We start from the raw sequence: 288,358 nt of genomic DNA, 5'->3' as shown, positions 1-288,358 counted from the left end.
TAATTCAGGTCAAAATCCAGTTAGGGGTAAAAGTTATCCAGTTGGGCAGTCTACATAAAACACTTAAAAGAATTGCTCTGTTTTCTATTTCAGTGGAGTTGCTTATTTACTTCACTTCTTCCTGGGGTGGAGGGAAGAGGCTTAGGAGTGAGAAACCTGTTACTGAGATTTTAATAAAACTAAATCTTAGAAAAGTTTATTTTCTGGTTGTCCGGTAAAATAGAATATTGGATTCGGATACTTGAGAGATTTTTGAATAATAATAATACCTTTGATCTTGTGAAAGACCAGAAGATTGCTTTAATTGCCCCTCTCTCCCTCAGTTAAAAGAAGATAGTATTGTAATATACTGTTGTTTATGAGCCAAATGACATGAGTTGAGCGGTGGGCTTCTCATAGTTATAATGATGGTATTTGTTAAATGCTTACTATGTGCCAAGCTCTGTTCTAAGCACTGCGGTAGATATGAGATAACCAGGTTGTCCCACCTGAGCTCACAGTCTTCATCCACATTTTACAGATGAGGTAACTAAGGCCCAGAGAAGTGAAGTAACTTGCCCGGAATCACATGGCTGACAAGTGGTGGAGCTGGGATTAGAACCCATGACCTCTGACTCCCAGTTCTTGCTCTTTCTACTAAACCACACTGCTTCTCATTAAGCCATGCTGCTTCTCCACAAAGCCACGAGAGTCAAGATTTAGAACTGTGGACCTCAGGGGCTAAAACAACTAAGTAATTATTCTCCGTTTTCACACGGGGCATTTTTGAACCATCCAGTGTCCTGCAAGAAGGGTCAGTTCCAAAGCTGTAGGTCTTCGGATTTTATCATGGTAAATTGAAGGTGGCATTGCAGCAAGCAGAGCAATGGAGAGCACTTTTTCCCTGTTCAGAAAATGTCCTGAAACAAATGACTTTTTAAAAAGCCATTGGCTGTTTTATTTGAACCCAAGTAGAGAGTGTTTGAGTTTGGGAGAGGGGTGACTCTATGGAGGGGGATTGAGGAGAGAGCAAATTGTTACCTTACTACATTTATTAAAACCAAAAGAAATCCAAGTGGAGTAGGGCAAATTGGAGGATTTGGGTATAAGGAGCCTTTGGGACTGGCTGCTGGGAAGATGGATAGTTGGGGTTTGGGACAGGGATGATAGCGGTGTTGGGAGGTGGGATAGGGACTTACATCAGGAACCTCAAATCGCATCTCTTCCTCCTACCATCAAAGGGCTGGAGTGGTGATGTATAACCTAGTGCTCAAAGGGAGGAAGTGATCAACTTTAAGTGATACTTCCACAGCTCACCAAACCAAGACCCCCAAGCCCACCAGGGTCCTGATTGAGAAGCAATGAGGACAACTGTTCCATCCCCCATCCCCCTTTTCCCCACACTCCAGTCTCCCTTGCAGGGACCTGAATTCCCATCCTAGGGGACGTGACACTGGTGCCCCACTAGGCCTGGGGCAAAGATGGAGAAAACGGCAGGCAAAAGAAAGGACCTGATAAATGGGGCTGTGCACCTTTCAGTATCTGGAGTTGGGGAAGAAGCCAGATAGGATTGGATGGCCAGCCCGGCAGCCAAACTAACTTCATCTGTGACACTATTGGAAGTCGGAAGAAGGACTTGAGAAGCCCAAGGGGCAGGGGTTAAGATGGAAAGGCTGAGTTGCCTTGAGCCATTGCCTGGGGTGTTGGTTTTGTTTTGTGAAGAGACATATCTTCAAGAAAAACTAGAGTGCTTGTTTATAAAATTGGATGCACCTCCTTCCCCTAATTAGTCATAAAATTAGCAAAAAAAAAGTCCTCTGCCCCTCCCCAAACATATTCATCTTGCAGCATGGCCTGATGGTAGAACATGGGGCTTGGAGTCAGGAGATCTGGGTTCTAATCCCAGTTTTGCCTCTTGCCTGCTGTGTGACCTTAGACAAGTCACTTAGCTACTCTGTGTCTCAATCTCATCTGTAAAATGGGAATTAAATACCTATTTTCCCTAAATTATGAGTCCTGTGTTGGTCAGGGATATCTCTGACCTGTTTAGCTTGTATCTTCCCCAGGGCTTGTTAAGTGCTTAACATAATGCAATTATGATTATAGATTTCAGAGAGCAGTATCTTTAGGGAGACTTGACAACAAGATGTCCTTCATCCCTGGTCCTTTTCCCACCACCTCACCCCAGACCCCTCTACAAGCATCCCTCCTCCAAACATTTCTTCCATTTGGGCGGTGACTTTCCACCAAACATTAGCCAAACTCTTTTTGTTTGGACCAAGGGGAGGGGAGCAGTGGCCGGAGGAGAAAGAGATGTGAAGGTATGTGCATGAAAACGTGTTTTTGTGAAATTCCATCCCACCCAAAATCTGTTAAAAACTTCCCTTAAATCCCCCAGCTGCTTCACCCAGCTTCTTATCCTGCCTCCCCTTAAAATGGAAGGGGGTTGGGGAGAGGGATAATCACGGCCTTTCTCCCTCCTAAATCTCAGCTCCAAGAGAGAAATGGAGCTACCATCGGAGGAACCTTCCTTTATTGCTGAGTTAGAATAGAGGGCAGCGGGAGAGGAAAACAGGTGCATTGGCACATGGAATCTGACATTTTCTCTGGTTGCACACCGTTGGGATCGGGGGCTACTACTGGGGAGCAAGGCAAACAAGGGAATTGGGCCAGTGCTAGTCCGCAGGCTTGTCTGCGAACCCCTGGCAGGGGGCTAAGGGGCCCTGGCTCGGGAGATGACGGGATGAAGTTGCTGAGCTTCCTTGGAAAACTGTTTACTTAGCAGCTGGCTTTTCTTGCTGAAATAAAGCCACTGACAGCGGCCTAATGGCCGGACGGTTCCAAGTGATGATCGCCGAGCTTCGAGGAAAGTTTCCAGTCGTTTTGCCAACCTTGGCACTCCTTACACTGCACTTGGGGCGCTCAGATGGAGAAATAATAACAATAATTAAATTTGTTGAGAGCTTATTATGGGCCAAGTACTCTTCTAAGCACAGGGTTAGATTATTGAGAAGCAGTGTGCCATAGTGGATAGAGCTCTGCCCTAAGAGTCAGAAAGATGAATTCTAATCCCTGCTCTGCCAATTGTCTTCTGTGTGGCCTTGGGCAAGTCACTTCGCTTCTCTGTCTGTTACCTTATCCGTAAAGTGGGGATTGAGATTGTGATTCCCACATGGGATGGGGACTATGTCCAACAGGATTTGCTTGTATCCACTCCAGCTCTTAGAACAGTACCTGGCACATAGTAAGCGCTTAACAAATACCACAGTTATTATTAAGGTAATCAGGTTGTCCCAGGTGGGGCTCACAGTCTTAATCCCCATTTTACAAGATGAGGTAACTGAGGCTCAGAGAAGTTAAGTGGCTTGTCCAAGGTCACGCAGCAGCGAAGTAGCAGAGCCCAGGATTAGAACCCACTTCTTCTAACTCCCAAGCCCGTGCTCTTTATACTAAGCTAAGGACACCGAGGAGTGTTTACCAAAAAGTCCTCAAGAGGCCTTAATATTTATGGTCACCTTCTCCTGCCTGCTCTCCAGACGTCCCAATTCCAATGGATTGATACGGCCATCGTTGTGGACAGGATATGTGTTTGATGTTATAGTGTGCTCTCCAAAGCGCTTAGTACAGTGTTTTGCACACAGTAAGCAGCCCAATAAATACGATTAATAATAGTAATAAATATTGTGCTCATCAGTCGTGTAGTGAAATCACAAAAAAGATTTCAGAAATGTTTACCCAGGCGCGTCTACTTGTTCGTCGGCTTCCCCTGGGGGCGGGTGGGCCTCGTTCTTCCTATCCTATCACGCTGGAGCAATAAGTGAATTCGACTCAGGGTATTACCTAGGAAGCGTGCAGGAAAACCTCAATGTGCACGGGAACATCGGGGTTGGTTAGATCCCAGTAGGGTCTTAATCCGTGGACCTACTTTGAAAACGGGGAGACGAACTTTGGGGGGGAAAAAAACAAGACCAGCACCCTCCGCCCCTTTCCCTTTTTCTCCGTTCGCGTTTAGTGGGAAACTGAGTTTTCTTTCCGTTGCCGGAACTAAAATGCGAATGGAGTGCGTTTGTGAAATGAACAAAAGTCACTGGCGAGTGGGATGAGGGGGATCGGGCGCGCCGACGGCAGGCAGGGGACTGGGAGAAAAGCCCCGGCCCCACAGGATAATGGGGAGCTCAGCCCCCTCCCCTCCTGCTGTCCACGGCCCTCTTCATTTTCCAGGTAAGATGGATGTCCTGCTATCCATCATCCCCCGAAGCCCCCGGAGTGGGGGGCGGGAATTTGCTGGGCGACTGCAACTTATTAGCCTCAGACTGGGCGGCTTTGTGGACCAGACAGAAGCTCTCTATTGTGAGCTTTGTCCTCGGGATTTATGCATTTCCATAATGGATTAGCATGTTACGGAGTTCCGAGGAGGAGTGGCGGTGCGGGGGGAGTAAGGGGCTCCTCGCCTTCGTTGTGCTCGACGACCTGCCGGATAATTGGGGTCTCCCCTAACCCCCCCACCCCTCCTCCTTCCTTCAGCTACCTGCACCGCCCCCGAGGTCAGTAGTTGCTGATGGAGCAGTCGTATTTATTGAGCCCTTACTCAGTGCAGAGCACTGTAATAATAATAATGATGACATTTGTTAAGCGCTTACTATGGGCAAAGCACTGTTCTAAGCGCTGGGGGTATACACAGGTTGTCCCAGGTGGGGCTCACAATCTTAATGCCCATTTTACAGATGAGCCACAGAGAAGTTAAGTGACTTGACCAAAGTCACACAGCTGACAAACGGCAGAGCTGGGATTTGAACCCGTGACCTCTCACTCCCCAGCCCGGGCTCTTTCCACCGAGCCACGCTACTTCTCTGTGAGCGTTTGGGAGAATGCAATATAACGGAGTTGGGAGGCACGTCGATAGGTCGATCGGTTTAAATGCAAGTGTGCTCTTGTAAAGAAATCAAGTGCCCGATCATCACTTGTTCCCGCCGCTCACTGCCCATTCTTTGCCTCCCATAAACATTTATTGCCCGCTAATAATCCTTTGAAGCGCACCATTTTAATAAGGAAAGGGGAAAGGTTCTGTAAATTTCGCTGGAAACAAATGTCGTGGGTGTTTTCCAGAAAGTGTGAAAATTAGCAAGGGGCCGGACCGTTAAGTCTGTTAAACGGCCCTATAGCGTAAGGGACCACTCCAAATAGGGCAGTCGGGGTGGGGAGAGTGAGAACGCCTTAGTGGCTTTCCTTTCCTTTCGAAGGAAACATCCCGCGAAATCTCAATCCTCCTTAGACCTAAGACTAAATTTTTATGCCCGGTATGTGACTATTTATAATGTGCCTTCTGCATTCACCATGTTGGGGCAGGAAGGAAGAGAGTAGGAAATAATGTGAGGCATTATTGGGCTCCAGCGTTGGCTTGAAGGGTAAAAGAGTTTCTCGGCCAAAATGTGGACAGAGAATCAGTCAACGAATGGTATTTATTGAGCATTTTCTACTTGCAGAGCACTGTACTAAATGCTTTGGAGAGCACTGTGCAACTGAGTGGACCCTCTTCTGCAGCGAGAAACCCTCGTGGGGGGGAGAGTCCACTGAGGAAATGTCTTCTTGCTTCAGGGTTCAAGGGAACCCGACTCTTTCTGCTAGTTTAGATTCTTACTTTGGCCCTCTGAATCCCACTTTGGGAACGGGAAACATTTAAGCATGGAAAGTCCCGTCTGGATCTTGGTATGGTGACCCACTCCCTTTGCCCTTTCCCCCTCTCCCCGCCTCACTGCACTTCGATATATATCTGTAATTTTACTTATTTATATTAACGCCTATTTACTTGTATTGATGTCTCTCTCCCTCTCTCTAGACCGTGAGCTCGTTGTGGACATGGATTGTCTCTATTGCTGTTTTGTACTTTGTCAAGCGCTTAGTGCAGTGCTGGGCACATAATAAGAGCTCAATAAATACGATTGAATGAATGATTGACAAAATGAGAAGATGGGCGGGGAAGCGTTAGTACGGCACTCCGCACACAGTAAGCGCTCAATACAGTGCTCTGCACACAGTAAGCGCTTAATAAATACGAATGAATGAATGAACGAAGTGCTCTGCTTCCAGCAGGCGCTGACTAAATACGACTGAATGAATGAATGAAGTGCTCTGCACCCAACAAGCGCTTACTAAATATGAATGAATGAATGAATGAATGAATGAATGAATGAATGAATGAAGTGCTCTTGCACTCAGCAAGCGCTTACTAAGTACGATCGAATGAATTAACTGCTCTGCACCCAGTAAGCGCTTACTAAATACGAATGAATGAATGAATGCATGCATGAATGAATGAATGAAGTGCTCTTGCACTCAGCAAGCGCTTACTAAGTACGATCGAATGAATTAACTGCTCTGCACCCAGTAAGCGCTTACTAAATACGAATGAATGAATGAATGCATGCATGTATGAATGAATGAGTGCATGCATGTATGAATGAATGAATGGGTGAATGGATGAATGAAGTGCTCTTGCACCCAGCAAACGCTTACTAAATACGATCGAATGAATGAGGTGCTCTTGCACCCAGCAAGCGCTTACTAAATATGATCGACTGAATGAGGTGCTCTGCACCCAGTAAGCCCTTACTAAATGATTGGATGAATGAAGTGCTCTGCCCCCAATAAGCGCTTACTAAACACGATCGAATGCATAAATGAGGTGCCCTGCCCCCAGTAAGCGCTTCCTAAAAACGATCGAATAAATGAATAAGGTGCTCTGCCCCCGATAAGCGCTTACTAAATACGATCGAATAGATGAATGAGGTGCCCTGCCCCCAGTAAGCGCTTCCTAAAAACGATCGAATAAATGAATAAGGTGCTCTGCCCCCGATAAGCGCTTACTAAATACGATCGAATAGATGAATGAGGTGCTCTGCCCCCAGTAAGCGCTTCCTAAAAACGATCGAATAAATGAATAAGGTGCTCTGCCCCCGATAAGCGCTTAGTAAATACGATCGAATAAATGAATGAGGTGCTCTGCCCCCAGTAAGCGCTTCCTAAATACGATCGAATAAATGAATGAGGTGCTCTGCCCCCCAGGATTGAAGTGTTCCGTTCCCAATAAGCGCTTCCTAAATTCGATGGATTGAGTGAATAGCTGCCGTTCACTGAAGAGGGGTGACCATCCCCCCCCGCCCCACGAAGCCTCTCCGGCTCCGGGAAAGTTTGCGATGGGGCTCCCAGCTTCCAGTCCTCCAAGTTGAGGACGGGCTCCGCCCAGCGGGTCCGGGCCCAATGAGGCGGCGGCCGTCGGTGGGTCCTGGCCGGCGGCCCCGCCCCTGCCGCCGGGATAAAAGGGCCGCCGACGGCCCCCCCGCCCCGTTAATGAGCGGAGCAGAACGCCCGCCGAGGGCTCGCTCGGCCTCCAGGTGAGCTGCGCCCCGCCCCCTCCACCCACCCCCTCCATCCTCCCCCTCCATCCAGCCCAGCCGCCTCCACCTGCGGGCCCAGAGGTGGGCCAAGTCGGCGTCCGCCCGGGGCGTCTCCCCCATCCCCGGCCTCCGGGATGAAGAACCCCATGCTGGAGGCGGGGGCCCTGCTCCTGGAGAAGCTGATCCTCCTGTCCAGCCTCCGGCCGTTCGGCTGGGCCGGCGGGCAGCCCGACAGCGGGACGGGCCGGGGCCAGTCCTGCCGCCACGACCCCGCCCGCTTCCTGCGGGGCGACGTCCTGGAGGTGCCCCGCACCCACCTGACCCACTACGGCATCTACCTGGGAGACGACCAGGTGGCCCACCTCATGCCGGACATCCTGCTGGCCCTCACGGAGGACCGGCGGCGGACGCAGAAGGTGGTGTCCAACAAGCGGCTGATCCTGGGCGTCATCGGCAAGGTGGCCAGCGTCCGGGTGGACACGGTGGAGGACTTCGCCTACGGCGCCGGCGTGCTGGTCAACCACCTGGACCGGGCGCTGAAGAAGAAGGCGCTGGGCAACGAGGAGGTGGCGCGGAGGGCGGAGCAGCTGCTGGGCATGACCTCCTACAGCCTGCTCTGGAACAACTGCGAGCACTTCGTCACCTACTGCAGATACGGGGCGCCCAGCAGCCCCCAGGCCGACAAGGTACGGGGACCCCCGCCCGCCTGTCACCGTCGCGCTTGAAGCCCCTCCTCCTCCTCCAGGTGGCCTTCCCAGACTGACCCTTCCCCTCCCCATCGCCCCCCCCCCCCCCACTCGCCCCCTGTGCCCCGGAGGAGCGGCCCGGCCCGGTGGCGAGGGCCCGGGCCTGGGAGTCACACTGGGTCCCGGGTCCCCATCCCGGCCCCGCCACTTGCCTGCCTTGTGACCTTGGGTAACTCCCTTCGCTTTTCTGGGCCTCAGTTACCTCCACTGGAAAAGGGGAAGTGAGTCGGTGAGCCCCACGTGAGACTGTCTCATTTACCTTGGGTTTACCCCAGCGCTTAGAACAGTGCTTGGCACAGAGGAAGCGCTTAAATGCCATCATTAATAATAATAATGTTGTTAATATTTGTTAAGCACCTACTATGTGAAGAGCACTGTTCTAAGCGCTGGGTAATCAGGTTGTCCCACCTGAGGCTCACAGTCTTAATCCCCATTTTCCAGATGAGGTAACTGAGGCCCAGAGAAGTGAAGTGACTTGCCCACGGTCACACAGCTGACAAGTGGCAGAGCTCGGGATTCGAACCCATGACCTCGGACTCCCAAGCCCGGGCTCCTGCCACAGAGCCACGCTGCTTCTCTACTGTTATGACCCACCCACCCGCCCCACAGCACTTGTGTGTGTATAAGTTGTGTGTATTTATATTGTTCTGAGACTGTGAGCCCGTTGAGGGCAGGGATTGTCTCTACTTGTTGCAGCATTGTACTCCCCGAGCGCTTAGTACAGTGCTCTGCACACAGTAAGCTCTCAATAAATACGATTGAATGAGTGAATATATTTCTTATCTGTTTATTTCTGTTGATGACTGTTTACTTCTTTTGATGTCTGTCTCTCCCCTTCTAGACTGTGAGCGCGTTGTGGGCAGGGATTGTCTCTCTTTGTTGCTGAAGTGAACATTCAAAGCGCTTAGTACAGTGCTCTGCACCCAGTAAGCGCTCAAGAAATACGATTGGATGAATACGAATGAATGAATACATCTCTAATTCTATTTATTTCTACTGATGCCTGTTTACTTGTTTTGATGTCTGTCTCTCCCCTTCTAGACTGAGCGTGTTGTGGGCAGGGATTGTCTCTTTGTTGCTGAAGTGACCTTTCAAAGCGCTTAGTACAGTGCTCTACACTCAATAAGCGCTCAAGAAATACAATTGAATGAATATTTCTCTAATTCTATTTATTTCTATTGATGCCTGTTGACTTTTTTTGTTGTCTATGTTTCCTCTTCTAAACTGTGAGAGCGTTGTGGGTAGGGATTGTCTCTGTTGCTGAAGTGAACTTTCGAAGCGCTTAGTACAGTGCTCTGCACCCAATAAGCGCTCAAGAAATACGATTGAATATATCTCTAATTCTATTTTATTTCTAATGATGCCTGTTTACTTGTTTTGATGTCTGTTTCCTCCAACCCCTGCACCCCCCAGACTTGTGAGCGCGTTGTGGGCAGGGATTGTCTCTGTTGCTGAAGTGAACTTTCCAAGTGCTTAGTACAGAGCTCTGCACACAATAAGCGCTCAATAAATATGAATGAATGAGTCTCACCCTCCTGGACCGCGCTTTATTCGTTTAGAGCCATGGGCGTCGCTGACCCACGCCGCGCTAGTCCGCTTCCCCACGCGTGTGTGTCTCTGTGTGTTTGTGTTTCAGTGCGCATGGGGGTGCGGGGAGGGAGAGGCTCCTTGAAGAAAGGACAGCTTTAGCCCTAAAAAAGCATGGTGTGGTGGGTAGAGCACGGGCCTGGGAATCAGGAGGTCGTGGGTTCTAATCCCCTTATCTGCTGTGAGGCCTTGGGAGAGTCACTTCACTTCTCTGGGCCTCAGTTCATCATCTGGAAAACGGGGATTAGGACTGTGAGCCCCAAGTGGGACAGGTACTGTGTCCAACCATATTTACTTGTAGCCACACCAGTGCTTAGTATAGTGCCAGGTTTAAATACCACAATTATTGTTTTAAAAAGCAATACAAAAAAACCCCATGACTTAAAGGAGGAGGACACGAACAGCTTTCCTTTAACGAGCTGCTGCACTAAATCTGTTAACTCGGGCTCCCAGCCCCACCTTGATGCTTTGCTCCTCTTTTTTCCAGCCTACCTTGAAGGGATAGCATTTTACCTGGGATTTAGGGTTCCGCCCACAGGGTTTTTAATCCTTTTCCCGTCTCAGGTAAAGCATCCTTTTACCCATTATACTGAAAACTAGGGAAGCAATTCTCACTCTCTTAAATCAAGTGTTGACAGGGATTTCAAACTTCCAACTTGGAGACTGGAAAGACTCAAGGCCCAGAATTTGTAAACCTCACAGACTTGTCCGAGCCATGGCTTTAGAATGACTTTTTAAAATATTTCTTGGACCTCCTTAGAATTTAGGACTAGAAGACAAATAATAACTAAGGCGAGGAAACAAAATTTGCCATAAAGCTACTCCTGTTTATTCACACTTCATGGTATAATTAATCACTGAAACTGGAAAATTCCTCTGAGTAAATAGGCATCTGGAATAACCATAGGCGTAAAATGAGTGACCCTTTATGGTTTGGATTTTGGATTTGATTATTTAAAGCATCTTGACCGTTGTGGCTAGCATCCGTTTAGATGAGTATCTGTTTTCAAAAGCTTGATTCTGGAGTCGTTTGGATTAATTTGACACTTTTTGAAGAACCAGTCCAGGTTTATTTCTGGAATGGGAATTGTGTGTGTGCCATTCTAGTCCAATAAAATTCAGAGGTCAAGCCGGATTTTCAGAATGCAATGCTTTGCCTAATATGTAAACGTCAAGTAGCTGTTTCTTTATTGTAGCAAGTACAGCTCTTTAAAAGTCAATCAATCTCTTTTGGCTACTTTGAAAAACACTAGACCCAATGGTAACTTTTCATTTACAGTAAAAATTAATGAATACATTGGGTGCCTTATTTAGCTTATAATAGGTAGAATCTGTGAAGGATATAGCATCTTTTCCAAATAAAGGAGTGGTACAGTTGCAACATTGTGCAAAGAATCAGGTCTCACAGCAGCACACTCTAGGGCAGTTCACCAAGCTTAGAGTGCTGGCCCCAAAAGTGTACAAAAGGAAATACGTCAGATTTATTTAGGAACCAAGTAAATCATTTCTCAAAGGAAAAACAGTATTTCCCTCTGGTAATTAGGAGTTACCCTTTCATGGAACACAGCAATGTGTATTAAGCTCTGTATGGGAACAGAGAAAGTGCTATTTCTCTGCCTGTCTCCCTCCTTTTTAAAGAGAAGTAAAATATTTAATCTGCATGAATTACCCATGGAGTACCTTTTCATCACTGAAATCTCTGCCAGGTTTTACAGAGGCAGAGAAGTTGTATAATTGCTGTTATTGCCTAGCACCTCCAATCTAATTGAGGTTTTTTTTTTCCTGTGTGCACACAGTCTGAATAGACTAACAAATAATTTGGCTGGCAGCTAGGCCATGTTGAAAAGAAAAATCTTAACGTACCTTAAATTTTACAGTTCCATATATAGGAACTGTGCTCTCTGAGAAGTAGGTCACTGGTACTGAAGGAGGCCTGGTTTCCAGGCTTGGAGCTACTGTATGTTTGCACTGCAGTTAACAGAATACTAACACTCATTATTGTCTGCTTGTCCTGGAGTATTCTGGCTTTTATTCCACCCACCCCCCCCACAGAATGACAAAAGTCACTTCGATTGCAAATGCCTTGTATCATCAGGGCATATTTGTCTGCTCCTGATTAGAAAGAGGATTAGAATGATAAAGTTCTGGGTTTGTTTTTTTCTTTGATTCTACTAAAGAGATTTTAGACTTAAACATAGTACTAATCCTAAATATTATTAGAATTTGGGCGTCTCACCAAATATATCTTTAAGTGCTGAGTTTTTGGAACTGACATCTATAAAAATTCTGTAGTATTTCTTGTGCTATTTCTATTCTGGTACTTGAAAAACCTCCGAAGTTATCTTCCTGGATTAACTGCAATATTTTTTCTTGAACTAGAATATTTTACCGTATGATTGGATGAAGATTTCTTACATGAGTAAATTTTTTTTACTAAGGAAAAGATTTCAGACATTTCTGTCCTGAAGCCTAATTCTACTACTACCACCAATCAAATTATCCCTCTGCTCACTTTTTTTAGCAGTTTTACCAGGCAGGGAAGGAAAAATATGCTACAGGTAGAAATGTTTGTATCAAAATATTATTCCTTTCAAAACTGGAAACATCTCATTGTCCAGTCTTGTCTCTTAAATGGGCAAATAACACTTTTGGAGCTTCCTAATGATTTGCTGAACTAAATTACCTTGAAAAAAATGTGACTTGGATAATCTGCACTGCATTCCTAACTTCCTACTTAATTTTTAGGACTTAAGATGTTCAGGTGACAGACAGTAGCTTTTCTCCAATCTCCCTTTCTGGCCAACTGTAAGAGGTGTTTTCTGGATGTCTTAAATTCTTCTTACCAGGCAGAACACAGAAATCTTCCTCTAGAAATCTTGCTTATTGTGGACAGGGAATATGTCTGTTATATTTGTTCATTCGTTGTCATTATTGAGTGCTTACTTTGTGCAAAGCACTGTACTAAGCACTTGGGATAGTACAATACAGCAGACACATTCTCTGCCCCCAGTGAGCTCAGTCCTTGTAGTCTCCCAAGCATTTAGTACAGTGCTCTGCACAGAGTAAGCACTCAATAAATATGATTGATTAACCATTTTAATTCTCTATCTTAATTTATCTTCACCCGAGGAGAGGGTCATATGATTGAATTCAACAGTAAATTTGCTCACACCCCACTACTCCAGCTGATAATCTGGAGTGGCAACCTGACCTGTGCTTTTTGTGTCACAAAGAAATAGACTTCTTAATCAGTGGTGTTTGAGTCTTACTGTGTGCAGAGCACTGTACTAAGCGCTTGAGAGAGTATGATACAGTAGAGTTGGTAGACAGGTTCCCAGCCCACAAGGAGTTTACAGTCTAGAGGGAGCTTACATGGAATCACCGATGAATGTCCTTTCAGCGCTGCTAACAATCACTTCTAATGCCAGTAACTCCGGTGGAGGTATGCTTGTTAATTGTGCACACAGATGTATATGTAGGTGAACTCACACACTCTGTAGTTGCTAAAATAGGGTTGCAGTAATTTTTTTTTTATTTCTGAGGTTCAAATTGATCGTATAATAGTTGCTGTTTGTTTCTCTCATGAGGCCTTTCATTTCATTTCCAAGTATGACTGCCACCCTCTTCTCTAGCAGCTACAGCCGTGGTTTCATTAATGAGGAAGTAAATCTAATGGCTGTGAGACTGAGAGGCAGGGAGTGTGGCATTCCTCTAAGCCCACCTGCCGTCATAAACTTCGGGTAGATTTACTTATGTTCCATTTACTTCTGTTATGCCAGTGCCATCAGTAATACTTAAGCTGTTTTAGAATTCTTTGTCTAACTGTGATGTACTTGCAAAGCCATACTGCATTCTTTAATTCAGTAGAGATACTTGTTATGAAAGTTATTCATAATACCTCTATCACTGTCCAAAGGGTGAATTGCATTTAGTTCCCTACTCTCCCCCCCCCCTTTTTTTTTTGTTTATGGTATTTAAGGACTATGTGTTAAACACTGTTCTAAGAGCTGTGGTAGGTACAAGTTAATTAGGTTGGACCCAGTCCCTGTCTTGCATGGAGCTCACAGCCTAAGCAGGAGGGAGAAGAGGTATCCCCCTTTTACAGGTGAGGAAACTGAAATACAGAGAAATGAAGTGTCTTGTCTAAGGTCACACAGCAAGCAATTGGCAAAGCCTGGAGTAGAACGCAGGTCCTTCTGACTCCCCAGCCCTTGCTTTCTCCATTAGGCCACGTTGCTTCTCCTTCACGATAGAGATCAAACCATAGGAAAATTGTATGGTTATACTAGCTTTCTAAATTTTCAATATGCAAAATCATTCTAATTACCAACATGATTTTCTGCTTTATTTTGCAGTTTTGCGAGAATGTGAAGACAGTTATTCGTGATCAGAGAAGTGTTCTCGCTTCAGCAATCCTGGGATTGGCATCAATAGTCTATCTGGGCATGGCCCCCTATACAACCCTTCCTGCAATCTTTATTCCATTTTGCTTATGGATGGCTGGCTAACTATGCAATCCAGTGTCTGTGTATATCTTCTAAACAAATGTTATATTTCTAGAGCACAAATCCGAATAAGCATTATATAAAAAAACAAATGTGACCTGTAGCATTGTGTTCTGGATAAAGATGTGATTAAAAATCACACAGAGTGCTTACTATGTAAGCCCAAGAGCCAGACTTTCTGAATGTTTTCAGGCAGTTAAGGTTTTAAAGCACCTTCCAGATCCTGGGAACATGAAACATAGTAAAATGCTGATGGCCAGTACTGCAAAACCATTTCTTAATATGATGGTCACTTGTGACATTTTGTGAGGTTTTTGTCCATGTTCTATTTTGTGGGCATGTGAGAATTAGGAGGTTAAAATGTTCAAATTGGGGGAAAAAATGTTGTTGGAGCTTTAAAAAGACATAAAAATTGTAACTCTAATAATGCGGATTATTGGAATGGGACTGGGTAGTGAACATGAAAGCATTTCCATTCAAATGGAAATGTGCATATGTTTTTATTTAGTGATTAGCAAAACTAATTACTAAACATCCTGTTTTGAATCTCAGCTCCTATTTGCTGGGGCAGAAACTCTTCTTTTTTGTTCCAGGAATTTAACTTTGTCAGTAACAGCTTCAGATACAAATCAAGTGAACTGAAGTTTGTTCAAAAAAATTTCTAAACCATTTCATTGCAAAAACACCTACTAACATCATGAATAACTTGATGATTTAGGTTAGTTGAAGAGAAATCTGCAGCTCATTACCAATTCTTTTCTGTGTTATTAAGTGTCACTGCAGTCAATTTAAATCACTGTGGGGGAGGTTGGAAGATGTAGGACTCAAATAATTGGTTGGTAAGAAGGTTTAAAAAAGTCTTAAAGAGAAGATTGGGGGAAAAAAAGGCCAATTTAGGTCATCTCTTCTTCATAATTGAACCAACATGACGTTATAAAGTGTGATGAGAAGTGCAAAAACGTTTTGGAATAACAGCTTCTTTCAACACTAATCTGTATTTAAAGTTTTGTCTTTTGGAGAGCTATTTTATGTGTATACCATGGAAAGGCATATTATCAAATAATTTTTTTGTGCTGTGTAATTAAAAAAGCAAACTTTCTTGAATATACTAACCTTTCTTCTCAGGTGTTTCTCTTCTTATGTCTAAACATTTGTATGGTTCACATACTTCTAAGAAGCCCATGCAACAACAGGTAAATTTCAAATTAGTCTAGAATATACATATATATATATATGTATATATATATATATATATATATATATACATATATATATAATGATTAGGGTTTTAAAATGTTTCACATATACAACTAATGCCCATAGAATGTTCACACATTACCAATAGTGTTAGAAAATCCAAGATAAAGATATTTTTGTCCACTTTACTCTGGATGAAAATTGGTTGGAGGTATTAAAACAAGAACTCACTCAATATATCTTGGCCAAACAATTAAGCACTAAAGTAAGATTAGAATAATGGATCCTCTTGCATTTCAAGGATAATTGCTTTTTTGGAGAATTAGAAATATTTAGTTTTCCATCAGTCATGCTACTAAGTTGATAGGTGGATCTCAAGTTTGTCAATGAGCATAATTTTGAAGGCTGACAAGTGTAATTGTTATTTAGTTTCCAAGTACACATTCACTTGCCTACAACAGCTATAGAAGTTCTGCAAGCTTTAAGTGTCCACGTCACAGACCAGTTGCTCTGTGGATATGCTACCATTTAAAATGATTTTTAATCTGAAATGCTTATTTTGAACAAACACCCACTTACAAGGAAGCCAGTAGGTGGGTTTTTTTTTTTTACTATTATGTATAGTATATCATAACTGTAGCAGCTAATATGTATAATAAATTCATTAAAACATTTGGTGTCCTCATTTATAAGCAATCCCTTTTGCACAGATACAGTTGAACTCATGACAAGTTTAAAGAAAGTGAATCCAATTTTTCTTGAGCCTAATTTACTCCCTGGATGCAAGGTACTTTAAGAGGAAAGCTAACTTTCAGGTTTGTAAGCAAAACAACAATAAGTCACTGGTACATGGCTGCTGGTAGGAGGTTTTTGGGGTTTTTTTTGTTCTTCTAGATTTAAAAGTTTACCTTTTTTGGCAATGTATAAATTAAGAAGAGAATGCCTGGTTGTGTTCAAGGAGAGGTGCACAGTGGGTCTTTAAATCCAAAGAAGATAAGTAGTCAATAGTATTTATTGAGTTCCTACTCTGCATAAAGCATTTAGAAGCAAAACATGGGGTTCTTGCCCTCAAGGATTTTATAACTTGATGGGATGCTGTCACCTATGTCCACTGAGGTGCCAGTAGGAGGGAAGTGAACTTAAAGCTCTTTCTAGCTCTGTCTTCTCATCTGATCTGCATTCCCACATCTCACATCACTCTACATCATGGGGAAGCAGTGTGGCTTAGCGAAAAGAGCATGGGCTAGGGAGTCAGAGATTGTGGCTTCTAATTCCGGCTCCACCTCTTACCAGCTGTGTGACCTTGGACAAACTTCTTAACTTCTGTGTGCCTCAGTTACCTCATCTAAAATGGGATTAAGACTGGGACGTGGGACAACCTGATTACGTTGTACCTACCCCAGCACTTAGAACAGTGGCTGGCCTATATAGTAAGTGCTTAACAAATACCATAATTATAGTTATTATCTCCTTGTACCACTTGGGTGTCCTGCTAGGACCCTGAACTTGAGATGACAAAAGGGGAATTTCTTATTTTTTCCCCCCAAAGTCACTTCCCATCCTGAGTTTCCCCCTTTAGTCAGTAGCACCACCATCCTCCCCATCCCAGAAGCCCACAACCTCAGAATCTTTTATGTATGTATGTCTTTGGTGCACACTAGCAACTCAAAAAAGTTATTGATGATAGGGTCTTCAAATTGCAATCAATTGCATTTATTGAGCACTTACTGTGTGCTGAATACTGTACTAAGCACTTGGAAGAGTATAATATAACAGAGTAGGTAGGCCCATTACTTGCACACAAGGAAAGTAAATCTTCCCCACAAAACTCATAACCAGACCAAAAATTCAAATTCCTTTAATCTTTCCTCTTAGAATCTGTTTCTTAGCCATTAGTTATATGTGGTGTTCTCTGAATTTTCTACCTTTAGAATGGAATGACTAAAATTGAATCCCAGTTCTCTAATAGGAATCTAATTTATTTCAAATATATAGGCAGGGTTGCTTCCTTGATCTAGCATGCTATACTCCTGTTGATCCACCCTAATGTCACGTTGGCTTTTAATAGCATCATCGTGGTGAGTCATGCAGCATCTAGTCAACTCTGACCCTCAAGATATTTTCTTTTGTACCTGTATTTAGTCAGATTTTCCTCAAACTATTTGTAGTGTTTTTCCATCCCTCAGTCTCCTACCTTGTCTATATCCCTATTGTATTTCATCTTGCTCTTACTGAATTATCTCAATTTGTCTATCACTTTGATTTGTCTTCCCATTTTCCAAAGTGTGACCCACGTTGTTCAGTTTAGGATCAATTGCAACTTAATTTGTTCAGTGGTATTTATTGATTACTTGATGAGTGAAGGGCATTGTACTAAGCACTTGGGAGATAAAACAGAGTTGGTAGACCCATTCCTTGCCCTCAAGAAGTCTCCTGTGGACAGGGAACATATGTACTGACCCCTTTGTATTATACTCTCCCTAACAATTAGTACAATGATCTGCACATAGTAATCACCCACTAAATAACATTGATTGAAATATGATTAATTAAATCAATTTACAGTCTAGAGGGGGAATCAGACATTCAATAAATTATGGATAAATATGTAAATTCTGTGGGATTGAGGGTGGAGTGAATATCAAGTGTTTAAAGGGTACAGGTCTGAGTACATAGGTGACCCAGAAGGGAGAGGGAGTTGGGGGAAAGAAGGCTTAATTGGGGAAGGCAAATATATTGTACTAGGCACAGCGTGGTTTAGTGGAAAGAGCATGGACTTGGGAATCAGACATCTTGGGTTCTAATTCTGACTCTGCCACCTGGAGGCTGTGTGACTTTGAGCAAGTCATTTAACTTTTCTGTGTCTCAATTATCTGTAAAATGGGGATTACAACTGTGAGCCCCACCTGGGACAACCTGATAACCTTGTATCTCCCCCAGCGCTTGGCACATAGAAAGCGCTTAAATACCATCCTTACTAGTGCTAAGTACAGTGCTCTGCACACAGTAAGTGCTTAATAAATATGATTGAATGAATGACCAACTCTTGAGATACCATTCTGTACTTGTCTGTGCACAGGAAATGTGTGTATTATACTGCTGTGTTGTACTCATTCAATCGTATTTTTTGAGTGCTAACTGTGTGCAGAGCAGTGTTGTATTCTCCCAAATGCTTAGCACAGTGGTCTGCATACAGTAAGCATTCGATCGACTCCCCAGCTATCTATAATTCACTACTCTCCCACCATCGGCATCTTGCTCATGCTTTTCCCTCTACCTGGAATTCCCCCCTCTTCTCAAATCCAACATACCTCATCCCTCCCTACCTTCAAATCCCTTCCAAAATCATCTCTTACGAGGCCTTCCTTGATTAATTTCTTATCCTATTGCTTTAGATCCTCCCAACTGCCACTTCAGCACTTTTGCATCACCTTGTGTACTCACAACCTCTTGATATACTTGTTTGCACACCCTATTACTAATCTCCGTTTCTCTGCTTCTCTCATCTGTAAATTATTTTATTGTCTGTCTCCTGGGTAGGTTGTAAAATAGATTAATTTTTTGAGGGCAAGGATCATGTCTGATCACTCTTTTGTACTTTCCTAAGTGCTTAGTATGACGCTCTATGCACGGTAGGTGCTCAATAACTACAGTCGATTGATAGTCGTCATCTGGATGCACCCATCAAGCAAGCATGGAAACTATTTGAATGAAAGAGAGCAAATTGGAATTCTTTTCAGTGGGTAATCATTCTGTTGTTAGAAAAACCTACTGTAATCTGCTAATGGAGATTCAAACTAGTCACAATCATTGAATTTACAGGTCACAAGGGGTAACTGCAGCTCCTGGAAGTCCTCAGCAAAATAACCCTAATGGTCATTTTTGAGGCCATCTGAATTGCTTTCAGAGATTCTCTCAGGCCATCAAGAGAACATAGCACTAAACAATGGATCAGAAAATGTAAATCTATTTTAGTATGTTTTCCAAATTAGATACCTGGGCTACACCTGAGTTTTCAGAAAGCCTGGTACAACTTGGGACTGGACATCCTAGGGTCGATGTAGTACCTGGTTGTAGTTGACTGTTTCTTATTTTCCTGCTTTGTATTTATTAGGTGCTTACTTTGTATGGAGTGCTGGGGTAGATATAAGATCATCAGTTCAGACACAGTTTCTGGCCCTCATGAGTCTCACAATCTAAGTGGAAGAGGGAAGCAGGTATCATCACCATTTTACAGATGAGGACCTTGAGGCAGAGAGAGGTTAAGTAAATTTCCTAAGGTCACACAGCACACCAGTGAGAGACTAGGACCAGAACCCAGTTCTCTTTCCTGGGCCCACCTCATTCTGAGTCCATGCCCCTTGGTGGGATTTCATGTGGGATAGTTAATGAGTCCCAGAACTGATCATACTTCTGGGAGAGCAGGGTGTAAGTGTCCTTGAAAGCTCAGCGCATGCCAGATGGATGCATATTTGAACTAGGTAGTGTCTCCTTGCCCAACAAATGCCACGGGGTAATGGAAGAAATGGGTCTTGACTGGCTTGCTGAGCATGTAGGCTTTCAGGGTCATTCCCTGAGGGATGCTAACTTCTGGCCTAGGCTTTGGGCATCTGGAAGTCAGAAGAACCTGGATTCTAATTCCAGCTCCGTCACGTGTCTGCTGCGTGATGTTGGGCGTGTCACTTAACTTTTCTGTGCCTCAGTTATCTCATCCGGAAAATGGGGATTAAGACTAAGCTCTGTCTGAGGTAGGGACTGTATCCAGCCCGATTATCTTATATCTACCCCAGCACTTAGTACAGTGCCTGGCACATAGTAAGCGCTTAACAAATACCACAATTATTATTATTACTATTGTTGTTTGGATTGAAGTTTGGCCTAGTCAGTCCTTCAGGGCCAGACTGCCTGCCTGAAAACTGGACAGGTGACAGTTTTAGTCTGTTGGCTGCAGGGTCATCTATTTCAACTTCCTGCTCCATGCCCTTCACCTTTGTTGTGAGGGAATCATTGGACCAGATTTGGTCACGGAGGTTCTTTGGCCCCTGCCAGGGAGCTGAAGTGCAAGTTTGGAGAAACAGCATGGCCTAGTGCAAAGAGCACGGGCCTGGCAGTCAGAAGAACCTGGATTTTAACCCCAGCTCTGACACTTGTCTGCTGGGTGACCTTGGGTGAGTCACTTAATTCTCTGTGCCTCAGTCACCTTTGTGGGACAGGACTGGTCCAACCCAATTAATTTGAATCTACTGCAGTGCTTAATACAGTGCCTGACACATAGGAAGCGCTTAACCAATACCAAAAAAAAAATCTCATGCACCTCATGTTAAACAAGTTTATCCTTGGATCCCACAATAGGGTGGAAAAAAATCTCAGCACAAAGGATGGAAGGAAGGAGTTAAGAATATAAGGAGGGGATGGGGGAAACCAGTACAGTAAATTAAATTAATTTGGCCAACATTAGGGAACATCTGGAACTGATCTCCTGGGAAGATATCTGGATAAGGAGGAATCCCCACTTTAGTATCATTTACAAACTTTGGTTGTGATCTGGCCCTTTTGAAAATTTTAGAACCAAGGTGCATTAGAATGTACTGTTCAAGTAAAACATTTCCTTTTGGACTGTCGGGCATAGTGGGTGCTTTAAGGAGGTCTATGGGGTTTGGTGAGCGGGAGCTGGTTTTGTGGCGATTTAAATCATTCAGATAGTACTTTAACTTAAAAAAAAAAATTAAAGGTCCTCAAACTTTAAAAATGGAACCATTTCCAGTACCCAGTGTAAAATATTCCTGATTTCCTTTAAGCCTTTCATACTTATTTCAAAGATTTCTGGAGAGGGAAAGAGCCAAGTCCCTTCAGCGACCCACAGAGAGTTGCCCAGAGTTGTCTCTTGACAGACTTCGGCTCCGCGGTGGTGGTGGTAGTGACATTTCTGTTCCAGGAAAGGTTGTTCTCATGTTGCACCAGCAGGAGGGGCATTTGCCCACTTTTTCTGGAAAATGTGTAATTTGCAATCACTTCAAGGGACTGAGCACTCAGGCTGTGCGAAAAGGTTAAGGTGTGAAAGTTGCAGAATTTCCTTTATAAATGATGTATTCTGGCTCAGTGATTTTGTCAGTTAATTGCAGAATTGCTTCATTAAATGCTGCATACTGGTTCTTTTGCCCGGAAGGTAAGTTGCTGGTATGCTGAGCACCGTCGGTCACGGTAAAAGAATGAGCTCCTCGGTTCCAGATCCAAAAAGCAGGATTCACAGTTGCAAATGGAATTCTGCCATCTACTCATTCTGCCTGATCTTCTCTTTCTTGCTGTGGACACTTTACTCCTGCCTTCAACTCCTTACCCCTTTTTTCCCCACTGACCCCCAATTCACCCCATCTTCCAATCTTACTAAAATCCTATCTCCTCCAAGATACCTACTGACTCATCTCTTGTGTTCCACACTATTTTTCCCTCTCGACTGGTCACCTGTGCACTTGAGTCCATGGTTCCTAAACCCCTAAGCCCTCCACAGCACTTACATACATATCCTAGTAGTCGGTTGCTTCCCCTACCTTTCATGTGTTTTATTGTCTGTCTCCCCAGTTCGATTGTAAGTTCCTTCAGGACAGAGATTTTGCTTAACCTACTTTATTGATGCACTCTCCCAAAGGTTTACCACAGTGTTGTGTACACAATAAGCATTCAGTAAATCACAGTGATCAATTGTCTGATGAGCAAATGACGTTAGCCACCGGTTGATGGGTAGATGTTTTTGCTCAACCTGGCTATGGGATAGGAAATGGAACACTGTGGGACCAATTTTGTTAGCTGCATATTACGGAAGATCATAATGGAATAGGAGAATGAGAATTGAGATACTTTCTGGATAATTGAAAAGAGTTAGGAAAGACAAAGGCCAAGAAGGAAATATGTCTGGTCTAAAAATCCCAAAGAGTGCGTGGCTCTCTACTCATCGCAACTCTCTCGCCCCCCTTTCCCTCCGGCGCTCTCGTTCCACTAACCCACAGCCCTGGATCACCTCCTCTGTCCGCCTCCTACGCTCCTATGCTCGAGCTGCTGAGCGCTGCTGGAGAAAGTCCAAGCACCAAGCCGACCTCACACACTTCAAATTTATCCTTTCCTGCTTTAACTCTGCCCTCTCCTCTGCCAGGCAAAACTTCTTCTCCCTCATCGACACCCATGCCCGTCACCCCCACCGATTGTTCCGGACCTTTAACTCTCTCCTTAGGCCCCCTGTTCCTCCCTCTCCCCCATCTCTCACCCCCAATGATCTGGCCACCTATTTCCTCACGAAAATCAACACAATCAGGTCTGAGATCCCCAAAGTCACCCCTCCGCCTCTCCCCTCACCCCCACCAACCCTCTCCCCTACTTTCCCATCCTTCCCTGCAGTAGCCTCAGATGAGATCTCCTCCCTCCTCACAAGTGCCACCCCCTCCACCTGCGCCTCGGACCCCATTCCCTCTCACCTTATTAAAACCATCGCCCCTGCCCTCCTCCCTTCCTTAACTTCTATTTTTAGCCACTCAATCTCCAATGGCTCCTTCCCCGCTGCCTTCAAACATGCCCACGTCTCCCCCATCCTAAAAAAACTCGCTCTTGACCCCACTTCCCCCTCCAGTTATCGTCCTATCTCCCTACTACCCTTCCTTTCCAAAATCCTAAAACGAGTCGTCTACAATCGATGCTTAGAATTCCTTAACTCCCATTCTCTCCTAGACCCCCTCCAATCTGGCTTCCGTCCCCTCCACTCTACCGAGACTGCTCTCTCTAAGGTCACCCATGACCTCCTTCTTGCCAAATCCAGTGGCTCCTACTCCATTCTAATCCTCCTTGACCTCTCTGCTGCCTTTGACACTGTCGACCATCCCCTCCTCCTCCATACCTTATCTCACCTTGGCTTCACGAACTCTGTCCTCTCCTGGTTCTCCTCTTACCTCTCTGGCCGGTCATTCTCGGTCTCCTTCGCTGGCGCCTCCTCCCCCTCCCATCCTTTAACTGTTGGAGTTCCTCAAGGGTCAGTTCTTGGCCCTCTTCTGTTCTCCATTTACACTCACTCCCTCGGTGAACTCATTCGCTCTCACGGCTTTGACTGCCATCTCTATGCAGATGACACGCAGATCTACATCTCCGCCCCGTCCTCTCCCCCTCCCTTCAGGCTTGCATCTCCTCCTGCCTCCAGAACGTCTCCACCTGGATGTCGGCCCGCCACCTAAAACTCAACATGAGCAAGACTGAGCTCCTCATCTTCCCTCCCAAACCCGGTCCTCTCCCAGACTTCTCTATCACCGTGGATGGCACGACCATCCTTCCCGTCTCTCAGGCCCGCGATCTCGGTGTCATCCTTGACTCGTCTCTCTCTTTCACCCCACACGTCCTATCCGTTACCAAGACCTGCCGGTTTCACCTCTACAATATCGCCAAGATCCGCCCTTTCCTCTCCACCCAGAGGGCTACCTTACTGCTACGGGCTCTCGTTATATCCCGGCTAGACTACTGTATCAGCCTTCTCTCTGACCTCCCTTCCTCCTCTCTCGCCCCGCTCCAGTCTATTCTTCAGTCTGCTGCCTGGCTCATCTTCCTGCAGAAACGATCTGGGCATGTCACTCCCCTTCTTAAACAACTCCAGTGGTTGCCTATCAACCTCCGCTCCAAACAAAAACTCCTCACTCTAGGCTTCAAGGCTCTCCATCACCTTGCCCTTTCCTACCTCTCCTCCCTTCTCTCTTTCTACCGCCCACCCCGCACGCTCCGCTCCTCTGCCGCCCACCTCCTCACTGTCCCTCGGTCTCGCCTATCCCGCCGTCGACCCCTGGGCCACGTCCTCCCGCAGTCCTGGAACACCCTCCCTCCTCACCTCCGCCAAACTGATTCTCTTCCCCTCTCCAAAACCCTACTTAAAACTCACCTCCTCCAAGAGGCCTTCCCAGACTGAGCTCCTCTTCTCCCTCTACTCCCTCTACCACCCCCCCTTTACCTCTCCACAGCTAAACCCTCTTTTCCCCCTTTCCCTCTGCTCCTCCACCTCTCCCTTCCCATCCCCACAGCACTGTACTCGTCCGCTCAACTGTATATATTTCCATTACCCTATTTATTTTGTTAATGAATTGTACATTGCCTTGATTATATTTAGTTGCCATTGTTTTTACGAAATGTTCTTCCCCTTGACTCTATTTATTGCCATTGTTCTTGTCTGTCCGTCTCCCCCGATTAGACTGTAAGCCTGTCAAACGGCAGGGACTGTCTCTATCTGTTGCCGACTTGTTCATTCCAAGCGCTTAGTACAGTGCTCTGCACATAGTAAGCGCTCAATAAATACTATTGAATGAAAGGTGAATATACAATTGGTTTTTTACCAATCTCACAACCCTGGGACAGTCGGAAACCAAGTGAAGCTTTGGGGTGGCAGATTCCCAAAAAACTAAGGAGGAGGATTCAGGAGGAGTTTGGCTGTTACATGGATGAGAAGTCTATAGTGGATTATTACAGGGGAAATTAGGATAGTAGATGGGAAGAATAAGGGGTATTAATAGTCCACCTTGAGGCATTAATTTGGATGACAAAGAGGTAAAACAGTCACTGCTCTCAGCAGAAGAATCAGGGCTGGAGGGGTCCTTGGGCTGAACAATAATGGCATTTCGTTTTTCTTTATGTTCTACCTTGCACCTGCATATTGAATATATCAGAGAAGCAGCGTTGCTTAGTGGAAAGAGCATGGGTTTGGGAGGTAGAGGTCATGGGTTCTGATCCTGGCTCCGCCACTTGTCTGCTGTGTGACCTTGAGCAAATCACTTAACTTCTCTTTGCCTCTGTTGTCTCCTCTGTAAAATGGGGATTCAGATTATGTGCCCCATGTGGGACAGGGACTGTGTCCAACCTGATTACCTTGCATCATCTACCCCAGTGCTTCGAACAGTGCTTGCCACATAGTAAGTGCTTAACAAATAGCATTATTATCATTATTATTATTATCGTTACATCATTTGTCATTTATGACGGAGGCCCTGGAGTTGTTCCCCATTCCCCTCCATTTCAACCACTGCTTGAGGTGGCCACTTTGGTTTCTCTGCAAGGTCATGAGAGGTCTTGATTTGGTCACTTTTAGGTGTGTCCAGAGCAGGTCAGGGTACAAGCTACAGTCACTGCTGTTAAGCCAGGCGGGGCATATTCCTAGCGTGGCCCTGTTGAGTGCTGTCTTCAGTCCCTTCAATCAGATTCTGTTGTTTGAAGTTTACTGCTACGATCAAATCTTAGTAATGCAGCTAACTTTTGTTAGCACTAAATAGGAGATGATTCCTATGGCTCACATGCCCATTGACCTAGTGGGAACGTGACTGGCAAGGATGAGAAGCAGCATGGCTTAGTGGAAAGAGTATGGGCTTGGGAGCCTGAGGTCAAGGGTTCTAATCCTGCCCCAGCCACTTGTCAGCTGTGTGACTTTGGGCAAGTCACTTAACTTCTCTGTGCCTCAGTTACCTCATATGTAAAATGGGGATTAAGACCGTGAGCCCCGCCTGGGACAACCTGATAACCTTGTATCTATCCCAGTGCTTTAAAAAGTGCTTGGCACATGGTAAGCACTTAAGAAATACCGATATTATTATTCTTATGAAAGAGGGCGAGTGGCACTGCCAAGCCAGTAGCACTAGAATCAATTCCTTCACACAGGTTCTCATTCCCTACTGAGGAGCAGCATGGAGAGAGTACAGGCCTGGGAGTTAGAGAAACCTAGATTCTAATCCCAGCTACACCGTGTGCTTGCTGTTTGACCATGGGCAAGTCACTTAACTTCTCTGTAGCTCGGTTTCCTCTCTTTTCTACTTCTTACTTTGATTATGAGCCCTATGTGGGACAGGGACTGTGTCAGACCTAATTATCTTGTATCTTCCCCAGTGCTTAGAACAGTACTTGTCACAGAGTAAGTGTTTAACAAGTACTAGTATTATTTCATGACTAGATCGAGCTCATCCGTCGGAGCCCCACATGGGACAACCTGATCACCTTGTGTCCTTCCCAGTGCTTAGAACAGTGCTTTGTACATAGAAAGTGCCTAACAAATGCTCTATCATCATTGTCATCACATTATTATTGTACTAAGCACTGGGGTGATTTCACAAAAATCAACTAAAACACAGACCTTGGCCCATGGAGTTCACAATCTAATCAGGCTAGGATGGATAAAAGGTAATCTGTAAACCAATCTATAACAAAAACAAATTAAAATTGAGCAATTCAAAAAAAGCCAAAATCTCAACACTTGTACTTTAAAGTTCCTGGAGAGGGCAGACTTCGACTAAAATCCAGGTTATTTTAAGATAGACCACAGCTCTCCCCACATTCAAATCTCTCCTAAATTCTCTCCTTCTCCAACAAGCTTTCCCCAATTTATTCCCCAGCACCCGAAGCCGTATCATTCCTTCAGCCAACTCTAGCACTCATGAACCTATTTATACTTCCCCTTAGCAATCATTGGTATAGGTCCTCTATCTATATCGATGACTCTTGTTTAATATTTTTTTCATTTGCCTCTCCCATTAGAGTGTAAAATCCTTGTCAGGGAAACTGTGTCACTTGGTTATTCTGAACTTCCCCAGCACTTAATAAAACGCGTGCCACCACTATATCGACTATCTTGAACTGGATATAGAAACTCGGGTTAATATTTCACTAGAGGAGGATTGTAAAATAATGAAAATGAAATTGAAAATTAGATTTAATGAACTTAAAAATAACTGGCTTCTAAGATCCAAAAATACCCAAGAAAGAGAAATAGCTTGCCAATATTGGGAACTGAGAAAACAGAATGTTCAAACTACTGTTCACTGCATTGCCCAGAGTAGAGCCCCTAGTGATGGATCTAGATGCACGGAGAGAGTGTAATGTGATAAGATCAGTATTCATCCCTCAGAACATGCTGATCTGGAATACCAGCACTGATTAAAGAACATTAAGATTTATACTCTAGTCCTTGAGATTAGGATTGTTGCCACGTGTTCACATGTTTTGGATAAACAAGCCCTTCCCTAACAGTTACGCAGAAAAGTGACTTTTGCTCTCTGTGATAAATTGGAGGGCGTTAAGTTCAGATTTTATAGATGAAGCAATAACTACAGTGTAGAAACTCAGGTGTGTGAAACACCATTCAGCAGAAAAATAAAATTTATGAAACAAACTTCATTTAGGTTGGAAGAATTCAAGGGGACTGAGAATAACAGAAAGAATTACTCCTGAGTGGTCCTGGATGATTTAATCAATAAATAAGGTTTTGTGAGGAAGACATGACTGGCTCTTCAAGGATAAAGAAAATGAGATAATGATGAGGAGGTGATAGGTTATAAATCTGTCAGTAGATATTTAAAACTAATTGTCATTTAATCATTTCATATGATTAAATTTGTAAGATTTTTTGGTAAATTATGGATTGATCATTAGATCAGTCCTTTTTCCCTTCTAGCATAAAAATAGGTCCAAGACATACAAGTTCTTTCATTGATCCCAGAATTTGTGTAGACCAAGTCTTCAATTTCACAATATGTAGCTGTCCTTTACTTTTTTTTCAAAGATGATGCTGCTGATGGAGAGATCCTATTTGTGGTAGAAAACACTGATGGACAACTGATCCTCCACTCCACATGATGAGCAAAGAAAGATGGTCCCGTGTTGTATTGTTATAAATTTGCTGTTTGCTTGGCCTGCCACTATTTTCATGAAGATTTCTTAGTATTCTGATCAATCAATCAGTCCCTCCTTTCCTCTTCTCTCACTCCCTTCTTTGTCGCCTTGATTTGCTCCCAGCCCCACTGCACTAATGTACGTATCAGTAATCTATTTATTTATAATAATATCTGTCTCCCCCTCTAAACTTTAAGCTCACTGTGGGCAGAGAATGTGTTTGTTTAATGTTATATTGTACTCTCCCAAGTTCTTAGAAGAGTGCTCTGCACATAGTAAGCGCGCAATAAAAATGTTGAATGAAAGAACTATATCACATTGTTTCAGGCTCTGTTTCACTGTGTCTTCAAAAATTTTGTTCTTTCCTCCCTACTTGTTCTTCTCCATTATTTTTTCTTTCGCTGATTCACAAAGCTATATTGTGTTGAACATCGTGCCTGAGTGCTGGTAAGATGACTTCTTTCCAGCTGTTGTTGATGATTAAGCCCTGCCATTTGTGTTGACTGTGGCTTGTAAGTATTGATTGAACAAATACCATCAATTGATTGATATAAATTAAGCTGTTAATAAGCACTATGCTTATTAGCACTGGGGTGGATAAAGGTAATCAGTCCCTGCCCAATATGGAGCTCGCAATCTTGGAGAGATGGAGAACAGGTATTTTATCCTCATTTTACAGATGACAGAACAGAGGCAAATGATCAATCAATCAATCTTATTTATTGAGCACTTATTGTGTGCAGGGCACTGTACTAAGCACCTGGGAGAGTACAATATGACAGAGCTGGTAGAGCAAAGAATAATTAAGTGACTTGACCAAGGTCATACAGCAGGCAAATGGTGGACCCACAACCAAGCCAGTCTCCTGACTCCCAATCCTGTACTTTTATGGACATTCTCCAATCTATGTTTCCATATATACTACTCTTAGTGCCTGGAATGCCCTCAGTGGTAATGGAGTATTGAGCATCTATGGAATGCAATGCTTTGTACTAAGAATTTGACCTAGGAACTCGAGGAGATACGACAGAAACACAACGGCATTCTATCCCAAATACGTAGTGAAAACTGACTGTATTTCCAAAGTGCTTTAAAATCATTTTCCTGTGCTAAGAGCTCAGTAATAACTGGACCCACATAGTGTACATTAATCTGATCACATCCCCGGCGTGTTCATGGAAACAGTTCCATGTGCTCTGAGGGTAGATGACTTACACCACCTGGGTCTCCAGGTACCAGATGTCTAGTTCTAACACATACGATTACGTTTCTGCCCATTAGATTGAAATTTATCTTTTTAATAGCTACTCTTGCCCTCAGAGCTGCCTACAGCGATGGCTTCCATCCTAGTTAAAGCATTTGATAGTGATTATGGGCTTTTCTTAATTATCCTTTGACCCCTAGCTAAAAGAAGGAATAAAATATTCTTCCTGGCATTGGTGCTTTACTGACTGACAAAGCACTTGCATATCCATTGCAAGTCTAGTGGAGGGTTTAAAAAGTTCACTGAATTTGTCTTATTTATAATAGCACTGATAGTATCTGGTTAGTTAGCTAGCTAATGTAATGAGGGGAGGAATGAATACTCTTTCAGCATCAGAGCTGAAAAATGAAGGTTTAGCGTTCATGCAAAAGGAGTTGTTTGGGTGTGGAATTGCTTCTCTGTTTGTGCTTCCTAACTGGTCCAGGAGACTGCCCATTTGACTGACAGCTGCCGACTGTGATCTGTCCTCCATCATCCCTTCGACAATCCATATGTCAACTTACCCTGGACTCGGGACCGTTTGAGGACATCCAGAGCAACGTGAGGAGCAGTGTTGGGAGCTAAAAAAGCCCCAAACATTTTCTTATCGATCAGGTATTGGACTGCAGATTTCCTGGAGAGGGCGGAGAAGTGGAGTGGGAGAGGAGGAGCTTGCTAGCTTTGAAATTTTGGCCTTTGCCTAGAGAAATCCACCCTAATGTGAGATGTGTGCTAGCAGTAGGCTTTCCCCATGTAGATTCAGAGTCCAAATGGGTTTTCTTATCTCTAAAATTATTCTTTAAAGCATACTTACTCCATGAAAATACATCGAGTCTCTCAGTTCCTGACTGCTGACCTCTTTTATCGTGTCTCTGACCAATTATCGTAACTCCTCATTGGCAAGTCTCCCAGAATGTACTCTGGGTACACTTCTGTTGAAGTGAAGTAATCATGTATCTCTAACCTCAACCTCGGCATCGATTTCCCATAATGTTTCTGAATTGGTTTTAACACCATGCCATTAACTCACAGCGCTAGGTTCCCTGTAGCACTTGATGGGTCAGTTGAATGGGATGACTATGCCTTTTCATTTCTCTCAGAAAGTTGTGTTCAGTGGATGATGGTTGATTGATTAAATGTAAATCAGGGATACTAGAGAGGGCTAGTGCTAGAAATTCTGTGAATTGGGACCTCTTGGCTATGAAACTGAGTTGGCAATAATAATGCTACTTCTAACTTATCTACAATTAATGTATGTATCTATTCTATCATGTCTTTTGGCTGCTCAGAGTCCTTAAGGTCTTGGTGATAAATCATCCCAAGACTAGTTATAATGTAAGTTCTTCGACATGTGCTGGCTTATGCTGGTTGTTACAGGGGTGTGGGGGAAGATCTGATCTTCTTTCCCCTGGGCCAACCACATACGTATTTCCTAGTTCCTTCCCCACACACCTACCTCACAAAATCGGTGAGATTCCCCAGAGCTAAGGGTTATTGCTGCATGACAAAGTCCCCAATTTCAACAAGAATTTTTTTAGCATTTCCTTTATTGAAAATGGAAGGTTTGATCTTTTTCTTAACTTACCCCACACATACACACACTGCTATCAACTCCAACCTTTCAATTCTCATAATTCATTGAGGAAATAAGATGTGATAAGCAATAGCATATTACATCTTCATAGCATTTTCCAATATCAGCAAATTCATCTTCATTAACACTCATCAGTATTTTGACTATCAGTTAACATCTGATAAGAGAAAGAAATGAAGAGGATAAGTGATATTGCTCAAGGTCATTCAGCAAATCAGTGGCAGACCTGGGATTTCTAACACAAAATTATTCCCCTTGAGATTTCAGATTGAATAGGTAAGTATCAGAATTTCTGGTTTTTCAATATCCCAAACAGAAGTAAAATGAATGTCATTCCATTTAAATTCCAAAAGCTTGATGGAGAGGCAAAATCTCTAGAGCATTACTAATTAATTAGAAATTTTTCATTGTGAAAAAAATGATTTACTGTCCATCCTTCTTTTTTGTTGAAAGGTAATTGAATAAGGGAGTCTAGAGAGTGCACATTATTTAGTCTTTTTATTTCACTATGTTGTTCAAGAAGAAATAACATTTTTTTAGTAAGTAGGTGGCCTGCAGTAGCACAAGTTAAAGCAAGAATTTAAGAACTGAAACAATAACCTGTTGTTCTCTGAGAACCATAAATTAAAATGCTGTAGTGTCAACACAGATTGTGAGTAAATCCTAAAGGGAAAATTTTGCAATACAAATCATCTAGAAAGTTATGTGTCATGAAAGTCCAGATATTCCCTCCTCCAAATTTACAGAATACCTAAGACTAGAACAATGGAAAAGCTCAGACAAAGGAACCTGCAATTGGACCATAACAAACACGGCCTATGTCTGCATCTGCTTTCCCTGTAGAAACACCTTTCAAAATGTACAAATGTTTGTCTTTGCCAAAATGTGGAAAATGGAATACATTCAACCCAAACTTTGGGAAACTGTAGAAACCACACCTAAAGTGAAGTGAGTTATTTTCTTTGAATATTCACTTTTGTCATGTTTGTTGGAGGATGGAAAGAGACTCCCTTATCCTCAGGCTAATTTAAAAATAATTCATAGCTGCTCTTCAAGTGCTCTTTGTTCCTCCTGATGGCTGTTAAATGCTTTTCACTCATCCCTGTTGTTTCAGTTAAAGCAGCTCCCCATCCTATGACAAAGGGCTCTCCAACATGTCACTACTGCAACTTTCAAAGGTTTAGCAATCATGCTCTGATGTAATGCTACAGGAAAACGAGACTCCCCATATTACCCTGGGGACTGGTCTGGGTCAGTGAAGATTTTCTTCCCAGTAACTTACTTTTGAAAGTCCAATTTTCATTTGGAGGAGAATCTGATCTTTCTCTGAGTTCCAATTCTGTTGCTTCTCTGTGCCATGAAGTCACAATTTTGTTTGCAATAACAAGATACCATTGTTATGGGATAGTTCGACATTATGATTTCACTTCAGGATGGAATTAGGAGAAGAGACAGGCATTGTGAAAAAACAATTTTCATATTAATAATAAGGGAAATTGTAAAACATAAATGAGAAATATGGTATGTGAAAAATAAGGCTCATTACCAAAAATAACAATCAATACTGTCCCTAGTATAATGTCTTTGAGAACTTCTATGAGCATACATTTTGTTCACTCTCAAAACCACCTTCCCATTCACACTCCCACTCTTTCTCCATCATGGCTTGGGTGAGTCAAAGGTTTTCATTTCCTTTTGATCCTCTCTAGATTTTCAAACCTTCTAGAAATATTGTTGATAACACACAGCTTTATGGCCTCCCTGACAAGGACCTCTGAATTAAACAATGAGGCTCAATATTAAGATAATCACTAGTAAATGTATTGAACTGCATGATAACAGTGACAATAATGAGTGGCATTTGTTAAGCAGTTACTATGTGCCAAGCATTGTACTAAGTGTTGAGATAGATATTAATCAGGTCTCACACAGTCCATGTGCAATACAAGGCTCACAGTCTAAGTAGGAGGGAGAAAAATGTGCTCAGTGGATAGAGCAGTGGTCTGGGAGCCCGAAGAAAATGGATTCTAATCCCACCTCTGCCATTTGTCTACTGTGTGACCTTGGGCAAGTCACCTACATTTTCTGTGTTTGTTTCTTCATCTGTAAAATGGGGATTAAGACTGTGAGCTCTACGTGGCACATGGACTGTGTCCAACCTGATTGTATCTATCTTAAATCTGTATATCTATCCATCTAGCACTTAGTACACTGGTAAGTAGTATGTGCTTACCAAATACTGTATAAAAAAACAAAAAAAACAGATGGAGGACTCCCCAAATGGCTTGGTCCTAAAAGAAACTGGCATTCTCAACCCTTCTGGACCCAACAACCCAGATTGGACCCTCCCTGCTCCGCACATGACTTAAAACTGTCCTGGAGTCACATATTTTTGGAACTTGATACTTTGACTCCCTTCGTAATATCAGTACACATCGATTTCTTCAATTTTTCCGAAATGACCTTTGTTTTGTGAAACACAAATTGACCTGCAACAGGAATCCATTTGGTCATTGTCCTTTCAGCCAATCAATCAATTGCATGGGGGGGTGAGCATTATACTAAGTGCTATAGAATTAGTAGACATGATCCTGGATCTCAAGGAACTTAAAATTTCACCTGAGTTTAAGAAAAAGAGTTTGCGTTATTGCTTTGGATGGAGAATGGAGTTTTACTTATGGAAATTCATCTCTAGGTCATGAGAGGCAATGAAACCCAAACTGCTAAGCCATAAGCCTTGTCCTCACAATTTATTCCCCAGCTGGTGGAAAGACCAATCGATGAGTGTTTCTCAGTCAGACCCATTTTTCCCCTGCCCACATAAATACAGTGAAAGGCTAGTGTCAAGACAAGAAACTCCGCCACTTTGGCTACTTTCCCAAGTCACTGCATTCCTGACTGGGGTGGGGAAAGGGACTCAGGGAACTCTGGAGCTGTCTATGGCCTAATAGCATATTCCTTACAAAAGCTACTAACTGTGAATACATCGCTTCTCTAATTACTTGGTTCAGCAAGTATTTTTTTTTAATTCCCAAATACATTTTTATTAGGAAAGAGGACTCCAGTGAATAGGACAATTATTTTTAAATGTGGAGGCATTTTTTCCCCTACTGTCATTCAGTACCTAATTCTTCTTAGTCACTGGGCTTTGGACTTTCTTACTATAGATTTATATTGTTAGAAGAAACACATACTTCAAGGGAATTGCCTTTTGATGATATGGAGAGAACGAGAAAAAAATAGACTATATCTTGTAAGGTCCTTGAGGGCAGGGTATATTTCTTTTATTTTTACTGAACTTTCCCAAGTGCTTAGTCCAGTGTTCAGGACACAGTAAGCACAGTAAGATAGATTAAATATAAAAGGATAATTACCTGGCAGTGGGCAAAAAAACTGAAAAGAAAGTTGACCTAGTCCTCTTGTTTTTTCATTAATAGCACAAATAGCAGCAGCTTCATTTTGAAGCTAATGAAGGAGAGGTTTTGGAGCAAGTATTTTTTACTGCCACTTTCTCTGATTTGCTCACATACATTAGGCTGAGCTTGGGGAAATAGGGAAGATGATGTGGTTCAGTGGAAAGATCCCGGGCTTGGGAGCCAGAGTTCATGGGTTCGAATCCTGGCTCTGCCACTTGTCAGCTGTGTGACTGTGGGCAAGTCACTTCACTTCTCTGGGGCCTTAGTTCCTTCATCTGTGAAATGGGGATTAAAACTGTGAGCCTCATGTGGGACAACCTGATTACCCTTTATCTACCCCAGCGCTTAGAACAGTGCTCTGCACATAGTAAGTGCTTAACAAATACCAACATTATTATTATTATGATCTCTTCATTGTCATGCTTGACTCTTGATGGGTCCTGGATGGTGCGCCCAATAGGTATCTGCTTCCCAATTCTCTCTGGCCTTCAAATAGCCTTAACTAAGAGGACTGATAATAATAGTAATAATAATTATGGTATTTATTAAGCACTTATTATGTGCCAGCCACTCTTTCCCCAAGCTCAGCCTAATGTATGTGAGCAAATCAGGGAAAGTGGCAATAAAAAATACTTGCTCCAAAACCTCTCCTTCATTAGCTTCAAAATGAAGCTGCTGCTATTTGTGCTATTAATGAAAAAACAAGAGGACTAGGTCAACTAAGGAGGATACATGCAAATTAGGTTGGACACAGTCCCTGTCCCATTTGGGGCTCACAATCTCAATCCCCATTTTACAGATGAGCTAAATGAGACACAGAGGCACATCACTCCCTCCTCAAAATTCTCCAGTGGTTGCTTATCAACCTTTACATGAAGAAAAAACTCCTCACTATTGGTTTCAAAGCACTCCATCACCTTGCCGCTCCAACCTCACCTCCCTTCTTTCCTTCTACAGCCCAGCCCACACACTCCACTCCTCTGCTGCTGCTAACCTCCTCACCGTGCCTCATTCTCTCCTGTCCTGCCTTCGACCCCTGGCCCACGTCCTACCTCTGGCCTGGAATGCCCTTCCTCCTCACATCCACCGAACTAACTCTCTTCCCCCTTCAAAGCCCTACTCAGAGCTCACCTCCTCCAGTAGGCCTTCCCAGACTGAGCCCCCCTTTCCCTCTGCTCCTCCTCCCCTCCCCATTGCCCCTACTCCTTCTGCTCTACTTCCCTGCCCTACAGCACTTGTGTATATTTGTACATATTTATTACTCTATTTTATTAGTGATGTATATATATCTATAATCCTGTTTATTTTGATGCTACTGATTCATTCAATCATATTTATTGAGTGCTTACTGTGAGCAGAGCACTGTACTAAGCACTTGGAAAGTACAATTTGGCAACAGAGTCAATCCCTATGCCTGTCTACTTTGGGTTTTTTTTGTTGTCTGTCTCCCCTTTCTAAACTGTGAGCCCTTTTTTGGGTAAGGATTGTCCATCTGTTGCCGAATTGTACTTTCCAAGCATTTAGTACAGTGCTGTGCACACAGTAAGCGCTCAATAAATATGATTGAATGAATGAATGAATAATTGACTTGCCTAAGATCACACAGCAGACAAGTGGCGAAGCTGGGATTAGAACCCGTGACCTTCTGACTCTCATGCATGTCCATGCTCTATCTACTACATCATGCTGCTTCTGAGAAACACTAGGCCAATAGCCAGGTAGAATGATAAGGTTGGAAAGTAGGAGAGATTGAAATCTTTTTCAGTAATGGGATGGATGTGTCGACATCAGCATTCTGGGCGGGTTTGGAGGTGAAACTGGTGCTGCCTGCATCCACCTCTAGTGCTTGTTTTATTTGCTAGGCTCTGGAACCGATATCATTAAGTTGGTAGTGAGAAGGGTAGGAACTACCAAAATCTATGTGTAAATGGAGAACTTTAATTTGATTATAGCAAGTTGAAAAACAAATGATAAATAAAATTCGAAGAGGTATAATAGCTGGGAATGAGTATCCTTAGGAAATCAAGAATCACTAAGCCTGTGAGATGACTGGCCAGTCCATCAATAAATCAATCACATTTATTGAGCAATTATTGTATGCAAAACACTATACTAAGTGCTTGGGAATATAATTCATTGGAGTTGGTGGATATGATCCTTGCCCTCAAGGGGCTTACCTAACTCTATAGATGGTCCTTTCTCACCAATCTATCCTGCTCTTTCCCAGTCCCACTTATTGCCCCGTTAAATATCCCTCTTCCTGTAAGGGAAGCATGGGTGTCCCAGACATCTGGAGAAGAAGGCAGGGGATTGGGAAGGAGGTGCGTATGCATCTCTGCTATCTAAATTGAGAAGCAGCAGTGCAGAAGATCTTTGCTTGCCCGTCCTATCCTGCTCCTGCTTTCTGGAAATCTTCCCAGATCTGATATCTTTTCCTTTCTTCATTCTATTTATTTTTTTTCTCAGTATAATCATTGCATGAGTCAGGAGAGGTGGTGGGTTCATGTGTACATTAGCACCACTCTTGCCTCCTATTTCCTAAGAAGCAGTTCCAACCCATCCAGCTATTGCCTTCACCATCTGCTGGCTTCAAATTCCTGACTTTACCTCCTCCTGTGCCATTCGCTCCTCTGCAGAGGTGAGAAACAAAGAACGTGGGAAAAGAAGGTAAACGGAGGTGGTTGTGACTGTGAGAGGTTGAAAGGTAAGGGGAAGCCATGGGGAAATCGCACCCTTGAAAACTGTCATCTGGGTTGGGTGGGTCATGGTTCGAACCAGAGAACATCTGACAATTTTACATTAACATAAATTGGTTAGTTTTAATTCTCTGGATTAGTTTTCTATGAATAGTTCCCTTTCCTCTAGCCACCTGTGTACATTCTCTCTCTACAAGTCAATCATAGTTTCTCACAGACTCCTGAGTTTCCCTCATTTACCCATTCACCCTTCACCACTTTCCTCTGCTTCCCACTCATCCCTGTCTCATTATTATTATTATTATTTGTTAATCACTTATTATGCATTAAGTACTGAGCAGATGATCAGATGAGGCACAGTTTTTGTCCCACATAAGGCTCATAGTCTCGACTAGAAGGTAGAACAGGTATTTAATCCCCATTTTATAGATGGGATAAGTGAGACACAGAGAAGAGAAGTGAACTGCCCAAGGTCACATGCAAGCAAGTGGTGGAGCTGGAATTAGAATCCAGGTCTTTTGACTCCCAGGTCTAAGCTCTTTCCACTAAGTCACGCTGTTTGTCTTTCACTTAGTATTCCACACCCTTTTTCCCAAATCACCCACATTTGCAAGAAACGCAACGACTGTATTACCTTTACAAGATGGTGAAGGAAAATTCCAGCTCTGAACAAAATGGTATGTGTTTTAGCAGCGTGGCTCAGTGGAAAGAGCACGGGCTTTGGAGTCAGGGCTCATAAGTTCGAATTCCGGCTCTGCCACTTGTCGGCTGTGTGACTGTGGGCAAGTCACTTAACTTCTCTGTGCCTCAGTTCCCTCATCTGTAAAATGGGGATTAAGACTGTGAGCCCCGCGTGGGACAACCTGATTCCCCTATGTCTACCCCAGCGCTTAGAACAGTGCTCGGCACATAGTAAGCGCTTAACAAATACCAACATTATTATTATTATTATTATTAGTCAAGGCCAACATCAGAAGCATTAGAAGTAGAATGGCTCCAATCATAAGAAAAAATTGGAATACTAGATCAATGATATTTATTGAGTGCTTACTGTGTGTAGAGCACTGTACTAAGCACTTGGGAGAGTACAATATAACAGATTTGGTAGATGTGTTCCCTGCCCACAGTGAGTTTGCAAACTTGGGCATAAGATGCAAAGTCTAGCTATGGGCAGAAGAACCCCTTCTCCAAAGCCCTCTGGCATCTGGCAAAGCTGCCATCTGCCACTGCATTCCTAGCTGTACGATGGACAGATAAGGGCTATGATTTACACCCTTGAAATCTGTGAAATTATTCCTTCCCCAGGGAATCCAATGGAGCCAGCAAGCAAATTGCTGCAGAGGCACGTTCTTTGATTTCTCTTCCCTGCCCTGCCCTAGCCTGCCCATCCCAGAGTAGTGTCTTCTTTCAGAATGGTGTACTTGGGGTTATGTCTCAGACCTATTTTGAGACAGAGAGCAACACAGGTACAGTTCTTCCTAGGCCCAGGGTGTGGGAGCCATTTTTTGGCCTTCTTCCTCCTGTCATCCTAAAGAAACAGTACTTGCAATGGAAAACAGGGCCTGCCCCTCTTCAAAGCAGAGAGAAGGAGAGGAACCATAAAGTTCACAGAAACATCAAAGTCAATATAGAGAGGAGGAAAATGAGGGCTTAGTTGGGGAAGGCCTTTTGGAGATTCTACTGTAAACAATGACCTTCTCCTGGAATATTATCTTACCTTGGCTTCACTGACACTGTCCTCTCCTGATTCTTCTCTTGTCTATCTGGTCGCTCATTCTGAGTTTCTCTCTCAGGCTCCTCCTCTGCCTCCCACCCTCTCACTTTGGGAGTCCCTCAAAGCTCAGTTCTGGGTCCCTTTCTATTTTCCACCTACACCCACTCCCTCGGAGAACTCATTTGCTCTCATGACTTCAGTTACGATATAAAAGCATTATATCGTGTCTTCACTGCTGCATCAGCCTTCTTGCTGGCCTCTCTGCCTCCTGTGTCTCCCCTCTCTAAGCCTTAATTCACTCTAATGCCTGGATCATTTTTCTCCAAAAATAGTTTAGTTTATGTTTCCCCACTTCTCAAAACCTCTAGTCATTGCCCATCTACCTCCACATCAAACAGAAACTCCTTCCCACTGCTTTAAAGCACTCAATTAACTTGCCCCTTGTACCTTAACCCATTGATTTCTTATTACAACCCAGTGTGCAGTTACCAACCAAGTCACTGTACCTCCAAGTCATCTATCCTGCTGTAGACCCCTTGCCCACCCTTCCTCAGTTCTGCAACTCCTTCCCCCTTAATTTATGACAGATCACTACTCTCCCCACCTTTAAGGCCTTATTAAAATCATATCTCCTCCAGGAGACCTTCTTCTACTAAGCCTTCAATTCCCCTATTCCCCCTCCCATCTGCCTCAACCTTGCACATGGATTTGTACCCATTAAGCACTTCCTATTAATTCCACTCTCAGTCCCACAGCACTTATGTTACCTATCTATAATTTATATGTGTATTTTAATGTCTGCCTTCTCCTCTAGACTGCAAGCTCCTTGTGGACAGGTAATGTGTCTATCAACTCTGTTGTACAGTACTCTCCCAAGAACTTAAAGAATACAGTAAGCACTTGATAAATATCATTCACTGATTGGGAGTTGGGCTGGCCAGGCCAGGCCAGGTTTCAGGTTCTCCTTCAGGTTCTCCTTCAGACTCTCCACGGCCAATACAATCCAGGTATTCATCTGGTTTCAGTTTCCTCACCTGCAAAATGGGCCCCCTAGACTCTCCTGTGCATATACCTTGTGTTGGAGACTTGAGGGGTGATTATTTTCAAGTCTCTTCATAGCTAAACCTTTGATTTCTGGCAGGCCGCATGACAAAAGCCTTGAAGGAGCCTCTAATATTAATAGAAATAGTCCCATTTCACTTCAAAGTGACATGCCAGCACATAATAATGATAATAATAATCATGGTATTTGTTAAGTACATAGTAAGATCATTATCATTATCATTATTTTTATCACTAAGCACCAGGGGAGATACAAGATAATTGGACTGTACACAGTCCCTGTCCCATGTGATGCTTATAGTCTGAGGAGGAGGGAGAACAGTATTTCACCCTCATTTTACAGTTGAGGAAACTGAGGCAGGAATGTCAAGTGACTTGCCCAAGGTCACACAGCAGGCAAGTGGCAGAGCTAAGATTAGAATTCAGGTCCTAACTTTGACTCTTAGGCCCATGCCATGGGCCATGCTGTTTTTCTAAAGTTGGATTCTGAAGGTCATGGACTACTTTCCCCAGTGGTCTGCTCACTGATGCAATGGACCTCCTGTTGAATGGCAACAAGTCAAATAATGGAGATGGACAAAGCATTCTCCAAAGATGTCCACTCATTTATATAATAACCACCAGACTAAATTTTAAATGGCTATGATTTTCTCTTGGAAAAACTACCGTGGGTACATCTGAAACTATTGACAAGCTACTTAAAAGAAATTAGTATCTTACATCTTTTACTGAGCTGGAATATGCCCCTTATATGTGGGAAATTGCATTGAAAATTTAAGGGATTTTGCTCCTGCAGCAAATTAGTATTTCAAATTCAGTTGACTCATTCAGACCTCCAAGTCAATCTACTAGGATCCCTGCTACCTTTCCATCGCAATATCCAGGACCTCTGCTCCTCCCTTGCCTTGTGGAAGATGGGTCACAGGGGATTGAAACTGCAGCCGAGAGCAGCCTCACAGATTTTTCACTGGACTTGTTGGACTCTGCAATTTTATGTAGTCATCTTCACTGCTTTATATTTATATTATTTCATCTCCCTTACCTTGTCTGTTGTCAAACCCTTCCCCTCCGTATTTTAGATTGTAAGCCCCTAGAAGGTCAGAAATTGTGTCTGTCACCCTTGTTATTGTTTCTGATTGTTTTCCCAGTGGTTAGTTCAGTTCTCGCACACAGTAAGAACTTAATAAATACCACTGTTGGGAAGCAGCGTGACCTTGTGGAAAGAGCATGAGGCTGGAAGTCATAGAATCTGGATTCCAATCTCAGTTCTACCTCTTGCCTGCTATGTGACCTTGGGTAAATCACTTAACTTCTCTGTGCCTCAGTTTCCTCATCTGTAAAATGGGGATTAAATCCTTCTCCCTTCTTCTTGGACTGTGAGGCCCATGTGGACAGGTTCTCTGTCCAATAGGATTATCTTGTATATTTACCACAGGACATCGTACAATGCTTAGCACATAGTAAGTGCTTAATAAGTACCGTAATGATCATCATTAGCATTATTGTTGTTATTATCCTTATTGTCCCCAAGATTTCAATTCCCTAATTAAAAAAAGTTTTAAAAATTTATAGTTTAACAATTTGTCAGTCAAAATGGGCCAAGGAGGATTTTATCATGTAATTTTTTAATCAGGTTCAAGTTGGTATAGTAAGTAAGCAGTTTTTAATGGCTACTGGGTGATAGACTTCATAGATTACATTACGAGGTCATGTGATCTTCCAAGCAGGGGACGGCACCAGAGAGGAGGGAGGCGGGACTTGGCGAGGAACTTGGGAGGAAGGGACCAAGGCCAATTGAGGACCTGCGGATTGTTGCTTGGGTTGTGCATGTGCAGGTTCCTTTGCTATCCAGGCTCATTTTCCCGGGCTCCTTAATAGTGATCAGATGGAGAAAGCAGGAAAGCTCATTTGCCCCAACGTCCTGGCTCATTTTCCCGGGCTCCTTAATAGTGATCAGATGGAGAAAGCAGGAAAGCTCATTTGCCCCAACGTCCTGGCTCATTTTCCCGAACATCAGAGTGGTGTCTGGAGTGGGGAAAGCAGGAAAGTCACAGTTGCCTCACTCCTTGTGTTTATGTCGTATTTATTAAAAAGAAAAGAAAAAAAAGATAAATAAATCTGTTTAGATTTTCTTTACCAACATGGGCCAACCTGGGGGTGGCCTGTTCCTTTGTCCCAGCTGACCCTGCTGAGGACTGGCCTAAAACTCGTCACCCAGTCAGGTGTCCTCTTGGGAACTGTGGAGTGGAAGACAACAGGCCTGCAGCAGATTGCATCATTTGACTAGCAGGGGGAGGAGCACCATGTTGGATTGCAGTTCAACACCTTGGCTTTGGGATTGGTGGAACTGTTGGGACACCCAGGCAAATTTTGAAACCAACACCTCTTATGCAAATTGCATCCCTGTCACCAACCCTTCCTGCTCACCAGATACATTGGTATTAGATCCATTTGCGAGCTATTCAGACACTTTGTCTAAGACATACGTACATGCTCTCCTTCCCCTTTAGATTGGGAGGCCCCCATTTGGGACCAGGACTTTGTCGGACCTAATCATCTTATATCTACCCCAATGCTTAGCACACCACTTGGTACATAGTAAGTGAATAGCAAATACTATTATTATTATTACAATTATTATTATATATGTGTAAATCATAGTGCAAAGTCTTGGTTTTCTAAAATAAGTCCTTGGAATCTGTCCATGGAAACTGATAGCCCAATGGATGCGTTCAACTTACAAGGCCTTATATGGCAACAGGTTTGGCTTGGCACATAGCTTAGAAAAATTGACTGCAAGGATTGTTAAGATCTTTCACATTATTTACCCCTCCTTAAGGAACTTGCTGATTACATGAGATGCTAAGGAAAGTCAGAATGCCAATTAAAGTTGCTGCCTCACACCTTATGATCTCATTCTGAAATGGATTTTTCCCTTTGTACCTGACAGGGTACTAGCAACGCATGCCCTTCTGGTTGCAGAGAGAGAAAAACTTCTCTCCACCCTCCGAGATTTCCTCAGTTCCTGGCAGCCATGGTGGCCCTAGGCAAAAGTGCCTTTTGATCTACCTCTTTAGAAGCAGGCATTCAACATTCCTGAGGGAGAGGGCAATGGAAGCCATCTTGAACATGCCAGGATTGCTGTTCATATGTGGAGATTTATTCCATCCCACCTTTGGGGTTTAGTGGGTGGACCCAGTGCCATTCCCTTCACTCCCTTCCCCAGCCAAAGTCCACTCTCCTCTCCACCTCACAAGGGAGGGTATTGACTCTATAGGCTGGGGCAGAAGAAACTCATTTTCCCAGGCATTTGATATTCCACATAAAAAAAAAAACCAGGCCATCGGAAAGGTTATCTTGACAGTAGGAGTGATAAAAATAATAGCTTCTAAAGGGAATTTGAAATCTACATCCCTGGAAGTCTCTTGATAAAGAATAAAAAACATCTGCTTGGGGGGATCCAGATAGATATTCACCTGCCTGAAGGCTGGGGGCTGGATCACGTGGCCTTTAGAAGTCCCTTCCAACTCCATTCTTCTATGATTTTATTATTTTACGGCAGGGAAGGCCTAGTGCTAGAGTTCCTCACCCTTGCAATCTCCTTAAACCCTTGCTTTCCATTTTCTCTAGGGAGCTCCATTTTTGTGAATGTGTGTTCTAGGAAGCATGCAGATGGAATCAGGAACTGTCCACACCTGTCCTGGAGCTGAAAGATGCTCCTTCTCCCACCACTGGCCTTCCAACACGAAAGCCTACAAGTCAGACCCTCTTTCCCTCTTCTTTAGGGATTGATCAACCCTAAAGTGAACATGCTTAGAAGAAAATAGTTCTGTTTTTCACTTTATAGACAATGTGACAGTACGGAAGCAGGATTTCAAAAATCGTTTTAAAAGTACACTTATAAAATATTTTTGCACACAGAAATTAGGAAAAGGAGGTCCTGGAGGGAGAGAAGAAGCTGTTTAAGATTGCTTAACCCTTCCCTCACCTCCCCCGCAAATAATCAGGGGTAAACTCTGTGAAATCATTGGCAGCCACTGCCAAGACAATAAAAAGGGCACATCATGGGGAATTAACTTTCACTGAAAGTCTTCCGGTTAAGTACTCAGATTGATGTCTATGGGACTGGATAATTTTCTGACTGGCAGGAACGTTCAGAGCCCTATATGCGCAGGCAGGATAATAAAATCTCATGCTTCCTTGGTTTAACCGATAGCCACCCTGAGGTTCAGGAAGGAACCCTGCTCCTGTCCTTTTCCTTCTTCAACACCCCATCCACCGTCTCAATTGTCCCTAAACCTAGCAATCAGTCAATCGTATTTATTGAACACTTACTATGTGCAGAGTACTCTACTGAGTTCTCGGGAGAGTACAATACAGCACTACAATACAACCTATACAAGGAACAAACCAAATGAGCTGATTTTCCTAGGAAGTCTTGGCTTCCTCTGGAGCCCAGGGCCAGCAGTCCCTCTGATGCCATTGGTTCCATTTTGGGGAGGATACCGTTAGCCTGAGCTGAATGAGAATGGGGAGAGGCCCCTGTATTCCTTACTGAAATCTGGAATGTGGGGAAAGTTGTGCCGGTTGTTTCTGTTGTGATTGTTGGACGCTGGACTGGACCTGGGCCTGTCTCAGCAATGAAAAGCATGAAAATAGTGCCTTTAGCTACACTTGCATTACCTCTTGTCATTCATACGGCGACTGCCATTTTCATATATTATTCTGATGTTTCCACCCTTTTTGTCATGATGGTTGCCTTTCCCCCTTCCCCGCTATTTGCAGATTGTGATCCCTTGTATGGGCCAGGGTTGAAGTCTAACTACCCTAGGGTTTAGCACACAGGAGGTGCTCAATAATAATAAATGTAGTATTTGGTAAGCGCTTACTCTGTGGCAAGTACTGTCCAAGCACTGGGATAGATACAATGCAATCAGATCAGACACAGTTCCTGTCTCTCGTGAGACTCATTGTCTCAAAGAGAGGGAGAACAGGTATTTAATCCCCATTTTACAGATGTGAAAACCGAAGTGCAGAGAAATGACTTGCCTAAGGTCACATAGGGGGCAAGTGGCAGAGTTGGGATTAGAGTCCAAGTTTGTTGGCTCCTAAGGCCATGCTCCTTCACAACATTCCTCTCTAACCAAACCACTACCTTATTGGTACAATCTCTCATCATATCCCTACTGGATTATTGCATCAGCCTTCTTTCTGATCTCCCAACCTCCTGCCTCTCCACGCTTCAGTCTATTCTTCACTCTGCTGCCCGGATTATCTTTCTACAGAAACGCTCTGGGCTTATCACCCCCTTCCTCAGAAATCTCCAGTGGTTGCCTATCAACTTTCATACGAAGCAAAAATTCCTCACTATTGGCTTCAAAGCTCTCCATCACATTGCCCCCTCCTACCTCATCTTCCTTCTTTCCTTCTACAGCCCAGCCCACACACTCTGCTCCTCTGCCACTAACCTCCTCACTGTGCCTCATTCTCTCTGTCCCACCATCAACCCCTGGCCCACCTCTTACCTCTGGCCTGGAATGCCCTCCTTCCTCACATCTGCCACACTAGCTCTCTTCCACCGCCTTCAAAGCCCTTCTGAGAGCTCACCTCCTCCAGCAGGCCTTTCACGGCTGAGCCCCCCTTTTCCTCTGCTCCTCCTCCCCTCCTCCCCTCCCCATCGCCCCTACTCCCTCCCTCTGCTCTACCCCCTTCTTGCCCCATGGCTCTGCTCCCTCTTCCCTCTTGAGGTGATTCATCTCTCCCGCCCCGGGCGACGACGTCCTTGTTCTCACCATGTTACCTTTCCTTAGCCGCCGCCCACGGCCGCCACCCACCCCGGACAACCTCAGGGCCCCCCGCCGCCACAGGGTTATTTGGTCATGAGCTCTGGGACTCTCTCGGCCGCTGGCCGCTTGACTTTGAGTCTGATCGGGTAGGGTCGGCTCGTCCCCCGACCCTGGTCATCGCCTGCTTATTAACACTATTGTAGTGTGCCTTACTGTAGCATGTTGCTATATTAGCGATCTCGCTTGTCATTGTTTATTGTCGTCAGACTTTGAATTTGATCAGGTCGCCCCTTAATCGAGTCTACCCCCGACCCTGATCATCACCCCTTTTATTAACACGACTATATTGTATCATACTGTATCATGTTGCTATATTAGCACTACTGTATTGTATCATACTGAATCATGTTGCTATATTACCGATTTCGTTTATTACTGTTTATTGTTGTCAGTGCTGCCACCCACCTCTCTGGCCTCGCCATGTCCCTCCTCCCCCCCTCCCCCCTCCCGCCCCTTCCTATCCTCCCCTTCCCCTTCCCCTCTCTCGCTCAGCTCTTTCCCGCTCTCTCCTCTGTCTCCTTCCCCCCTCCCCTCTCCCGCCCTAGAACCCCACTTTACCAGCGCTACCCCTCTTAACCCTCCCCCTACTCTTCCCCCCACCAAACCCCCTCTTCACCCCCTCCCCCCTTCTCTCTTCCCCACCCATGCCCCATCCCAGTCCTCTTGTCCCACCGCCACCCCTCATCCCCCTCTCCCCGTCCAGGGCCCCGCCACCTCCTTCCCATCCAAACCCTCCCCTCCCCCCGCCCTTCCCCCCCTCCTCCCCTTGCACCCACAGCTACTTTCAAGTGTGGCCTCTGGAACCCCCGCTCTATTACAGGCAAGCTACCTTTCATCCATGACCTTTTCCTCTCCCGCTCTCTCCTCCTCCTCGCCCTTTCGGAAACGTGGCTCTCTCCCGAAGACACGGTCTCCGCCGCCGCTCTCTCCGGTGGAGGCCTCTCCTTCTCCCACTCCCCCAGACTCACCGGTAAGGGAGGAGGCGTCGGCTTCCTCCTCTCGCCCCGTTGCCGCTTCCGCACTATCCCTCCTCCCCCCTCCCTCTCCTTCCCCTCCTTCGAAGCCCATATCATTCACCTCTACCACCCACTCCAGTTACTTGTCGCCGTCATCTACCGCCCTCCCGGTCCCACCTCCGACTTCTTCAACCACCTTGACCCCTTTCTCACCTTCCTTCTCTCCTTCTCTCTGCCCACTCTGATCCTCGGAGACTTCAACATCCATACGGATGTACCCGACGACTCCTCTGCCGCCCGCCTGCTATCCCTCCTCGACTCTGCCGACCTCCTCCTCCACCATACCGCGCCCACTCACCGACTCGGTCACACCCTCGATCTCATCATCTCCTACCGCTGCACTATCTCCTCCCTCACCAACTCTGAAATCCCTCTCTCTGACCATAACCTTCTCACCTGCCTCATCTCTCACACTCCCTCCCCCTGCAAATCTTCGCTACGGCCCCACAGAGACCTCCGCTCTCTCGATCCCATCCGTCTTTCCAATAGCATCTCTCCTCACCTTGCCGCCCTGTCCTCTCTTCCCACTCTCGACGATCAGGTCTCCGCTCTCAACTCCACCCTCTCTACTCATCTCGACTCTCTCACCCCCCTTTCCCTCTGCCGCTCTAGCTCCACTAACCCACAGCCCCAGATCACCTCCTCTGTCCGCCTCCTACGCTCCTATGCTCGAGCTGCTGAGCGCTGCTGGCGAAAGTCCAAGCACCAAGCCGACCTCACACACTTCAAATTTATCCTTTCCTGCCTTAACTCTGCCCTCTCCTCCGCCAGGCAAAGCTTCTTCTCCTCCCTCATCGACACCCATGCCCGTCACCCCCGCCGATTGTTCCGGACCTTTAACTCTCTCCTTAGGCCCCCTGTTCCTCCCCCTCCCCCATCTCTCACCCCCAATGATCTGGCCACCTATTTCCTCACGAAAATCAACACGATCAGGTCTGAGCTCCCCAAAGTCACCCCTCCACCTCTCCCCTCCCCCCCACCAACCCCCTCCCCTACTTTCCCATCCTTTCCTGCAGTATCCTCAGAGGAGATCTCCTCCCTCCTCGCAAGTGCCACCCCCTCCACCTGCGCCTCGGACCCCATTCCCTCTCACCTTATTAAAACCATCGCCCCTGCCCTCCTCCCTTCCTTAACTTCTATTTTTAACCACTCAATCTCCAAGGGCTCCTTCCCCTCTGCCTTCAAACATGCCCACGTCTCCCCCATCCTAAAAAACCCGCTCTTGACCCCACTTCCCCCTCCAGTTATCGTCCTATCTCCCTACTACCCTTCCTTTCCAAAATCCTAGAACGAGTCGTCTACAATCGATGCCTAGAATTCCTTAACTCCCATTCTCTCCTAGACCCCCTCCAATCTGGCTTCCGTCCCCTCCACTCTACCGAGACTGCTCTCTCTAAGGTCACCCATGACCTCCTTCTTGCCAAATCCAGTGGCTCCTACTCCATTCTGATCCTCCTTGACCTCTCTGCTGCCTTTGACACTGTCGACCATCCCCTCCTCCTCCATACCTTATCTCACTTTGGCTTCACGGACTCTGTCCTCTCCCGGTTCACCTCTTACCTCTCTGGCCGATCATTCTCGGTCTCCTTCGCTGGAGCCTCCTCCCCCTCCCATCCTTTAACTGTTGGAGTTCCTCAAGGGTCAGTTCTTGGCCCTCTTCTGTTCTCCATTTACACTCACTCCCTCGGTGAACTCATTCGCTCTCACGGCTTTGACTACCATCTCTACGCAGATGACACGCAGATCTACATCTCCGCCCCTGTCCTCTCCCCCTCCCTTCAGGCTCGCATCTCCTCCTGCCTCCGGGACGTCTCCACCTGGATGTCGGCCCGCCACCTAAAACTCAATATGAGCAAGACTGAGCTCCTCATCTTCCCTCCCAAACCCGGTCCTCTCCCAGACTTCTCTATCACCGTGGATGGCACGACCATCCTTCCCGTCTCTCGGGCCCATGATCTCGGTGTCATCCTTGACTCGTCTCTCTCGTTCACCCCACACATCCTATCCGTTACCAAGACCTGCCGGTTTCACCTCTACAATATCACCAAGATCCGCCCTTTCCTCTCCACCCAAACGGCTACCTTACTATTACGGGCTCTCGTTATATCCCGGCTAGACTACTGTGTCAGCCTTCTCTCTGACCTCCCTTCCTCCTCTCTCGCCCCGCTCCGGTCTATTCTTCACTCCGCTGCCCGGCTCATCTTCCTGCAGAAACGATCTGGGCATGTCACTCCCCTTCTTAAACAACTCCAGTGGTTGCCTATCGACCTCCGCTCCAAACAAAAACTCCTCACTCTAGGCTTCAAGGCTCTCCATCACCTTGCCCCTTCCTACCTCTCCTCCCTTCTCTCTTTCTACCGCCCACCCCGCACGCTCCGCTCCTCTGCCGCCCACCTCCTCACCGTCCCTCGGTCTCGCCTATCCCGCCGTCGACCCCTGGGTCACGTCCTCCCGCGGTCCTGGAACGCCCTCCCTCCTCACCTCCGCCAAACTGATTCTCTTTCCCTCTTCAAAACCCTACTTAAAAATCACCTCCTCCAAGAGGCGTTCCCAGACTGAGCTCCTCTTCCCCCTCTACTCCCTCTGCCATCCCCCCTTTACCTCTCCGCAGCTAAAGCCTCATTTTCCCCTTTTCCCTCTGCTCCTCCACCTCTCCCTTCCCATCCCCACAGCACTGTACTCGTCTGCTCAACTGTATATATTTTCGTTACCCTATTTATTTTGTTAATGAATTGTACATCGCCTCGATTCTATTTAGTTGCCATCGGTTTTTACGAGATGTTCTTCCCCTTGACGCTGTTTAGTGCCATTGTTCTTGTCTGTCCGTCTCCCCCGATTAGACTGTAAGCCCGTCAAACAGCAGGGACTGTCTCTATCTGTTGCCGACTTGTTCATCCCAAGCGCTTAGTACAGTGCTCTGCACATAGTAAGCGCTCAATAAATACTATTGAATGAATGAATGAATGAATTTGTACATATTTATTACTCTATTAGTGATGTGTATATATCTATAATTCTATTTATCTATTTTGATGCTATTAATGCCTCTCTACTTGTTTTGTTTTGTTGTCTGTCACCCCCTTCTAGACTGTGAGCCCGTTGTTGGGTAAGGATTGTCTCTGCTGTCGAATTGTACTATCCAAGTGCTGAGTACAGTGCTGTGCACACAGTAAGTGCTCAGTAAATATGATTGAATGAATGAATGAACGCTCTTTTCACTAGGACACACTTCTATCAAACCCTATTGAATGAAACAACAAAAATGTATATTTGCAAACTACTGTTCCAATTGAAAATGAGGGGTCATGGTCAAATCAAGGCTGCTTCTTAGGGTATAGAACCCAGGACAAATTGACTGGTGGAGAGCTGTCTCTTCTGGGCTTAACCACTACATGGTTTTAAAGAGCTTAATTACTTAACAATATGCCATGTCCTCGCAACTGAGCTCCTGACCGACTGGTTCTGGTGCTGGCTTGGTCTCAGCCAATCTCAGACTGAGTGACCCTGCTGCTGGGAATGGGGAGGGCAGGAACCTAGTTTTCCCCAGTGCTCACCTCCCCACCAGATTCCATTTGTTGAAAGGGTTAATGCATCTCCCCCCCCCCCCCCCTTTTTTTTTGACACTAAAGTGCTGTTTTTAGTGATGCTATAAGCCAAAAGACTATATAGCAAGAGTCATCTTCTGGAAAACACACCCACACACATTTATCCATGTGTTCACATTTCACCCACAATCCCCTTTCGCAGCTAAAGTCAATGTGCACAGCATCAATACCATAATTATTGGTGATTTTTAAATTTACTTTTTATTTTGATTTCTTTTCCTCAAACATACATGTGTAGAAGCCTCCTCAAGATTCATGATTTTTCATATAATATGCCAATATTAACTATATCAATGTTTTCTCTTCTGTAAAGTACCATTCATTCATTCAGTGGTATTTATTGAGCACTGTACAAGCACTTGGGAAAGTACAATACAGCAATAAGGAGAGACAATCCCTGCCCACAATAAGTTCACAGTCTAAAGGGACCTCACAGTCCAGAGATTCCCATAACCCCTCAGATTTCTGACTTAATTTTATGTGCTCAAACCATTAATCTTAAGGGAAAACCTGTATTTCCACAGGGGAGAACTACATGGCTTTAGCTCCTTCATTTCTCCAGATTCCCACCTTTCAGGATATTATATTATATATTATATTATTATATTATATGCATATTATTGTAATTTATTTGCTATCACAGCTTCACCAATATTGCTAGTCTGGATGACTCCCAAATTTCCAAGTAGGACATCTTTACTTGGATGTCATGTTGTTGACACCTCAAACTTTACATGTCCAAAATGAACACATCTTCCCACTCAAATCTTGTCCTCCCCCGATCTTTCCCTTCACTGTAGACAATATCACTATCCTCCCTGTCTCACAAGCCCATAAACTTGGCATTATCCTTCACTCATCTCCCTATTCAACCCACATAGTCAGTGTCATCAAATCCTGTCAGTTCAACATCCCAGGTCTCTAGAATCCACCCCCTCCTCTTTACCTAAGCTGTCCAAGTGCTTGAGCCAAGCACTTATGCGATTTGCCGTGATTACTGCATCACTCTCCTTGCTGACCGCCCTGCTTCCTGACTCTTCCCGCTTCAATCCATCCTTCACTCTGCTTTCCAGCTCATTTTTCTAAAGACACATTCAGTCCATGTCTCTCCATTCCTGAAAAATCCCCAATAGTCACCCATCCAAAGAAACTCCTTACCAGTAGCTTGAAGGCACTCAACCAGCTCTCCCCTTCCTACCTCACCTTGCTGATCTCCTATTACAAGACAGCCCTCACACTTCACTCCTGTGATGACAGCCTACTTACCATACCTTGATCCATTTCTGTCACTTGTGAACCTTGCCCACAACCTTCCTTAGGTCTGGAACTCCCTTCCCAAGCAGCGTGGCTTAGTGGAAAGAGCATGGATTGGGGAGTCAGAAGACATGGGCTCTAATCCCAGCTCCGCCACTTGTCAGCTGTCTGACCTTGGGCAAACCACTTAACTCCACTGTGCCCCAGTTACCTCATCTGTAAAATGGGGCATTAAGACCGTGAGCCCACGTGGGATAGCCTGATTACCTTGTTTCTACCCCGGTGCTTAGAACAGTGTTTGGCACATAGCACTTAACAAATGCCATCATCATCATCATATCTGGCAGGCCACCACTCTCCCCACCTTCAAAGCTATCTTAAAATCACACATCCTGCAACAGACTTTTCTAGACTAACCTCTCATTTCTCCTCCTTGCTCTTCCTTCTGAGCCACATATGCATTTCGATCTGTACCCCTTAAGCACTTGACATTTGTTCCCCGCCCCCAACCCCAAAGCACTTCCATACAAATCTTTTTACCCTGGCATTTCTCCTATCTGTAAATTATTTAATGGCCATCCCCCCTCTACACTGTAAACTTGCTGTGGTTAGGGATCATAACTATCACCTATGTTATATTGTACTTTCCTAAGTGGTTAGTAATCAATGAATCAATCAGTGGTATTTATTGAGCACTTATTGTGGACAGAACACTGTATAATAAGTGCTTAGGATAGTATAGTACAGTAGAATTGGTAAACATGTTCTCTGCCCACAATGAGCTTACAGTCTAGAGGGAGAGACACGCATTAATATAAATGAATAAATTACTGAAATATACATAAGTGTTGTGTGACCAAGGAAGGGGTGAATACAGGATGAAAGTCCAAGTTGCTAGGGTGATGCAGAAGGGAGTAAGAGAAGAAGAAATCAGGGCTTAGTGGGTGAAGGCCTCTTGGAGAAGACATGCTTTTAATAAGGCTTTGAAGGTGGGGAGAGTGATCATCTGTTAGTTATGAAAAGGGAGGGCATTCCAGGCCAGAAGCAGGACATGGGTGAGGGGTCAGTGGTGACAGAGACGAGATCAAGGTACCGTGAGCATGTTAGCATTAGAGAAGCAAACTAAGTGGGCTGGGTCATAGTAGGAAATCAGGAAGTTAAGGTAGGGGGCAAGGTAATTAAGTGTTTTAAAGACTATGGAAAGGAGTTTCTGTTTGATGTGGAGATGGATGGGCAACCACTGTAGGTTATCGAGGGAGGAGTGGGGAAACACGTACTGAATGGTTTCGTAGAAAAATGATCTGGGCAGCAGTGGGGAGAGACAGGAGGCAGGGAGTTCAGCCAAGTGGCTGATGCAGTAATCAAGTCAGGTTAGGATAAATGCTTGGATTAATGTGGCAGTAGTCTGGATGGAGAGGAAAGGGAGGATTTTAATGATGTTGTGGAGGTTGAACCAACAGGATTTGATGACAGATTGAATATGTGGGTTGAAAGAGAGAGATGAGACAGGGATAATGGCAAGGTTTCCAGAGTGTGAGACAGGGAGGATGGTGGTATTACTGAGCTCTACCCACAGGAAGTGCTCAATAAATACCATTGATGGATTGACTGATTGATAATATAGGTTTCAATCAATCAAACAGTACTAATTATATCCTTACTCAATGCAATCAATCAGTCTGTGGTAGGCAGCCCAATTCAGCCCTCAGCTTATTATTTTGCAAACATATTTGTTTTCTAGGAGGTGAAGTGATAATTTGTGAGAATAAGTCTCAAGGATGGGATTTTGTGTTTTTACAATTAGTATGTCCTCTACATTGGAAACTCCTCATGGGTATGGAATTTGCATACCAACTCTGCAGTATTCTACTCTCTCAAGCACTGAGTACAGTGTTCTGTACACAGGAAGCATTCAATAAATACCTTGGATGATGATGATGATGATGATATGCTTGATACATGTGTGTTTGTGTGTCATGTATGTGTGCATGTGTGTATGTGTGGGGATCACAGAAGGGAGAGAAATCAGGGAAAGAGAAAGACAAGTTGTAAAAACGTATTTTGCTACAGCAGGATTTTAGATTTTCTCCACTTCCTTACATGAGCAGGTCTCTGTGAATAGGATTTCAGCTTCTATACCCTTTAAAAAGAAAGAACTGCAGTTACATAGCTTTAGGTTTACCACAATTATATCTAAAACAGAACTATACAATAGCTAACCAGGCCTTCATTGCCTAAGCTGAATTTTTTAAAAAATGAGGAAAGATAAGGGTTTTCGGTCCTGAAAATGAGCATTTCTTTATATTTCACATGTAATTATTGCCCTTCCCTCTTAAGTATTTGTTGTCAGCAGCCACAATGTCAAATACAACTAGCTTCGAGCATGCTCCTTTGGAGGATTAAGTAGTTCCTGGTTTCCATGAGCTTTTTGTGGTTTTTTGCTTTGTTTTTTGTTTTTTTAGGTCGAATGCATTTCACCGGAAAGGTCAGAGTGTGGCAGTGCAGCTTCAGTCTGGACACTCCTCCTGGGAGGAAGATAACCGAGACTCTGTGTCTGCAGGATGAGAGGCAGAGGAAACGACAATTAGTTCTGGCCGAGGCTGTGCAGAATCTGCATTTGCATTTTAAATGACTTTTCAGTGTAATTGTTTTTTCATTTTTTCTTTGGCTTTAAAGATGGAACAGACCATCATGAGAGAAGTACTGCCCAGAACCTTCTGAATGGTTTTTGCTCTAAAATATTCCTTGGAGATTAGTTGCTTCAGAAAAGCACAGTGATAGATGGAGAGGAAAATGCAAGTTGGTTACAGAAATTCTAGGAAACTTCAAAAGCCTGGATTTTACATTTGTCCTCCTCTTCCTTCTCCTTGCTGGTCCCTAGCTTCCATGGTCTCCGTTTTCATTCATTCAATAGTATTTATTGAGCACTTTCTGTGTGCAAAGCACTGTACTAAGCACTTCATAGAGAACAGTATAACAACAAATGGATACATTCCTGCCCACAATGAACTCGCAGTCTAGAGATGGAGACAGACATTAATATAAATAGATAAATAAGGGAGTAAACTCAGATATATACAGATATATACATATGTGCTGTGGGGATGGGAGGGAGGATGAATGAAGGAGCAAATAAGAGAGGAACAGAAAGGAATAGGAGAAGAGGAGAAGAGGGCTTAGTCAGGGAAGGCTTTTTGAAGGAAATGTGCCTTCAATAAGGCTTTCAAGTGGGGGAGGGCAATTATCTGTCTGTTTTGATGCCACATTTTGAGTGGAATTCTGTTAGGAAATTAGGGAATGCTTTTCCCCTAGAATGAGTCTATTTGGACAGGGCACACTGCAGTGTTGAAAGAGAAGGTTCTGGAAGAGAAGGCTCTGCCCATATTGGTGGCATTAACAACACCAGATTTTTTTAATGAGAGACTGGTTTAGTCGCTTGACAGGCTGAGTGTTTGTGGGTATATTGACAGCTGCCCAGTTTACAGTACCAAGAAGGTTACTCAAATAGGATTAAATCCTATTTTTTCATTCTCAGATTCTTATCACAGTGCTCTCTTGGCCGCTTCACTGATCCCCTCTCTGTGATCCCCACTAAGACCAATCGTTCCCCCTCTGTGATTGCTGTGGGAAACAGAAAGCACAAACAAAACCCACTGTCGCATCATTTCTTTCAAAGTGTCCCCTTTCCCTTTCTTAAATCATTAGCATACTTGACATGTTCAAAGACAGCTTGGTCAAAGGCTCACACCTCTGCAAACCACAAAGCACACCTCGACCTTTCAATTTTGTTACCAAATGAGAAAACTTAAACCAAATCATTCTCACTTGGGAAGAGGCTAATAGAACTGTCAGGCTCCTCAAAGACAACTGACACCTCGGCTCCCATTTTAGAAAAGTTGACCCACATGGGACTCACAGTCTAGCTAGGAGGGCGTAGGATTTCATCCCCATTTTTCAGATGAGGAGACTAAGGCAGTGAGAATGAAGTAACGTGCCCAAGGTTCTAATCCCAGATCCTCTGACTCCCAGGCCCGTGTTCTTTCCACTAGGCTGTGTTGCTTGTGTTTGCTGCCATGGCAATCTAATCTGCCTCAAGCAGCTTGACATTGCTGGCCTGTTCAAATTCCCTCATCCGTTGAACCCATGACTTAATTTAGATCATAAATTCACTGGGTCAGAACTTGTTCTGGTTCTGCTCTCCAGTACCAGAGGGTTCCTAGTGTGCATCATGCATTACTTAAGCTCTCATCCCATCCCATCCCACCCTTTACAATGTTCAAAATAGTAGTTTCCCCCCCCAACAAATCCCCCAGGAAGCTCAGGAAACCTCAGGAGTTGGGGCCTCAGTGGTCTCAGACCACTGGGACAAGTTCCAGATATTGGGAAGATCTAGGCAAACAAGGATGCTGAGCAGCAGTATGGCCTAATGGAAAGAGATGGGGCTGAGATTCAGAGGACCTGGTTTCTAATCCTGCTGTGTACCTTGGAAAAGTCACTGCGCTTCTCTGTGCCGCAATTTTTTCATCTGTAAAATGTAGATTCAATACCTGTTCTCCCCCTTAGACCATGGGACTAGGACTGTTCCTGACCTTATTACCTTGTATCTGCCCCAGTGCTTAGTACATAGAAAGCGCTTAACAAATACCATTATTATTATTATTATTATTATTACCCTAACATTACATAAAAATGGCAAGTGTATCTCAAGTGGTTTAGATACTCAGCTCCTCTTTGTATTTCTGATTGATTCCCATTTTTATTCACTTCACCTCTCAGAAGGGAAACCAGTTAAGCAAGTAGAAGGTGAATGGGGAGGAGTGCAGAATTTCTGAAAGATTGATTAATTGACTGATTTCTTGCAGAAGAATCACGCATCCTTCTTAGGTGGACTTGTTATTCTAATGACGATCTCCCTGTCCAACGTCAAAGTTTGAAATGGAGGCAGGAATGGACAGAAAGGGCAATGAGGGAATGGGAGACAGGGAGGAAGAGGATCTCTGGTCTTTCCTGATCCATGGCCAGGGGAAATCTCCAGAAGGTCCGTGTTTGACACCTTAGGTCTGGTGGGAAGTGTTCTTATCTGAAGACCCAAAAGATAGATATTTAGACCAGAAATCAACACCCCTCCAACTCATTTGCCAAAGAGCAGCTTGCTGTGCCATTCTGCCTCTGGCTGTGATTTTGGCACCAAAGCCCATGCCAAAGATTTCAACCTGCTAATGCTGTTACTTCCCATTTCAAGTCTCAGCTCTGGAGAGCCCAACCACTTCCAGCACTGGAGCGGGACACAGGACCAACGATCCCAATCCAGAATTGGAAGTAGTGCCAGCAGCTGCATCACTAATCGATCAATCTAACACTGTTTGCAGAGGATCACTGCACTTCTCCAATCTCCTCTGAGGACTCACTGTTCATAATAATAATAATGACGGTATTTGTTAAGAGCTTACTATGTGCCATGCAATGTTCTAAGCATTCAACAGGAGAGCAGCAGCAAGAGTTATGGGGGCTAACGCCCCCTCAGAACTGGGACTATTGTGGGAGAACAGCTTGGGGGTAGACCAGGGAGTCAGAGCCAACCAACCCTGCTTCTCAGAGGAGCCCTGTTCTTTAGGAGCCTGCCTGGCTGCTGCACTGCTTTCCTTGCTTGGATCCTAACCTCTCTTTCTCTGGCTCTAGCCTGTGTGGGGCAGTGTTCTCCTCTTCCAAAAGCCTGATCTGGAAAGGGGCCATGGCAGGAGCAAGATCTCCTCCTCTCCCTCACAGGCCACAGAAAGAAAGTTACACCGACTGGGCAATGGAAGAATAGAAATAGTTACAGTATCTTTACCCCACAGGATGCAGGCAGGGCTGAAAGAAAGCCACTGGTGTGCCCAGGTCACAGAGAGCCTATAGCCCCCTGAGGCTTCCTTCTGCCTTCCTGCTTGTATGTTGTAACCTGTGTGTGTGGGTGAGTGTGGGTGAGTGCATGCATGCTTCTCCCCGGGGCAAGCCACCCTCCCCTGTCACTGCAGATTTAACAGTGGCAGTAGGCTTGCCAATCAGGGGTAGGTACTGATATAGGCTGCTCACCATAGCCAAAGGTGGGTGTGTTTTTTTTAAAATATGGTGTTTGCTAAGCCATTACTATGTGCCAGGCACTATACTACGAGCTTGAAAAGATACAAAGTTCATCAAATTGGACACAGTCAATATTCCACGTGGGGCACACAGTCTTAATCCCCATTTTACAGATGAGGTAACTGAGGCACAGAGAAGTGAAGTGATTTGCCCAAGGTCACACAGCAGACAAGTGACAGAGGTAGAACTAGAACCCTCGTTCTTCTGATTCCTAGGGCCATACTCTATCACTATCCCTTTCTTCTCTGGTTAAAGTGGCTTTGGGCACCAGTCACAATATGTAGTACCTGCTTTTATTAAACTGGAAGCCCTGAAGAGAGTCAACCACTAAAGTACAGGGTTGGGGACACGGCCTGTGGCAATCCTAGCATCTTCCAGAGGAAAGAGTGGCTGTAACCTCCTCAGACAGAGGTGGCTTGTGGATTTATGCTCCAGGCTCCCCACAGAGGGTGCTTTCTGAAGACTTGCCCATTCTCTTCCCTTGGTTTCTTGTTTTTGTCAAATATCTTGCAGTTCTGGTCAGGATGACCTGTTTAAACGATCCGTAAAAAACTGTGAGGTGAGGTGGGGATCGTGGTGGGGGGGAGGGGGAAGTAGCAGGGGTTTTCTGTAAATATGTGTATTGGAGTTGTGTAGGTGGTTTGGGAGGTCGGTAATATTAGGTAGCCCTTGAGTTGGCATGAAAACTGCTTCCTTCCAGTAAATGTGTAAAACCCATTCCTATCCAGGCGAGAGGGGACACTATCTACTGAAATCCATCTTGGGGGGAAGCAAGGCCAGGGAGGGCCTCCATTTCACCTGAGGGAATAGTTCCTCAGAGTTCCATTCCCAGACTGCCAGGAACCACTGGGCAGGATTCTGTGATTTCAGTCTTTTGGAACCATGTTCTACTTAGGGTTGCAGGGATTAGTTTTCTTTTTCAATGTTTTTTACACTTAATCTCCCAAGTGGTGCTGCTGCTTTATGACTTAATTGGAAAATGGAAAATCAAAGGCCCGTTTTCTTCATTTTGCATTCTTCAAAGATTAGTCACAGCAGCCACAGACTCACTGCTGCCTGACGAAAACTTTGTTGGAAGAAAACTGGGTTCTGACATGACTCCCTCCACCCCTCCTCCATGCCTTTCAGGATTGGGAGTGGGTTCCTCTTTCTTCACCCCGGCCCTATTCATTTATTAGGGTTATTATTATCATTATGGTATTTGTTAAGTGCTTACAGTGTGTCAATCTCTGTTCTAACTGCTAAAGGTAGGTATAAATTAATTAGGTTGGACACAATCCCTGTCCAAAATGGGGCTCAGAGTCTAAATAGCCGAGAAATCTGATATTAAATCCCCATTTTCGGATGAGGAAACTAAGACACAAAGAAGTTAAGTGACTTGCCTAAAGTCACATAGTAGGTAAGTGGAAAAACTGGGATTAGGACTCAGGTCCTCTCACTCCCAAACCCATGCTCTTTCCATTACGGCATGCTTCTTCTCATAAATAAAGGCACCAGGTCTATAAACTGTATTGGGTTTAAGCTCCTTCCTTTAGAATCCACTCAAAGGTACTCTACCACCCTGCTAACTAGAAAGGGAAAAGGAAGGAGACTCAGGGGAACTGTGCAGCTAGGAGAACAAGAGGATATCCATAATAATAATAATAATAATAATGATTATGGTATTTGTTAAGTGCTTACTATGTGCAAGGCACTGTACTAAGGGCTGGGGTGGATATAAGCAAATTGGGTTGGACACAGTCCAGATAACCATTTTACAGATAAGGTACCTGAGGCCCAGAAAAGTGAAGTGACTTGTCCAAGTCATGTAGCAGACAAGTAGCAGAGCAGGATTAGAACCCATGACCTTCTGACTCCCAGACCCATGCTCTATCCACTACACTATGCTGCTTACCGATATAAAGGACTTCGATTCAATCTGACTTTAGAAAACCATAGTGAGACCCTACAATAGGAATTCTCCTTCCTGATTAATATGTCAGTTAATTAGAACGATGTCCATGTCCATATGATCAATCAACTCACCCCCTCTTATACTAGCTTGCTGATTTCCCACTACAACTCAGCCTGCACACTTTAGCAACCTATGCATTGTGCCTCGATCTTATCTATCTTAGACTTGCAAGCTCCTGGTGGGTGGGGAACATGTCTACAAACTCTGTTGTCTAGTGCTCTCCTAAGCACTTGGTACAGTGCTCTGCACACAGTAAGCACTCAATAAATACCACTGATTGACTGAACTGATTGATTGTTGACAACCCATTGCCCACAGACTCTCTCCTGCCTGGAACTCTCCATACAACAGATCACCACTCTCTACATCTTCGAATTCTTAATAAAACCACATCTTCTGCTGGGAGCCTTCCCGTACTAACCTCATCTCCTCTACCTATTCTCCCTTCTGCATCACCTATACACTCAGTCCTGCCCACTAAGCACTTAGGTTCTTACCCAATCCCCACCCCTGTAGCAGCGTGGCTCAATGGAAAGAGTCTGGTCTTGGGAGTCAGAGGTCATGGGTTTGAATCCCAGCTCTGCCACTTGTCAGCTGTGTGACTGAGGGCAAGTCACTTCACTTCTCTGTGCCTCAGTTACCTCATCTGTAAAATGGGGATGAAGACTGTGAGCCTCACGTGGGCCAACCTGATTACCCTGTAACTACCCCAGCGCTTAGAACAGTGCTCTGCACATAGTAAGCGCTTAACAAATACCAACATTATTAGCACTCTACTGCTTCTCCTGTTATTTATTTTAACATTAGTCTCCCAGACTATACTCTGCATACAGTCAGTGCTTCATACATGCTATTACTAATATAACAAGCTGGTGCCCACTGCAACTCAATTTTCTCGGGGTAAAATCAAGACAGAAATTCCTCTCTATTCTGCTCTAGTGTTGCTTTAGTGTAAGTGTAAGCAAAATGGCAAAAATGCACACCCATACATAAAGAGCTACTACCGAACCTGGACAAAAATCTGAACTACAGTGATGCTGAATTTTATATTTAATACTGCTGACCGGGTATACTCAATAATTTCATATTAAATGATCTGAGTCCTTAATAGGAAGGTACTTTGCAACTAAAAGTAACTAATCCAAATGAAAATATTGTAGCTGTCAGGCATAACAGAACATTTAAAAAGCCAGGCTTGCTAAGAAGGGTTGACCAATTTAGCAATGGACCAACCTAACAGAAGGAATAGCAGGTACAAATGACACCAATTATTTTTCTTCCTTGTATTGTCTTTGCTGCACATGGTCCAAAGGGGCGACTCATCTTTTTTTGTCTCTGCTAGTCCTGTTCCCATGGGCGGAAAGAGTGCAACAAGCAAGTAGATGTGCAGGGCTGCTGCACATTGTGAAGTTCATGCGCAGCACTGATAATAACACTTGCACTGACTCCCCATTTTACAGATGAGGGAACCGAGGCTCATGTGGGCAGGGACTGTGCCTATGACCTCTCTTATATCGTTAAATTGTACTCTCCCAAGTACATAGTACAGTGTCCACAGTACAATGTGCACAGTAAGCACTCAATAAATATGACTAATTAGTCGACCACACTTAAATTAAGAAAACAGGAGAAGGGAGAGCTCTTTTTCTTAAAAAAACATGTTCTGTCCCCTTAGCTTTTCTGAGTTTAGGTCTTTGCCCTCCTGAGCCCCTCCCTTTTTTGTGGACTGTGCAATGGGTCCCCCTGTAGATCTATCCCCTTCCCCATTACCAGGGCAACCACCCCAATCTTCCCTGCCTTCCTCCTGGAAGGAAAGGTTTTGTCCAACTCTCCGTTATGCTCCATGGGGCATCACTACCTGCAGGAGATTTCAGCCACACCAGTGATGGCCACAACCCTGGCCCCTCTGGCGTCCACTCAGAGGGGTTGAAGTTGGTTACAATAAACACTCGTGCCCCTCCAGGAGCTCCTAGACTATCAGACCCTTGCTTCTCTATCTCCTTCACCTCCCTGACCCCCTCCAGCACCCCTAAGAAGCAGGCTGGCTGTTGGATCACTGGCTTTAAACCATTCCATCAGCTCCCTCCCCATTACCTATCCTCACTCCTCTCCCTCTACAACTGAGCCTACACACTTTGCTACTCTAATGCCAAGCTACACATTATACCTTGTTCTTGCTCTCTTCTCTCTCACTTTCAACCACTTCACACCTTCCTTCCTGCCTGAAACTCCCTACCCCTTCACATCCATCAGACCCCTACTCTCCACAAAGACCTACTTAACAAGTACCAAGTACCGTAATTACTAATTATTATTATTACTAAAATCACATCTCCCCCAGGACTCTTTCCCTGACTAATCTCGCCATCTTCCCATCCTATTTCTCAATGATTGCATCACCTAGGGAATTGAGTCCTAACCCGCTAAGCACTTAGGAACTCACCCCACCCTTTCCCCCCTTCAGTATTTATGTCAGTGCTTGGCAAGTAGTGAGTGCTTAAAAAATACCATAGTCATTATTACATATTCTTAAATTCAGTTGCTTCATCTACCTGAAATTTGTTATGCTGTCTCCCTCACTAGATTATATGCTCCTCGAGGGTAGGGATTATGTCTACTTACTCTATTATCCTTTCCCAAATGCTTAGTCCAGTGCTTTGCATACAGTAAACACTCAATAAAAACCATTGATTGATTGATTGGTTGGCTTAGGGAATGGCCACTAAGCCCTTGGGAGCCCTGAGGTGTGAGTAAGAAGAAGGCAGAGTATTTACCTCTGCTGGAAGTGCATCTATTTCTGTCATTTGTGATCTTCCATCCAATAATCAGACATTTATTAATATGTGAAGCACTGTGCTAAGCTCTGGAGAGAATTAATGGCTACTTAGATATAGTTTTTGGCCCACACTCCCCTCTTTTAAAACCCAGTAACAGGCTGAGTAGGATTTATATTCAAAAAAGAAGATTGGAACGGAAACTAGATACACTGGGCTCTCTCTTCTCAGAGGTACTTATATGTCCTTTGGATTTGACCCCTCAATCTGAGGTCCTTTACATTAGAGGGAGACTCTGTGATGTGGCTTTGAGACTACTAACTCTATAAACATGCTGCCTGGTTCCTCTGCTTTTGGTGGATTTGTGCCATTCCTGCCAAATGTGGACTGGAGGAAACTGAATGCTTGCCGGGAAGAAGTCGACACATACCAGAAGACATCATCCTTCACCTCTTTCAAATGGAACCATTCACTTTTCATTTCTTTTATTGGTAATGAAAGGGAAAAAAATGTTTCTTTAACTTTTACAGTTGCTTTTAACTTTTGTAACATGTTTTTCCTTCTTTTTTTAGTCAAGACCTCTCTGTGTGCACTGAAGAGAAGAATATGTGAAGACAGCTCATATTAATCAAAACTCACCCTTCAACCCAGACCAAAAATCCATTTATGCATTTCAAATGTTCTGAGCCACTTTTCTCCAAATATTTTGTCAATTGAGTTTTGGGGAGCCCCATTAAGTTTTAATGGATCAATTTCTCCTCTCCTCATAACCCCGAGCTTTGCCTTCATGTATTTTCAGGTCCCTTGCTCTATTTTGTCTACACAAATCAACAGTTCCTAGCTTCCTACTTCTCTCAGCTCCCATAACCCCCTTTATTTCCTGTATTTTCTATCCCTTTCAGGCCCTGCATTCTCGTTCTCCTCTCTTCAGTCCCTACTTCATTCTGCCCCTCTGATCTTTTTTTTTAAAAAAAACATTAAGTACCTGTTTCTCCACTCGGAACGTCCAGTGGTTGTCCATTCACCTCAACATCAGAGACAAACTCCTTACCATTGACTTTACAACACAATCACCTTTTCTCCAACACCACCCCATCTTACCTTGTTGATTTTCTCCTACAACTCAGCCCATTTACTCCTATAATGCCAACAGTAGCACTGTACCTCGAGCTCATCTGTCTTGCCGCTGACCCTTTGCCCACATCCTGCCTCTGATTGGAACGCCTTCCCCCTGCACATCTGATAGAACATCACTCTTCCCACCTTCAAAGCCCTATTTAACTCACATCTCCTTCAAGGGACTTTTCCCAACTGAGCCCTCATTTTCCCACTCCACTTTTCTCTTTCTCCCTTGCATTGGGATTTTTATCCTTTATTCACTCCACCTCAGCTCCACAGTACTTAAGTACCTTTCTGTAATATATATTCATTGTCTATCTACCCTTCTAGACTTTAAGCATCTTGTAAGCTAAGAACATGTCTACTTTTGTTATTTTTCTCCACACAGTAAGCACTCAATAAGCTGATTGATCGATTGTTAGAGTGTATTAGTGTAAGTAGACATGATCCCTGTCCTCAAGGAGCTTGCTATCTGACAGATCTTTCTAGTATTTATCCAGTCAAACCCTATTTACCATGTGATTTAGATTTTACATACATTTTAATTTTTGACAAGGAACAACTACTATTTCAACACTGTCACCATCAATAGAGTTTACTGAGCCCCCACTGTGTGCATAGTGTGGTTCTATTTAAATGTAAAGTATTAAAACAGGAAAAAGCATTTAAAAAAGGAAAAATTTTAATCAGAAAGCTGACTAGCTTCCAACTTTCAGCAAATTACTACATTATTTTCATTTTTAAGCATCCTTGATAATGGAAAAGATGTTTAAAAGTTTCCACTATCAAAGTTCTTCACATTTCACAAAACAACACTTCCAGCTAGTGACTATTTTGGAAATTGCAGGGTATGCGTTGCTAGCATTCTAAATCTTGATCATTTTTTTTTTAAAGCTTATTTTTATATAGAACATAGACCCAAATGAGTTTCAGCCTTCAATTACTTATAATTAGAGGAAAATGCTATTGTTACTAATTACTTTGCATTGATAATGTAAGTAGCTTAATTTCCCCTCTCCCTCCCCACTTCCTGGCCCCTAAAGTGGGACTCACAGAGGTGGTAATAATTGAACAGCCTGAAACAAGAGCTGTGCTTTAAGGCTATGCCATCAGTGACGAATGATTTTGAGTGAAGAATTAACTAGGGCATTTCAAGTGGTGGACAGGCTCAGCGGTAATTCTGAAGAATAGCTAGCTGTAGTGGGTGTCAAAGACTGAGAGGGCTACCCTGAAATCAGCAGGTTGCTGGTCTGTGATGATATAGTATAGCTTTGGCACTATTCTGAGAAAACTATAAATGGCTTTTATATGTAAAATCCTTGTATTCACTTGAATCCCTGCCCACCTATTCGCTTGCTAATAATAACTATTATTATGGCATTTGTTAAATGCTTACTATGTGCCAGGAACTGTTCTAAGCGCTGAGGTGGATACAAGCAAATCAGGTTGGACACAGTGCCTGATCCATGTGGGGCTCACAGTCTCAATGCCCATTTTACAGATGAGGTAACTGAGGTATGGAGATGATAAGTGACTTGTCCAAGGTCACTCAGCAGACAAGTGGTGGAGCTGGGACTAGAACCCATGACCTTCTGACTCCCAGGTCCATTGTCTATCCGTTGAAGTAGAAATGAAGTAGAAAACTGTGCTGCTATGTGGTTTATAATCTGCATGTAAGCAGTCCGACTAGGTAAAATAAAATGAATTTTCCTTTAGGGTGACAAACTCATCAAAGTCACTGCTGAATCCTTTGTTTCAGTGCTTATAAAATGATAGAAAAAGGCGCTATGAGGTCTACTTTTCATTCATTCAATCCTATTTATTGAGTGCTTACGGAGTGCAGTAACGTACTGCTTATAAAACCAATCTGTAATTTCCTCTTCAAAAATAGGATGGAGAAGAGATTGTGTGGTGCAGGCAATTATTCATTCAATAGTATTTACTGAGTGCTTACTATGTGCAGAGCACTGTACTAAGCGCTTGGAATGTACAAGTTGGCAACAGATAGAGACAGTCCCTGTCCATTGGCAGGCTTACAGTCTAATCTAAAAATGTTGGTATTTGTTAAGCGCTTACTATGTGCATAGCACTGTTCTAAGTGCTGGGGTAGATACAGGGTAATCAGGTTGTGCCATGTGAGGCTTCCAGTCTTCATCTCCATTTTACAGATGAGGTAACTGAGGCCCAGAGAAGTGAAGTGACTTGCCCACAGTCACACAGCTGCCAAGAGTCTGAGTCAGAATTCGAACCCATGACCTCTGACTCCCAAGCCCGGGCTCTTTCCACTGAGCCATGCTGCCTCAATTATAATAATGTTGGTATTTGTTAAGTGCTTACTATGTGCAGAGCACTGTTCTAAGCGCTGGGGTAGATACAGGTAATCAGGTTGTCCCACATGAGGCTCACAGTTAATCCCCATTTTCCAGATGAGGTAACTGAGGCCCAGAGAAGTGAAGTGCCTTGCCCACAGTCACACAGCTGCCAAGTGGCCGAGTCGGAATTCGAACGCATGACCTCAGACTCCCAAGTCCGGGCTCTTTCCACTGAACCACGCTGCTTCAATTATGTGAATCATTCATTCAATCGTATTTATTGTGTGCAGAGCACTGTACTAAGCGCCTGGAATGTACAATTGGGCAACAGATAGAGACGACCCCCGCCCAACAACGGGCTGAGTCTAAAAGTTTGTGTGGGGGGGGGGCTGTAATCAACTGAAATCAATCAGATTTATCAGATTTATTGCTATCTGACCAACTTCGTAATTTTTTTTTTTAAAGAAAACCCTTCTTCAAGCACTTCCTCTGGCGCAGCCATGTCAACGCTGCTGAGGGACCAGAAGCACACAATCTCCCGCTGCCACATTACAGCGCCCCCCATTCTCGCAGACTGGGGTTTGTGGGTAGCCATTTTCCCTACCCGATTCTTTCCCTCCCACCCAACTTTTCCTCAGGATTTCAACTCTCCCCACCCCCGCCCTCCAGCCCCGTCATCCTCCCTCCTCCTTCTCGCCTTCCTCCCCCTCCCGCCCTGCGCCGGCGGCGCGCGCTCCCTTCATCTCGGCCGCTGATTGGCCGAGAGAAGGGCGGGGGCCGCCGCCGATTGGCCGAGAGGGGAGGGGTCGGGCGGGAGCCGCCAGCGGCGCGCGCTCCCTTCATCTCGGCCGCTGATTGGCCGAGAGAGGGGCGGGGGCCGCCGCCGATTGGCCGAGAGAGGGGCGGGGTCGGGCGGGAGCCGCCGCGTCGCGCGCAGGTGGTGGCGCGCGGCCGCCGAGGTCCGGGCTCGAGGCCTGCGCGTTCCCGGCGTTCTCGCTTCTCCTCCCCCCGCCCCACCCCGGTGAGGACGAGCCGGTCCTGACCAGCGGCCGTTGGGTTCGTTGAGCCTCGAGATCTTTGTCTTCTCACGTCCAGGACGGAAGGCGCCGAGCAGGGCGGGGTTGGGCCGTATCAACGGCCGTTAACGGTCGGAGCTCCAGGCCGCAGCGGCTCCCTTCGGCCGCCGGTCCTCCCTCGCAGCTCCGGCCTCACCAGGCGCCCCTGAGAGCCGGGGGGTAGGCCCCTCTTCGCACTCCCTTCCCCCTTCTCTCCCGTCCACCATCATGTCGGCAACAACCCCGTCCCCTTCCTCCAGCCCGCGGGGGCCTCGTCCCCCCCCAAACGGCCGCCGCCCCGTCTCCATCGCGGCGCGTTCCCCGGCCGCCATTCCTCTTCCCTTGCCCCCCGCCTCTCCTCCTCATTGCAATTCCAGCCCTTCTTCCCAATTGGGCCCCGAGTGTGAGCTGTGCCTCGCCTCCTTTCCTCCATTGCTGTTGCCCCCTAGGCTCTCAGGGGCCTCCTTCGCCGCAGAAGCCGCCCGCCGGTCTGGGATGCAAAGGAGGCCGCGTTGTCGTCTTTCCTCAAGGAGCCGTATTCATTTAGTCGTATTTTCTGAGCGCTTACTATGTGCAGAGCACTGTACTAAGCGCTTGGAGTGTACAATTAGGCGACAGAGATGATTCCTGCCCTGTAATGGCCTCACAGTCTTTCCTCAGGGGGGGCCCGTTGATCTTTCCTCAGGAAGCCATATTCATTTAATAGTATTTTTTGAGCGCTTACTATGTGCAGAGCACTGGACTAAGCGTTGGAATGTATAATTGGGCAACAGATAGAGACGATCCTTTGCCCAGTAACGGGCTCACAGTCTTTCCTCAGGAAGGCCCCGTGGTCGTTTCCTCAGGGAGCCGTATCCATTCATTCAGTTGTATTTTTTGAGCGCTTACTATGTGCAGAGCACTATATTAAGCGCTTGGAGTGTACAATTTGGCAACAGATGGAGACCATCTCTGCCCAACAACGGGCTCACAGTCTTTCCTCAGGGGGGCCTGTTGTTCTTTCCTCAGAAAGCCGTATTCATTCATTTAATAGTATTTTTAGAGCGCTTACTATGTGCAGGGCACTGTACTGAGCGTTGGAATGTATAATTTGGCAACAGATAGAGACCATCCTTTGCCCAATAACGGGCTCACAGTCTTTCCTTAGGGAGGCCCCATGGTCGTTTCCTCAGGGAGCCGTATTCATTCAGTAGTATTTATTGAGCGCTTACTATGTGCAGAGCACTGGACTAAGCGCTTGGAGTGTACAATTCGGCAACAGAGAGAGACGATCCCTGCCCAACAACGGGCTCATAGTCTTTCCTCAGGGAAGCCCCATTGTTCTTTCCTCAGGCAGCCGTATTCATTCAATCGTATTTATTGAGCGCCTACTATGTGCAGAGCACTGTAGTAAGCGTTGGAATGTACAGTTCGGCAACAGATGGAGACTATCCCTGCCCAATGACGGGCGCACTGTCTTTCTTCAGGGAGGCCCCGTTGTTGTTTTCTCAGGGAGCCGTATCCATTCATTCAGTAGTAATTTTTGAGTGCTTATTAGGTGCAGAGCCCTGTACTAAGCGCTTCTCGCCCTGACTCTCTTGAGGGCAAAAAGGAATTCCCATGCCTAATCCCTCGTTTTTCTCTTCCTTCAGCCTTGAATTCGCCTCTCGAACGTTGGAAAGTCTCCAGTGCAACTGGAAAAACAACTTCAATTGATCCATCTTCCCTAAAATACGCAGGCAGCCAGCTACGGTAATCCGCAAATTGATAGTTTTATTCGGTTAATGCCATTTTTTTTTAATAAATATGCTCCGAGACTATTAATGCACACCAGCTACCCCTGCAGCCTGGTCTTAGCAAAGATAAGAGAGAAATAAATGTAAGCAGGATATGGTTAAATTTATTTTTTGAGCACACATTGGTAGAGGCTTTAATAAATGGTTTGGTAATGGCAAAGCATAGAGTGGTGTAAGGGAAATGATAGCGTGACAAATGGTTTTACTTTAGCAGTTTAGGAATAAGAACTATCGAACAAAATTGATCATGGGTGTGAAAACTATGAAGAAAACGTTTGTACTGTATAAAAACTTGCCATTCAGATAGGGCTTATGTTGAGTGGTTTTTTAAAAGTTGTTTTTTACATTTAAATTAGTTGTTTTCCCTTAGAGAGAAAACCAAGGCATTGAGTTGATATATTTCCAGCTTCAGACTTCCAAGTGATTATTACCATAACTAATAAGGCACTAATCTAATTTATTTGAGGGCCATAGTAATTATCCATTTTCAAAGTAGGCCTGATCAACATTTCCTGTTCTCAAATCAGTTTCTTTGCAATTGTGCTCCATTATATTAATAAAAAAATGTATTGCATTTTTAGTAATAAGCAGTACAAAAACAACTCAATGGCATGTCCCGCTGGTAGGGCAAACCATCAGCTTGTTAGGGGCAGGGTATGTGTCAACTAATTCTGTTGTATTGTACTCTCCCAAGCAATAAATACAGTACTCTGCACCTAGCAAATGCTCAATAAATGTGATTGATTAACCATTAGTGTCTGAGCAGTGTCCACCCAAATGGCCTTTAGATTCTTCCTCAACATATGGAACACCAAGGTAATAGCAGATTTCAAAACTATCACTAATACCACCATTTTCAAGAAGGAAAAAGGGAAATGTGATGGTAACTACTGTGGAACGTACACTTCTCCACCACTGGCAAGAGCCCAAGCAGAGTCCTGGACCAACTAATGAAATTCTACACATTTCAGAGTCACCAAGTGGCTTCAGACTTCAGGAAGGCACAGTGGATAAGATCTTTGCTGCAAGTCAAATACAGTTATGAATTTAGATACTACAAAATTAGGAAATTCAAAAGTTATTATTCTTAGACTAATTTGAATTTCCCCACATGGTGCATAATTTATCTGAGCATATAGAATAAATTCCACTGAACTTCAAAGGGACTTCTGTTCCCATCTTTTTTCTTGGAGGTGAGGAGTAACGTGACCATTTCCCCCCAATATTAATTTTTATATTTAGTTACATCCATTTCAATAATAGTATATTTTAATGTACTGTTTTTATTTTTAGTTATATACATGTGTATGTTAGCTGCTCTAGAAAATAAAAATGATGGAAACAGTACAGTTGAATTCCTAGAAAATTATTAGGGAACCTTATCTATAAGCAATTATGTAGGCTATGTACTGATATACCTTTTGAGAAAGAATCTGTGAATAATTGAGGTGTCTAATTTGTACTTTTTAAAAGCAAAACTCAGGCTATGGGCCTTAGGAGGTTTGGTTCTGAATATTATTTTTCTTGATTTTTTTTTCAAATTCTAAGTCATGCTGAAGAGAGTTTGAAATTCTCAAAACAGCCATTTACCGTTTTAAACTTTTTCTTCTTTTCATAAGAATTGCAACTATGCTTGAAGACAGTTTAGATATACTGAATGGATGTAGCAAAGTTCGAACTGGTATTCAGAATGAAGCAGCATTACTTGCCTTAATGGAAAAGACGGGTTACAGCATGGTTCAGGAAAATGGGCAAAGAAAATTTGGTGGTCCTCCTCCAGGTAAGCATTTGTTTATTTACTCTATTCTGTGTTTATAGCTCATAGATTCAAATTATGTTGGTTTCATTTTTTTCTGCCTAAGGCTCTCCAAAGTCACGGAGAGCATAATTACTCCTAAAATAGGTTCTGCTACTATTGCTCATCATTTTAAAGGGGCAAGATTCAGTGACAGTGATGATCAATCAGTCAGTGATATTTATTGGGCGTATTGTTTGCAGAGCACTGTACTTAATACTTGGGAGAATACAATGGAGAAAGTAGCATGGCATAGGAGATAGAGCACAGGCCTAGGAGTCAGAAGAGCACGGGCTCTAATCCCGGCTCTGCTACCTGTATGTGGCCTTGGGCAAGTCACTTCATTTCTCTGTGCCTCAGTTACCTCATCTAGAAAATGGGGATTAAGACTGTGAGCCCTATGCGGGACAGGGATGGTGTTCTACCCGATTTACTTTTATCCACCTCAGTGCTTAGTACAGTGCCTGCCACGTAGTAAGCGCCTAACAAATACTACAATTATTTTTTATTATTATTCTTAGCGACTTGACCACACTGCTTTTCAATTCTCAACGCAATTCCAATCGTCAGCTGATTTTTAAGAACTGGTAAACTCCTTCTGGGCAATGATCATATTTTCATCTTTCTAATACTACTACTTCTAATAATGGTATTTAAGCCCTTACTATGTGCCAGGCACTGTACTAAGCATTGGGGTGGATACAAAGTGGAGCTCAGTTTCAATCCCCATTTTACAGTTGAAATAACTGAGGCACAGAGAAATGAAGTGACTTGCCACAGGCCCACATAGACAAGTGGTGGAGCTGGGATTAGAACCCGTGACCTTCTCACTATATTCTCATGATATATTCTCTAGGCCATGCTGCTTCTGTTGAGAAAGTAGTCATGTACCAAAGGCAGTAAAGAATATATAAAGCATCTGCGTCAGCCTGCTGTAGACAAGCAGCAGTATAGAATATATAAGGCATTTGCGTCAGCCTGCTGTAGACAAGCAGCATGGCGTAGGGGATAGAGCACAGGCCTGGGAGTCAAAAGGACCAGGGGTCTAATCCTGGCTCTTCCACTTGTCTGCTCTGTGTCCTTGGGCTGGTTACTTAACTTCATTTGTCTCAGTTACTTTATCTGTAAAATGGGGATTAAAACTGTGAGCCCCATGTGGGACATGTAATTTGTCTAACCTGATTAGCGTGTCTCTACCCCAGTGCGTAGAACAGTGTAGGCCCTGTGTGGGTAAGGATTGTACTTTCCAAGCGCTAAGCACAGTGCTCTGCACACAGTAAGCGCACAATAATTATAAATGAGTGCATGAATGAATGGACAGTCCCGGATATTTAGGAAGCACTTAACAAAAAACAAAAAAAGCCCAAAAGCTAAAAAAGAATATTCTGTGGAATCCAGCTGAAGTATTCTTCCCACAGTTAAAACTCCTGTGGGATCAAATCATTCAATCAGTTGTATTTATTGAGCATTTTTTATATGCACAGCACAGTACTAAGTGCCTGCGAGAATACAGTATAGTAGAGTTGGGAGAGAACAATACAGTAGAGTTGGCAGATTTGTTCTCTGCCTACAAGGAGTAATCAATTAGAGTGTTCTAAGCACTGAGGAGAGTACAGTACAACAGAGTGATATACATGTTCACTGCCCATAAGGATCCTCTAGTCTAGACGGCGAGACAGGCATTAAAGTAAATTCCAGATATGTGAGTTAAGTCCTGGTAGGGAGAGCTTGGGGGTGAATATCAAGTGCTTATAGGCTAAAGATCCAAGTTTATAAGTGACATAGAAGGATGAGGGAGATGGGGAGATGAGGATTTAGTGGAAGAAGGCCATTTGGAGGAGATGAGCTCCTTGTGGGCAGAGAATGTCAACGTTTATTGTTGTATTGCACTTTCCCAAGTGCTTAGTACAGGGCTCTGCATACAGTAAGTGCTTAATAAAGATGAATGAATAATAAAGCTTTGAAGGTGGAAAGACTGGTGGTCTTGGATATGAAGGGGGAGAGAGTTTTAGGTCAGGAGGAGGACAGGGGCAAGGGGTTGGTGGTGAGATGGGCAAGACTGAGATTACAGTAAAAAGGTTGCCATTGGAGAAGCAAATTGCGTGGGCTGGGTTATAGAGGAAATCAGTGAGATAAAGTAGGAAGGATGAGCTTATCAGGTGCTTTAAAGCTAAAGATAAGGAGTTTCTGTTTGATATAGAGGTGGATGGACAACCTCTGATAGTTCTTGTGGGCAGGCGTGGACTTAGATTGGGGACAGACAGGTTGCAGGCTGGTCAGCGAGGAGGCTGATGCAGTAGTCAGGTGGGATAAGTTGAGTGCTTCGATCAATTTGGTAGCAATTTGGAGAGGAATGGGTGGATTTTAGCAATGTTATGAAGGTAGAACCAACATAATTTAGTAACAGAATGAATATGTAAGTTAATTGAGAGGTGAGTCGAGGATAATGCCAAGGTTGTGGGGTTGAGATACAGTGATGATTTTGGTATTGTCTTCAGTGAAGAGAAAAGCATGGGAGAACCAGGTTTGAGTGGGAAGGTGAGTTCTGTTTTGGACATGTTAAGTAACGATAATAATAACGGTACTTGTTAAGCGCTTACTATGTGCCAAGCACTGTTCTAAGCTCTGAGGTAGATACAAGATAATCTGGTTTTCCCACTTGGGGCTCACAGTCTTAATCCCCCTTTTACAGATGAGGTAACTGAGGCACAGAGAAGTGACTTGCCTAGAGTCTCACAGCCGATAAGTGGCGGAGCTGAGATTAGAACCCATGACCTCTGACTCCGAAACCCGTGCTCTTTCCACTAAGCCATGCTGCTCCTTTGCGGTGTCAGTGGGCTATCCAATTAGGGATGTCCTGAAGGCAGGAGGAAATGCAAGACTGCAGAGAAGAGAGTTCAGGACTGGAGAGGTAGATTTGGGAAACATTTGAGTAGAAACTGTAGTTGAAGCCATGGGAGCGTATGAGTTCTCCCAGGGGGTTGGTGTAGATGGATAATACAAGGGGACCCAGAACCAGAGAGCCATCTAGGGCATCTCTCATGTTAGAGAGGCTCAGCAGGAATTCAGAAAATTTGCTGGTTAGTATGGGTGGGAAAAATGGCAGCAGCTGGTGGCTCATGACCCTTCAGCACTATGCTGTAGTCACTTATACTGTAAATGGGTTCTGCACCTTAAACTCTAGGGAGCCCTCTCAGTGAGGTGCACCCCATTCCCTCCACCTACTTTCTGTATTCTGGGCTCCCTCAGGAATATGATTGGCGGAGCTGAGAGTGAAGGTGGCAATGGGCAAAAAGCACCATCGCAGCAGTCGGTTCCTGGGGTAGGTTCTTGGTCCTCAAATTTTTCAGTCACTCTTGGAAGAGAAACATGAAACATCTATGCTGTTTGATTATTATCTTGTGGATAATCCAGTGGGATATATACTAGCCCCGTCCTGGCAGTGCAGTCAGAAACCACTGCCAAAGAAACTGAGTCTCTGAGCTGTGGCTTTGGCTACCAAACACCCGAACTAGTCAGCGGAGTGGCTGAGGCTGTTGACTCAGCTTCAGATTCTGACATCACAGGCTTGATTTGACTACTGCCTCTTCATTGACCTCCTGACCTCCTACCCCCCCCCCCATTGCTTAGAGCAGTGCTTTGCACACCGTAGGCACTCAATAAATACCAGTGAATGAATGAAAATCATTGATAGGCTTCTGTTTCCTTTTGGCTTTTTGTATCAGAAACAATCCAGAGAAATTGTAATGATAAATTTTCAAAGAAGATATTTGTATTTTTTCAGATTGGGAAGGTCCACCTCCACCCAGAGGGTGTGAAGTTTTTGTTGGAAAGATCCCTCGTGATATGTATGAAGATGAATTGGTTCCCGTGTTTGAGAGAGCTGGAAAGATATATGAATTCCGACTTATGATGGAATTTAGTGGTGAGAATAGAGGTTATGCCTTTGTGATGTATACTACTAAAGAAGCAGCCCAGTTGGCTATCAGAATTCTTAATAATTTTGAGATTCGTCCAGGGAAGTTTATTGGTGTCTGTGTGAGTCTAGATAATTGCAGATTATTCATTGGAGCTATTCCTAAAGAAAAGAAGAAAGAGGAAATATTGGATGAGATGAAGAATGTTACTGAAGGAGTTGTGGATGTCATTGTTTATCCAAGTGCCACAGACAAAAGCAAAAATCGTGGTTTTGCTTTTGTTGAATATGAGTCCCATAGAGCTGCTGCTATGGCTAGGAGAAAACTCATTCCAGGTAATAATTTTGAAATATAAAATTTCCAAATAATGTATTGTCCAATTATGCCTTTTTGTTCTTGAATTCTAAAAAGAATACTAGTCATGTGCCATTTACCTTCCCTGGTTTGGGGTACCAGAGTCATTACAGTAAGGGTTCCTCTTGACATAAAACTGAAGTTCTTGCACAGATTCCTGGGACACTGATAGGTGCTGGTACACACACTGTAGTTTCTCCACTAGACTCTTAGCTCCTTGAGGGCAGGGACCATGTCTACCATCTCTTTTGTACTCTTGCAATCAATCAGCCAGTGATATTTATTGAGTGCTTACTGTGTGCCATGCACCATAGTAAACACTTGGGAGAGCACAGTACAATAGAAGTAAGTAGACACAATCCCTACCCACAAGGAGTTTACAGTCTACAGGAGTTTTTATCTCAAAAGCATCTCTCTCACAGAGGCATACAATTCTCAGGCTGTGTGGTAAGTCTGCTGTGATGAGTTAGTGACTTGGGAAGGAAATTTTGGAGTATTTTTCAAATGTGAATTTCTTCCCAGGAACTCTCCCCTGATTCCCCAGACAAAGTATTTTGTCCATGAAAACTAGATAGTTCTAGTTCCTCAGAAAGAACAACCTGCTTGCTTCATGGGTAGAGGTCCGTATTAGCCAGGACACTGTCAATAAATTGAGTAATCAATTGTATTGGTTGAGCACTTACTAGGTGCAGAGCACTATAGTCAATGCGTGGGAGAGTACAATATAAGCAGAGTTGGTAGACATGACCCTGACCACAAGGATGTCAGTGGAAGCTACAGTTCCTTTTCAACCTATCAAAGCCCCCTGGGACAATTTGCTTGCCAGCCTGGGGTGTGAATCTCTAGCAAGGAATTGGGAGAGATTATATGGCTCCAGATCACATGTCCTGTAACCCACTGTATGGGATGAACTTTATAGAGACCATGAAGCATCTCTTTCCTCCTGTTAGACTATAAGCTCCATGTGGGTAGGCAGGAAGCATTTCCTGTGCTTGTGTCTACTTTCTCCTCTGCTTAATGCAGTACACTACACTCAGCAGTCACTCAGTAAATATGTACAATTCTACTACTGCCATGGGAAAGAGCAGGAAACTCTCCAAAGTGAGATATCATAGGTCTTTATTTCTAGGAGTTCTCTGCCCAGCATTTTGACAATCTCAAATCACTGAGTGGTTGTCATCCCATCATGACTTAATGTTTTAGAGAACACGCAGAGGTAAACCTCTTCCTGAAGGCCTGTCCTGAGGCCTTATAAGGTGTTGACTTCCTTTTCGCCTGTTCTCTTTCAGCAGATTCTTTCGATTTGGTCTTTTTTCCATTTTCTCTTGCCAATTTGATTGTCAGTTGTCGTAATGTTTCCTGGGAGTTTGGTTCACTTCTAGTCCCTTAGATCAGGCTTTTTACATTTCTCTATTCAGTTCTCCCATGTAATATCTACATGTAATTATTGCTAAAGCTGGAATAACTAGTTAGTACTAAGTATCAGGTACCAGTAATAATTATTAGGGTGAATATGCATCACCCACTAGAGTGCATTGTAGAATGTGATAGGCTAGTAATCATTGTCAGGGTATGTAAGCAACATCCGAAGAGATGAGGTCTAGGCTCACAGATCCCCAAAACAGCATTATCCAAATTTCGAAAATTAGGCTCTAGGTTTCATTTTAGAATTGAAGGTTAAGAAAAAACAAAACTCACTTGATAGTAATAAAAAAGGTTATTTTTTGAAATCATGCATTCAGTTTTATTTCCTTGTAAGTCGATGTAATATAGGTTTTACTTTGTTATGTGATAGCAGAAGGCTTCAGATTCGAAGACAAAAATATTTTAAAGTATGCTTCAGTGTCTGGTTCTTTAAATGGTTTGTTTTCTTCAGCATTTTTGCCTACTGTATTTTCTGGATGAAGAATTTTACTTATTTTGAATTTTTTTTTTTTGTCTCAAAGGAACATTCCAGCTCTGGGGCCACACTATTCAGGTTGATTGGGCAGACCCAGAAAAGGAGGTCGATGAAGAAACAATGCAGAGAGTTAAAGTGCTATATGTAAGAAATTTAATGATCTCCACTACCGAAGAAACAATTAAGGCAGAATTCAACAAGTTTAAGCCAGGGGCTGTTGAACGTGTTAAGAAACTTAGAGACTATGCTTTTGTTCACTTTTTCAATCGAGACGATGCCATGACTGCTATGTCTGTTATGAATGGAAAATACATTGATGGAGCAGGTATTGAGGTAACATTGGCAAAACCAGTGAATAAAGAGAACACCTGGAGGCAACATCTTAATGGTCATATTAGCCCTAACTCTGAAAACCTACTCTTATTTCCTAACAAAGAAGAGGGACACCTAAAAATTCTGGGTAAACCTACATTTCTTCCACCTCGTCTTAATGGTCAGCAAAGTCCAAAACAAATTCCCGAAATTGAGAGATATACTTATCCGTATTTCCCTGGGACAAAACTCACTCCAATTAGTATGTATTCTTTAAAATGGAATCAGTTCAATTCTGCAGTAATGCATTTGGATTATTACTGCAACAAAAATAATTGGGCTCCACCAGAGTATTATTTGTATTCAACAACAAGTCAAGATGGAAAAATTCTTTTGGTGTATAAAGTAGTTATTCCTGCTCTCTCAAATGGTGCCCAGAGTTATTTCATGCCTGACAAACTCTGTACAACACTAGAAGACGCAAAGGAAATGGCTGCCCAGTTTACATTACTCCATTTAGGTAAGTTTAAAAAGCTCTTATTTCTTTTAATGTAGAACTAGGAACGTATTATTATATATTGTATATTGCTTAAAATTTAGTTCTAGTCAATACATTGCCTAAGTTACTGAGAGTGAATTGCTGCTTGGGAATGTCCATTATGTCTCTTAGACCATTTGGAATATAGCTGCAGCTTAAAGAATAAAATATTCTTTATTTTAGTGGTTATTTGAGTAAGAATGATGCATCTGGTCTCTCAGGATCTAGAATAAAACTGTTGTCACAGCTTACCTCCTGTATAGTCTGTAGCTACAACAAGACTTGATGTTACTGGAAAATCAGTAAGCGGTGGTATTTATTTATTTAGCACTTATTCTATGCTGAACATTCTACTAAACACTTGAAAGAGTGTAGTACTATAGAGTTGGTATATTTTCATTCAATAGTATTTATTGAGTGCTTACTAAGAGCACTGTACTAAGTGCTTGGAATGTACAATTCGGCAACAAAGACAATCCCTGCCCAGTATCGGGCTCACAGTCCAAATAATGGGCTCACAGTCTATTTTGTACTGTACTCTCCCAAGCCCTCAGTATATGTTGCTACTTTGAAGTATGAAGAGTATTAGGTTTCCTTGTATTAGGATTATAAACTCCTTGAGAACAGGATCATGTTTACTAATTCTTTTATACTCTCCGAAGTGCTTAGAACAGTGGTATCTACCCAGTAAGCCTTGGATAAATGCTATTGATTGATGAACTGAATTTACCACCGTCAGGTTTCAGAGTTGCTTTTTTGTCTTGGAGATGTGGGGTTTATATAATAATAATTTATATAATAATAATAACAATAATAATTGTGGCAGAAAGTATCAATTTCAGCCACTTTGTGATTTTGTAAATTTCAGTAATTTCTTTTCACTATCTTCATCTGTCCGGGCATAAGGGTTTGAATCTGTTCTGATTGACGGGTGCTGCACTCTTGGAATCTCTTTGAATTGAACAGTAACCCCTTGAAAATTGCCTTTTGCAGAAAGGCGGGAGGTAGAAAGAGTGCTCTGGGACTCAGGACTGCGACACATTTGTAAACATTTTCATGGTCGTCTTCCCCATTTAGAGTGTAAGTTCCTCATAGACAAGAAATACGTCACGTGGGTATTTTGCTCAAGAATTTACTACAGTGCACTGCACCCAATAGGTGCTTAATAGGCGCTAGAATCACTCCCATTACTACATTATTTTAAGGCAGTACCCTTTTTAGTAACCATTGAGCTAGATGGTCTGAGTTTTCAACATTGGTGACTACCGTTTGTTTCAAAGCTTATTTTAAATGGTAATCTAATTTTCCATTGTTTATAAGTGGTTTCAGTAAATAGCAATAATAGTTCTAGAAGGAACTTAAATTCACTTTGCATTGTGCCCACTCACTGCCCTTCTTATCCCCCCACCATGCTAATTCTTAAAACTATAAACAATTCCTTCAAGCATCCCACAGGACTGAATCTTTCTTTCATATTTGATGAGACGCCATCCAAATTCTTTGGACTTCTTGGGAAATTACTTTGATTTGTTGATTTCCCATCATTCATAATTTGAGTTTAATTGTGGACCATCAGTAAATCAATGGTATTTATAGAAGGCCTGTTGAGTGCAAACCAAAGCACTGTACCAAACTCTTGGGAGAATACAATGGAAGCAAAACACTCGTTTCCTACCTTTGTGAAGCTTACAATCTAATAGAGCTTGCCAATTTTCCTCTTTGTCACATTTTCTCTCTTTGCTCTTCACTTTTTTTGAATCAAAGGATTCCATTTTGATTTGATTTAGTGCTCCATCAATATGTTAGTATTGATAGTTCATCTTCTAGACATTTGTGCCCCAAGGTACGTTTTCTTGCTTCTGTACTCCTATTATAGACGGCATGTAAAGTATGTCAGGGCCCAGCATAATATGATCAGTAAATAGGAAACAATAAATACAACATTAATTGCTTGTGTAATGCCCTGAAGCATATTGTACCTTTGCCTTAAGTTCAGTTGGAAAGTACTCTTTTTTATGATTTTCACTAAAGACTTTTAAAAAGCAATTAAATGGAAGACACTGAAGGAGAGGAAGGGTACTACTGTAAAAAGTTATTCATGTCATAAAGACTCTAAAGCTTTGCTGGTGTTACCAGTGTCCTATGAACTGTCATCATTTCCAGATTGATGGGCAGAAAAAAAGTCATGATTTAAGTTCTTATTTTCTGGTTACAAGGTTGATATTGACACAGTGTCAAAGAAGAATACATTAAAATTCTCGAATGCACATTCTGAAGATCATAAAAGCCAAATAACACAGTGAGATAGATTATTTTCCTTCCTCTATGAGAGGGCATTAGCTAGGTTTGGAGGGAGAATCTCAACACTCGCTTCTAGGGAGAATCACCCACTCAAACTAATAGAGAGAATAACCACTAGTAAAGCAGAAAGCACAAAAATGCTACAGTGGTCCCTGGGGAGAACTGGGATAGGTTTTTTTATTTTAAAATTAAAGGATTCCAGAAGTAGTTACTTTCCATATTTATCATCTAAAATGTGTAGCTACTGCACAGATATATATTTTAGTGGAAAAAGACATTTACTGCATTTGGTTTTGAATTGTTGCAATTTGATAAGATATGAATTAGGTCCCACCAGTGGATATAGCTTTGTCTTCATAATTATGAGAAGAAAAATTCCATTAACTCAACTATGTATCTCTTAAAAGCTAACAGGAGAACCCTTTCATAGAAGACCGTGAAAGAGACTTAAAAATGACAAGTTCATCAACTGTATTATTAATTCTAGAGTTATTGCATTTAACTGGCTAGTTAGATGGTGATTTTTTTTTGAGGGGGAAGTAATTATCTAGTTCAGTTGTATGTTGTCATAATAAAGTTTTCCCAACTTTCCATTACTTGATCAAATTATTTTAGAGGAAGTACCTGGTATTTATTTTAATATTTTAATATTCTACCAACACTTTATCAAAGACAATAGTCATTGCTATTTTGTGTCTGATTCAGAATTGCTGAATTACAGCAACAGTACACAATTCTGCCACATGGGGTCACCTAAATATTTTTTAAATGTTTTAAAATGTGGCTTCAAGGAACAAAACTAAAGGGTAGCACTAATGTAATTTTATATTTTATTTCCAGGGACCATGAGAAAACTATGAATATATTTAATTGCTCAGTATATTTTGGGCTCATGTATCTATAGTATGTGAATACCTCTTTTAATAATAATAATGATGATAATAATAATAATGGTATTAGTTTAGCACTTACTATGTTCCAGGCACTGTACTGAGCGCTGGGGAGGAAATCGGGTTGGACACAGTTCCTGTCCCATGTGGGGCTCACAGTCTCAATGCCCATTTTGTAGGTGAGGTAACTGGGGCACAGAAAAGTGATGTGATTTACCCAAGGTCAAGGTCACTCGGCAAACAAATGGCAGAGCCGGGATTAGAACTCACATCCTCTGACTCCCAGACCCATACTCCATCCATTATGTCATGCTGCTTCTCAATTCCACCTCTTGCTTTTGTGTTCTATATTATTACCTTACACCAAAAATACTTAGTTTTCAATTCTTCAGTGTGATATGAGTGGATCACTAAATTCCTTGAAACTGAATTAGCTAAGGAAGCTGTAATAATAATAATAATAATTATGATATTTGTTAAGTGCTTACTGTATTTTGTTATAAGCAACTTGCCATTTTTGACCTTACTTCAGTTATTTTTAACATTATTATCTTTATCTGTATTACCCATTCTCAAGTAACTTCTTAAGATGAATTTCTTAATTATAACATTTCATTACAGGAAAAAACTGAAGCTTTAAAACTATTGGCTCATTCTAGTATTGCAGTTCAGATTTTGCCTTGAAGATTAACTCCAGATCTTGTTCATCTGAAGTATTTGCTGAGAATGTGAAACTTGGAAGGCTGATAAATTGTGAACTTTGTGGACTTTTCGTTTGTGTCAGTTTAGAAACTTAAGTTTTTTTAAATTTTATCATTATAAAAAAAAAGAATTCAGACAGAATTAGGTCTAAAGTCCCCATGGTAGGTATTGAAGGAGAAGCAGCGTGGCTCAGTGGAAAGAGCATGGGCTTTGGAGTCAGGGCTCATGAGTTCGAATCCCAGCTCTGCCACTTATCGGCTGTGTGACTGTGGGCAAGTCACTTAACTTCGCTGTGCCTCAGTTCCCTCATCTGTAAAATGGGGATTAAGACTGTGAGCCCCACGTGGGACAACCTGATTCCCCTATGTCTACCCCAGCACTTAGAACAGTGCTCGGCACATAGTAAGTGCTCAACAAATACCAACATTATTATTATTATTACTATGTGCTAGGCACTGTACTAAGCAGAGTTACATCTTCATCACTAGTGGGATTTACCCGAGAAATCAGTATTGCTTTTTTAATCCCTTCAAACCTTTTCTTCAACATCTAAAAATCCAATTTAATTAGAATATTGCCAGCACACTCATTTTCACTGTCTTTCAACTGACACATGCATGTATAAATAAAAAATACAGACAGTGTGGCCTAGTAAGCCCGGGAGTCAGAAACCTTGGGTTCTAAATTCAGCTCTGCTACTACTGGTGTTCTTGGGTTCGCAGTGGATAAATCATTTCACTCTTTGGACCTCAGTTTCCTCAGCTGTAAAATTGGAAAAAACACCTCCCTCCCCTATTAGATCGTGAGTCCTGTATGGGGCAGGGACTGTCTGTGATCTGAATAGCCTCTTGTGTGCTGAGCACATAGAAAAATGCCATAATTATTATACAAAATAGTCAATTTAGGGGGAGGTTTTTCTCTGTATTTATAAAAAGAGAGTGACATGTTCTTATTTGAAGATACTAGTAGCTGTGGAACTCTGTCTGTGGTATGAATGTTGAAAGTTAGTCTTTTCTAATCTTTACTCATAAATACGTAGTCTTGAACCTTTGCTAGCCTGTGGTCTATTGGGGCATCCCTAAGTAGGACTCCCCAGAACGAAAATTCTGCTGAAAAGTACTGCTCTAGGTCTCTTTTGAGCCTAGAGTCCAACATTTGAGCTGCCCCCTCACCTTAAAAGATTAATGTAAGGTTGGAGGATGGTAAAGGTGAAAGGAATGTACTACTATTAGCGGGACATGTTTCTGGTTTGATTTTAGAGTAATGGCAACTATTTGCTCAGAGCCTCACAGATTCTGGCTCAGTCCCAGCAGTTTCATTTTGTGTTGAGGGGCCAAGGGAATAGTCCATTGTAGAATATTTCACTAGTAAAAGTTGGAAATCAGAAAGGCATAGTTCATTTAATTGGGATTAGTTGAGAAATGAGGATTTAGTAAGCATTTTTTAATGTAGTTAACATCTCCAGAAGCTAACAACTCAAGTTACACTTATTCATTTTCATAAATTTCTTCCTATGGTGTTTTGTTCTCAGCCTAGCCATCAGTATTGTGTATTGCAGAACTTATTCCTTCAGCTTTCATGGGGTCTATTTCAGGCAAAATCTGTTTCCATCATCCTCTTAAATAAATCACTTATGTGTGACATTTGGACAGAAAAAAAATCCCATTGTTGGGATGAGAATGCTCTAAATATCCATAGATAATAGAAGGATGGTTAGGTGGTAACCAAACTACCTGAGGCTTGGATGGGTTAGGGAAGGAGCAGAGGATCGGTAAGGAAGCAGAGGCTGACAGAGTGGTGGGTCTTGGGGGAAAAAAAAAATCACTATCTGAACTTCTCATCTCTCTTTAACCTGTCCTAACCTTGAGCAGTCTGGTCCTTGCCTGAACTTACTTCACTGCCAGTGAATGAACTTTGGACGGTCATTATTCTGTGGGTCATAATACGTTGGGCCATGACATTTGAAGTAGCCAGATGGGCTCCCACCAATCCAATTACCTGAGTAAGATGTTCATATTGCAAATAACCATTAAAGAATATCTTATTATTTTTGCATACTTTGACACCTTATTCTTTTTTCCTAAATAATAAAATTAATTATCCCATTAATTTTCATACTCTTACAAGATGCATCAGTATTATGTGGAAAATGAGAATTTCCTATTTAGTAATCTTTGGAAAGTTTTGTCACCTCACGGATCTGGATTCATCAAGGTCTCAGTATTTTCTAAGTTTTGTATCAGGTTATAGGCTGAGATCTGAAATTACAATATGTAGAAACAAAATGATGAGGCTAATTACTCTCGTAGACCTTTCCCCACTACACTGTAAAGGTCCTTATGGAAATAAACATGTTGACTAATTTGTTGTGCTCTCCCAAGCTGTTAGGGAACATATCTACCAACTTTGTAAAATATCGTCTTATACTCTTCCAAGTGCTTAGTACAGTGCTGTGCACACGGGAAGCTCTCAATAAATACAATTGATTGATAATATGGTGTTCTGTGTATAGTTTGCATGCAGTAAATATTATTGATTGATTAATAATAACCCCAAATTAACTCAGGCTCATTTCTCTTTAGACTGTAAGCTTGTCATAGGTGGGGAACATGTGTGCTTATTCTGTTGTATTTTACTCTTCCATGTAAAATAGTAGACACTCAATAAATACCTTTGACTGATTTCCAACTCCAGGTATAGCTTAATCAGAGAGAAATACCTGATCAAAACCTTTTTCTTCTTACTCAGGGCTTTGAGAGGGCAGACAGAAGCATACAGAATTCCCACACAGGAATCACTAGTAAAATGTTTCTTTCACGGGAAAAAAACATTTCTGGTCAGACCCTTGGCCTGTACTTTTGATCTCATGTGTTTGTTTTGATTCAGAGTAGTCTAGAGATTGGCCCAGTATGATCTCCAGGCCAGAGATTCCTGAGGAGACAGAGTTGGTTCTGGTGTCTCTTTTATGTATTCAAACCAATTCTAATGGGTCCTGAAGATCACATAGAAGACCAGATGCATGAGCCCAGTCTAGAGCCTATCAAAACCTACATATAACTACTGTTTCTTTGAGGTCCTTCAACTTGGAATACCATAGGATGGGGTTAAAGCCTTCTGCACCTTCATCCCCGAAGTGGGAGCTTGAACAACTGTTTGATTCTCCAGGTCTTTGTTGTCCACCCTGTGGTGTCTGACCTTGGGCTCACTTGCTCCTGAGCCCATGGCAGTATTTTTAGCCCTGGTACATTCTGGTGCCAGATTGACTTGGTTAGGAATGCCCTTTATGTGGTTATTTTTATTGTTTTAAGTGCTTACTGTGTGTCAAGCACTATTCCTAGTCCTGGGGAAGATAGAAGTTAATTAAATTGAACAGAGTCACTGTCCCAAATGGGGCTCACAGTCTGAGTAGGAGGGAGAATTAACAAAATAAGGATAATAGAATTGAACAAGGTCCTGTGTCCAAGGAACAGGCCTAGCTTGGCCATCTCCAAATTCAGTCTGATTCGGTTTCAGAAGCCTGGGTTTAAGAAGAGTGTCAGGTTTTGGGGATTAGGGGTGAGCTGGGTGGAGTGGAAATGGTAGGTGATGGACGGGGCTGAGGAGAGGGCAGTCACTCAGTTTTAGCCACTCATTTTTATCCTGGGGGAGCAGGCTAATGGATTGGTCATTGCCCATCTGAAATCTTAGCCCTTGAATTTTGTGAGTGGGCTGGGTTTGCTCCATTTATTATTGGTCTCTTCCATTGAAGTGTAAGCTCCTCGTGGGCAGGGAATCTATCTCATGCTTCTGCTGTATTTTCCCAAATGCTTAGCGCATTGCATTCCACCCATTTACTATTATTACTAATACAACTTGTGCAGGCAGTGAAGAGAAGTTTATAGAGAAGACCTGACCCATTATACTACAGGATCTAGATTTTCAGATTAGGGGGAAGAAGAATGGAAGGTTTATTCCTTATCTGATATCAAGAGAATTGTACTCATTCTGTAAGTTCATTGTGGGCAGGAAAACATGTCTGCTTACTCTGTTGTATTGTACTTTTCCAAACGGTTAGTACGGTGCTCTGCACATAGTAACTGCCCAGTAAATACCACTGATGAAGATTCTATCTTTGAGATCAGTGGCCTTTATTCTTGCAATCTATTTGAAATGAACAAAGTAATATGATTTTCTGGTACAGTCAGTTCTATATTGTGGGATTTATGTTTGTGAAGAACCTTGTATATTATGTTATTCTGCACTGAGGTGTTCGTGTTTTGAATGTGAATGTGCAGAACTTAATTGTCATACAAATTTGCATAGTGGGAAGAACATTTCCTAATTCCCTAATGACATTATAATCAAAACACATGTTGAAAACATGCACTAAGGAGAACTGACTGTATTGGAAAGGCAGCTCTTTTTTTCTTAATGATGGTATTTTTAAATGCTTTTTACGTGCCAAGCATTGAGCTAAGTGCTCTGGTAGATAACATAGAATGGACACAATCCCTGCTTTGCATGGAACTAACAGTCTAACAGGGAAAGAAAGCTGGCATTTAATTCCAATTTTAGAGATAAGAAAACTTTTGAAGACACTGAAAATTTAAATGACTTGCCTAAATCATATTGCCGACAAGTTGTGGAACTGGAATTAGAAGCCAGGTCTCCTAACTCCCAATCCCTTGCTTTTTCCTTGCCTACTTCAGTGCATTTTCCCTTTTAATTGGGGTATTGCTTATGCACCCATTGCATTTTTTCAAGGAAAACTCATCCATTCTGACACTGCATGTATTCACACAACAGATTCCTTCCAACATTGTGCTGCTCTGTGTACAGACTCACATTATTAGATAAGCTTTCCCTAATTCCCTAAGATGGTTCAAGAGTGTAGTGAAAACATCCACTATGGCAGAACTGAATGTATTGATTTTTTTCAGAGTTTTATGAAGAATAATATAGGAAAACATTCTATTCAGATTCATAATTTCACTGATCAGTAAAATCCTTACTTGTTCGGAATATTTCGTGTTCAGTTACTTAATATGTTTTTAATTCATAGAAGATAACTCCTACCTCAAATGGCAGAATGAGAAAATAATTTACTGAAATCCTTTTTAGATGGTATAGGACAGTTTATTAGATTTAACTTTTTTAGATATGATTGCATTTCTCCTATATAAGTCTAAACTGATATTCCTTCTAGTATAGGGATGGAGACAAAAAACTTCAAAATTCTATCATTCTCATTTGGAGTGCAGTGGAACCCCACACATTGTTATTTTCTGTTCTTGAAAGGAAAAGGCAGTGGTTCATATCTGCCATTTGTTTAAGGGTTATTGTCCTTAGTGCCAGTAACTTGATATTTCAGATGCTGCTTTATCTTGAGCTACAAAAAGTTGTTTGCAGAATTTTCATCTAGATGATTTCTGCTAAAACAGGTTATAAACATACCTAGATATCGTATAGTGTCTGAAGTAAATGAGAAGTATTATTGGAATCCAATAATAAGATATCCATTTTATTTATTATTTTTCTATAGAGTCACGATTCCTATAAATTATCTGTGAGCCTCACGTGGGACAAACTGATTACCCTGTATCTGCCCCAGGGCTTAGAACAGTGCTCTGCACATAGTAAGCGCTTAACAAATACCAACATTATTATTATTATTTTAATTATATTTGAAGGAATAATGACCATCAGGAAGGATGTGTGAAAATATCTATGGGTGTGACTTATAATTATTTGTTCCTAGTTTTGTTCAATACCTGTTCTGCTCAAGAATGCAAGAATTGTTCTCTGTATTTTGTTATAAGCAACTTGCCATTTTTGACCTTCAGTTATTTTTAACATTATTATCTTTATCTGTATTACCCATTCTCAAGTAACTTCTTAAGATGAATTTCTTAATTATAACATTTCATTACAGGAAAAAACTGAAGCTTTAAAACTATTGGCTCATTCTAGTATTGCAGTTCAGATTTTGCCTTGAAGATTAACTCCAGATCTTGTTCATCTGAAGTATTTGCTGAGAATGTGAAACTTGGAAGGCTGATAAATTGTGAACTTTGTGGACTTTTCGTTTGTGTCAGTTTAGAAACTTAAGTTTTTTTAAATTTTATCATTATAAAAAAAAGAATTCAGACAGAATTAGGTCTAAAGTCCCCATGGTAGGTATTGAAGGGGAAGCAGCATGGCTCAGTGGAAAGAGCATGGGCTTTGGAGTCAGGGCTCATGAGTTCGAATCCCAGCTCTGCCACTTGTCGGCTGTGTGACTGTGGGCAAGTCACTTAACTTCGCTGTGCCTCAGTTCCCTCATCTGTAAAATGGGGATTAAGACTGTGAGCCCCACGTGGGACAACCTGATTCCCCTATGTCTACCCCAGCGCTTAGAACAGTGCTCGGCACATAGTAAGTGCTCAACAAATACCAACATTATTATTATTGAAGCTACTGGCGAGAGAAAAGGGCCTTTTCACTGTCAGAGAACTTTGAAGTGAATAGTTTTGGAGATCTTAGTAGTAGTTTTGTTTAGCATTATTCTGCAGAGTCTCCATTATACTTTTATTTTTAAATGTTGTTTCCAAAGTTTTTCAAATAATCAGTGATATTTATTGAGCACTTACTATGTGTTGAGCACTGAAGTTCTTGGGGAAACTACAATACAATGGAATTGGTAGGGCATGATTCCTATCCAGTAGGAGCTTATGGTCTACAAGGGAGCTTACAGTCTAAAGGACTGTATATGATCATATAACTTAAATTTTTCTTAAATTTTGTCTTTTATCTTGAGAGGAACTTCACTGTTTCTTACCTCGGGAGAAAGGGAAAATGCTTTTATTCTTTTGCCCCACTTGTTACTATCTTACTGCCTTTTCCTTTCATTATCATTATAGTATCTCTTTTTAGTAGGCAAGGTCACATAGTTAAAATAAACAGTCATAAAGATAGCATGATATTTAATTTCTATGAAGTTTGTTCTGGATCGTGAGTACAAAAAGCTTACATATCAAACTCTTATGAAATGGTGCACCAACCTATGTTCAGTTGCATAGGAATCTATTATTTGCAGTACATATGAACTTGACTTTGCACTTAAAAATTGGGCATTTAAGTGGTAATTCCCTGTTTTGCAACTATAAATTAGGCCTCAAAAGATGAAGTTTAGATATAGAGGGGCAAAATACCTCATTGTATTTATGCTCATGCAGTATCTTCCTTTCATAAAGCTAAATGTTAATTGAACAATAATTGTTTAGAACAATTAGGATAGCTACATGTGATTAGATAATATACAGATATTATAGTTTCTATAGATTATTCACATATTGTAGGTTCATTGCAGTAGGGTCTTTAGGTGCCAACTCATAGAATAATTCAACAGAAGTAATCTCTTAATTTATATTTGGTATCCTTGCATTATCTTACTGTTGTTCTGTACTTCTTAGGAAGTATGTAGTGAAGATCTGGTAGTGAAGATCTGAATAGGAAAATTAGAGAAAGGGGCTAATTTCTTTTCTGTTAATTTATTGCCCCAGGATTTTCACTGACAGATCAAAAATATCTCCTTTTTACCACATTCTCCACATCCTCCAGGAATTATAATCATGTTTTCTGTTTTCTTTCCTTTTTCTTTAAACCTTCACTTAATTTTCTATATACTGCTTGGATTTTATCTGAAACTGTTAGGCTTCCATGCACTCCAAAGTAAAAGGATAAAATAATCCTAAAGATACAATTCTTTTCTGTCTCCAATGCTTACAGACAGGGAGAGCAGTCTCTTCAGCCTGGACCTGTATAAGAGAATTTGGAGAAAATAAAATTAGCAGGTAATAAATATATCCTTGGGAATACTTTCTTCTGTAGCAGACATGTTAAAAAAAAGTCATTTTTAAAAAGTGTGTTTTAAAGCCTTAATAAATGATATAGTAATTACTGATATATTATCTTCAGAATCAGAACAGTATTTACTGAATTTCTACTTTGTGGAAACATCATTGTAGATGCTGACATTGGAGGGGCTTGATCTTTAGAGTCTATTGTAACCATATGGTATTCTCTTTTAAATATGTAATATTATAATTTTACAAGTGACAGTACATTTCTGGTTATTTTTGTTTCTTGGTAATACTATTCTATTACTAATGTTTAGGTTTCAATTTTCATTTGTTACAATACAAAATGGGAAAATGGACTGAGAGTATCTTCTATATAAGGAACAGATAGTACCAAAATTATATCAATACCCAATTCCTTCCCAGCTTACCACAAACTGCAGATAAAGTCTGTTTGGAGAGAAAACCTCTCTGGTTATCTTCTGGGGGGTCAATGGGCTTGAGTTCTCTCAGATTAATGGAGGGTGCAACTTTGAAGCTGTGGCATACTTTAAACAGTACCCTGAGTACAATGCCCCACAGTTCATGTAGTAGGATAGAAGTTGTGAGTGAGAATAGTCCAGTTGATCTCATTTGTTACTGTGGTAGAAGAGAAGGAGTCCTAGAATGACCCATATTGCCCAATAATCAATCAATCAATTATATTTATTGAGGGCTTACCGTGTGCAGAGCACTGTACTAAGCACTTGGGAGAGTACAATATAAGAGACTTAATAGACATGTTCCCTGTCCACAAGCTTACCGTCTAGAGGGAGAAACAGACATTAATTAACATAAATACAATTATGGATATGTACATAAGTGCTGTGAGGCCAAGGGAGGGATGAATAATGGGTGCAAATCCAAGTTCAAGGGCTACACAGAAGGGAGTGGGAGAAGAAAAAATGAAGCCTTAGGCAGGGGAGGCCTCTTGGAAGAGATGTGATTTTAATAAGGTTTGAAGGTGCGGAGAATGATGGTCTGTCAGATGAGAAGGAGGGGAGTTCCAGGACAGAGGCAGGACATGGGAGAGAGATTGGGTGCGAGGTAGATGAGGCTGAGGTACAGGGAGTAGAATTGGCCTTAGAGGAGTGAAATGTGCAGTTGGGTTGTAGTAGGAAATCAGGGAGGTAAAGTAAGGTAGGGTGGGGCAAGGTGATTGAATGCTTTTAAAGCTAATGGTAAGAAGTTTCTGTTGGAAGTGGAGGTGGTTGGGCAATCACCGGAGGTTCGTGAGTGGGGGAACATCGACTGAACAGTTTTGTAGAAAAATGATCTGGGCAGCAGAGAGAAGTATGGACTGGAATGGAGAGAGACAGAAGACAGGTCAGCAGGGATGCTGATGCCGTCGTCATCATGGGGATAGGACAGGATAAATGCTTGGATTAACATGGTACCAGTTTGGATACTGGGGAGAGAATGGATTTAAGCGATGTTTTGAGGGTTGATTTGACAGAATTAATACTTCCAGATACTTCCAATACTTCCAAATCAACCTGGAAAATAATACTAAATATGAATGGAGAGCCAGTTAAGTACTTCTCACATAGATCATTATTTTAATGTGCTCTTTTTAATCAATAAATCTGAATTATTGGTGGCATATTGCAGTATTTTCATTAGTGATAATCAACTAACGTTATTTGCTGTATGCAGAGCACAGTCCTAAGGGCTTGGGAGGGTACAGGTGCAGCAAAGATGGTAGATGTGGTCCCTGCTCACTAGGAGTTTACATCTTATGGGGGAGACAGACAATTAAAATGGATTAGAGATAGGGGAAAAGTAGAGTTTAATAATATTTGCCTAAGTATTGTGGGGCTGGAGTGACTATTAATATGCTTAACAGACTGTAAGCCCGTCAAACGGCAGGGAGTGTCTCTATCTGTTGCCGACTTGTTCATCCCAAGCGCTTAGTACAGTGCTCTGCACATAGTAAGCGCTCAATAAATACTATTGAATGAATGAATGAATGAATACACAACCAAGTTCATAGTTGACACAGAGGGGAGGGCAGATAGAAGAAATAAAGGGCTTAGTCTGGAAGGCCTCTTAGGGGAGATGTGGTTTTAGGAGGGTTTTGTAGGTGGAGAAAGTGGTCGTCTGTCGGATATGAAGGGAGAGGGAGTTACAGGCCCAAGGGAGAAAGTAGGCAAGGGGTCAGTGATGGTATAGACAAGATCAAGGTACAGAGAGTAGGTTGTCGTTAGACTGGATTAGGGTTATAGTAGATCAGCCAGGTTAGGTAGGAAGGGGAGAGCTGAATGAGTGCCTTAAAACCGATAGTAAGGAGTTTGTTTGTTATGGAGGTGGATGGGCAACCATTAGAGGTTTTGGAAGAGAGACTTTTTTTTTTAGTATTTTGGGTATACTAAAAGTATGGATAGCTGGGACATGGGGTATATCGTTAGGGTTACAGTTTAAAACACTTCTAGCTATACCTGAAAATCCATTAAATCACACTTCACAGAGAAATTTAGTTAAATTGCAGTGGGTTTGAGGGACTTTTCATCATGGCCATATACTAGAAAATTTAGTTCAAGTTGACAAAAGATAATCAGCCAAGTGTCAGTAACATGCTGGTGCACATGCACTCCACAATACAGTTAGGTTATTCCAGGGTATTTATTAAGCGCTTCCTGTGTGTCAAGCACTGGTCTAAGTCCTGGGCTAAGTGAGAAGCAGCGTGGCTTAGTGGAAAGAGCACGGACTTGGGAGTCAGAGGTTGTGGGTTCTAATTCTGGCTCCGCCACTCATCTGCTGTGTGACCTCGGGCAAGCCACTTGACCTCTATGTGCCTCAGTTACCTCCTCTGTTTAATGGGCATTAAGACTGTGGGACATGGGACAACCCGATGACCTTGTATTTAGCCCAATGCTTAGAACAGTACTTGACACATGGCACCTAACAAACACCATAATCATCATCATACAAATTTTAGGGTAAATCAGGTCATTCCTCCCTTACATTATGATGTATGTTTTCCCATTTGCTTTCATGAAATTAGGTAGGCTCATTTCCAGAACTAACCCCGTTGCAACTGCTGAGAAATTGCAGAAAATTACACTGTAAATCTTCCCTCTACCCTTCCTCTCTTTGACCCGCTCTCTCTCTCTGCCCTCTTTTGTTCCCAAGAGACTTTTCTCCCCTCTCGCACAGCCCAGACTCAGCTCCCCTCCAGTCTCTTTCCAACTCTACAGTCTCTTTCTACCATCCACCTATATGCCAGTATTTTTTGTCTTTATTTTAAATTTTACCATAGTGACGCCACACTCTCTCCCCTTCTCCAGGTTTAAAGTCCCACTTCCCCACTGTGGTAAAAGCCGCAGGAATGCAGGTGGACTGGGGCTGGGTGGAGGTGGGCGCAACAGCCCTTCTTTCCCTCCCACCCCTCCATGCACCATGCCCTTCTCTGGTCCATCTCCATTCCCATTCGTGGCCTGAATTAAGAACAAGGCAGAAAGGGGAAGGCCCGGGTTGAGAGTCACACCCACTGCTTTTTCAACTGATTAAAGTTCAAGCAACCACAAAAAATCCTGGAGCCCAGAGCGAGGGGCAGAATGAAGAGGCTAGTGTTAGGGGTGCGTTGAATGCATGGAATGGGGCAGGAAAGCCACTGGTAATGTGGTTGTTTGGGGCGAGGGTGGTAGGGGTAGGAAGGCAATTGATTTACCTGCGGTAATTGCATATAATGTAGGGACCAGGTATACATTTATGAACTAAGTGCACCTTTTGAGGGTGGTCAGAACCCAGGATGCACTTAACATATTAACCTAATCTAACACAAATCAACTCCATTTCTTGCCTTAATAACCTTCCATATGTGACCCATTGAAGAAAATGTTTAAAAGATTTAAAAAAAGATAGTCTTTTTTTCAAATTGAATTCTAAAAGTTGTTATATATGATCAATGTTTAATTTTTCCATTTTAAAAAATTAGGTCCTTTCTGGTGTTTCTTGAGTTTAGTCATCTTGGTGTCAGTCCAGTTCCCACAGGTTAAACATTATCCTATTGATATCACTTTCAAGTTAATGATAAAAAATTGAAATATATATATATATATACACACACACACATATACATGCACACACCTTATTTAAAGTATTAGGAAAATAATACAACTATAGTTGTAAATTAGATGACTCTTTATGTATTATTTTTCCTGCATAGATAGTAACCTACTAATTGGAAAATAATATAATGTTTTATCTTGTTAAGCCTACATTTCTCTGAAAAGCAGAGTTGAATTTTTGGAAATTTGGTCTTTGAAGTATAATTCATGTTACAGTGAGTGATGCAGGAAAAATATTGGAAAATCACATTATCAACTTAATTCTCCCTAAATTGAATGGTTGATAAATTCAGCCCTTTGAGATTTGCACAGAGCACAGGTAATGGAAACACACACAAATCACTACTGCATTTTAGTTTAAAGCTTCTATCATACGTAACTCGTATTTCTTTGATGGTAAAACACATTCAAATATGAAAAAATGAGTTTTTGATGTTTATTGAATAATAATTTTGTAGTAATTATAATAATAATTATGGTATTTAAGCGCTTACTATGTGCCAAGGCACTGTACTGTAAGCACTGGGGTGGATACAAGATGAGAAGGTTGGACCCAGTCCCTGTCCCACATTGGGCTCACAGTCTTAGTCCCCATTTTATAGACAAGGTTACTGAGCCACAGAGAAATGAAGTGACTTGCCCAAGACCACACAGCAGACAAGTGGCAGAGCCAAGATTAGAACCCATGACTCCCAGGCCCGTGCTCTATCCATTATGCCAGATATAACTGTATTCTAAAAATTTGATTTCAATATTAACCTCTTAGAAGATGCTTTTTATTTAATATGGTGATTTATTTCAAGTGTTTTATGTAAACAGTGGAACATAACTTTAAATTTTAGAGTTATAGCAATAGTGATAGTTCATTTGGTACAATTATTTTGCCTACTCTATCAAATATTTCTATATTCTGAGGGGAGGGAACATTTCTGCTTATGTTGATGCATCACAACAGTGACAGAAGCAAAAGAAAATTATTGCAATTTTTCTTTCAAAGTGTGTCCCTTTGATTTCAATATAGCCCTAATATGAAAGAAGTTTTTTTAAGGAACAAGATAAATCATCATTTTTTCTTTTCCTAAATTCAAAATGGCACAAACCAAAATTAATGGTTAACGAAGAGCACTTTTCCAGTAGTTGGAGCTGGCGTCTGTCCATGAAGGACAAATAATACTGTTTGACCAATATGTAACAAGATTTACAGTATAGTGAGTGCTAATAAATAATCTCTACCAACAGCATAACCTTCATTAATATTCTGGAAGTTAAAACATTATATCATAGTGCAATTTTTAGAGTTTTAATGCTTTGGCTCTGAATTAATTTTTGATTTAGCTATATGCAAGGTAACTGTTCATGTATTTGTTTACAGACTACAATTTCCATCGCAGCTCAGTAAATAGTATTTCCCCTGTTAATGCCATTCTCACTTCTGGGACACCCAGCATGCTTCCGTACACATCAAGGCCTTATTCTTATCCACGCTATCCCTTGTCACCGACAGTATCACTTGCGAACTGCAGCCATGTTGGACAGCGACCCTGTGTCTCCAATCAGGCCTCGTTCTTCAGAAGAAAATGTAAAAATCAGTATGAAAATTGATTGTCAATTCATATGAAAGCTGTTTTACTTTTGGATTGGGTTTGCCCATTTAGTTTTGAAATGCAAAATACATTTGTTTCAAACTAGTAACTCTAACAGTGTACATGAATGCTTACATTTACTGAACTAAGGGAATAAAATTTTAAAGTGCTATTAAATGATTTCTCTTAAACGGGATACAGTAGTATACTGCGATTTTAAATATTTCCAATTCCTGGTCCAAGTGTGGGCAGCAGAACTCGGTGGTTTATGTTCAAAATGTTTCAGATCATTTCTTTACATACCTTTAGTATTTAAACATGCAGATCCCTAGTTACGTTAGGTCTGATTTGCCAAAGATCACTTTCTATGTTAGAGATTAAAACAATTATTTAACAAGAAGCATGTAACCATTATGTGGCCAGAGAATGATGAGGGAAAAAGATTAAGGAAATTGTATTTGGTAACAGTAATATTAAAAAAAAAAACTATTGTGGTTCTTGAAAATCTCTTTGACTATTTTAGCCAAGAAAAGTACCAGCTTAAGTAGTAAATCACATTATCTTTGCTGTTAATTTATTCAAAGCTATGCTTCATTGAATTTGTGATGTTTTAATTGTTTAGTAGTTTGAGTAAGAAATGTTACTGTATATTTAAAACGTTAAAATCATGTTTTAAGTTCTGTACTTGAATCCCAGCACTTTCACATTAAATTTTTGCTCCCTTAACTGTATTTGTATTTTTATTGATTAAAATGAACAAAATGAAGACTTTCTAGATTCCTTCAGTTTATCTCACATGCCTAGTTACCTTTTTTCTCTCGAGGATGGTGGTTCTTATAAGGAAGTTACAGAGAGCCAATAATTAGGTGTTTTTTATTCAAACATTTGACTGAATTTTCATTCATTCATTCAATCCTATTTATTGAGTGCTTACTGTTTACATAGCACTGTACTAAGTACTTGGAAAGTACAGTTCAGCAATAAACAGAGACAATCCCTGCCATACGGGGTTTATACCTTGCATATGTAAAATGAGCAGAAGTTTATTCTTTTATATCCCTATCCCTTCCCCACCCCACCCCTTCCCCTTCCCCATTGACATTTTCTTCAATGGGTCACATATGGAAGGTTATTAAGGCAAGAAGATTCTAAGCTGAGGAAAGTAAGACATTTAATAAAAAATTTCAAATACTCCAGAATTCCCGAGACTTTTCTCTATGCTAATGCTGTTTACTGCACCATTAAATTGGGAAAAGACTGATTAAAATTTTACGGACCTGGACATTTACAAAGCTATCTGCAGTACTGCAGTGGTTCTACCAGAGGTAACAAAGTGGGCACAGATTTACAGTAAATTGATAGTTTTTCATGTATCATAAAAGAATCGCAAGCATTTAGGGAGAATTTTTGGCAGCCAGGATATAAAAATGACATCTTGTTTTGTGATGGAGAACTAGATGACAATTGCCTAGTACCAGATCCAAAAAATTCCATCTTTCATCACAACGTTTGTTTGACATTTTTGGTCTGACATGGTGTCTGTCTTCATAAGTTTCTTTAGGCTAAACATATATTTTAAATGCAACCAGCAAGCATGAACAGAGCTTTTATTCTAGTCGGGTTCCAAAATTGGTGCATGGATAATTTTGCAAATATATTTGACATTGTTTATATTTATAATGAGGTGATACTTTTGGAAATCGTGAGCTTATAAATAGTTTTACGAGCCTGAAAAAATTTCACCAATCTTTTTCTCCCATCTTGGCGTGAGTAGTAATGATGCATCTGCAAACACTGAATATTATTAGCTTGTGAAGCTGGTATATACTTTCTTCTTCTCATTAACATTTTTATAGCTTATTCTAATTTTCAAGGTTATACTTTATCTCACTGCAGAAGACGAAATAACTACATGGAAAATTAGTGTTTTTGCAGTACTTTTTCAAAGACCTATAAGTTTAGCACTTCTAACATTATTTTTGGTTCTTAAATAGTTATCTGCATTTTCAGGCAAGCAGGGTTTAAGGTTAGTGGAATTACTGTGTCTTCTGTAAAATACATATTAGCCTGTTTCAGAATCTAATTGGTTTGGTGGTTTACTAAAATGAAGTTTTGAGGCTATTCTTGGGCACACAGAATAGGCTCAGTAAATGCTGTTGATGTTAATGAAGGTGATCTGAATTTCACTTATCCATATCTTGCTTACCTTCCATTTCCATGTCTAGACTATTAAAAAGTTGTTTGGAATAGCTGTGGCATATATTTATAAATATAAATTGCTCCATTAATTTGGCTCTCAAGTTTTTTGGATATCCCAGATGTAAGAGTAGACTAGCCCAACCCTGGGTAGGATCAGTAGGAAAGGATTTATAATTTAGGGGGAAATGGGTAGGGCTTTTTCAATTTGGGTAAAAGATTTAATTTTTTAAAGTTATGGTTTTACTTTTTCTTTTTATAATAAAGGAAGATTTAACAATGTCTGACAAAAGTTTTTCTTCAGTAATGTTCCTCTATTCTGGTGTTTTCAAGTGATGTAAGTGTCTCAATGAATCCTTAATTTCACAGCTTCTTGTATTTAAAAATGTTAAGGTCGCCTTGCTTAAGGTTGGCCTAATTTAGGGTTGCAGTCTTCCTGAATAATCTAAAATTTAAGAATATCCAAATCATGGTTTGAGATGAAGTTTCCTCATTGGAATGAGAAGAATGATGACACAAGGGGTAAGTCAAAATTGATTACTGGTTGCTAGTTAACCCAGGAAACTCCAGATTTTTTTTTAACAAAATGGAGGGGAAGGAAAATTCCCCAGAAAATAAAATTCATTTACTTTGAAATGATGAAATTTCCAGACATCACTTTCCCTAAGAGGTAATATTTTAATAATTCATCGTACAGATGCAAAATTGTTTGGAAATCGGCAAGTTAATTTTAACAGTAGAAACAGTAAGAAAAACCTTACTTGAAAGGTTTTTTCAGGTCTACTCCTACTATTTAAAAACGTTATCGGATCAGAAAACATTAAAATCAGAAAAAGCCCTAGGGTTAAATGATTTATAAATTTCATTGCTGCCGTTTTATATTCTGCTGTTTTTGATGGTAATAAAGGAGAATGCTTGTGAAAAAATCTTTGTTCCAAATACATTTTCACTTAGTGCATTTTGAAGAATCTATAATAATTTTTGGAAGGGAAGAAATGCCTGCTACTGAATAATTGGGGGTGAAATTATGAACTATACAATGCTTAGAAATATCTCTCTAAGTGTGGTATGAGAGTCAGAAGTTTCACGTAGGCTCTGAAATAGGTAGGGTTTAAGAGAACAGTTACAGAAAATTGAATGAACATCCATCAGTGATATTTTTTGACGGCTTGCTACGTGCAGAGCACTGTAGTAAATGCTTGGGACAGTACAATGCAATAGAATTAGCAGGCAGGTTCCCTTCCCATAACAAACTTACAGTCTAGAGGGGGAGACAGTCATTAATATGAATGAATTTACAGTCTAGAGAAGGAGACAGACAATATGAATAACAAAAATCGATGCACTTCAATTTTGCCTTCAAAATGTGGTTCATGGGTACATGTTTATACCTATAGAAGGATTTAATTACCATCAGTATTCAAATGCTTTATATTAATGAAATGCCCAGTTAAAAGAACCACATTATCTGGATCTTGCCAAATAAGACAGATACTATCCAGATGACTTCAACTCAGAGGCTAGGATTGAATGTGGGGAAAGGGTTTGTATCATCATATGCATCTTTCCATTGTGCATCAATCAGCAAGGAGCTTTGGTAGTGAACAGAAAGGCCTCCTGTTTGTGTGCAACTTTAACCTTAATTTGTATCTGTATGGAAATAGTCGTTTGATTTCTTTCGGCAGCTCACTGCTCTACTGTTACTCTTTTGGCCTCTCCTGCCTCTTGCACAGTCGGAAGTAGCACCAGGCTAAATTTTCTTTGACTTCAGTGAAAACAACAGCTACAGCTATAAGGCATATCTGGGGAGATTGGAAATTGGGCTAAATACAGGATTGGAAACTGAACTGAGCAGTATTCATTCATTCATTGAATAGTATTAACTGAGCGCTTACTATGTTCAGAGCACTGTACTAAGCACTTGGAATGTACAAATCGGTACCAGAGAGACAGTCCCTGCCCTTTGATGGGCTTACAGTCTAATTGGGGGAGACAGAAAGACAAGAACAATAGCAATAAATAGAATCAAGGGTATGACCGTCTCATTAAAACAATAGCAAATAAATAGTGTGACCAAGTGGATGGAGCACAGGCCTGGGATTCAGAAAGACATAGTTTCTAAACCTAGCTCTGCGGCTTGTCTGCTGTGTGACTTTGGGTGAGTCACTTAATAATAATAATAATAATGTTGGCATTTGGTAAGCGCTTACTATGTGCCAAGCACTGTTCTAAGCGCTGGGGTAGACACAGGGGAATCAGGTTGTCCCACGTGGGGCTCACAGTCTTAAGCCTCATTTTACAGATGAGGTAACTGAGGCACCGAGAAGTTAAGTGACTTGCCCAAAGTCACACAGCTGACAAGTGGCAGAGCCGGGGTTCAAACCCATGACCTCTGACTCCAAAGCCCGGGCTCTTTCCAGTAAGCCACTACTTCTCTGTGCCTCAGTTGCCTTATCTGTAAAATGGGTATTGAGACTGTGAGCCCTGTCTGGGACATGGACTATGTCCAGCCTGATTAGTTTGTATCTACTCCAGCTTAGTACAGTGTCTGGAGCAGCGTGGTGCCATGGACATAGCACGAGCCTGGGAGACAGGTCATGGGTTCTGATCCTGGCTCTGCCACTTGTCTTCTTTGTGGTCTTGGGGAAGTCATGAGAAGCAGCATGGCTTAGTGGAAAGAACACGGGCACCTCATCTGTAAAAATGGGAATTAAAAAATGTGAGCCCCTCATGGGACAATATGATTACCCTGTATCTACCCCAGCGCTTAGAACAGTGCTTGCACATAGTAAGTGCTTAACAAATACCATTATTATTATTATTATTCTCTGTGTCTCTATTACCTCATCTGTAAAATGGAGATTGAGACTGTGAGCCACACGTGAGACAGTATTCTGTCTGCAGTGGAGGCAACAAAGGATACTTAAGCGTCTGTGCTTCAGTTCCCTCATCTGTAAAATGGGGATTAACTGAGCCCCATGTGGGACATGAACTGTGTTCCAACCCAATATGCCATATCCACCCCAGTGCTCAGTTGAGAGAAGCAGCATGACTGAATGGAAAGAGCCCGGGCTTGGGAGTCAGAGGTCCTGGGTTCTAATCCCGGCTCCGCCACTTGTCAGCTGTGTGACTTTGGGCAAGTCACTTAACTTCTCTGGGCCTCAGTTACCTCATCTGTAAAATGGGGATGAAGACTGTGAGCCCCATGAGGGACAACCTGATCACCTTGTATCCCCCAGTGCTTAGAACAGTGCTTTGCACATAGTAAGTGCTTAACAAATACCAACATTATTATTATTATTACAGTGCCTGGCACGTAGTAAGTGCTAAGCAAATACCAAAATTATCCTTACATAGTAAGTGCTTAAAAAATACCATAAAAATATACAAATAAGGGAAACAGCAGGCTACACATTTCATGGATCTTGCCCGTGTCATAACAGCATTAATGATGTGGACTTCAACCATGGATTTGATATAAGTACTCTGCTGAAATTCAGCAGAATAGGCCGAAAAGTGTTAGGTTGAGTTTGGACAAACAACATTTTTTTTAAGAGACTGCGACCTTGTCTAGTAAACTTTTTGATTTACATTAACTGGTCAGTTCTGTTTTTTTACAGTCCATCCAACCATTTCAGATTCTCATTTTTCTTGGGCCCTGGGGCTGCTGGTTTCCCGATCACTCCGTCAAGTGTATTTATTGAACACTTACTATGTGCAGAGCATTGTACTAAGTGCTTGGGAGAATACAATATAACAGAGCTGGTAGACACATTCCCTGTCAAGGTGCATGGTGAGGAAGGTTTTTTTTCTCACTCCCTTCTCCCTGGACTGTGAACCTCATGAGACAGGGACTTTATCTGATTTAATTATCTTGTATCTACCCCAGTGCTTAGAACAGTGGTTGGCACATAGTAAGCACTTCAAAGATACCACAATTATTATTGTTTATTATTACACTGAATCTGGGGGTTTAAATTAGTAATAATAATATAATTATAATATTATTATTATGGTTTTTGTAAAGCCAGGCACTTTACTAAGCTCCAGGTTAAATACAGGATAATTGGGTCAGACACAGTCCCTGTCCCACACAGGGTGCAGTCTTTGTCCCCATTTTACAGATTAGGTAACTGAGGCACAGAGAAGTTAAGTGACTTGCACAAGGTCACACTGCAGACAAGTGGTGGAGGCAGGATTAGAACCCAGGTCCTCTGAGTCCCAGGCCTGTGGTCTTTCCTCTAGGCTATACTGAGTTGAATATATAAATATATCCTGAAAAAGGATGAGTGGAAATAAGGGATTCAGGGCTCAGTAAAAAGAAAGGAAACTCCGATTTTTTGTACTAAAGCTCGTTAATTGCCTTACGTTTTTCTGCAGGTGGAATCATGACTTCATCTGTAAAACAATTCGTATTTAAAACAACTATGGCAACAGTGCTTTAAATGTTTCTTTAAACCTTCATAGGAGCATTCTAGTTTTTTTTAAAGGATTCCCTTTAATATATGAGCGACTTCATAGTCAAAGTAACTTCAGGGTCATTCTGAAATAAATTTCTAATCCCCTCGATAAAACAGATCCCATAAAGCAGTGTTTCACAAAGTGCAACTGAGCTTTCTGTTATATTCCACATTATTGAATGGAAAGGTTGAACAAAATGTCCTTGGAAATCTCCTATTGTTTGTCTTCCCCTAATTTGCTAGATACAGAAAGAATTTAGAAAATATTTTCATCAACACATTTCTTTGGGGGACACTGAGGCACAGAGCATCCATGCTTGCAGTCATATTGAGCCAGGACCTCTGTACTCTCAGGCTGGTATGCTTCCCATTTCTGGGGCTTCCAGACTTCTCATTAAGTTAATTATAATTATCTGTGCAATATACCTGTTGGATAGGACTGGACTGTTTTACCAAATAGCTATGGAGAGGAACAGGATTAATCCAAGATCTTAGAACCAGGGGAAGCAATCAAGATTTCAAAACTAAGACCCCCAGATCAATCTATTGTTTTTGGAATGAACTCTCGTAAGAGTAAAATGAGGCACAATTTGTGTATTTCTTGACTCTAGCTAACTTTCTGAAGAGCTCATCACTGTTTACAGACTTAGCCAAATAGAATACAGTTTATTGGTTTATGAATATTCCAGGACTTCATTTTTCCTGAGCTCATCTGGGATGTCAAATATCCATTTGAGTGCAGTAGAGGATGAGGGAAAGAGGAGTTGAACATATCTACATACAACCAACCAAGCAAATGAGAATATTTAAATTTAGCAATGTAAGTAGTTTTCCTTGTAGCAAATTAAATAAAGGCCACAGTGATACATGGAGCATTTAATTATTAATATACATTGGAGATAATTTTTTGGAAGTAGAATTTAATCAACAAAGAAACTGTAGAAATGCTTTGGGCAGTCTCTAATTGCACAGCAATGGGTATGTTTCATAGAATTAAGTGAGGTTTTAGTTCTCAAGGACTAATTAATAACCATGCCAGGATAAACAGATGTTCTTCCTTAATGAGAAGAGCATTTTCTCCAAGCGAGTTATGCAGTCAATGCATACAAAATGAAAAGCTATTTCAAGGTAAAAAAAAATCGCTAATTTTAGATTAAAAAAGGCTGAGAGAAGACTAATGAAAAGGTGCTTTTCTTTGTATGGGTTGGTTTTAGCTCTGGGTTTGTCGGTGGATAGTAGGTGAGAAGCAGCGTGGCTCAGTGGAAAGAACACGGGCTTGGGAGTCAGAGGTCATGGGTTCGAATCCTGACTCTGCCACTTAGCTGTGTGACTCTGGGCGAGTCACTTTACTTCTCTGTGCCTCAGTTACCTCATCTGTAAAATGGAGATGAAGACTGTGAGCCCCACATGGGACAACCTGATTACCCTGTATCTACCCCAGCACTTAGAACAGTGCTCTGCACATAGTAAGCGCTTAACAAATACCAACATTATTATTATTATTATAGTTTAATGAGAGGTTTTCACCAGACCTGAGTGACAAGGTGCCCACAAACCTGATTAATCCAGTGGGCTCAGCTCTACACACTGCTTTCTTAACATAATGGTAGCTCCAGGCTGGGGAACCAAAATTCTCTGGTCATTCCATCTATATTGCCCAGGGGGACTTTTTCCCTATAAATTAGGAGAATTGTCACCCAACATCCTCAGATCAAAATCTACCCTGTTGGTTTCTAGCTTCAGTTGCAAGAAACACTAAGGCAATGCTTCCTTTATATATGTGCACAGTTCTGATCAAATCAGATCTTTCCCAGAGCTCTTTTCGGATTCTAAAGTATCTCTTTCAGGCCAGTGAGGATTACTATAGCAGAAAGGCACTAAATGGTCCAAGGTTTCTGAAAACTATAATGTAACTTTATTAGTGACTTGGCTGCCAGTATCATTGTTTTTCCTTTCTTGATATGATCACCACAACAATTTTAAAAAAAGCTGAAGGAAGTCCTCCTTGCCTTCTCCTGACCCTTCTCCCCTCAGTTGCAAACACAGAACCACTTATCCATTATCTCACACACAGTGCTCTTTCATCTGTCCTCTACCATGCCTGCCAGTGGCAGCCCTCCAGGCTGAAAAGTCCTCCTGGGAGGCCTGCCAGGAAGCAGAAGTAAATATTGCCGTGTCCTGATGAAGTGGAATGCTCCATTTGCATCTACCCTTCTCAACTGGCACATCTATGACCTTCTAGACTGTAAGCTTGTTGTGGGCAGGGATGTGTCTGTTTACTGCTGTATGGAACTCTTCAGGGCTTAATACAGTGCTCTGCACGTACTCGATAAATATGATGGGCTGACATGACATCTAATTGTCACATAGTGTGTGCTCAACAAATACCATACTCGCTATAATTATTATTGTTTGGTTAGGGGTTCCTCTAAATGAAAACATCCTGGGGAGAGACCATGATTGAGAGGGAGGGAAACCATGTCAGTATGGCTATTCAGCTTTAGACCTCAAGGAGTGTCCCTCTCAGGATGCAGTAGGAATCTATCCTGTGGTAATGTAGATCTGTTCCACTATTTAGTAGGAGTTTTGTCACCTATCTGGCTAAAAAAAAATTCCCCTTCATATATGTAGCCCCTCTCCCCCAATAGTATTTGGTGTTGCAATATTTCAATATTCCTGGCTTGTTGCCAGTGAAACACTCTTCTTCTCCACCCCCTGCCAAACCACTGTTATTGGTCATTGGGTGAAATATGACCAGATTGATATACTTCCCATAGTAGGGACACTGCCACTGGTCCAGAGGATGCTGGGAAACAAAAAAAAAAAGCAAAAATCTCTCCCCTGTGGGAGGACACATCTTTGGAATTTGGTGAGGTACCAGGCCTGGTTGGAACTAGCTATCCTTGCCATCTGCTTGAGTAGAAAGATCCTCAGCAGACAGAAAGAGGGAAAAGAAAAGATAGGGAAAATAGGGCAAGGGAAGAAAGTGGAAGAAAAATGGACAGGACAAACTGATAAGAGAAAAAAAATAAGTAAAGTAGAGGTGAATCGATGAAATCACAAGGCGAAGGAACCAAAGAGAGGAAGGTGTAGTACAAAAGAAAATATATGAGATAAAAAGGTGATTGGACAAAATGAAAGTAAAAGAAGGATCTTCATCATCATCATCAATAACAGTATTTATTAAGTGCTTACTGACTGCAGAGCACTTTACTAAGCGTTCGGGAGCGTGAATAGGCACATTTCCTTCCCACAGTGAGCTGAGATTTAAAGGGTGGCATGGATAATGAAAATAAATGGTTAGTCTGGGAAGATTAGAATGCACTGTCAGATATAAAAGGAGTTTCAGGCCTGAGGAAGAGTATGTGCAAGGAGTCAGTGACAGGAAAAACTAAACGGAGGTAAAGAGAATAGATCGGTGCTAGAGAAACACAGGAATATCTGTGGATGAAGTATAAACAGTAAGGTAGATATGAATACGAATTAAAAAACCATTGCACAACTTATCCCTGAACTCTTTGCTGTCCAAGAGCTGCATTCAAGGTCAGTTCCAGCTCTAAGCTTTTACACAGACACACACACACATACAGCCTATACATGTATAAATGTGCTTATGTATATATACTTAGGCATATATATAAGGCATACAAATAGAGTTCTATATTCTATGTACAGTACAATATACTAGTATATACAGTACTCTCAAATTTAAAGTATGGTATACGTTGAATTTGAGGTAAGCTGTGCAGTGAGCAGTGTTTCATCACATACCTCTGGCTTCTATTGACTTCCCCATAGCACCAACTGGAAGGAAGCAAAATTAGAGCACCAGTATAAGGCACCGATTTGTCATTGAACTAAAGGTGCTAGTTATGCTGGTATTGTATCATTTTTGTTCTCTCACCCCCAAATGGTCTCCCTTCCTCCCTCCTCGCCCCCAGTGCACCACCTATCAGTCAATCAGTTGCACTCTTACCTTGTGCAGATCACTTGGGAGAGTACAGTACGACCGAGTCGGTAGACATGTTGGTGCCTCACAAAAAGCTTACAGTGTAGAGGGGAGACAAAATAAATTATGGATATGTACATACAACTTTCCAGCAGCTCTCTAATGACCAAGTGACTGCTAGGAGCCTGGCTCCCCCTTCCTGCAGATGTCAACCTGGTGCCCTGCCCTATGTGCTTGGCCCACCTAAAAATTTCTGCACACACAGCAAGACCTGAGATTAATTTTAAATGTGGATTTTATGTCCCACAAGAAAATGAGAGGATATTTGAAGCTTCAGAAAGACATGTTGAACTATTTAGCAGGATATTGTTAAGCACTTATGTGCCAAGCACTGTTTTAAGCACTGGGGTAGATACAGGGTCATCAGGTTGTCCCACGTGGGGCTCAGTCTTAACCCCCATTTTTCATATGTGGTAACAGGCACAGAGAAGTGACTTGCCTAAAGTCACACAGCTGACAAATGGCAGAGCTAGGATTAGAACCCATGACATCTGACTCCCAAGCCCGTGTTCTTTCCACTAAGCCACGCTGCTTCTCGCACTGCCACACTATATAAGGCAATAAAGCAAAGAAAATGCAAAAATAATGATTAAGCATTGAAACAAAATAAAAACAATTTTATTACAGGTAGTTACTACCCTATTTTTAGCTATAAGATTGATTGTGCATTTCATGGCTTGTATGCCCACCCCGACTATTCAGCTTTTGATTTAAGCCATGTCTTCAGGAGTAAAATTAGCACCCCCACCCCCAACCATAGATAACTCTTGAGACTTCGAGCTATGACTGTCCCCACAGCTTGGTATGGTCATGTGTCCATATTGTGACTTGTACCTCCAGCCTCTGTTTTTGGCTTTCCTCCTTCCAAAAGGTGAAAGATTGATTTCACACCTTACCATCTGGACTTACCTCAGAAATGGATGCCTTGTGAAAGACAATCCCGTAAAGGACTTAAAGAGGCTTTTCCACTGGTCCCCATTAACCCCAACAATTCTTCTCTGCAGTTACTCTTGACAGCTGGCTCAGGAGAGTTACTTAAAGGCACCATAGGGTGGAAAAGAGTTATTAAAAAAAAATTTTCTCTGAGCACTCAAGCAAACACAGAGCATTAGCAAATTTCTTCCTTGAGGGAAGAGAATGGGTCTCTTGATCTTTAGAGAATCTTCAGAGATGAGACAATCACTTGATAATTTAAATGAGAGAATTTTCCCCCTTGTAAGCATTTATATAAGAGTCTTTGCCCTTCAAAAACTCACGCTGAATAATCTACAGGACTGGAACTTACTGCTTTAGAAGATAAATCAGGACTAGGTCTCCTCACTGCCAAAGCAGCTGAAAACTTCCCTAGATGTGTATATTCTTGAAATCCACAGTTTTCTGGACTTTCACAAGATAATGTGCCCTAATGGAAAGAGCCTGGGATTATGAGTCAGGAGACCTGGGTTCTAGTTCCAGTTTCTCCATTCACCGAGTGGGTGACTTGGGGCAAATCATTTAACCTCTCTCTGCTTCAATTTCCTCATCGTTAAAATGGGGATAAAATACCCGTTCACCCTCCATGTGGCGCAGGGACAGAGTCCAACCTAATTATCATGCTTGGCACATAGTAAGCACTTGATAAATACTATTATTATTTTCCACTAATTTCTCATCCATTCATTCAATACCTTTAATTGAGCACCTGCTGGATGCAAGACAAAGGAGAAAAGTATAAGGTTGAGAATTCAGACCCAGTTTTGGCTCCTGGGAGGCTGCCCGTTTAAGAGGAGCTGAACTCGGAGAAGGAAGATATTGGGGTGGTGGGTTTTTACCTGTTCCTGACTGGAACCAGGATTGCAATCCAGTCTCTCTCCCTAAATTCCTAATGCATAAACCCAGGGGGTTCTCACAGGGCAATACTTAGTACAGTGCACTTACCATTATGATCTGGGATCTAGTGCTATTCTTTGGCTCTAAATGATGAGCAGGAGCATGGGCTTGGGCATCAGAGGACATGGGTTCTAATCCTGGCTCCGCCACTTGTCTGTTGTGTGACCTTGGGCAAATCACTTAACTTCTCTGTGCCTCTGTTATCTCATCTGTAAAATGGGGATTACGATTGTGTGCCCCATGTGGGATAGGGACTGTGTCCAACCTGATTACCTTGTATCTACGCCAGTGCTTAGAACAGTATTGGGCACATAGTAAGTGCTTAATGAATTATTAATTATTATTATTAACTGGTCTAATTTTGTTACTTAAAGATCTTAGTGATGCCAGCTGGTCTTTGTGCGGGCAGTCTGCATCTTTGTATGGTCCTTTCCTTGGTCTGCCTTTGGATCACACATTGGATAACCATGCAATTTGCCCAGGCATGCAGTAGCACATTTGGATCGGGGGATCTTACTTCTCAAACATCTTTTCCTTCAGCTATACTCTATTTTGAGTTTCCTCACTGAGGTATAACATCTATCTGGAAGTTTTGGAGTGTGGGGGCAAAGGGAAGAGGTCTTATGAAATGCAAATTAGGTATTAGCCTAGTTATAATTTGGAGGGCTTTTGCTGCCCAGCTGTAGAGTTTGACTTTAATCCATTAAGTGATGTTTATTGAGTTCTCACTCTATACTCACCCCTTTACTATATGCTTGGGAGAGTACAATAGAACTGATGGGCAAGATTCCTGCCCACAAGGAATTTACAGTCTAGTGGAGGAGTTGATAATGTACTGAAGGATCTTACAGTCTATTGGAGGAGCAAATTTGTTAACACCTGTCTTAAGTGTTCTTTAGGCACAGAGTCTCAGTGGAACAAAATAGTTAACATCTTGAATGCAGAAAGAACAAAGCCGGCTTGGGGTTTTACATCATTTGCTTTTCTAAAGAGGGACTGGAGCGGGCCTTAGGCAGCTGCTCTCAAGTAGGTAGGTGCCAATTTTGGGATTTAATCTCGGGGGGTTAGGGGAGGGGAGCATGGGGGAGATGCCTCTATCTATACTGCCTCAAAAAAAAAGCAAGAAAAAAGTGGGTTTAGGTTTTTTTTTTTCTTCCCGAAGGAACATTGGTTTTGCCCCCCGGCTGGCATAGCCAGTATAGCTGCTCTTGGTAGCTAAATTCGATATTAATGTCTAATGGTAATAGAGTAGTGGGAAAATGTACAATTCAATCTCTTTTTTTTCTGCACTGATTGGTAATTTAAATCTTATACTTCCTAAGAGAAAGAAAGAGAATGGCAGATTACAGGTATTTATGCTTTTAGAAGGAAAAAGACATACCTGACTTTAACTATGTGATAATATCTTTGAAATTTTCATAAAGCTACTACTGTTCTAGGATCAGAATAATAGCACTTCAAGGTTCATATAGGTAGTGCTGTTTCATATAACCCTGAAAACACACACACATGCATAAATTGTCATTCTTTTAATTCAGTAATACTTATTGATTACCTTCTTTCTGGAAGAACAGGGAAATTTGGGAGACTAGAGCAAAATTAAGGAACAGGGTCCCCACCCTTAATTTACTGTGAGTTCGAAGACCATGCTATTGTTGATGAGGTTTTAATCAGTGTTGTAATAGGACAGTTCATTAAAGCCAATCTTTACTGTGTCAGGTGGAGTTACAGATAGACTTTTGTGGAATTATTGCATTTGTTCCCCACAATTCTCAGTACAGTTTTTGTTTCTCTACTGTCCTGTAACCTCTGCTGCAACAGTTACCCCATTTCTGATTGCCCTAAGCCAGGCTGATTCTTTTTTCCTGCTGTTTCTATTGTCTCACACCATTTGAGATTTTTGCTTTATCGATCAGTCAGTGGTATTAATGGAGTGTTTACTCTGTACAAAGTACGGTACTAAGCATTTGGGAAAGTACAATAGAGTCAGTAGACATAATCCCTGCCCACAGGGAGTTTACAATCTGCAGGGGGAGTTAAGTATTTCTTCTGCCGCCATCCAATCCTATTTCAACACACTGTAGAGTTTTTTGTCCGTTGTCCATTTTCCTCATCTTTTCTGCTCAAAGAAGGTGTTCCATTATGAATATTGCTTCAGTACTGGTGATCTGAATGGGCTCCAAGTCTTCATCATTTATGATCCTGCTTTGACCCTTAATGTATAGTTATGCTAGGATATCTATAATTTTACTTATTTATTATTAATGTCTGTCTCCCCACTAGACTATAAGCTCACTGTGGGCAGGGAGTGTGTCTGTTTTATTCTTACACTCTACTCTCCCCAGTGCTTAGAGCAGTGCTCTGCACACAGGAAGCACTCAATAAATACAATTGACTGATTGACTGGAACGCCTCCAAAAGTTGATTGTGAAGCCTGTGGTCAGTACCCCTCGAGGGCGGCCTCCCCAGTGTCCGTAACAATGCAGATCGCATAGCTGGTATGCAGCGAGACAGAATGGTGTCTGTCATATAGAGTATTTCAGCAGTTGCATTCAGGTCTGTCCAAACTGACATCGAGAATACAGTAACAATGGAAATGAACGAGAAATGGCATCCGTGAAGAATTTTTATCTACAATTAGCCGATCTTAAGATTGTCGGGCTTCAAAGCTTTTCAAAAGAACATCTTCACAGAATTGCGAAGCCACTGAGTTGCCACACTGTTCCCCCTGCTCGGGTGGCCTGAAGAGGCTGCCCATCTCACCTACCACCTAAACCAGCCCTGATGCCATGTTAAACATTCTGCCTCTTACACTATGATTCACAGTAACACCCTCTTTAAGGAACAAGAAGTTTGTAATGAGAGAGAGAGGGAGTGGGGAGGGAACTGGGGGTTGTGAGCAGAGTGGAGTAAGTAGAGTTTTGAAGAGTATTTGAGAGAGGAGATAAGTACGAGGAAATACAAATTTGAATTTAGTGTTTAATAATCAGTTCCTTTGTCTTTGAAGTTTGTGGATATTTGCCACTATATAGTGCTATGGAAAGTTTAGTAACAATTCTAAAGTTCTTTTCTTAAAAAAAGTAGTTGTAGGGGCAGTAGATGATCATGAAAAATGAAACAAAATTTGCTAAAATAGGAAATAGAATTTGCCAAATTTTGAGACCAAATCCTTGGTCCTATATATCATTTCCTTTGATTAGGACTGATGGAACCTTTTTGGGGATTTATGTCTCCTCTCTGTAGACTTGTAGACACATTTATTTGATATTCTGTTGCTTTCCCTTGTCCCTTTCAATTAAGTCATGGTATTGAATTTCCTTTTTCTAATCCAATGCTGTATTTTTAATGCCATCTGAGGTGAGCAGGAGAGGCTTATTTGATGATCTTCGGCTTTTTGAAGAGAAGGGAAGAGGTGGATAATAGAGGAACAGCAAAATTACTTGTAAGTGGACTAAACCCGAAAAGAATTGAGCCAGAAAACCTTTGTACATTAGAGATTTCGAAGTTTAATGATTCAGAAAGAGAGTAGCTCAAATAGTGCTTTCCATTTACTTTTTCCTATTTAACTGCACCATATTCAAATGTGCCGTTGGACTCAAGAGTACCAAGCTTTGGAGCAAGAGGAAGTTTAATGCAGGCAATTTTCGTCATGCTAGGTGACTATGGAAATCTAGTAATCAAAGCTTGCTTAAAATGGAAATGGCCCCATCCCTGTGAACATGTTTAATGAGTTCTACAGAAAAAGGCTGGTAGGAACCACCAAACTGTCCTGAGAAAGAGGGTAAGGAAGGAGTAGTCAGTGCAAAATTTCAGAACTCGGGTCACGGCACTGGCAATAGCTGCACCAAGATTTCTAAAACTAAGATGTCCAGGATTTTGGAACACACCTGGCAGGGATAGTCAAAACCTGATAACATTTTCCTTTTAGTATAGGTGACTCTAAAAGAAAATGAATTTCATTGATATGAATTCCTCTAAACCCCAATGAAATGTGATTTGAATTGCTGATGAAACTGCAGCAATTCTTTTCTTACCTGCCCCTGCCTCTACTGCTTCTCTCTGCATCTTAGGTGAATCTTTTTTATCTGTGACATCCCTGCCCTTCCCTCTCTGTCTCCCAAGTCTGCTTCATCCTCTTTATTCCCCCTTCCACATCCCAGGAGAAGCCTGGGTAATTCTGTTAATGGCAAATATAGTTGTGAAATTTGGAAGAGATTCAATAAAACCTACCAAAATCACTTAAGAGTTTTAACATTTACCTCCATGAATCAGTGAGAACATTTTGAAAGGATCAATATTTATCTTATTGCAGTGAGGTCAGCACATTGCAGGAGCTCATTGGCAGGACTGGGAAATAAAACAATTTATGGTAGGAAGGTAAATAGTGTGAAATGCTAAATCACTTCACTTGTCACCAATAGAGGCAAGTTATGTGATCAACAACTTCTGTTCCAGGTTGTTGAAGGAAACAGGATTGCTTGGAATATTAGCCAGTTTTTAACCCATTGACTCCCAAGTAAAAGTGAGCATGTGTCATTTAAAGAGTACTCATAGGTAGTGTTTCTCTCTTGGCCACTCCATCTTTGAATCGGAGGACAACTCTACTTCCCTGTACCACCCTAGCCAAGAAGGGAAGGATTTGAGACTTATTAAGAAATTCTTCTAAGTTCAACCTGGATGTGATTCCAAAATTCCAAAGCTCATTTTCTCCCAAATTTCATCTTGATGTCTAGTTCAGCTCGTTGACATTTCCCTTTGAACAGAATCTTGGCATTTCCTTACCAGTCTCCTCTCATTGGTTTGGGAAGCAGCATGGCATAGTGGATAGAGTACAGGCCTGGGAGTTAGAAGGTTATGGGTTCTAATCCCTCCTCCAATACCTGTCTGCTGTGTGACCTTGGGCAAGTCAATTCACTTCTCTGGGCCTCAATTCCCTCATCTGCAAAATGGGGAATGAGACTGTGAGCCCCACATGGGACAGGGACTGTGTCCAACCCAATTTGTTTGAATCCACTCCAGCGCATAGTACAGTGCCTGGCACACAGTAAGCGCTTAACAAATGCCACAATTCTTATTATTGTTATTGTTGGTTTCTAAGAGGCAGCCTCGTGGGGAGATTCATTGTTCACTACACAGTACGCCATTTTTGCTGTCCTTCAGAGGTGGGGCGAATCCTCTGTGTTGTTGATGACTTCGTCAGCAGTAAGCACTACTTGGTTTTGAGACAGAGTAAAGGGAGGAGGGTCTCAATATTGCATTCCTTCTTGTGGGCAGAGGGCTATTCCGCAGTCATTTTCCAGCTTCCCATTCTGAATCATACTTGGTATTTGCTTCAGATCTTTGTCGTGAATTGAATGCTGAGAAGCTCACGAACTGTAAGTTGTTCCCAGCCAAAATTTGCTGGCAAAGGAATTTCTTTCTGATGCACTGGTTTAATCTCTCCCCAACAGCCACCCCATGCTCAAGCTTTCTGTGAATATCTCATCAACTTGTTTTGTTGATGAAAGAAACAAAGGCAGGCAGCTGCAGAGCTCATTATTCCAACATTCTCCAGGGCACATCAGTGAATTCTTTGGGGCCCACTACGTGGCATGGTGCATTGGTCGAAAAACATTGTTTTAGAAGACTTCAATAGCAGTGGCTTTTGGTGTTTCTGGTCCTCAAGTTGTGTTGGTTAGAGAATTGTCGAAGGAGGGGGCTATTCAGAATGAAGGAACTGCAGTCGAGTCTGGGAGTGGGCCAGACTTAACACCAAGACTGTTTCTGCCCACTGGCTGATGAGTAAAGATTGTGTAATGATGATGACAATGATTATACACCTTCTTAAATGGAATGATTGACAGTTGATGCTGTGAACTGCAGGTCTAACATGGATGTTTTTCACATATAGTCCTAATTTTCCAAATAAGGAAGAATTTTCCTTGTTATTCGCTTCTACACTATTGGCTAGAGAGACATTTTCTGATTGGATTGATGACAGCAGGCTTTATGATGTCGAGATAACTTGACTGCCTTCAACCCATGACACAGAGCTTTGAGTGAGTTTGGATTAACCTTTGGCCACTGATTCACTTGAAAAACCAGATTCTCCTCTGTCAATACTCTCCCCTCTACTCTCTGTCCCCAACAGTACAAGACAGGGGACAGATCAGCTAAAAATTCAGACTGCCAAATCTGAATCTGGACAAATGGCCAACCTGTGTGGGCATCAAGCCAGGCTGGTCAACTGGACCAGTCAGATGGGAAAAAACAACATCTCTGCTAGGAGCAGAGTGGCCATTGATGGCACTGGCTGTCAAAGATACAGAAAGTTCCTTTGGTGGACTAGAAACACATTCATTCTGTTATGTGGGTTACCCAGGTTATACAGTGTAATAATAATGTTGGTATTTGTTAAGTGCTTACTATGTGCAGAGCACTGTTCTAAGCGCTGGGGTAGACACACAGGGGAATCAGGTTGTCCCACGTGGGGCTCACAGTCTTAATCCCCATTTTACAGATGAGGTAACTGAGGCACAGAGAAGTTAAGTGACTTGCCCACAGTCACACAGCTGACAAGTGGCAGAGCCAGGATTCGAACCCATGACCTCGGACTCCAAAGCCCAGGCTCTTTCCACTGAACAACATCATGTCATATGGGATTTTTTGTGAAAGTCCACAGATCTTAGGAAGATATTAGACAGGGGACCCCAAGCCTCTCTCTTGCTCCAGAGCCATAGTGTTCCCATCCCAGGCCTCTGTGAGTACAGTCTTGTTTTCATGTTGCAGGGCTCGGCAACAGGAGGCTCTAAGGAGAGACTTGGCATTTAGAGTGAAAATAACGGACAAAAGGGTGCCCAGAACCATTTCTTTTCCAGACAGGGAACAGACCAGCTGAACACTAGACCATCGGGGTGAAATTGGAAATATGGTCCCCCTAGCTGGGAGGCTGTTTCGGGCTCCATGGGACCAAGTGGACAGTAATGGCTCTGACATGTAGGGATGGCCCCTAAAGACCAGGCCCACATCCTGAGCCCTCCTCCAAAATGCTCATACTTTGTAGGCTTCTGGCTACACAAATCGGTTCGTGGCCTAGACCCGCACAATTACCCACAATTATGCACTTGTGCATGCATAACACTTATGAACATATTGGCTTCCATACAATATTACTATTAAAAATAACGATGGTAATTATTGACTGCTTACCATGTACTAAAGTGCTAGGGTAGATGAAACAGAATCAGATCAGACACGATCCCGGTACTTCTCAAGGCTCACAGCCAAAGTGGGGCGGCACATGAGGATACTGAAACACAGAGAAGTTAAATGACTTTCTCAAGGTCACATAATAGGCAGATGGCAGAATGGGGAGTTTTTTTAAGGTACTTGTTAAGCATTTACTATGTGCCAAGCACTATACTAAGCACTGGGCTAAATGCAAGATAGGAGGGACCCAGTCCATGTCCCCATTTTACAGATGAGTCTTAATCTCTATTTTACAGATGAAGTAACTGAGGCACATAGGAATGAAGTAACTTGTCCAAGGTAACACAGCAGATGAGTGGAGAAGCCGGGATTATAACCCAGCTCCTTTGTGACTCCCAGGCCTGTGCTCCTTCCACTAGGCCATGTTGCTTATCTGGGTCTCCTGACTTCCAATCCTGTGCTGTTTCTACTAGGCCAAGTTGCTCCTAGCTAATTAAGCACTTACCTACATACTTATCTTGTTGTAAATTATTTTGTGTCTGTCTCCCCTGCTAGTAATAATAATAATAATAATGATGATGATGATGATGGCATTTGTTAAGCATTTACTATGTGTCAAGCACAGTTCTAAGCACTGGGGTAGATATAAGTAACCAGGCTGTCCTGCGTAGGGCTCAGAGTCTTAATCCCTATTTTATAGATGAGGTAGCTGAGGCACAGAGAAGTTACGTGACTTGCCCAGAGTCACATAGCTAGACTGTGAACTCTGCAAACTCTCTAAAGGCAGGTTTCATGTCTTCCAATTCTGTGGCACTCTCGCTCTGCACTCAGTAGCTGCTCAGTAAATACCACCGATTGATTAATCCCTCTGGAATATGGGTCTTGTGGTTACGATGAGCTTTGGCCTTGGACTGTAAAGCTTTTTGTTATTCACAGCTCTTTAAATCTGTGGTTAGGGTTGGTATCATCATTGAGATGCAATTCAGGCACTGCATGCTTTGTTAATCAGCAAATAACTTGTTTATTTATAGGATTTACCTCCATTTATGTCTCCTCTTTTTTCTATTGCTTATATTCAATCCCACAGTACTTCTTGTAACCCTGGAATTATGATCTCATCATCATTATTATTGCTGTTACTCTTACATCAACTAAGGGCTTGGGAAGCACTGGACTAAACGCTGAGGTAATTAAATGAAGATTTCAATTAAAACTCATTTACTAGCCCACAAGGGACTCACAATCCAAGCTGGGAAGACAGACTACTAAAACAAAGGAATATCATGGGAACACAGTGAAAGCATGGTAAAATGTAACTATCCAAACGTGTAAAATACATCGGTTTAACTCCCTTCATAAGGCATAGTGTCTTGGAACTTCACTACAACAGTCCAAAAGTCCTGGCTGAGAAACTGCCACAATCTTTCCAGTCTTCTAGCTTCTGGGGACAGCAGTTTCTGTGGGTGTGACAGGACAGAGAGGGAATTTGCTTGTGTGTCTTTCTTAAAAGTACACCATCTTGACAGATAAGACTGTGATTGAACTCAAACTCAGCTCAGCTCAGCTATTAAAGGATTCTGTTAGCAAAAGTTGTTTTTACAGCTTTTGTACAGTATTACTGTATTTCTTTGTGTTTCAATGAGCCCCTGGAGTATTCTGTCTGGTCACTCTGACCCTGTACTGTGATCAGACTGATAGTTCTATTACGCTGAATATTTTTCCAGAGAAAATCAAGTTTACTTTTAAAATGCACTGGGTGCCAGTGATAGACACTTTATTGATTAAGTTGAAGATGTGCATGAGGATTCTGCAATTAAGTTATATCGATGGTTCATATCTAAGGTGGGTGGTGCTTTAAGGGGTTGTCATGCTGAAAAAAGCCTTTCCACAGCTAACACACCATCTGTGACATAATAATTTATAATAATATTTATGGTATTTGTTAAGTGCTTACTATTCATCAAGCCCTGTTCTAAGCACTGGGGTAGATTCAAGTTAATCAGGTCGGATGCAGTCCCTCTCCCATATTGGGCTTAAAGTCTAAGTGGTAGGCACGATAATAGAGTTCCTCCACACAGAGCTAATAAATACTGAGTCATTTCTGCATTTGCTTCGGCAGAATGAAAGAGGCGGATGACCTTTCTAGTAGGAGTTAAGGACAGAGAGAATCCAAAGAGTTCACATTGTATTTTCTGGAACCGATGACGAATCTTGCCCTGACACTATCAGTACTTAAAACGGACACATGCCAAGCACCTTCCTAGGGATAAGCCACTAGTGCAGTTGAAGATTCACATGTGGGTTGTACTTGCAAATGACTTCTATAATTTTTGGGAAGTTAAAAATTCTTGGCCGAGGTCACACAGCAGGCAAGTGGCAAATCAGGATTAGAACCCAGGACCTTCGGCTCCTAGCTCATGCTCTTTCCAGCCGGTCACACTGAGACGAGGCATAGAGAGAAGAACAGGACAGAAAGCCGAAAAGCTCTCACACAATTCTTCCTCTCACACAAACACGCACCCACGCCTTCTAACACACACACTCATGATCTCCTCGGGCCTGTTGGTCGCCGCAACGGGAGATGGCAGATGGAGCTGAAAACATCCCTACCCACTCCCACCTACTCCCTGGCTCCTTGTTCTGGGTGGAAATGAGCCCCATGCAGGACAGGGACTATGTCCAACCTAAGTAACTTGTATCTACCACAGTGCTAAGAACAATGTTTGAAAAATAGTAAGAGTTTAACAAATTCCATAAAGAAGTGCTGCTCCTTGAGTCAGGAGCTTGTCTTAAGCTATGAAAAGATATACAAAGTGACCTCCAGGACCTGGAAAACCCCAAATCAACAACAGCAGCAGCAGAAGCTAGAGTTAATCAAGAAATAGCAGGTAGTAGCAAATAATTTTAATGTGATTTATGTATTTTAATGTGACTTATCCTGCTTAGCCATCCAGATTGCCCCATGTCCCCAGATAATTACCCGAGGCTTTGCTGTGCTTTGAATCTCAGCCATTGGCCCCAGGCTGCCTTTCAGAAGTAGCCACATGGTTTAGCTAATTTGAAGACAAAAATCAGTCAGAATCATTCTATCTGTGACTCCACTCAAACCAGTTACAGAGCTTGAGTTTGACCCTATTTTCAGTCATGGAAGGAAAGCTATAAATTATAGTTGTCCTGGGATTGTGGAGTGAAACAAGGTTGAAAGCAGCACCCCAAAGCAGCTTTCATTTCAAGTGCCACAAATTTAAATCTTTTCCTGAAGTGTCATTGGAAAGTAATTACCAATTCATTTTAATCAAACCTCTCATCTGCTCTTCTTTCGTTCATTAGGAAAACAAGAATCCTCATAATCAAGAGCTGCACAAGTCCCATGGCAACAGATTCTATCTCATGTCAGAAGCCTCCACTTTTTCATAGATCTGTGATTTTGTGATTTGATTTATCAACAGGAGGAAAGAGGAGGCTAAAGAGGGGGCTAGAGGAAGGATAGAGCTGGAGATGAGAACAGGGGAGTTCTAATTAAACACTTCTCGGTTCATGATTTTTCAAGGTAGCAACATTAGCAGCTGATGACTGTCAGGATTTGGTGGGCTTTTCCTGCTCTAATGGCAATAACAATAATAATAATTATAATAGCAGTAGCATTAATCACTAGATGCCCCAAACGCTAGGGTAGATATATTTCAATCAGTTTGAACCCAGTCCCTGTCCCTCTTGGGACTCACAGTCTAAGGGGGAGGGACAATAGGTATTTTAACCCCTCCCAGTCCCACAGCAGTTATGTACATATTTGTAATTTATTTCTTTATTTTGATGTCTATTCCCCCATCTAGACTGCAAGCTTGTTGTGGACAGGGAATGTGTCTGTTTATTGTTATATTGTACTCTTCCAAGAGCTTAGTACAGTGCTCTGCACATAGTAAGTGCTCAATAAATACAATTGAATGAATGAACTCCATTTTACGAATGAGGAAACTGAAGCACAGAGAAGTAAAGTGACTTGTCCAAGGTCACACAGCAGGCAAGTGGTGGATTCCTTCACGTTCCTCTTATCTGTTCCATATCACATCCTGCATACTGGTCCCCTAACACTACCCTCCCTCCCCTATGTTCTCTGCTTACCTCCAAAGATACCCAAATTGAAAAAGATAAAGTAACAGTTTGGGGAAAATGTCAGAGCAGGTCCTAACTGTCTTCCTATTATGCAGATCCTTTCTAGGTGAAAATTATTTGAATGACAGAAGCACAGCAACATGGTGGCTACAGAGAGAGGAACAGTGAAGTCAGTTCTCTTCTAGCTCTATGAAGTCTGCATAAACCCATATGGGCAGACCTGAGTGGGCCTTGAGAGCCCTCCTTGGTCCCATGCAGAGCAGAGCAGTTCTGTCGGGGCCCCTCAGCTCCATGCAAGGTCCCAGGACCCAGCCATCACTGTGGGTGGGGCAGATATCTGTGGGACAGCCTTTTTCAGCATAACACTGGGGCCACTGCTGTAGTTTCCAGAAGCTCCAGGCTTCACATTTCCCTAAAATCCCCTGTTTTTGACTACACACTCTGTCAGTCTGGACTTTGGACCAGATCAGTTTTCAAACCTTCCCATTAGAGTGGCCCGCTGTGGGGCTTCACGGTTAAGGAACTCATTGGTTTGAGCTAGGCCATTTGTTTCTAGGCCATTTTTTTCTTGGGGGAGGCAACTTGCTACTTCTGAATTTCAGCTCTTTCCTGAACAGTCACATGATGGTGGGATGGTGGCCAGAAGGAATTGGGGATGAGGTGAGTTGGTCCTTCCCTACACTCCCCCTCCTTCTTTCCTGTCTGTTGTTACTTCAAGAGACTGGAAAACTGTGGGGTGTTTCTTGGTGGAGGGATAAGGCAAGGTTTTGTGGGAGTGCTCAGAGAGGCAGCAGGGTTTGAAAAGTTGGAGAATCACCTCTTGAAGGACTTTACAACACTTTCCTTCCTCAGCTGCATCTCCCTGAGTACCAAATCTAGAAAAAACTAGTGACCTAAAAATTAAATAATGGCTCAATCCAGATAAATCCACTGATGAGTTGGTGTTCTCTCATCTTTGGAACTGCCCTGAGCAACCTTAATCCCCATCTCTCGTGCAGCCTTTGTGCGAAGCACAAAGAATTCCGTTATTCTCAGTGGTTCTCTGACTTTTCACCCATTAAGAACATCTCTTTCAAACTTAAAAGCAAACTTTCATTTTCTCTCTTTTGGGTCTTTTCTGGTCTATTCCATTTACAAACCCTTTTTCTTCTCCCTGATGGAGCACAATATGTCTTTCTTGATTCTCATCTGTCTTTCAGCACATGCTTCCTTTGCTGGCTATTCTTCTCCAGTAACAAAGTTTATGAGTTAGTGGGTCTTAAAGGAAGATTGTTACTTATTTGGTTCGCTCTTCCTTGCAAATCAATCAACCAATCGTATTTATTCTGTGTTTAGTATGTGCAGCAAACTGTATTAAATGCTTGGGAGAGTACAGTATAATTGAGTTGGTAGATACATTCTCTGCCTATAGTGAGTTTACAGTCTGGGGTCGGGGGAGGTAGACATTAATTCAAATAAATAACAAAAATCTGTACATAATTGCTGTGAGACTGAGGGAGGGGTCAAAGCCAAGGGCAAGGATGATGTAGGAGGGGGTGGGAGAAGAGGAAATGAAGGCTTAGCTGGGAAAAGCCTTTGGAGGAGATGTCCACATTTAATAATGCTTTGAAGGTGGGGAGAGTGACATGATCTGTCTGATATGAAGAGGGAGGGCATTCCAGGCCAGAGGCAGGACCTGGGCGAGGGGTCAGTGGTGAGATAGATGAGACTGATATAGAGCAAGTAGGTTGATATTAGAGGAGTGAAGTACTTGGACTGGGTTGTAATAGGAAATCAGGGAGGAAGATAGGAGGGGGTAAGGTGATTGAGTGCTTTAAAGCCTATGGTAAGGAGTTTCTGTTTGATACGAAGCTGAATGGGCAACTGCTAGAGGTTCTTAAGGAGTGGGAAAACGTGGGCTGAGTGGTTTTGTAGAAGAATGAATCAGAGTAGCAAAGTAAAATATGGAGGGAAGTAGGGAGAGACAGAAGCAAGTAAAGGCAGCAAGGAGGCAGTTGCAATAATGAAGGCATGTGCTTGGATGAACGTGGTAGCGGTTTGGATGGAGAGGAAAGGGTGAGTTTTAGCTATGTTATGATGGCAGAATCAACAGGATTCGATGACACAATATGTGGCTTGAATGAGAGAGATGAGTCGAGGCTAACACCCAGGTTATGGACTGGCGAGACAGGAGGACAGTACAAAGATGACGGATTACGAAGGAAGAGAACTATCTCATCTTTCCCCTTCTGCATTCTTCTCATGTGCCCTATAAGGTGTGCAATAGTTTCTGACTTTGCTGCCAGCTTGCTGGAAAACCATGTTGCATCAGGCAGGGAATGAAGTTTCTGTTTGGAGCAAAATTGGACCAAGGGAGTAGTAACAGACTCCTAGATTTCATGAAAGCCTTTCCATCAATCATTATTGAGCCCTTACTGAGTGCACCTTCAGAGCTGCAAGTAAAAACTTTAGCTTCTTACACTAGTTTGTCGCAAAAAATTACTCAGCCCGGCTATGAACTCCTCCTCCCCTGGCTCTCAAGCCCCATTTCTGCATTAGTACATCAATTTCTTTGGTGGTATAATGTTTCACTATTTCAGGTATGCTCACCCTGTTGGTTACCCAAGGAAGTATCACTGGACTGATGTGCTTCTTGGAAAACATGGCATTAAATTTGTTATGGGCAAGGAACATGTCTACTGACTTTGTTATGTTGTTTTCTCCCAAGCACTTAGTACAGTGCTCTGCACACAGTAAGCACTCACTAAATACCATTGATTGATTAGTTTATTTCTTTTTACTTTTTTTTTTGAGCCTTGCCTGGCCTGGAATTCTAGGCTAGGCCTAGTCTGGCCTATTCCTGGCCTAGCTGGTTCTGATACTTGCCTAGGCTAGCCCAATCTAAGATGACCAGCTTCTTGAGGGCCCAAAGTGAGGAGTGAAAAGATGGGATATTGGAAACTGGTCAGAGCACTCCTCCCTCCTCCAGCCTTCCAACAACAGATAATGGGGATGACCTGTGGCAGCCAAAGGTTAGGCTACCCACCTGGATTTCATCTGCCCTTTCCCACAGGGTACCTTGACTCCCAATTCACACCTAACACTCTATCTCCCCAAACCTCTACCCCAGCCCTCACCTTTCCCAGACTCTTGGTGGTGATGGTGGTGATGGAAGTTCAGGTCCCCACATCCTTCTCCTCCAATCCGTTCCTCAGCTCTCCCTCCTTGTCCTCTTTTAAAGGTATTTTTAAGCAATTATTTTGTGTCAGGCACTGAACTAAGCACTTGGGTAGATATAAGATAATCAAGTTGCACCTAGTCCTTGTCACCGATGGGGCTCACACTCTAGGTAGGAGGGAATTGGGAGATTAAGGAAGGGGATGCTAACACAGGCTCATGTCTCACTCCTAACATGGCTCTTCCCATTGGGTGAGAAGCACCTCGTAATCTCATAGGCCGTTTTCACTTCTGTGGTTAGTGTCCTCCTTAAGCTTGGGTCAGGCCAGTTCCAGAAGTGATGTGGAATCTTGGAATTTATCTCTGGGGTTGTGGGAGTGGGGTGCTTGCTTAGAGTGTTCCTTTTCCCAGCAAGCAAAGCAACCCACTGTGACTTGCAGCACCCCATGGGAGCAAAGCCAGGGGTATTTGTGCTCCAGTCTGGCTTGCTGCTGGCCTGACATGCCACGCCCTCCTGCCAGAAACATAGGGACCTGAGGGATCACTTAAACCTGGCCTGACAGCCTGACCCTGCTGGGAGGGGAAGGAGGGAGGGAAGGAGAGGTCCATCCATAGGATAGAATCGACCAGCGGACCGAGCCTGGTCAGCTCAGAGCCCTGTTAATTGGTCTTTACATCCCCACTCTGGGTATACAAGTAGTCGGATTGAGCTAATTCCTTACTTTACTGTTTCACTTGTGTTGACTGGATTCTTATGGCTGTTACAAATTACCCAACTCAGAATTGCAAGGTTAGCTACATAGTTTGAGGGCTCTCTACGTATTTTAAATCTCCAGTGAGGTCTGATGTGCTAACTATTGAAATGAGCTACATTTTCCCAGCCACTGGGGAAAATGAATGACTCCACTCCTGGCTACAGACTACTTTCTTTCTCAAATCTGTTTCAGCGATGTGAAGTAACTTACACTGCTCGTGTATTTTTTATCCCAGGAATTCAAAACACCTGCCAGACTCAGTGATTTGGTATTGTCTAAGTGCACGTTGGCTGCAGTTCCCTGTCAGATTTTACATCTTACTGATGGTAATTCACACAGATATTACTCTATTCTCTCAAAAGGCCAGATTATCTGAGTCTTGACGGTTCAACTCGGGAGTCCCTTATTTTTCTTTCCCCATGATTTTTATTCGCTGTGCACATCCAACCATTTAAGGATAACTGGCAACATATTTTAGCGCTGACAATGGAAATGAATTTCTCAAATTGCCTTTTTTTCTTTGCTGCTACATGTGCCTCCATCGTGATGTCTTTCTCCTAAACTGGCTTGTCAGAAGCCATTCAGCTCTGGGCTGTTATGCTAACTGCTACTTTCATGGCTGCAGTTTGTAGATTTAGATTTTTTGACTTAAAAAGTAAAACGTAATTTTCTCTGACTGGAACAAATGCATTTGTGAATTGGGGAGATTATGCACCTATTCTACAGTCAATTTACAAACAAGTTGTATTACTACCTCTTACACTGTACTGCTTAATGCCCATTTAGACACATATATGATTAAGAAATGTAAACATTCACTACCTCATTAGCTTGCCCACTCTTTATAGAGCACTTAATATGTTAAATACAAAATTGGAAAATTTGGGTATTCTTGAGTTTGGGGTATAGAATACTGCAGCTTCTGTTGGTGCAGGCAACCTGTAGGTTTTCTTAAACTCTCCTAATATAATGAAGGATCTTTTAGGATAGAGTCAAATTTAGATTCTTCTGTTAACTGAAGTGGTTTTTTTCCCTGTTTACTTAGGATACTGCCTTCCCCTAAGGACGATCTGCCTAAGTCCAAAGACCACCTGCCTAAGTCCATTCTAATTTTCTTAACAAGTAATGCCATCTGCAATTGAGATGACCTGTCCCAGGTGGCCAAGATGTTGAGGGGAAACAAGTTTTCATATGCATTTCAGGACTTTTATAGGAAATTCATTCATTCAATAGTATTTATTGAGCACTTACTATGTGCAGAGCACTGTACTAAGCGCTTGTAATGAACAAGTCGGCAACAACGAAATCTTTAGTAAGAAAATTTGACCGTTGGGGCATCAGGGATACGGGGTCACAGCTGAAACCCACTAAGCTCCTTGTGGATAGAGGTCATGTCTTCCCAAGCACTTTCCCAAGTGCTTGGCATAATGGTTTACACTCAGCACTCAATAAATGCCACTGATGGATTGATTGACTCCTGTTGGGACTGTGTATCTTTAAGAGAAGAACTGTCTAGGGTTCAGAAGGTACTGCAATTGAGTTGGAGCAGAGGCAGAAGTTAGAGTCTGGAGAACAGAGAACTGAACACAGGTTCATTCTCCTGAAGTTTACGCCTTTAAAATAAATAAATAACAGGTTTTATGGAATTTATAGTAACTGCTTGTCTTCTCAGTGAAGACCCACCACAACTTGAACAGAGACAGAGTTTCTTTTCACTGCAAATGTCTGAAGGACTATTTCCCAGAATACACTCTACCTATATCCTTAACATGGCAATGGTCAATGGACAATGCTATTTAATGAGCAACTACAGATTGCAAAGCACTTTACAGTACTAAAAGCTTGGGAGAGAACCAAAGAAGCAAAACTCCATTCCCTGCTCATAGATTGCTCACAATTTAATGGAAAGAAGAAATTTTCACTTGGCCCCAATCTGTTTGGGGAAATCCCACAGCTAAACACATACCTAACCACTGTGACGGACTGGCCCAGAACCACCCTGGCCTGGAGGACTGGTAGGCTCTGACTACCAACCTACCTATCATCAGTCCAACCTACCCCCTACCTCCAGGCTATATCATTGCCAGCTAGGAATTCCCAGAGGAGGTCCCAAGGATGACAGAGAGAGTGGGCACTGCCACCATGATGCACTCTGACTTAGAAGTATCACTTCTGATAAGGACAAAATTCTGCCTTTTAAGATAATTATGAAAGCAGTGAGTTGTGGACCTGTATGTGAATTTTTGTAAGGGAAATGATTGGCAATGGGAAAATTAGAGAAGCACTATGACCTAGTGGAAAGAGCACAGGCCTGGGAGACAAAGGACCTGCATTTTAATCCCAACTCTGCTACTTGCCTGCTCACTTAACTTCTCTGTGCCTCAGCTGCTTCATCTGTAAAATGGGGATTAAATGTTCTCTCTTCCCCTTTAACTGTAAACCTCAGGTTGGATAGGAGCTCTATCTGATAGTATTTTATTTACTTAAGTGCTTGGGATCTATTAAGTATTTAGCAATTTTCATTTTTATTTTTGTTATTTTTAATCCTCATTATCATAGGGAAGGGGCTGGGAATTGGGCATTCCCTCCAATTCAGCAACCAACCTGCATTTAGCTGAATTTTGAATGCTTCCAGTGCCTCTGGGGGTTCTAAAAATCTTGGGTGATGGAAGCAAATTACTGGGGCAATTTCTAGGTGCACTAGTGTGAAACTTTTCCACAGAAGAGCCCCAACACAGCTGGAAGAAGCTGAGTTCCCTAGGATGGATGTTAAATCTTCGCACTTACATTCACAAACTGATGGGCACATCACATAGCAGGGGAGCCTAATGGCTGACTGCCAGGAGCCTAAATGCTGAGATAGACTCCCAAAGCCCCTCCACCTCATTGATAGATCTAGCAGGGTTTGACTTTAGAGAACAAAAGATAATCTCACAACACAGAAACACACTGAAGTTAGCCAAAAACATCCCTTCTGTGTTTCAGGTTTATTGGAAACTCTGGGTTAGAAAAATCAATACCTGTCAAGTAGGAAAAAAGCAAATCTTCTAGGGACCAATGTTTGTTTTCTTGACTAGGCCTAGAATAAATGATAAGCAGGGGCTTGTGCAATTTCTTTTGAAGTTGTTTATGACTGTTACAATTACTGTTGAATTAGTATTATAAAATGTCTTGCATTGCTAAATGGCTGTCACACTTTGTCCCCTGAAGAAAGACATTATGAAACATCAGATTTTTTTCTTCATACCTGAGTCTCTTTCTTTCTTTGAGAAATAATCTTTTAAATGTAAAATATAAAGCTCCATCCTTATCATCCCGTATAAAGGCAAATGACCCACTAGTGTAATTAGCTCTAAATCTATAATATATTATCACAAGTTAATATATCACTAGCATATCACAAGTTAATATATCACTTGCACTTGCACTTTGCTAATGACACCAATCAACTATCTCTCCTAGTGTCTTTAGGATCTATTTTTAGCTAACCTAAATCCTCCTCCCTATCCTCTTGGACTAGAACCTGGAAGAAGAGTGGTTGAGGTCATTGCTTCCTTTCTTTTTCATATTCTGGCTCTGACATTTAGTCTTCTACAGAGGGAAGTTCTAAATCCACTTAAAGTTGGAAAGTTCATGAACAACAACATGAACACTGATAAAAAAACCCCCAAACCCCACTCCATTATTTTTCTTTTTATTTTCCCAAAGACTTTCCCACCTTTCTTCCAACAGAAAAATCAGAACTTTGGAGGCAAATTGCAAAATTTTCTTTGAGAGTTATGAGTGAAAAACGTTATAAGATAGGCAAAGAATATTTGTAGGTAGAGTGGCCTGAAAGGGGGGTAATAAGGAGAAAAATGGGCAAAGGAAAGGTTTTGGGGGAGAAGGAGCCACAGATACAGAGAGAAAACAGTGGGAGAAGCCATCCCTTCTTTTGTTCCTGGTGTTTCTAACTAGCTTCTTCTGGGAATGCTGCTGATATCGTAGATGTCAAGGTCCTTGGGACTTTGCTCTGTTAGGTATGTGTGTAAATAATCCAACGGCCTTGTTAAATGGTGGTGGTGACTGGGAAAGGAGACAGACAGAGGGAGGGCACAGGAAAGTCAGCGGGAAAAAGCCAAACATAGCAGGGAAGAAGAGATAAGTCAATCAGTAAATCAATCATTTATATTTACTGAGCGCTTACTAAGCACTTGGGAGAGTACAAAACAACAGAATTAGCAGGCACTGTTCCCTGCCCATAATGAGCTTACAGTCTAGACAATACGAGGCCCGGGAGGCCCCTGGATATGAATAGCTCAGCTCTACTGACCAGTGCTGAGCCAGAAAACACCTGACTTTGAGAAGCCAGGGCCAATAATAATAATGATAATAATAATAATATTGTGGTAATTATTAGGCACTGATTATGTGCCAAGCATAGTACTAATTGCTGGGGTCAATAATAATTAGATAAGACCCAGTGCATGTCCCACATGGGTCTCACAGCCTAAGTAAGAGGCAGAGCAGAGATTTTGCAGATGAGGAAACTGACCCACAGAAATGTTAACTGACTTGCCCAAGGTCACGCAGCAGATAAGTGGTGGAGCCAGGATTGGAATCTAGGTCCTTTGACTCACAGTCCCATGCTCTTTCCACTAGGCCAGTCAGCTTCTCCAACTTCCTCCATGCTTCTTCTCCATGGTTCTCCAGTATTGGCTCCCTAGCTGATCTGACTGCCTGCCACTCTTAGGGAGGGGAGAGGTCGGAGTTGACTCACTAGTGCTAGAATTTTTAATAACCATTAGGGCAGTGGCAAAGTCTGGATCAGAACCCAGGTTCTCTGACTTCTCGGCATACTTTTTCCACTAGGTCTTGCTGCTTCTCTTGCTGAGGTTCTGTATTTATCTGTTTATCTCTTTGTTGTTCTGCCTATCTTTCTGTCAGTCTGGCTCTACCTAATCATTCTAGTTGAGGTCTTCATCCCTCTCTGTTTATTGTAGCACCAGTGGACAAGACCCCCAAGCCAGCTAATCCACAGCCACTCCATTAGTCACTGAGCCCTATCCCCTCCCTTTCTCAGCATCAGGATGGTGGGGTTGGGGGTGGACAAAAGTCACGAGCTGAAGCCCTATAAAGTGGGTAGGTGGGGACCAGTACTGATTCCTTGGCTGCAGGAAGGCGGAAGAAATAATGACGTGTTATCTATCTAATGATCACTCTCTCCCCTCTTCAACACTCCCCTTCCCTGCCTCTTCTGTTCACCCAGCTGCTGGGGAAAGATGTAGCCTAGTCTCTGGGGTGAGAGGACTTGAGGACTGTTTCCCTCTTCCGCTGTTGCTACATGGTTACTATGTGTGGGGGCACAGAAGTTTACTAAAGCTTACTCTGGCCTTTGGGGTAATTGACTTTGGGATCTATAGATAGTTTCTTTGTGTTTTGCATTGAGTGACAAAGAATCTTTGCAGGTGTAAGGGACTCTTCTTGTTGCTATAAGGCTCCAGTTAGCTGAAGAGTGCTCTGCCCACAGTAAGGTCTCAATATTCTTGATTGATTGACAGAGGCAAAAGTGAAAATAGATCCTGGACCTGAAAGCAACAAACATGACTACACAACAGATAGACTTTGTGAGTACACCCTTCTGCCAGGAGTTGGGTGTTCAAATTTGACCTGTTTTGTCACACCAACTTCTGTAAGTGAATTTCACCATCAGTGGCGTAGTCTTCTAGTAAATAAGACAGCCGTGTGTGTAAATATCCTACATACTGGGTAGAGTATATGCATTTTTGGGTTTATATTCTAGGTACATTTGTCAAGTTCATTCGATCATTTCACCTACACACCATTCTTCAAAATAGAGAAGCAGCATGGCTCAGTGGAAAGAGCAAAGGCTTTGGAGTCAGAGGTCATGGGTTCGAACCCCGGCTCGGCCACTTGTCAGCTGTGTGACTTTGGGCAAGTCACTTAACTTCTTGGTGCCTCAGTTACCTCATCTGTAAAATGAGGATTAAGACTGTGAGCCCCACGTGGGACAACCTGATTCCCCTGTCTACCCCAGCGCTTAGAACAGTGCTCGGCACATAGTAAGCGCTTAACAAATACCAACATTATTAATGACGCAGTGGGAGCTATACAAAAGGCTCTTCTTGTTGCTATACAGGTCCAATTAGCTGAACGACGCAAAGGGAGCTATACAAACCCCAGGAATCTATTATCCAAACGCAGAAATTATGCTTTCCTTCTTTACGTTCCTTTACACGCCCTCCGGTGGCGATACTGATGAGGAGCCGTGAAGAATAGCGGAGGGCCTGCGATCTTCCTTTCTGGGCACCCTTAGGGGAGGGGCTACAGTTTCTTTGGAAGTGTAAAACTACTGCTTAGTGATTCTTCTCTTGGAATTTTGCCCAGGATAGAAGTTTTGGAGGAAAAGACTCCAAGAAACAATTTAAATTTGCTGAAAAAAGCTGCTGTCCTCTTCCAAGTGCACATCCAGGGGGAGTCCTGTTCACCTCTTCCAGTCGATCAATCCATCGTATTTATTGAGCACTACTATGCACAAAGCACTGTACTAAACACTTGGGAGAATAAAATATATCAGAGTTGGTAGATACATTCCCTTCCCACAGCTTAAAAAGATTAGTTTACAGACTCGAGGTGAGGAAGTTTCCTGTACCCACTGTGAAGCAGTGAGTGGTCAAAAGTAAACCCAGCAGGACAGAGGGCCCAGGAAATCCCAAATGGATTCTACTTGTTGATGACAATGTTCAGTGGCCCAGAACAGAACAATCTAGATCAAGAATTTTCTTTCCTGCTGTCGATTATGGCCGTGAAAAGGATATACCTGTCTGTTTCCATTCACGACTTAATTCTTTGTTCAGGTTTAATTAATCACAAAAATAGGAGTAGAGTTTTTGCCTATCTTTGGAGCCCTGTACAGAGCTGTATGCCCTAGTAGAAATCAATCAGTAGTATTTATTGAATGCTTTACTATGTTCAGAGCACTGTATTAAATGCTTGAGAGAGTACAATATAGCAGAGTTGTTAGACACGCTCCTTGTACACAGGACTGGGAATTGAGGGACTTGGGTTCTAATCCTGCCTGCTCTGTTACCTTGGGCTAGTCACTTAACTTCTATGTGCCTCAGATCCTCATCTGTAAAATGGGGAATAAAGGTCAAATCTCTCTTTCTCTGACTTTGAGCCCCATGTGGATCAGACACATATCTGATAATCTTGAATCTACCCCAGTGCTTGGCATATAGTAAATGCTGAACGAATACATTAGTTGGATCAAAACTCTGCTTCAGACTGTAGAGTCTGAAATGGAAAGTACATTCAGTTATTGAAGGCTGCGCTGTTATTGAGGGATAATAGGTGAAGGCCGGGTTAGATCTCATTCCTGTTAGCACATTTTACACCCTATTTTTCTTGGAGATGAGTAAGCCAATCGACCCTTGCCACGCATGCCCAGTTCTTGGAATTGTCCAGGTGGAAATGACTGTGGTGACCTGGATCTGGCACGGCAAGGCCATTTTGACAATCAGGTTTCCAAGCCCAAATGGAACAGATTCTCACATTTTTTGATAATGATGAAACATTTGCTCCATTGCCGCCTTTATCAACATCATGCTTTTAAATCCCCAAAGGAAAAGTGAGAGCTATTTCCCATTTCCATTGCTATTTCTAATAAGAAAAGAAACAGATTTGGAAAGGTTTTTCAGCCTTTTTGTAAATGACCCCATTGTCATGTAAATCATGTTTATGTAATGGGATTTTCGCCTTAAGCTCTCTTAAAGTCTGTTCTTTGATTTGGCTCATTTATAGCAACTGTAGAAGAAAATTGAAAAGGAAGAAAAGGACAATTTTAGGCAATATCAGGCATCTCTGTTTTTCTGTTCACTGGTAATAGCAATGATGAAAATAATCACAATAATAATGACAATTATACTTAGGATATAAACAATATCTTTATTTTGATGAGCTCAAATTACTTTCCCCGTTACCTCATTTGGGGTGTGACTAAGGCCCAGAGAGTTTAAGTCACCTGCATATAATTGCACAGCTGAAAGAATAGGTAAATACTTAGTCTTCAGTGTTATAGTCCAGTCTCCCCCTCAAAATTATAAGATCCTTGAGGCCAGGGAACATGTCTACCAACTCTGTTGTATTGTACTCTCCCAACCTCTTAGTACAATGCTCTGCACACAGTAAGCACTCAATATATACGATTGAATGAATGAATGAACGAATAGCGCCCTACGGAGCCGGAGCAGAGTAGAATCAGGAGGGAGCAGGCGTGGGTGGTAACAGCAGTGGAGGAGGAAATGGGAGCAGGGGGGACCCTGGAACCTTCTACCTTGAGTCCTTCCTTCTATCCTGTCCATCCCATCTCATCTCCTTTCTTCTGCTCCCTTCCCCCCCTGCCCGCCCGCCCCACCACCGCCACCCAACTGGGTGTGGAAAGATACTGAGTGGCAGCTGGAACAGTGACAGCAAGATCCTTCATGATGGCGCTGTAGAAAAAGAAAATGCACATTACAAAAAAAATCCAGGACAGAGGGGAGCTACAGCAGAGCAGGGAGACAGGCAGATGAACCCCTGGTACAGGAAGGGACCAAGAAACTCAATGGACTGGGGAGGGCTTGGGTTAGGAAGGATGCAGTGGGGCTCAATTCTGGCAAATTTGACAAAGTTGAGAAAATCTGTCTTCACCTGGAGAAGGGATTTCTGCCAGGTTGATGCAGAACTGACTCAGGTTCTTCTGCTTCATTCTCCCCTCCGTTCCTCCCGAGAGGTGGGGTTTGGCCATTGAGGATGATGGGAGTGATGACCCCTGTGATGGTTTGATCTGCACTCCCAGATTGGCATATCCCAGGTCTCTAATCCCACATTTCCAATCAGAATTGAAAGGATGATGGCTTTTTTTGCCTATGAACTCTTTGAAGCCTGTCTCCTCCCAGTTCTCATCCCTGCTAAAATCCCAGCTCACTTTCTAACTTCAGCTCAAATTGAAAAATTGAAACCTTTTCAGCAGTTTAGCCAGAGGCATTTCAGTGTGGAGAAGCAGCTCAGGTTTCTCCAAGAATCAAAAATCACACTCGTGAAACTTGACTGACCCAGGAATATTTGAGAAGAGTAGTTCCACTTGTTCCAAAGGTGAGTTTTTAATTCGTTAATGAGTTGGCTAAAGCTTATGCAAATGATACTAACTCTGCTTTTACTGGCCTCAGTGTCTCCTTTGAGAAATTGAGTAAGTGATGACAGGTTATTGCTAGAGGCCCGAATGCCTTGGCTATAATAATGCTATCCCAAAATAGCTATTCGGATTTGAGTCAAATTTATTGAATGCTTACTGTGTGCAGAGCACTGTACTACTAGCTGGGAGAGTACAACACAACAATATAACAGACATATTCCCTGTCCACAACAAGCTTACAGTATAGAGATGAGCTTGCAGTCTAGAGTTCAGTTGGGAAAACTCATTTTAATGCTTATTTTCACCGATTTTTTGGCCTGATGTCAGGATGGGACTGGGTCTGAAAAATGTCCTGGGAAATCTCAAGCCAGAAATTTTGAGAGCAAGAGAGCAGGAGTAGAAGCCCCTTTACTCCTGACTGTCCCTTGAACACTGGTCCCTACAGGCTTCATACCAAGCCTTGCCCCCACCATGGTTGCAGGCCACTGGAATCTCCCTGGAGTCCCTCAAGAAGTATGGTTCAGCTAATGTGTGTCCCTGGGCAAGTCACTTCACTTCTCTGTGCCTCAGTCACCCTATTTGTAAAATGGGGATTGAAACTGTGAGTCCCACTTGGGACTGAGACCGTATCCAACCCGATTGGCTTGTATCCATCCCAGTGCTTAGTACAGTGCCTGGAATATAGAAAGCTCTTAATAAATACCATAATTATTAATGACGAGAACAAGGAAAAGAAGGATGGTCAAAGGGAAAGACCCATTCCTCTTTTAAGTTTTTCCAAGCACTAACCATCGATAAAGCTGAATATTTAGCCAAAAGAAAAAACAAGTCAAGCAATTAATAGGCTGGCTGCATTATTAGGCTCTTGGGAGCAGGTTGTCAACTTGCCAGATAAGGAAAGTTTCAATTTCTATTATTCATAAACGTGAATAGGAAAGGCGCATGTAAATATTGAAGGCCTTGGAGGTTTAAAGGATAAAAAACCCTCTCATTCAATGTCAGTTCAGCCTATTTAAAGAAGGGTGCCGCTATCTAAAAATTAATGTTTCCAAGGATTCAAAACAACTTAATCACCTCTCTGCAGAACAAATCTGCACTGACTCTCGGCACTAGGAATGTTGCCAAAAAGTATATGCCTAATAAAAAAACAACAAGAAATAGACTCTGGAAAATAGTAATAAATGCATTCCGACTGAGTTGGTACCCTTTCTGGTTTACTATAGAAGTTTGGCTACTTTCACTTGGTTCTAAACCAGAATGTATGAAAAAGACCTCTTAGAAACAGCATATAAAAAGTACTAACTATGGTAATACCAACTTCTCTAGGAACAGGATTTTGAATAAGTATAAAGAGGAACTTAATGATCCGATTAAGTATTTTACTGAGGTTCATGCCCACTTTAGGGACCTCGGGATGTGAATCTTCATATTTTTCAGCTAAAAATCACACTTGCTATGTTGAAGTGTGATTAAACAAGACCAAAACAAAAGCACCCTAGACAAAAGGATACTGATTAGAGGAACCCCAGCCATATGTCATGCAAAACATTGTTTCTGATGTTTTAACTGAAATTAAAAGAAAAACCAAGGTCTGCATTTATGCCCTAGCTCTGCAGTTCTGGCCTGGATGTTCACTGCCCTCAGTGAATATTCTTCTTTATAGCTAATCTAACTCCCTAATGCTGCATCATAAGGTAATTTCTTCTCGTTCGGTCCACAATTGCACTGTCCTTGGTGGGTCCTTCAAATGCTCAAAGATTACAGATTTTCCCTAAATTACTGAATTTGTTGTATGTGCATTAGCAAATCCCACTCTGAGTGGGGAGAAAGAGAATGCATCAAAGGAAAATTAAAGTGCTGCAAAATGTAATCTATGATATTATTTTCAGAATCAGAGAAGAGAGAACAAAATATAAGCATTTCTACATTATATAGAGCTGCAAGGCATTTCTTTTTCTGAGGAAAATAAAAACTAAATTGGAAAATGAAGTTGAAATTGAATTTTTTTCTGATTAAATATTTTTAGACTATGGTAGGAAGAAAAGGAAATAAAATGCCCTCAATATAGAAGTCAGAGGGAGAATAGATTGTTCCATCTTTGCTGATTTAGGATTTGTTGTTTTTCTCACCTTTTCTCTCCTGTCTGAATAGTTTTTTTCAGGTATCTAGGTCACAATGCCCTTCAGCATCTTTATCACCTTGTTCCTCCGGATATTTTCTTTAATATGGGCTCTTATCTGCATTATGCGTGATTTTAATTACTGTTTATCCATCAATCAATTATATTTGTTGAATTTTTCTATATGCAGAGCACTGTACTAAGCATGTGGAAGAGTACAATATAACAGGGTTAGTAGACATGTCTCTTGCCCACAAGGAGCTTACAGTCTACAGGGTGAAACGGACATTAATATAAATAAATAAATTAGTTACGTATATAAGTGCTGTGGGGCTGAGAGTGAGGCAAATAAAGAGTATAAATCCAAGTGCAAGGGAGATGCAGAAAAGATTGGGAGAAGAAGAAATGAGGACTCAATCAGGGAAGGCTTCTGGGAGGAGATGTGATTTTAATGAGGCTTTGAAGGTGGGGAGAGTGGTGGTTTGTTGCATATAAAGAGGGAAATCTGCTTATAAGTAGATTTTATTCAGTAAAGGGGAAGGTGCAGCTTCCATAAGTAGATATACTGAAAAGAATCTGAAGTGATGAAATCCAAGAGGGAACATAATTGAAATTTAAAAAATGAAGAAGGGTGTTGACAGAGTGAACATGGAAAGGTTGTTTACCAGTTTCCATAGTGTTGGGGCTAGGGATCTCTCCCGAAGCTTAAAGTTGATAGGTTCAAGACCGACAGAAGGAAACACTCTTTCACCTACAGGTGGTAAGCGTATGGGATTTGTTACCACAGATAGTTGTTACCACAGAAAACAGCAACAGGGTCAAAAAGAGTTTGGATAAATCCATGGATAACAGATCCATAAATGAAGTACTGGGGAGAAATTTAAAGATATTGGCTGGTACATCCATAACTGCGAGGTTGTTTATGTAAGAGGGGAGCTGCCCCATTCTTTTTTTAATAGTATTTGTTAAGTGCTTACTATGTCCCATTGTACTAAGCACTGGGGTAGATACAAGCTAAGCAGATTGGACACAGTCCATGTCCCACATGGGGATTCACAGTCTTAATCCCCATTTTGCAGATGAGACACAGACATTTATTTAAGTGTCCTGTGTTGCGTCTGCTGAAGGCAGAATACTGGACCAAATGGATCAGTGGTCTGACTTAGAGTGGCATTCTAATATTCCTGTACTCTCATGTTTGTGTTTCATGAAAACCTAATGCTTGGCACCAGCTGAGTAGCTGTACTGATGAAGGTAATATTTTCAGAATCCTGGACAACCTTTAAGCCTGTCTGACTGACAAGCAGCATTCAGAATCTTATCAATTCCAGGCCCTGTCCTCTCACCCCACTGCCATCAAGGGGCCCTCAGGGAGTCCCAGAAGGAGGAGCAGCATGACCTAATGGATAAGGCATGGGTATGGGAGTCTGAAGAACTTACCACTCTAATACTGGCACTACTATTTGCTGTGTGATCTTGGGCAAATCACTTCACTTCTCTGTTCCTCAGTTACCTCATCTGAAAATAGGGTTTAAGTCTGTGAGCCCCATGTGGGACTCGGGCTGTGTCCAACGAATCTCTCCTAGCACTTACTACAGTGGCTGGCACATAGTATGCACTTACCAAATCTCATTAAAAAAAGACTGACAACATTTCTAGGATATCCACCCTTCCTCTTCACCCAAATGACCATCATACGGGTGAAGGCACTTGTTGTATCCTGACTCGACTATTATATTGGCCTTCTCACCGGTCTCTGTCTCTAATTTTTCACCGCTCCTGACCATACCTCACTCTGTAGTGCGGATTACTTGACAAAAATATTTTTCTGAAAATTTCTCTCACAAAAATGGTATTTGTTAAATACTTACTATGTGTCAAGTAATGTATTAAGCTCTGGGGTAGATACACGATAAACCAGGTTGGAACCAGTCCCTGTCTCACATGGGGCTCACAGTCTAAGGGAGGGAGTAGGAGAGAAGCAACGTGGCTCAGTGGAAAGAGCCCGGGCTTGGGAGTCAGAGGTCATGGGTTCGAATTCTGACTCTGCCACGTGTCAGCTGTGTGACTGTGGGCAAGTCACTTCACTTCTCGGTGCCTCAGTTCCCTCATCTGTAAAATGAGGATTAAGACTTTGAGCCTCACGTGGGACAACCTGATTACCCTGTATCTACCCCAGCACTTAGAACAGTGCTCTGCACGTAGTGAGCGCTTAACAAATACCAACATTATTATTATTTCATCTCCATTTTGCAGATGAGAAAACTGAAGCAATGAAACTTTGGGATCTTCCCCACACAGATAAAACTGTTGTTTCTTCCAGGATGTGCTGTGGACAGAATGAAGCTTTTCTGTCATTGTGGGCAGTGGAGAGAATGCCAGATTTTGATTCCAAACTGTAATGATGGTGAAATTTCCCAATCACCTTTTTGCTCGAGAAATCAGAAATTTGAAAAGAAATGCATTTCTAATGCTTTTAACATCTTGGAGCTGTAGTTCAACAAAAGTATCTTTCAAAGTAAAATTCTCTTCCTTTCAGGAAGCAAATAGAGAAGATGCTGCAAGTAGCTAAGGCAAGATTGGTTTATCTTCATTTTTCAGGGTGAATTAATTAAGGGAAAGGGTCTGTACCACTTGAATTATTCATAAAAGAGCTGGCAGTTGTTATACATAATACTAGGCTACATCGGTTTAAACTCCAAAGAGTTGTAGGGCTATATAAATATACAAATATATAGATGTATTTGTTGTGAGATTGTATATCCATATATATATATATATATATATATATCCATATATATATATGTATATCTTTAAATTCCCTTCAAATGTAGAATAAACTTTCAGTGTTTAATTACTTTTTTTAAAAAATGGTAGTTAAGTGCTTAGTATATCCCGGGCATTGTACTAACTGCTGGGGTAAATACAAGCTAATCAGGTCTTCATCCCCATTTTTACAGATGAGGTAACTGAGATACAGAGGAGTTTAGCAATTTGCCCAAGGTCACACTGCAGACAAGGGGTAGAGTGAGAGTTAGAACTCGGATCCTCTGACTCTCAGGCCCAAATTCTTTCCACAAGGCATCCTGCCTATTAAAAACTTTCATTTTATTCAATTAAATCAGTGGAAATGTGGAAAGTAGGGACAATGATTATCTGAAATTCCTGAAGATCACCGACCATATCCTACTCCCTACTCCTCCATGATCCACCATTCCATGGCATGCCCCTGGACTGCTCAGTGAATATTATTTGATGGTAATAAGCCATGAATAATTGACAGCTATACAAATTAAGGTCTAATTTAAAATGTTTCTAAATATTTTAACATAACGTGTTAAGCTGTGAACATCTGTAGATGTAGAAATTGACAGAGGGTAAATTATTTTTGGATAGTAAGCATCATGATCTAAATGTATAACATGGGAAATGAGCCCACTGGGTCACTGCCTCTGATCAGCTCTGACTGGCTTGGAAACCATCCCAGGCTAGGTTGGGCTGAAAGGGCTGGACCTCAGGGAACACAGACGTGTTATGTTCACCATGCTCAGACCCCAACATAACCCTGAACTGCCTTCAGCATACCTTCCTTCAAGAGGCGGTAAGCTGTGGACTAGTTAGCTCTGGAGGGACCCCAGGTACCTTCCTCCTGGTTGCCCCTCACTGCCCTAGCCTCAGTCTTGACTCCTTCAGTGGGGAGGCATGGTTGTTGCTTGGCACAGAGCTGGGAAGAGGAAGTTGGCATTAGTTAGGCTGAAGGCGGAAGCACTATGGCCTAGAGGAAAGAGCATGGGTCTGGTAGTAACAAGGCCAAGGTTCTAATTCCAGCTCTGCCACTTGCCTGCTGTGTGAGCTTGTGCAAGTCAGTTAACTGCTCTGGGCCTCAGTTTCCTCAACCATAAAATGGAGAGTCAATACCTGTTCTTTCCTCTACTTGGCTGTAAGCCCTATGTGGGTCAGGAACTGTGTCTGACCTGATTAGCTTGTATCTACCCCAGTGCTTAGAACAGTGCTTGGCACACAGTAAACACTTAAAAATACCATAAAAAATTGATCTGGGGAAAATTTTAACAGATCCCAGAGTTCATCACCCAAAAACAAAAAGGCCAGAAAATGATAAAATTTTCTAAAGAGCCTATTTTTTAGGACCAATATCCCTCTTTCATGTAAGCAATGATTAATTGCAACATGAAAGGCCTAAATGTCTCTTAGGATGTGGGCAGGGAAAGTTTCTGCTAATTTTGCTGTACTGTACTCTCCCAAGCGCTTAGAACAGAGCATATAGTAAGTGCTCAATAAATATGATTGATTGATATGCCATTGTAGCCTACCTTTTGAGGGAAGTCACAGCTCACAGAAAGGAAAGATGGCTTCAATCCCTTAGGAGATGTGGACAGTGGAATTGTGATCTTGTTCACACCAGAGAAAGGATTATTCAACTGTTGGGAGTCTGTGCTTAAAGAGCTTATTGGATACAAATTGAGATCAGTACAGTAAATTTTCTATGAATAGCCTTGGGAAAAGAATGGAAGATTTGGAATGATTTGGGATCACAGGCTTCAGATGGCTGTATTTGTCACCAGAGTCTGCGTCAATCACTGCAGTACCTGACTTGGCCAGAACTGGCTTCTCGGTTGGGGATGGGAGTTTCTGGGAGATGACTTTCTAATTTTTCTGGAGACAACCACCAGTGACCCGGAAGTGCCAAGTTAGCCACAGTAAGGGATGGTGTTATTGCTGCTGAAGAAAAAGAAGTACTTCCCTTATCCTGCTCTTCCTTTTGCTCTTTTTCACTGGTGGCACCACTTGAGGCCACCAAAATCAGCTCTGCTGCTGTTCTTGCTATCACTGCTGCCCGCATCTGCTATCATCATCATCAGTGATTGTTTTTTGGTATTTGTTAAGCGCTTACTATGTGTCAAACACTGTTCTAAGCCCTGGAATCGTTAATTATGTCTGTCACAGTCTCTGTCCTGCATGGGCCTCACAGTCTATGTAGGAGGGAGAACAGGTATCCCTATTTCACAGTTGAGGAAACTGAGGCACAGAGAAATTATTTACTGAGCCCCTACTGTATACAGAACTCTTGGGAGATAAAAACATAAGAGTTCCCTATCCATGACAGTCTATGGGGGAAGAGAGACATTAATATAAATAAATTATAATATATAATTTATAGTTAGGTACATAAGTGTTTGCAAATACCATGGACTGCCCAAAAGACAAACAAATGGATTTTAGAGCAAATTAAACCAAAGTGGTCTTTGAAAGGCCAAATGACTTGACTTAGATTAGCATATTTTGGACACAGAATCAGGAGGACTAATTCTCTGGAGAAGACACTCATGCTAGGAAAAGTCCAAGGAAAACGTGGAAGAGGCAGACCAGTAGCTAGATGGATAGAGGCCATAACAACGATAACGGAAGAACCATTAGAAAGGTTGCGGATTATGGCAGAGGATAGGACATTCTGGAGAAAGTATATCCATGGAGTCGCTATGAATCGGAAATGACTCGAAGGCACAATAATAATACATAAACATTAATGTTTTGGGGCTGAGGGTGGGGGAATATAAAAAGCCCCAAAGTCACAGATCCAAATGCAAAGTTGATGAAGAGGGAATTCTCTCCTTGACCCCCTCCAATCTGGCTCTGTCCCTTTCACTCCACAGAAACCACCCTCTCGGAAGTCACAAATGAGCTCTTTTTTGTCAAATCCACTAGCCTCTACTCCATCACCTCTACCCCTCAGTTGCTTCACTGACCCTGTCATCTCCTGGTTCTCCTCCTATCTCTCTTGCCCCCTCCTACCTCACCTCACTACTTTCCTGATGCAACCCAGCCTGCATATTTCACTCCTCTAATACCAATTTATTCGCTATACCTCAATCTCGTCTATCTCACTGTCTACCTCTCATCCATGTCCTTTCTCTGGCCTGGAGTACCCTCCTTCTTCATATGTAACATACAGTTAGTCTCCCTACCTTGAAGGCACATCTCCTTCAAGAGACCTTCCCTGATTAAGCCTTCATTTCCTTTCCTCCCACTCCCTTCTGTGTTGCCCTGATTTGCTCCCTGAATTCATCCAACCCCCATTTGACCCACAGCACTTATGTACATATCCATAATTTATTTATTTATATTAACGTATGTCTCCCCCTCTAGACTGTAAGCTTGCCGTGGTCAGGAAATGTGTCTTTTATATTGTTATATTGTAATAATAATGATAATGATGATAATAATAATTATGGTATTTGGTAACTGCTTACTATGTGCCAGGCACTGTATTAAGTGCTGGAGTGGATCCAAGGAAATTGGTTTGGTCACTGCCCCTGTCCCCTGTGGGACTCACACGCTCAGTCAGATGAGGTAACTGAGGCACAGAGAAGTGAAGTGACTTTCCCAAGGTCACACAACAGACAAGTGGTGGAGGTGGGTTAGAATCCATGACCTGACTCCCAGGCCTGTGGTCTGTCCACTATGCATGCACTTAGTACAATGTTCTGCACACAGTAAGTGCTCAATAAAGATGGCTAATTGATCGATTGAATTATCACTGCTACTGCTATCCTGCCACCCAGACCAAAGGCAGGACCTTTGATGGAGCCCACCTTAAGTATGGTGGGAAATGGGAAGACACTCAAGTTCAGTACAGTAAGTACTTAATAGATGTTATAATCATGAATACAGGTACAAACCCAGATTGCAGCTGTCACTAGATTTTAAACAACTTGGACCTAGCCGGATTGGTGCTAAATGTACTTCGTCATTACCATTTCTAGCATATCAAAGTTCTCATTTGGTCACTGTGTACTGTTTCTAAAATGCTAGCATTGAATTTGCTGGGAAATGATGTAAAAAACAAATCATGTCATAATCATGCCCCATTGTTTATTTGTATGCTCTGAAAATATATTAGGTAGAATGCCCAAACTGGAAGCAGTTTCCAAATCATATGTTTTCATTTTAGTCAGTGAAAACCTAAGGCTTTTATCATCACTACAAATTACAAATTTCGGGAATATATTATTTGGAGGTTCTCAGAATTTCTCTAGTTTTGGCTCAAAGCTGTTTCATAATCTCAAATTATCAAGTACATGCAAAAGATGCAGGAGATTTTTTTTCCCCAACCAAAGCACCAGAGGAAAATAGATGCTTTGGAATCTTGAATTAGCCAGTTGTCATGCATTTTTAACACTGTGCTAATTTTAGAGAATACCTGAAATGGAGTCTTTAAGTTGAAATGTTTTTCAGTGCCAAATATTTGCCTAACTTTTCATTTTGGTGCTCTGCTTCCTGTGGACATTTAATAATACCTGTAGACTGACTGACACTGACTGGCTGACTGATAGATTACTTCATCCAATAAAGGCCTTCAGTATTTCAGAGCAAGACCAAGTTTCCCCTCCCTATCAGGAGAAGCTTGAGTGTAGACACATTTGCAGTGAGCAAATGATCTGTGACAGTTCTCACAAGTGTGGATTCCTGAAAATTGGCCAAGATTTGCCTGGCTAATGGCTGATACACCCATCCCAGCCTCTTATCTGGCAGTCAGACTCAGGGGGAGGTCCATTTTACTTAGCCATCTTAGAGTCCTTGGGTGAGCTTTTTATCCAGGTTTCTTTTTATCCAGGTTTCCTCTGAGAAGGATTTTTCAATAAAAGTTCAGTTCAAAAAAGTTCTATATGTGAGGTATTTAAGTATCTCTAGTCTAGATGGAATCTATAGATGTTAAGGAAAATGATATTTCAATCAATCAATTAATGGTATTTATTGAGTGCTTTCTGAATACCAAGCACTGTACTAAGCATTTGGGAGGGTACAATTCTACAAAGTTGGTAGGCACATTCCCTGCCCACAGTAATAATGAACTTATAGCCTAGAGGGAGTCAGACATTAAAAGAAATAATTTACAATATATAATTTATAGGTATGTATATAAGTGCTGTGGGATGGAGGGTAGGGTGAATATCAAATGGTCAAAAGTCACAGATCCAAGCACTTAGGTGTTGCAGAAGGGGGAGGGAACTGGGGATAAATGGGTTTAAAAGGGCAAGGACTCTTGGAAGATATATGACCTTAATAATGCTTTGAATGTGAAAAGAGTGGTGGACTGGCATATATGAAGTGGGAAGGAAGTTTTAGGATAGGGGGAGGATGTGGGAAAAGGGTCAGCAGGGAGATAGATGAGATCAGGGCACAGTGGGTAACTGGCTCTAGAGGAGCAAAGTGTATGGGCTGGGCCATATTAGGAGATGAGTGAAGAAAGGTAAGAGGGGGTAAGCTGATTGACTGCTTTAAAGTCAGAACGTTGGCTTAGTGGAAAGGGCACGGGCTTGGGAGTCAGAGGACGTGGGTTCTAATCCCGGCGCCACCACTTGCCAGCTGTGTGACCTTGGGCAAGGCACTTAACTTCTCTGTGCCTCAGTTATCTCATCTGTAAAATAGGGATTAAAACTGTAAGCCCCATGTGGGACAACCTGATTACCTTATATCTACCCCAGTGCTTAGAAAAGTGCTTGGCACATAGTAAGTGCTTGACAAATACCATAATTATTATAATTACTATGTAGACGTAGTAGGTAGGCTACCACTGATGGAGTGGGAAGACACTGATTGAACTTTTTTTAGAAAAATGATCCATAAAGCAAAGTGAAATATGGACTGAAGTGGGGAGAGACAGGAGGCGGGATGGTCAGCGAGGAGGCAGATACAGTAGTCGAGATGGGTTAAGATAAGAGCTTGGATTAGCATGGTAGCAGTTTGGTCAGAGAGGAAAGGGTAGATTTTTAGCAATGTGAAGGTAGGACTGACAGCATTTGATGATAGACTAAATATGTGGGTTGAATAAGAGATGAGTCGAGGGCAACACCAAAGTTATAAGTTTGTGAGATAGGGAAGATAGTGGTATTGTCTACAGTGATGGGAAAGATGGGAGGACAGGGTTTGAGTGGGAAGATAAGGGGTTCTGTTTGGGACATGTTAAGTTTGAGGTGTCGGTGGAACATCCAAGTAGAAATGTTCTGAAGAGTGAGGGGAATTGTGAGATTGAAGAGAAGGAGAGAGGTCAGGACTGGAGATTTAGATTTGGGAATCATCCACATGTTAAAGTCATGAGAGTGAATGAGTTCTCCGAGGAAGTGGGTCTATATGGATTTGTGTTCCCAAAGTGACATGTTGCCTTTGCGTTCTGATGGAAAGAACCATAAGGCGAAGGGGAGAAATCATCTGAACTACTTAGTCTTTTACATCTTTCTGTTTAGCTGAATTCCATTTTGCCCTCTCTTATTAAATGTTGAAGCCCCTCAGAATACTTCAATCTTAATCTGCTTGATTAGCATTGACCTTTGTTAAAGGAAATTACTGGCAATGGGAAAACTGATCAAAAAACGAGGTGTGCAACTCATTCAAGAAGCCTATTGGCAGTTAAACAAGTGGCATTTGTAAAGCACTTACCATGTAGCAGGGACTGTAATAATAATGAATAATTATGGTACTTGTTTAGTGCTTACTATGTGCCAAGCTCTGTTTTAAGTACTGGGGTAGATACATTCATTCATTCATTCATTCAATAGTATTTATTGAGTGCTTACTATGTGCAGAGCACTGTACTAAGCGCTTGGAATGAACAAGTCGGCAACAGATAGAGACAGTCCCTGCCATTTGACGGGCTTACGGTCTAATCGGGGGAGACGGACAGACAAGAACAATGGCAATAAATAGAGTCAAGGGGAAGAACATCTCGTAAAAACAATGGCAACTAAATAGAATCAAGGCGATGTACATTTCATTAACAAAATAAATAGGGTAATGGAAATATATACACTTGAGCGGACGAGTACAGTGCTGAGGGGATGGGAAGGGAGAGGGGGAGGAGCAGAGGGAAACGGGGCAAAGAGGGTTTAGCTGGGGAGAGGTGAAGGGGGGGTGGTAGAGGGAGTAGAGGGAGAAGAGGAGCTCAGTCTGGGAAGGCCTCTTGGAGGAGGTGAGTTTTAAGTAGGGTTTTGAAGAGGGGAAGGGAATCAGTTTGGCGGAGGTGAGGAGGGAGGGCGTTCCAGGATCGCGGGAGGACATGGCCCAGGGGTCGACGGCGGGATAGGCGAGACCGAGGGACGGTGAGGAGGTGGGCGGCAGAGGAGCGGAGCGTGCGGCCATCAGATTGAACTCAATCCCTGTCCTGCATGCGGCTCACACTCTTAATCCCCATTTAATAGAGAAGGTAACTGAGGCCCAGAGAAGTTAAGTGACTTTCCCGAAGTTACACAGCAGACATGTGTAGAGCTGTGATTAGAACTCAGGTCTTCTGACTCCCAAACCCGTGCTTTATCCACTAAGCCACACTGCTTTTCAATTTAGAACCTATGATCTCTGAGTCCTAATCTGTGAGTCAACATTGCTTCTAAAGGCCACAGTGCTTCTCAGACTATGCTGCTTCACCACTTGGGTCAGCTGATAGGAGAGAAGTAGGAAAAATATTTCTCAGAACCACTAATTTGGCACTACATTTCCCAGAATCCTCTTAGAATAAGAACTAATCAGGGAGCTTCGGGGGGAGGCCCTTTCAACTCAGGCAAGGGGAGAATAGCTGCCTCTGTCTAGGCACGTATCAGTAACCCTGATAAATGTTTTGCCGTGTATTTTGACTTATGAGTGTATGTGCTCATAACCAGTTTGTGTATTGATAATGATTGTGGGAACATCAAAGTCCCTCTATCAAGGAGTAGGTAGGTTGAATCTGTTTTTGATAACTGGGAAATGCCTTCTCCTCCTATGTACTAAACTATATTCTCTGGCTATGTTGTGAGTGTTTGGGAAATGCCTGGAACAACTATCAGCCTTCTTCCCTAATAAGCCTGCTAGGCCACCTCTCATTGAATATCCTGTGGATAGTTCATTGTTGCAGTCTTGTGACTTGGAGACACTTAAAGAATTTGGAGCCCAACAGCATGAGAAGGAGAAACTACAGAATTAGGGGCATATTGTGGAAAGGAGGCTTGACGGGAGTAGTGATTTGAGGGAGCTGGGAAACAGTGCCAGCACCAGAAGGAGTGAGAGTCATCAGGTGGCCAGGAAGACTATTAGCTTGAAAAGTTGATCTAAATAATCCAAGGCATAAGCAGGTCTACCGTGTGGCAGCTCAATAAATTTCTAGTGCTACTATTGCTGCAGCTGTGGATGATACTCAAAATTATAGGGGAAGCAGGTACTCAGGAGGTGACTTCCAACCCAATCATGTGTGACTCGGTGATTGAGCTGGATTTAAAGTCCCATTTCAAACCAGGGCACGTTATTTTGAAGCATGACAGATGGACAGTCAAACTGAAAATCCACATTTTCATTACTCAGACTGCTGAAAGCCACAAAAGTGGGACCATGTTGCAGCCCCAGAGGGTAGTGTGTGTCTAATCTACCAATCAGGGAAAGCAGAATCTGGATAATAGGACCAAAGGAAAACAGGTGTAGGGCATGAGCTGATGAGCAGATCCCACATCTCAGAACTTGGGCTCCTGTAGGATCTCTCTTTCACGGCTGGGGATTCAGAGTACCCTCAGGTAAGAATATACTCTGCTTTTTCACCTTAGTCCATAATCTATCAGTGTAACAATTGTTCTGGTGAAAGGCATTTTCACACTAATTGCATTTGTCCTTGGGCATTATCATTAGGTCTGTGATGTTATCCCCAGCATGGTCAGTATGTGTTGCTAACTCTAAGTAGTATTTGTGTGGTCCTGAATTATTATTTGTCTTATTTGGTTTAATTGAAGCTAGAGGTAATTATCCATGTTAAAAAAAATCACAATATTCTAGGAGTGTCCTCTGGCATCATCCTATATATATATATATATATATATATATTTTACAATGAGAAGCTGCACTTAAAACTGCTTTCATGAACATACTGCTGGCTCCCTGCTGACAAGTTTACTCTGTGAGAATCAGATCTGGGGGAACCTATTCACTTATCCATTCTTTAACTATTGACCTATTTGACCATTATTGGAAGCCAGAGAAATACAGAGTTGCTTAGAAGTGGTAAAATTTCCAGTTCCAATTTTTAAAAAAATTCAATATAGTGTGCTGTTACTGTTATATGTGGTGGGATTGAAGACTTTGTAAGGGAGAGGAGCTAGAGGCAGAGGACAGGAAAGAGTGCTGTGGAGCTGAGCCCCAGCTGACAAAGAGGGGATAATCACTCTAGCGACTATGGGTCTAAGAGGCAGAAGGACAACAGTGCCTGATGCTGGCTTCAGAAACACAGTAAATGACAATGGAAGCCCATCAGTGGATGAGATGCGGATGTGGTGAGGATAGCACTGTTAGCCTAGCATTCTTCTTTACATTCAGGTGAACTGACCTAGTCTGAGAATAAGCACCAGCTAGAATGTCTGGTTTAATCATGAAGGATGGAAACACACATGTGAATAATTCCCCATTTGTCTCAGGATTATCAATTGTTTCTCTCTCCTTTCTGTCCAGACCTTTAATTATTCTTCTCTCTTAATATGGAATGGTCCTCTTTTCTATACACCTCCTAGCCCTTCTGCTAGAAGCCATGTTTTCATTGCATGATTTGGATTTAAGAAAATAGAAGAATTAGGGTGTGTTTTTTCCACAGTACAAGTTCATCCAAGTCTAATATGATTCACAGATTTGAATTAAGCAGATTCTGTGTAGGAAAAAATGGTTTTGCAGGTGGGCATGGTGTCAATCAAAGCATGATGCAGATATTCTCTCCTACGTCTGCCTCAGTGTTTTTGTCTGGTACCATACACTATTGAGTGGGTTTTTTGGGTTATTTTGTACTGTAGTATTTAACGTAACATTGAGTAGCAAGGGTATAAAGCATTCTGTGAGTGCTGGACAAATAGAAATTTGTAGCACAAAATATCCATCATGATGGTATTTTTGAATGCTTTCCCCGAACCCATTGTCATATTTTTTTAGTTACTACGATTTGATATTACTAAACATGAAGTGCTTCAAGAACCCAACCTTTTTCTAAATTATGGCATCTGTCAAGTGTTTTCTGTGTATCTGTTATATCTATTTCATTTCATTTCTATCTATTTCACTGTTATAATAGAACACCCTGAAGTTTTCATTTGTTCGTATGCTGGAGTGGACTGCATCCTGGTATTGCCATCGTAGCAATGGGGGCGTAACTCAGTGTTCTAGATGGAAAAGTTTTTAACCCACAAGTTTTACAGGTCTCTAATTTTCACTAATGCTAGGCATTTGCAAGTGCTGTATTTGTTGACTGATTGAAAGACGCTTACCACACTTAAGAAATGCCAAAGCAATGAGGTGTCTAGAGTTGGATGAGTGACCAGAAAGAAGTACAGTGTTCCTCCTATGGACTATAACTTTAATTTTTATTTAAGTTTTTAATTTTCCAGAACATAACTTTAAGGATCTATTTGTTGGCACAGCTTGCATGGTTCGCTTGAATTGACAACGTATGTGGGTAACTAAAGCTATTAACAAAGAGATAGTTTGGGAAGCTGTTTTTTTTCCCACCCTGAGACCTGTCCACATCACCTCAAAGCTGTAGAAGGATTCTTTTGCAGCTCCTCCTTGATCTTGGGTATGGTTACTATTTTTCCTCCCACTTATTTTAAATGTTATACTTAAGAATCAATCGATGGTGATTACTGAGACCTTACTGCATGCAGAGCACTGTACTAAATGCCTGGGAATGGTCAATACAGCAGAGTTGGTGGATATGATTCCTACAAAGAGCTTACAGTCTGCACAGGGAGATGGATGTTAAAATAAATTAGGTAAAAGAGAAATAGAAAAATATGAGGATATAAACATAAGTACTGTGGGGCTGGGTTGTATATCATAGTGCTTAAGGGGTTCACAGTTAGATAGTTCATTTATTCAATCATATTTATTGAGCACTTACTGTGTGCAGAGCACCATACTAAGTGCTTGGAAAGTACAGCTCAGCAACAAATAGAGACAATCCCTGCCCACAATGGGCTCACAGTCTAGAAGCGGGTGGGTGGTCAAGAAAGACATCAAAACAAGTAAACAGGCATCTATAGCATCAGTATAGATAGAATTATAGAGATATACACATAATTAATAAAATAAATAGAACATATATATATACACCCAAGTTGACACGGGGGGAGGGTGGATAGAGGAAGTAAAGGGCTTACTCTGAGAAGGCCTCTAGGAGGAAATGTGATTTTTAGGGGTGCTTTCAAAGTAGGGAGAGTAGTGGGCAGTAGCATATCAGCGTGGCTCAGTGGAAAGAGCCCGGGCTTGGGAGTCTGAGGTCATGGGTTCGAATCCCAGCTCTGCCACTTGTCAGCTGTGTGACTGTGGGCAAGTTACTTCACTTCTCTGTGTCTCAGTGACCTCATCTGTAAAATGGGGATTAACTGTGACTCCCACGTGGGACAACCTGATTACCCTAAATCTACCCCAGTGCTTAGAACAGTGCTCTGCACATAGCGCTTAACAAATACCAACATTATCATTATATGATTGTAAAATCGCTGTGATCAGGGAACATGTCCATCTGCTCTGTAGTGTATTCCCCCAAGTCCTTAGTACAGTGTTCTGTACACATTAAGTGCTCAATAAATACCACTGATTGATTAATATGAAGGTTTGACTTGGTGCTGTTGTGGTTGACCTGAAACCGCCTGGGTTTGGTTTGGGGCTAACCTTGCGGACTTGGGGTCTGCAGGTTTTCCAGAACTAATAGAATAGAGTGCACTGGTTTCTTAGTGCAACTCTGTCTCATTTGGACACCATTGAATACACAGATATGATTCTATCCAGAGGCCTTCTTTCCCTAGTAAGACAACTCTGTTTAAATCATGGCTGCTGTCCTAATTATGAAAAGGTACTGCACAATCCAAGGTCAGTCCCATCCCAGAGCCAGGTACACATCCTGACATTTATTGCAAAAAATTTGAGAAGTGTTAATGGACAGTTCTTGATTACATGCTCCTAATCCATCTGAAGGGAGAACGGTTGAGAAATATTATTAATCTAGTAGATGCCCTGATTTGAGCTTATGGTTCTCAATCAATCATATTTATTGAGTGCTTACTGTGTGCAGAACACTGTAACTAAGCACTTGGGAGAGTACCATATAATAGATTTGGTAGACATGTTCCCTTCCCCTAATGAGTTTTTAGCCTAGAGGGAAATTTACAGTGTGATCTAAAAATCAGACATCAAAGAGATGGGTGTGACTTCACCCAAGTAGAGGAACACCATGCAGTTTCTCAAAATCGAGCCCTCTCCTTTCTTGCCACAACTTTTTTACCTCTTCAATTTTCCATTCTATCCCTTGACCTTGGCCAATGACTTAATTAGTCTAGCAATCTCTTTCCATCCTTTTCCCTATCCTTAGGTAGTAATAATAATAATAGTGGTATTTGTTCAGCACTTATTAGGTCCCAAGCTCTGTGATAAATTCATATGGATCAGAGTCCCATATTGGATATAGAGTCTAAGGAGGAGGGAGAACAGATATTCAACCTCTGTCATGCAGATGAGGAAAGTGAGTCACAGGAAAGTTAAGTGACTTGCCCAAGGTCACACAGCAGGTGAGTGGCAGGGCTGGGATTAGACGCCTGTGTTGTTTCCATCAGGCCATGCTGCTGCTGTGGATCAAGGAGTGCTGCCGTGGGACTTTTGCAGTGCAACTGGTGGGTTTTTTTTGCAATGCAGCTGGTAGTGCTGCTGGGCTCACACAGACCACGGTCACCGCCAACTCAGGCCAAGAACAACCCATTCCCTGTTGGTGATCTTGATGCTTGGTCTGCTTGCTCAGTTTAGTTGTAGGAAGAATATTTAGGCCTTTCAATGCTCTGAACAGGTTTGTTGGTGAAAAAGATGGTCAATCTCGACATTAAGCTGAGACTTAATGAAATGCTTCCCCAGCTTCAGTGTTTGGAACTACTGGGGTGGAGAATGGAAGGGAAACATTTAACCTGCATAGGGCCCTGCATCTGGGTACTGTACTAGACGATTGACCATCCTGTCTCCATTCTAGCTCCTTCCAATATTGTACTAGACAACCTGTCTCTGTTTAAACTCCTTCCTGTGGTAGATCAATCAGTTAAGTTTGGGTAGCAATGTGTCCATTACATTACCTTATATGGATCATTCCTAAGAACTGGTTCTAATTGGAGCCTGGAGAATGGATAACGAAAGGGGATTGGGTAGGATTTTGCGTGTGCGCTGGAAGACTTGCGGTCGAGTGGAAAGCGGAAATGCTGGCAGATATAGGTACCAGGTTTGGGAATGATTCGGGGCTGTTCGTCACTCATACCCCACTGTAGTGAATGGGCAGCAGCCACTTCCCGCCCTTTCCTGCTCTCCCGGCTCACTCTCTTGAGTCTGTTCATTTCTACACCAAGGTCACGGAACCCTCTCATGCGATTGCGAGATCAGAGTCGTTTCTCTGATAAAAATTCCATAAAGTACCAACTGTCACTGCCACACTGTCACTGCCACAGGGAGGGGCAGCTGGAGGTGTGAGTAGGGCAGGGGTGGTACAACCGCCTCATGTATTGGGAAAGTTACTCTCCCTGCCTTTATGGGAGATCTCTACTCCGCTTCCTTTGGCAAGTCACTCTAGTGTCAAAGGTTGCAACTTTGGGGAGTATACCCAGCCACTGGCATGCTAAATGGTATCCAGTCTGGAAGCTTTCCACGCTGTCTTAATAGACATTCCTTAGTCTTTACATATCCACAGACTAACCGTATGTTGCAGTTTTCCATTTTCCCTCCTATATGCTGACGAAAATCTCCTCAGGGAAGAAGTGAAATGAAATCAGAATTCCCTCAAACACACTATCAACCCTTAATTGGTGGCTTATACTTTTCTTTGCATTAAGGATGGATACGTCTACTGAAATATTTTTGATTTGGGTTGGGGAGGAAGGCCACAACAGGGAGTTAAGATTGTAAATCTTTTTTTTGAATCAGACTTTTGAAAGAGGAATCTTCTTGGATACCTTTTGGTCAATCCTACTATAGGTTTTGTCCAACCTCATTATCTTGTAGACTGTAATCTCCTTGTGGGCAGGAATTGCATCTTAGAACTCTTTTGATTCTACTTTCTCAAGTGCTTAGTACAGTGCTCTGCACACAGTAAGTGATCAATAAATAAACTGATCTTGTATCTTCCCAGTGCTTAGTATAGTACACTAAGTACATAACGAATGCCACAATTTTTTTGTTATTATTGTTAGTTGCTTACTCTGTGCCAAACATCGGACTAAGTGACGGTGTAGTTATAAGATAATCAGGTTAGAACTAGTGCTGGTTCCACATGGGACTCACAGTCCAAGGGGGAGGGAGAACAGTTTTTTAATCTCCATTTTGTAGATCAGGCACAGGGAAGTTGGGATTTGCCCAAGATCATTTAACAGGAAAGTGGCAGAGCTTGGATTAGAATCTAGGTCCCCTGACCTGCAGGCCTTTACTCTTAGGCCACACTATTTCCCATGAAACAGCTCAAGAAGATAGATGGCCTTCTGTGGTAAATCCAGGTCTCACTGTCACAGAGAGGGCTAGACAGGACTATGACTGGGTAGACTTCCAGATTTTTGGTGAAAGTCAGGTTATGTGTTTTGGTTTTCTGGTATGGACTGTTACAAATCCTTGTTTTCCTACAGGTTTGTTGTCAGTCCATAGCCCTACACTGATTTTTGCCAAGAGATTTTCGGTCGCCTGCATGTCTTCTTAGGCATGTGTCTTGAGAGAACAGTCACCAGCATGTAGTGGCTCCTGGATATTTTCCACAGAGACTCAGGTTTGGTTTTGATAGAATTCATCTTTGTCTACCCTAACTGGGTAGTTTATAGTTTATAAAATTATTCTAGAAGCCATTAAATAAATCTGGTTTTCTCCATAAAGTCTGTCAGGTTTAGATTGTTTTCTTTCCATCAAATTTCATCAGATGCTCAGCATTTAATTGGATTGACCAAAGTGTATAGATCAATGAGAAATACCCTGGCCATTCCAAAAATGTCAGCACGTTCTCTGAATGTGGCCCAGTGAACCTGCAAATACTGCACTGTAGGCCAGATCAATAGACGGGATGGCTCCAATGCCCCAGGCACAGCTCAGTACCTCACTGACATTGTCATTATTGTCATTAACTGCCCTTAATGTATAAAAATACAGAGGCTTGAAAAAAGCACCCAACCTTATATGCCTTTCCTGCATTTCAATTACTGTTTCACCATTCCAGTCCCTTTTCCTTGTCCTGTATGCCTTGGCCCCCACCTCTAGACTCCAGCCTGGAAGAAATGAAGCTCTCCTTTTCTTTCCCATCGCCTATGGAATTCTGAGGATTAATGTCTGTTAACAGGATCTTAAAGAGCCTTGAGCTCTTTGGAGTAAAAGTGCTGTATAAATTTAAAGTAGTGTTAATTGGACCTGGCAGGATTGTGCTCCAGATAAAGTGTCATTATGCATTTATATATGTATTCTATTATATTCACAAAGGACTCTGCGGTCATCTTTGGTTAATCTTAGTGTGCAGGTGGAGGCTGAAGTTTTTGATGATGATAATACCTTTGGAGTAGGTCAGAATCCTCATCACTACTTAAAAGCTGAGCAAAATATGGCCCATAAATGGTAAAAGATGGTCAAGATGGAACAGCAGATTATGAAGAAGCAAGAACAAGACTCAGAAACTCCTGGTTTGTCACCCGTTCCCCGGCACGACACTGCTCCTCCCTGAATAAGTGCTCATTCTGCCTCTAAAATGCCACCTTTTCTTAGAGCCCCTTTGAACTTGGACATTTTCATCAAAACAAAAGCATTGGATATGATTTTAGAAATTCGTTGTATTTTAAGCGGGGATTGCTATCTTTAGGTCAGGAGGAAACATGGTTTCTTCAAAAAGTCTTAACAAGAAATGATTTTATGCAGTTACTGGTTTATGAATTGCTTTCACTAAATGTCACATTGCTCCAGGCACAATAATATTGGATGAATAATGTGCAAATAAAATAATATGTCCAGCTTCCAGGGCCCTATGAGGTAGGTGAGTTTGCTCTGTTCATGCATTTCGTATCAAACTGATGAAGCCAAAATATTTTCAGAGACCTAAGACTTTGAAGGAACAAGTAGGCTGACTGACCCTAAGCAGGTTAAACATGCCATGCAGCTATTTCTCACAGGGTTGGTGTGTTCAGTTTTCATTCTTTATTCTGGCCATTACAAAGTGCATTTTCCTAAGCATGAACTAAAAGGTATGTTTTTTATACTGTTCAAAGCAAAAGCTTCAGAAGGCTTTGACTGTGGTATTTGTTAAGCATTATGGGAGTCACGGCCTAAGTAGGAGGGAGAACAGACATAAAATCCCCATTTTACAGAAGAGAATATTGAGGCACAGAAGTGTCAAATGACTTCCCAAAGATTTCACAGCAGGAATTAGAACTCAGGTCCTCTGATTTCTAGGCCCTTATTTTTCTAAACTAGGCTTCTCTCTAGTTTTGTAGCATCTTTTACTTATTGACTAGCTGCAGAGTAACAGATTAGAAATACTTACTGTGTCCCGGGGCTGCAGAGTTTAGGAGTTAAGTGAGCTCTAGAGCATGGAAAGGTTGTCAGGAATGTGCCAAGCAGAGCTTGTGCAGAGGCAATGTTAAACAAGTGAAGCTCGATTTCCAGGCCATATTGTCATCTCACTGGGTGGTTTTAATACCCGATGTGGGTAAGCAACCTTGTGTTTTGAAAATAATGTGTGCATGGTTTCCTTCCTTTGCCATACAATTTTCCTTTGTGTTATCTTAATAGTTCTAGGGGGAAATCCAGTTTAGTGTTTAAGCCTAGCAAGCATGGGTTTCTAGAAGTGCTGGCTGGGTGGGCTGAATCCTCAAAAGATTTCCTAACAGGAGCTATTTTGTTTGAGGGAGTAGGGACTTCCAGCCTCCTACCCCTAAAGTAGTGGCATTAGTCAGGAGAGAGGGTTCAGCAGGACTTTGAACTGAACACACCCTTCTGCATCTCCCTAACTCACTCCCTTTCCTCTTCCTCCCTCTCCTTGCTCCACAGCATTTATGTATATATCTGTAATTGTATTTATTTATGTTGATATATTTACTTCTATTGATGTCTGTCTCCCCTTGCTACCCCTTAAGACTGTGAGCTCATTATGGTCAGGGATTGTCTCTTTATTGCTGTCTTGTACTTTCCCAAGTGTGTAGTACAGTGCTCTGTATACAGTAAATGCTCAATAAATATGATTGGATGAATGAATGAAATTAAGCTTAAAGATATTCAGGGAGCCTTAGATACAAATGAAGATCAATCACACACTGCTTGCACTGAATTCTAGCACTTACGCAGTGCAATCAATCAATGATATTTATTGAGCTCTTACTGTGTGCAGAGCACTGTACTAAGTAAGCACTTGCAGAGTACGATGCAACGGAGTTGGTAGACACATTCCCTAAACTATCCAAAGAAATCAAAGGGAAGGCTTTTTGATTTGTAAGGAGCAATGTTAGCTGTGATGATGGAACTCTGTCTGTATGAGGTCAAGAAATAGAAAAAAAATAGATGTTTTCATCCCGTATTCTGTGAGGTAATGATGCCGCATAAAGAATTTTCCCCCATTAGAAAAAGTGGTCAAGGGAACATTTGCATTAATGCAATGTTCTGTGTTGATTGCAGCAGTGGAAAACATTTTATATAAAAGTGTTTTGGGAAGGTGTTTCATTTTTATGTTGTATGTGGGGTGTTGAAATGCCTTCCATTTAAAAGGAATGTCTTATAAATGTCAAGTGGACTTGCATCTGTGGCAGTAGACTAAATAGCACTCAGGAAGAGATTGTAATAATTTTCAGAAAGCCTCAAAAAGGGTGTTTGCAATTTTCTGAGCATTTCATTTATTAGATGCAGTTTTTTAAAAATAAATGTATTTCTGGTGCATATATTAAGCTTAGACTTCAGTACCAGCACTCATTAATTTTGTGCTACTCTCCCTTCTTTGGTTTGCAAGCTTTGTGGTGTCACATTAAATTTCAGTTTCAGAGCTTTTCCCTATGCCTGCAGTTTTGAGAGGTAGAAAAAAACTACAGAGCACTCTTCCTAAACACAAACGTGATGCCTGATGATATTTCTAGTCATGCATCTCTTTTAAATCTTCAGAATTTAAGGTTTTCTCAGTTTTTTGGGTTATCTGAAAATATAGCATAATGGATTTTAGATGATCTACTTAGACTTCGATAATGGAAGATGGAAAATCCTGTAGATTGAAATAATGAAGCAAGATGCTTAGAAAATTTCAATTGGGCATTTACTTTTCTCACAAGTTTTTATTTTAAAATTTTAAGATATGACATGAATTTATACCTTGGGTGTCTCATTTGCCCATTTTCTGCCCAAAACAATTTCCTTGCTACAGCGCTTCCAATATCTGCTCCCAGACTTCTTGAAGGGGTTTTGCTCTATAGATTAGATGACAGGCATTTAATTGTAGAGACTGAAGCCAAGTCAATTGTCTTTTTTCTCTATTTCTCACAGTTTGAATAATGTCCACAGTGTGCCTTTGATGAAATATGATAGTAAGAACTTTGGCACATAGTAAGCTCTTAACAAATACCATAATTATTATTTTTAGTGGAATATCAAGAAATTTTACAGTAAATAATTGTGGTGTTTGATAAATGCTTACTATATGCCGAGCACTCTACTAAGTCCTGGGGTGGGTAACTGGATGATTAGGTCCCATCTGGGGCTCACAGAGTAAGTTTGAGGGAAACAGGTATTGAGCCCCCATTTTGCAGATAAAGGACCCCAGGCACATAGAAATTAAGTGACTTCTGCAAGATCACAGAGCAGGTAAGCAGTGGATCTGAGATTAAAACTCAAGACGTGGACTTCTAGGTCTGCTCTTTTCTCTAGGCTTTGCTGCTCCCTATAAATGGAAACAATTATAATCAAGGGGTCATGGTTTAGTGGTAAAAGCAGGGTCTTGGGAGTCAGAGATAATGGGGTTCAAATCTCAGCTCTGACACTTATCAGTTGTGTGATTTTGGGCAAGTCACTTAACTTCTCTGTGCCTCGGTTCCCTCATCTGTAAAATGGGGATTAAGACTGTGAGCCCCACGTGGGACAACCTGAGAACCTTGTATCTACCCAGTGTTTAGAACAGTGCTTGGCACATAGTAAGTGCTTAACAAATGCCATCATTATTATTATTATGGCAGGAGCAGTTGATCCTGAACAATGCTCTTTATCAGGCTATTAAATAGGGCTTGGTGCCATTTTACTTAAAAATGGGGGTAAGTAGTCTTATAATTTGGGTATGGGTAAAGGGTACAGTAACAATTGGGCTCAAAGATTTTTATATGTGTGACTGTACTGAACTGCTCTTTTTCAGGGCAAATGCCAATTTGCTGAGCCCTGGACAACTTTCTGCCCAAGGAAAGGAACAATCTGTTTCAGCAAGGGGATTTGAATTCAGATAATTTTAGGGATTGAGCATGGAATAGTGAATAGAGCAAGGGATTGAATGTCAGAAGGTCATGGGTTCTAAGCCTGATTCTGCCACTTGTCTGCTTTGTGATCCTAGGCAATTCACTTCACTTCTCTGTGCCTCAGTTACTTCATCTGTAAAATGGGAATTGAGACTGTGAGCCCCACATGAGACGGGGACTGTGTCCAACTTGATTTGCTTATATCCACCCCAACACTTAGTACAGTGTCTGGCACATAGCATTTAACAAATACCATTATTATTAAACAGGTGGCACCTGCCTTTTATGTGGTTCAATCATTCACCACCTTCCTCCTTCCTGTACCCTCCATCTCTTTGGTGCACCTTGTTTTGATGCATATTAACTATGAGCAGGTCACATAGCAAATGTTCAATCTGGTCCTCCTGCCCTCATTCACCTCACCTTCTCAGGCTGTCCAGCTCTGCCTCGGCCTTTTGGGTTTTTCAAGCCCTCCCTTGCCTCACCCCTTCACTTCAGGCTCTCTGGCCCTCCTTCTTTCCCATGTACCCAAGCTCTAGAGGTTTTAGGTATCTGAATCTGTGAATCTGGACCAGGATAAGAATGATTCTTACTCACTGATCTGATTCTGCATCAGCCTCACTGTGTCCACAGAGCCCATGGGTAATCACAAACTAGTGGTTTGGGATTTGGTAGCCCTAGGCCCAAACTTCCTCTTGAGGCCCTTCCATAGATTCATGCTGCATTAAGTTGATGCAGTAGTTCTGCTCACTTTAGAGGCTGTTTATATAATGCATTTGGAATTTAGAAGGACAAAATGAAAATCTGTTCTTACTGAGCTTTGTCTCCAAATTGAGAAATTGTGGAATTGTAAGATGGGGGTAAATAGCACAAGCTTAAATTTTAGTATTTGCTTTGAATGATTTTTCTTTTTTTTTAGAATTTTTTTTCCTGGACTAAAATAAGCCCAAGTAGTGATAGCAAAACAAAAAAACAACTCTACAAAATATTGCAGTTGGACCCAAGGAAGACATTTTCTTTAAACTGTTTCTAGTTGGATGCTTGAACCATTTGTCTACATTTTTAGATGCTTATCAATCAATCAGTGGTATTTGAGTACCTTATTGTATGCAGAGTTCTTTACTAAGCTCTTGGGAAAGTACAATACAACAAAGTTGGTAGACATGATCCTTGCCCACAAGGAATTTACAGTCAAAAGGGGGAGACAGTTTCTCAAATGTTCTCAGTATATATAAGGAATTATCTGTTTTGTTACAACTGTAGGGAAGGGTTATGATGTCAGAAATTATTTTTGAAGTTCTAAGAACAAAAACTACTTATTTTTGAATAGAAAGTCTACACAAAATTTAAATGTGAAGAAATCATTCTGAAATCATCTTTAAGAAGTTGTTTTTCTAGAGGTTGAAAACCCCACTCCAAATCAGTCATTGTTAATCATTTAGCTTTTCCATGACCTTCTATATTTGGCATTGGATTCTACCACTTTCATATTGCTAATTAGTCTGAATTTAGAGTTATAAATAATAGATAGATAAAATTTTCTAACATACCCTCTAACCAAGTTGTTCATATTTCACGTCCTGTTATACATTTGGATAGGCTTATGCCCTAATCTCAACCTCAACCTCAGTCTCCCACCCCTTAAAAGATACACCTTTTAATGAAAGTAAGGGCATAACTTGAAATTCAGGTATCATTCAGGTGAAGTTATGGAAAATTAATCTTGTTACAGAGTTTGGAGTTAAACATTCTTCAGAACTTAAACCAATACCCTAATGTGCAGATTTCAATTCAAAATGAAAACTTGTAATATGTGTGATGTATGTTAAAAGGTGCAGTTATTTCCCCCAAAATATAACTCCATAAAGATAAAAATACTTGGTACCTTATCAATATGTTGGCTCTGTGTCTGGATGCAAGCTTCTTTGAAATAGGCAGGAAATGTAATTGAATTGCCCCCAAACAAAAAATATTTGTATCTGACAAGACTCCCTGAAAAAATACTTATGTGAATTGAGAACGGCTATTTACTTACATTCTTTTCATTTCTATTTTCGAAATTAAAAGGTGGTATTTTCTGGGAACAAATTAGGGGAAATAAAGACATTAAATATTAACCAAGACTTTCAAATTTTGAGCTATGTGACAGAAGTGTAGTAATAGCCTGGGCTGGATAGAGACAAATGGTGGCTATTACTGTCCTTAATATGATTATGGGAATAGCAGCAATGATGTTAATATCACCTGAGATGATTCTAATCTTATTTCTAAACCAAGGATCCGATATCCTAATTCTGCTTCAGGATAAGAATGTTTTGCCTCATGAACACAGGTGATTTCTTTGCTCTTCTGTGTGCTGTAGGCTTGGCTTAGACCCAGCAGAGGGATGGGGGGAGAGGGGACGGTGCCTACAGCCACCTGCTCTATTCCCCAGCATTCCCTTCTTCCCCTGAGCATTGGAGAAGAGATGATCTTCCTTTTCCCTTCCCCATTTCTTGCCTATACTTATTCAAAATGTCGGTCTCTACCATTAGCACGAGGGCAGGGAATCCGTCATTTCATTATGTTATACTTATATGGCTAGTACAGTTCACAGCACCAAAGAGGTGCTCAATAAATGCTACTACTATAACTGCTACCTTTATAGCTTGTTGTGGAGAATTGGTAAGGTTGGTGGGGGAGCCAGAAAGCTGAATGGAGAAGAGCGAGGGTCAGCGAAGGCGTTGAAACCAGCTAGAGGAGTTGGAGCAGGCAGCTGACTCTTCTTCTGGTCCTGGGGTGGTGCAGATGTGACATGTGGGATGTGAGGATCAGTCATCCATCAAGACTGGGTTTTGCTCACTGAGCTTCTCACTTGTTTGGTGAATATTCCTGTGAAAATGACCAGATCAGGAGGAAAATAAAGTGAGATCATATCATGTGCACATAGTGGCAAACCTTGCCATAACACATTCCTTCAGTGTCACATACACATTCCGGAGGCTTTTTTACAATGAGTCATTTCTCACAGAGAGAACCATTTGATGTGGTTATTTTCCATTTAAGGCATCTGTGATATTTACAAATGAATTTCAGATTTCATCATAGAAGGGAAGAAAAGTTTAATGAACATAGGGGATTTTTGCAAAGAGCTACAGTGATCACTGGTCAGAGGTTTTCTTTTACCTCAGCAGCAGTTTTAAAAAAACACTTCCCACATTACCCTCATACAAAACATTTCAGTTTATATTTCTTTTGAGAGTTATGACCTGTTTAATATGAAAACATTAAAACTACTGGTGTTTAAAGAATATCCTTGACCTCTTTACTTCTCTTTTTTCTAAGGAATTGGGCTTGGTCTGTGAATGTGTTAACATGTGCTTTCAGAGCATTAGAAATTCATACTCATTAATTTACAAGTTCCGTTCTTCAGTATATTACTATAATTCCTGGAAGAGCAACTTTCTGGAGCTGATACCATTTCTTAATTATTTGGGGTCTCTGAATTCCATTATTAATGAATTAATAAAATATTTACTAGTAGCATCTGATTTCAGCAGCTTTTCTTTTGTGTCTCAGGCAGAAGTAGGAATTCTCTCCATTTCTCATGCTGAAGTATAGAGAAAAGCAAACCCCACTAGCAAGAAGAAAGCATATGCGGCAAATAATTCCTTTTGCCCCGTTTTTGAAGAGCATCAGTCTAAACTCCTTCAAGGCAACCATTAGGTTTCTCTTTTCCTCTAGAGACCCCATGACTCTGGAACCTCAGTAAAGATTAACTTACAGATCAGGCAGTCAGTGAATGGTATTTATTGAGCACTTACTATGTGTAGAGCAATAATAATAATAATAATGTTGGTATTTGTTAAGCACTTACTATGTGCAGAGCACTGTTCTGAGCGCTGGGGTAGACACAGGGGAATCAGGTTGTCCCACGTAGGGCTCACAGTCTTAATCCCCATTTTACAGATGAGGGAACTGAGGCACAGAGAAGTTAAGTGACTTGCCCACAGTCACACAGTTGACAAGTGGCAGAGCTGGGATTCGAACTCATGAGCCCTGACTCCAAAGCCCGTGCTCTTTCCACTGCGCCACGCTGCTTGAGAGAGTATAGTACAACAGAGTTTTTAGACATATTGTCTACCCACAAGGAGCTTATAGACTAGAAGGAACACACAAACTTAGTACGGTGCTGCGCACACAGTAAGTGCTCAGTAAATATCACCGGTTGAAGAGGTATAAAAAGTACACTGTTTATACCCTCTTGAAGTTAAACACTATTATTTTGCATTATAATACCTTGCTAAAATCCATCCTCTCCTCTTCATCCAAACTGCTACTGTTTCATCCAGGCACTTATCTTATCCCCTCTTGATTTACTGCATCAGCCTCCTTGCTGACCTCTCTTCCTCCTTCATCCCATTTTTCACTTTTCTTCCTTGATCATTTTTCTATGAAACCACTCAGTCCATGTTTTTCCCACTCCTCAAGAACCTCCAGTGGTTGCTTGTCCACTCCGTCAACAGAAACTCCTTACCATAGACTCTAAAACACTTAATCACCTTGCCCCCTACTACCTTACCTCTCTGGGAGCAAGGTGATTGATGTTCTTTGGTATAGCTTGGTTGCATATTCAATTTTCATATGCTATGGCATGGGATCTGTCCATTTTTCACTTCTCAGGAGGATGCATAGTCTCATGGAGAGAAGGCAGGGCTCGTGGTAAAGTGATCTGAGTTCTAGTTTCAGCTCTGCCCGGTTCTGAGGCTCTGCCTCAGTTCCTCGTCAGTAACCTGCCCATAATATCTCCCCTTTGATCTAAGGACAAATAAAATCACTAATGAAAATACCTTGGACAGTGAAAGATCTCCATAAATTTAAGACCTGGGATTAATATGTAGGGAAGGATTCAGTGAGTCTTGGTGCTTACTTCTGTAGGTTAATTAAGTTTCACCCCACCTCTTGGGGTGAACTAGCCCAGGCAGTTTAGTGCCCCAGGGAAGCTGAACGTTGTTGCCTGATACAAAGTGTGAGGTAACCAGGAAGTTCCATTCCTTTGACTGCTCCCTGCATTAATCAAACCAAAATTCTCCCCTGTCCTTTTTCCATGCTCAAACTTGATAATTACTTAGTACAGTGATTTGCACACAGTAAGCACTCAATAAAAACGATTGAATGAATGAATCAGGGGAGGGGACAATTTGTAGTGCATAATTACTGCAGCTGTAGGGAGTTTAACTCCTCAAATGCTCCCAAATTGTGAAATGCCAGCTTTCCAGGAGCTGCCAAACTACTAGACACTAGGGAAAGGGAAGAAACAGAGAAATCTCCTCAGGGTCTCCACTTTTGAAAGCCCCCCTGGAACAGATGAATGCAAAAATAGCCCCTTTAAACTGGGGGCTCGGTCCATCCTTTTCTATATGAAACAGAAACTCCTTATCACCAGATTTAAGGCACAATCCCCCTCCTTTCTCATCTCACTGCTCTCCTACTACAACCCAGACCATACATTTCACTTCTCTAATGTCAACCTTCTGACCTTATGTCAGTTTTGTCGATCTTGCCACCAACTCTACCTACCTTCAAAGCCTAATTAAAATTGCTTCTTCAAGAGGTCTTCCCAGGCTAAGCCCTCATTTTCCCTAAATGCTCTCTTTTCCGCATTGTCTATACACTTGATTTATATCCTTTAAGCCCTCAATATCCACCCGACCCTCAATCCCACAGCAGCATCTCATTTCACCCTGCCATTTCCCCTATCTGTAATTTATTTAATGATGGCCTCCCCCTGTAGACTGTAAGCTCCTTGTGGGGAGGGATCATGTCTACCAATTCTGTTGCACTGTACTTTCCCAAGCATGCTTAGTACAGTGCTGTGCACACAGTGAGCCCTCAGTGAATACCACTGATTTGATTGAACCAGAAGCCTAGTTGTGGTGTCACATGTCACTATATGAAGATTCTCCGTTTTAGTCATGCAGTCCAATGAGCTTCATTTGTGCTACTAGCCAGGATGTGACCCTCTGGCAAGGAATCTCCCAATAGTTGTGAAAATCTAAGCTTTTCTGGAGAGTTACTAGGTGTCTCCTATTATATTTATTGAGTGCTTACTGTGCATAGAGCACTGTAGTAAATGCTTGGGAGAGTACAATATAAGAGACACATTCCCCGCTCATAACAAGCTTACAGTCTAGCCAACTTCCCAAATGACCTGTACACTCTACTATTTCTACATCAGCGCTAATATAGCTAGAATCATGTGTGCCTTCTGAGAATGTCTGAATACCCCAAGAAAGTACAAAAGTGTTTTATAATAATCTACCAAGGTAGTCTTTGTTACTCCAGTGGACTCCTGGCAGCTTCACTATCTAGGACTCCATGGACTTGTGAAATCATTTTAGGAACAATTTCAAACCCATAAACAATGGTTTAAACATTGTCATTTTCAATCATTTGATTACTTAATCACTAACACACCAAGAACCTTCAAATTCAACCTGCTCACTGCACCTCAGTCTCATCTATTTCTCTGTCAACCTCTCACCCACGTCCTGCCTCTGGCCTGGAATGCCCTCCCTCCTCCTATCCAACAAACAATAAGTCTCCCCAGCTTCAAAACCTTATTGAAGGCACATCTCCTTCAAGAGGCTTTCCTTACCAAGCCCTCTTTTTCTCTTCCATTCCCATCTGCATCACCCTGACTTGATTCCTTTATTCATCCCTTCTCCCAGTCCCACAGCACTAATGTACATATCCATAATTTATTTATATCAATATCTGTCTCCCCCTCTAGACTGTAACCTCTTTGTAGACAGAGAATGTGTCTGTTATATTATTATGTTGTACTCCCTCAAATGCTTTAAAGAGTGCTCTGCCCACAGAAAGTACTCAATAAATGACTGAGTGATTGAAAATCCACCACTGGTCACGTTTCCAAGTCGTAACTTGAATCCTATTTTAACGTAACTCTAAATTCTAATCTTAACCCTAGTTCCATTCCTAACCTCTGTCCAAATGATATTTTTTAGGAATGTATTTTGAAATGCTGACATTGCTGTTGAATAGTAATTTACAGTGTTCTGGAGGGCAGAGATCATGTCTGTTTTAATAATGATGACGATTATGGTATTTAAGTGTTTACCATGTGCTAGGCACTATTCTAAACTCTGGGGTGGATACAAGCAAATTGGGTTGCACACAGTTCCTGTCCCACATGGGATTCACAGTCTTAATCCCCATTTCACAGATTTGGTACCTGAGGTACAGAGAGTGAAGTGACTTGTCCAAGGTCCTCCAGCAGATAAGTGGCAGATCAGGATTAGAACCCATGACCTTCTGACTTCCAGGTCCGACTACGCTATATTGCGTCTCCCAAGATTGAAATATGGTGCTCTTCAATCAATCAATGGGAGAGTACAATACAATAGTTTGTAGGCCCATTCTCTGCCCACAAAGAGCCTACAGTCTATGGGGGAAGACAGATATTAATATAAATAATTTATAGACATGTATGTAAATTCTGTAAAGCTGAGGGTGGGGTGAATATCAAATGCTCAAATAGCACAGATCCAAGAGAATAGATGATGCAGAAGGGAGTGGGAAGCAAGGAAAAGAGGGCTTAATTGAGGAAGGCCTATTGGGGGAGATGTCTGCTAATTCCATTGTATTATATAAGGTACTTAGGCGAGTGCTCTGAACATAGTAAGCACTCAATAAATATCATTGATTTATTGGTTAATAAGGCTTTGATAATGGGGTGGGGGGTGGTCTGGCACATATGGATGGGGAGGGAGGTCCAGGTCAGAGGGAAAAGGTGGGAGAGGGGTTGGCATTGAGACAGATGAAATTGGAGCATAGTGAGCCAGCTGTTGCTAGAGGAGTGGAGTGTGCTTACTGGGCTGTAGTAGGAGTTAAGTGAGGTTAAGTAGAAGGGGGCAAACTGACAGTGCTTTACAGCCGATGGTGAGGAGTTTCTGTTTGATGCCGAGGTGGTTGGGCAACCACTGGAGCTTCCTGAGGAGTGGGGAGATGTCGACTGAATGGATTTTTTTAGAAATATTATCTGGGCAGCACACAGTAAGCTCTTACAAAATCCCATTGACAGATTGATTTTTTTTCTAAAAGATGATCTTTCCTCCAACAGGCCAACTACTATATTATTTATCTGGGTAATCTTGGCATCACTGATAAAAGGCACTGCAATTTATGTATGGGACAAATTCTTAAGTTGCTAATCCATAAATATATAAATAGCAGAGGACTTGTTGTCTCAGAAGTATGTGTGTCTTCACAATAATTTATTCAGAATTAGCCAAAATCGGTGTCAGAATCTTTGCTTTCTTGCATAATAGGTTCTGGCTACAATAGCAAGTTTTCTGCTACCATCCATAAGTCATCTCTTCTGCATTATGTAAAGAAATAAACTTATAGAGGCAAGCCTTCTCCCTGCTGTTTAATAAATTATATTGTACTATAAAGGCAGCGATATTGACTTTCTGAGTGTAATTTCTTGAGAGTAAAGCAATATGTTAGCTTTAGTGTTCTGTCATGAAGGGGAAACATGACTAATTTGATTGAAACAGCCCTTTTTTCTTTAATGAAGAGCATTTCATAGCGCAGTCTTTCCCTCAGATTGTTTGCACAAGATATGTAAACATGTACAAGGTTTCTTTAAGTCCGTTGGCTTAAAATCAAATTGGATTTGCCAGAGAGGGTGGGGCAAGAGATAGATATGTAACAAACATAATAGTACTGAGTACTCACTCTGCAGAAAACTGTGCTAGATGTAGACAGCGAATCTGGGTTTGTACCTAAAAAGAATCATCTGTTCCAGGAGCAGACTGGTTCATGTTTCTCATAGCTTTCTGCCTCCCTCCTTGCCCCATCTGAATTTTTCAAATCTAGGCATTCCCCTGAAATTAGGGAAATCTCTTGGCTTCATCCCTCACCTTCTTTTAGTTGCTCTTATTTAAGACTTGAAATAAACTGAACGGACGGCTTTAGTCACGACACAAGGTATTTTCCCAGTGAGATTTCTCTCCTGGTGGCCAGGTAATGTGTCTACTAACTCTGCTGTCTTGTACTCTCCCAAGTACTTACTGCAGTGCTCAGCACAAAGTGAGCACTTAATAAATACCACTGATTGATTGATTTGAGGTCTTTCGGTGGGCCATGTAAAAACCATCAAATGATTGATTCACTGAAACGTTTCAGCTGAAAACCTTTCCTTCACTGGGTGGTGACAGATTCGAACCTAACACCCAAGCCTGAGCAAACTAGCCTGCCCCACCCCGACATGATGTATAGTTGTAGGCTAAAAGTCTGATTCACTGTTTTGATGTGGAAAATCCTTTGGTTGGGATTAAGAGTCTATTACTTGCCCCTTCTATGTATAGCTCAATTTTTGCCAATGCAGTAATTTCTAAAGGACTAGGAGAATCAGATGGGAAATGTGATGAAAAATGGCATCTTTCTAGCTAACAAGTACAAACTGGTTGCAGACATTAATCAACACCATTGGATATTTATAGATCAACAGAGTATGTTAGATACATCACTAGTCAGAATTTGGAATAAACATGGTACTTTTCCTAGAAGTACAGTGGCCTTTATAAATAGGTATTTTCTATTTCCAGCTCTGTGATGTACTTTTTAAAGCACTATGCACAGTGATCTGCACTCAATAAATACCATTGATTGATTTGTCCGATAGAAAGTTATTCTTGGAAAAGTTAATATTGACAAGACATGAACACAATTCTGAACTGCTATCTTTTCCTGGAGATCATAAGGAAATATGGCGGAAGAAAAACGAAGTGCTGTGCTTTGCTCTTATTTGGCTTGATCAAGGGATGCTAAATTTCATTTTCAAAGATTCTCAATCTGATATATTTTCACGAATGCAATATTAGTTTACATTGATACAGTTTCACTGTATTGGACCAGACATTTAAGATGATATTACTTTGTGTTAGTTTGAAAGAGATTTTGGTGTAGTAAGTGTTTGCTCCATGGTCTCAGTAGCTGAGTCCTTTTTTGAAATATGAGCCATTGTCCCATATAAAGGAAAACTACACTTTAATGTCTTGGTCCATTTGACAAACTGTATATATACATTTCAGCCTGACAAAGGATGCTTCTCAACTATTGTGTCAGTGTTTTCATGCGTGCATTCGCTGGTATAAGGCATCCTGAGGAAACGGTGTGGTGTTCCAATTGACTGACTATCATGAAAGAAGAAAGCAAAAATGAAAGTTACTTGAGAGACTTAAGTGGGATATGGGGGTGGGGGCAAGGAAATTATTTCAGATAGCTATAACTTTCAAAGCCCAATTTCAATTTTCACTTCTCAGAGTTCACATTGATGGCTTTCTACATTTAAAAGACAAATATTCTGAGGCACTTAGATATTGTAGATTTGACAGAAAGCAGGGCAGAACAGGGAATATGACCAGCCAACACCTCACTCCTCTAAAGGACCCTAAAGCAATCCCACTCACAGCCTGGGCTGCCTTCAGTTTTATAATAATAATAAAAAATTATGATACTTGCTAAGAGCTTACTATGTGCCAAGCACTGTTCTAAGCGCTGGGGTAGATAGAAGTTACTCAGGTTTGACCTTGTCCCACATAGGGCTCATCATCTTAATCTGAGGCACAGAGAAGTTATGACTTGCCCAAGGTCACGCAGCAGACACGTGGCAGATCCAGGATTAGAACCCAGGTCCTTTGACTTCCAAGCCTGTACTTCTTCCACTTGGCCACGTTGCTTTTATAATATATGGTGAATCTCTGCCTTAGGGAGGCAGACAGCTGCAAGTAGCTGTGTGGGACCTTCCAAAGATGACAGGATGTGACACTTCTCACAGATGACTGCGTTCACTGCTTTTCTCAAAGATCAAGAGCGATAGGATGGAAGTCCTCTGTGACCTGCTTGAGTCACTCCACTGAGGGCTGGGATGACAGAGACACGTCTTCCTCAAAATATTGTGTATACTATTATGTTATGAGCACAAGCATTATATTATCATAGAGAAGCAGCATGGCTCAGTGGAAAGAGCCCGGGCTTTGGAGTCAGAGGTCATGAGTTCAAATCCCGGCTCTGCCACTTGCCAGCTGTGTGACTGTGGGCAAGTCGCTTCACTTCTCTGTGCCTCAGTTACCTCATCTGTAAAATGGGGATGAAGTCTGTGAGCCCCACGTGGGACAACCTGATTCCCCTGTATCTACCCCAGCGCTTAGAACAGTGCTCTGCACATAGTAAGCGCTTAACAAGTACCATCATTATTATTATCATGGTGTCATATGGAGCTTGGAAGATGACCAGTTTAGCCCCACCTCTTAGGGGCTTGACTGTCTGAAGTGAGTCCTACATACAGCTTTTCCAAGAAAAGGGCACAGAGGGGAGAAATAATGTTGTAGTATTTATTGAGTGCCTACTGTATTCAGAACACTGTACTAAGTCCTTAGTGAAGTACAATAGTTAGACAATGGAGATGCAGCATGGCTCAGTGGAAAACGCCCAGGCTTGGGAGTCAGAGGTCATGGGTTCTAATCCTGGCTCTGCCACTTGTCAGCTGTGTGATTTTGGGCAAGTCACTTAACTTCTCTGTGTCTGTTACCTCATCTATAAAATGAGGATTAAGACTGTGAGCCCAACATGGGACAACCTGATTACCTTGTATCCCCCCAGTGTTTAGAACAGTGCTTTGTGCTTAGTAAACACTTAACATATACCAGCATTGCTATTATTATTAGACAACATAATAATCCTGTCCCAGAAGCAAGTAAACTAGTAGAGGAGGCTGACATGAAATTAGATAATGGAATGATAGATATGTGACGGGAAAGATGGTAGTGTCATCCACAGTGATGGGAAAGTCAGGGAGAGGACAGGGTTTGGGAGGGAAGATAAAGAGCTCAGTCTTAGACATATTGAGTTTTAGGTGGCGGATGGACATCCAGGTGGAGATGTCCTGAAGGCAATGGCATTTCCATTGTACATATCACTTCTCTTACATATCACTTGTCTCTAAAACATTTCGCAAGAATTTGTTTTTAAAAAAATCTTTGTTCTAAAGCAGAATTTCTTTAGGTTTTCCCAAACTGATGCATTTAGCTCTATGTAAATTTTGTTTTAAAAGAAAACAAGATATTTTATTTTCCTCAAAACTAACTTTTCCTGCCAGGGCATAAGAAACTGTAACATCAGGAGTATACAAGTGCCCAGTGATTAGTACAGTGCCTGGCACATAGTAAGTGCTTAACACAAGCCATCATCATCATTTTCAAAACAAAAGGAGAATAATACACCCATAAATGCTTCATATTACAGGCCTACAATAATTTATTTTTATTCTTCAAATGTTACAGGGGTTGACCTCATATAGAAAATCCAGCAGAGTCAAGTTCATTGAAGATGCATATCCAGGACAGCTAATCTGTGGGTGGGCCAATGAACTCTGGCTTGGCTTTTCTCCCACTTCATTTAGTGTTTCCTAAATGCTGAAACTTGTAACCATCCCTACTCCCCCCACCTTCCTTTCCCCATGGGAAAAATGGGCTCATGAATAGATCCTTACATTTACTAGTAAGAATTTGTTAGTGATATTTTTCCCCCACATCTAATCCCCCTTGCTAAACTGGGGAAAATTGCCACCTTGGAGCAATTCATTATAATCATTGGTAAAGGTTCCCACCTGGGTCCACAGCCAAGGAACTTCGAAATAAAGTTTCAGGCAATTATTTTTAAGTTGCCCACCAGACTCAGTGCTGCTTATACCACTTAATGCATGTTACTATGAAGTGAAATCCATTAAGAAGAAAATAACTAAGATGATGGGCATACCTCTTTTCTTGCTGTCAAGAACTCTTTTGTTCCTTCTAAGTTGCTGATGTTCATTCATTCATTCAATCGTATTTATTGAGTGCTTACTGTGTGCAAAGCACTTTATCGAGTGCTTGGGAGAGTAGAATATAAGAACAGACATATTCCTGCTCACAACGAGCTCACAGTCCAGAGGGGGAAACAGAATTAATGTAAATAAATTACAGATTTATACAGATAGTTGTATAGGTCTGTTGCTCAAATTTTTCTCACAGGTTTGTGAGAGGCATGTCTTTTGCCTTGTGTTTTTATTCTGGCTCCCAGTGGCATCAGCAAGAGTTTGGATGTAAAGAAGGAACCTCCAAAGATGGCAGACACCCATATGTGCTCTACCCCCCTTTCTGACACAAGCAAGATGAAAATGAATAAGAACAAAGCTACTATTTTATGGCAGTGTAGGGAGTAGTGGTTTGATTGGTTTGTAAACATTCCAAGAGAAAAGGGAAAAGTTGCATGGGATAGAGATATTTGAAATGATATTGATATGATATTGCAGTCCAGCAGAGTTGTCATTGTATAGCTCTTGATGGTATTGCATTCCTGTACAATGCCATTTTAAGGTTGGTAGATGTTATCTGCCAAAGAACTGTAACTGTCCTGGACTAGAATTTTCCTGGAAAGTAAAGTATTTGAAGGTAAGTCTCTGTGTGGTACTTTGTGCATAGTGAACATTCTGATTCCAAGTCTCAACAGAAGAAATTTAATTTTACAGGTCGACTTTCCAGAATCCACATGTTTCTTAGTGACCTTAACGGATTACCCTCATTAGTGATCTGAGCGGAGAATTTGCCAAAAGCATTTTGCGTTTCAGTAGTACCAAAGGCCTGAAAAGTATCAACCCCAGCACTTAGCACAGAGTAAGTGCTCAATAAATGTCATAGCTATTATTATTTTGAGGTCATGCAATTGGGGCTTCTTTTCCTTGTAAGATAATAGTTTTTGTGGGCTTCCTGGTTGATCTGGCTGCCCGGTTCATCTTCCTGCAGAAACGATCTGGGCATGTCACTCCCCTTCTTAAACAACTCCAGTGGTTGCCTATCAACCTCCGCTGCAAACAAAAACTCCTCACTCTAGGCTTCGAGGCTCTCCATCACCTTGCCCCTTCCTACCTCTCCTCCCTTCTCTCTTTCTACCGCCCACCCCGCACGCTCCGCTCCTCTGCCGCCCACCTCCTCGCCGTCCCTCGGTCTCGCCTATCCCGCCGTCGACCCCCGGGCCACGTCCTCCCGCGGTCCTGGAACGCCCTCCCTCTTCACCTCCGCCAAACTGATTCTCTTCCCCTTTTCAAAACCCTACTTAAAACTCACCTCCTCCAAGAGGCCTTCCCAGACTGAGCTCCTCTTCTCCCTCTACTCCCTCTACCACCCCCCTTCACCTCTCCGCAGCTTAAGCCTCTTTTCCCCCCATTTCCCTCTGCTCCTCCCCCCTCCCTTCCCATCCCCTCAGCACTGTACTCGTCCGCTCAACTGTATATATTTTCATTACCCTATTTATTTTGTTAATGAAATGTACATCGCCTTGATTCTATTTAGTTGCCATTGTTTTTACGAGATGTTCTTCCCCTTGACTCTATTGCCATTGTTCTTGTCTGTCCGTCTCCCCCGATTAGACTGTAAGCCCGTCAAACAGCAGGGACTGTCTCTAATCTGTTGCCGACCTGTTCATGCCAAGCGCTTAGTACATTCATTCATTCATTCAATAGTATTTATTGAGCGCTTACTATGTGCAGAGCACTGTACTAAGCGCTTGGGATGAACAAGTCGGCAACAGATAGAGACAGTCCCTGCCGTTTGACGGGCTTACAGTCTAATCGACTGTACAGTGCTCTGCACATAGTAAGCGCTCAATAAATACTATTGAATGAATGAATTAATCTGGGAGTTTGCCCATTTGATAGCTATTGCTTGAAGCCTGTGGCTCCTTGCTGCCTCTTTGCCAGCCAGCCTCAGTGGTCATGGGTTAGGGAGTCCAGCCTAAGATCTGGAAGAGCTCAGAACACTGCTTACGTCAGGATTCCAGAAGTGCAGAGTGCAGAGGTGAGAAGTACAGACCCTGGCTTTAAAATGCTAATCCTTTTTTCATGGGCAATCCTTGTTAATACTACATTGGCACTGAACTTGTACTGCATATATTTGAGAAAGCATTTTCATTCTAAAAAAGTATCTTTCAAATATCTTCTTCCCCGAGGAAGACATGGCCAACAAATACTGTTAATGGATTTTCTGACAAATACCAATATTGAATCATAAGCATAACATTTGGGTATGGGTAAATTGGGGATAGAGGAAGCCTATGGGGTCATGGGAGTCAGAGGACCTGTGTTCTAATTTTGATTCTGCCAACTGCTTACTGTGTGACTTTGGGCAGGTTATTTAATTTCTCTAGGCTCAGTCTTGACATTTATAAAGTGGGGATTTCCTATTGTCCCTCTGCTTTAGAATGTGAGACCCATATGGGACAAGGACTCTAGCTAATGTGATTGCAATATATCTACCTTAGTGGTTAGAATGTAGTAAATCTTAACAAATATCCCAGTTATTCATATTAGGGGGAAAATAGATGGTCTGGATGGCATTCCTAATCCTACCTCTGATCCGATAATCTGTCGAGTCATTTTTAATTCACTTTTTCTGTTTTCAATTTAAAATTAATGATTCAAATGAAATGCCTTTACATTCAAGATTTTTGCCACAAGCCACTTTTTAAACAAACAGCCTGTTGATTTCTAGCTATGTTCTTCCACAACTAATTCCACTAATTTGAATTAGAAATTGCTTTTCAAATTCTTCATTAAGAAGAAAAAAAACTTATAATAACCCTTGAATGATAACCCTTAAATTATTTTAAACTCCTTGAAAAAAAATCCCTAAAATTACAAGTTGACCTCAGTATTATGAGGTTGGTCATTTCAGCACATTTTAATTACAACTGAGGGACCTTCTTATTTTGAGATTCAGAAAATGATGAGAGGAGATGAGAAAGAGCTCGATTGTAGAGGAGAGCTGCATTGATAAAAAAATCATAGACTGTTCAATTATACTTATGTTCTAATGTCAAGGAATTATTAATATTAAAGTTGAGCTCAATAACAATGCATGTTTGAACTTATGCTTACAATTATTGATATATAGCTATATAAATCAAAAGCTTAGCATTGGGGAATGCTTATTATACTATGTGGAATTTGCATTTCTGAGACTTCTAAAGGTTTTTTATGTAGAGGGAAATTACATTTCTATAGTAGGAAAAATGTATAAAGACATTAGATATCTTATATGCGAGCTCGTCTCTAGACTAAGCTCACTGTGGGCAGAGAATGTGTCTGTTGTAATGTTGTACTCTCCCAAGTGCTTAGTACAGTGCTTTTCACACAGTAAGCGCTCAATAAATAGAATTGAATGAATGAACATAAGACGTCTAAGTATATAAAGGATAATGGATTGTGGGAAAATTGTAAGTGATTTGGAGAGGTGAATTGTATGTGTCTTAGATGAACTTCAAAATATTCATAATTTGGGTAAACCCCTGCAGACTGTAAGCCTGTTATGGGCAGGGGAAGTAAATGTTAATTCTGTTGTATTGTACTCCTCCAAGTGCTTAGTACAGTGCTCTGCACATAGTAAGCTCTCAGTAAATACCATTGACTGATGGATTAAACCTTTCTGCCATGCAGCATTGGAGCTGCTCCAGGTCTCAGCTCCAGGTCTCACAGCATTTCCTTCTGTGTTGCTGGCCACATGGCCTCTTTAGTTATCATAAGATAAAATAACAGAACATCGAGAAGGCTGAGGGTGAGAAGAAAAAAATTATGAAATTGTGACCCATCTCATTTAACATGGCAAAGTGGAGCAACTGGAGAAAAGTATTTTCTATAGCCAAACAAATCGGGCATTGGAAGAAGTAAATACTAATGAATTCTGTGTTAGGTGTTACAGCACAGAATTCAGAGTGCGGAAAGTGTCCTAGGCAAACAATAGAATGGTGTTTCCAGCTATAGGCTGACTGACCAGGGAGCTGAAGTTGGGGAAAATCTTACTGCCTTTCCACTTCCAGAGATCAGTCTAGTTCCTATTTAGGGCTGAGTTTAGGGGTCTCGAATGGGGTAGGTGGGGGAGAAGCAAAATGTCTTTGTTCTAGTCTAGAATTGTCCAGGGACTCCCTGGGGAGTCCAGCCTAGTAGCCATAGTAATAATAATAATTGTGGTGTTCAAGCACTTACTATTTGCCAAGCGCTGGGGTAGATATGAGGTCATCAGGTTGGACACAGTTCCTGTCCCACATGGGACTCTGTCTTAATGCCCATTTTACAGATGAAGTAACTGAGGCCCAGAGAAGTGAAGTGACTTGCCCAAGGCTGCAGACAATTGGCAGATCTGGGATTAGAACCCGTGTCCTTCTGACTCTCAGGCCTGTGCTCTTTCCACTACACCATAATCCTTCCATAGTCATCCTGGGTCCATAGGTTCATAGGCTCCTCAAGAGGTAGAAGCAAGGCTCAGGTTGATCAGAATGCTGAATTGCACTCTAGGATGGTTTTAGAGCTCTGGTTAATTTCAGGGCACCAGGGCAAATTTGGCACCTCTCAGAACTGACACTGTACCAGCCCAGGCATTTTGGGGCTAGCACTAGAGAAGCAGCATGGCCTAATGGAAAAAGCACAGGCTTAGGAGTCTGAGGACCTGGGTTCTAGTCCCAGGTCTGGCACTTGTCTGGGTGACTTGTCCAGGGTCACCCAGACAAGTGCCAGACCTTGGGCAAGTCACTTAACTTTTCTGTGCCTCAGTTCTTTCCACCTCAAAATGGAGATTCAATACCTGTCCTCCCTCCTTCTTAGACTATGAGCCCCATAATAATAATAATGTTGGTGTTTGTTAAGCGCTTACTATGTGCAGAGCACTGTTCTAAGCGCTGGGGTAGATACAGGGTAATCAGGCTATCCAACGTGAGGCTCACAGTTAATCCCCATTTTACAGATGAGGTAACTGAGGCACAGAGAAGTTAAGTGACTTGCCCACAGTCAGCTGACAAGTGGCAGATCCGGGAGTTGAACCCATGACCTCTGACTCCGAAGCCCAGGCTCTTTCCACTGAGCCACGCTGCTTCCCAATGTGGGAGCTGATAGACCTTGTAGCTACCCCAGCATTTAGTACAGTGCATGGCATATAGTAGCAAATGCTCAACAAATATCACTCTAAAAATGCTATTATCATTAGTAGTAGTAGTATTGTTATTAGCATTAGACCAGAGAACTCAATTTGTGACTATCTTGCCAAAGCAACAGTGATGGAGGTCCTCAGAAGTGGACTTGTAAGATGGCACTCAGGTGGGCCACTGGGATGCAGTGGGGCTACCCAACAGTAAGCCTGAGCTGCTCAGCTAGCTGATGGAAGTTGGCAGTCTTAGATTCCAGGGTTTCCATAAAAATCGTGGCATGCTGGCATTGTAGAAATAGTCCTGGCATCACCACCCAGGCTCAGCAAAACCTACTATTTTCATTCTGGAAAAATGTGGTCTTCTCCCAAAATATTCTTTGGCATACACCATACCTGTGTGTGAGACTGATGTTAATAGTAATAATAATAATGGTACTTAAGAGCTTACTATATGCCAAGCACTTTTTAAAACACTGGGGTGGATATAGGTTAATCAGTTTGGACACAGCCCTTATCTCAAATGGGGCTCGCCCTCTTAACCCCCATTTTACAGATGAAGGAACTGAGGCCCAGAGAAGTTAAGTGACTTGCCCAAGGTCATATATCAGGCATGTGGCAGAGCCAGGATTAGAATCCAGGTCATTCTGACTCCTAGTGCTGCACTCTATCCACTAAGCCATGCCTCTTCTCTTGGCTCATGTACGAAGTGGCTGGAGAAAATGGATTTCAGTCTGTGGTCATTACTCACTCACATTTTACTCCTAAGAAGTAACATGTTTTAAAAGTAAATGATGTATCTTAAATGTATAGGAAACTATTATGTTAAATCTTATACCTTCCATGAGACATCTGTACCCAATCAAAATAATTGAGTCAAGTACAAAAGTTTAGGAAGTCTCATCAGATAATTATTAATCATTAATACTCATGCTTCATAAGATTGAACCCTTTTATCTAACTCCAAACTAGGCCCAAAGTTCACCATTCTGTATTTAGAGCAATTTAAGGAAACTGCTGGAATAGAAGCTCAGTTGAGAGTTATCTTAACCCCCCGGAGTCCTCAGTGAACCAGATAATAACCGAAGGAATTTACTAAGTACAACAAATTGATGTTTTTTTTTTGCTAGTCTTTCCAAAGCCAAGGTTTAATGGTGATAATAAGAAACAGCATGCCCTAATGTAAAAAGCATGGGCTTAGGAAGTCAGGGACCATGAATTTTAATCCAGGCTCTCCCACGTGCCTGCTGCATGACCTTAGGCAAATCCTTAACTTCTCTGGGCCTCAGTTTCCTCATTTGTAAACAGGAATGAAGTAAATGCCTGTCTCCCTCAAGTTGTGAACCCTATGTGGGATACACATATTATTTTGTATCTACCATAGTGCTTAGTGCGATGCTGGGCACAGAATAAGTGCTTAACCAATACAATTATTATTATAAGTTACTTTACAGTCAATGTTGTTAAAAGCTGTGAGAACCAAATTTAATCATTTGATTACTAGAAATAAGTTACATTGTGGCTCCCTGCATGGCTATCTAAACACTTTGCTTGGGGAGAGACAGGTGACAGAGAGGTCAGTGAGGTTAATAATAATAGCAATAATAATAATAATGATGGCATTTGTTAAGTGCTTAATATGTGCCAAACACTGTTCTAAGCGCTGAGATGCCGATGCAGTAGTTAAGGTGGGATATCGATTGGAGTAGAAGCCATTTAAATGGAGAGGGAAGGCAGATTGCAGAAATGTTGTTTAGGAAGTATTAATTCATTCAATCGTATTTACTGAGCACTTACTGTGAGCAAAGCACTGTACTAATCGGTTAGAAAAGTACAATATAACAAGTACAATATGACAATAAATAGACACAGTCTCTGAAGGACCAACAGGATTTGGTGATAGTTTGAATATGTGGGTTGAATGACAGACATGAGTTGAGGATAATGTCAAGGTTATAGGCTTGTGAGATAGGGAGGGTGGTGGTGCTGTCTACAGTGATGGGAAAGATAGGGTTTGTGTGGGAAGATGAGGAGCATCTAGACATTTAAGTTTGAGGTGTCAACAGGACATCAAGTAGAGTTGTTCTACTTGGATGTTCTCCCCTTTACCATGTCGACTTGGTACTTGCAAGCAATAGCCTGTAGGTGTACATAATCTAATAAAGGGGGCATGGAGCCAATTATTATTAATCATATTGAGTGCTTACTATGTGCAAAGCCAATGAATTTCCTTTCCACTTTTGGTAGGAAAGAAACATTTGAATCAAGGCATAATGAATGTTAGTAAATAATTCACAAAATGAGCAAGCAGTCAAGCATGAATGGGCTTTTTGAGAAATGTCTATACAGCCTGCTGCTTAAGGGGTAAGAAATTGATTATCTGAATAAATCGATCATGATCAGTGAATTTCTGCCAGCTAGACAAAAAGACTCATTATCATGCAACTTCTGCTATTAGTCAGACTCTTAATCTAAATAGAAAGCTAACTAGCTGGAAAAAGTTGGGGGAAGGTAAAATTGACTGCTTTCAAGAAGACTCATACAATACAGCTCTGGCAGCAATTGATGGTCAGACAAAAACCCCATAGGCTCTCGTTATATCCCAGCTAGGCTACTGTGTCAGCCTTCTCTCTGACCTCCCTTCCTCCTCTCTCGCCCCGCTCCAGTCTATTCTTCACTCCGCTGCCCGGCTCATCTTCCTGCAGAAACGATCTGGGCATGTCACTCCCCTTCTTAAACAACTCCAGTGGTTGCCTATCAACCTCCGCTGCAAACAAAAACTCCTCACTCTAGGCTTCGAGGCTCTCCATCACCTTGCCCCTTCCTACCTCTCCTCCCTTCTCTCTTTATACCGCCCACCCCGCACACTCCACTCCTCTGCCACCCACCTCCTCACCGTCCCTCGGTCTCGCCTATCCCGCCGTCGACCCCCAGGCCACGTCCTCCGCCGCGGTCCTGGAACGCCCTCCCTCCTCACCTCCGCCAAACTGATTCTCTTCCCTCTTCAAAACCCTACTTAAAACTCACCTCCTCCAAGAGGCCTTCCCAGACTGAGCTCCTCTTCTCCCTCTACTCCCTCTACCACCCCCCCTTACCTCTCCGCAGCTAAACCCTCTTTTCCCCCTTTCCCTCTGCTCCTCCACCTCTCCCTTCTCATCCCCACAGCACTGTACTCGTCTGCTCAACTGTATATATTTCCATTACCCTATTTATTTTGTTAATGAATTGTACATTGCCTTGATTCCATGTAGTTGCCATTGTTTTTACGAAATGTTCTTCCCCTTGACTCTATTTATTGCCATTGTTCTTGTCTGTCCGTCTCCCCCGATTAGACTGAAAGCCCGTCAAACGTCAGGGACTGTCTCTATCTGTTGCCGACTTGTTCATTCCAAGCGCTTAGTACAGTGCTCTGCACATAGTAAGCGCTCAATAAATACTATTGAATGAATGAATATTTGTCTCTTTTTAGATGCAGTTGGTGATTTGTTAGTGCCTTGATTAGAAAAGAGTTTAAGGTTAAAAATATGGGAATCTTTGTTAGGGAAAACAAATTTCAGCTGAAAACATTACTCCTTGGGTGAACTTAATCATTACTTACTAAAAATGTTCATGACAAAAATAGAAACTGTTCCCAGTAATTCTAGCAGTGATCCTTTGACTGATGGGAGGAATGCATGGAAGTGGCGGGGGGGGGGGGAGGGGGAACCCTAGTAGCTCCCCCATGAACAGATAGTGTTTTATCAGAGGCTGTCCAGTGACAGTTTCGACCAGCAACGCATCAGACACTACAGATAATTGAACTGGGAATTCCTGAAGACCCCTGATTAATAACAGGAGAACTTTTATATCTTTTCTGTCTGGTTCAAAGAATTACAACAATGTTGGTATTTGTTAAGCGCTTACTATGTGCAGAGCACTGTTCTAAGCACTGGGGTAGATACAGGGTAATCAGTTTGTCCCACATGAGGCTCACAGTTAAACCCCATTTTACAGATGAGGTAACTGAGGCACAGAGAAGCTAAGTGACTTGCCCACAGTCACACAGCTGGCAAAAAAACACAGCCATTGAAAAAGAGGAGGAATGATGCCTGGTCTCTATATAAATAAGGACTAAGTTGTAGAAATATTGAAAAGATGACCCAGGGCTTTATAAAATAGCATCATTCTTGTGATAGAGATTTTTCAACTAAAGTAGCTGATTTGTGAGGTTTTGGTGGGGTTTTGGTGGAAAGTATAGTCTAACGAATAGTTTCTACTGAACATCTAGCAGTGAGTAGGCCGTGACAAAGGAAGAAGGAAGAAAAGGGCATGAGCCCTCAATCAATGATATTTATTGAGCACTTGTATTTTACAGAGCACCATACTAAACACTTGGGAGAGTACAATACAGTTGGTAGACCTGATCCCTTCCATCAAGTAGCTTACAGTCTAGTCTGGTAATGAGCATCCTGTTGTAGAGTGCTGAGTAGCTGCTAGCTGGTGGTTTGCTTATTCAAGATAATCTTTGGGGAATCTTGGTGTACTAATATGCCTCAGGTTATTTTACTTTATTTTATAACAGATTCTGGTGAATGGGATATTTCTGGCAGTTCTTAATCTCTTGGGTTGTGCAGATACAGAAAGACCTCCAGATCTCAGCCTCACTCCAAAGCCTAGTTTGAGTGGGACTGGGCAAGCATTTTCAAGTTCTTAGCACCTAGACAGCTTAAGAAAAAGGTGGCTTATTTGCAGGGTGGGTTTAGAGATAGATAGCTGGTTACAGCAGGTATACAGCTCAATTTCCAGGCCCCTTACAAGACTCTGTAGGTCAGCAAGTCAGTTAACTACATCAGGGAAATGTATGGATAACATACTTAATTCAAGCACTCTTCTCCCCTGCTGTAGCCTAGCTCCTGATGCTGCTGCTCTTGGCCTATCCACAGTTTCATTCAGTCGTGTTTATTAAGGGCGTACGGTGTGCAGAGCACTGTACTAAGCGCTTGGGAATGAACAGTGCAACAGTAAACAGTGACAATCCCTGTCCACAAAGAGCTTAGAGCTGGGAGACAGACATCATTCTTTACCTAGTCCCCCAAGATGGAAATCTCCGACAATAGAAGCAGAGGAACATCTCCAGCCTGGAGTAGGAAAATGGGTTACTCATCAGAGGTGAGAAAGGGACATTTTATTTTTACGGTATTAAGTGCTTACTGTGTGCCAGGCTCTGTATTAAGTACTGGGGTCAATTCAAGCTAGTCAGGTTGGGCACAGTCCCTATCCCACATGAGGCTCACAGTCTTATTCTGTTTTACAGATGAGGTAATTGAGGCACAGAGACATTAAGTGACTTGCCCAAGATCACACAGCAGATGAGTGGCAGAACTGGGATTAGAACCCAATTTCTTCTTACTCCCAGTGCCATGCTCTATCCACTAGGCAGTGCTGCTTCTCACAGTGTTCTCTGCTCTGTCTACCTCCTGCTGCTACTAGAGAAGCAGTGTGGCTTAGTGGAAAGAGTACGGTCTTGGGAGTCCGTGGGTTGTAATCCTGACTCCTCCTCTTGTCTGCTGTGTGACAAGAGGGCAAGCCACTTAACATCTCTGTGCTTCATTACCTCATTTGTAAAATGGATATTAAGACTGTGAGTCCCTCGTGGGACAACCTGATTACCTTGTATCTACTCCAGTGCTTTGAACAATGCTTGGCACATAGTAAGCACTTAAATACCATAATTACTAACTATTATTTTTACCAAAGCAGAAGATCATTTCTGTGTGTGTTTGCCATTCTCCCTCTGTTCTGGTAACAGCTGTGAACCCTCTAAGGGCTGCATGACATCACCTGATCTTTAGTGTTTTAACTTTCTGTATTCCAGGCACCCTATTCAATATGACACTCTGTACCCCATTGCTAACTTCTCAAAGAAATTGACAGGCTTCTTTGTCTGCTGTAGTATCTCCTTTTCTTGCTTTTCTCCTTCCTAATCCCAGGCCCCTGCTCCCACAGAACAGTAACAGTGCTTCTTGTAAGAAAGTAATAGCTCTCTTCTCCTATTTCATTTACTTTTGTTTCATTTAATAGTAATATCATTACAAATGATTTTCCAAACAAATTATTAGTAATTTGCAAAAATTCAGCCTAGATAGGAATGTATTATTTTGTGTGCAATTCATGTAGGGGATGATTTTCCTATGCCTGAGCTTAAGGGAGATTCATGGGGCTCTACTTTTTTCATTTTGGTATCATAGACTGGGTCAACAAGGCAAGTTGAGGAAATTATTGGAGTAATTTGGGGGAAAAGTGGATCTTATGAGAACACACATAACTCAGATTGGCAATTGGCTGTCATCAAATTCATCGGGTAACCGTGAACTCTCTATTTCACTCCACTCATGCAGTCACCTACTCAGATCTATGAATATAAGGATTTTAACTCACTCTTGTGGAACAGTTAATTTTCATTCATCTTCTGCAGTTGGCATCTCCAAACCTATCCATCTATGAACCTTCCCATCCTAACTGTTGGCTTTGTACTAAGTGAAATTGGGCCATGAATGAAGGAAAAGAACATCAACACTATTCTGGAATTTAAAAGTTAGTTATTTAACATGCTCCCAAATTCATGACCAAGCTTTAACCAACAGATATAGAGTTGATATAAAAAGAGTTTATTAAAAGCCTTCCTATATTTCTTTTTTTTTGGTTTTCTTCTCCTTGGGTGAATGGTAGCTGAACAAATGAGGAAGTTTCACAAAGTAACACGAAAAATTAAGCAAAAAATCTATTCTGTAATCTTCCAAAATGTCCATACTCTGGATGTTTAAAAACAAGAAGTTTTGTTTATTGTGAAGGCCTGTTCTGGTTTGCTAGAAGTGTTTCATATTACTGATAATTTTTATACTGCAATATTTTTTTCTGAAGTGGGAAATAACTGAAAGTACTTCTAAAATGATCTGTATTTTTTTTTGGTTGGGGGGGAGAAGGTATTTAAGTGCTTACTATATGCCAAGCACTGTACTAAGAGCTGAAGTAGGTACGAGATATTTAGGTTAAACACAATCCATGTCCCATTTGGGGCTCACAGTCTTATTCCCCATTTCACAGATGAAGGAACTGAGGCACAGAGAAATTGAGACTTGCTTAAGGTCACACAGCAGACAAGTGGCCAAGCTGGGATTAGCACCAAGTTACCTCATTCCCAGACCCATGCTTTTGCCACTAGGCCACACTACTTCTCATAATGATTGCATACTCATCAATTTATGTCTATTGTCTCCCCTTTATTTCAGTCAATCAATGGTATTTACTGAGCACTTACTCTGTGCACAGCATTATACTAACAGCTTGGGAGAGAAACATACTAGAGAGTTGGTGGACACATTCCCTATCCATGATATTACAGTGTGGAGGGGGAGAAGACATTAGTAGAAATTAATTTATAATATATGATTTATAGATATTTACATAAGTGATATGGGGTAAATATCAAATACTCAAAAGTCATAGATATAAGTGCATAGATGATACAGAAGAGAGAGCCTGGGAAAAGAGGATTTAATCGGGGAAGGCCTCTTGGAGGAGATGTGACCTCAGAGAACCATGCTAAGCACTTGGGATAATACAGTACAAAAGATCTGGTAGATACAGTCCCAGGGATTGAAGCAGTGTTGTGTAGTAGAAAAAGCACAAATCTAGGACTCTGTGGACCTGGATTTTAATCCTGGCTCTGCCATTTGCCAGCTGCATGACCTTGGGGAAGTCACTTAACTTCTTTGTCTTTCAGTTTCCTCAATTGTAAAATGGAGATTCAGTATCTTTCCTCCCACTTAAACTGTAAGCCCCATGTGGGATAGGGACTGTATCCAACCTGATTAACTTGTCTCTACTCCAGCACTTAGAACAGAGTTTGAAGCATAGTAATCACTTAACAAATACCATAAAAAGGAGCTTACAGTCTACAGTGGGAAACAGACATTAAAACAGATTGTGGATAGGGGAAATAATAGAGTATAAGAATATTGGTGTAAGTTTGGGATCCTGGGTTGAATATCATCAGAATGCTTTAGGGGTACACAACCAAGTGCATAGATGATTTGGAGCTGGGGGGGGTGGCAAATGGGGGAAATAAAGGACTCAGGACCAGGACCCTCTTCTGTTCTCCATTTACACTCACTCCCTCGGTGAACTCATTCGCTCTCACGGCTTTGACTACCATCTCTACGCAGATGACACACAGATCTACATCTCCGCCCCGTCCTCTCCCCCTCCCTTCAGGCTCGCATCTCCTCCCGCCTCCAGGACGTCTCCACCTGGATGTCGGCCCGCCACCTAAAACTCAACATGAGCAAGACTGAGCTCCTCATCTTCCCTCCCAAACCCGGTCCTCTCCCAGACTTCTCTATCACTGTGGATGGCACGACCATCCTTTCCGTCTCTCAGGCCCGCAATCTCGGTGTCATCCTTGACTCGTCTCTCTCGTTCACCCCACACATCCTATCTGTTACCAAGACCTGCTGGTTTCACCTTTAAAATATCGCCAAGATCCGCCCTTTCCTCTCCACCCAAACAGCTACCTTACTGCTACGGGCTCTCGTTATATCCCGGCTAGACTACTGTATCAGCCTTCTCTCTGACCTCCCTTCCTCCTCTCTTGTCCCGCTCCAGTCTATTCTTCACTCCGCTGCCCGGCTCATCTTCCTGCAGAAACGATCTGGGCATGTCACTCCCCTTCTTAAACAACTCCAGTGGTTGCCTATCAACCTCCGCTCCAAACAAAAACTCCTCACTCTAGGCTTCAAGGCTCTACATCACCTTGCCCCTTCCTACCTCTCCTCCCTTCTTTCTTTCTACCGCCCGCTCCGCTCCTCTGACGCCCACCTCCTCACCGTCCCTCGGTCTCGCCTATCCCGCCGTCGACCCCTGGGCCACGTCCTCCCGTGGTCCTGGAACGCCCTCCCTCCTCACCTCCACCAAACTGATTCTCTTCCCCTCTTCAAAACCCTACTTAAAACTCACCTCCTCCAAGAGGCCTTCCCAGACTGAGCTCCTCTTCTCCCTCTACTCCCTCTACCACCCCCCCTTCACCTCTCTGCAGCTAAACCCTCTTTTCCCCCTTTTCCCTCTGCTCCTCCCCCTCTCCCTTCCCATCCCCTCAGCACTGTACTCGTCCGTTCAACTGTATATATTTCCATTACCCTATTTATTTTGTTAATGAATTGTACATTGCCTTGATTCTATTTAGTTGCCATTGTTTTTATGAGATGTTCTTCCCCTCGACTCTATTTATTGCCATTGTTCCTGTCTGTCCGTCTCCCCCAATTAGACTGTAAGCCCGTCAAACGGCAGGGACTGTCTCTATCTGTTGCCGACTTGTTCATTCCAAGAGCTTAGTACAGTGCTCTGCACATAGTAAGCGCTCAATAAATACTATTGAATGAATGAATGAATGAATGAAATGAAGGCCTTTTGGATGAGATGTTAATTTAGGAGGGTTTTGTAGGTGGGGGAATGGTGGATTGTCAGATATGAAGGCGGAGAGAGTTTTAGGTCTGAGGAAGAATATAGGCAATCAATCATATTATTGTTTACTGTGTGCAGAGCACTGTACTAAGTACTCGAGAGAGTATAATATAAAAGAGTTGGTAGATATGTTCTTTGCCCACAATAGTTTACAGTATTGAGGGGTTGGTGGGGAGATAGATGAGACTGAGGTACAAAGTAGGTTGGCTTTAGAGGACTGGAGTGAGTGTTGGTTTGCAGTAAGAGATCAGTGAGGTGTGGTAGGGTAGGAGGGAGAAAGATGATTGCCTTAAAGCCTATGGTAAGGAGTTTCTGTTTTATATGGAGGTGGATGGCTCACCATGGGAGGTTTTTGATGAGTGGGGAAATCTGGACTGAACTATTTTCAGAAAAATGATCCAGGCAGTAGAATAAAGTATGGACTGGACAAGGGAGAGACTGGATGCAGAGAGGTCAGTGAGAAGGGTGATGTAATAACCAAGGTGGAATAAATCAATGGTATTTGAGCACTTACTATGTGCAGAGCACTGTACTTGGGAAAGTACAATACAGCAGAATTAACAGACACATTCCCTCCCTATAATGGTCTCACAGTCTGGAGGGGGAGACAGACATAATACAAATAAATAATTTATATATAATTTAAAGATATGTATATAAGTACTGTGGGGTTGGGGGTGATAAGTCACAGATCCAAATTCATAGATGACACAGAAGGGAGAGCAAGCCAGGGAAAAGAGGGTTTAATCGGGAAGGCCTCTTGGAGGAGATGTGATCTTAATAATGCTTTGAAGATGGAGACAGTGGTGGTCTGGCATATATGCATGGAGGTTCCAGGCTAGCGGGAGCATGTGGGAAACGAGTTGACGGTGAGATAGACAAGATTGGGGTACAGTGAGTAAACTGGCGCTAGAGGAGCAGTGGGCTGGGCTGTAGTAGATGAGTGAAGTGAGATAGGATGGGGCAAGATGCAAAGGTGGACAGGCAGCCATCTGAGGAGAGGGAAGATATGGACTGAATGTTTTTGTTGATAAATGATCTGTGCAGCAGGGTGAAATGTGGACTGGAGGAGAGAGAGACAGGAGGCTGGGAGGTTAGCAAGGAGGCAGAGGCAGTAGTCAAGGCAGGATAGTAGTCAGGTAGTCAATTCATGGTATGGTAGCAGTTATGATGGAAAGGAGAGACCAGATTTTAGCAGTGTTGTGAAGGGAGAACCAACAGGATGTAGTAACAGAGATGAGTCGAACAACACCAAGTTATGGGTTTATCGGAAAGGGAGGATTGTGGTGCTGCCTACAATGTTGGGAAAGTCATGGGGCGGACAAGGTTTGAGTGGGAAGATAAGGAGCAGATGAGTTCTTGGATCAGTGTGGTAACAGTTTGGAAGGCAAGGGAAGGCAGATTCTAGAGTTGCTGTGAAGGTAGAATCGACAGGATTTGGTGACAGATTAAATGTGTGGGTTGAATGAGAGAGACGAGCTGAGGAAAATGCCAAGATCATGGGCTTGTGCAACAGGGAGGATGGTTGGTGTTGCCTACCATGATAGGAAAGTCATGGGGAGATCAGGGATTGGGTGGGAAGATGAGGAGTTCTGTTTTGGATATATAAATTTTGAGGTGTTGGACATCCAAATAGAGATGTCCTGAGGCTGTAGGAAAAAAGGAAAAATGAAACTGCAGAGAAGGAGAGAGGTTACAGCTGGAGAGGTAAAAGGAGCTCCTTGAAGACAGGGATTGTGTCTTTTCTTTCTCTGAGTTCCACAAAAGCCTTGCACAGTACACACATTGGCCACTCACTAAATGTTAATACTGTCTTCCTGAGAATAAAATATACAGTGAGGTCATTTTTGCCATTCGTCTTTCTTAGTTCACTCTTTGCTGTAACAATCTCCTTGTCTCCATCTCAGATGTCAAATGAGAAATCCACTTAATGATAGAACTCCATTTTGATTCGATACAAGGTGATCAATCATTATATAACTTTCTTCTTCCAGCTGGCACTGAAACTTGCACAGTTTAAAGCAACTTCTATTAAAAAAAAAAAGCCGAAACTATATTTGACTTATCTGCCAGCTAGGACTCTCTCTCAGAGAATCCTCTTCTAACAGCTGTAAAGTGCTTCCTTCTATCGATGGAGATTGAGAATGATATAGTTCTTCTACGTCTGAAGCTTATTTGATGCCTTCTATCCCAAACTAGGAAAGAGTAGCTGCCACACTGGCCTGAGGAGAATGAAAAAATTCAGTTGTGTGCATCACATCCCAAATCCTATCCCCAATACTATAAGTTATGTCTGTGTAGAGGAAGAAGCCCCTGACTGTCAGAACACTGTGTTCTACTACCAGAACTGTCAAGGAACAAGTTATTTAACCTCTTGGAGACTTAATTTCTTTATTTTTAAGTGAAGGATAATGGCCTCCCTGTATCACAGTAATGTTGTGAAGGCAAACAAGAGAATCGATAGGGAAGTAAGTGCTATGCAATTTAAGATATTAGTATTATTATTTTACTCTAACATTACTATTAGGCTTTCTCTGTCTGCTCCCCATTTTTGGGCTATTTCATGTCTCAAAAGTATATCAGAAGTAGAAAGAGAGAAAAGGAAATGAGCACATTTAGCCATTTTTTAGCTTTGCATGTAGGTTCACTGCTGAAAGAGGTTGAAACTATGTCATTTTAGGGATTAGATTTAGATTTCAATTATCCATACTGTGTGATTCCCCATTATCGCAGATAACTAGAAGCTGCATGTAACCAGAATTGGCTTTTACTGAATTGCAGCACACCTCAATAAGGAAATCTTATCTAATTATGATAGGAGAATCCCTGTGGTGATAAGCTTTGGAAAGGGGCCACTCCATTGATTTGAAAAATCAGTGAAGAAATAAATTGGCTTGTCTTTGGATAGCACTTGTAGTCGACTGACAGATAATGATCCTGGGGGTGGGGTGTAGTGGATTTGGGATTTCCATATCTTGAGAAGGAAGAGTGGGGGTGTGCAGTATCTCTTAGAAGTGTGAAGGACCCATGGGAAGAAAACTCATCTAAATCAGTGTTTTTTCATCTCTCTTGAGTATCACTTAAGAACATGGACCCCATTTTAATCACTAGGTGCCTTTCAGTGGGTGAAAGGAAAGGTAATAGATCCAAAAAGAAGAATTGATAAATATTACTTTCGTACTAAACAACCCCAACAATATCTGAAGAAAACAAGTAATAATCAGTTACCCTCATCCTCCCTTCCTTAAGAAAATTCTCCACTGGTTTGAGATGAGTGTCACTTGATGTACTGTGATTTAAAACTAGTAGAATCGGCACCCATTACAGTTACTGTCATTGATTTTTCTCACATAGAGATTTATTCAACAATCTTGTTTTAAACAGCAATTTCGGTATTAGAATGACTACACTTTTTCCACGGGCATTTGCATGCACACAGCCTTTTTTTTTTATAAATCCACATTTTGAACATTGTATATTTTAAAAATACCAGCCTGCACTTAAGAGGCACTCTACAGAGCTTTTAATTGGCATTCTATTTACATGGTTTGATGCATTGGGACCATTACTGAAAGAGTTCGCAGTTAATATGGGGAAAAGGCCCCCATTATTCAAAGGCATCTCAGAGGACCGGGGAAAATATTGCTTTTTGGATCTTAATCAAAGAACTTAATATCTGTAGAGAGTGTTTCCAGCCAAGAGGCAGGAATTCTGGAAGAAGGGGAAGCTAGTGAAGCACTGGATTCACTCTTTCATTTTGATATATTAACCGTCCTGGTTACTTCGGCCTCTGGTGGCCCCGGGGAGATGGAAAGCAACCATTTCATGTCAGGGTGGCCTGGGGCTCCCAAGTCAGAGAGCTTGAACTGCACTCCACTGAATCATGCCTCTGACCCCTAGTTTTATCGAAGGAAACTTCAATATTTCTTAACAGTAACGCTCCATCCAATCTCAATGGCTTTGGTGCTGCAGAAGGAATGAGATTTTCAGTGCAGCTGGAAGGAATCCAGAATGCACAGGGCTATTGAGAATGAAATTGAAATGCGTTAATCGTGGAAACAGAAAAGTTGCCAGAGCGGAACATGGAGCCCAGAAAAAGCTTGCTCAAAGTGTTATTGGTAAGATAAGCCATATGGTCCCTTCCGCTAGGGATAGACACCTGCAGCAGGTGGTCCTGGGTTTTGAATTTGACAGTATCTGTGGATGTAACCATATACACTCCTACAATTAAAACAATAATAGACAGGTACCACCAGTCCATCAAGGAGCTCTAAGGCAGCTGAGGTGACCTTTTGAATCCTAGTCAAGCTGCTATAGTCAGAATCGATCAAATAATGGTATTCATTGCTTATATGATCAGAAGGAAGAAAGATGGGTAAGATGCTACCTTAGCAGAGAAGATAAGGACAAAATTATATCAATCAAAACTCAGAATTAACTATCAATCCCCCACCATGGGTGCCCAAATCAAACAGGAGAGGTGGACTTGTGAGTGGATGTAATAGCTGGTGAAAAGCTCAGGTTTGGGATTAGATTTGGGATTCCTCTAGACTGTAAACTCGTTGTAGGAAGGGAATATTTCTACCAACTTGTTTAGTGCTTACTATGTGCCAAGCACCTTTCTAAGTGCTGGGTAGATACAAGTTGATCAAGTTGGACCTTGTCCCACATGGGGCTCACCGTCTCAATCCCCATTTTATAGATGAGGTCACTGAGGCACAGAGAAGTTAAGTGACTTGTCCAAGGTCACACAGCTGACATGTGGTGGAGCTGGAATTAGAACCCAGGTCCTTCTGACTCCCAGGCCAGTGCTCTATCCACTAAGCCATGCTGTTTCTCCATGGAACTGGAATAATAATAATAATGATCGTATTTGTTAAGTGCTTACTATGTGCCAAGCACTGTTCTAAGCGCTGGGGTAGATACAAGGTAATCAAGTTGTCCCACGTGGGGTTCATAGTCTCAATCAGAAGGACCTAGTTTCTAATCCTGGCTCAGCCACTTATCTGCTGTGTGACCTTGAGCAAGTCACTTAACTTCTGTCTGTTTCAGTTACCTCATCTGTTAAATGGTAATTGAGACGGTGAACTCCCTGTGGGACATGGACTGTGTCCAATTTAACTTGCATCTATCTACCCCAGCCCTTAGTACAGTGCTTGGCACATAGTAAACACTTCAACTCCATTAAAAAAAGCCCCATGGGGCTGAGAGTGAGGTGAATATGAAGTTTCCAAAGGGTACAGATTCAAATGTACAGAGAGGAAGTGGGGGAAAAGAGGGTTTAATTGAGGAAGGCCTCTTGGAGGAGATGACCTTGATAAAGATTTTAAGTTGGGGAGAGTTGTGATCTGGCATATATGGAGGGGGAAGGAGCTCCAGATCAGAGGGAGGATGTGGAAAAGGGGTTGGTGGTGAGATAGAGAATCTGGGGGCACCGTGAATATGCTCATGGTAGAGAGAGAGGTTTGTGGCTGGGGTATAGTAGGAGATAAGTGAGGTAAGGTAGGAAGCAAGCTGATGGAGTATTTTAAAGCTGCTGGTAAGGAGTTTCTGTTTATGTGAAGGTGGATGGGCAACCACTGAAGGTTTCTGAGGTGTGGGGCATTTTTTAGAAAATTTATCCAGTCAACAAAGTGAAATAAGAACTGGAATGGGGAGAGGAGGCAGGGAGGTCAATGAGGAGACTTATGTGCTAGTCAAGGTGGGATATACTATGCAGCATAATAGCAGTTTGTATGTAGAAGAAACGGTGGATCTTAACAATGCTGTGAAGGTGGAACTGACAGGATTTGGTGACAGAATGAATATGAGGCTGAATGAGAGATTTCAGTTGAATATAATGCTAAGGTTATGGGCTTGTGAGACAAGGAGGGTGGTGGTGCTGTCTTAAATGATGGGAAAGTCAGGGAGAGGACAGAGTTTGGATGGGAAGATGAGGAATTCAGCAATCCTGGCACCCTGATATGTGAAAAATTTAATTTTGTTTGTCATAAATCAACAATATTTCAAACTTCCAATGTGTTCCCTTTAGTCTTGGGGCTGTGGGATTTGCTATTAACAAAACACACTGCCTTTCCAAACCTTTCATGATTTTTCAGATTATGGTCATTTCCCCTCTCAGCAACAAGCAGAGATAAGACAACATACAATGCCAATATGCAAATTCATTCAAAAGCGTGAATAGCAGCTTTCAGACATACATACCTGCTGAGATAACTAGTGGAGGGTAGGGTAATCAAGGTAGATGACAGTCAATTAAGTCTACTGGACCTTGGACCTTGGAAATGCTCTGAAGGGAATGAATGGTTTGGTAAAGGAGAGGGAGGAGGGGAAAGAAGGGGAAAGTTGGTATGAGTAGTGCTAATAAGAGCATTCTATTACATAGTAAACCAGATTATTTCAGTGTATATGCTACTGGGAGTAATTTAGGCACACTGGTTATTAGTGCACTGAATATTGTTATGATGCCATTTAGTTAACTGCAGCAGTAATTTACTGAACTTCAAAATCATATCAGAGTCTGTTGATAATGGACTTGACTGTGTTCATGCAGTGTGGAACACTTTTCCACCATTAGGGGCTGGAAGAAATTCAAGGAAAAAAATAAAACAAACAAAATTCTTCCTGAATAGGGAAGGAGGCAAGGCGATTAAATAGCACAAATATACATTTGTATCTGAATACCAAATGATAGGAAGAATAAATAAAAGATATATATATATATATATGTATATATATATGCACACATCAATCAGTCAGTGGTATTTATTGAGCATTTACTGTATGCAAAGTACAGTACTAAGCCCTTGGGAAAGTATAATACAAAGTTGGTGGACATGTTCCCTTCCCACAATGAACTTCCATATCAACTTCATTGATGTACATAAATCATAAAGGGAATATGAAGTGTCTGAAATGATCAAAGCCAGGTAGGTTAATCCAGCCAGATTCACTGGAGGAAATAGCAGGTGTAAGCAGCAGTAAATTATAATAAACTGCCCTTTATTTTGCAGGTTTAGAGAGAGATTGAAGCAACATGGGAGGATGAGAAGCACTTCAATCAGTCATTAGTAGTTGAGAATTTTTGTTTATACCCAGAAATAATATCTGTTCTCTAACATAAGATGTGATTTTTGCAAGATTAAACTGGATACTTTTGTTCCCTATTTATGAAGAGTTTCTGCTTTAGTGGCTTCCTCATCGATGCAATTAATTTCCTTGGCCTGTTATAGCATACAGATATTTACAGGTTGCACAACTTCTATTTCCAATATTCTAATTTTGGATTTCTCAATAAATGATCATATTGGTCAGTAGTCTCACAGCAGCTGAGGGAAGAAAAAGCACAAATGTTACGGCATTGCATAAAAATCAAATTACTCAAATCCCCTTTTTGGCAGAGTGACAAGACTGTTAGATTTGGGAAAAGAAAAGGCATATTAGATATTGTGACCTATATAGGAAATCTCATTTATCTCTGATTTTTCTATCAGAAGTGTGCAATACACTAATTGGTTCAACTTGTATGGAGAGAGTTGGAATGTCTAAAAGAAGTATTGAATTTTGCTGTTTCCCAGGAATAAATTTATGGTCCTTATCATGTTTCACTGTAAACCAAAATAACAGTGGTTCATGACCAGAAGACACCCTGAGACTAAGAAAGGTAAAATGAAAAGCCAGTAACATTAAGGGCATTGATGTTTGCAATTATAATCCATTAGAAAGCTGATTCTTCCAATACTCATTTATCTGAAGACTGAACCTTGGTTAGTTTGTATAGTCCTCTCCTTCCCATGCACCAAAAAGTTGAATAACAGAACAAAATTGAGTAGATACCATTTCAAGATAGCCAAACCCAATTATGTTCATCTTAAAAGGGTGATTATGTGAAATAGACTCTGCCCTAATTAGTGTGGGTAGTTGGTCGTCTTCTGCTGTAATGGTTTTCTGTTACAGAAGGAAAAGACTCTTATTTGATGGGTGCTGGAAACTGAAGAAAATGAAAAGGAAAATGAACAAAAATAAGAGGCAGAGATCTCTTTCTATGAGCAACCCCAGGTGGACAAATTCTTGGAGGTTGAGATTATGTAATGTAGCATGCATCCAGAGGAAGTCTTTCTAGTTAAGTCTTCTGTCAGTCTAGCATAAAGTGTGTCTCTGGGCCCTGAAAAATCACGTTCCTGGGAACCTTTCCTGCTAAGATCAATAACCAATGGAAGGTAGAGAGAGAAGTGCAAGAGAGGAGAGAGAGAGCGAGAGCGTGAGCAAGCAATTCTTGCCCTATCTCAGAGTGGTTTTCTAATTTCTCTGGGAGACTCCTTTGCAAAACCTCTTTCCAGTGCTGAGTGGGACAAAATTGACTGATTGCCACTCTCTGCATGATCTGCTTTGTTAAAAAAATAGAATTCTGTTGGGCTTTTTCCTCACAAGCTTCAGAACCCTGCATTGATCCATACATGGAATCACAAGTCTGGAAAGGTGTTCATCTGGATCTATTCCAAGCCTAAGGCAGAATTTTCAAATCATCTTTGACCTGCGAGAATCTTTCCTGTTTCTAAAATACAGAGATGGAAAATACACTAGCTCACTTGGCAACCCAATCCAATGTTTCATACTCTCTCTGCCAGGAAATTCTTCCTAATCTAACCTAAAGCCCTCAGGCTGCAATTGCAATTTAAAAGAATTTCCTTTGGTCTGAGTAGAAATGACCAGGTGTCAAATATCAGAACACTTGTCTCATCTTCATTATAAGCCTTTATATGGAGGAGAAAGAGAGAGCTTTCTTTTTTTTGTGGTGGGGGGGGAACCCAAAAATGGTATTTGTGAAGTGCTTACTATGTGCCAGGCACTGTACTAAACACTATAATAGGCACAAGCTAATCAGGTTGGACAGACCATGTCCTACATGGGGCTCAGAATCTTAATCCCCATTTTACAGATGAGGTAATTGAGGCACAGAGAAGTTATCACTTGCCCAAGGTCACATAGCAGACAAGTGGAAGAGCCAGAATTGGAACCCATATCCTTCCAACACCTAGGCTCATTCTCTATTCACTAGGTCAAGCTGCTTACCTATCATCCATATTATTCAGCCCCAAACTTCTCAAGGCCGAATAATCCCAATTTATCTAAACTTCTAAGCTTTTCCCACACTTTGATATTATCTCCATCATTCCTGGTTTCTTTTTCAATATTCCTCCTATTTGTAAAGCCCAAATCTTCACAAGGTATTCCAAAAATGTCTGGCCAGTAGAGAATATAAGAACTTTTGATTCTCGCAACTGAACTCCAATTTTGTAATAACATGATTTTGCTGGCTTGTTTTCAGCTGTGTACCTTAGTGAATTCTTTCTACTGTATTTGCATATCCCCAAGAATTCCCTACTTTGTTTTGTGCAGTTGTTTCTCCTTAAGTGTATTAGTTTGCGCTTGTCCTTGTGAATCTAATATTTATTACTTAATGTATCGTCCATCTTTCAAGTTTATTTTGAATTGTGTTTTTCTCTAAGATGTTCCTGATGTCTCCAAATTACTGTCACTACTATTATTCCTGAACCTGTCGCAGGACTTTTTTCTCAATATTCTCCTGCCTCTGCTGTCCTATCCCCCACCTCGGCAATTATTTTGAACCCTCCCCCGACCATTTGCACGCAGAACTCATCCCTGGATATCTAATATATCCATTCATTTATTCATTCATTCAACTGTGTTTATTGAGTGCTTACAGTGTGCAGAGCACTGTAACCAAGCATTTGGAAAGTACAATTCGGCAACAAATAGAGACAATCCCTACCAACGGGCTCACAGTCTAGAAGGGGAGAGACAGACAACAAAACAAAACAAATCAAGTGGACAGGCATCAAAAGCATCAATGTAAATAAATAGAATTATAGATATGTGCACTTCATGAATTAAAATAAATAGAATAATAAATATATACATATATACACAAGTGCTTTGGGGTAAGGGGTAGGGCAAAGGGAGGGAGTAGGGGTGATGGGGTGGGAAGGAGGAGCAGAGGAAAATGGGGGCTCAGTCTGGGAAGACCTCCTGGAAGAGGTGTTTCAGTAGGGGCTTTCAGTAATATATAGCAACTATCACCTCTACCAAACCTTTATATAGGGCTGGTTAGCTAAAAGTGAATCACCAAAAAATGCAATCTTGTGGCTTACCTTGATATCCTAAAAGTTTCTAAAACAAAGGTAATCAAGGGAAGGTGTGCAAACCTGGTTTGTGTTGAATACAATGGTCTGACATAATCATTTTAGGGCTCTCTCTGCTCAGTCCACTATACCAGACACCTTTAGAAAGTTGCTTGCTCTGCTTAACTCTAGAGCAATACTAAGATGGCCCTGCAAATAGACTGCAATGATTTCAGAGTAGCTTAATCCAGACATGTTTCACAGTTTGCCTTAAGACTAAACGTGGGAGGAAATTTCCCTCCCTTGTGTTCCCTGTTCTATCAAACCTGTAACTGTTATGTGAATGTGAAACCCTAGTTTTATAGAAAACTTCATTTTACGAGTAAAAAGAAATTATTTTGGGGTATCTGCTGGTGCTTATACTCATTTTCTGTGTCTCTCTCTCCCTTTCTGTCTCTCTCGACTGCCCCAAAGGTTAGCACTACTTGTATGGATCTGGGATACATCTCCTCAAATCTTCCTGCATTGTGCTTGTTTCCAAACAGTCACACATGACTGACAATCACTCACCCTTTGCTGTTGGCCCTCCACTTGTCTCGATTAATTGTTTCTCAAGTTGGGAGATGGAACCTCAGATATCGGAGATGAGGGCTAGTCTAAGTGTCCTGAAGCAGAAAAAAAACCCAAACTAAAGCCATGGGAAACTGATTTTAACACAATACATAAAAAATTACAGGTTAGAATATCACAGAGTGGCACAGCAAGCCTATGCTGACTGACTTAAATGTAGTATCAGCAAGCATAGCGATGCAGTGAGTGTGCACAGCTGGGATTTTCAGTCAAATCACATGGAGGGTTCAGCTGCTCATAGAGCAGCCCTGTCTCAGCACACCTCTTTGACACACAGAAGCAGCATCAGAATGTTTACAAAATGACAGTGATTCCTATTTGGTCAAGAAAGTATGATTAGGGAATATTTGTCTTGGTAGCTCTTTAGTAGTTCCAGGAATTCTGAGGGGTCTGCAGATAATTTTTTTAGATGTTACTTGTTTTTTATGATTTTTGCTAAGCGATTACTATGTGCCAGGCACTAAGTGCTGGGGTGGCTACAAGCAAATTGGGTTGGACTCAGTGCCTGTACCATGTGGGGCTCACAGTCTCAATCCCCATTTTGCAGATGAAGTAACTGAGGCACAGAGGAGTGAAGTGACTTACCCAAGGTCACACAGCAGACAAGAGGCAGAATTGGGATAATAATAATGATGATGGTATTTGTTAAGCACTTACTATGTGCCAAGCACTGTTCTAAGCACTGGAGTAGATATAAGGTAATGAGCTTGTCTCACTTGGGGCTCACAGTCTCAACCCCCCTTTTACAGATGAGATAACTGAGGCACAGAGAAGTTAAGTGGCTTGCCCAAGGTCACACAGCAGACATGTGGGGGAACCAGGATTAGAACCCAGGTCCTTTTGACTCCCAGGCCTTTGCTCTCTCCACTAGGTCACACTGTTGCACACTGCAGATTGTAGTTGTGGAGCACGACGTAGATGCTTGGTGGAAGTAGCACTGAACTATGGGAACTGTGCCCGGAGCTCTTCTTTCCTCCAACTCCTGGGCCTGCATTTTGCATTTTCTTCTCTCTAGTCTCTGCATTTTGCCAAAGGAAGATGATCTGAAGGCCTATTTTGAGGAATGATGTACAAAATTAATAATAATAAAAATTGAGGTATTTGTTAAGCACTTAATATGTGCCAAACACTAAGGTACATACAAGATAATCAGGTTAGACATAGTGTCTGTTCCACATAGGCTCACAATCTGTCAGAGGGAGAACAGGCATTGAATCCCCATTTTATAGATGAGGAAACTGAGGCACAGAGAAGTTAAGCCATTTGCCCAAGGTCACAAAGTAGGCAAGTGGCAGAGCTGGGATTAGAACCCAGGTTCTCTGACTCAAACATTTTCCACATTACTTCCACAAATCTGAAAAAGTATCCAATTTATTACCTTTGCTGGACCCCCAATTTAGTAGGTACTTTGTGCATCTCTTTACTTATATAAAGGTTGATGGGAAAATAATTTGCTCCTTGAAGGTGATTTTATAGGCATTATTCCTGTTTCTGTCTAGCATCATCTCAAATTGTGTCCATACTGTGGATTTTTCTAGTGTGACTGTACAAACTGACACTGTCTATTCTTCACTGTTTGAAAGCATATTGAAAATAGAAATCATGACTATAATTTTGCTCCCTTTGAATTTCTATGTTGAGGCAGAGAATGCATTAACATTAATAGCAGAAAACCTATTCCTGTCAGCTTCAAGAGTATTTGTGGGTAGATTCGGTTGACTGATCAGGTGTTTTAATTCTAGAAGTTTTCAGTGTGATGTATATGTCACATTTTCAGATCTTTGGAAGAGAGTTGCTATATAGACTATAGGAGGTGTTTTTTTTGCAATCTATATTAAGATTAGTCAATGTATAAATTGAAAATTTTATCTATTAGATTTTTACTATTTTGTCCTCTGCAAATTTTGTTTGACTTTTTCCTACTTCCCATCTCCTGATCACCTCATTCTGCTATCCACCTTTAACATCTAGGAGAAAATTTTTTTTTTTTATTACCTGTGTTTATAGTTTACCTTTTGTTTCTAAATTATGTATGCTCTCTGTGTCTGCCCAGCTCCCATTATATTGTAAGGTGTTCCAGTGTTATCTGAATCTTTGACTTGTACTTTCAAGCACTGGATACCATGCTGTGCACACAATAGTTGCTTCTTAAATTATAGGGGTGATAATGAGGAAAGTCAAACTAGTAGTCAGTTGGTACCTAGCATTGGAAATCTGCAAAGGGGAATTTTTATGTGGTGCAATCTGCAGATATCAGTGATATGTAGGCAGGATTATGGTAAACTTGGTTTTCTGCCTTCTTTAACCCTGGTGTTTTTAGGACTTTGGCTTTAGAATGGCATAAATAAGTTATCATCCATTTTCCATTGAAACTATAATAGTAGCTAGCATTATGAAAGCAATGTAGCTGCTTCTGCATCTATACCTATGAAATATAATATATCACAACACTAAAATTTGAGTTTAATAGGGCATATTTTCAAACACTTCTTAAACTTTAATGCTGTCACATAAATTAGTCATAGAAAGGAGTGAGAGGCTCAAGTCTCCTGCTCAGCATTTCAGCTTCTAGGGTGATAACAGTTGAAATGCTGAGCATATACTAGCAATCAAGTTGGTAGCACTGGCAATCAAAATGAATGTTCTATTTCCAGTTTTTAGAAACCTCCAAAACTGGTTTTTAAATGACATTGATATTTTCTACTGTCTTTCCCCTCTATACTCTGAGCTTGTTCTAGGCAGGGAAGTTGTCTACTAATCCTATTGCAAAGGCTGGGGAGTCAGAAGGACCTGGGTTCTAATCCTGGCTCTGCTACTTGTCTGCTGTATGACCTTGGGTGAGACACTTATCTTCTCTATGCCTCTTTTACCTCACCTGTAGAGTGGGGAGTGAGACCGGGAACTGTCTGTGGAACGGAGAATGTCACCAACCCAATTATCTAGTATCTACTCCAGCACTTAGAACACTGTCTGACACATAGTAAGCATTTAACAAATGCCATAATTATTATTATTATTACTCCCAAGTACTTAATATAGTGCTCTGCCCACAGTAAGTGCTCAATAAATATGTTTGATTTACTTTCTCCTGAGTGTGTATCATTTTAGGGTCTGTCTCCCCTGTTATTGTGTGCTCCTTGAGGGAAGGAATCATGTCTATTCATGCTATTCACTTCACTAAATGCCCCAAATAAGAACAAATTTACAGTGTTGAGGCCAAAACTAAGTTTGGATTGCAGGTGTATTGAGGGTTTACAAGTAGAAGCATTTCCATTCCTAGCTTGGGCAGTGGCTAGTGAGCGGAAGGCCATCTGCTACACATCAGAGCTCACCTATGCTGGGCAGCAGGGGCATGGGAGAGAGTCAGGGGTGGAGACTCAAGTTTACTGTGTGGAAAAAAGCAAAAGTAAACCACTTTCTTGTTTTTTACAAGAAAGTCTATGGTTACATTACCTGTATATTTGCAGATATTGGTGGGGTGCTCTGGAAGAGATATGTCCATGAGGTTGCTACCGGTCAGTGTCGACTTGACAGCTTAAGACAAGACAACCAACAATATGGAAATGTTTCCATTAACATCCAGCAGTGCCTCAGATGCCCACCCTAGTCCACAGCAAGGAGAGTGAATTATGGGCTGGGCAGACAGTGAGTCTTCCCAGGAAGAGCTCAGGTTTCAGCAGACGGGGATCATGACCTGAGGCTCATTTCAAAAGCACAAATCAAAGAAATGAATGTGGCCAGCAGGCTCAAAGGCAGAGCATTATTTCTGAAAATGTAATAGTGTCTCAAATTTACCCAGTGCTTATCTTACATAGGGTTGCTGACACTGGTAAAAATAAATGACCCACTAAGATATAGACATCTGATCTAACAGGTAGGGTGGGAAATGTATGCTGCTCTTCTTCCCTGTGAGGGGATGGAGAAGGAAGGGTGTAAAAGAGGGAGGCTGACTGGGGCCTCCGACTGGCCACTAATTTTGAAAGGGTAATAATAATGATGGTATTTGTTAAGTGCCTACTACGTGCCAAGCACTGTTCTAAGCTCTGTAGGCTGGGCCCCCGGGGAAGGTACACTGTAAAGTGGCACATTGAGTCTAGGGATTGGGTTGGTTACTATGACAGTGAGACAGTAGGTGTGAAGGTGCCCTAGCTGGGTCCACATAAATCCTGCCCTGGGCTACCAATAACTGATCATCTCTGAGCTCCCAAAATGGCAGTTCCGGTAGCACATTCAGGCACTGGCAAACCTAACTTGGTTCCTCCAACTCTCCTCTTTAGTGCTTCTGGGTCCATGTGTAGCATTCTGGTGGCTTGATGAGATGGTCTGGATTGGAGTTAATATCCGACACCAGTGGTCTCTGTAATGAAATTGATATTTAGAGGCACTTCCTTTTATGGAAGTGGAGACTAGTAGCACAGCCATTTGGAGAAAGTCCCTAAGTAAAAGGAGAAATCTAGCTCTCCTTGGAATGAAGGATAAACTCATTCTATCCCTAACTTCTCATATATTTTAAGCAGGCTCACCAAATAGAAGAGCTATATTCTCATGAGCCGTGTCCCAGCTCACCTTCCCTTATCTTCGCCTTCTCCCCTTTTCATTTATGTAACTGACCACTCGATAGCTGTAAGGCCAGTTCTCCTTGACACAATTTAGTTGAAATTCAAGTGAGAGTTGTGTTCACTGCCCAGGGGAGTCAGGGATCCTTTATGTCCATTTGAGAGAGAGCATAGTTATCATATACTTCTGTGACCCTACGGGAGTACAGAATTGACCCAGACTTTGGTCTACCCCAGAGCTAACCCCTTCCTCATTGATGTGTGAGTAACACCATGGCCAAGTGAGCATTCAGACTTATTAATGAGAATACTTGTACTATTCTGCTATTATTGTTATTTTTTGATTTGACAGCAATGTCAAAGATGCTGAATTGATCACTGTTTTCTCTTAGGTGATAAATTTGGAAGCTGAATCAGTAATTAACCTAGCTTTGCCCTGTTTTATTGTGAAATTTGCTGGCAACCGAAAACGGTGGGAAAACTATGCCAGAGTTTAACCTTCTCAGCAAGTGTATGTTGTTTTATATTGGCTTCAAAGAAATGTTTGACATTAAAGAGAAGAGGGACTGACTGGATGCCACTCTACCATTCAGCCAGAAGCACTGCTCTGTAATCAAGCAGTAGCATATGGTTTGCATCAAAGGCTGGAACATCCTTTTGCCCCTAACCTCTGAGCCCAACAATCACCGCAGCAATGAAATCCCAGCTGCAACACTTATGGGAGGAATTGTCCCAGGTAACTCTCCATTTCTTCAGAAAATGCAATCCTTCCTATGGGAAACATAAAGATCCTCTGATGCCCTGGCCCATGCTTTTTCCATTAGGCCACACTGCTTCTCCCTGTGGGTAGTGAACGTATCTACCAACTCTGTTATTTTGTACTCTCCCAAATGCTTCAAACAGTGCTCTGCACATAGTAAGCACTCAGATACAACTGATTGATCTTGTAGCTAAACCTAAAAACTCCTATTTTTGAATATTATCCATTGTGAGAATTAATCACTGTCTTCATTGGAGGGCAAGGAACAAAAACAACTTAATCCTGGATCAGGCAATCAGTCAACAGATTTTACTGAGAACAGAACACAGCACTAGATGTTGTGGGTTGTTGCTAAGGGAGCTGAAAATGTGATTCCTGCCTTTGGAGAGCAGACTGCAGGTGAAGATTTCTCCAACTGCAATGTTCTTGCGTTTTCATTGTGTTTATTGTTATGATTTTGAGTCTGAATGCATTCTAATGTTCCTCCTGTACCACCTGTTGCCAACTTTCAGAACCCCTTTTAAAATGTGAGTCCCTTAGGGCCAGAGTTTTGTTCATTTTTTATTGTATTCTCCCCTACTGCTTAGTACAATAATTTGCACTCAGTAAGCGTTCAAATTCCAGTGAATGAATGAAAAATCTGTGAGTTCTAATGCATGACAGTTTGAATTAATCACCATATAATTTTGAACTCTTGTGCTAGGTCAAAATTTTAAAAAAAAAACACGAAGCATAAACCCCCCAAAGTTTTCTGATTTATGGCTATTCAACATATAAATATTTGTGGGGCTGATTGACTTTAGGCTAGGCAGGAGGTAGATCTAGCTAATTGCTCTAGTAACACTCCATTGATTAGGAGAGAGTTATTGATAGGCAACCAGTGGAATGAATTCAGAATTCAACCCTATGACACAGACACTAAAGTCTACTTAAGAGCCTAATCTAGGAGATAGCTGGTAGCCAGAGAGAGGAAAAGACAGGCACCACGGATCATAGCTGTACAAGTGTAACTCCTTTGAGTCACACCCCGGTCTTTATTATTCCAAACTTTTTTACCAGTCTGATCCCTTCTTACACATTTCAACCATGTTCTCTGGGGTTTGGGGTGGGGAGGGTGAATTCATTCATTCATTCAGTAGTATTTATTGAGCGCTTACTATGTGCAGAGCATTGTACTAAGCGCTTGGAATGTACAGTTCAGCAATAGATAGAGACAATCCCTGCAAAATAACGGACTCACAGTCTAAATGGGGGATACAGACAGCAAAGCAAAACAGAAGGAAACAAAACATTAAGGTAAATAGAATCATGGAGATATACACCTCATCAACAAAATGAATAGGGCATTGGATGTGTCTCGGTCTCATTTAATGTATAATTATAATATATACCAAATATGCACAGTGCTGAGGAGAAGGGGAAGAGCAGGGGGTGAGGGAAGAGGAGCAGAGGGAAAGGGGGTTCAGTCTGGGAAGGCCTCCTGGAAGAGTGAGCTCTTAGTAGGGCTTGAAGAGGGGCAGAGAGTTCATTATGGTGGATGTGAGGAGGGGGGGGCTTTCCAGGACAGCGGTAGGATGTGGGCCAGGGTCAATAGCAGGACAGGCACCAACAGGGGACCATGCAGGAGGTGAGCGGCAGCGGATGGAGTGTACAAAGGTGGGCAGTTAGGAAAGAGAGAGAGAGGTAGGTGAGGTAGGAGTGGCGGCAAGGTGATGGAGAGGTCTGAAGCCAAGAGTGAGGGTTTTCGTTTCGTATGAAGGTTGATAGGCAACCACTGGAGGTTTTGAGGAGGGGAGTGACATGCCGGAGCGTTTCTGTAGGAAGATGATCCGGGTAGCAGGATGAAGAATAACTGGAGTGGGGAGAGACAGGAGGAAGGAAGATCAGAGAGGAGGCTATCACAGTAATCCAGTCAGGATATTTATGAGAGCTTGTACCAGCACGATAGCAGTTTGGATGGAGAAGTAATAGGGGATCTTGGCGATATTTGAAGGGGAATTGGAGGGAGCTGTGATTTAAAGGAGGTAGAAGGGGAAAGTAAGCAATAGAACTGAACAGCTAAAAGCAGTCCCAACCCAAAGCTGAAATACAAGGAAAACTGAAAGTGTAAAGCCACAGGCAGCTTTGGAGATTTGGAATCTTGGTTCCTCCAAGGACAAAAACACCATCTTTACATGATGGTAAATCAACATCTCCAAACAACTTTAAACTTTCTCTCCATCACTGGGTGAGTCCCTGGGCTTCTCTTTCCGAAGACATCCCAACTTTTTGTTTTGAATATACTTTGATTCCCTTCTATGACACCCAGATGATCCTCACCATGGTTCAAATTCTTGTGCTCTCCCATCTACATTACTGAATCAGTCTCTTCAGTGGTCTTCTAGCTTCTATATTTTTCTCTCTTAAATCTATACCAGATTACATAGCCTGGACCATTTTCTTCAAACATCTCTGTTCACATCTCTCCCCTTCCCCAAAACTTCCAATGGCTATCTATTTTCCTTCACATCAAATAAAAGCTATTGACTGTTGGCTTGTAGGCTTACCACCAGCTGTCCATTACTTATTTGCCCTTTTCACTCACTACTCCTACTTTGTACTCTTCCAACTGAACTTTCTCATTATTCTTCCTTCCTCTGGTTTTTCTCATGCCCACCCCTTCAAATCCACCAGACCACAGTTCTTTCAAGTCTTCCTAACAACCACTTCCTGTATGAGATATTGCTTGATTAATTTATTTCCCTAGATAATATCCTCCCAGCTATTAACTCAATACGAGAAAAGTAGCCTTGCCTAGTGTGTAGAGCGTGGACCTGTGAGTCAGAAGAACCCTTTGTTCTAATCCCAGCTCTTGCATTTGTGTGAACCTGGGCAAGTCACTTAACTTTTCTGTGCCTGTTACCTTATCTGTAAAATGAGGATGAATACAGTGAGCCCCAGGAAGGACATGGATTGTGTCCATCTGTCCAACCTGATTAGCTTGCATCTACCTCAGTGCTTAGTACAGTGCCTGGCACAGATTATATGCTCAAAAAATATCTTAAAAAAACCTTTTTCTCAAAGATTTCCATAGCACTTCTGCACATGCCAATGTACATACTCTGTGCAGTTTATTCACTTATCTATCTTTCTATTCGTTTTAATCCTAACTGTAAATAACTTTGTCTACCTCATTAGGTTGTAGCCTCCTTGAAAGGCTGGGATTTTCTCTTTTACCTCTATTGCACTATGCCAAGCAATGAGTAGAGTACTCCACACAAAATAGTCACTCAATAAATATCCATGATTGAGTCTTTTTTAAACTCAAAACATATGCTTCATTAGATTGAAAAGACCATCTGGATGACTTACCCAGAACACGGATAAAAATAATAATAATATGGACTTGCATACATCAGTGGAAAAGAGGGTTCAGGGAGGCTAGCCAACATTTATTTGATAGCTCTACAAAAGCTTCAGTCATCATTTTCCAAACAAAATAATGGCAAAGGTCAATATTTCATCAATATTATACTTAGAAAGAATACAGGCAGAAGGATTCCAATGGAGAGTCACAGAAAGGGATTTCAAACCACTGCGGTTTGAAGCTTCAAGTGCAAAGCTTGATTGCCTGATTTCAAAGCCACATATCCACTTTTGCCTAAAGTGTTGGTTGGGGAAGGGGTGTGAAAGGTGTACCCTGAAATAGCCCCAGATGAGATGACCCAAGTCCCTTTTACTGCAGGTGTTGGTTAAATGTAGAGAAATACTTAACAAATGGGGAACTTCTTCCAGCAATGGGGAAGCAAGAACATGGAGTCTGAGCCTTCCTTCTGGGCAATCCTAAGGAAAGCTAAACCACATCCAGAACAGTTTCCCTAAGACAGAAGACAAACTCCTACTGGATATTTCCAAAGGCTTCAGGGAAGTGTAGGGCAAACTGGTCCCTTTGCTCCCTGGGTCATGTAGTTTTGGGTTTTTTTGTCCATTCCTTCTCTGCAATTCCCTCATCAGCAGCTCTGTTCAGACAATTTTTAAAGCACATAGCTCTGACTGTGGAATAACTGTCTAACACTTTTTTGTTTCCTGCTAGTCTATCCCAAGCTGCTAAGGTCTGTTCTTAACTTTCTTAAGGTTCTCACTTTGCCTATCGGCATTGTGTTTTCTAACTAGCCTATTTTCAACCTTACTTAAAGCATTCAATGCTTATCCAATTGGAGACAACTACCTTCTGTAAATGCCCACCTATCCCTTGTTGCATTCTTTATCTCCATTGGAAACACTAGTGGAAGGACTAAGAGAGGGCCAGTGGTAGAGTGCAAACTATTAGCTATATAATGAACTCCTTTGTGTAGGTTTGGGTGAAAAAGAAGAGGCAAGTGTTGAAATACTTTGGAGAAAGACTTAGAAGAATTTAGAAGTTGATCTAATAGGATCAAACAGGGTTGTCAATCTTCAGTGAATAAACAGATAATCCAGAAAATCAGTCATGGCTGTAAAAATATTTCACTGCCATAAATATGGGTGGCTGTCTCACCAGGGTAGTGAGTAGGTTGTGTTAGTGGAGCAAAATGTGCAGGCTAGGTTGTAGGGGCTGGAGAGTGAGGATGGGTAGTGGAGAGAGAGAGCTGATTGAGTCAGTCAAGCATTGGTATTTACTGAGTGCTTACTTTGTGCAGAACAGTGTATTAAGTGCTTGTTTGAGTACAGTTCAGTAGAGTTCGTAGATACAATCCCAGATTGAGTGCCTGTCTTATTTCAGAAAATAGTTATTCTGAATAAGTATTTCACTGCGAGGAGATTTGTTAATATACATAACAAAGATCTGCATTGGTTTGGGCTCTATAGTTATAAAGACCCGATTAATTTGTTAAACAGAAATTAGCCACAATAGTCAGCTGCATAGTATCTTTCCTCTTGGGATCATAATACACTCTATACCTTATTTCATGATGGTCATATTTAAGGCATCAGTGCAATAATTATTATTGTGAAACATTTACAGAACTCTCAAGTGCAGAGCTGTTCCTTGGTTTGTGGATAGTTTGGATCACAATGCTCTGTGGCAGAGATGTTCTGTTAAGATAAAGTTTTCCCTCCCACTATTGACTGTCCTTTCCACCTTCTAGAGAACAGATGCCATTGCAGAACATTTATTTAGCAGACAGTTTTCACTGAGCCTCCCTCTCACAGTAATTACATAAAACAGAGAAGCTGTCACCAGCAGTCAAATCACAGCTCTGATTGCAGACCCTGGGTCCTAACTACCTTCTGGGAAATGACGATGAAGCACAGAGATGACTTGTTTCAGGAAAGATCATCCCTTTGACAATGAAATCTGTCAAGTCAATGAACCCAGAAACTTAAAGCAGTTCTGCCAGTTGTGTTTTGTGATGTTAGTGGTGGAGGTAAAGAAAGCTGTCTTTTCCATTACTACTACTAACGTACTCTCCTCAAGCCAATTTTGCCAAGTGAAAAATGAGACAAAAGATACTGAAATCTTCTGTCATTTGAGTTCATCTAGAGGGATCAAAGTTGGGATTGGACTACCTAGAAGGTATATGAATATTTGCCAATGGCCCATCCACTTTTGTCTGGTGTGGAAGAGGATGGAAAGGTGGCTGGCCAGAGCTCCCCTTTTCTGTCTTGTCTGTCACTCTCCTCTTGGGGATGTGGACTGGGATCTGGTCAGAGGTAATCTGACCCCAAGCAATGATGGATGAGCACATTTTGCACTATGGTATGCTATCAATAATAATTATTATTATGGTATTTAAGTGCTTACTACGTGCAAAGCACTTTAACCACTGGGGTGGATACAAGCAAATCGGGTAGAACATAGTACCTGTCCCACTTGGGGCTCACAGTCTCAATCCTCATTTTACAGATGAGGTAACTGAGGCACAGAGAAGTGACTTGCCCAAGGACACACAACAGACAGGTGGCAGAGCCGGGATTAGAACCCATGACCTTCTGACTCCCATGCCCCATGTTCTATCCACTATGCCATTAGGTGAAACCCTTTAAGATGATCCATCCAATAAACACATGGTTTATTGGATTTTCTATAAACCGATTTTTGATTTTCTTCATAGTGTAAACTATGAGGTTGCCTGAACATTGGACTAGGGATGGTGTTGGGTGAAAAGGGAAGCAGTACTTACTCTCCATGTTGCTCGGGAGGAGGGGACCCAGGGCGACTGAGGGTACACAGATCGAGGGACTTGGACTGTACACTGGGGATGCCTGCATCTGTTTTTCTCGGCTTTCCCAGCTTCTCAGGATGGGATTGTACCACCCTTCCTGGGGTTAGAGAAGCCACTCTGGCTGAGGCAGTGGGACCAAGGTCCATCTCCCCACTCATCAGCCTGAGGTCCAGAGTGGCAGCCAGAGCAGGGCAAGCAGGAAAATATGACCAAAAATAAATTCCCTGGGGCCAGCAGTGATCAGGAACTGGACTGCAACCCCCAGGTTGGGCAGTGCTGAAGCCACTGTTGAGTCCAGCGGGACTGTGTCTGTGCCTCCATTTCAGTTGCATGGATGTTTATTTGGAGGTCTGAAGGGGTGCCAGGCTGACATCAGGCTGCATCATATAATCAATCAATCAATGGTATTTGTTGAGTACTTACTATGTGCAGAACACTTTACTAAGCACTTAGGAGAGTACAACAGAGTTAACAGGGGCAGGTGGAGACATGTTGGGCTGTAACCCCTTCTACTAGGGGTTACTAGATTTGTTAGATTGTCCAGACACTGTTATTATCGAAACAAATGCCCCTTATGCAAATTGCATCACCATTATGGCCCCCAACAGGATATTATGTTCCCTGAGAGTTCAGCAAAGATATTCATAGTCCCTTAATAGTTCGCACAACTGGGGGCACCACGGTCTCCTTTGTGGAAAAGGGAAAGACGGCAGGCTATTGTAAGGGACTAGAAGAAAGATTTTTCATTCCTGGATGCCCTTTCTAGGCTGATGGGAGGATTGTCTTCTGCACTAGGATGCTGCTGGTGGGGAGTGGCGGAGCGGGGCAAGAAACACTTCGTGCTAAGTAGGACTGGGGATGATTAAGAACATGTTGATTGGGTAAGGAAATATTGTTGCACAGGGTCTGGAAACCTCAACTCTGCCTCGTCCTTTTCCTCCATCAGTTTCTTTTTCAGGGAGGATATGAGACCATTGTTGGAAATTCTCCCTGTTTTCTCTTTAATCCTAAGAGAAAATCTAATAATAATAATGATGGTATTAAGTGCTTACTATGTGCCAAGCCCTGTTCTAAGTGCTCAGGGAGATACAAGGTTATCAGATTGTCCCAGGCAGGGCTCACGGTCTTAATCCCCATTTTACATATGAGGTAATTGAGGCATGGAGAAGTTAAGTGGCTTGCTCAAAGTCACACAGCTGACAAGTGGCGGAGCCGGGATTAGAGTCCACTATCTCTGACACCCAAGCCCTTGCTCTTTCCACTAAGCCACACTAAATCTCAGACCAATGTCGAAGGATAGATAGAGGAAAGCAAAGCATAGCTTAATCGAAAATTAACCCAACCAGACTAGAAAATCTTAGAGGAGAATCAGACAGATCATCCTTTACTGTATATGTTGTGCTTTCCTGGTGGATAGAGCAAGTATTATCCCTCGAATATATTTGTCACTGCTTCTTTGATCCATTAATCAGTTGGGTTCAATGAGAACAGAGGAACTGAGAGAGATTAATGGTCCAGTCACAGATTTCCTTTCCTGCTGAAGAGATAAGATGTGCTTGGTAATTTGTATCTTCAACCCAGAAATCACCTGAAAATCATGTGATAAAGGGGAATTCCTCAGGGACCTCAACTGCTGACCTGGAGTTGTTGAGTCTCCCAAAATTGTTGAAGTCTCTCAAGACTGAATCAAGGCACTATCAATAAATATTTAGCACTTAAGTATATATTCTTATTCTCTCTCATTTCCCCTATCTGTAATCTATTTTAATGTCTTTCTCCCCAAGGACTGTAAACGCCTTGGGGCCAGGAATTGTTTCTACCAACTCTCTTGTTTTGTACTCTCCTGAATTTTTTTTTAAGGTATTTAAATATTTATTACAAGTCAGGACCTGTAGTAAGCACTGGAGTCAATACAGGTTAGGTTGGATACAGTCCCCATCCCACATAGGGCTTAATCCCCATTTTTCAGATGAGGTAACTGAGACATAGAGAAGTTAAGTGACTTCCCTGAAATCACACGGCAGACATGTGGCAGAGCTGGAATGAGAACCCAAGTCTTCTGATTCCCAGGCCTGTGCTCTTTCCACCAGGCCACAGTGCTCTGCACCCAGGTGATGGGGCAACAGGCAGCCCAGCGACATGGAATGGGTGAACCTGGGGGTTGCAGAGATGAGATGCTTCCCGAACAGATGGTGTGTGCTCACTGCAGCAGAGGGTAGTGGGAGTCTCTGGGTGGGCAAAGTCAATGCCCTGGGTGGACTTGCCATAGGGCCTGGTGACTACTGGCTGGGGGTAGGAGCTTTCTACTATTTTCTGGGAACAAAAATGCGCTTACTAATTGAAACCAAAACCATTACCAAACTCTTGGCCTGAATAGCTGAATCCCTGGTGGAGGGAAGCTAACTCTGCACCTATCGGAAGGACTTCAACCAACCTTAGTGGCATGTTTGGGTCCATCAGTCAATTCATCATTGATATTTGTTGAGCATCTACTGGGCACTCATGATGCATTTGGGAACTATCAGTTACCACCTACTCTCAGGTGATCTCTAAATCGGGCTGCTTCTTCCTCTATTAATCAATTGTATTTATTGAGTGCTTACTATTTGCTGAGCACTGTACTAAGCACTTGCGAGAGTATAAAAGAATTAGCAGACACGTTCCCTACCCATAATGAGCTTACAGGCTAGAGACGGAGATAGATATTAACAATCTATCACTTTACATAGCTCTGTCCTTCCAGCGGTGGCCCATCCATCTCCGTATCAAACAGAAGCTCCTAACTATAGGCTTTGAAGTACTCAATCACCTTGCCCTCCACAATATTACCTTCCTGATTTCCTACTACAACTCTGCCCACACAGTTCGCTTCTGTAATGCCAACCTACACACTGTACCTCAGTCTCATTTATCTCATCACCAACCCCTAACCCACATCCTGCCTCTGACCTGGAGTGCCTTCTCTCTTCATGTCCAACAGACAATCACTCTCCCCACCCTCAAAGCATTATGAAAAGTACATCGCCTCCAAAAACATTTCCCACCTAAGCTCTCATTTCCTCTTCTCCCACTCCCTTCTGCATCACCCTTGCACTTGGATTTTCACTCTTCCCTCAGCCCCACAACATATCTGTATGTATCTGTAATTTTTTCATTTATATTAATGCCTGTCTCTCCCTCTAGATTGTAAATTCCTTGAGGGCAGGAAACATATCTCTCAACTCTGTTATAGTGTACTGTTCCAAGTGCTTAATACAGTGCTCTGCATACAGTAAGCATTCAATAATATTACTGGTTAATTGATAAATGGAAGAAGGGAAAGCCAGATGTAGGGATTTGATTATTTTGATTACTAGATTATAAACTCCTTGAGGGCAGGATAGTACAACTGTATTTTATTCTCCAAAATGCTTACTACAGTGTTCTGCACAGAATAAGCACCAAATATTGTTGATTGATGGATAAAGAAGATTTACAGCCACCATCCAGGAAGTGATTGGGGCTTGAACAGGGTGGTAAAGAAGGGATTAAGCTAATATTAAAGGATGAGACAGAAAACCTTAGAGACCAAATGAATTTGGGAGGTACGTGACTGAGAGGATACCTCCTATTTACACCTAGAACATAGGGCTTTCTCAAACAGTGGTCCCGACTGTACTTCTGAGAAGCATGTCAACTATTCATCTCTCAAATTCCTCAGTGGACATTTAGACCAAAAGAGAGTATTTCCAATGTAGTTTTACCTACCCTCTAGTAGGCTTGGTCCACTGCACAGGTGGAAGAGCTCCAGTCATAGAGGAGCTGATTGAAAGGGACCGATAGGACTGTGGTTTAAGCCCAGACAGCCAAAGGGACTAAACTGGCCCCTTCCTTCTCAGAATCCCAATCCCTCTCTCTATTTTATGTTCTGCATCACACTTCTCTCTTCCTTCTTTTGGGGTCACATTTCTTCTATCACTTGTTCTGCATTTTGTTCCTGCACTTGAGAATTTCTATTTAATTTTCCCCAAGATCATGCCTTGAAAGTAATGTTTTGCCTCTTTGAGATTCACAGGATTAATGGGTAGAACTCCCTCTACAGAGCCTCAGTGGGAATTTCCCTTCAGATTTTCATTACTTTGGCTAGGCTTCATGAGTCTTGCAAGACAAGGGTTCAAGCCAATGGAAAGTAATTAATGCAAGTGCCCATGGAATGCTGACCTTGAGTTTAGTTGCTACAGTCAAATGCTTCGACAGTCAAATGCTGGGAGATGCTTCTTGGCAATTTCCACTGAGTGGTTTTCAAACAGCATTCAATTTCTCTCTCACAAAGCTGGTCTGGATATGGGAACCAAACTCCGTGAATTCCCATTTGCCTCAGCTGGGAGAACTGTGCCTTTAAAAATGCTTGAAGACCAGAACAAAATAGTTTAGGCTTCATTCTGCTTGGGGATTAGGAATGCCTTTAGCATTTGGGAAATGTTCAGTGTCCAGAAAAGTTAGAAGACTGGTCTACAAAATGATTTGTTGAAGAATTCCTTAAATAGTGCAATATTTTTGAAGTCACTCAGTGGGTAGAAGGTAAAAATGTCTAATGGGCTATTCTAGCAAGTAATGCTGCCAGGACCCTGCTTCCCCTCTCCCTCCTCCCACAGCCTGTGGTGACCAGATGTCTCAGTGGTGGTAGGACAGATGTGCCTGCTTCATAGTTGATGGGGGGGCAGGTCTTCTCTTGGCCCTAATCTCAGTATGGAGAAGAGGGGGGTGATAGCTGCCCTGTAAAGTAGGTTCCTCAGGGTCTATGATTTGAGGAAGGATTCTGAGGGGGTCCTCAGGCACAGGGCTGGGGCTGATCATTGCCACCCCCATGACCTGAGCAGAAGCAGCAGTGGCCTTAGCTTAAATGGCCCAGTGTGAGATTGACTGCGGGAGCTGCTGTTCCTTGGGGTCACAGCTACAGGAGAATGATACAGTGTCCAAGGGTGAGTACCCACATCTCTTCCCTCTCATTGCTTTCTCCTCTTTTTTGCTTTCTCCCTTCTCTCTCTCTCTTGCTCCTCATTTCCCTCTTGTTTCTTTCACTTTTGCACTCTCCCCCTTTGTTTTTTTCCCATCCCTCCCTCTTCCTCTCTCTACCTTTCCCCTCTCTGTTCTCTCCTTTTTTCCCTTTCCCTTTCTGATCCCCATCTCTCTCTTCCCTCTGACCTCACTCACTTTGCCTAAAGTGAAAAGGAATCTCATCACCTTTATCCCCACAACATGTCAGACCTAGGACATTGCTAGATCTCCACCGGTTCCACTCCTCTAGGGTTTATTCCACTGTTGCCCCTCCACCTTCCCATCTTTGTTCTAAAGTGGCAGGATACTAGACTGTGACTGCTGCTATCACCACAGATATTGGCTCCAAGTGTGCTCAAGTATTTCCCTGGACCCACTGACCAGAAATGTAAAGCAAAACTCTCCTGAGCCTGTCCTAGATCTTTGCAGCTGTTTGCTGTAAGTGAACATTTCCAAATAAAGAAAGGCTGTTCCCAAATGTAACTAAAAGTATTCCATCAAACAAACTGCTAGGAGTGAAAAGAGTTCTACTGACAAAAGATGAACTGCACTATATTAAACCTCTGTGGTTTTTCTACTCCTTTGTCATTGACTCAAAGCTACATGATCTGTGAAATAATACCACACAGCCTAGGAAATAGAAGTCCTTCACTAGGTGGGGTGGTCATGCTTTTTCTGTTTTTGACCAGCTCTCGGGATGGACAGTCTACCTTCTTTTTACCAGGGGGCGAGTGGGAGAGAACTCTATGGCCATGTGGTAGTGGGAATGCTATCCCACCCTCTTCTCTTCCCCTCCTCTTTTGTCCTCTTCCCCCTCTTCTCCATCCTCCTTCCCCTCTCCTTCTCTCAGCCCTTTTTACAGAACATGGTCCCTGAAATTTTGGCATGGAAGTTTTATGTGACTATCCTTCGATTTATAATTAGGGGGGAAAATTCTGACCTGAGCAATTAATATGAACGGACTGCCTCATATTGATTGGCTCAGAGTCTACTTAGTCACTTAGCCAGTCTGTTGTCAGCTGGAATTTGCTGCCACCTCAGAAGACGTTGAATTGACTAATAGCAATGAAATGCAGTCATTAACCTGGAGGCAGATAACCAACTTGACTTAACATCTCTACTCCAGTTTTCCTGAATCAGTGCTGTCTGGGAGCAGGAAACCTCTCTTCTTGGCAGCAGCTGCCTCTTTGGTGAAAGGGTTAAGAGGTTCACCCACCTTGTTGATTCTCTCCAATTGCAGTTGGATGGAGCAGTAAAAGGAAATAAGTAATTCTGGAGACGGTGTGGTTCATCTTGTCTGATCTGGAATAAACCACCTCAGGGTAGTGGAAAGGGAAAAGAGAAAGCACTTGATTTTTCTTTGAATTTGAATGACAGGAGAGCATTTTTCTGACACACCACTGCAAATATTTGGCAGATGTCTTCCTGGCAGCATATGAACTGGAATATGGAGGCTTTAAGAGTGTTCAGAGTGCTTTCTTAGCTGAGGTTTTTCACAGCTCCCTAGTGTGCTAATGAACCATTTGTTTAATCTTGAGAGGCTCATTATGACAAGGAGAAAAAATAGAGTTTGAAGATAAATTTGAAGGAGAATTGTTTCTATAATGTGGTGACATGTTCCTAGGCTAAAATTAACCCCGTGGATCATTGCCTTCACCAGAACAAATTTCATAATTCTATTAAGGCGGTAGGGACTGTCCCCCCACTAATAGCTGGGGAGATGAAAATTGCTCACTAAAGGGCAAGAGTGGGCCCCCTGCCCAGTCATTTTGACAGAGTCTGTTCTTTGTTTGGAATAGGGCCAGGACAATGTGCTGGGGAAATTAGTTTTAGTGAAAAAAAATTTGCTCTGAAAGAAAGTATTGTTCTGTCTCCACAAGTTAAGGGGAACCTGTAAAACTTCAGGGGGCTCAGATGAGGGGAAGATTATGATTTTGGAAAGAAAAAAACCTGTGAGGAAACTCTGCAGGAAATACAATTACAGGTAGTACCTCAGTGTCTAAATGTCCCATGATAGATAAAATCAGAGATGTGCTATACTTTTTGCTGAAGCAGCTTGGCCTAGTAGACGAAACATGGGCCTGGAAGTCAGAGGGACCTGAAACATGGGCCTGGAAGTCAGAGGGGCCTCGCCTTAAATTCTAATTCCCAACTCTGCCACTTCTCTGCTATGTGACCTTGAGCAAGTCACTTCACTTCTCTGTGCCTCAGTTACCTCATCTGAAACTGTATCTGATCCCCCAGGCTCTGGATAGGATTGTGGGTACACCTGAATGATGAACTGTCAGAGATTGCTTCTAGTTCCTAGGAGATTGCAATTTAGAAAGCAACCCAAGAAGAGGCCATATGAACTATCACATTTCATGAATATATTCCCAGGTATCAAGGCTAAAATGACTACTTGTAATTACCAGATTGCTTAGCTCTGTATGAATATTTATGAAAAGCCTGGTTCCCATTTCTCAAAGCACTCCCAACCCAAAGGTACAGGAAATGATGACTTTTACATATTGCCATACAAAACCCTGCTTGACACACATGTTCACCTTAACTGTATGACTGTATTCCTGGTGTGGTTTGGTAGCCCAGTGCTGTGAGAAGTGTTTTGCTTTATTTAAACTCAGCCCATAAGGGAAGGAAACTCCACATTTTATTGAAGACCTCAGATAATTTTCCAGATGATTGAGAAATACAAATGATACATATTTGAATGCTAAATAAAGCTGAGGAAACCATTGCTCAGCCATTCCACTGTATCTCAGAGATGCTTTTAAGACAGCTTTAAATGCAGAAAATGTTGATACAGGAGAAAGTGGTCACATAGCATAAAATCTGCCTCACTCTAGTCTTTTTATCTAGAGTAGATAGGCACCCCATTTTTAACAGAAAGAGCCTTGCTCTACTCTGAAAAGGCCCTAATGTCTCTCTGAATAACATAATTAAAAAGAAGCTTAGCATCAATGACTTCATCTGGTCCATTGCTCTAGGAATAAGTTCAGAAAGGAGAATCAATTCAGAAGGGCTGCGGGGAGGAGAGTAAAAGATGATGCTTAGCTTTGGAGGCAGAACTTACAGAACCACAGATGGCAGAACAGCTGATTCAGATCTTGCTGAAAATCCCTGACCAAAAACACACAGAAAATGCATATGGGGGAATCTGGCTTATTGAATCGGAACAAAAGAATGGAAGGTGAATAATTCCCAGTTTACCCTAGAATCTAGGAAGAAACAACTCCCTCATTTCAATCAATCAGTGGCATTTGTTGAGTGCCTACTGTGGCAGAGTATAGTACTGAGTGCTCTCTAGGGCCTCTCTGTTGCTGCACAAGCCCTTTTTCACAGCCCTGAACTGTGCATCAGGCTACTTCAACCCTGCTCTGACTTCATCTTGGCCCCTAGGGTAGGGATATGAAGAGGAGGAGGAGGATTGAGTGAATGTGAAGGGGAGAGTGAAGGCCTAAAAACACGGTAAATTAGATCACCATCTGAATGAAAGGCAGCCTGTGAAGATCAATCAATCAATCTGTTGTATTTATTGTGCACTTCTCGTGTGCAGAGCACTGTACTGAACACTTGGGAGAGTACTATATTACAGTTGGTAGCCACGTTCCCTGTCCACAACAAGCTTACAGGCCAGAGGATCAGTACATCAGTTCACTCAGCTTTATTTGGTAAGATGTAGGAACTGTGGCGATTTTGTAACTTGGTACTATTGTTGGGTGTTCGTATGTGAAGAAGCTGGCTCACTATGTTAACAGCACATGTGCATACCTTTACAGTTGGTTGCTTCCCCACTCTATAATTTATTTAAACATATCTATCCCACCAGAAGGTAAGCTCCTTGCGGACAAAGATCATGTCTACTTACTCTACTGAACTCTCCTAAGCACTTTGTAAGTTGTTCGGAATACAGTAAGTGCTCAATAAATACCACTGATTGATAAATTTGACATTCTAAAACTACTACTGAGATAAGATACCTAGTTGGTAACAGCTTGAATTATCTTATGAGAATACTGTAGGAAATTTCTCCCCCATTGTAAATTACTACCTAAGGGTATTTGGGGAACCTTTTTAGGAGAATTTTTCTTTGGCCTTTTTGTACTAGCTATGTGCTAGCTTGAGTGTTTTGGCTTATGGTCCTGCATCTTCCTTCCCCTTTCCTTTTGTGCAAGGCAATCTAACACAGGTCCAGGAACAGAGTGGTCTAGTGGATTGAGCATGCCTAGATGCCTGGAGAAGAGCGTGGTAGACTTTAGGGATTTGAGAGTGTGAGATTTATCTCTGATGTGGCAAAACAGCCCCCTTCAATCACTGTTTCTAATTTTCCACCACATAGGGTAGCCAATCGTTCGGTTTTGATCAGGAGGCTTTTATAGAGAAGCAGCGTGGCTCAGTGGAAAGAGCACGGGCTTGGGAGTCAGAGGTCATGAGTTCGAATTCCGGCTCTGCCACTTGTCAGCTGTATGACTGTGGGCAAGTCACTTAACTTCTCTGTGCCTCAGTTACCTCATCTGTCAAATGAGGATTAACTGTGAGCCTCGCGTGGGACTACCTGATTACCCTGTATCTACCCCAGCACTTAGAACAGTGCTCTGCACATAGTAAGGGCTTAACAAATACCAACATTATTATTATGTCAGGTTTGTTTCCTTTCTATGCCAAGCCTCTTTCCATCACGGCTTCCGCTGCCAAGTTCCAAAGCTGAGACACTGGGCCAGACTTGACTCTGACCTGGGAAGAGAACAGAATGCTTCACTAGTGGGCATCCAGCGAGTCTCTGGAGAAATATCCTAGGGTTGCATGAAATTGTCACACTTGCAGAAAATGGCACTGTGGTCATCGGGTTATGCTCCATGCCTGGTATAATGTCACTTGCACTTCCTTGTCTGCTATTTTGGGAGAGTTACCATTGGTATTTATTGAATTCTTACCGGATACAGAGCACAGTACGAAGCACGTGAGGTAGTACCATAGCCTAGCAGATAGAGCTTGGGCCTGGAAGTCAGAAGGACCTGGTTCTAATCCCAGCTCTGCCACTTGTCTGCTGTGTGACCTTGGGTAAGTCACTTAACTTCTCTGTGCCTCACCTACCTCATTTGTAAAATGGGGATTAAGACTATGAACCCCATGTGGGACAGGGAGTGAGTCCAACCTGATTAGCTTGTATCTACCCCAGCACTTAGAACAGTTCTTGACACATAGTAAGCGCTTAACAAATATCATTAGTATTATCATTACTACAGTGTTATTGTATTTAAGTGCTTACTATGTGTTAAGCTTTGTTCTAAGCATTGAGTGGGTTGGTCACCCTACTACCAAACCTCCCTCTTTCCCTCCCTTTGCCACCAGGGAAGCTCCGACAGCAGAACAGTTAACCGCTGCTCCCTCTCTCCACATCTGTCTCACCCCCTCCTCCTCTGGGCCGCAGGAATGACCACTACTCGAGAATCAGCATGGCCTAATGGAGAGAGTAAGAGCCTGAGAGTCAGAGGACTCAGGTTCCAATCCCAACTCCACCAATTCAATCAACCAAATGTATGTAATCGAGCACTTACTGTGTGCAGAGCACTGTACTAAGCACTTGGACGAGTACAGTATAGCAAACACATTCCTTGCCCACAACGAGTTTACACCCTAGAGGTAGTAGAGGGAATATCTACCACAATATCTGCCCCTTGTTTGCCATGTGACCTTGGGCAAGTCATTTCATTTGTAAAATGAGGATTAAGAGTGTGAGTTCATATGGGACAAGGGCTGTGTCCAGCCTGATTAGCTTGTTAAATCCCTAGTGCTTAATATAGTGCTGACACATAGTAAGTGGTTAACAATTGCCTTAAAAAAACTGCTGGCAGCACTTCTGCTACCCAGCAAGAACTCTGATAGCAAGAACATTATGTGTGTGAGGGCAGGTGGGGAGACCTAGGAGAAGTCAGCCTGGCTTCTGCCTCCATCAAGCAGAGTCCAGACAGGGTATGAGCCATGGATCCAGAAGAACTCTCTTTCTGGCCATGGGACTTCACCCAAAGAGCAACATCCAAGCTCTTTAGGCCCACTGTACACAATTCTAGGTCCGAAGATACATGGTACTAGGACAGTGAGTGAAAGCGACCAGAGTAGTGAGAGAGTCAGGGGCAGCAGTAATAATAATAGTGATAATTGGGGTATTTAAGTGCTTACTGTGTGCCAGGAACGGTACTAAGTGCTGGGGTAGATACAAGTCATTTAAGTTGGACAAAGTCCCTATCCTGCATAGACCTCACAGTTACAGATGAGGTACAGAGAAGTGAAGTGACTCCCCCAAGGTCACACAGCATACAAGTGCAGACTGGAGATTAGAACCCAGGTCCTTCTGACTCCCAGGCCCATGGTCTATCCACTAGGCCAAGCTTTGTCTCTTGGAGTGCCACCCACTGGAAGAGGCAAGAAGTCACCTGTGCCTGGGCTAAGCATAGGTCCCTGAAGGCATGAGCCTCCAGGTGGTTATGGCTTGTGCTCAAATCCACCTGAGCAACCTTGAAAGAAATGTTGAGACTTACACAGCTGGGGCCCAATCCTTTCCTTGGTTAGTGAGATAGGTAAAGGGACCTGAGAAATCCACCCCCTCAGGTGCCACCGGTGGAGGGGAACCCCATCAGTATGAGTTTGAGACACTAAAGCCCCTCCCCACCCCCATTTATCAACTTTGGTCGTGGTGGAGGGGATTCTATTATAGTATGTTTACTCAATAGCATTCATTATTCATTGGCCCATCCTCTGCAAACAAGGAGCTGCTAACTGCAATCGAATCACATATTGCTCCCAATGTCTTTGGGGTCTAATTATTATTTGGAAATTTGCAGGAGTCATTAGCCTGCTCTACCAGGCTGGTCAAGCTTGGTAAATAAAACTAACAGAGCTCCCAAGTCCGCGCCTCATTGCAGGGTATGAATACTAGTCCTTGCTGTTCAGAGACTGTGAAATTAACTGATGAGAATATCAAACATCTGTCTCTGATCTGAGAGCCCACCGTTTTGGTGCTCAGAGCACCATGAAGCCAGTCTGAGGAATGCTCTCCTGATTTTCGCCCTTGACGTGGACCCTGGGCAAAAAAAGCCCCTTTTGTGCAGCAACTCGGGTGAATGCTAGCCTGCCAGTTGCCCCTGCCTCATGCCCAGGGATTCAGGGATATCCAGGACATCTGTGGATTCTGTGGACAGTTAGAGCATAGTGTTCTGAGCTCTAGGCACTACTGTGGGAATTTGAGATGAAAAAAACAGCAACAAATCTTTACTGTATACCCACATGGTGTAGAACAAAAGATGCAAAATATTCCTGCTCAGTCAATCATATTTATTGAGCACTTAATGAGTGAAGAGACCCACTACACTTGGGAGAATACAATGTAACAATAAACAGACACATTCCCTGCCCATAACCTGAAAACTGAGCAGTTAGCAAATCCTGGCTGTAAACTCATTGTGGACAGGGAACCTGCCTACCAACTTTGTTACACTGTCATAATAATAATAATAATAGCAACGTGGCTCAGTGGAAAGAGCATGGGCTTTGGAGTCAGAGGACATGGGTTTGAATCCCGGATCAGCCACTTATCAGCTGTGTGACTTTGGGCAAGTCACTTAACTTCTCGGTGCCTCAGTTACCTCATCTGAAAATGGGGATTAAGACTGTGAACTCCATGTGGGACAACCTGATTCCCCTGTGTCTACCCCAGCGCTTAGAACAGTGCTCAGCACATAGTAAGCGCTTAACAAATACCAACATTATTATTATTAATAGCAGTATTTGTTAAGCGCTTACTACTTGCCAGGCACTGTGCTAAGCACTGGGGTAGTTACAAGCAAACTGGGTTGGACAAAGTCCCTGTCCCACAGTGTTCCTGCCCCTGTCTCCTGGCTCACAGTCTAAATCCCTATTTTACAGAAGAGGTAACTGAGGCATAAAAAAGTTAAGTGACTAGCCCAAGGTCATACAACAAACAAGCAGTGGAGCTGGGGTTAGAACTCAGATCTTTCTGACTTCCAGGCCCATTCTCTATCCACTAGGCCATGCTGTACTCTCCTAAGCACTTAGTACAGTACTCTGCACACAGTAAGTGCTCAATAAATACAATTGATTGATACTGCTACTAATAATAATTATGGCATTTGTTAAGTGCTTACTATGTGCCAGGCACTGTTCTAAGCATTGGGGTAGATACAAGGTAATTGGGTTGGACACAGTCCCTGTCTCATAGAAGGCTCACAAACAATCCCCATTTTACAGATGAGGGAAGTGAGGCACAAGGAAGCAAAGCGACTTGCCCAAGGTCACACAACAGACAAGTGGCAGAGCTGGGATTAGAACCCATGACCTTCTGACTACCAGGCTCGTGTTATATTCTCCAGGCCATGCTGCTTCTGTTGAGAAAGTAGTCATCTACCAATACAGTGTAGAATATATAAGGCATTTGTCTCAGCCTGCAACTCTTTCTCACACCTGTCATGAAAAGAATGCAGCTCAGTATTTAGGGCATCTTAGAACTTGGAATCAGTTGGTCTTAAAGGTCCAGGAAACTGCTGTGCACAAACAGATACTGACTTGGAATTCCTGTTGCACTTTCTTTACTGTGCCCTGGGTTAAGTTAACTTTCTATTTCTAATTTTTGGGTTGGAGAGAGGAAATGCAAACACACCCAAATTCAGAAAATATCTCTGTTGTCCTATTGTTTTTACCTTTTAATTTGCATATTCAGCAGAAATCTTTTTACCATTTGAAGTTGTGTTTTCATGTATCCTTATTGCATATCACCTCGCCCTGTTTATAGCTGACCCATTTCAGTTCATCATGTAGTGACTATTTAGGTACTATTATTCCTTTAGCAGTGATAGTATTAAGTGCTTACTATGTGCAAAGCACTGTACTAAGTGCAGGGACAAAATACACAGGTGAGAATTAAGCATGGACAATGTCCTTCATGATGTGGCTCACCATCTGTCTTGTCTTTAAGAGCTATGCTGCAGTGCCCATTGTTTCTTACAGATAGAAGTACATCCATAATCTCAGAATTTAAGGTCACATGTGACTTTGATCTAGGCTGACCCTATGTTTCCCTTTAGCCAAAACAGTCCTCAATTTTATAGGGCTATTAGTTAGTGGGTCAAAATTCTCATAGCCTCAAAAAATTTGGACACTAGAGCACTATGTGGACCTACAAGTTAGTTTGGCTTTTATACCACATTGATTTTAATCATTTATCTGTCAGCCTCTGAAAGACATATTGGCCTTCTTGATATGGTTTTCTCCTTTATTAGGGGAAAGTGGACTAGCTCGTGTGGTGGAGATATCCCTGGTAGAGATTGCTGCATGACCACATGCTTCAGGCTTACCATCTATCAGACAGCAGCTGTATACTGACCCTTTGAATAGTTATTGGATTAGATATGTCATCTTGGATGAGTACTTCCTAGCACTGACATCCAAAGGCTGAAGCTCTGGTTGAATATCTCAAAAGGTTTTTTGATGATGCTCATAGCCTGTTGATAGATGTTACTGACCATGCCCAAATCTCAAGGCTCCTTGTTTTTTTTTTATTTTTTTTTTTTAAATGTAATTTGTTAAGCACTTACTATGTGCCAGATACTGTACTAAGCCCTGGGGTAGAAAGAAGATAATCAAGTTCGAGACAGTCCATGTCCCATATGGGGCTCACAAACTTAATCCTCATTTTACAGATGAGGAAACTGAGGACAGAGAAGTGAGGTGACTTACCCAAGGTCACACAGCAGACAAGAGGTGAAGCCAGGGTTATAGACCAGGCTCTCTGACTCCCAGGGGCATGCTGTTTCCATTAGGACATGCTGCTTATTGTTTCCTTAAGCATTACTGCATAAGATGGTTGACTAGAATGGGATATACCTCTCAACCCTGCTTCATTCCACTGGGAACTGATTGATCTAGTGCTTTGACTTGAACTCGGGGTCTGCTCCATTCATACTCATTGATGGTGATGATCAAACAGACCTCCATCAAATCTAACATGATGGTCTGTACCATTATAAAGTCCCCTTAGGCACTTCATGATCTTCTCTATGTCGCAAAACCATAAAATACCCTTTTCATGACCTTGTTTCCCTAGTAACAGGTAATCAGTTACTGTGCAAGTTTTAATTGAAGCAGATCTATTGGCTGCTCTGCTCTCCTGAAGCTAAAATGAGATATAGAGAACTGAAATTTAAAGTTCCTTTTCGTATGGTCCCCTGAATTTCAAATAAATGAGATTTAACTGTAATCCTATTTAAATTGCTTTCAAATGATCCTTCAGAATTGGAAAGATCTGAGTGTATTACAGCTTAATAGTTGACTCAGTCTTGTTTACTTAGTCATTTTATATGGAAAAGACTGGCAGGTTTAAAAAAAAGAGAAAAGGTTGCAATAGATTAGAAAAGGGAGCCTTGACAGAGGCATCAAGAGATAAACAACTGCCAGCCACCCCCTTTCTCATTATGGAAGCTAACAGTAGTCAGGAATAGTATTCAGTGCATTAGGCTTCTTGTTTTCCTCAGCATATAACTACTAGGAATTCTGAATCTGCAGAAATACATCCATATACCTAATCACATTCTGCTAAAGAGTTTTGATTTTCTTGTTCATGTTTTTCAGCTATTTAAACTTCATTGTTGGTCCACTTTTCCTTTTCCTTTTCTTAGCTGACATCTTAGAAGCACCTAGAGATTAAATTTCTTCTAATAGAGTGAAGCAGAGTTTTTTTTTTAATTGGTATTTGTTAAGCACTTACTATGTGCCAGGCATCATACTAAGTGCTGGGGTAGAGTTATCACCACAGCTTTTCCCTTCCCTGGGCTAGGTGGTATTTGACTTCTCTTTGCCAGAAGAGGTACAACCCAAACTAAGGAGATCACAGGAGACCCATAGTTTCAGAATTCATAAAGTGTTTTTTTGGTCAAAGCCCTCTATGGATACTGAGTCTCCCAGAAAGAGAAATGTTGATTTGATGGAGGAGAATGGGAAGCCATTGAGTTTATTTTGGGACTATTCTCATTACATCCCAAGCATCTGGGATGGTGTGGAAAAATCCTTGGAAGCAGGAGTGGGGGAATAGAGGGCAAATGTGCTTAAGGTCTAAATACAGGAAGACCCTCGGACTTATGACAAAATTAATTTGTGAAATTGGCATCTTTAAGTGAAAAGATATTCTCCTAGGAATAATGTAAGTGGGCAGGATTGATTCCTGAACCAAAGTCAGGAACCTTAGGTTTACCCAAAGTACCCAGAACTGCATATTTTATTATAGATGAGTCTTATACCTACCTTAAGACATGTGTATTAATAACAATAATAATTATGATATTTAAGTGCTTACAATGTGCCAGGAACTCTACAAGTACTGGGGTGGATACAAGCAAATTGCATTGGACACAATCCATGTCCCAAATGGGGCTCACAGTCTCAATCCCCATTTTACAGATGAGGTAACTGAGTCATAGAGAAGTGAAGTGACTTGCCCGAGATCACACAGCAGATAAGTGGCAGAGCTGGGATTCAAACCCAGAGGTTTCATGATAGGATAGCTAAGTTTTTTACTTCATTAGAAGTACAATGGATGGGTTGACCTTTCCTGGTGACTTTTTTTCCCCCTGCCCTTTTAAAACTCCTTCTTCTCTAATCCCCAACAAGACCTGTCCCCTTGGACCTGGTGCCACAAAGGGTAGTGTTATGAAGTTAAAACCAGTCCCCTGCAAATTTTAAATGATGTACATATAGAAATGTGGTGCATGCTGTTTGTCATAACCAGAAATGCTTCAAGTCGAGAACTGCCTGTAAAGCAGAAAGATTGATGAGAAAACCCAGAAGCCCTCCAGTGTGGTGATTTTTTTCATGGCATTTAAGTGATTTCTATGTTTCAAGCACTGTTATAAGCGCTGGGATAGATACAAGTTTACCAGGGTGGACACAGTCCCTGTCCCACACAGGGCTCACAATTTAAAAGTGAGAAGGGTTTAATCCCCATTTCACAGTTGAGGAAACTGAGGCACAGAAAAGTTAAGTGAATTGTCCAAGGTCACACAGCAAGCAGTGGGCAGAGCTGGGATTATAACCCAGGCCCTCTGACTCCCAGATCTGTGCTCTTTCAACTAGTTCAAGCTACTAATCACTGGATGACCATTAGGAGGTAGGTGCTTCGGGTAATAGTAGTCAGGCATCTGCAACATTAAAACATCTCTTTTAAGTGGGAGCAAACCCTAGTGAATGTGTTATGACATGGCCATTTTTATTCTGATAATCATAAAAAAGGGCTCAATCTGGTGTTTATATACAAGGTCATTCCCAGCAGCTGAGCAGGAGGGAGAGCAGCTGGCTCTCCCCCGCCAGCCCCCCAAACCTCCTTTAACTATAGGGCCAGGACAGCAGTAGTTAGATGAATGAGTGAAAAGGTGGAGAGCAGGTAATAGGCAAAATACACATGCGTAAGTGCTCTGGTATCTTGGCTGCTTTGTAAATGCACCATCAGGGTAAGACTGTTCTCCAGGAAAACAAAATCAGGTTTTGTTTTGCTATTCTCTTTAAGATATGACAGTCAAAAGCAAAGCCTATATAGCAAGTTGAGTGGGGGATGGTGGACGACAAGAAGGCAGTGATGGTGGGGGTAGGAGATGCAGCTATCATAGCAACCTGGACTGAATCAGCGATGAACAGTTTTTCATAGGGTAAAGGTTGCTCACACAAAATACAGATTTTGTGAGACAGCCCTCTGGAGATTTACTTTGGCCGGGTGATGGGAAGTGTAAAAGGATCATAAACTTTTAATCACAAACTGATATTCTTCCAACTTGCCAAAGGCACTTTGTCTCCCTGAAGACTAAGTTCAGCATGTGCAAGCTTGTAGTTTTCTGTATTTTTTTTTCAAAGCAAAATGAGTTGCACAACAAAAAGGCCGCCAATTTGCTGAGGAACTCTCTGTCCAGAAAAACTTAACTGTGTTTCTCTTATGCCCTTTAGTTAAGTCTGAAAACTCCCTGTTGGGAGGAACATATCTAGTAGCTGTTGGGTGGTCCTGAAACCTGTGAGAATCCTTAGTTTAGAGGGAGTCCGGGTATAGTTTGGACTGTGGGGACAATTTCACCCTGGCTGCATGGCTGACTATTGCATTTTATTTCCTAGCTTTAATGTGATGATCATCTCAAGTGTAGCTTGGTTGGGAGAATGCAGGAGGAAAAGAGATGAAGTAGGATACCCGAATAACTGTTTTGGGCTAAACTGAATGGAGCGTGCACAAGCAGAGAAGGTAGGACATCTGTTTTTAAGGACATTGTCAAACATCGTTTCTAACAATATGGGACTGCAGCTCACTGATGGCAGATAACAGCTGCAGACGGTCTAGTCCAGCATCTGGTAGAGGTTCTGAGAATAACAAACAGGAAAAAGACTATTTTTGTGTGCACAGTATAGCATGGAATGTCAGTCACATAGTGGTCTTTATAGCCACATCTGCACACAAGATAGTATTTTACCTCAATTCTTTAAACATGAAGGACAGCCAAATAGCTCTATCTCCCTGCTTCCCCCCCCCACCCCATTTCTGAATCTGACTTTAATACTGAGAGGTTGATAAATGACCTGCACAGACACTCATCCATATATACTAGTCAGGTATATGTATAGAAAGAGGGTATACGTATATGCAGATAGAAACTCATTGAATGGCTGATTGGTTATTAACCTCTAAGTTCCAAAGTCACATAATGAAACTTTCTGAGAATTCAGTCCAAAGCTGAAATATTCTGGTGTGCATTTAAAATGGGCCAAAACCCACCTTCTATGAGCTGTTCTATTAGGAATTTCATTTATAAATACTGTACTTAACACATAAGGTATCTAATTGTGCACAGTCTTTTCGAAAAGGCTTTTCGTGGTGGCTTATTTCCTACAATTGCTCCACTGAAACAACATATAAATTATAGTAGGAACATTGATGTAACATTTCCATTGACTGGATACATCAAGAAAATGTACTCATGTAATTGAATAGGAACATGGAAAGTCAAGAGTATTAATTCAAAAGGTTATACTTCTACAGCTCCATCATTTTCTCAAAATAGACATTCGGGTAGAAATGGAAACAATTTTTCTAATGTTATTTTGTGGGGGTGGGGAGGAACTCTCCTCTGCTGCCTGAGGGCATTTAACTGATTGCTGTAACAAATTTGGATAGACTGGCAGTGAAAATGCTAACCAAATAATTACTTCCCGAATGGCACGTGTTGTGATGGTCCCAGCGGGAATACTGGGTGCCTGTGTATGCCATCAATGACATGTGACCTCCCTCATAACTGTACCTGCCATGGAAAAGGGAACCTGGGCAAAGACCCCACATAAAAATGAGAAATATTATGATTTATCTTATTTAAACCCTTAGAAGAAACAAAATGAATCTGAAATTTCACAAGTTTCAAATTTTCAATTTTCAAATTTCACATCACACAAGTGATGTGCCTTCAACCTGCCATTTGATACGTCAGATGGGGCTGTGGCCAGCATTTCCTTGGAAAATCAAACAGAGAACAGGAAGGAGAGGTGGAGGAGAGGTGGAGTGCATTAAACATCTTTTAGGTCCCAGAGCATTTTAAGTCTGGGCCATAGGGAGCATGAGAGAAGGTAGGAATGACTGTGAGAACCTACTTTTGGCCTGTACTCAGAAATAAAATCAGACTCTGCCTAACCACCAGGCTTGTTTTGGAAAACAGCATTCTTAGCTTTTCTTACAGCTATATTATGCTCTTCCTTGCAAAAGGAATCTCTTTTCTAATTGTTACCACTCACCAATTTGGACCAATTTCCCATAGTGTTGCTGAAAAGAACTGGGTTGAGTCTCTTGATGCTGTGGATTTTCTGGCTTTCTCTATGAAATTACTACTCTTAGTGTTCACTAGCATGGAACTTAAAATGGATTGGTAATTACTGAAAACATAATGCACATTTAGTGGTTACTTTAAACAGGGAATGTAGGACAAATATTTAGAACTAAAGGGGAGAAAGAACATTGATTAAAAGCAGTTCCATTTAGTTCCATCCATTCTGAAACCCAGATTCTTACTGTGATGTCTTTTTTTATGGTACTCATTAAGCACTTACTATGTCTCGAGCACTGTTCTAAGCACTGGGGTAAGTACAAGTTAATTAATGGGGCTCCCACTCTAAGTAAGAGGGAGAACAGGTATTTAATACCCATTTTGCAGTTGAGGGAACTTGAGGCACCAAGAAGTTTAGTGACGCCCAAGTTTACACAGCAAATAATTGGCAGAGCTCATTTCAGGCAATGGACTCCCATGGGATTCCACAAATCTGCCCCTGTGGTCACTCCTCTTAGGGTTTCTTTAGGACTGTGTCTGGTTACAGATGCTGTTCTTATACTTTGGAGATATGTAAGGCCAGCCCTTGACTTATGACACTTTGATTTACAATGAATGGCATTTGCATCATTTCTAAATCTACCCCGTTTCAGCTTTGCAACGCATCAGTTACAACCTTACAGTACGAATCTCCTTTGTGGCAGTAGCCTCAGGGGTATGGACAGTTTAAAGGAGGTGCACTGGAGCTGCAGGGAATTGAGGAAACATTTCTAAATGCTATGATGGCGAGGGAAATAGGGTAGGGGAAAAACTTGAAGAATGGTTCTCTGGGGAGGCAGAGCAGGTAACCCCAGGCAGGGCCAAGAGGGGGAAGGGAATACAGCATCTACTCTTCCTCTAGATTAGAAATACGAAGTTGGTCAAAATGAATTATATGTAAATGCAATAATGTTTTTAATGACAACCCATAAACATTAGCAATGATATTCGAGTAGTCTAACATTATATCAAAAACTTTCCATAAAGTCTCGTGCATACTTTTACATGCTTTTCTACATTAAAAGTATTCAGCAGAAGCATGTGTGTTGTGTGTGTGTGTGTGTATGTATGTATGTGCCAAAATGGCCTACAAAGTAATGACAAAATCTGTTTTTATTTTTGCAGAAATTCAGTGGCCCTGGTAGATGCTTGAACATGAATTTAAATGGTCAGAACAAGTTTTGGTATTTGGGCAGCAGCACTTCTGACTGGTGCCCCACCACAACAATGTCATGTTGTAAATTTTGTGGTTTTTTTAACCCAACTGGTCTCTGGTGCGAGATTGTATCCCTACATTAATGCACAACAAAACAGTGCAGTGTAATGGAACATCTGTAAAAAGCAAGGCTGGAGTAATCACAGTACTGGCATAAGTACAGATAAAATCAAAGCGGTCCTAGGCAACTATGATGGATAGTGATTCTTTTTAGTCTATTGAAGTTAGCTGGATAACTTTAGATTTTCCTGAGAAGTAGAGTGGCAGCTGGTCAAATATGTTCCACTTAAAGCAGTAATCATTTTCATGGCTGGTTTCAATGCTTACTCTGCTTAGAGTATCTTTTATATGTTTATGAAGTTGGGGCAGTGCAGGGGGCCTGCTAGGTATAATGATTTGTTAATTGCTTGGAAAGTGAAGACTCTGAACTTTACAGTCCTGAGTAGGCATTAGGAAAACGGCCAACGTTGCTCTTTCTGAGGAGATTCATTAAAATGAAAATGAATGTGAAAAATTAAATAGGAAATGATGGTCTTTTCCTCCTTTGGGCTTATCTAACCATAAGGGATTAGTCTTCCTAATATACAAAAATCTAACAGGCTATGGTAGTTGAGAAGTGAGATTGGCAAAGATCAGGTGAGCAGATATCTTAATACCAGGACAATTAGAAGAACCATACATTATTATTTCCAGAGCTCCAGTTCCATATGCATTCTGGGAGTCAAAAGAGATAAGTCTTTTAAGTTTGCCTTTAGGGGTGACTAGCAAATTCACTTGTTTTAGAGTATCATTCTCTGGAAGAAAATACAACCATCAGCATATTTTTGCTTTAACACAGTGACAAGAAAAAATATGACTTCATCTCTGCCACTTGTCAGCTGTGTGACTGTGGGCAAGTCACTTAACTTCTCTGTGCCTCAGTTACCTCATCTGTAAAATGGGGATTAACTGTGAGCCTCACATGGGACAACCTGATTACTCTGTATCTACCCCAGCGCTTAGAACAGTGCTCTGCACATAGTAAGCGCTTAACAAATACCAGCATTATTATTATTTTTTTTAATGAAGTAAGACAAATAATATGTCAAAATAATATGACATTAATCATTGCCCTAGCGATTATCTACCAAACACTCCATAAATCACTAATGTAAGCTTTCTGGTCACAAATTTCCCTATTTCATTCATTTAGTCATATTTATTAAGTGCTTACGGTATGCAGAGCTCTGTACTGAGCGCTTGGAAAGTACAATTCAGCAACAGAGACCATCCCTACCCAAAAATGGGCTCACATTCTATAAAGGGGAGACAGACATAAAAACCAGTATGCAGGCATCAATAGCATTAATGTAAATAAATAGAATTATAGATATATACACATTATTAATAAAATAAATAGAATAATAAATATGTACATATATACACAAGTGCTGTGTTGTAGGGAGGTGGGTAGAGCAGAGGGAGAAAGTTGGGGAGAGGAGGAGGAGCAGAGGAAATTATAATGAGATTATACATTTGTGGTTTTATAACAATTAAATTTGAATAAACCACATTGTGTTAATATTGGCAAGTGACTTTCCTTAAATTGGTAAGGTTATCTGCTTTTGTAATTAAGTTATTATAATATAATCATCTATTATTGCAGTCTGAAAATATTAAGTGTTTCCAAAAACAAAGTAGGGATAATAGTGCTGACCAAGCTCACAGGTTTATAGGAGAAATAACTATTAAGAGTGATTGAAAAGCATTTTGTGATTGAAAAGAGCTGTATAAATGCTAAGTGATGAAACAGTATTCTAAAAGAGTCATTGGAGAAATCCCTATTAATGATCATATTCACTGACCCGAAATGATTAACAACTTTATTTTCTCCTTGAGTTTCACCTTCCCTTTGTACTTTAACAAACCAAAGTACACTACACATCTTAAAATTGGATTCATGACAAATTGATGCTGTGGGAGCAGAGCCAGAGGCAGCAGTGGTGACTGCAGTGGTAGTCATTTGTATAAGCAGGGAGATTGTGGGGGCGGGTTGGGAAGAGCTGTAGGGTAGCGGTACAACTTGGAAAATCCTAACTGGCTTCCCCAAACTGTTGAACCCCCCCAAAGCTGGGGACCAGCTTCTCGCTGTGGTTGCCACCTTGCCACTCCAACAGTCTTGGATCCAGACATGTCTGTATGTGATCAGGATATAGAAATGACAGAGGCACAGTGGCAAATATGTCACAAGGGCTGAAAGGACCTACCTGTTTCTAGGTAGGGCTAAACTAAAGTCTTCTGGATTTTGGTTATCTCTCCCAGTGTTAAAGACAGTAAAGGGAAGGAGACCACAGCCTGATTGCAATCAATTCCAGCCTTAAATCTCCACTCCCAGAGGGAGTTGAATTCCTCACCTCATAACTTTAGTCCATTCCTCCTTACCTGTACTTAATGAGATGGAGAGCAGCTTGCCACCAAATTCATGTGCTTGCAGACAGAGCTGTGTCTAAGCAGTCTCATGCTGGAGCAGATTGGCCTAGGTGGAGCTGTCATTACTGGGCTCAAGAAGGGAACAGAAAGGGATTTAAGAGGTGGAACTACTTACCAAAAATAGGTACAGTACATTCTTTTCCTTAAACCATCCTTCATTCATGAACTGAGCCCAAGAGCCACTGGTTTTAGAGATTGATATGGTCCCAGACTGAGAAGCCTGCTTTCAGGGAGGAGTAGGTCTGAATCAATCAAACAATAACATTTATTGAGCATCCACGGAATACAGAGCACCATATTATTAGAAATAGAAACTCCTTGTGGGCAGTCTTTGTTTTTATTCTGTACTTCCCAAGTATCCAGTTCAGTTCGCCACAACAAGCGGATGCCCAATAATGGTTATCCCCTCTATTAAGCACTTGAAAGAGTGCGGCTAAGATAAAAATCAATCAATCATATTTATTGAGCACTTATTGTGTGCAGAGCACTGTTCCAAGCACTTGAGAGAGTACAACATGACAATGTAACAGACACAGTCCCTGCCCACAATGCACATCCCCTGCTCTCAAGGAACTTAAATGGAAGATTCTGGGGCAATTGGCTCAATGAACCATGCCCAAAGTTTGACCCTGCTTGCAGACCAGTATTATTAATCTATGATCTTCAGAATTGTAGTGATATTTCAACCACCAGCAGACATCTTTTATGAGGGGAGAGAGGGTGAGGAAGAAATAGGAAGGAAGCAGTAGCACTTTGTAAGAGTCAGCCATTCTACTTTGTGGTGTTCCATGGACTGACTCACTGTCTAAATGGTGGAACCAGCAACTGCTTCCGAGTTGCCTCCATCTCCTAGCCAGCCAGCCAGCCCAGACAATCTGAGAAGTCTTGGATTATGGTAGCTTTTCCCACAATCTGAAAAAGATTCTAGATACTTTGATTTCAGAGTTGAATCCTAGTCTCCTGTCAACTCTAGCAACAACAGCATGACTCCATTAAAACACAAGAAGCACACCGTGAATACATTTCACCATAATCGCGAGTGCTTCTTAAAGTCATATGAACATTAATCTTCATGCATCCAGTTCTCTCAGTGCCCAAGAACACTCCCTGGAAATAAGGTGGAACCGTTAGAAGAAACTTTAATGCTCTCAGACCAGGAGGGAACCATTTGGTACATTGTTTCTTAGTTGGACAACCACTGTTGTGCAACTTTCAGCCCTATTATGGTCTGAAAGAGTTAATGCTTCTCCCAAAGTGTCTAGCTAGCACAAGAGAGGCATTGGGAGAATGGTGCTCATAATCTTTAAACACATTTATTGAGGCACACAGGTGGCTAATTCCCTAATCCAGATAGTTTGACTCAGTATACATAGATTCCCCTGAGCTATATCTATTTGCATTTCTTTTTAATTACTCAACATTTAATTATAGTGAAAGCTATATTTCCACTCTTAGCAGGTACAATGTGGGGGAACAAACACTCTAATTTACAATGGAGGTACTTAAATCAAATCTAAATGACAATTTTTCTTTGTCATGGAGGGTAAAGAAATCTATCGTCAGGAGGAGGGGAGCTGAAAGTCATTCCAGTGTAGTCATTTTTTTGCTTGTCTTGCCAATAATTCCTTGCTGAGCATATTGTCGCTTTCTGAAAAGAACTCTGATTGCTTTAAATGATAAAATAAGTTTTGAGTGCCTGTCAGTGGAAGGGGTAGGAAAAACAATTGTATGTTCTAGATCTGCATGTTCCACTGTGATTAATTAAGATAATAATAATGAGCACCTAAGATCTCATTTCCTGATGAGTCAATGGTACTTATTGTGTGGAACACTACTGAAAAGTTGGAAAAGTTCTATACAATAGAGTTGGTAGATCTAACTCTGTCCATAAGGAGACTTCAGTCCATGGGGGACACAGCTATTAAAATAAATTAGGAGAAATAGTAGAATGTAAAGATATTTACATGAGTGCTGGAATATCAAACTGTGTAAAGGGTACACTGGGTTAAAGTAGGAGATGTGACATAAGGTAGGTGGGAAAGAGCTAATTGAGTGCTTTAAAACCAGTGGTAAGGAGTTTCTGTTTGATATGGAGCTGGTTGGGCTACTGTTGGAGGTTTTTGAGGAATGGGGAGATGCATTATTTTGTTGTTGCTGTTTTTTTAAGAAAAATGATCTGGGAAGTAGAGTGAAGCATGGACTGGAGAGGGAAGGGCCAGGCTGCAGGGAGGTCAGCTAAGAGGCCATTGCAATAGTGAAGGCAGAAATAAATGCTCTGCATCAGCATGGTAGTAGTTTGGGTGGATAGGAAAGGGCAGATTCTGGAGATGTTAAGGTAGAAGGATAATGCCATGGATTTATGGGCTTGTAAGACAGAGGATGGTGGTGTTAGGTTATGAGTAGTAGGCGAGTCAGGGGGAGGATGAGATTTGGGTAGGATGATGAGTTCCATTTTGGACATAAATTTTCTATTTTAAATTATAAACTTTACATTATAAATTATACTAATGCCTGCCTCTCCCTCTAGACTCTAAGCTTGTTGTGGGCAACCTTGGGTATTGTATTCTCCCAAGCGCTTAATACAGTGGTCTGCAAACAGTCAGCTATCAATAAATACCATTGATTGACTGATGGACACGTTATTGGAGGTTTTGGCAAGACATTTTGTCTTGAGGGCAGGAGGAAATGTGAGACTGCCAAGGAGGAGAGAGATCTTAGAGACACTGACTCAATCAATAAATCAACCAATACTTCAATTACTATTGAAGTATTAATTGTATTGTGACTTGATTTATTTAGAAAGAGAAGGAACTGGCTCACTTGACATTTAAGAAGATAATTTTTCTTGGTTGTCTAAGAATCCTAGCTAAAATCTAATTTAGATAATTATGTTCTTCCTTAATGCTTTAATTGATGCTGTGATTAGGAATCAGGTTCTTCCATTGTTTGGTTAAAATTGCGATCATCAACACTGCGTATCTTGAAGGCTCATCCTGAGAAAACTGTGTATCAGACACAGAGGACTAAATATGTTTAAAGTTGGTAATTCATTTGATTTACTAAAATTCCTAAAGAATTTTGGGGTAGATTTATATGAAAGATGAACTTGAATGTGAGCCATTTGTCATTGTTATCCTTAAATCTTATTTCTGAGTAGTTGCTTAGGAGAAGATGCCTTTTGCAGCAAGGGCAGAGTGATGAAAATCATAGCTTCATGGGACACAGCTATCTTTTAATCTGCCCCTCACTGTAATCTCCTTGGCAACTGGTCACGCTCTTCCTTCCCCTTGTGCATTATTGTGGAATGAGTTCATTTTGAGACTTTTCCAAAATACCCGATCTCCGTTCTAACAGAGGATTGCTAAGAGCAATTTTTTTTTTCCAGCGGAGACCACTATTCTGTGAATACAGGTTAGCCAGAAACATAGTTTGCTCACATACTTAAAGTAACCTGTGGTTTCAAAGAAGAAGCTCATGCTGGAGGTCCATAAGACCTGCTTGATTGATTTTGCATAGGCAGCCTCAGTTACTTTTGTAGAAGGGAGATTCATTTTTGAAATCAATATTGAGGTGAGAAGAAACATGTAGTAAATATTATGGTCTTTTTTTCTTTTTCATGGCCCATTGGACCCAGCAGTAGTTTTAACATTTTGAAAGCGCAATACTCTCATAGAGAACCTAGACCCTGATTTTGTAATCTCAAATTTTTGAATTTTCCAGTTGAATAGGCTGCTGTTTTAAAAAAAAATAGGAGCAGAAAATACCTCATGCCAGGTACTTAGTGGAGTGCTGAACATTGTTATATGTCTCAGAGCTCATTACTATTACCATTATTATTATTATTTTATATGTTATATACTTATTATGTGTCTAGCATTGTTCTGAGTGCTGGGGTAGATACAAGTTAATTAGGTCAGACACAGTCCCTGACCCACATGGGGTTCACAGTCTAAATGTTGGGGGGAGAACAGACACTGAATCTTCATTTTAAGTTGAGGAAACTGAAGGACAGAGAAGTTAAGTGATTTGCCCAGTGGGCGAGTGACAGATTAGGGATTAGACTCCCAGGTCTATGCTATTTCCCCTTCACCAGGCTGTTTCTCGCTACAACTGAGATCTCACATAGTTTCCTAATGTCAAACAGGCTTCTCCTTTCCCTCTTCCCAATCAGTCCTGGGAACCAATTTATTTTGAGGATAAGAGCTCACTGAAGAGAGTGATCTCTCCATTTCCTAACTTTGTAGAATGCCCTGCTTGTGGTGGAGAAACCCAGACTGGCTGTCTTTGGATGGATAGGAGGCTCCAAGGATAATTCTTGCCAATCTTTTTTTCTCTATTTTGCTTACCAATTCATCACCAAAGACAGATCACAGGACTGATTTTTGCCTCAATTCATGAAATGGGATTTGTCTGGAAAAAGAAGGAAACTCTTTATATATCCATTGATACATCTATATGGTTATCCAAGTAGAAGATGAGTAATATACATTATATCATATATATATTCTAGTTTGATGGATTTCATTGATAATTCTGTTGGAAAATCCATCCCTATAAACTGCTGGAATGAGCAGGAGAATTTGGATAGATAACTTCCTATTAAAGTCCCTTTCAGCCCCACAGATTCAATAATAATGATGATTGTGGTTACTAAAATGATTGATGGGATATTATGAACATGACTCTTTTAGGTGCTTGGAATTATAAAAAGAAGATATAAATTGAAGTCCATCCTTATCTGTAAGGATCCTACAGCCTGGGCAGGAAGACAACTAACAATTAATCAATAAAGGTATAATACCAATGTAGAATTTTGCTGCCTCCCTGACTACTTTCCCTTTCATTCATTCATTCATTCATTCAATAGTATTTATTGAGCGCTTACTATGTGCAGAGTACTGTACTAAGCACTTGGGATGAACAAGTCGGCAACAGATAGAGACAGTCCCTGCCGTTTGACGGGCTTACAGTCTAATCGGGGGAGACGGACAGACGAGAACAATGGCACTAAACAGCGTCAAGAGGAAGAACATCTCGTAAAAACAATGGCAACTAAATAGAATCAAGGCGATGTACAATTCATTAACAAAATAAATAGGGTAACGAAAATATATACAGTTGAGTGGACGAGTACAGTGCTGTGGGGATGGGAAGGGAGAGGTGGAGGAGCAGAGGGAAAAGGGGAAAATGAGGCTTTAGCTGCGGAGAGGTAAAGGGGGGATGGCAGAGGGAGTAGAGGGGGAAGAGGAGCTCAGTCTGGGAACGCCTCTTGGAGGAGGTGATTTTTAAGTAAGGTTTTGAAGAGGGAAAGAGAATCAGTTTGGCGGAGGTGAGGAGGGAGGGCGTTCCAGGACCGCGGGAGGACGTGACCCAGGGGTCGACGGCGGGATAGGCGAGACCGAGGGACGGCGAGGAGGTGGGCGGCAGAGGAGCGGAGCGTGCGGGGTGGGCGGTAGAAAGAGAGAAGGGAGGAGAGGTAGGAAGGGGCAAGGTGATGGAGCGCCTTGAAGCCTAGAGTGAGGAGTTTTTGTTTGGAGCGGAGGTCGATAGGCAACCACTAGAGTTGTTTAAGAAGGGGAGTGACATGCCCAGATCGTTTCTGCAGGAAGATGAGCCGGGCAGCGGAGTGAAGAATAGACTGGAGCGGGGCGAGAGAGGAGGAAGGGAGGTCAGAGAGAAGGCTGACACAGTAGTCTAGCCGGGATATAACGAGAGCCCGTAATAGTAAGGTAGCCGTTTGGGTGGAGAGGAAAGGGCGGATCTTGGCGATATTGTAGAGGTGAAACCAGCAGGTCTTGGTAACGGATAGGATGTGTGGGGTGAACAAGAGGGACGAGTCAAGGATGACACCGAGATTGCGGGCCTGCGGGACGGGAAGGATGGTCGTGCCATCCACGGTGATAGAGAAGTCTGGGAGCGGACCAGGTTTGGGAGGGAAGATGAGGAGCTCAGTCTTGCTCATGTTGAATTTTAGGTGGCGGGCCGACATCCAGGTGGAGACGTCCCGGAGGCAGGAGGAGATGCGAGCCTGAAGGGAGGGGGAGAGGACGGGGCGGAGATGTAGATCTGCGTGTCATCTGCGTAGAGATGGTAGTCAAAGCCGTGAGAGCGGATGAGTTCACCGAGGGAGTGAGTGTAAATGGAGAACAGAAGAGGGCCAAGAACTGACCCTTGAGGAACTCCAACAGTTAAAGGATGGGAGGGGGAGGAGGCTCCAGCGTAGGAGACCGAGAATGATCGGCCAGAGAGGTAAGAGGAGAACCAGGAGAGGACAGAGTCCGTGAAGCCAAGGTGAGATAAGGTATGGAGGAGGAGGGGATGGTCGACAGTGTCAAAGGCAGCAGAGAGGTCAAGGAGGATCAGAATGGAGTAGGAGCCATTGGATTTGGCAAGAAGGAGGTCATGGGTGACCTTAGAGAGAGCAGTCTCGGTAGAGTGGAGGGGACGGAAGCCAGATTGGAGGGGGTCTAGGAGAGAATGGGAGTTAAGGAATTCTAGGCATCGATTGTAGATGACTCGTTCTAGGATTTTGGAAAGGAAGGGTAGTAGGGAGATAGGACGATAACTGGAGGGGGAAGTGGGGTCGAGAGTGGGTTTTTTTAGGATGGGGGAGACGTGGGCATGTTTGAAGGCAGAGGGGAAGGAGCCCTTGGAGATTGAGTGGTTAAAAATAGAAGTTAAGGAAGGGAGGAGGGCAGGGGCGATGGTTTTAAGAAGGTGAGAGGGAATGGGGTCCGAGGCGCAGGTGGAGGGGGTGGCACTTGCGAGGAGGGAGGAGATCTCCTCTGAGGATACTGCAGGGAAGGATGGGAAAGTAGGGGAGGGGGTTGTTGGGGGGGGGAGGGGAGAGGCGGAGGGGTGACTTTGGGGAGCTCAGACCTGATTGTGTTGATTTTCGTGAGGAAATAGGTGGCCAGATCATTGGGGGTGAGAGATGGGGGAGCGGGAGGAACAGGGGGCCTAAGGAGAGAGTTAAAGGTCCGGAACAATCGGCAGGGGTGACGGGCATGGGTGTCGATGAGGGAGGAGAAGAAGCTTTGCCTGGCGGAGGAGAGGGCAGAGTTAAGGCAGGAAAGGATAAATTTGAAGTGTGTGAGGTCGGCTTGGTGCTTGGACTTTCGCCAGCAGCGCTCAGCAGCTCGAGCATAGGAGCGTAGGAGGCGGACGGAGGAGGTGATTCAGGGCTGTGGGTTAGTGGAGCGAGAGCGGCGGAGGGAAAGGGGGGCGAGAGAGTCGAGATGAGTAGAGAGGGTGGAGTTGAGAGCGGAGACCCGCTCGTCGAGAGTGGGAAGAGAGGACAGGGCGGCAAGGTGAGGCGAGATGCTATTGGAAAGACGGATGGGATCGAGAGAGCGGAGGTCTCTGTGGGGCAGTAGCGAAGATTTGCAGGGGGAGGGAGTGTGAGAGATGAGGCAGGTGAGAAGGTTATGGTCAGAGAGAGGGATTTCAGAGTTAGTGAGGGAGGAGATAGTGCAGCGGTAGGAGATGAAGAGATCGAGGGTGTGACCGAGTCGGTGAGTGGGCGCGGTATGGTGGAGGAGGAGGTCGGCAGAGTCGAGGAGGGATAGCAGGCGGGCAGCAGAGGAGTCGTCGGGTACATCCGTATGGATGTTGAAGTCTCTGAGGATCAGAGTGGCAGAGAGAAGGAGAGAAGGAAGGTGAGAAAGGGGTCAAGATGGTTGAAGAAGTCGGAGGTGGGACCGGGAGGGCGGTAGATGACGGCGACAAGTAACTGGAGTGGGTGGTAGAGGCGAATGATATGGGCTTCGAAGGAGGGGAAGGAGAGGGAGGGGGGAGGAGGGATAGTGCGGAAGCGGCATCGGGGCGAGAGGAGGAAGCCGACGCCTCCTCCCTTACCGGTGAGTCTGGGGGAGTGGGAGAAGGAGAGGCCTCCGCTGGAGAGAGCGGCGGCGGAGACCGTGTCTTCGGGAGAGAGCCACGTTTCCGAAAGGGCGAGGAGGAGGAGAGAGCGGGAGAGGAAAAGGTCATGGATGAAAGGTAGCTTGCCTGTAATAGAGCGGGGGTTCCAGAGGCCACACTTGAAAGTAGCTGTGGGTGCAAGGGGAAGAGGGGGGGAAGGGCGGGGGGAGGGGAGGGTTTGGATGGGAAGGAGGTGGCGGGGCCCTGGACGAGGAGAGGGGGATGAGGGGTGGCGGTGGGACAAGAGGACTGGGATGGGTTCCCTACTAGCTTCTCCTGTGATCTCCCCTCATCAATACTTGGAACTTTAGTGTAGTCTAAGAGAAGACTTAATCTGAGGTCCTTGCTGCATCCACCCTCTGATCCATTTAGCAGTCCCTGCTCCCTGAAGTGCAGGCTTAGGGAGGTTGGATCTTGTATAAGTTTGCAGTATTGCGGATTTTTCTATTTACCTTATACGACTGTGGGAAAGAGGAAGAAAAAGGACAGAAGTGTCAATATGCTGCTCTGCTGTGTTATTGCTGTTGGAGTGGAGGGGAAAGTGATAAAGTAAAAGCCCTGGTCAAAGAGTAAACTACACTGTTTCTTTTTTCCTGACCTGAAGTCTCTTTAGCTTAATATTTAAGGGTAAAACATAAATTTGAATGCCATTTTTTGGTAATTTTAGCACTTGAATGTAGAGAATAGGTGTGGAAGAATAAAGTGCTTATGAATTGCACTTGATCACTGAAGAAAACTAAATTAGAGAAATAATCCTGATTCTTGAAAACTGAACAAAACAACTGAAGACTGAATCTATGTGGAGTGAGGCCTAGTCTTTAAAAATAATTTTCTAGTGGCAACTTCCTCTTGTTACCCATAATGACAACCCTTGTGTTCTTGGGCTGGATTGAGAAGGGAAATATACTTGGAGTGGGTTACAACTTGGGGTGTGTCACCCCTCTACCCCCACCCCAATACAGGTCACTGACCCTTGGAAAAGGAGGGACTTAAGGAGGGGGACACTGGCTCTCCCCTTAAACTTGTCCCTCCAACCAGTCCAGGTGCTGGGGCCAGTGGTTTTGGAGGCTGTCTGGGTTCTACACCAAGGGCCACCCTAAGGTTTGGATCCCTGGGCAACTTCCCCCAAATTCACCCAGGGAATGCTCACATGAGCATTTCTAGCTGATGACAGAGCATTAGGAGCTTCTTCAGCCTAGTCCAGGCTATCTACCCAGTCATGGAGCCTTTTGGCAAACAGTGTTCTCATTGGAGAGAGGAGATGAACAACAATGAGCAAAACCTATCAGTCAACCTCCCAACCAACTCCGCTGCCCTATGAGAAAAAACTCAACCTCAAATGCTGATCTCCAGCCTTCAATCGATCAATCAGTTATTGAGCACCTACTGTATATAGAGCCCACAATTCAAAAGAGTAGGGAGAGCTTGCTGTGGGCAGGGAATGTGTCTATTGATCATTATATTGTACTGTCTCAAGTGTTTAAAACAGTGCTTTGCACATAGTAAATGGTCAAATACAATTGAATGAAAGAATGAAAATGATACCTGTGCTTGAGAGGCTTACAGTCTAGTGGGGTAGAGACATTAGAAGTTAAAGCGGGCAGGAGAAAGTAATAAAGTATATAAGTGCTATGTTGGTGGTTCTGAATACTTATGTGCTGATGTGGAAGCTGGGGGTAAAATGTGGAAAGATAAAAGATTAATCCAGGAAGGCCTGAATCTATCAATCATTGGTATTTATTGAGGGCTTGCTGCATTTAGAACACTGTACTAAGTGTGGGGAACAGTACAGTACATTAGAGTAGATAGGAGCTTTCAGAGTAGAGGGGAAGGTAGACATTAAAATCAATAATAGATGGACATGTACATAAGTTTTGAGGACCTGGAGTGAAAATCTTAAGGGGAACAGACCAAGTGCATAAACAGTGCAGAAGACACAGGGAAAACAGTGCTCTTTTGGTTATGAAGGAGGAAGAATTCTCCGCAGTGAATTCTGGGGGAAGGATCATGAACAAGTGGTCAGTGGTGATAGAGACTAGAATGAAACATAATGAATAAGTTAGTTTGAGAGGAATATAGAAAAAAGCGTAGAGGTGAGTGCCTTAAAGCCAATTGTTAAGAGGTTTTATTCAGTGTGGAAAGGAGGCTTTGGGAAGTTGGGAGAATGGATGCATTGGTTGAAATACACTGTCTGGTGAATTGAGATACTGAAATATCATGATAAAATCAACCCATGTCCAAGTCCCCTTTGATTTGAGTTGAAAACAATCTGTGAAAAATTGCAGGATTAATGTGGGTTTAAGATTTTTCTTTAGAAAAAACAGATGCACTGAGTAGCTACTGAATAGAAGCAGTTGCTTACATAACCTGAGTAATATAATAATTAGGTTCAGTAAAACAACAGGAAGGAATTTCCATCAATCTGCATAGAGAATAAGATAACCAAGAAAGATGAATCAGCCCACAAAGTTAAATGGCTGGCAGAATTTCAAATCAAGGGCCGTAGAAGACCTTGATAAAAGTTATCAAAGAAGAAGCTTAATGAGGTGTGCTTTAGCTGGGTGTTCAGTTCTTTGGAGAGGATAATTTTGTGCCAAAGATGTTAACAATAAGTTGAGCACCCTTCTCTGTCATTAGTGGTATCTGTTTTTGCCAGAGTGTACATGCTTTATGTATTATGTTCTTTTGATTTCACTTGCAGGCAGTTCTCTATCTCTTCTGTTAAATTGTTTGGGATACTGCCATTGAAATCAGACTCTGTACCTCAGAATGGAAAGCCATGACATTTCTGAGTCAAACCAACAATTCCTCCAGGCCAATATTCTGTTTGACAGTGGCCCCAATCAATCAGTCATATTTCTTGAGTGCTTACTGGGTGCGGAGCGTTGTATAAGGGAGTTGGTTGGCACATTCCCTGCCCACAAGGACCTTATAGTCTAGAGGAGGAAATAACCATTAATATAAATGAATAAATTATGGATATGTACATAAGTACTGTGGGTGGGGTGAATAAAGGAAGCAAATCAGTGTGACCCCAAAGGGAGTGGGAGAAGAAGAAATGAAGGTTTAGTCAGGGAAGACCTCTTGGAGGAGAAGTGCCTTCAATAAGCTTTGAAAGTGGGGAGAGTAATTGTCAGCTATGAAAAGAAAGAGCATTCCAAGCCAGAGGCAGGATGTGGATGAGAGATCGGGGGTCAGGTGAGATTGAGGTACAGTGAGATGGCATCAGAGCTGCAAAGTGTGTGGGCAGGATTATAGTACGAGAGCAGTGAGGTGAGACAGGATTGAGTGCTTTAAAGCTGATTATAAGGTGTTTCTATTTGATGTGGATCGGCAACCATTGGAAGTTCTTGAGAAATAGGGCAAGGTGGACTGAACGATTTTGTATAAAAAATGATCTGGGCATCAGAGTGAAGTAGGGAAGTGAAGCACCAAGTGATACTTTCCCAGCTAAAATTTAGAATTAATCAACTGTAATTAAGTGCTTACTTGTGCAGGGTACTGTACTAGCCACTTGGGGGAGTATAAACAACAACATAACAGACACATTCCGTGCCCACAATGAGCTCAAAGTGTAGAGGAATGATTGCATTTTAGAATTATAAAAAAATGAGTGGGTTGAGAGGAGGGGGAGGAGCTGGAAGATATTGTATAGAAAGAACCAGTGGAATTTGGCAACAGAGTGAATGTGAAAATTGAAAAAGAGCAAGGAATGATGATACTGAGGATCAGTTGATGGATCAATCGTATTTGTGGAGCATTTACTCTGTTCAGACCACTGTACTAAACACGTGGGAGATTGAATGTAATAGAATTGGTAAACACATTCCTTGCCCACAAGGAGTTTACAGTCTCGAAGAGGACACCAAGGTTGTAGGCTTCAGGGTGCTGGTGTTATCGACTGAGGTGGGAAAGTTAGGAGGGGTAGTTGATTTAGGGGTAAAAATGAGGTTAGATATATTGAGTTGGTTTTGCTCACCTCTTGTGTTTCGTTTTGCCTTTCTTTACATGGAGCTTTCTCATTTCTGACTCTACCTTCTTTTGCCAATTGCACCCAAGATGCTTTGGTTACTGGGAAATCTATAATGAAGTGTTCTTGGATTTCTTCATTGATTTTGCTTTTCACTCAAGTCCTCTGTTTCTGCGTATCACTCTGTATCTTTACTAAGGAACATCTATTAAGATGTCTCTCCACTTACTGGTAAAAAGAAATATTAAAGAACTTAATGTTTTTACATTTCTCATTTTATTCATCTCTTACTCTTAACAATATCTTCCTATATGCTTTTCTGCACTTAATATTTCCAAATCTCTCTTCATCCTCCATTTGTTTTTCAATAATACTTTTCTATGTCAAGTCTTTGTACAACTTTCTTTTCAAGTGAGTTGTTCTTTCCCACACAAAATGTTCCCATGTCTCTCCTTACCTGCAAATTACCTTTTATTCCATTCTTTCCCTTCAGACAACTCTCATTTCAAATTCTCCCTCTTCCTATTTCTCTTGACACCTCTCTCCTCCCCACTCCCTGGCCACCCACCCTGTCCCCAACTAGGGTTGGGATTTCTAGTCCTTGTAAGAGTCAATTCAGACCCCTGCCCCAAATTTCAGAAGGACACTCGCAGAGGATTTCAGTATTGAACTGATTTGAGACCAGACTAAATAGATTTACCCTTCCAATACACAGTGTTGGGTAGAATTTGGCCACAGATGCGACTTGAACAGTGTAGCAAATATGCCTGGTATCCTTCAGGGTAAAAAGAGTAATAATAGGATGCAGGGCAATAATAATTGTTTTAGAGCTTACAGTCTACAGGAGGAGCCAGGCATTAAAATAAATAACTGATGAGGGAAATTGTAAAATACTTTATATGAATACTTGGGAGGGAGAGAGGCAGGGAAACTGCACACAGTAAGGCTCAGTAAATACCATTGATTGATCAACTGGATGGGTAAAAGGGATTCTGTGACCTTACTGTAAGGCCGACATTTAAATACTGATGCACATGTAAACTCAAAAGACCTAGTGCCAAGATAGTGCTGGGTGAGAATAACCAATCTACATGTACTATGATCACTGAGTTTGACAACCCTGAAAGCTTTTCCTCATACTTTGGCCTTCTCTGTCAGTTGCTGCCACTGAGCTACAAGTTGTGATCTTCTTATAAACTATTGAAAGTCATACTGTGCCAGGGGCACAATGCTTGTTAAAAAACATGATTAACCCCCCAGAGGAGACCTAACAATGCAGGGAAACATGATCAACCCTCATTTCCTTAATCACACTAAGATATTTTGCTATAGTTCCTTCTTTTTCTGTTTTTCATTTTGCAGAAATTGTGTGTATCTGGCACACCGGGAATTTTGTTTAGAAAACGTAATTAGGCTTCTTGGTTGGGAGTGAAAGATTGCAATTGGATTTCCTAGGGTGGTGGATTTTGACTATCTGGTCACTAGATTGTAAACTCATTCCTAGATTGTAAGATCCTTGAGGACAGAGATCACCTCTACCTGCTCTACATTGTACTATCCCAACTACTCAATAAATACCATTAATTGACACAGGATTTAACATTAAAGGAGGTTCTACCCTATCATGGGGTTTGTATTCTTGAAGAATGTTTTGCTATGAGAAAATTAGAGACCATTGATTCAGTGGAAATTAATAATCTCAGTGGATAAATGGCTTTCATTTTTGGTAACCATTCTTACATTACAATCCATTGTATTATCTACTCTTAATGGAACACTTTGTACCCTTACCATTTATACTTATTTTGCTGTATTAAATTATATTAAGCTGAAAAAAAGCACAAAGTATGGTAAGGTACAATTCAGTAAGTCTGAAAGAAAGGCTGACTGATTCCATGAGCATTTGCCCAATGATTTCTGTTGATTATGTCTAATTAGAAAAGAGTCTAAAAACCTTCCTTAATTTTTCCATCATATGTCCAAATCCTATTTTGAAAATATTTCTTAAAAAATAACTGGGTGCACTGAGTCTGGTGGCTGTTGAATCTGTACTCTGCACTTGAATATTCACCTCACCTTCAGTTCCACAGCACTTAGGTACAAGTAAGCCACGTACAAGAAGCAGCATGGATTAGTGTAAAGAGCCCGGGCTTGGGAGTCAGAGGTCGTGGGTTCTAATCCCGATTCTTCCACTTGTCAACTGTGTGACTTTGAGCAAGTCACTTAACTTTTCTGGACTGCAGTTCCCTCATCTGTAAAATGGAGATGAAGCCTGTGAGCCCTATGTGGGACTCCCTGATTACCTTGTATCTACCCCAGCACTTAGAACAGAGCTTTTCACATAGGAAATGCTTAACAAATGCCATTATTATTATTACATGTATGTAATGTATTTATATTGATGTCTACCTCCTCCTCTGAACAGGGGACAGTTCTATCGCCTCCGTTGCACTGAACTCTCGCAGGTTCTTAGTACAGTGCTCTACCCATAGTAAACATGCAATAAATACCATTCGTTCATCTCTTCAGTTTTAGCATCTGTCTCTGATCATGAGTGTTCTTAGCATGCCTTATTGCAAGCTCTTCCTGAGGAAATCTCCAGGAAGGATGGAGGTCTAGTGTCTCCACAGCTCTTTCTCAAGAGAGTAATAATGATAATTGAATGGTAACTGAATAATGGGTATTAAATGCCCACTGGGTGCTCTGCACTGTACTTAGTGCTTAGATGCCTTGTAGTTAGAGCACGGGCCTGGGAGTCAGAAGGATCTGTATTCTAATCCCGGCTCCTCCACATAACTCTTGGGTGACCTTGGGCAAGTCATTTAACTTCTCTGTGTGTCAGTTACCTCATCTGTAAAAATGGGCACTAAGATTGTGAGACCTGTGTGGGACAGGGAGTGTGTCCAACCTGATTTGCTTCTATCCACGCCAGCACTTTGAACAGTGCCTGGCACATAGTAAGCACTTAAATGCTATAGTAATTATTATATTATTATTATTACTCTCCAAAGAGCTTAGGACAGTGCTCTGTACACCGTAAGTGCTTCATAAATTGGATCAATTAATTGCTCGTGACGTACAAAATAGAAACATCTCAAAGTAATTGAGTGAAAAACGTATATATCCAAGGGGTAAGGATACATAGACTGTAAGGTCACTGTGGGCTATTGTTTATTGTTGTACTCTCCCAAGTGCTAAATACAGTGCTCTGCACACAGTAAACACTTAATAAATATGATTGAATGAATGTATATAAATACAAACATAAATGCTGAAGTTAATTGATGAGTTGATACAACTTGAGACTGAGCTAATTGGAGAGCACTGAAGAAATTCATTAGGACTTTGAAGGCATCGTAATATCACAGTCTTCAAGAAGAACGGGGAGAGTGAGGATTACTGGGGCACCACACTGCTTTCTTATCAGCAACTTTTTCAGCAATTTTGCCAGCATCGTATTGGACTGGTTTCTACAGCATACAGTCAACCATGAACTGTCTGATTCACAACGTGCCCTAGGACCTAAATGCAGCTTAGTGGATATAGAGATGCAGCCTAGCCTAGTGGAAAGTACCTCCTTAAAATGGGATGTTTATATTTTAGGGTGGATGTCACCATTTGAATATCTGGGTGATCATGGGGGTTTGAACTTGAATGTGAATGAAATCAGAACTGGACCTGTGCAGCGGGGGGGGGGGGGGGGGGGGGGGGGGGAGTTAGCACTTAAAATGGATTATTCTCTGCCTTTACTCTGGCTTGGTTTTGATGGTTTCTTTGCTTAGGGAGGTTGCTTGATTGGTGAGGTGGTAGGGGGAGCAGAATGTGGTTAGTTTCTCCCAGTCACATCCTTTCTGGGGAGGAGAGTGGTGTGTGTAAGTGGGAATGGGGTGGAGATGGATCTAGACTGTAAGCTCCTGTGGGCAGGGGATCATTTTATAAGTGACAGTGGGAAACATGGGCTGAGCTGGTGGCTGTGTTGCAGCTGGCTACTGTACATATCTGTGGGTTCAGTCAATTTTGAAAACTATTTGCAAGGCTGGACCAACCAACAGGCTAATTCTAAAACAGGAATTTTCAGAACTGATGACTGTCCTACACTATAAAACCACAAAAAACTATGTATTATTGAACATATGAATTGAATATATATGAATATGTTCAATAATAAGATTGTCCAGCTAGAGGGGTCAGGATGATGACACTTAGGTTGTAAGTCAACTTTCCCCTTGTACTCAGAGAATAAGAGAATAAATAATATTTCATTATTTGGAAACTGTATAGAACAGTGCTTATAAATGTGCCTGGTTTTCCTAGAAATACATGAAACAAACAGCACATTTAACTCCAAGTGTCTACAACATGTGGTTTAGTACTCTACCCAGAGTGGGCACTTGGGAAATACTCAGTATTTCTGAGGACTGAAAAAAAATCCGCTCTTGGTAATTCTTCCTATGGAAATGAGAGGGTTAGCTTAGGTGAGGACTCAAGTGCATAGGTTGTAACCAAGAAAACTGCCAAAACTGCCCCTTTAACATTTTTGAAAATGCAATAAACATTTTGTACCCTTTTTTGAAAAATAAAAGAAATAGCTTCTTTATGATCCCACCAAAAACAGATCTCTATTTGAGATCCTGAAACACACCTCCTTAACACCAAAATATCATTTTGGGCAGGGAATGTGTCTATTCATTGTTCTGTCGTACTCTCCCAAGTGCTTAGTTCAGTGCTCTGCACACAGTAAGTACTCAGTAAATACAATTGGAATGAATGAAAATAGTTTTAGTGAACTGAATCACTCAGTTGGCTGTGTCTCTCCAAGCTGAGCTCTAGGGACCAGGGCCCTGCTCTTTTCTGTAGCTCAGGGCTAAACCTAAGTTTGAGTCGAAACCTAACTCAAACATAACTCACAGATAAGGTGATTGGACTTTGGGGGCAACTGGGCTAACAATTTTAATCAAAGTTATGTCTAGATAACTCCTGTAGTCTCTTTGATTGCTTTGCTGATGAAAATAGAAGACTGAGAAGACTGTCTTGAGGGTGAGAGGGAACACACACCCACAAAATGCTTTGGGCTCCCCAAAAGAAAGGTGCAATGTAAGTAGTGTTATTAAGATGATTACCGAGAAATATAATTAATATTCATACCTCACTGACAAGGCCTGGCAAATTCTTTCCATGTTACAAGAGACACTGTTGATATGTTTCCATGGATACTCTTTGTTAGTCTGACAAAAATTGGCTAATAAGAGCTGTATTCAACATAATGGCCTGATTATTTAAATGCCAAATATTAAATTAAAAATGGTTAAATGACATAATCTTCAGTAGTTAAAAGCATCCACAAGATTCAATCAAATACTAATGATTTAACTCACTAATTATCCAAATACATTTTCTTTTACAGATGAAGTCCTAATTCATGCAAATTAATACCAAGCGTTAGTGGTGATTTAGTCATTTTTTTGTGTGTGTAAATTGGTAGAAGACTGTTCTTCAGAGAAAAGATTCAGGTACTGTTATTAAGCCAGAGCACTTGGTCGTGTTCCCTGATGAAACCAGAAAACTGTAAATTCTTCAAGCAGAGTACATTTTTCTACATTTCCTATAGGTTTGCATGGAACTCAGTTCCTGCTCATGAAAGACTTGATGTTAATGTTGACTAGGACTTCAGAATAGGAAAAAGCAAAATACCCTGTATATGGAGGATTAATGAGTGATTCTAAAATTCAGAAAAAAAACCCTATCCACTTTTGCTTTGTACACTTTTTTTCCATTGTACACTTATTTACTTTCTCCCACACACCCACTCTCTTTTTTTCTTTCCCTCTTTTTGTTCCCTCCTGCTTCTTCCTCTTCTAGTACCTTTTCTCTTCATTCTCTTTCTTCATGTTTTCCATTCTTCACTTTCACTTTTACTTGGCCTATATCCTGTTCTCCTGCACTGTCCTCTTGTCCACTTTTTGGTCAATTTTTCCTTACTTTTGTTGTCCACAGCTGGGGAATTTGGGTCTCTTGTTTTTGTTTCTCCTTTTCCTTGCCTCTCATTGCTGCAGCCCTTTCTCTGCTGGGTGGAGACTGGGTAGAACAGCTGGATGGTGCATCTAAAAGAAAAAAAGATGTGGGGTCACTGCCCCCTCCCCATCATCTCAAGAAAGTAGCACTTGCTTACACTGGGATGGAATTTTCCTGGAAATTATTGAATTTTCCTTAGGATGGAATGTGCCTAATTGCCCCCAGCTCTCAAAGTCCTCCTGGCCTTTTCCCCATGATTTGTTCCACTCCCTTCCCCTCTCCTCCATCAATCTACCCTGGATCTCTCCTGCTGCCCAAATGGACAGAAGAGGGGAACAAGGCCATGTTCAACCACTGTAAAATTCAGAAGACAAAAACACCCCATGAGTGTCTGGTTAAAGATCACTGAACAGGATGTGAAGACCTTGGTATGTGCATCTGGGAATAGTGTGGAGAAACTTAAGTGTGAAAACCCAGACCCCTTTCTTCTGCTGCTTCTCTCTTCTGCCACATCAGGGTATTTTATTAAATAAGTGCACTTCCACCAAAGGCTTTTTAGGGAAAGGGAATTTGTTAGTTTGGATACTTGTTTGCCGCTTTGGCAAAAGGCTTGTTGGGGGTGGGGAGGGGCAGGAAGATGAAGAGGGGGTGGGCATTTGAGTCCCCAGGGCATGGTACTGTTACCCTTAGAAGATCCTGTAGAACTCCCATTTGGGAATTATTGTGCTAAATGAACATGTAAGGCATTACTATTTGATTAACTAGAGAGCCACACAATAAAGGAACATGGAAACATTCATCTTGTCCTACCTCAGGCGAGTGTAGTCTTTCAAAACCACATTCACCCTAGATGGAACAAATTATTTTTAACCAAGTGAATTAGATTTACATTACCTTATAAGTGGAGCGAAAAGAGAGCCATCTCCCCAGCAAATGAAGGAAATGAACAGGAAACAATGGAACAAGGTCTGCCCTCAAGTTCCATGCCAGCTGTGACTCGATTACCCCAGTACCTCATGGCAGGGAGGGACAGACTTGTTGATATGAAATTGGCCTGGACAAATCTGGGCAGGCTCTGGAGGGTCTAGTGAGGCCAGGTCAGACTGGAAGACAAACACAGTTGGGTTCAAGTCAGGCAGTCTCTTCCCCATGTTATCCACTCGTTACCTACATCTAACATCAACAGTCTGAGCAACAAGGAGGCTAAATATCGGCTTAAATTTTCTCCTTTGTTTTGGGTTTATCTTCTGCCCTGAACCAGTCAGTGATGGATCCAGATCAAAGAAGAAGAAACATAAATCAGGTTTGGCTTCCCTGCCAAGACTACGGCCGCCACTGTCAAAGACGCCTGAATGGACCATCTTTTAAACAGACCATTGTATGTCCTGACAGCCATACAAAAAGCTCATGGCCTCTTTAAGAAGTTGACCATGTTTGGCTGGCAGGTTTTTAAAATTTTGGGTTCAGGTGGTCTGGATGTCCATTTTTTTCCAAGGTTACTGGACTCAGGCTCAGGTGGTTTCTTGAAGCCTTATAAAAATCCCATTTCCTTCAAGTGGCCTTCCCTGACTAATCCCTTATTTCCTCTACTCCCTCTCCCTTCTGCACTGCCTTTGCACTTAGGTTGTTTTGTCAGCCTCAAAGCACTTATGTACATATTGGTAATTCATTTATATTAATGTCTGTCGTCCCATCTAACCTGTAAGCTCTTTGTGGGCAGGGAATGTGTCCACCAATTCTGTTACAATTCGAGAAGCAGCATGGCTCAGTGGAAAGAGCCTGGGCTTGGGAGTTATGGGTTCTAATCCCGCCTCTGCCACTTGTCTGCTGTGTGACTTTGGGCAAGTCACTTAACTTCTCTGTGCCTCAGTTACCTCATCTGTAAAATGCGGATTAAGACTGTGAGCCCCACGAGGGACAACCTGATCACCTTGTATCCTCTCCAGCACTTAGAACAGTGATTTGCACATAGTAAGTACTTAACAAATGCCATCATTGTTATTATTACAGTGTACACTCCCAAGTGTATAGTACAGTGCTCTGCATACAGTATGCACTCAATAAATACCATTGAATATTAGAGGAGAGCTTCAGGAGAAAACACTCTCTTTATTGCAAAAGACTTCTGGATTGTTGCTGAATTTTGGTAAAGTATGCTGTGAGAGACCAGCTATCTATTCAGAGTTGAAGGGACTTGATGTGGGGGGATGGCAGAGGTAGAAGTTGAACTGAGGAGCAAGTTATTTAAGGTAAGTTTTTTTCAGTGGAGATGATGACCTTCTGTTCCTGCTGTGGGGATGGATTTTCCCATCACTGTACACAACTCTGCCATCCTTCCTGTCTCACAAACCCATAACCTTGATGTTACCTTTGTTGCCTCTCACTCATTCAATCCACATATTCAATCTGTCACTAAATTTCGTCAGTTCAGCCTCCACAACAATGCTAAAATCTGCCCTTTCCTCTCTATCTAAACTGCTACCACATTAATCCAAGCACTTATCCTATCCCTCCTTTATTACTGTATCAGCCTCCTTGCTAACATCTCTGCCTCCTGTCTCTCCCCAGTCCAAACCATACTTCACTCTGCTCTGCAGATCATTTTTTCTACAGAAACATTCAGTCCATGTCTCCCCGCTTAAAAACCTCCAGTTGTTGCCCATCCACCTCCGCATCAAACAGCATGGCTTAGTGGATAAAGTGTGGGCCTAGTAGTCAGAAGGTCATGGGTTTTAATCCCAGATCTGCCACTTGTGACCTTGGGCAAATCATTTCACTTCTCTGTGCCTCAGTTCCTTTATCTGTAAAATGGGTATTAAGACTGTGAACCCTATTTGGGACAGGGACTGTGTCTAACCTGATTACCCTGTACCTATCCCAGTGCTCAGTAAGGCACATAGTAAGCACTAAACAAATACCATAGTTATTATTGTAATCAAACAGAAGCACCTTACCAATGGCTTTAAAGCACTCAATCAAAGCACTCAATCACCTTGCCTCCTCCTACCTCACCTCCTTGCTACTCCTTACTACAACCCAACCCACACACTTCACTCTTTTAATGCCAACCTACTCACTCTACCTTGATTTCATCTATCTCACTGCTGACCTCTCACCCACATCCTGTCTCAGGTCTAGAACACCCTCTATTTTTATATCCAACCGACAACAAACTCACCACCTTCAAATCCTTCTGGAAGGCACATCTCCTCCAAGAGCCCTTCCTTGACTAAGCCCTCCTTTCTTCTTTTCCCACTCTCTTCTGTGTTGCCCTGACTTGCTCTCTTTATTCACCACCCAGTCTCACAGAACTTATGAACATATCTGTAATTTATTTATATTATTGTCTGTCTCTCCCGCTAGACTGTAAACTTGTTGTGGTCAGTAAATGCGCCTGTTATATTATTTGTACTCTCCCAAGTACAGTGTTTTCCACACAGTAAACTCTCAATATGATTGACTGATTGGACTGTATCCTCTGAGCAGGCTAGGTTGTAAGGTAGGGATTCAGGAAAATAGGATTTCTAGGGAGCAGGGCTCCAACTGCCCCCTCACAGATCTTCCTGCATCTGTCTAAGGGTGACATTACCTTGTGAATGGGCGTGGTGGAGAAAAGTAAAGATGGAACTGCTGAATCTGGGAATGTGTTGAGTGGCTGATAAGATGTTTCTGGTTCCAATATAGACTCTTAGATGAGATCTCCCTTTAACTCCTGGTTTTCTTGGATCTTCTGCAGCCACTAGAAAAAATAGTTTCAGGTTGGGGAATCTGAGAAAGATCCCACTGCATTTCAGGGCTGACTTCATGTGAGGGTATGAAGGAAGAGAAGAAATTGCCTTGTGGTCTGTGGGAGGACACTCTGAGATTAATGTATCAAAATGAAAGGACTTGAATTTCAACCTTATTAGCCTATAGGGACAGGAAGTTATAAAAGGCCCATTGAAAAAGCTTCCAGTCAACCTATGTTAGTAGTTTAATTGATTTATTTTTAGAAGCAGCTTGGCTTAATGGAAAGAACACAGGGGTCTGGAAAGCCGAGGACGTGCATTCTAGCTCCAGCTCCCGCACTTGACTGCTGTGTGATCTTGAGGAAGTTAACTTCTTTGTCCTTCAGTTTCCTCACCTATCAAATGGAGATTCCCTCTCCCTTAGACTGTGCTCTCCTTGTGAGACAGAGACTATATCAGTGCTTAATGCAATGTTTGGAGCATAGTAAGTGCTTAACGAATGCCACCTGGTATTATTATTATTATTATTGTTATTATTATTATTCCCCAACATTAGTGGTCTCCTATGAGGAGGAAAATAAGTACTTTTTGTGCTCCAGTTTATAGTGGAGCCAGGAGTCTGCCTTCCTCATTAAAGCCATCCCCACAATTTTTACAATAGGGGTCTCAGATTCTACTGTCTACAATATCACAATCAACTGCAATGGAAATTGCAGATTACTTAAAGCAAAGAAAGTTTGGCTCCCCAGGAGAACATCAGAAAAGCATAACTCTCCTTAACATAATGAAACACTCTCTAGCAGTACTGTCTCCACTCTTGTTACCAAAACTAGTGCCAACATTATAAAGTGTCATTTGGAATAATATTCTTGTTGATTTTAGTTTTCAAAATAATGTTCAATATTCCTTTTTTTAAATAAGTTCCACACAGGTAATTTCCCAAAGATGCAATCCAGCCCTCAGCATGAACACACTCTTAAAATATAAGAAGTCTCTCTGTCTACTTTCAAGCAGGAGCATGATGCAGGCCTAAATCTACAAAAGCAGGTGTTGTGACACTTCAACTTCTTCCCTGGTTTCCCCACAGGACATGGCCTCCCAGCAACTAATAGGACATGGTGGCCAGGTCTTTACTTAATTAGCCAGAGTATTTCTGTGAATAAAAGGGGACTGTGGGTGACATTGGTGAAAAGTGTTCATTTGACTTTTATTGTTCCAGGCTCTCTGAGGTGCATGAATAGTATAAGAACCAAAAAAGTTACATATTAGATCAGATCTGTGTTCCTTTTGGCTCATTAACCCTTATCTAGTGCTTAGTACAGTGCTCTGCACATATAAGCAAGCAATAAGCATCATTGATTGTTTTTGAAGTAGCACTATTGAATGTTAATGGGGTTATTGTTTATAAACCTCTCAATTTGAAAATGCTGTGAAATTTATCTTAAGCAGTTCTCCTCCACTTCTACTGAAGATTTTTGTTTGATTTGAAAGAGTGATATTGGCTCATTTCTAACAGATAGATAATGGCATAGATAATGTCAAATCCAGTGGTGAGAGATTTCTGCATGCCGCAAAGGGAAATGGGTAATTGTTGAAGTTTTTTGAGAAGTGGAGAAGTGGGCAAAATGATACTTTAGAAAAATGATTTGGATGGGACTGGAGAAGGGAGAAAGTGGAAGCACCGAGACTGGTGAAGATCCTAACACAATCTAGCTAAGATATGATGGACAAATGAACCAGGGTGTGGCCATTTGGAATTGAGAGAAGTAGTAGATTTGGAAAATATTGTGCAGGAAAAATTCTTAAGATTTAGTGACAGACAGAGAGTTGAAAGGGTAATACTAAGGCTTTGCATTCTTAAGAGACAAAGAGGATGGTAGTGTTGTCAACTGTTAGGTGGAGGAGTAGACCTGGGAGAGATGATGAGTCAATATGTTAGAAGATAACTAGGATTGCATCTACAATACTGTATGAGAAAATAATACTCAATATTCAAGTTTTCATTTATCCAATTTCTGCAGAGCCAATTAAGAACATGAAGCCAGGAATATTTGTAGACAGTTGTTGATAGCTTTGAAGACCTATAATGTGATATGAAGCTTGATTCTCACCACCCTCAGCCCACAGCATGCATGTGCATATCTATAAATTATATATTGTAAATTTTATATTTATATTAATGTCTGTTTTCCCCTCTGGACTGTAAGCTCACTGTGGGGAGGGACATGTCTACAAACTCTTTTCCATCGTACTCTCCCACTCACTCAATAAATACCATTGGTGGACTGATTGATTGACGTCCCACTTTTAGCTCAGTTGGTCGGTCAGTCCTCCAATAAAGTCACTTTGAACTTTTCATCCAAAGGTCAGAAAGGGCAATTTTTAGAGATTGTGGGCCACTTGCTGATTTTTCAAAACATCTGTGGGTCGGTTAGGTGAGAGGTCAGATTCTGGGGTCAGAAGTGGTCCCTACTCAGGATTGGAATTTGGTCGGTGCTATTTTATTGTTCTCTCCACCAACTCACCCTGTGGGCCTGATGCAGCCTGCCATCTAGATTTTGTTCACTTAAGACAGCATAGTTTTATGGAAAGAGCATAGAAGTGAAAAACAGCAGAGTCTAATGGGTAGAGTATGGTTCTGGAAGTCAGAAAGCCTTGGGTTCTAATCCCTGCTCTGCCACTTGTCTGCTGTGTGAGTTTGGACAAGTCACAACTTCTCTGTACCTCAATTGCTTCATCTGTAAAATGGGATTAACAATGTGAGCCCCATGTGGGACATGGACTGTGTCCAACTAGATAAGCTTGTGTCTACCCAGCGCTTAGTAGTACAATGTCTGGCACATAGTAATTGCTAATTAAATACCATAAAAATAAAGTGGGAGTCAGGAGACCTGGGTACTGTTCCTGGTTCTGCTGCTTGCCTGCTGTGTGACCTTAGGCAAGTCACTCAGCTTCTCTGTGCCTCAATTTCCTCACTGACATGAAATAAGGGGGCAATGAAGTCACCACTTTTCCTGGGATTTGAATTTGCCCATCCTTCCTTCCAAGCCTGCTTCTGCCACACCTAATTCCAGGAATGTGGCTTGAAAAGTACATTTCCAGTGTATATCCAACTTCCTGATGACTTTGGTGAAGAGGCACCCTAGGAATCTATCCAACAAGCAAATACTCCAATGTCAAGCTCCGAACAGCCAACTTTAGCATCTAAATAAATGGATTATCAAAATCAACCACTCCTCCGGGGAATTCTGGAAAGTATTATATAACCATTTAATTATCTCATTTAATTTTCATCCAAATACTTTTTCTGCCATTTGGACAACAAAGGAGATTTAGTGGGAATTAACATTCCCAAAAGTTCATCTGATAAAACAAATTATGCTTAGAAGTTGAGCGATACCAAAAGGGAAAAATATACTCATTTAGATGATGTAAATGAATTGCCCATGCCAGTATGACTTATGTATCAGTATAATATGAGGGATATATATTCTTTGATCCAGAAAAAAGTCAATTCTAACTGTAACAAACCTTAGGTTCCCAGTAATATTTTGATTTCTTGACCTTGACTTTGGTATATGACAACGTGTGGTACTATTCTCTAGCAATGCCATCTAAATTAAATCTGTAGCCTGAAGAGAGAGCCAAATTGTGAATAAAAAAGTCAGTTTCTTGCAGTCTCAATCCTAGAGTAGGGTTGGGTAACTTTTTCCATATTTTCTATATGAAACAAACCTCCCAAAAGACTGTTACCCATTTCACCCCATCCAAAAACTGCAGTTTCATTCTGATGAACGATAAACACATTACTTCCCCTGTTGTGAAGAAAAGGATTTTTGTGGTGATGCTGAGGTTTGCAATGCACACTATAGATTGTGGTAGGGGTATGTGCCTCTTTACATTGCGTTTGCCCTGGGCCGCCCCTGGAGTTGAATTTATCCAACCATCTGCAAACAGACTGGTCAGTATTACTCTCCCTCCCACCATTTGGCAAAGCTGAAGGTGCCTTAAATTGTTCCTGTCATTTATTCTTTCAACCTCCCAAAGAGGGAGACAACAGGGGACTTTACTCACTCTTGTTAGCAAGAGATTGAATCCAGCAAGGATGAAGATGATTTTAAAAAAGAGAGAAACCAAATTGTTTCTAGTAAATTTCCACCTTTTTTTTTAAATTCTCATTTCTCCTTTTGCCCTTTAATGAATGGCTGGTGAGGGAGAGTGTGTGTGTAGGTTTGGGTGTGTGCTTGTCCAGTGAAGACTGTAAGTTTTTCAGGATCCAAATAATAAAACCAGAAAATAACTGTGGCATTCATTAATTGCTTATCAGGTATCAAGCGCTATATTAAGCTCTAGGGTATATACAATACAGTTTCTGTCCCACATGGGGCTCACAATCTAAGAAGGGATAGAGATCAGGAATTAATTCCCCATTTTACAGCTGAGAAAATCAAATCAAGGGGAGTGATTTAGATATGGCAAGAAGGACAAAGGTCTTTTCCATAAGCTAATGGTGAAGGAAGTTACTTTGAATAACTTCTATTCCGTAAAGTGAACTTGACAACTGTGCATTTGATTACTGGCCCGAAATGACCCATAATGTTTTTCCTAAAGTAGAAGAATTTATGTATTTTTTGACATTGCAAATTACATGGTTAATGTGATCCCAACTAACATTTCCTTCAATTTTGTGCTGCATGTTTACAATTTGGGCAACTGGGCTATTCAATTCCATCTATCATTAATTTGCTATTAACTGTGTGTCACTTATTGAGGCATCCTGAGATATGTCCACATAAAGTAAGCATTTATTATTATTATTATTACTACTACTAATGATAGTGGCATTTAAGTGCTTTCTATGTGTTAAGCACTGTACTAAGCCTTAGGCTGGATACAAGTAAATTGGGTTGGACCCAGTCCCTGTCCCACATGGGGCTCAGAATCTTAATCCCCATTTTACAGATGAAGTAATTGAGACACAGAGAAATTAAGTGACTTACCCAGCATCACACAGCAGACAAGTGGCAGAACTGGGATTAGAACCCAGGTCCTTCTGACTCCCAGCCCGTGCTTGATCCACCCTATTTGCTTGTATCCACTCCAGCCCTTAGTACAGTGCTTGGAACCTAGTAAATGCTTAACAAATGCAATAATAATAATAATAACTAGGCCATGCTGCATCTCTGTTTTTCCATCTAAATGTTTTGTTTGCAAAGAACCAGTTGGGTAGGAAACCCAGTTTCTTTATTCTTAAGAATCCAGTAGTTTGAACAGAATTTTCATGAAATGTTCCTTTGGAGGAACTGGTTTGAACAGTACCTGGTTGTAGTTTTCTTGGCAAAATGATTTTTGCTCTACAATAGAAGTACCCTTAATGTTCAAAAAACATCCACATGAATTTTCCTGAATTTACCAAGGTAGTTTCCTAGTACATTTCTTTGAGTATGTGCTTTCAGCCCCTGGGATGGAAACCTCAAACCAAACAGACTTCTTCCTCTTCAATTCTACTTGAACTAATTGATATGTGGGGAGTTTTATTTTCCTTCTAGCAGTACAGATTTTTTTTCTTTTTGCTCTGATGCCGTCCAAAATAAAGTTCAATACCCAGTGTTCTCATGTTAGAACAAATGAAATCCTAGTGATTAGAAGAAAATGTCAAATGCATTATCTATAAAAAGTTTCTGCCATTTGATGTCAAGCTAAATCAAGGCTCCAATTCTAGTGGTCTTTATCTTTGAGAAAAGTCATTTGGAAACAGAAAGAGAAGATGATTTTTTTTCATTCTTTTAAACATGCCATGTGAATTAGATATCCAGCTCACTAATAACAAGGGAATTAGATGACATAACATATAATTCTTTAGCAATTTGTGGTTGTATGAAAGGTGGAACAAAGAGTTCAAAATGCTAGTTTTAATGCAATACAAAAGGTTGATAGTGAAATAGAGGTAACATTTATTTCTATTGTGCCTCAAAGGATCTTGGGTATGTTCTTGCTTTGGTAGATTTCATTGTTGGACTAGAGTCATGAAATCTAGGGAAGAAATGAATTGATGGTGTTTAAAATGAACTTTGGGAAAATCAAGAATTTGTTCATCCTCCAGAGCTATGTAGTGCTTAAACCATGAAGATCTTGAAGGTTAGTTCTGAAGAAAAACCCTTTTTTGGTTTTATACCACATGAAGCCACTGAAAGGGAACATGATCCATGATTCATTCTTTCCCTCCCATAAGCGACAGATATTTTCATGTTGCATTTTCTCACTGCCATTTCTTGGTTAAAATATTGCCTTCTATCTTGTATTTATTTTCTTCCCTACAAATTGTCTTGAGTTTGCTGTTATTCTCTTAAAATCAGTTGTTTAAGAGTGATGAGAGAAAGAATGAGGTAGTGAAGATCTCTTTTACTGGGGTTAGAAAAACAGAATATTTGTCCAAACATACGTGACTCATAGTTGCCAGTGAAAGAATACTGGTTGATCTACAAGGCATAGTACTGTGATCTGAAACAACATTCATTCATTCATTCAATAGTATTTATTGAGCGCTTACTATGTGCAGAGCACTGTACTAAGCGCTTGGGATGAACAAGTCGGCAACAGATAGAGACAGTCCCTGCCGTTTGACGGGCTTACAGTCTAATCGGGGGAGACGGACAGACAAGAACAATGGCACTAAACAGCGTCAAGGGGAAGAACATCTCGTAAAAACAATGGCAACTAAATAGAATCAAGGCGATGTACAATTCATTAACAAAATAAATAGGGTAACGAAAATATATACAGTTGAGCGGATGAGTACAGTGCTGTGGGGATGGGAAGGGAGAGGTGGAGGAGCAGAGGGAAAAGGGGAAAATGAGGCTTTAGCTGCGGAGAGGTAAAGGGGGGATGGCAGAGGGAGTAGAGGGGGAAGAGGAGCTCAGTCTGGGAACACCTCTTGGAGGAGGTGATTTTTAAGTAAGGTTTTGAAGAGGGAAAGAGAATCAGTTTGGCGGAGGTGAGGAGGGAGGGCGTTCCAGGACCGCGGGAGGACGTGACCCAGGGGTCGACGGCGGGATAGGCGAGACCGAGGGACGGCGAGGAGGTGGGCGGCAGAGGAGCGGAGCGTGCGGGGTGGGCGGTAGAAAGAGAGAAGGGAGGAGAGGTAGGAAGGGGCAAGGTGATGTAGAGCCTCGAAGCCTAGAGTGAGGAGTTTTTGTTTGGAGCGGAGGTCGATAGGCAACCACTGGAGTTGTTTAAGAAGGGGAGTGACATGCCCAGATCGTTTCTGCAGGAAGATGAGCCGGGCAGCGGAGTGAAGAATAGACTGGAGCGGGGCGAGAGAGGAGGAAGGGAGGTCAGAGAGAAGGCTGACACAGTAGTCTAGCCGGGATATAACGAGAGCCCGTAATAGTAAGGTAGGCGTTTGGGTGGAGAGGAAAGGGCGGATCTTGGCGATATTGTAGAGGTGAAATCGGCAGGTCTTGGTAATGGATAGGATGTGTGGGGTGAACGAGAGGGACGAGTCAAGGATGACACCGAGATTGCGGGCCTGCGGGACGGGAAGGATGGTCGTGCCATCCACGGTGATGGAGAAGTCTGGGAGCGGACCGGGCTTGGGAGGGAAGATGAGGAGCTCAGTCTTGCTCATGTTGAGTTTTAGGTGGCGGGCCGACATCCAGGTGGAGACGTCCCGGAGGCAGGAGGAGATGCGAGCCTGAAGGGAGGGGGAGAGGACAGGGGCGGAGATGTAGATCTGCGTGTCATCTGCGTAGAGATGGTTCTTAAGACTGTACCCAATAATAATGTGATTTATCAGAAAAGATGCTTATCCTAGTTTGGGTATCTCATTTGACCTTTTTTGCACTGCTTTGGAAAGAAAAGATTTCTTTTCCCTTTTCCACGGTCTCGAGCTTCTCCCTCGGCAAATTCTTGAGCAGTAGTCACAGATGCCGAACACAATCACAGATTTTATAGACCTTCAGGTAACATTCCACAAGATTTGTAAATCTTCTATAAATGCTCCCAGTAGTGGCACAATTTTGTTGTGGGTTCATGAAAATGTCTTTCCAAATGATTTCCAGCCAATCATTCGTTGGGGCAGTATTATTTCCTGAGTTAGCTGAACTACAGCAATGAGAGAACTGTTTGACCCTCCAGGAAACAACAAAATGGGAATTCAGGGTTTTAATTCTAATTTTCTTGTCTGTCCATGAAATTTTGAGGTGTTCTTTTAACAGGAAAGAATCATGGGACTAGGCAGCACCTCCTAGTACCTGGTACAAACCCCATTGAGGTGCCAAGCTGAGGCTTAGTACAGTACTTGGCCTATAGTAAGTGCTTAACAAATACCATCATTATTATTATTATTCCCCCGTCTCATTGCTGAAATGGCTTCCAAACTCTGGGGTTCCTTTGGTTGTCAGCAAGAGCACATACCCGATACCCAATCTAATCTGCCATAGCTCTCGCTTGTCCTTTCAAATTCCTTTACTCCTCAATATTAGGACCCCCACAAAAATCAGCCTGTCCTTCTCAGTCTTCCACAAAGATCCCCAGGTCCCCAACTCTTTTACATCAATCAGTGTTATGTATTGAGCACATACTATGTGCAGAACACTCTAGTCAACTCTTGGAATGATGTTATGGGACAGTCTAGGTCAACCACCCCTGAGAGGAAGTGTCCTCCTACCTGACTCTATAGCCTAGGAGACAGATAAGTCAGAGAATTCCACAGAAGTGCCAAGCTGTTAATGGGGGAGGGTTCTACCTTATGCAAATAAAATACCTTGCCTCTCACCTGGGAAGAAGGGCAGAGTCCTTGTCTCAAGTGGGGCTCACAGTCTAAGTAGGTGGGAGAACAGGTATTTCCCCATGTTACAGTTGAGGAAACTGAGGCACAGAGAAGTTGTATTAGGTCCCCATGTTACAGTTGAGGAAAGTGAGGCACAGAGAAGTTAAGTGACTCACCCTAGGTCACACAACAGGCAAGTGGCAAAACTGGGATTAGAACCCAGGTCCTCTGATTGCTTGTCGTTGCTAGGGACTGTATCTGTTGTCATGTTGTACTCTCCCAAGTGCTTAGTACAGTGCTCTACACACTGTAGGTGCTCAATAAATATGATTGATTGGTTGATTCCCAGGCCTGACATCTTTCCACTAGGCCACCCTGCTTCCTGTTACGGTGATTGGAAGGAAAGCCAGTATACATTACAAAGACCCAGTTTAAAATCAATCCTGATTTATATTGCCGGTGCCTCATATTTTAAACAAAACTTTAGTGTTAAATTACTTTTTTTTTTCCTCAGACACATGAATTAGTCACACAAAGACAAGGGAAGAATCAGTTGCTACATTCTGTCTACATTGATATTGTTAGGATTGTTTCAACATATCCATCATAAATCTGTTTTCCAGGAATTTCTAATTCACCTAGAAGAATGTACTGTTGGGGAAAAATTATCAGAGCAAAAATTATATCCCATCAGTGGTTTTTTGGCTTTTATTTGCTCTAATTTTCCTTGGAAGATAAATTTGTGACATACTTTTAATCACCTCCTTGGTTAAACTTAAGAAATTTGTCCTAATAGGAAAAACTTATACTACAATCTTGCAGAGCCAAGCTGCAAAGGGGGAGACCTAATTTATAATTCTGTTTCTATCGCTCAATGGCTTTTAATGAACATATTCCTAATTAAGTGCAGTGTAAAAAGAAGACTGATTTGTGGAGTTAGAGCCTGCGTGCTCCAGCCTCTCAACACAGTAATCACGTCTCCCTCAAACTAAGGCTCAGCACCCAGCAAGAGCACATACCCGATACCCAATCTAATCTGCCATAGCTCTCGCTTGTCCTTTCAAATTCCTTTACTCCTCAATATTAGGACCCCCACAAAAATCAGCCTGTCCTTCTCAGTCTTCCACAAAGATCCCCAGGTCCCCAACTCTTTTACATCAATCAGTGTTATGTATTGAGCACATACTATGTGCAGAGCACTCTAGTCAACTCTTGGGAGAGTACAGTACAAGTGAATTAGCAGACATGTTCCCTGCTCATAACAAGCTTACAGTGTAGAGAAAAAGTTTCATGCAACTCAGTTCAATTCACAAAATCAACTTTGCTTATTACTTGAGTTGCACAGATAAGAGTTTTCAAGGGGAGCTGCATCATATACTAACAGTAAAGCAGTTCCTCTGCCTAGGTTTTCTGGCCTGTGATGTCAAGACTAAGAATCTTTTGCTGTTCCTTAAGGGAGACTTAATCATATTAATCTTACTCCTATTCATCAAAGACAACAATCCACCTAATCTAATTAAATCATAATTGTGGTATTTAAGCCCCTACTATGGGTCAAGCACGTACCTTATTAATACAGGAGTAGATATAGTATAACCATATTGGACAAAGTCTCTGTCCTCCCCGGGACACGCAGACTGAGAGGGATAATAGGTATTTAATCCCTAGATTGCAAATGAGAAAATTGAGATACAGAGATATTAAATGACTTTCCCAAGGCAAGTGGTGGATCCAGGAGTAGAACCCAGGTCTTCTGACTCCCAGGCCCCTGCTCTTTTCATTGGACCACACTGTTTCTCCACTTGTGTTTTGGCAACTCGACCAAGTCATGTGTCCCAAAGATCTCCTTTCGTTGTCAAGCTAAACACCTAGCTCCCTTCACAACGACTCTTCCTTCTTGACTTCACGTGCAATGTAGTAATGTACTGCAATTCTAAATTTTGAAAACTATTTGCTTCTCAAATCTTCACACCTTAGCAAAGATTTTAATAAAATTTAAACCTAAACTGACTTTGAATTCAATAACTCTATGAAAGCTGGCATATATGCTACCTGATGTGCTTCCTGATCTTTAGAAAAAGATATTCTCTCTATAATTCACTTATGCCACCCATAAATTTTCACTAATTCAGTGGAATCAGATTGCAATTGAACAAAAAAGCTGATTAGGAATGACTAGAATGGCAATAGTTAGAAGTTTATCTTAATTCAGATACAGATTTACACAAATATAATGCAATGAAAGCAGATTTAAATTGTGTTTTCCCTGGTGCAATACCTGATACCCCACAGCTAATTTAATGATCATCTCCACAATTCTCCCAACTCAAAACACCCTCCAACTGTGGAACTCTTCTTATGTCTAGGGCATCTCTGTAGGCAGAGCAGAAAGTTTTCATACTGGAATATGGCCATATAGTTGTTGATAATGGTAAAGAAATGGTAAATACATTTAGTTTCAACCTAGGGATAATGTGTCTGTGGCACAATTCTCTTGCTTCCCTTCCCAACTTCCCCCACCCTCTCTATCAATCTCTTGCTAATTCTTACTGGAGGATCCACTGGTAACAAGGAAAGGCAGGGGGGGCTGCTTGCATTGGCCATCTGCGCCTCCACAACTCTGCCACTCTCCCTTTCTCCTGACCCAGAGTGCCAACTCCCAGGGGGGATATTTGGATGGAGACCCTGAGGGTTGAACCATGAACTTCATCCCCACTGCTTTTAATAATAGTGATAGTATTTGTTAAGTGCTTACTAGGTACCAGACACTATACTAACCTCTGGGATGGATGCAAGCAAATCTAGTTGGACAGAGTCCCTGTCCCAAGTAGGGCTCAAGACCCAGTCCCCATTTTACAGATGAGATAACTGAGGCACAGAGAAGCAAAGTGACTTGCCCAAGGTCACACAGCAGACAGGTGGCAGAGCTGGATTTATAACCCATGATCTTCTGACTCCCAGGGCCATGTTGTATCCACTATGCCATCCTGCTTTTGACCAAGCACATTCTTGTAGAAACTCACCCTGCATCTTGGAGCTGACTGTGGACAACCAGAAATGAAGACCCCTTCTTGTGATTCTAGTTCATTTCTGGGCCAGACCAGGGGTTTGACACTTCCCCCACAAGACTCCTATCGTGGCTTTAGGGAAGGAACCTTCACTCACTCTTGCCTGACTCTGGGACTGGAGCATCTGACCTGTGAGGTCAGAGGAAGGACAGGGGCTTGTCTCAGATCTGCCAGTTTCCAACACTGATATTGGGTCTCTACCTTGTTGGGCTTTGGGGCCAAGGTAGAGGCTTGTCACATCTTTGTTGGGCTTCAGGGCCAAATATAGCACTCCACTGGGCTTTAGTATTTTCAGGGTTAGAAAGTTCATTGTGAGCAGGGAATGCATCAACCAACCCTGTTACACTGTACTCTCCCTGGAAACAGTAAATGCTAATGAATATGACTGATTGATTATCTGCTGGGCCAAATGGCTAGTTAAGGAATTTTGTGTTTCTGTGTGGGGCTAAGTCAGGGGCTTCCACTTTTTGGAAACCAAGCCTCCTTAAGTCTCACCTCAAATTTCCCCCCCTGCCAAAAATGAAAAGTTGGTGTCTAAGCCCCTGGCATGCTCCTAATGAGCAATCACCTGAAGGTCCATTTTCATTTTCACCACCCCTGCATTTATTGGGGACTGTGAGCATTTCACAAATCAATCCACTGGTGGTATTAATTGAGCATGTACTGTGGGCAAAGAGCTACATTGAATGCTAGAAAGAGTATAATAAAAATGGAACACACCATACCTGCTCCGTGGTGCTTATGAGCTAAAAGGGAAAAACTGAAAGACAAATGTTATTTACAAATAGTAACAAGCAGAAGACAGAATAATGCTACTGGCTTTTTGCATTCAGTGAGAAATTAAAAGATTTATCAGGAGGCAGTACTAAGGAACTATTATTGAAATATTGTTTAAGCAGAAGTGTTAAAGTGATTGTTGGATTGATTTGACCTGGGAACAGCTGGTTTCTGTTGCCTTTAACATCTACTTCATGTTGCAGGGGTTCCCAGTTCCCTTAGAACAGATGTATTGGAACTATGGAAGTTCCAATAACTATGTTATATCAATACACCTGTTCTAAGGGAATTGGAGATCCCTGCAACACGAAGTAGAGGTTAAAGCAACAGAAACCAGCTGGAGCCCTGCCCATTTTAAAATAGTTTAATTCTTTAAATAAGCATTTGTTTTATAAAATCCGCAGTGCATGGTTCACTTCCCTGTGAAAATACACAGCAAGGCAACAGAAGTGGATTGAATACACACTGAGGATTGAAGAGGGAAAAAATCCTGAGCTACACATGGAACAACTAAAAGCACCTAGCAATTCAAAATTGGCAGTAAATTCTGCCTGGATGTGGAAATGATTTATACAGAATTTTGACTTGTTACTGAGAGACAGTGAACTAAATCTAAAATGAGATTTCTCAGAAGACTGCAGTATTCCTAAACAGAGTATGGGGAGAAGCTAATTGTCTAAAAGCTTCAATCTATCTGAGCCTACAGAGAGTAACTATAAACTAGAAATCTATTTAGATTGTAGGACTACTGTTTATGAAAGGTCTATGAAACAATGGAACAATTTAAATTCAATGTAAATTCTCAGGAAGGAGATGATACTTTTGCAACTTATGTAACAGAGCTGAAGAATATAAGTGGCCGTTGCTATTTTGGAACCTTATATTATTGCAGTAGTGATTGGAATAAGAAGTGCATATACCCACATGAATCCAGAGGCTTATGGGGCTGAAGCCCAGGGGTCCCAGGCTAATATCAACCCCAAGCCCCCAAAACCTTGCAACACGGTCCCACTTGACAAGGAGCATAGCTTAGTGGATAGAGCATGGCCCTGGGAATCAGAAGGACCTGGGTTCTAATCCCACATCCTCCACTTGTCTGCTGTTGTGACCTCAGGCAAGTCACTCCATATCTCTGTTACCTCAGTTACCTCAGCTGTAAAATGGGGATTAAGACTGTGAGCCCCATGTGAGACAGGGATTGTGTTCAATCTGATTCACTTGCATCTACCCCAGCACTTGGTAGAATGCCTGTGATAGAATAAGCTCCTAACAAATGACATTAAAAAAACCAAAATTCTGCCTGAGCTGCTGCCACTGCTCCAAACCCTCCCCCTTCCAAATGGCACTCTCAAGTGTGGCTGAATGGAGCACAATTTCCCCATAATTTTTCCTTTTTCTATGATGGAGCTCCTTCCTCTTGCTGCAGCTCTGGCATGATGCTGGGGACAATGTATAGGCGATGCATGGGAAGCCCAAGCATTCAGGAACTGAGGGCCCAACCAATCTGGCTTGGAAGACCCTGGCTCAACTTTGATAAATTGGGAAGGGGAGAGTGCCTCCAGACCTGCAGGGAGTGACGTATGGGGTGGGGAAGAGGATCACCCCCTCCCTGTCTCTCATCTTCTTCCCCTGCCCCAGCAACCCTTGCTGGAAGGGAGCTGGCCTGGGCAGAAATGCATCAGAAAGCACTACCCCGGGGCCAAAATGCTAATAATTCCATTAGTAATAACTAATACCTCCATCGAGTTGAAGGAGATTCATAATTGCTAGGGGGACTAAAGATCCAGGCATGTTTGAGGGTGATCAGTTCCCTTTGGGCTGCAAATGGTGCTGAGGAGCCATTGTAGGGTTGAGAGAGGTTTCTTGTATGGCTGTAATCAGTTATTCCAAGGAGAGGGTTCCAGTGTCCTCAGGCAAAGCATGTTGTAATGATACTTTGCATCGTCTGTGGGGGCCCTGCAAAATTGATTACCCCCCAGGGTAATGGCAAGGACTAACAGCAAGGGATATGCCAAAAACACTACTGGGAGAGCATAAAGTCAAATTGAACAAGTCTGTCAAAATATCAAGCTGATGTAGTTTGTTTTTCATCCAATGCTTAAGTAAAGAAATGTCAAAGTTATGGAGAAGAGGGTCTAATTTGGAGGTACATATTTTTCAAAAGATATTTACTGTGATCTTACTATAGGCCAAGTACTGTGCTAAACACTGCAGCAAATATGAGATAATCAGATATGGTACAGTTCCTGTCTTGTAGAGGGCTCACAGTTTAAGAGGTAAGTACAGGAGATATCATCCCTCTTTTACAAACGAGGAAACTGAGGCCCAGGGAGATTAAGTGACTTGCACAAGGTCACCTAGGAGAGCAGTGGTAGAGTTGGGATTAGAATTTGGAATCCTGAATCTCAGTCCTTCGTTATTTTCTAACCTAAAACCTAAAAAAGAGTCAATAACAGGTTAACAGGTCAATCAATCAATGGTATTTATTGAACACTTACTATGCACAGAACACTGTATTAAATGTTTGGGAGATTACAAGGCAACAGAATTAGCAGACATGTTTGCTGCTTATAACAAGTTTACAATCTAGAGGGGGACACATTATTCACTTAATGTGAATAAGTAAATAAATATGAATCAGTTAATTGCCTCTGGTATGCCAGAGGACAGGAGAAGCAGTGTGATAGTTACCCTTCTTGATACCCACACCGATGTTTACAATCTCTAACTTTTCTCCTTAGATCTCCTCTTTTCCCTCTAAAAATAAGTTTGGGAATCAAAATTAAGAATTTATCCCAACACCTGTTGGCCTAAGCACTCCCCTTGTTAATAAACTCCATATTTTTACCACCCACTGTGAACTGTGCTTCCTTATGATTGTTTTGAATTTATGGCTTTCAAGGACGGCAGCAGAAAAGACAAAAAAATGAAGCACAGTGAGTAATGTTGGCTTGAGAGGAGTGAAGTATGTGACCTGGGGTATAGCAGGGAAAGAGGATGGATAAGTAGGAAAGAGAGAGCTGGTTGAGTCAGTGGTCAGTAACTTCAAGTTGATGGGAGCATTGAAATAGGACTCCAGAATAATGCAGGCTTGAGAATTGTAGAGGAAGGTGGTGCTGTCAACCGTGATAGAAAAGTTAAGCGGGGAGAAAATTTGGGGAGCAGCATTGCCAAGTGAAAAGAGCACAGGGCAGAATGTTGGAGGACCTGGATTTTAATCTCAGCTCCTCCACCTGCCTGTTGTATGATTTTAGGTAGGTCACTTTACTTCTCTGTGCCTCTGTTTCCTCATCTGAAAATCAGGATTAAATAACACTTCTCCCTTCTCCTTAGACTGTTTGAGCCCTTGTGGAATAGGATCTGTGTCTGACCTGATTACTTTAATACAGTGCTTGGCTCATAGTAAACACTTAACAGATATTACAGTAGTTATTATTTGGGAGCAATTCCATTCTGAACAATTCTGGGTTCTGTTTGTCCACTGAATAAAATCATTTTAAGACTTTTTAAACTTCAATCAAATTCCCTCTCAGACTTTATCATTTTCACTGAAAAAAATATTTTCAATTAAACGTCGAACAAAAGTTTTTCCATCTCTTGATGATTGGGGTTGTCCTTCTCTTTTTTTGCCCAGTTCTATTATGTCCTTAGTACACCTTAGCAAGCAGAACTCTTGCGGTATCACAGGACCTTTGTTGTTTGTCTGTCTTTCCTTATGTTGCCCAGTCTACTATTAGCCTTTCAGAAAATACATTTACAACTTCTATCAACAGAGAAAAATAAAACTTTGAGCGTGAACAATAGAGTTTTGAAAAAAAAACACTGGTTACAGAGAAGTTCATTCAATAGTATTTATTGAGCGCTTACTATGTGTAGAGCACTGTACTAAGCGCTTGGAATGAACAGGTCGGCAACAGATAGAGACAGTCCCTGCCATTTGACGGGCTTTCAGTCTAATCGGGGGAGATGGACAGACAAGAACAATGGCAATAAATAGAGTCAAGGGGAAGAACATCTCGTAAAAACAATGGCAACTAAATAGAATCAAGGTGATGTACATTTCATTAACAAAATAAATAGGGTAATGAAAATATATACAGTTGAGCGGACGAGTACAGTGCTGAGGGGATGGGAAGGGAGAGGGGGAGGAGCAGAGGGAAAGGGGGGAAAAGAGGGTTTAGCTGGGGAGAGGTGAAGGGGGGGTGGTAGAGGGAGTAGAGGGAGAAGAGGAGCTCAGTCTGGGAAGGCCTCTTGGAGGAGGTGAGTTTTAAGTAGTGTTTTGAAGAGGGGAAGAGAATCAGTTTGGCGGAGGTGAGGAGGGAGGGCGTTCCAGGACCGCGGGAGGACGTGGCCCAGGGGTCGACGGCGGGATAGGCGAGACCGAGGGACGGTGAGGAGGTGGGCAGCAGAGGAGTGGAGCGTGCGGGGTGGGCGGTAGAAAGAGAGAAGGGAGGAGAGGTAGGAAGGGGCAAGGTGATGTAGAGCCTTGAAGCCTAGAGTGAGGAGTTTTTGTTTGGAACGGAGGTCGATAGGCAACCACTGGAGTTGTTTAAGAAGGGGAGTGACATGCCCAGATCGTTTCTGCAGGAAGATGAGCCGGGCAGCGGAGTGAAGAATAGACTGGAGTGGGGCGAGAGAGGAAGAAGGGAGGAGAGAGAGGGAGGAGAGAGGAGAGAGAGGGAGGAGAGAGAGGAGAAGTGCAATGTGAGGAGCGGCTTGGCCAAAGGACTGGGAGCCAGAGGATCCAGGTTCTAATCCCAGCTCTGACACTTGCCTCCTGTGTGACATTCTGTAAATCACTTATCTCTCTATGGCTCAGATTTTTCAACTGGAAAGTGGGGATTCAATACCTGTTCTCCCTCCTCACTTTGAGCCCCCTATGGGACGGGGTTGTGTCTGACCTTATTCACTTATATCTACACTAGTGCTTAGAATAGTGTTTTACACATAGTAAGTGCTTAACAAATACCATAAAAAAACAAGAATAGCAAGAACAAGGTTGACATTCCAAAATAATCATAATAAGGAAGAATAAAATAAGGGAAGGCAAGATACTTCAAGAATTTAATTCATAAAAAGATGGCCAGAAAGGCTAATGAAATATTTGAGAGCTCTTAAAATAACTTTTAATATCAATCATTAGTATTTATTGAGCACCAACTCTGTACAGAGTGTGGTATTAAGCTCTTGGGGGAGTACAATAGAAGTAAAAGACACAATCCAATCTCTTGAGGACCTTCATTCATTCAGTAGTATTTATTGAGCACTTACTATGTGCAGAGCACTGTGCTAAGCGCTTGGAATGTACAATTCGGCAACAGAGACAATCTCTGCCCAATAACGGGCTCACAGTCTAAACCTTTTGATCTACTGGGACTTTGGTTGGGAGTGGATGCTTAATAACAAAATACATATAAATACTGAGTGTTTGTGTAAATGCAGACTGCTATAGTTGGCTGCTAGATGATGCAGTTTGAAGTGATGGGAATTAGGCGGGGAATCTTTTTAATTTTTTCAAGGTATTTTTTAAGCGCTTACTATCTTCCAGACACTGTATTAAACACCGGAGAAGATACAATATGATTATGTTGGTCACTGTCCCTGTCCCACATGGGGTTCACAGTATTATCCCCCATTTTACAAATGTGGTAACCGAGGCACAGAGAAGGCAAGTGATTTTCCCAAGGTCACACAGCAGACAAGTTGCAGAGCCGGGATTAGAACTCAGGTATTCAGACTATCAGGTCACGTAGCTTCTCATCCAATATTTATTACAAAGGGACAGAACTTGGGTTAACTAGTCCTTTAAGGGAGGGGAAATTATGTGAGGACAAGGAAGAACTTCCAAATGGAATAGAGCAGAAGTTAGAGGCAGCAGTAAAGAATTGGTCAATCTTGCCTGAACCTCTCAGGTAACCAGAAAACTCCTGATGCTTTGGAGCCCGTGTAACCAGGCCTAGTCTGGCTTCTCAGAGCAAGCAGCTCTTGAAGCAGGGTGGCCTAGTAGAAGGAGTTCTGGGCTGGGAGTTAAGAACCCTGGGTTCTAATCCCAGTTCTGCCATTTAACCAGCGTGTGACTTTGGACAAGTCAGTTAACTTCTCTGTGCTTCAGTATCCTTATCTATAAAATGGATATTTTCCCTTTGCCTTAGACTGTGAGTCTAGTGTGGGACAGGAACTGTATTTGATCTGATTGCATTGTTGACTACTCCTGCATGCTGCGAACTCTGAGAAGACAAGTAGCCACTTAGAGTTGGTTAGAGACATGGTGGGAGTTTAAGGAGCTCCCAAGTTCTCTGACTAGTATTTTCTATTGAGAATAGAAGAGCCAAACTGGTCCTCAGTGTTGGGCACAAGTTAATTTGTAAAGATTTGTGAAGGATTAAAGAGTTTAATCCTCTAAATCAATAAATCCAAGTGTCCTAAAAAACCTGCATGTGTCCTATAAAACCTGCATTGACTGACCTCTCAGTGAAGCCATGCTATAGACATTATGTTCAATTCCTAATGAGGTTTTACTGATTTCTTCTCAAATCATCCCATCCAAAGTGTAGTTGATTTCACTTGCACAAAATAGGTGTTCATTAAATCACAGTTATGATGATAATGACAAAAGAGCAAAGATGAACTGCTATTTCCAAATACATTGTCTGTAGTGACAACCTAAACATTAAGAAAAAATACGAATCATATTTGGAATTTGGTTTAATTTTCTCTAAGTATAGACTATTATAAATCTTTATCTGTTCCAGGGAGTATGATTTCTATGATTGTTGCACCTTAGGATCATGTAGTAACTGGTATTTTATTTGTTAAATATTTGTTTTACATTAATGGAAAACTACAACTCTCGCTGGTTGTGATGAGTAATTTCTCCAAATTCCCATAATGCTCATGCAGTCTAATAGACAAATATTTTTATTTTAAAGGCACATTCAAATCCTGAAGTTGAATTTAATTAAAATTTCCATTAACCCTGCTCCAACAACAGGATTTTGTATTACCACTTTTCTAAAATAGAGCAAAAAAGAGAAATGACTCTGATAGCAAGCATTCCATTTATGGGGGAAAAAACACAATTAGTTATAAGTTAGTGTGATACAAATGTGAGGTCAGATTTGATACTTAAAAAAAATCACTCAGGAGCAACCTCTCATCATGATGTACACCCCAGCAGTGCAAATCCAGTATGGTTACTGAGGCGGAATTAGATGAGCATTTTTATTTTATTTCACTGGCTTTCTGCCAAAAATGCCATAGCAGTTATTTTAAGGGCTATAGTATGGCTTTAAAATTATCTTAATGTTGGAATGTGGATAAATCTGGGTGTATAAATGTGAACGAAACAAAGATGTGTCATAAAGTGTGTTACAACAGGGAAATAATGGGAGACCCTGAAAGTGGAAGGATCCGCCTGGAAGGCAGAAGTAATAAGAGTAGTTTTCCTTGAGTAAAACCTTTGTAGAGATTGGGATACTGAGAAGCGGGCTGGACATCAGAGTTAGAACCATGTGGGACAAGCCCACTAATGAAGCAAAGCTCTATTTTTACATTCAAATAGTGTGACAGTGTGTCTTAGTCACCCAGCGGTCTCAGGCACACACACAGGTAGATTTTTACTGTCTTCACAAATGGAGGACAGGTTTGTGAATGTTGATGAATACTAGCTATGTCCAGTGTGAAAGTCCACAGACACTCATAGACAGGCAGAGAGGGGGACTGAAAGAAGGCGGGGCGGTTGAATGATGGATGAGAATCAATCAATGACATTTATTAATCATTTACTGTGTGCAGAGCACTGTATTAAGTGTTTTGGTGAGTGGAATGGCAACAGAGTTGGTAGACACCATCCCTGCCTCGTAAGAGCTTACAGTCTAAAAGGAGACAGGCATTAAAATAAATTAGAAAAAGGGGGAAAGGCAATGTTTAAGGATAGGTTTAAAAGTGCAGTGAGTCTGAGCGTGGAATGAATATCAAGTGCATAAGGTCCAGAGTGCAGAAGGGTGGATGAATAGGGGAAATGAGGGCTTCCTGGAGGAGATACAATTTTAGGAGGGCTTTGAAGGTATGGAAAGTGGTAATCTGTCAGAATCAATGAGATTCTACTGAACTTGTGTGAGTTCATGCCCTGCCTTTGGCTCTCATGTTTTTGTCCAGTTCTGCTGGGTTTGGTTCTGAAGACTTTTCATGCCTAGATCTAGCCTTTATCTCCTATTATTTTCACATATGCAAGTGAAGAAGTGGAAAAGAGAAGAAGGAGAAAGCTGGAGGTGTTAAATCTCCAAGGATGAGTGTAAATGCTGTAATCTTATCAGAAAGCCTACATTTCTGGGCAAATAATTGCGCTTTGAAGCCCCAAATCCCCCAAGGAATGGGGAGAATTCCTACTTTCCTATGATTTGGGGTATTCTCTTCTGTTTTGAGAACACCACCCTTTTGTCTATAATTTGTAATGAAATAGTTTCATTCTGAAAGAAGAAAGCACAAAAGAAGTATTTGTCAAATTACCATCCATTTTCTTTTCTACAAAAGGAAAGGGAATTGGAAAAGATGGTGGCAATCAGGCAGTCTCCAAGCCATTCAGGAGACAGGAAAAAATCAAGACAACTGCATGTCTGTATGGGATAAACTCAGTGACTTCACTATGAATTTTAGGTGATTCCAATTATTATGACTACAGAGGCCAATTTCCAGTCATCTTTTAATGTAAAGATTTATTGGGACCATTTTTATAAATTAGCAATAGATTTATTCCAAACAGGGACTGGGGCCCACATTTTTAATGGTTATGGGAACTATTTTCTGAGTCTCATTGGAAAGTACTTTGAGTTAAACAATTACTTTAATTTTTCTTCCCCTCCACTCTCATGTTCAGAAAAGTGGCTCATTTTTCTTTTTGTCCTTAAATGATAAATGATATACTGACAGCTCTGGATAATGAAGAAACAATATATCTTGAATGCTTGTGTAGATAAGGTAGTAGCTGTGTAGGATTTCCAACTTTTTCCCCCTCTTCAAAGTACTTTAACCCCAGTCTCTTATGTTTCAGTGCCTTTCTATGTCAGGCTAGGTTGGTCATTACTGATTGATAGCACAAAGATGGCTCAACAGAGATAGCAAATAAAAAAAGTGGCAGTAGGAACGGGATGAAGAGCTTTTTTACCTTTGAGACAAGTCATTCTACTCAAAAGAAATTGGGAAACAGCATGGCCTAGTGGAAAGAGTACAGATCTGGGACTCAGAGGAACTGAGTTCTAATCCCACCTCTGCCATTTTCATTCATTCATTCATTCAATAGTATTTATTGAGCGCTTACTATGTGCAGAGCACTGTACTAAGCGCTTGGAATGAACAAGCTGGCAACAGATAGAGACAGTCCCTGCCATTTGACGGGCTCACAGTCTAATTGGGGGAGACGGACAGACAAGAACAATGGCAATAAATAGAGTTAAGGGGAAGAACATCTCGTAAAAACAATGGCAACTAAATAGAATCAAGGTGATGTACATTTCATTAACAAAATAAATAGGGTAATGAAAATATATACAGTTGAGAGGACGAGTACAGTGCTGAGGGGATGGGAAGGGAGAGGGGGAGGAGCAGAGGGAAAGGGGGGAAAAGAGGGTTTAGCTGCAGAGAGGTGAAGGGAAGGTGGTAGAGGGAGTAGAGGGAGAAGAGGAGCTCAGTCTGGGAAGGCCTCTTGGAGGAGGTGAATTTTAAGTAGGGTTTTGAAGAGGGGAAGAGAATCAGTTTGGTGGAGGTGAGGAGGGAGGGCTTTCCAGGACCGCGGGAGGACGCGGCCCAGGGGTCGACGGCGGGATAGGCGAGACCGAGGGACGGTGAGGAGGTGGGCAGCAGAGGAGTGGAGCGTGCGGGGTGGGCGGTAGAAAGAGAGAAGGGAGGAGAGGTAGGAAGGGGCAAGGTGATGTAGAGCCTTGAAGCCTAGAGTGAGGAGTTTTTGTTTGGAGTGGAGGTTGATAGGCAACCACTGGAGTTGTTTAAGAAGGGGAGTGACATGCCCAGATCATTTCTGCAGGAAGATGAGCCGGACAGCGGAGTGAAGAATAGACTGGAGCGGGGTGAGAGAGGAGGAAGGGAGATCAGAGAGAAGGCTGACACAGTAGTCTAGCCGGGATATAATAAGAGCCCGTAGCAGTAAGGTAGCCGTTTGTGTGGAGAGGAAAGGGTGGATCTTGGCGATACTGTAAAGGTGAAACCGGCAGGTCTCGGTAACGGATAGGATGTGTGGGGTGAACGAGAGAGAGAAGTCAAGGATGACACCAAGATTGCGGGCCTGAGAGACAGGAAGGATGGTTGTGCCATCCACGGTGATAAGGAAGTCTGGGAGAGGACCGGGCTTGGGAGGGAAGATGAGGAGCTCAGTCTTGCTCATGTTGAGTTTTAGGTGGCGGGCCGACATCCAGGTGGAGAAATCCTGGAGGCAGGAGGAGATGCGAGACTGAAGGGAGGGGGAGAGGACAGGGGCAGAGATGTAGATCTGCGTGTCATCTGTGTAGAGATGGTAGTCAAAGCCGTGAGAGCGAATGAGTTCACCAAGGGAGTGAGTGTAAATGGAGAACAGAAGAGGGCCAAGAACTGACCCTTGAGGAACTCCAACAGTTAAATAATGGGAGGGGGAAGAGGCGCCTGCGAAGGAGACCGAGAATGACCAGCCAGAGAGATAAGAGGAGAACCAGGAGAGGACGGAGTCCGTGAAGCCAAGGTGAGATAAGGTATGGATGAGGAAGGGATGGTCGACAGTGTCAAAGGCAGCAGAGAGGTCAAGGAGGATTAGAATGGAGTAGGAGCCATTGGATTTGGCAAAAAGGAGGTCATGGGTGACCTTAGAGAGAGCAGTCTAGGTAGAGTGGAGGGGACGGAAGCCAGATTGGAGGGGGTCCAGGAGAGAATGGGAGTTAAGGAATTCTAAGCAGCGATTGTAAACGACTCGTTTTAGGATTTTGGAAAGGAAGGGTAGTAGGGAGATAGGGCGATAACTGGAGGGGGAAGTGAGGTCAAGAGTGGGTTTTTTGAGGATGGGGAGACGTGCGCATGTTTGAAGGCAGAGGGGAAGGAGCCCTTGGAGATTGAGTGGTTAAAAATAGAAGTTAAGGAAGGGAGGAGGGCAGGGGCGATGTTTTTAATAAGGTGAGAGGGAATGGGTTCCGAGGTGCAGGGGTGGCACTTGTCAGGGGGGAGGAGATGTCCTCTGAGGATACTGCAGGGAAGGATGGAAAAGTAGGGGAGAGGGTTGGTAGGGGGGAGGGGAGAGGCGGAGGGGTGACTTTGGGGAGCTCAGACCTGATTGTGTTGATTTTTGTGATGAAGTAGATGGCCAGATCATTGGGGATGAGAGATGGGGGAGGGGGAGGAACAGGGGGCCTAAGGAGAAAGTTAAAGGTCTGGAACAATCGGCGGGGGTGACGGGCATGGGTGTCAATGAGGGAGGAGAAGAAGTTCTGCCTGGCGGAGGAGAGGGCAGAGTTAAGGCAGGAAAGGATAAATTCGAAGTGTGTGAGGTCGGCTTGGTGCTTGGACTTTCTCCAGCAGCGCTCAGCAGCTCAAGCATAGGAGCGTAGGAGGTGGACGGAAGAGGTGATCCAGGGCTGTGGGTTAGTGGAGCGAGAGCGGCGAAGGGAAAGGGCGGCGAGAGAGTTGAGATGAGTAGAGAGGGTGGAGTTGAGAGTGGAGACCTGATCATCGAGAGTGGGAAGTGAGGACAGGGCGGCAAGGTGAGGAGAGATGCTTTTGGAAAGATGGATGGGATCAAGAGAGCGGAGGTCTCTGTGGGGGAGTAGCAAAGATTTGCAGGGGGAGGGAGTGTGGGAGATGAGGCAGGTGGGAAGGTTATGGTCAGAGAGAGGGATTTCAGAGTTGGTGAGGGAGGAGATAGTGCAGCGGTAGGAGATGACGAGATCGAGGGTGTGACCGAGTCGGGGAGTGGGCGCGGTATGGTGGAGCAGGAGGTTGGCAGAGTCGAGGAGGGATAGCAGGCGGGTGGCAGAGGAGTCATCGGGTACATCCATATGGATGTTGAAGTCTCCGAGGATCAGAGTGGGCAGAGAGAAGGAGAGAAGGAAGGTGAAAAAGGGGCTAGGTGGTTGAAGAAGTTGGAGGTGGGACCAGGAGGGCGGTAGATGACAGCAACAAGTATCTGGAGGGGGTGGTAGAGGCGAATGATATGGGCTTCAAAGGAGGGGAAGGAGAGGGAGTCATTTAGCTTCTCTGTGCCTCAATTTCTTCAACTGCAAAATGGAGATTCAGCATCTGTTCTTAATCTTACTTAGAATGTGTACCTCATATGAGACCTGATTATCTCATATCTGTCCCAGTGCTTAGATTACAGTGCTTGGAACATAGTAAGTGCTTAATAATAAATAGTGGTATTTGTTATTACCACTGTTAATAATGAAAATAAATTGTAATATTGGATTATTATCTTTCATCTTGAATGACAACACTAGTAAAAGATCAGTGGAAGCTGGTTGGGCCTTATATGTCTCCCCCTGAGGATCAGCTATCTGGACCCAGCCAGACCTGTGGAGCAGAAGAGAGTCAGTTTCTGGTATACCTGCATAATTCTTATTCTGAAAACTAGTCATAATCAATTCCCAGCTAGGAGGAGCTAAGTGAAGAGAATGGGAAACAATAGATGTGATTAATGAGTTCCCAAGTTGTCTCAGTTCCTAGCCTCTTTAGCATCTTTAAAATAAGGATCAAGATCCTGGCCAAAAATTTGGATTTTTTTCCAGCTCAGTATCTTTTGTATTCCATCTATGGGATTGCACTGTATGAATACATAAATAGTGATCTAGCTGCCTTGAGCTAACCATTTGTTGGTTAGGTTACTACAGGAGGGAAAACAAGCGAAGGGGCACAGAGATTGGTTTCTATCTGGAAAGTGATGAGTGCATTCTGCCTCAGTTAAAACTGAGTCTTACTCTTATTGCATGCTCCCAAGCACTTAGGAAGAGCTATGCACTTAATAGGTTGCTCAATGAATACTAACGAATGAATAGGTTCGAGGTAATTATCCTAATAGTCCAACCCAAAACTAACACTTCTTAAACGTGAGTGATCCAGATTGGCCGCATCCACAGAAGGAATTACCTAGATTATTGCTCAAATCTACATTTCACTCTTCCTGAATAGAAACTTTCTGATTTCCATTTCTTAGGTTAAACCTAGGTAAGCCTAAATATATTTGTAGATTTTGTGTGCACTTGTGTGTGTATGTGCATGTGCCTGTGTGTATGTAATCTAAGTGCTTAGTACAGTGCTATGCACACAATAAGTGCTCAATAAATACAATTGAATGAATAAATGCTTAAATTCTATAGGAAAAGAAGCCAAACAGAAAGAATTGCTGCTATTAATTTATTAAACCTAATATTGTTTTTTTAGGCCTGATTGGCATAGGCATAATTTTTGCTAGACATATCTTCACTAAATAATGGTTGTTTCAGCTATTTTTTTTTTCAGTGGCAAACAACTATCTACCATTAGGATTTACAACATTCCTCGCAAGTGAAAGGCAGAGAGGTTGACTTAGATTTCAATCCTAAAGGAGGAGATTGGAAGGAATTACATACCAGTGATATACTGTTTTACAAAGCGGCATAATTATGGAATTCAAGACGGCTGCCTGAGATGAATATGTTCATTTTTAATCCAACCTGCCATGGAACCTATTATGTCATATTTAAGATAGCTTAGGGATTTGAGTATATTATTGTTTCCTTAGGATAATTCCACAAGTTGGTAACACTGTGTGTGAAGAAAATACAGATAAAACGTTGGCATAGTTAAGGCTGCCACCTGCCTGATTTTGTGAATGCATAACTTAGTTCTGACTTCCTCTGATTCTTTTATAAACCAGAAAATCAATTTTTCAGAGTGAAAATGCTCTTACCACATAAGGGTTTTCTCCGAAGTCCAAGCCACCTGATTTTTATTTAAGAAATTCTGAATCTCTTTTTGTCTAGGAGAGTTTTGAAACCATGAAAGCTCAAGTTTCTGAAATAATTGAAAAATTTCCATTCACTCTCTGAAATCTATACTGTGGAGTACTTCTAGATATAAAATGATTTCAAAGTGTCTAAAGCCTGAGATGGTTAAGACTTTAGATTATTCAGAAGTAATTTCTTTTTTCTTGGGTATCATTTAGCTAAAATGAAAGCAGGATGGAGGTCTCATGGCATTCATGATCTCCCTCACTGGCACCACAAACTGAATTTAGGAGAATTGAAAATAGAATATCTTCTGTATTAAATCAAAGCACATCATTCTGAAACTACGCACATCATTCTGAAACTACACACGTTACTTTATTGAGAGTAATGTACATTGTTTTCTGACTAATTTGCTGGTAGAGATGTAAGACTGCATCCCCCAGGAAACTGCAGTAGTCTGGCAAAATTTATTAAGGCAAATGCTAGGCCTTGGAGTGGAATGATAACACAGTGTATGTCAGTCTTATGGCTACTGGCCTAAAGGACACATCTACCTAGCCCTTGCCTAATCTCAGGTCAACCTGGAAGTCCCCAACTCAAGCCAAGCCAAAGCAGAACTCAAGTGGCTCCTGGATAATAATAATAACAATAATGTTGGTATTTGTTAAGCGCTTACTATGTGCCAAGCACTGTTCTAAGTGCTAGGGTAGATACAAGGTAATCGTGTTGTCCCACGTGGGGCTCACAGTCTTCATCCCTATTTTACAGATGAGGTCACTGAGGCACAGAGAAGTTAAGCGACTTGCCCAAGGTCACACAGGCAAGTGGCAGAGTCAGGAGTCAAACCCATGGCCTCTGACTCCCAAGCCCATGCTCTTTCCACTAAGTCACACTGCTTCTCTTGCTGAATGCTCCTGAATCTGGACAGCCAACAAGTCCCCTGTTTCGAGAGGGAGGAAGTTTCAGCAGAGTGATGGGGTGCTGCCATAATTCATAGCGGTTTGACACTGTACTGTAGCCCTCATAGACTGCTGAGATTACAAATTTTAGCTGTCTGCAAGATTCAGCTGGACCTATTTGGAGCCACCATACACATCCATGGAACTGAGGTCACTGGTATGGACCTCAGTTAGAGGTCCTAGACTGGCTGGACTGGACCTGGTTTTTGTGGACAGAACACAGATTGAGCTGGACAAGGTTCAGAACCAGATTGTGGTGGGACTTTAGCCTATAAGGGCTCTAACCTTCATTCTCTTGTGCTTAGGTTCAGCAGGGGTCAGAGGACACACTATCCCCAACTTTTTCTCTTACTTTTTAGGCAAGTCAATACCTGAATCCTCGAAGAGGTAGAAGAAGTTGTGGGGGAAAGTAGAGATGATTATGTCCTTGGGCCCAGTATTCACTGATGCATATGCAATAGATTGTTACCCAGAATTCCTTAATCTCCTATAGCCTGGAGTCCAGCCCTCTTCTCATCTCAACCCATTAAAAATCATTAAATTATTCTAGCTGTCAGTGCTGCCTGGTGAGTAGTTAGAAATCCTATTTACCCAAGAAAATATTTGGCAGGTACCTCAATTTAAGGGAACTCTGGGTCAGGAAGTTGTGACAGACCAGTGCAGCTCGTGCATATTTCCCCTCACCCTCAAGACAGATGTTATAAAGAACAGATCCCCAAGAAGATGCAGCATGCAGTGGGAATGCTTTATTACTGTTAACAGCCTTTCCCCCAAGCTCCTACTTGCTCTATTTTGGGGGTAGATAGAAATTAATCAAGTTGGACACAGACCACGTTCCACATGGGGCTCACAATTTTACTCCCTATTTTACAGAAGAGGTAACTGGAGCACAGAGAAGTTAAGTGACTTTGCCCAAGGTCACACAGCAGACAAGTGGCAGAGCCGAGATTAGAACTGAGGTCCTTCTGACTCCTGTTCTATTCTTTTTCCACTGGGCCACACTGCTTCTAAGCTACTTCTTATCTCCTCCCCATGTAATGTTCTCTCATATGAAACTCAGATACTTGTGTAAATATTCTCTGACTTCATACATGGCCCAACTTCTTAGGTTCTTGTCCTGGACCTTTTGACTCTAGATCCCAAGTTTCTTGCCCTTTCGACGGGTCAGTCAATCAATCAATGCTATTTATTGGGCACTTACTCTGTGCCTGGCACTATACTAAGTGCTTATAGGAATATCATATACAAGAGAGTTGGTAGACACATTCCCTGCCCACAAGAAACTTACAGTCTAGATGGGGAGACCGACATTAAAATAAAGTATGGATAAGTATAAAAGTGTTATGGGACTGAAGTTGGGGTGAAAATCAAGTGCTTAAAGGGTACAGATCCAAGTGTATGAGTAAAGCAGGAGAGAGAGGATGTAGAGGAAATAATAATAATAATAACGTGGTATTTGCTAAGCATTTACTATTTACCAGGTACTGTATTAAGTGCTGAGGTGGATACAGGCAAATCGAATTCCTTCTGGGGAAAGGTGAATTTAAATAGGGTTTTGAAGTTGGGGGGTGAGGAGGGTGCCTGCTGCAAATGAAACCAAAGCACGTTTCTCCAGAACTCTTCTTTTATCCTTTTAAAGTAACCCTGGAACCAACTAACCCCCTTCACATTTGATTGGTTGCTCTTTACCTAACTGGGCCAGTTGGGTTTCCATTTCCAGGCAGTTGACAAGAACACTAGGTACATTGGAAACAATAATAATAATAATGTTGGTATTTGTTAAGCACTTACTATGTGCCAAGCACTGTTCTAAGCACTGAGGTAGATACAAGGTAATCAGGTTGACCCACATAGGCCTCACAGTCTTCATCCCCATTTTCAGAGGAGGTAACTGAGGCACAGAGAAGTTAAGTGACTTGCCCAAGATCACACAGCTCACAAGCAGCAGAGCTGGGATAAGAACCCATGACCTCTGACTCCAAAGCCCGGGTTCCTTCCACTGAGCCATGTTGCTTCTGGCAATACCTGTGTTACCCTGCCAAGAATTCTTTCCTGCCTTCATTAGAAGTGCCAGAATACAGCCTTTAAATTTTGTATATTATTCAAACCCAAGTTATGAGTGATATATGAAAAAAAATCATACCTCGAAACCTGGAGTAACATTAAACAGTGTTCTGGAGTCCGTAGATGCTCAAAAATTATTGAATGAATGAATGAGCCAATTGTGGGGAATTCAGACAAAAGAAAAACCTCAAACCAAAACCATTTTCCTCCGGAAAATATTTTTCTCCAAAAATTATCTTCACTCACCACTTCATTTTCCAAATATAGCCACACACGCTTGAGTCAAGACTTTACAATCTGTTTGCCAAAATAAAAATACCAAATTTCTTTTCATTTCTATTCCAGTAACAGTAAATTCTTATTTATGCAACACGTCATGTCAGATTTTGCTCTCGATTGGCCAGCACACCAACAATAAGGTAAATAAATCAGTTAAAATCCTGCTTCAGATCTGTGCATCACCACTGAAGAGTCAACATTAAATAAACAGCCTAAGTAGAGAATAACCTTTCAGGAAATTATAGGATTACATAACACTTGGCATAGAACTCAGTTCTAAGGTGTTGCCTGAACTGAAACAGAAGTGTAACAAGAAGCAGTGATATCTAAGAAATGGCATTTGTTAGTATAGATGTTAGATATTATGTGATTGAATGAAAAGCAGAAAGAATCAAAGGTAAGGTCATCGTGGACAGAGAATGTGTCTGTTGTGTTGTACTCCATTCATTCATTCAATAGTATTTATTGAGCGCTTACTATGTGCAGAGCACTGTACTAAGTGCTTGGAATGAACAAGTCGGCAACAGATAGAGAGAGTCCCTGCCGTTTGACGAGCTTACAGTCTAATCGGGGGAGACGGACAGACGAGAACAATGGCAATAAATAGAGTCAAGGGGAAGAACAGCTCGTAAAAACAATGGCAACTAAATAGAATCAAGGCAATGTACAATTCATTAACAAAATAAATAGGGTAATGGAAATATATACAGTTGAGAGGATGAGTACAGTGCTGTGGGGATGGGAAGGGAGAGGTGGAGGAGCAGAGGGAAAGGGGAAGCAGCGTGGCGCAGTGGAAAGAGCATGGGCTTTGGAGTCAGGGCTCATGAGTTCGAATCCCAGCTCTGCTACTTGTCAGCTGTGTGACTGTGGGCAAGTCACTTAACTTCTCTGTGCCTCAGTTCCCTCATCTGTAAAATGGGGATTAAGACTGTGAGCCCCGTGTGGGACAACCTGATTCCCCTGTGTTTACCCCAGCGCTTAGAACAGTGCTCTGCACATAGTAAGCGCTTAACAAATACCAACATTATTATTATTATTATTAAAGGGGGGAAAAGAGGGTTTAGCTGTGGAGAGGTAAAGGGGGGGGTGGTAGAGGGAGTAGAGGGAGAAGAGGAGCTCAGTCTGGGAGGCCTTAGTACAGTGCTCTGCACATAGTAAGTGCTCAAAAATATGATGGAGTAATTAATGACTTCAATAAGCATCTATTCAAAAATCAACCAAATTTATATACTGAAAAATGGAATTCAATCTATGTCTACATATGTAAAGAAACTGGAGGATTGAATTTTTTTATCTAGTGTCTGCTTTGAGTCTCTTATACTTCACCTGTGCAATCTTTGTGTGGAAAACAAATTTTGGGAAGTAGTAATCAGTAATATTTATTGAGTGCTTACTGTATGCAGAATATTGTACCAAGTGCTTGGAAGAGTACAATATAACAAAGTTGGTAGACATATTCCTTGCCCACAAGGAGTTACAGTCTAAAAAGGGAGATAATACATTAATATAAATTATGGGTATGCACATTAATGTTGTGGGGCTGAGATGGAGTAAATAAAGGGTGCAGATACAAGTGCAAGAGGGAGAGGGAGTAAGGAAACTGAGTGCTTAATCAAGGAAGGCCTCTTGGAGATGTGATTTTAATTGGACTTTGAAGGTGGAGAGGGTGGTGGTGTGTCAGATATGAAGAGGGAGGGAGTTATAGATGAGAATAAGGAGGTGGGTGAGGGGTTGGTGGCGAAATAGATGAGATCTAGATACAGTGAGTAGGTTGGCATTAGAGAAGTGAAGTGAGTGTTCTGCGTTATAAAAGGAAATCAGTGAAGTAAGATAGGAGGGGGCGAGGTGATTGACTGCTTTAAAGGCAATGGTAAGAAGTTTTTGTATGATGCAGAGGTGGATGGGCAACCAGTGGAGGTTCTTTGAGGAGTGGGGAAACATGAAATGAACAGTTTTGTAGAAAAAGCATGCAGACAGCAGAGTGAAATATGGGTTGGAGTAGGGAGGGACAGGAGGTAGGGATGTCAGCAAGGAGGTTGATGCAGTAGTCCATGTAAAGTAGTCAAGTGGTAGAGTAGTAATTGCATTTATTAAGTGCTTATTTTGCACAGAATACTGTACTAAGTGCTGGAACAAATACTCAGATGAAAATGCAATTAAAGTGAAAGCGAGAATTTTTTCAATTTTGAAATGTAATTCAAAATTTTCTGGAATTTAAACGGTTGGATCATTATGCCTAGATTAAATGTGTAAAAGAAATCTATACTCTACAATTGAGCAAGAACATAGGACTGAATATTGGAGGTATATCAGTGGTAACACAATCTTGCCCCTGACACAGCCATCAGCAAACAGTGGCCCCTGGAATCATTTTCTTCAGGACATCTGATGATGCTTTAAGACTGTTGAGTTGGAAAAGTTTCCTACAGAACCAGAGTCTCATCACCTGAAGTTGCTAGTTGAAATAGTTTGAGTAAAATGGAATGGTTTACTTCACTAATGATTAATAATGTTGGTATTTTTTAAGCGCTTACTATGTGCTGAGCACTGTTCTAAGCGCTGGGGTAGACACAGGGGAATCAGGTTGTCCCACGTGGGGCTCACAGTCTTAATCCCCATTTTACAGATGAGGGAACTGAGGCACAGAGAAGTTAAGTGACTTGCCCACAGTCACACAGCTGACAAGTGACAGAGCTGGGATTTGAACTCATGACCTCTGACTCCAAAGCCCACGCTCTTTCCACTGAGTTCTGAGCAAGGCACCTGACATGACTGGTATTCAACCTATTCTTGGTGAGTTTCTTAGGGGAGCCAAGCTTTCTTAGCAACTTCTAAATAAGTAAGAAAGTAAGTAAGTAACTTAGTAAGTTCCAGCCCATAAAACAGTGCATAACACATAGCAAGGACATAACAAATAGCATTAAAAAAAACCTTGCAGAAACAAGTCTACTGATGAAGTTAAAGGCTTTTATAAGGTTGACAAGTGCAGCCTAAATGGCCTTATAGTGTTCTTTAAATTAGGTGCAGTGCTATCCAGGAACCTAGGTCAGCAGAGTCATTTAAAATGAAAAACTGATTACTCCTGTCCTAAAAGGCATCCTGGTGACCTGGAAAAGTTAATAATCCTCCATAAGACCACCATTTTCTGGTTCATTCTCACACAGTGAGGTAGATAAGAGCAGATATTTTCTTTGTTTTCCAAATGGAAAAATAGGGATTCAGGTCTCTCCCCTCTAGCCTGTAAACTTATTGTGGGCAGGGAATGTCTCTACTTATTGTTTTATTGTACTCTCCCAAGCACTTAGTACAGTGCTCTGCACACAGTAAGCACTCAGTATATATGATTGAATGAATGATTGAGTTATATGATTTGCAAAGTCAGTAACAGAATCAGGACTGGATTCTAGGTCTCTCTGCTTTAGTCCATGATTCATTGACAACATTCATGGGTTCATAACTGGATCACTTCCTCAGAGTAAAGCTTAGAAATATTTGAACAGGCAACCAAAAGAATTTTCATCCCTGGAGAGCTTTTCAATAGGTAATGTAAATGGACTGCATTAAATAGACTCTTGAGATTCCTTCCACTGCTCTGTCATGCTGAATATGTTCTTTAATCTTGGTTGTGAAAAACTCAGTTTTGCATATTTTTGTGGGATGAAGGTTGTAAACCCATTTAATTCTAGTTTACATACTTTTATTGCACACATATATGTGAATCTGATTTACATACACTCAATAAAATGGAAAAAATGAGCTCAGACCCATTTGTGCAGTTCTGACAAGAGCAAAGAGTACAATGGGAATTGAATCTGCAGACCTTTGCTGTCTCTTCCCAGTAAAACTATAGGCAGTTCACACTTTCAAAGACATTTCCATTTAATTTTCATTTTTTCTCAGAGAAAAATATAAAATAAAGTTTTGTCCCGTAAACACTGGAAAGTATTTATTAAATAAAATTTAAATTTCCAAGAGAGTATGTTTTCTCTACTAAATAATTCCTCTTTAACCTTAAATTTTTGATGCATGATATTTCAGATAATCAGGTGAAAATTCACCCTGATTAAATTCTTTGTTCACAGTTGAAATATGAATTATGAATCATTCATATCTCAATTGCACTTTGGTTTGGTTTTTCAACCCATTTTACCTAGTCAGATTATCATTAAAAGATGAAAATGTTAGTAAAATGTGATGCACCTTGCTTACAATCCATCTTAATTACTCTGGATTGCAGCAAGAAACAAAACAAAAATTGCCAGATCAAAAAAATAGCTAGCATGGCTTTATGCCAAACTTAAAATTCAGTGTAGATTCATTTTGATGAACAATTTGCTTTCCTTTCATAGTGCACCTGCCTCCCTAATATACCTCACACCATATAAATTTTGGGGGAACACTACTGAGTGTGAAAACCAGTTAAGCTCCGAAAGTTAGAGGCTCACTACCTTTCCACCAACTCCCTTCTGTTAAAGGAGCTCAGTGTGGGCCAGAGAAGATATTCTAGGAAGCACTCAGCAAAAATGAAAATTGATACACAAACCAGGGATTCATTCATTCATTCAATCATATTTATTAGGTGCTTACTGTGTGCAGAGTACTGTACTAAGCGCTTGGAATGTACAATTTGGCAATAGAGACAATCCCTGCCCAACAACGGGTAGGAATGGAACGTGATCTTTCCAACAATGGGTAAAGCTTATTCAACGAGATGAAGATTTGAGAATGGTAATGCCATGCTTTCTATCCTAAATGTCCAGACTTGGAAAATTAGGGGCAAATGAAAGGATTATGGAAATGAACTTACTGGATATAATGAGGCCAGCTTTATCCCTGCTTGGATAGACAGGGCTGAAGGAAGAGTAAATGAGAATGTCTTTGGTCTTCACTGAAAGGAAGAAGGAGATTGTTCCCTTCTTTGTACATGCTTGTAAGACTTCTATATGGCCAGGCACCATCCTAGTATACTAAATTCTAGGTGTATTAAATACTGGCATAGCAAAACCTAGGACATGGGGCTCTCCAGAATATCAGAGTTTAAAGTTAGTAGGGAAGGGTGAGATCACAGTAGAGGCGATAATTTGGCCATCTGATGACCGTGTTATTGGATTACTTCACAGAGGGCAGCTTCACTGATCCAGAAGATCCTCAGGGTCAACAATTTCTCCTCCTTGTGAGGGGACCTGTTCTGGAAGAAATGTGGTCTGTTCACTGCCATGCTTACTCCTGTGGAATCCTCTAACTCAGAAAGCCAAATGAGAATTTATTTTCATCACTGAACTTCAAGTCCATCACTAACTCACTGTGTGACTTTGAGAACCTCATCTGGTCTTCTGGTGTCTCAGTTTTCGCATACTCTGTAATTCAAAAGGTAATATTACTTATCTACTTGACACACATGTAGTGAAGATTAATGAGATAAAGTTCATAAAGCATTTTGAGCCCTAAGAAGGAAAATGCCATACAAGTATACACCTTTTCTACACTTTCAGTAAATTAATTCAGCCAATGTTATGAAACTGGAAAGAAAAACTGGATTTTGCATCTAAAATCTTGTTTCTTATGTGAGTGTTAGTATGTCGCTGTCCTACTGACCGGAATTAGAGGAGAAATACAGAAAGTTTGGCTAACTCCTTTGAAGAATCTCATATTGGAAAACAAGCATGCATTATGTTTTAAGATCTTTCCAGTGCTCCAACTATAAACTTAGACATCTAATACACACTCAGTTTCCTACTAGATATGTAAAGTCTTTTTCACCTTTACTGAGGAATCTTCACTTATGTAAGCAGACATTTTCATTTTCCAAAATGTTTACATAGTATGCGGATACATCGGAGAGCCTACAGTTTCTGAAGAACTGTCCAGAAGAAGGAATTTTTTCCAATCTGTGTAAATCAGAGTTTCTCCTCTCTGAGTTCTCATCTTGTAAACCTTTCAAGTAAGCAGGATTAATCAGCTTTCTCACCATTGCTCAGATGGAGCCGAAAGGTAGTTATTCAGACCCAGGTGCTGAAGCTTCCTCCTGGGTCTGTGCTTTTGCTGCTATCGCTTTTCAGACAAATACTTTCAGAAGTCTAAATGCAGATCTCAAGCTAGTATCCACAGACCATTCAGAAATAATGGAAAGATATTTAGTGATAGGAGGAGATGTATACATTTGAAAACTTGGCTCTGAGCACATGTGTGTAGGTGAAATGACCTAACACTCTCTCTCCTAACTCAACCCCCTCCCAGTGAACAGGCGAAGTGATACTAGACAGACCACTGGTGGGTATGAGTTCCCCAAGGTGCAACACTCCGAGAAGGGATATCTGTAGAATGCAAAGCTGCTGGCTGCAGAGGTTTACTCATTCTAGTACTGTCCCCCATGCCAGTAGCATGTGAAACCATGGTTGAAGGGGAGAGTCAGGGGAGTTGGTGGAGATGGATGGGTCACCCAATCCATAATTAATTTATTTTAATGTCTGTTCCCCCCTCTAGACTGTAAGGTCATTGTGAGTAGGAAATGTGTCTGCTAAATTGTTATACTCTACTCTCTTAAGCGCTTTGCATAGAGCAAATGCCCAATAAATATGATTGACTGATTGGAAGTTTTTTTCCTTCTGAGCTTGAGCAGAGGTGTAATAGCAAGCTTGGGGACAGAGTAATCCATTATTTTCTATTGACTCTAAACTTATTGCCATCCCCTTTGCTTAATGGGTTTTGTTACAGCACTCTTTCATGTACATTACAGTACTCCTCACTTTTGAGCCACTGCAGATGTACAGAAGCTCTGCAGCTTTGTCATTGCATTGTGAGGTGCTCAGGTAGTCTGCAGAGCATAAATTGCAATTGAAAAAATTGCATGAGTATCTGGTATTAATATTGTCATCTTGTTTTTCCTGAAAAATATTCTGCTCTAGGCCCAGGCCTACTAGGGAGTTCTCTTGTCCATGAAGGAGAGAGTCTGGCTGATTTATCCATAAACTTCAAAGAAATATCAGCTTTCGGTGAGGGAAGAACAAAGGAGGCTGATTAACTTAATGCCAAATTCCAACAAGTGCAAGAGCATTATACCACCTACTTACCCTGAGTATGTAAGAACTCGGATCGTTAT

The 288,358-nt window shown here is 42.1% G+C and overlaps 2 protein-coding genes and 1 long non-coding RNA gene across 8 annotated transcripts; all 3 read left to right on the top strand.

The window, feature by feature from the left end:
• Positions 1–7,408: 7,408 nt before the first annotated feature.
• On the top strand, positions 7,409–15,323 carry LRAT (lecithin retinol acyltransferase). The gene is made up of 2 exons (XM_016228555.3): positions 7,409–8,059; positions 14,062–15,323. The coding sequence occupies exons 1-2, from the start codon at positions 7,508–7,510 to the stop codon at positions 14,212–14,214; spliced, it is 705 nt and encodes a 234-aa protein (XP_016084041.2). The 5' UTR covers positions 7,409–7,507; the 3' UTR covers positions 14,215–15,323.
• Positions 15,324–66,770: 51,447 nt separating this feature from the next.
• Positions 66,771–191,043, top strand: RBM46 (RNA binding motif protein 46). 6 transcript variants are annotated; one of them, XM_029077145.2, is made up of 8 exons: positions 66,771–66,858; positions 68,489–68,588; positions 70,252–70,412; positions 74,212–74,679; positions 76,645–77,430; positions 78,442–78,528; positions 89,088–89,152; positions 94,640–95,576. In XM_029077145.2, the coding sequence occupies exons 3-7, from the start codon at positions 70,262–70,264 to the stop codon at positions 89,141–89,143; spliced, it is 1,548 nt and encodes a 515-aa protein (XP_028932978.1). In that variant the 5' UTR covers positions 66,771–66,858; positions 68,489–68,588; positions 70,252–70,261; the 3' UTR covers positions 89,144–89,152; positions 94,640–95,576. The 6 variants fall into 6 exon arrangements, with proteins under 6 accessions (XP_028932978.1, XP_028932979.1, XP_028932977.1 ...); XM_029077146.2 differs by lacking the exon at positions 66,771–66,858 and adding an exon at positions 66,867–67,037 and having other exon boundaries at positions 94,772–95,576; XM_029077144.2 differs by lacking the exon at positions 66,771–66,858 and adding an exon at positions 66,868–67,037.
• A 33,317-nt stretch (positions 191,044–224,360) lies between these two features.
• On the top strand, positions 224,361–234,571 carry LOC120638725. Its single transcript, XR_005660615.1, has 2 exons — positions 224,361–224,472; positions 234,452–234,571. It is a non-coding gene; the product is annotated as an uncharacterized LOC120638725 (long non-coding RNA).
• The last annotated feature ends 53,787 nt before the right edge of the window (positions 234,572–288,358 follow it).

Source organism: Ornithorhynchus anatinus, chromosome 12 (assembly GCF_004115215.2).
Source record: "Ornithorhynchus anatinus isolate Pmale09 chromosome 12, mOrnAna1.pri.v4, whole genome shotgun sequence".
Classification (NCBI taxonomy): Eukaryota; Metazoa; Chordata; class Mammalia; order Monotremata; family Ornithorhynchidae; genus Ornithorhynchus; species Ornithorhynchus anatinus.
Note: the sequence above shows the minus strand (reverse complement) of the source record. Positions and strands in the feature narration are given on the sequence as shown.

Coding starts and splice junctions, on each gene's coding strand:
- LRAT (XM_016228555.3), top strand. CDS start 7,508: ATGAAGAACCCCATGCTGGAGGCGGGGGCCCTGCTCCTGGAGAAGCTG. Junction 8,060..14,061: donor GCAGCCCCCAGGCCGACAAG/GTACGGGGACCC, acceptor TTTATTTTGCAG/TTTTGCGAGAATGTGAAGAC.
- RBM46 (XM_029077145.2), top strand. CDS start 70,262: ATGCTTGAAGACAGTTTAGATATACTGAATGGATGTAGCAAAGTTCGA. Junction 70,413..74,211: donor ATTTGGTGGTCCTCCTCCAG/GTAAGCATTTGT, acceptor GTATTTTTTCAG/ATTGGGAAGGTCCACCTCCA. Junction 74,680..76,644: donor TAGGAGAAAACTCATTCCAG/GTAATAATTTTG, acceptor TTTGTCTCAAAG/GAACATTCCAGCTCTGGGGC.